The sequence below is a fragment of the Prionailurus viverrinus genome, chromosome E3 (genome assembly GCF_022837055.1).
Source record: "Prionailurus viverrinus isolate Anna chromosome E3, UM_Priviv_1.0, whole genome shotgun sequence".
Taxonomy (NCBI): Eukaryota; Metazoa; Chordata; class Mammalia; order Carnivora; family Felidae; genus Prionailurus; species Prionailurus viverrinus.
This window is the reverse complement of record NC_062576.1, coordinates 40,181,680-40,398,461: the sequence shown is the minus strand read 5'-3', so window position 1 is coordinate 40,398,461 and position 216,782 is coordinate 40,181,680. Positions and strand designations below refer to the sequence as shown.

General features: G+C 61.3%; 16 protein-coding genes and 3 non-coding genes across 56 annotated transcripts; 9 read left to right on the top strand and 10 right to left on the bottom strand.

Moving 5' to 3' along the window:
* Window positions 1-30,012: 30,012 nt before the first annotated feature.
* HS3ST6 (heparan sulfate-glucosamine 3-sulfotransferase 6) lies at window positions 30,013-44,530 on the bottom strand. 12 transcript variants are annotated; one of them, XM_047838623.1, is made up of 4 exons: window positions 41,937-44,530; window positions 41,202-41,843; window positions 35,562-39,631; window positions 30,013-30,773 (listed from the first exon to the last, which is right to left on the bottom strand). In XM_047838623.1, the coding sequence occupies exons 3-4, from the start codon at window positions 35,972-35,974 to the stop codon at window positions 30,158-30,160; spliced, it is 1,029 nt and encodes a 342-aa protein (XP_047694579.1). In that variant the 5' UTR covers window positions 35,975-39,631; window positions 41,202-41,843; window positions 41,937-44,530; the 3' UTR covers window positions 30,013-30,157. The 12 variants fall into 12 exon arrangements, with proteins under 12 accessions (XP_047694579.1, XP_047694581.1, XP_047694576.1 ...); XM_047838625.1 differs by having other exon boundaries at window positions 41,202-41,345; XM_047838620.1 differs by lacking the exon at window positions 41,202-41,843 and having other exon boundaries at window positions 35,562-39,241; window positions 39,539-39,631.
* A 117-nt stretch (window positions 44,531-44,647) lies between these two features.
* Window positions 44,648-49,570, bottom strand: MSRB1 (methionine sulfoxide reductase B1). Its single transcript, XM_047838632.1, has 4 exons — window positions 49,433-49,570; window positions 47,474-47,622; window positions 47,045-47,159; window positions 44,648-45,491 (listed from the first exon to the last, which is right to left on the bottom strand). Exons 1-4 carry the CDS (start codon window positions 49,485-49,487, stop codon window positions 45,460-45,462), a joined length of 351 nt encoding a protein of 116 aa, XP_047694588.1. The 5' UTR covers window positions 49,488-49,570; the 3' UTR covers window positions 44,648-45,459.
* A 369-nt stretch (window positions 49,571-49,939) lies between these two features.
* RPL3L (ribosomal protein L3 like) lies at window positions 49,940-58,488 on the bottom strand. The gene is made up of 11 exons (XM_047837720.1): window positions 58,417-58,488; window positions 58,057-58,173; window positions 55,429-55,621; window positions 54,471-54,639; window positions 53,176-53,311; window positions 51,753-51,939; window positions 51,501-51,661; window positions 51,193-51,294; window positions 50,640-50,735; window positions 50,329-50,448; window positions 49,940-50,077 (listed from the first exon to the last, which is right to left on the bottom strand). Exons 1-11 carry the CDS (start codon window positions 58,486-58,488, stop codon window positions 50,021-50,023), a joined length of 1,410 nt encoding a protein of 469 aa, XP_047693676.1. The 3' UTR covers window positions 49,940-50,020.
* Window positions 58,372-61,168, top strand: NDUFB10 (NADH:ubiquinone oxidoreductase subunit B10). Its single transcript, XM_047838913.1, has 4 exons — window positions 58,372-58,634; window positions 60,291-60,429; window positions 60,641-60,780; window positions 61,004-61,168. Exons 1-4 carry the CDS (start codon window positions 58,487-58,489, stop codon window positions 61,105-61,107), a joined length of 531 nt encoding a protein of 176 aa, XP_047694869.1. The 5' UTR covers window positions 58,372-58,486; the 3' UTR covers window positions 61,108-61,168.
* Window positions 61,169-61,277: 109 nt separating this feature from the next.
* On the bottom strand, window positions 61,278-63,162 carry RPS2 (ribosomal protein S2). Its single transcript, XM_047838910.1, has 7 exons — window positions 62,950-63,162; window positions 62,774-62,863; window positions 62,469-62,576; window positions 62,042-62,215; window positions 61,799-61,958; window positions 61,486-61,577; window positions 61,278-61,397 (listed from the first exon to the last, which is right to left on the bottom strand). Exons 1-7 carry the CDS (start codon window positions 63,124-63,126, stop codon window positions 61,317-61,319), a joined length of 882 nt encoding a protein of 293 aa, XP_047694866.1. The 5' UTR covers window positions 63,127-63,162; the 3' UTR covers window positions 61,278-61,316.
* Window positions 61,643-61,772, bottom strand: LOC125154877 (small nucleolar RNA SNORA64/SNORA10 family). The gene has a single exon (XR_007147968.1). It is a non-coding gene; the product is annotated as a small nucleolar RNA SNORA64/SNORA10 family (small nucleolar RNA).
* On the bottom strand, window positions 62,300-62,433 carry LOC125154876 (small nucleolar RNA SNORA64/SNORA10 family). The gene has a single exon (XR_007147967.1). It is a non-coding gene; the product is annotated as a small nucleolar RNA SNORA64/SNORA10 family (small nucleolar RNA).
* A 129-nt stretch (window positions 63,163-63,291) lies between the features above and the next one.
* Window positions 63,292-67,216, top strand: RNF151 (ring finger protein 151). Its single transcript, XM_047838912.1, has 5 exons — window positions 63,292-63,537; window positions 63,809-65,283; window positions 65,605-65,750; window positions 66,057-66,153; window positions 66,691-67,216. The coding sequence occupies exons 2-5, from the start codon at window positions 65,281-65,283 to the stop codon at window positions 67,174-67,176; spliced, it is 732 nt and encodes a 243-aa protein (XP_047694868.1). The 5' UTR covers window positions 63,292-63,537; window positions 63,809-65,280; the 3' UTR covers window positions 67,177-67,216.
* LOC125154886 (small nucleolar RNA ACA64) lies at window positions 63,614-63,740 on the top strand. Its single transcript, XR_007147977.1, has one exon. It is a non-coding gene; the product is annotated as a small nucleolar RNA ACA64 (small nucleolar RNA).
* Window positions 67,217-68,194: 978 nt separating the features above from the next.
* TBL3 (transducin beta like 3) lies at window positions 68,195-74,715 on the top strand. The gene is made up of 22 exons (XM_047838909.1): window positions 68,195-68,368; window positions 69,727-69,778; window positions 69,861-69,956; window positions 70,040-70,087; window positions 70,193-70,334; window positions 70,430-70,514; window positions 70,599-70,769; window positions 70,869-70,944; window positions 71,028-71,121; window positions 71,205-71,386; window positions 71,491-71,632; window positions 71,730-71,788; window positions 71,874-71,977; window positions 72,710-72,857; window positions 72,945-73,175; window positions 73,259-73,329; window positions 73,410-73,566; window positions 73,660-73,718; window positions 73,979-74,082; window positions 74,178-74,249; window positions 74,333-74,491; window positions 74,575-74,715. Exons 1-22 carry the CDS (start codon window positions 68,328-68,330, stop codon window positions 74,682-74,684), a joined length of 2,403 nt encoding a protein of 800 aa, XP_047694865.1. The 5' UTR covers window positions 68,195-68,327; the 3' UTR covers window positions 74,685-74,715.
* A 116-nt stretch (window positions 74,716-74,831) lies between these two features.
* NOXO1 (NADPH oxidase organizer 1) lies at window positions 74,832-77,047 on the bottom strand. Of its 4 annotated transcripts, none has more exons than XM_047838955.1 (8): window positions 76,982-77,047; window positions 76,822-76,902; window positions 76,560-76,644; window positions 76,291-76,468; window positions 75,951-76,132; window positions 75,752-75,856; window positions 75,341-75,458; window positions 74,832-75,258 (listed from the first exon to the last, which is right to left on the bottom strand). In XM_047838955.1, exons 1-8 carry the CDS (start codon window positions 77,045-77,047, stop codon window positions 74,946-74,948), a joined length of 1,128 nt encoding a protein of 375 aa, XP_047694911.1. In that variant the 3' UTR covers window positions 74,832-74,945. The 4 variants fall into 4 exon arrangements, with proteins under 4 accessions (XP_047694911.1, XP_047694914.1, XP_047694913.1 ...); XM_047838958.1 differs by having other exon boundaries at window positions 76,569-76,644; XM_047838957.1 differs by having other exon boundaries at window positions 76,560-76,641.
* A 2,869-nt stretch (window positions 77,048-79,916) lies between these two features.
* Window positions 79,917-82,602, top strand: GFER (growth factor, augmenter of liver regeneration). Its single transcript, XM_047839512.1, has 3 exons — window positions 79,917-80,860; window positions 81,247-81,443; window positions 82,345-82,602. The coding sequence occupies exons 1-3, from the start codon at window positions 79,994-79,996 to the stop codon at window positions 82,505-82,507; spliced, it is 1,227 nt and encodes a 408-aa protein (XP_047695468.1). The 5' UTR covers window positions 79,917-79,993; the 3' UTR covers window positions 82,508-82,602.
* Window positions 82,603-85,774: 3,172 nt separating this feature from the next.
* SYNGR3 (synaptogyrin 3) lies at window positions 85,775-90,230 on the top strand. 2 transcript variants are annotated; one of them, XM_047838695.1, is made up of 4 exons: window positions 85,775-85,981; window positions 88,210-88,447; window positions 88,557-88,699; window positions 88,779-90,230. In XM_047838695.1, exons 1-4 carry the CDS (start codon window positions 85,883-85,885, stop codon window positions 88,986-88,988), a joined length of 690 nt encoding a protein of 229 aa, XP_047694651.1. In that variant the 5' UTR covers window positions 85,775-85,882; the 3' UTR covers window positions 88,989-90,230. The 2 variants fall into 2 exon arrangements, with proteins under 2 accessions (XP_047694651.1, XP_047694652.1); XM_047838696.1 differs by lacking the exon at window positions 85,775-85,981 and adding an exon at window positions 86,618-86,901.
* Window positions 90,231-92,694: 2,464 nt separating this feature from the next.
* ZNF598 (zinc finger protein 598, E3 ubiquitin ligase) lies at window positions 92,695-103,622 on the bottom strand. Of its 2 annotated transcripts, none has more exons than XM_047839151.1 (12): window positions 103,382-103,622; window positions 98,368-98,480; window positions 97,721-97,850; window positions 97,297-97,508; window positions 96,981-97,198; window positions 96,488-96,605; window positions 95,699-95,922; window positions 95,445-95,529; window positions 94,549-95,336; window positions 94,013-94,163; window positions 93,749-93,899; window positions 92,695-93,657 (listed from the first exon to the last, which is right to left on the bottom strand). In XM_047839151.1, the coding sequence occupies exons 1-12, from the start codon at window positions 103,604-103,606 to the stop codon at window positions 93,307-93,309; spliced, it is 2,766 nt and encodes a 921-aa protein (XP_047695107.1). In that variant the 5' UTR covers window positions 103,607-103,622; the 3' UTR covers window positions 92,695-93,306. The 2 variants fall into 2 exon arrangements, with proteins under 2 accessions (XP_047695107.1, XP_047695109.1); XM_047839153.1 differs by having other exon boundaries at window positions 96,497-96,605.
* Window positions 103,623-109,156: 5,534 nt separating this feature from the next.
* On the top strand, window positions 109,157-113,397 carry NPW (neuropeptide W). The gene is made up of 3 exons (XM_047837718.1): window positions 109,157-109,272; window positions 112,299-112,989; window positions 113,211-113,397. Exons 1-3 carry the CDS (start codon window positions 109,157-109,159, stop codon window positions 113,325-113,327), a joined length of 924 nt encoding a protein of 307 aa, XP_047693674.1. The 3' UTR covers window positions 113,328-113,397.
* A 5,015-nt stretch (window positions 113,398-118,412) lies between these two features.
* Window positions 118,413-129,590, top strand: NHERF2 (NHERF family PDZ scaffold protein 2). Of its 5 annotated transcripts, none has more exons than XM_047838132.1 (7): window positions 118,413-118,769; window positions 121,500-121,700; window positions 126,836-127,015; window positions 127,328-127,481; window positions 127,551-127,594; window positions 128,149-128,214; window positions 128,458-129,590. In XM_047838132.1, the coding sequence occupies exons 1-7, from the start codon at window positions 118,557-118,559 to the stop codon at window positions 128,614-128,616; spliced, it is 1,017 nt and encodes a 338-aa protein (XP_047694088.1). In that variant the 5' UTR covers window positions 118,413-118,556; the 3' UTR covers window positions 128,617-129,590. The 5 variants fall into 5 exon arrangements, with proteins under 5 accessions (XP_047694088.1, XP_047694090.1, XP_047694089.1 ...); XM_047838133.1 differs by having other exon boundaries at window positions 118,421-118,769; window positions 128,149-128,211; XM_047838134.1 differs by lacking the exon at window positions 128,149-128,214 and having other exon boundaries at window positions 118,418-118,769.
* A 913-nt stretch (window positions 129,591-130,503) lies between these two features.
* NTHL1 (nth like DNA glycosylase 1) lies at window positions 130,504-136,094 on the bottom strand. 5 transcript variants are annotated; one of them, XM_047838139.1, is made up of 6 exons: window positions 135,849-136,082; window positions 134,655-134,881; window positions 133,767-133,937; window positions 132,776-132,935; window positions 130,833-130,938; window positions 130,531-130,757 (listed from the first exon to the last, which is right to left on the bottom strand). In XM_047838139.1, the coding sequence occupies exons 1-6, from the start codon at window positions 136,030-136,032 to the stop codon at window positions 130,634-130,636; spliced, it is 972 nt and encodes a 323-aa protein (XP_047694095.1). In that variant the 5' UTR covers window positions 136,033-136,082; the 3' UTR covers window positions 130,531-130,633. The 5 variants fall into 5 exon arrangements, 4 of the variants coding, with proteins under 4 accessions (XP_047694094.1, XP_047694095.1, XP_047694093.1 ...); XR_007147729.1 differs by lacking the exon at window positions 130,531-130,757 and adding an exon at window positions 132,337-132,559 and having other exon boundaries at window positions 135,849-136,092; XM_047838138.1 differs by lacking the exon at window positions 130,833-130,938 and having other exon boundaries at window positions 130,504-130,757; window positions 135,849-136,094.
* Window positions 136,095-136,108: 14 nt separating this feature from the next.
* On the top strand, window positions 136,109-171,149 carry TSC2 (TSC complex subunit 2). Of its 13 annotated transcripts, none has more exons than XM_047838119.1 (42): window positions 136,109-136,219; window positions 136,662-136,828; window positions 137,845-137,931; window positions 139,360-139,470; window positions 140,251-140,395; window positions 141,385-141,502; window positions 141,958-142,006; window positions 142,377-142,502; window positions 142,822-142,895; window positions 144,180-144,306; window positions 145,040-145,183; window positions 145,815-145,952; window positions 146,594-146,697; window positions 147,563-147,644; window positions 148,627-148,782; window positions 149,194-149,310; window positions 152,095-152,217; window positions 153,164-153,270; window positions 153,464-153,614; window positions 154,819-154,941; window positions 155,444-155,578; window positions 156,894-157,083; window positions 157,965-158,058; window positions 158,455-158,557; window positions 158,748-158,842; window positions 160,011-160,139; window positions 161,485-161,646; window positions 161,839-161,991; window positions 162,132-162,244; window positions 162,721-162,915; window positions 164,125-164,328; window positions 164,940-165,008; window positions 166,302-166,432; window positions 166,840-167,339; window positions 167,581-167,656; window positions 167,887-167,973; window positions 168,696-168,882; window positions 169,194-169,333; window positions 170,374-170,452; window positions 170,522-170,613; window positions 170,703-170,810; window positions 170,922-171,149. In XM_047838119.1, the coding sequence occupies exons 2-42, from the start codon at window positions 136,691-136,693 to the stop codon at window positions 171,084-171,086; spliced, it is 5,427 nt and encodes a 1,808-aa protein (XP_047694075.1). In that variant the 5' UTR covers window positions 136,109-136,219; window positions 136,662-136,690; the 3' UTR covers window positions 171,087-171,149. The 13 variants fall into 13 exon arrangements, with proteins under 13 accessions (XP_047694075.1, XP_047694077.1, XP_047694074.1 ...); XM_047838121.1 differs by having other exon boundaries at window positions 161,482-161,646; window positions 170,703-170,801; XM_047838118.1 differs by having other exon boundaries at window positions 161,482-161,646.
* Window positions 171,150-171,181: 32 nt separating this feature from the next.
* PKD1 (polycystin 1, transient receptor potential channel interacting) lies at window positions 171,182-214,989 on the bottom strand. Of its 2 annotated transcripts, XM_047838117.1 has the most exons (46): window positions 214,775-214,989; window positions 200,516-200,587; window positions 200,336-200,407; window positions 199,869-200,038; window positions 198,838-199,509; window positions 198,560-198,743; window positions 197,248-197,468; window positions 196,716-196,831; window positions 196,178-196,304; window positions 195,618-195,865; window positions 194,437-195,192; window positions 193,511-193,642; window positions 193,123-193,298; window positions 192,794-192,927; window positions 188,630-192,246; window positions 188,324-188,473; window positions 187,095-187,238; window positions 186,692-186,971; window positions 186,402-186,615; window positions 186,146-186,329; window positions 185,669-185,821; window positions 184,833-184,977; window positions 184,121-184,741; window positions 183,647-183,803; window positions 183,147-183,399; window positions 182,842-183,037; window positions 181,700-181,870; window positions 181,477-181,620; window positions 181,178-181,388; window positions 180,951-181,077; window positions 180,068-180,184; window positions 179,910-179,959; window positions 179,549-179,721; window positions 179,349-179,442; window positions 176,673-176,791; window positions 176,395-176,597; window positions 176,125-176,319; window positions 175,623-175,762; window positions 174,886-174,998; window positions 174,533-174,680; window positions 174,253-174,378; window positions 173,790-173,964; window positions 173,391-173,681; window positions 173,164-173,298; window positions 172,779-173,084; window positions 171,182-172,683 (listed from the first exon to the last, which is right to left on the bottom strand). In XM_047838117.1, the coding sequence occupies exons 1-46, from the start codon at window positions 214,987-214,989 to the stop codon at window positions 172,231-172,233; spliced, it is 12,900 nt and encodes a 4,299-aa protein (XP_047694073.1). In that variant the 3' UTR covers window positions 171,182-172,230. The 2 variants fall into 2 exon arrangements, with proteins under 2 accessions (XP_047694073.1, XP_047694072.1); XM_047838116.1 differs by having other exon boundaries at window positions 176,395-176,791.
* Window positions 214,990-216,782: the final 1,793 nt, after the last annotated feature.

The following is a 216,782-nucleotide window of genomic DNA, read 5'->3' as shown; positions in this document are numbered from 1 at the left end:
CCGCATTTCCAGGGGAGAGAGGCTTCATCGTTTGCTCATTCAGGGTCCAGCGTGACTTTATAGACTTTGGCAACTGCGCATCACAAGAAATGGCTGCGTCTGCACCGTACCCGGGATGGACAGTTCGTCACACTTCTTACCTTGTAGGAAATGAGCCCAGAGGGCAACACCAGAGCCAGGCATGGAAAGAAGCAATTCCTAATGATCAATTAAAAGCTTGATTTCCTTTTCATGCTGATTACCCAGCTCCTCCCAGGAGTCAAAAGCCCACGCGGCACCACATGCCGAGACACAAAGATGAGGAAGAGGTTATTCCTATGAAGGATGAAAGCTGGGGAGATCCAGGGTGCCAGCTCAGTCCTCCTGGACCCCCAAGGCCCCGCCACACGCATGCCCCTTGCTTGGGCCAGTAAAGTAACGCTCCTGGGACTTGCACACACAGACTTGAAAACCGAGGAGACAAGATCTGCAGATACAATTATTGTGCTGGCTTGCAGAAAACCCCTGGCTAGCCAGAATAGTCCATCCTGTTAAATTTCGGTTCCCGTTTCAGGGCGCCTGGGTGGCTCAGTCGGTCAAGTGTCCGACTTCAGCTGAGGTCATGATCATGTGGTCCATGGGTTCAAGCCCCTGCATCAGGCTCTGTGCTGACAGCTAAGAGACTGGAGTCTGCTTCAGATTCTGTATCTCCCTGTCTCTCTCTGCCCCTCCCCTGCTGGCACTCTCTCTCTGAAAAATGTTACAAAGCTAAAAAATAGGGGCGCCTGGGTGGCTCAGTCGGTTAAGTGTTGGACTTCGGCTCAGGTCATGACCTCACTGTTCCTGAATTCGAGCCCCGCACCAGGCTCTGTGCTGACAGCTCAGAGCCTGGAGCCTGCTTCGGATTCTGTGTCTCCTCCTCTCTCTGCCCCTTCCCTGCTCACACTCTGTGTCTCTCTGTCTCTCAATAATAAATGTTAAAAAATTTTTTTTAAAAGATAAATAAAATAAATCAAAACCAGCATGAAATGATTAGCTTGGAGAGAATTCAACTTTGGCTGAAGAGTCTTTCCGTGGAAGGAGGCGGATCTTAATTTGGTCCAATCAGCACCTCCTCAATGTCCCACCTCACCCACCTCCTCCTCCAATCACCTGAAGAGCAATAAATCATCCTCCTCCCTGGACCTATCGAGTCCCACCGTCCAAATCCTTAAATGACCCACCAATGGTGCCACCAAATTACTCAGTTGGGGAGAACCTCTTACACTAGCCTGGAAACAATGTTACTTCTCAAATGTACTTCGGATAATTCAGAGGTAACTTCACCTAAGAATATGACTTAGACACTTACATTCAGAGGAAGTCATCACGAAGGTAACATACCTAGATGATTACCATATGCAAAGAGGTCACCTGTCCATCTTGCCAGAAGGTCAGGAGCTGAAGGGTGGGGACGTCTTGGCTGACATCAGCACGGGGAAGCATTGCCACCAATTTGTTTTTTTTGTTTTTTTTAATGTTTATTTATTTTTGAGAGAGAGAAACAGAGTGTGAGTGGGGAAGGTGCAGAGAGAGGGAGACACAGAATCCGAAGCAGGCTCCAGGCTCCGAGCTGTCAGCACAGAGCCCGATGAGGGGCTCAAACCCACAAACTTGGAGATCATGACCTGAGACGAAGTTGGACGCTTAACCGACTGAGCCACCCAGACGCCCAATTTGTCACCACTTTGACATTTAGCGTCCTCTCTGAAAAGATACAGAAGCTTTTGTCAGAAACGTGATCAGTATACAGAGGACCTCGCCGGTGTCTAAAAACCCCGTGCAGAATGACTTTTTCAAGATACTGTTTCCTACAAAAAACATGTCTGATCAAAATGTCCCTGCGATTCACCGTTATTTAACTGGTGTTTGCATTTTCAATATGCTGAGAGCCCGCGTGCCAGCTTTTTGATCCTTAGCAGTTTTCCAAAATAAGCTTTCTATTTTGGAACAATTTTATATTTACAGAGACGTTGCAAAGATAGTACAGCGAGCCCCGAATACCCTTCCCCCACCCCCACCCCCCCAGCGTCTTACATAACCATAGCGTATTTGTCACCACTGGGAGGCTGGGAGTGGCGAGTTACTACTAACCAAATTCCAGGCTTGACCTGGATTTCACCAGTTTTCCCATTAAGGTCTTCTTTTTGTCACTGGAGCCCATCCAGGGGCCACACTGCGTTTGGCCATCAGGCGCCCCGGTCTCCTTCAGTCGTCAGCCGCTCCTTGTGGTCCTGCCAGTCTCGGGGTGGTCGTGCGTCGTGCTCAGTGTCCCCCTACCTGGGTTTGTCTGATGTCTTCTTGAGATTACAGCGGGGTTCTGGGTTTGGGGGAACAACCTCAGAGGTCAGGTGCCCTTCTCACCACATCAGGGCTGGGGTGCCTCACGTCCACGCAAACCGCTCACCTTGATCACCTGGTCCAAGTGCACCTGCCAGGTTTCTTAGCTGCAGAGTTACCTTTTTTCCCCCTCTCCAGGCCCTTCACTTTGAAATGAGTCAGTAAGTCTAGCCCATCCTGGAGAGGGAAGGCGGTGGAAAGTGTTCCCATCTCCTGGAGCCCCGGGCTGGACACAGCAGACCACAGAGCTCCTGCAGTGGTGACCTGGCTGCCTTTCCTCCTGTCCAACCCAATCTGAATGCATGAAAAGTTCATTTTATTTTGTTATTTTTTTTAATTTTTAACATTTATTCATTTTTGTGAGACAGAGACAGAGCATGAGTGGGGAAGGGGCAGAGAGAGAGGGACACACAGAATCTGAAGCAGGCTCCACGCTCTGAGCTGTCAGCACAGAGCCCCATGTGGGGCTTGAACTCATGAGCTGTGAGATCATGACCTGAGCTGAAGGCAGACACTTAACTGACAGAGGCACCCAGGTGCCCCAAAAAGTTCATTTTAAAAAGGGACAGGCGGTGCCTGGGTGGCCCGGTAGGTTAAGTGTCTGCTGATTACGGCTCAGATCATGATGTCATAGTCATGAGATCGAGCCCCACATCAGGCTCTATGCTGACAGCTCAGAGCCTGGAGCCTGCTTCCCCTTCTGGGTCTCCCTCTCTCTCTGCCCCTCCCCTGCTCACGCTCTGTCTCTCTCTGTCTCTCAAAAAACATTAAAAAATTAAAAAAAAAAAAAAAGGGAAGGAAATTCTGACACCTGCTCCAGCATGGATGGACAGGAGGCCATGACACTCAGTGGAATAAGCCAGTCACAAAAGGACAGATATCATATGATTCCATTTATACGAGGTCCCTAGAGTCACCAAATTCATAGAGACAGTAAGTAGATGGTGGGCGCCAGGGATGGGGGAGGGGAGGTCCGTGTGTCATAGGGACGGCATTTCAGTTGGGGAAGACAAAGAATTCTGGGATGGAGGGTGGTCGCTGAACGACGGTGCGACGGTGCTTAAAGCCACTGGACTGTGCACTGAAAACGGTTAGAAGAGTAATTTCGATGTTATGTGTAACCTGTTTGCATAGGTTCAAGTGTTTCAAACGCCTTCTGCATGCTTGAAAAGTAAAAGCAAATGAACAAGGATGGGAAGACCAAAGCCCTAAAACTAAAGAAAACCAAAACACGTGAATTCAACTGCATTTTGAATGGCTGTCACTGCCCCCCCGCCCCAGGAGGCCCTGAGAAGAATCCCACACATTCACAAATACAGGATTAAAAAATTAAAAAAAAAAACAGGATTTCACTTTGCATACAAGCCACACTCTGTCTCCAAGGACAGGGGCAGTCAGCACACTAGGAAAACTGCTAGCAATTCCTGGACCCTTTCCCAGATTTGTTGTTTGTGGTAGAAATTGCGAAGCAGTCCTGAAGCTCCTTTAGGTCTATTGTAGGACTGAGCAAATAAAGGTATCGACGGTGGTGGGATGTGGCCTGGAGGATGGGTGGGAAGAAGAGAAATCGGCACAGACACACGACCTCCGAGGTAGGCACATGCGTGAATGCGAGCATTTGTGTGCGTGGGTATGTGTGTGTGTGCGTGCACACGTGTGTTTACTTTCTAGCTTTGTCTGAGTCTCTAAACAAAGACACCCCAACTCCACCGAGCACACCCAGCACCCAGAACTTGGCCCCTAACACCCTTCCTCACTAACAGGAACCAAGGCTCCCCAGAAAAATGGCTGATTTTTCCAGGACTTGAGGAGAAAAGGCCAAAATGAGCCGGAACTACCTCATTATACCAGAAAGAAAGGAAAAGTTCCCAAAAGTATGACGGGGGTGGGTCTACAGGACCCAGGAGCCCGCTTGACAGGACTCCCACGGATCACGCTTGGGATAATTTGGACACTGAGACAATTAAGAAATTGTCACAGATTTATCTTTAAGAAACATGAGTCCACACCAAAAATAAATACATAAATTAATAAATGGGGCAGAAGTGGGGGCTCTCGCTTCAGGAGAATGCCGACTGGTGTGGGTGGAAGGTTGCTGAATCGGAAAATCACCCTTCTGCACCCATCACAGAGACACTGGTAAAGGCAAGAGTCATTAACAGATGTCACATCTAATGGGGCAAATGGATGAGGAGCAGGGTGTTTGCACGGCATCTGCCCACATACTGCTTATTGGTCACCACGGAAAACCAGCAACTCTTACTGAGGCTCTGTCTCAGAACTTCTTGACATGAGTGATTGGAAATCACGTCCCCCATCAGGGGTAGCTGGAGCCGTGACACCCTCAAAGGCCACTTCCGTGGAATTGTGACTGGGGGCGAACAACTGAATCCAAACGTGAGGAAATATCAGAAACCCCCAAATGAGAAACATTCTATTTCTTCTGGTGGGGCTGGGGCTGTCGTCTATGAAAACGTCCACATCACAAAAGACAAGCGAAGCAGAGGAGCTGTTCCAGATTAGAAGGAATTACAGACACGACGACTGAATGCAATATGAGATCACGGACTGGGGGAAAAATGCTATAAAGGACACTGTTGGGTCAAATGACATTTCTGAAATATGTGCTGATCGGTGTTCAGAGAGCATTGATGAATGTGCCATGTGTTAACACAAATAATGTCTTCGTGAGATCATGAAATTTGTTTTGATCTCTCAGACCCCCTGACACAGAAACGTGGTCCTAAAATGACAGCTGGTTTGCTCCAGAATATGAAAGGACAAAACTCGAGAAGTGATTTTTGTTTGCCTTGGTTCATAATACTTGGGTCTGGAAAGAAGCTATGAAGCGTGATAAAATTTGAGAGAGGTCTGCTCAACTTTGTGGGCTTTTTTCTTAGTTTACTGATTGATGCGCCCTCCGGACACGTGAAAGCGATTCATTCCATTGCCCGAATAGCAGAGATTCTGGGTCTTATCAGAATACGTGTCTGTGCTCAATGTCAACTTTGTCGATTTTTCAAGAGGAGAACCAACCCCCAGAGGTACTGCACCTATAAAAGAGCTAATGTTCTTTATCAGCAGATCGCCTTCTGTGTGTATCTGTGTGGAAATTTTATTTCCACGTTGATTAAATAGGTAACCTAGGATTGGTTCCCAGGCACTCATGACCCTATCTTTTTTTTAAGTTTTTTTTTTTTAATGTTTATTGATTTTTTTTTTTTAATTTTTTTTTCAATGTTTATTTATTTTTGGGACAGAGAGAGACAGAGCATGAACAGGCGAGGGGCAGAGAGAGAGGCAGGCACAGAATCGGAAACAGGCTCCAGGCTCTGAGCCATCAGCCCAGAGCCCGACGCGGGGCTCGAACTCACGGACCGCGAGATCGTGACCTGGCTGAAGTCGGACGCTCAACCGACTGCGCCACCCAGGCGCCCCTGTTTATTGATTTTCAAGAGAGAGACAGAATGCAAGCGGGTGAGGGACAGAGAGAGAGGGAGACACAGAATCCAAAGCAGGCTCCAGGCTCTGAGCTGTCAGCACAGAGCCCGACGGGGGCTCGAACTCACGGTCCGCGAGATCATGACCTGAGCCAAAGTCGGACGGTTAACCCACTGAGCCACCCAGGCGCCTCACTCGTGACCCTATCTCAGCCAAGTGTCTGAATCTCCGCAGACAACGTTTTCGTTTTTGCGTTCCTAGAATGGGGTCCCAAATGCAGACAAAAATAAATAAATAAAACCCTCCGAATATCTTTTTCACTAAACACCATCTCTACGATTTGCCAGCAGATCCTTCCCAGGGCCACAAAGGTTTGTTCTCTCGCCTTATAAAAGTGGGTGCTAGAAATAGTTGGGTTTGTGCCTGTGTGGGTAAATGAGGACAACACAGGAAGAGCGGCCAAGTCAGAAGAGGCCCTCAGCCCACCGCCCAGGCATGTTGGTGGACGAAACTGTTATTTACAGAAGTGTCTCTGAAATGCTGGGCTACCTGGGAGTCTCCCCTGGATCCTCTTTAATGGCCTGGCTTCTAAAATAGTTGCTAACATAGGTGGAAATACGGATCAAACCCCTTTATGAAATAATCCCGTCCTATTTCCTGTACTTATCAGTATCCTGGGGGCACTATGCCTCTGTTTGCCCACAAGGGAATCAAATTACGTCACCCGTTCAGTTACTATTAGAATGGGGTCCTCAACCTTACTTCTTTAATTTAAATGGAATGTTTTCTAGCCCAGAGATTCTCAGTGAGAGATGCACATCAGAGCTACGGGGCGCCTGGGTGGCTTAGCCGGTTGAGCATCGGACTTTGGGTCAGGTCACCATCTCGACAGTTTGTGAGTTCGAGCCCCGCATCGACCTCTGTCCTGACAGCTCAGATCCTGGAGCCTGCTTCGGATTCTGTGTCTCCCTCTCTTTCTGCCCCTCCCCCACTCTCTCCCCGCATCTCTAAAATAAAGAAACGTTAAAAAAAAAAAGAAAAGATGTCTACTCCAAAGACTTATTGAATCTCCCTACTTGATATTGTTGGCTTAAAAAAAAAAGAGAGGATTATGTCTCAGAATAATTACATGTTCTGTCATGAGATTTTTTCCTTTATAAAAATTATGTCCGTTCACTGTTATAAATCAGATGTAATATTCAGTGACTGCTTTGAAAACAGGCTTAATCATTAGCCTTAGAGACACTTTGTCTAAAAAAAACTCAGAACGGTTTTATTACCTTGTTTTGTGTGCCCTGGAGACAACCAGATTCCCTGCGAAGTTACCGCATTCTTATTATGAGCTCTCATCAGACCGTTCGGATCTGAAAACTCGCAGTAATAAAGTAACCAGAGCCACTAAGTCTCGGCAGGCACAGACAGTCACGCTCCCCGATGGGCTCTGCCCTAAGCCCCCTGCCGGCACGTCTCCAACAGCCCCAGCCCCCTGGGAAGGGACTCTTCTGATCAGATTGTTGACACTTGACAGAAGAAACTGCGGAGAACAGACCTCTGAGCCCAGACGGGCTTTTGGACGGCAATGGTTTTCCAAGTCTGGATTTCCAAAACTCTCCTAATTGAGAAGCAGGAGCCTTTCCGAGAGCCGAGCCCCCAGGGAACACAGCTTTGCACGTAGGACTAAAAGATGTGGAGGGAAGGGTTATTGCAGGTACTTGTTTGGGGTATGGTTGATGTCTTTCTAATGTTCTACTTTCCGGGGACACAAGGAAGCCCCGTCCCTTGGTAAGCCATCTGTAGTCCACAGCAATTCAGTAAAACTGCTTTCAGAAGCTGAACCATTTTGGGGCGCCTGAGGGGCGCAGTCGGTTGAGCATCCGACTTCAGCCAGGTCACGATCTCGCGGTCCGTGAGTTCGAGCCCCGCGTCGGGCTCTGGGCTGATGGCTCAGAGCCTGGAGCCTGTTTCTGATTCTGTGTCTCCCTCTCTCTCTGCCCCTCCCCCGCTCATGCTCTGTCTCTCTCTGTCCCAAAAATAAATAAATGTTGAAAAAAAAATTTAAAAAAAAGCAGCTGAACCATTTAAAAATGATCTGATTATCACTGAGCCTTGAGAATTCGGAAACTCTTTTCATGGCAAGATATCTATTTGCACAGGTTCAATGAGAATGTTTAATTTTTCACCAGGATGTGTTTGGGTGCGTTGATTGTGCGTCCAAGGCTGTACTGGAGGGTCATATTGGAGACCATGGTCACCAAGTCACGTAGGACTAGTCACTTTAAAGGAAGAAAATTGGGAGTTCCCCGGGGTGGCTGAGTCGGTTAAGCATCCGACTCTTGATTTCCGCTCAGGTCATGATCTCATGGTTTGTGATTTCGAGCCCCACGTCGGGCTCTGTGCTGTCAGCATGGAGCCTGTTTCAGATCCTCTGCCCCTCCTTGTCTCTCTCTCTCTCTCTCAAAAGTGAATAAACATATGGGGCACCTGGGTGGCTCAATCGGTTAAGCATCCGGCTTCATATCAGTTCATGATCTCATGGTTCTCGAGTTCGAGCCCCATGTTGGGCTCTGTGCTGACAGCTCGGAGCCTGGAGCCTGCTTCGGATTCTGTGTCTCCCTCTCTCTCTCTCTCGAAAATAAATTTAAAAATTTAAAAAAATAAACATAAAGAAAATTGTTTTAAATGACAAAGAAGGGGGACCCTTCTCCTAGTAATTCGAGGAAAGCCACACAGCCCTCCCAGGATTGTTAACCGCCCCGCACTGCAAAGCTTCTTTGCCAGCAGAAAACCATGGGGGCACTGAGGGCCGTCTGCCTGGTCCCGCGGGCCTCGAGGGTACCTGTCACCGTGCTGCTGAGGCATGTCAAATCGTCCACAAAAGGGGCAGGGACCTCACAGCCACATGCCAGGATGCCTCTGTTTACCCTTGCAGGCTGCTGACCCGTTTGAGAGGTCTTTTCCCTAACCCCGATTGCTCCTGGAGGGGAAGCCAGGCCCCGGGACACACAGTGACTCAACCACCAAGGAATCAAGAGAATTTACTCCACGTGACACCTGAGTAGGACTGGCCGCACGCCCTGGTGCTGGAACAGACGACGGAGCAGGGATTTTGCCCTGCTCTTCGACACAGAGTCCCAGGAGGCCCCGCGCAGGGCTCTTGTCTCCTCCGGGTCACAGGGTTGTTTTCTGACCTTAGAGCACCGGGGGTTTAGCACTGGACTTACATCATTTCCTAGTTTTTAGAAAACCTTTAACCACCCTGCCTCTGGGGCAGGGAGCTCCCGGTGGCAGCCGGCCAATAGCCGGGCCCACAGCGGGTCTGATCGCCAGGACGGTGAGGACAGGGACCCCCATCCGTCCAGTACCAGTGCCAGGAGCGTGCTGTTCAGGCCTTGTGACAATGCAGGGGAGAAAGAACCACCTTCTCCACGTTACAGGCGGATAAACAGAAGCTTTAAAAGAGTAAGTGACTCACGCAAGCTCCCCCCGGGGGTGAGGAGAACAGCCTCGGTCCCCAAGAGACGGAAGGAAAGAAGGAAGGAAGGAGGCAGGACAATGACAGTAACTTGCCACATGGTTATGTCTCCACCTGAAACAGGGAATGTTTCTTCTGAACTAGAAACCATTTTCTCTGTGAATTCCTAGGGATTTGGAAACGCACTGGCTGGTACAGGGGCCACCAGCCACGTGTGGCCTTTGAAATGTGACTGGTCTGAGGGCACCAGGGTGACTCAGTCAGTCAAGCATCCGACTCTTGATTGCACCTCAGGTCATGAGCTCACGGTTCACGAATTCAAGCCCCGCATCGGGCTCTGTGCTGACAGCGCGGAGCCTGCTTGGGATTCTCTGTCTCCCTCTGCCCCTCCCCCACCCCTAAATAATTAAAAATAAAAACATTTTGAAACGTGGCTGGTCTGAATTGAGATGTGCCGTAAGACACGTCGGACCTCAAAGGCTAAGAACAAAAAACAAGAATGTAAGATAACTTCGTGACAATGTATATTAACCATACGTTAAAATGCTACTATAGCGAGTTAAATCAAATGTCATTAAATTTCCTCTTACCAGTTTCTGTTTTCCTCCTGTGGCTCGGGAACATTCTCGTTCTGTCTTGAATGAAACGTGAACGAAGCCTGTGGTCATCTCGATGTCCTGTTAATGTCTGCAGGAGCGGAGGCACCAGGTACTGAGATTCTGCCTCCTGGCACTGGCCACCGAGCCACCCAGCCACCCAGCCAGCTAGCAGCAGCTATGCCCAGAGCCTTCTCTGCATGGCATGTCTGGGATGCACCCCCGGGGGCTCGAAACCTCCTGGTGGTGGGTCTTGTTCGCAGAACAACGGGCCCCCAAAGATGGCCACATCCTAACCCCCACAAGGTGACGACGTTAGGTTCCCTGGTAAGAGGGAATTGAGGGTTCTAATCAGCTGCCCTCACAAAATGGTGATGCTGAATTAGCCAGGTGGGCCCAGTGTTGTGCCGGGGGGCCCTGATTCATGGAAAAGTCTGGGTGCGAGAAGAGGTGACCATGACAGCAGTCCCTTACCAGCACGACCCCCCCCCCTTGGTCGACGAGCCCCAGCCAGGCCCGTATTTTGGGGTGCCCTCCCCCGGGACAAGTAGGGTTCTGGACGCTGTAAGTGAACCAACCGGCAGTCCTCAGCCCCTCAATCTCCACTCACCTGACTCACCGGGGAGAATCACAAAGCCACTTCCTTGGACTCTTCCCGGCCCACAGGCAAGGGGCACAGTCGCCCCCGCCCAGAAATGACAACTAATTCAAAACAATTCCATCCAGCCCCTCACCTGACAGCCCCTCGAAGCGGGTCTGCGATTCTCTCTTATGACACGCAAGTGTCCTCGGCCCCGAAATAACTCTGAGACTTTCCTCTGAAGTTTGCAGGGGGGGATCCGCACACGCATGTCCAGCCCCGGGGCTTGCGTTTGGGCCGCCCGACCACAGGGGAACAGCACCGCCTCCTGTCCCCTCGCTCCCAGCCCGAGCCGAACACTTCATCGACGCAGGACACCGTCAACCGACACCGAGCGCCACGCACTCAACATCAAGCGCTCAGCAAATAGGGTGTTCTGTTGGAGAACATTCCGGATGTTCCGGAGGCCCGCGAGGCTTTGGGGGCTTGAGCGCCTCCACTGATTCACCCACAGGAAGCTTCGCTGAACACAGAGCCGGGCTGGGGGAGGGCAGGCCCTGGGCTGGGCTCTGGGGCTGAAAGCTGAATTCAAGATCCCTGCCCTTTGCGGGAGCCTTGTCCTTGGCCCGGGCCGCTGGAGGGAGGAATGCTGGAGCAACCCATCCGTCCAGCAGTAGGTGGGCCACCTCGGAAAGTTCTGGAGTGAGGGGCCCCTGTCTGTGGCTTGTGCCAGCGACTGGCAGGCCACGCCCACCAGGCCAGGGAGGACGAAGCGTTCCGCCCAGAAGGCCAGTGGCTGAGACCGTGGGAGCCTGGTCTCCGGCAGGTGCTCACCACCCTCCCAGCCTTGGCTGCCCCCGTGACCCCCATCAGTTAATCTCCCGGCTCGGCCTTTCGGGTCTTACTTCTTTATTCTTTTCTCGTACGCTTTCCGTCGCGTACCAGAGAAGAGTCGGAACAAAGCAGCGAGACTATTGGCAGCGAGAAACACCCTCGCGATTCTGTGCACACATACCCCAGGTGCATCGCCAAGCCGAGCCCGCGGTGAGCACACACGCAAAGTGACAGACCGACACAAAGTAGAACAGTCCCGAAGGTGTAAAACCAGGGCTGAGGGCGTGTGTGTCCAAGATGATTGGCATCAGTCAATGGGAGGCCGGATTTGTGCTGTGCTGCTGATACCTGATGTGTTTGTTATAATTGGTTTCCCGTGTGTGTATTAATTGCACACACGCCTCTTGACAAAAGTGACACGCTGGTGGCAGCAATGTGGGCTTGAAGACACGGGTGACTTCTGATCGAACCCTAAAAGTCACATGTGCAACCAGAACCTAAGACACGAGCAGAGCCCCTGGGTCATTTCTGTCACAGGAATATCTGGACAGAACGGCTTCTTGGAGCCGCTCATGTAATTGTGTCACCTTGATGTGTGACACGCGTAGTGACAGCTTCCCTGGGTCCGCTAACTCGCAGCGGACTTTACAAGGACTTTGCCTCAAGGCTATTGGCAGCCTGAGTTTGATTCTGCAGAGGAGGGGAGGGAAGGCTGCTCATAGAGCTTCTGGAACTCAAACCAAACGTTCCATGCACCCACAAATGCCAAGAGTAGGGGCGAAAGTTTTAATTTTTTTTTAATGTTTATTTACTTTTGAGAAAGAGAGAGACAGAACGTGAGCAGGGGAGGGGCAGAGCGAGAGGGGGAGACACGGAATCCAAAGCAGGCTCCAGGCTGCGAGCTGTCAGCACAGAGCCCGCCGCGGGTCTCGAACTCATGGACCGCGAGATCATGACCTGAGCCGAAGTCGGCCGCTTAACTGACTGAGCCACCCAGGCGCCCCATCTCCGGGACGCTTCTTAAGTCTACAATTTTTTCATAATAAAAAGTTTTCAAATGTTAAAAAAAAAAACACAAGAAAAAACTCTGCTCTCCCGCATCTAGCCACCTCACTCCTGGTAGGGGGGCAGGCGGCACCCCCAGAGGTCGCTCGAAGCTTCACCTCCGCCGTGAATCGTGTATCTGTGGTATTTAATGGTCTCCTGCCTTTGAGCTGTCAGGGGTGTCTTTGTCAGCAGAGCAAAACATTGATTTCCTGCCCGTCCATCTACGGCGAAAACGGACATGCTGCCTGCAGCCTGCGATCCGAGCCGGAGGGACAGACCCCGGAACCCGCACGGTCCTCCCAGCGCTGACTCCTACCAGGAGCAGACAACGTGCACACTCACTCTTTTCCCGTGAATCACCTTTCGCTGCAGGTTCACTTCCAGGGCAGAAAGGCAAAGCGTTCTTAATCGCCCCTCAGACAGGACCTGTGCGTGTGTGCAGGAGAAAATAGACGCTGAGTGTCCCTGGGAGAGGAAAAGAATTAAACAAGCAGTGAGAGCGAGAGCCTCTCTCCTGCGAAACGCAGCTCCACCCCGGGAGCTGGGCACGCAAACATTTGCACAGGCAAATACAACGTAGAAAAGGAAGTCGACCGAAGCGCGTAGGAGTGGGGAGTGGGGAGGAACGGTCCCACCGAGCTCCAGGCCACGGGCATCTCAAGGGAAGCAGTCACAGCCCGTGTTCACACACTGACCCTGCTCGCGACGCCGGGCCTTCCCCAGTGACCCGGCCATGGGACGGCTTCGGCCCCTGCCATGCAGGAGCCCAGGGGCCTTCAGTGGAAGGCCTAGAATTAAGACCCGATGTGACATCCTGCCTTGACACCTGAAACCAGGGGGCCTCGAGCGACCGAGCTGGAGGCCTCCCTCCAGCTCCCATGGAGAGGCTCGTCCTTGTCAGACGGAGCACAGCACCTGCTCGGCCCTGAACAGCGGGCTTCAGGTCCCTTGTCAGCCCACGAGATTGTTCACACGGGCCCGTCAGGCGCTCCCACAGGAAGGGGGCACCTCACCCTCTTGCCACCACAAAGCCTGCCGCCCACATCCCCGGCGGGCTCACTCTGTTCCCAAGTGCAACTGCCGTGGCCCTGCGTGGCTGGGCCATTAGTCCACGTCACTGGTAAGCCGCGACTGGTGTCATCTGTCCGGTATCGGGTGTTGAGCCTCCACCGTGAACAGGAGGTGGCTAAGACAGGCCTCCCTGTCCCTAAACGCACCCGACGCGGGGGTTCTCAGCTGGGGTGATTTGTCCCGCTGTGGGATGCTCCACGATGTCTGGACATCTTTGGTTGTCACAAGCGGAAAGGGGTGTTAGCAGCAGCATGCAGGACGGCCCCCACCACAGACCAGGTCGCCGCGCGAGGTGAGGCGAGGGGATGAGCGCACTCGGCACAGCGGATGACCCCCGCCCGCAAAGACGTCCTTCACTTGGGCTCCAGAACAGCATCCTCTCCTGGCTGCCCTCCTGTGCCAGCGGCCACAGCTTCCCTGTCCCAAGGCTGGCTCCCCCTCCGGCCCCTGACTCTAAATGTTGGGGGACCCCAAGGCTTCTCTGTCCCGTCCTCAGCCATCACCCCCGGGCGAGGGAGAACAGTGTCGGGGTTTAGACTCCCCCCTGCACGCTGGCGCTCCCAGAAGAACATTCCAGCTGGAGCGTCTCTCCTCCACCTGTTGACATTTGAGTACCCGACTTGTGAGGCAGCCCCCCAGCCTGGAGAACATATTTACACGTCATACGTCCAGTAAGAAGCTCATATCTAGACTTTATAAAAAGCTATTACAATTAAAAAAAAAAAAACAGACAATGCATTTTAAAAACGAGCAAATGGGGGCATCTGGGTGGCTCAGTCGGTTGAGCGTCGGACTTCGGCTCAGGTCATGATCTCACGGTTTGTGGGTTCAAGCCCCGCGTCGGGCTCTGTGCTGACAGCTCAGATCCTAGAGCCTGCTTCGGTTTCTGGGTCTCCCCTCCCCTGTTCATGCTCTGTCTCTCTCTGTCTCAAAAGTAAATAAACATTAAAAAAATAATAAAAAAATCAAATCAAATCAAAAGGAAGGGGGCACAGACACACCCCGCGGCGTGGATGAACCTTGAGAACATCACCTTCAGTGACAGAAGCCAGTCACAAAAGGCCACCTATTGTATGATTCCACTCATATCAAATGTCTGGAATAAGCAAACCCAGAAAGACAGGAAGTAGGCCAGTGGTCGCCAGGGGCCAGGGGGCAGGGAGTGGGGTGTGATCGCTACTAGGTATGAGACTTCTTTTGGGGGCGATGAAAACGTTCTAAAATTGAATGTGGCAGTGGCCACTTTAAATGGGTGCATGCAACGGCAGATATGCGAATCCAGCTGTCTTCCAGAATCTTCTGTGAGGCCAAATAGTAAAAAGACTTGCAAAAATGTAAAAGCAGATCTTGCTAATTCCGGTGGGGTTTTTTTTAATAAAATTCTTTTTTTGAAATAAAATTATTTTTCATAAAAACATGTTACTTGTAGTTAACCGCTAAGGGATTTATTATTGTTTTTATTTGTTTTTTAATTTTTTATTATTATTTTTAAATCAGTTAATATTTTAAATTTTCTCAAGTTTAATTTCTTTATGTTTTTTTTTTAATTTTTTTAAACGTTTATTTTTGAGAGAGACAGAGCACAAGCAAGGGAGGGGGAGAGAGAGAGGGAGACACAGAATGTGAAGCAGGCTGCAAACTCTAAGGTGTCAGCACAGAGCCTGACGCGGGGCTCGAACCCATGAACCGTGAAATCATGACCTGAGCTAAAGTCGGACACTTAACTGACTGAGCCACCCAGGCGCCCCTGTTTTATTTATATTTTTGAGAGAGACAGAAAGAGAGAGAACAGCAGGGAAGGGGCAGAGAGAGAGGGGGACTGAGGGTCTGAAGCAGGCTCTGTGCCGATAGCAAGGAGCCCAATGCAGGGGTCGAACCCATGAACTGTGAGATCATGACCTGAGCTGAATTCAGATGCTCAACCAACGGAGCCACCCAGGCGCCCCTCTCAAGTTTAATTTCTAATATACATATCGGGGGACATACCCAAGGCTAGCTTCATGGGTGTGGCCCTTTGCAATGGCACCACACGGCGTCTCCTCTCAGAAGAACCCCACACTTGGCCTGACACTCTTCTGTCACTGTCTTAAAACTCTTGCTATCCTTGAGCACGTGTTTTGTAAGTGAAGTCCAACGAGACAAGAAAGCATCCTCAGGCCCTGGACTCTCAGCGTGCAGGGTACCTCCCACCACCTCACCGCCCACCTCGGGCACCCACTCCTCAGCCTTCTCGGGCTTTGGACCTGCCCACAGGGTCGCCAGATATAACACAGGATGCACAGTTAAATTCAGATTTCAGATAAACAAAGAATACATCTTAAATATAAGCATAGGACATGCTCAGGCGAAAGAATTATTGATTTATCCAACATTCAAATTTAACTGGGCATCCTGTATCTTCACTTACTAAATAAAAAAACTCTCCACACTCTCCCTCCTCCTCCCCACCCTGCAACTATGGCTGCGCTGAGACTAGGTGGTGTGGGAGGGGAGACCAGGGTCCCCGGTCCTCTGCACCCCCAGCGACACCCTGGTCCTGGCAGGTGTGAGCCTCTCACTTACTCCCATCCAGCCAGGTACCCACATGCCCAGGTGTGGTGGTTTAAAGATCCTTGGGGTGGCCCAGGGGTGCCTGGGTGGCTCAGTCGGTTAAGCGTCCCACTTCAGCTCAGGTCATGATCTCAAGGTTCATGAGTTTGAGCCCCGCATCGGGCTCTATAGTGACAGCTCAGAGCCTGGAGCCTGCTTCTGATTCTGTGTCCCCCTCTCTCTCTGCCCCTCCCCTGCTCATGCACTCTCTAAAAAATAAACTTTAAAAAGAGACACCTGGGGTGGCCCTGTCACTCTGGCTTGGCGCCTGGGCCCACGGGAATGGGGTGCTGGCCTCAGAGTACCCCGGCCAGGGCGTACTCATCGGTCCTGGGCAGGCAGGAGGGCCTCTGTCAGGCTGGAGCGTGTGTGTGCCTTCATGAGTCACCGGGCCCCTGGGTGCCTGTGACGATCCTCAGTCACCCGCAAGTGTCCTTGGCTGGCTCCCTGCCTCTCTTCCTCCTCCCAACCTTCTGACTCTGACCTGCCTGCGTGTGCTCTCTGCGTACAGCTGAATCTCCTCTGCGTCTGCACCCTCGACACAGAGCACGGGGCCGGTCAGACAGGGGACGTGACCCTGTCCCCGACCCGGCCCTGGCCCCCCGGACTGAAGGTGGCCTCTCGCAGCCTGGGGAGCGTGACCACCCTGCTCAGAGGAAGACTGACAAATCTGCTCATTCTTTTTTATTCCAAGTCACCAGAACCTGGAGCTGAAAGAGACCATTAAAACCAAAAAGCAGAGGGAAGGGGGAGGGAGCAAGAGGGAGCCAGGAACGGAGGTGACCCAGAGGGTCTTGGGTTATGATTTTTGGTTTTTTGGTTTTTTTTTTTGAGAGAGAGAGAAAAATAGCCGGGTGGGGGAGGGGCAGAGAGAGAGAGAGAGAGAGAGAGAGAGAGAGTCCCAAGCAGGCTCCACACCCAGCACAGAGCCCCACGCGGGACTCAAACTCACAAACCATGAGATCATGACCTGAGCAGAAATCAAGAGCCGGGCACTTAACGGCCTGAGCACCCCCAGGAGCCCGTGGGTTACAACTTATATGCCCACCCCTGGTTCTGGCCAGGCTTGCCGCTTCTTGCCCCTCTCAGGAGTGCGACGTGGCTCTGATTTTTTCCCTAGTCTGGGCGGAAGGGGTTCTGGAGCCTCGAGCATTCTCTCCGGGCGTATCTTCAGCTGGGGCAGGGACAGACGCACAAACCACCCCAGGACATGATTGCAAGAGGGGGCACAGGCGAATTCCCACCTAGGGCCGGTCGGCCCCGCGGGCCAGGCCTCCCCAGTGGCCCCGGGACCCGCTCTGGAGACCAGCCTTCCTCGTCCGACTTCTGCAAAAGCCCCGGCTCCCACCTCCTCCTGGAAACCTTTGCTGCAGCGACCCCGCCTCCACCCTCTGCCTCCTGGATCGCGAGGCGCCCCGTGGGGCCCCACACACCCCATCAGGATCCTGAGAGAGGAAGGGTCTGGGCTCCAGACCAGGCAGATCTGGGCTGAAGGCCCGGCGGGGGCTTTTCTCAGCGGCGAGGGCTTCAGTGAGGTCGTCACAGCCTCCGTCTTCTCCTCTGTAAAATAGGAATAGTGGTTACACTCACCTCTTGAAGTCCATTAAGACCGCCAAGAAACACGGCTTGCATCGCACGGGATGATGGGCACGCGGCCTCGGTGACGCCGTCCTGGTCAGCACCCCACCGCCAGCTCCAGGTGCTGTTGGCCACGCCAGCTTCCCCCACCCCCGTGTCTCAGGCCAGAAGGAGGCAACCCGCCCAGCCCTGGGAGCTGCAGCCAGGCTTCCCCTGGAGGAGACAGAGACAGAGAGACAGAGACAGAGAGACAGAGGGAGAGAGGGAGGGAGGGAGAAAAAGAGAGGGAGGGAGGGAGAGAGGGAGAGGGAGAGAGAGAGGGAGAGACAAAGAGAGGGGGAGAGAGAGAGAGATTGAGAGAGAGAGAGAGAGGCAGGCCAGCAGAGAGGAGCCAGCGAGGGGTGGGCCGGCACGAGGCCCGTTTCCTGCAGTCCCGGGAGCGTCCCCTCCCCTTCCGGGTTTGCTCACCTCGGAGGAAGCCCCGCCCGGGGGCGGCTCGCAGGGCCTCTGCGCCCGGGGCCCACGGGAAGGGGGCTTCACACGGCGGCTGCCTGGCTCGCCCGCCGCCGCCCCCCTGCGATCTTATTCTCCAGGGCCTCCTGCCAGGCCGCCTGCTTTCCCCTCTTTGGAGGGAGGACGCACAGCCCTGTGCTAGCGTCTGCGGAGCCCTGTCCGGGGCGGGGCCGCCCCACATCCAGACGGAATGAGCGGGTGCTCGGCCCTCGGGAAGGAGACTCACAGACCCCAGGGCTGCGGGTGAAGGGGCTCGAATGAGGAGCGTGACCTGGTATTGAGAGGAGGGCCAAGCCTGCTTCTCTGTGCTGGCTGGGGGAGCACTGAAGGCGGCCAGGGAGCATTGATGGCAGCCGGGGAGCACCGCGGGTGGCTGGGGGAGCATCGGGGGTGGCCAGGGAGTACTGAAGGCTGCCAGAAAGCACTGAGGGGTGGCCAGGGAAGCACTGGGGGCAGCTGGGAAGCATTGAGAGATGGCCAGGGAGTACTAGGGGCAACCGGGGAGCACTCAGTGGTGGTCGGGGAGCATCACAGGTGGCTGGTCGTGCACTAGGGGTGGCCGGGGAGGACTGAGGGCGGCCAGGGAGCATTGACGGAAGCCGGGGACCGTTACGGGTGGTCAGGGAGCACTGCGGGTGGTCGGGGGAGCATTGGGGCCATCTGGGGGGCACTAGGGGGTGGCCAAGGGACATTGGGGGCAGCTGAGAGCATTATGCTGGCCGGGGGAGCACTATTTTGGCTGGGGAAGCACTGGGGGCAGCCAGGGAGCACTGAGAGGTGGCCAGGGAGTACTAGGGGCAGCCGGGGAGCATTGGGGGAATCTGAGGAGCACCGAGAGGTGGCTGGGGAGCACCGAGGGTGGCCAGAAAGCACTGAGGGGTGGCCGGGGAGCACCACGGGTGGTCAGGAGAGTACTGGGGGCAGCCGGGGAGCACTAGGAGGCAGCTAGGGAGCACTAGGGGCAGTGAGGGAGCATCGAGGGTGGCCGGGGAGCACTGAGGGTGGTGAGGGGAGCACTGAGCGTGGCTGGGGGAGCGCTGAGGGTGGGCAAGGCTGCAGCCCCCCCCCCCCAGCCTGGCAGCGGAATTACCCGAGAGCTTGTTACACAGAAACCCATAGCCCCATGGACCTGTGGAGACTCCCCCAGGTGTGTGGTGCAGCCAAGCCTGCAGAGTCTGGGCCATCTTGCTAGACAGCAGCAGGTGACTCAGCCCCAAATGGAGAAAAGCCCAACAAGTGGAAACAGCCAGCCACAGGCTGTGCCACAGGCACAGGCAATGAGGTCACTGCCACCCCCAGACTCTGACGCCTTGGGGCCCCCAAACAAAGGCAGATCCTGGGGTCATTGCTTTGGGGTCTGCGATTGGTAGAATGATGGCCCCCCAAGGTGTCCGCATTCTAATCCCTAGAGCCTGTGAATATGTGCCTTATGTGGCAAAGGAGACTCTGCATCTGGAATCTAGCAGATCGTCCTGGGTTATCTGGACAAGCCCAATGTGTCCTCACAAGCGTCCTTAAAAGCGTTGACCTTTCCCTGACAGGTCATGGAGATCAGGAGCACGAGAAAGACTCCTACCCACTGTTTGTGGCTTTGGAGAAGGTGGAGGGGCCGGGAGCCAAGGAGTGGCTGGGCTCCAGAAGCTGGGAGTGGCCCTCAGCTGATCGCCAGCATGCAAAACGGGCCTCAGTCCTACACCCGCCAGGAACAGAATTTCACCAACAGCCTGAGCAGCAAACAGAGTCTCCCCAAGGCCTCCAAGGAGGAATGCTGTCCTGCCCACAACTTGATTTTATCCTAGGGAGACCCTTGCTACACTTCGACCTCTGGAACTGTGGGAGAGAACGTTTGGCAGCCTCGAGAGGCTGAGCTCGAGGTGATTTTTTTCTTTTTAAAGTGTATTTCTGAGAAAGAGACAGCGCGAGCACGGGAGGGGCAGAGAGAGAGAGAGGGAGAGAGAAAAAAATCCCAGGCATTCTCCTCCATGTCAGCACAGAGCCCAACCTGGGGCTGGAACTCAGGAAACCATGAGATCATGACCTGAGCCAAAACCAAGAGTCAGACACTTAACAGACAGAGCCAGCCAAGCACCCCTTGTGGTGCTTTGTTAAAGCAGTGGTGGGAAATGAACCCCAGGCTCCCTCCCTCAACGCAGCCGGCAGGCGACTTCAGGTGGATGGCAGGCCCTCAAACAGAAGTCATGTGTCTGTCCCACAGGCGGGACACACGTGTTACTGAGGTCCTGCTATGTCCCCCGCATACATGGGCCAACCACACCCGGCGCCGACCCGAGTCCAGGACCTTCACAGGGTGGGGGAAGCCCAGACTCTTTTTCCCCAACCCTGGTGAGTGTCCTGGGGCCACCACAACAAAGCACCACAAGCCGCGCAGCTTTAAAAACAGAGATGTAATGTCTCACAGCCCCAGAGGCCAAAGGATGAAATCAAAGGGTCGCAGGGCTGGGCTCCCCTAAAACACGGAGGCCCCTTCCTGCCTCTTCCAGCTTCTGGAGCTGCCGTCCAGCCTCAGTGTTTCTGCCCCTTCTCTGTGCGTCTCTATGTGGCCACCCCCTCCTAGAAGGACAGCAGTCACTGGAGATAGGGCCCACCCTGATCCAGGATGCTCTCATCTTGAAATCCTTAACTAATTGTATCTGCAAAGACCCTATTTCAAACAAGGTCACGGTCACAGGCTCTGGGCAGACACAAATTTGGGGGGAACACTATGCAATTCACCACGGATCCCTGCAGCAGATATGCTAACGTGGCCTCGCATCCTGTCTGCTGGGGCAGGACCCCCTCCCCACCACACCGAAGGCCTGAATTCCAGCCTCAGCTTCCAACTCCGCTGGCGGACAAGGCTGGGAGGGGGTCCCTCACAGAGCACAGGACCTCGGGCCCTGAAGAGTCGATCCTGCCTGAATCACACATCAAGCAGGTCACGGGACTAGAAACGGCCCCGAAAAGCTTCTGGAACAGGGCGTGCCCTCTCACAACCCCTACGCACTGCCTGGATGAGGACGGAGGCCGTGCCTGCCGCTGTCCGCCAGCTCGGGCCTGGCGCGGCCGCACAGCCACCGTCAGGTCTGGTGTGTGTACCCCGGCCCTCCTGTCTTCCAGACCCAAGCTCTGCTGTGCAGACAGGAGCTTCTGAAGGACCATGCACATCTCCCCAATGGCCTGAGGACCCATGTCTCAAAGCACTCGTGTTTACAGCAAGGCGGGGAGTAAATGTTTGCTTCTGGCGCGGATTAACGCTGAGCTTCTGATACTTCATGAAAACCAGACTGCACCCCCACTGGGTCTCACCCAGAGCGGCACCAGCCTTCCCAGCCCGCCTGGGGAGAAGTGGCAGCCTAGATGACCTGGGACAGCCGCCCGCCCAAGTGGGCCCACGGGCAGGAACCACTGGTACAGACAAGAGTCACCATGCCTTAGCTTCCGGATTCTTCGCACCTCACGATCCAGAAAGTGAGGGCAGCATGAACCTTGTCAGCCTGGCTTCCCACTTCCGGAACATTCTTCCTAGCTGGCTCACCGTGTTGTATTAGTTTCCGATGCTGTGTAACAAATGAGCACAAATCCAGCTCCCACTGGGGCCTCGCCATCTCCACGAGTCAGGAGTCCCAAGCTTCCCATCAAGGTTGGGCCAGGGTAAGGGGTCTCATCTGGGGTCTGGGGGCTCCTCCCAGCCTCACGCAGCTGTCGGCCGAATCCATTCCCTAGCGTGACTGAGTCCCTGGCTTTCTGCCAGCCAGGCCGGGACCACTCTCAGCTCTTAGAGGCAGCCTGTGGCTCCTTTCGACGGGGCCCCCATTCACAGCATGCTGTCTGCTTTCTGCCAGGCCAGCAAGGGGGTCTCTCTGACTTCTGTCCCTCCCTTTCTAGCCCCCGTTATGAATCACAGGTGCCCCCAAAACACATATGTTGAAACCCAAGCCCCCAGCTGACGGCATTAGGGGCAGGACCTTTAGGAGTGATAAGGCCATGAGGGTGGGGCCTCAGGAAGGGGACCAGTGCCATCAGAAGAGGCTTGGGAACCGCTTCCTCTCTCTGCTCTCCACCACTCGAGGCCCGAGCCACAGCCTTCCGCCAGCCAGCAAGCCGGCCCCACCAGACACCGGACCTGTTAGCGCCCTGATCCTGAACTTCCAGCCTCACAACTGTGAGCAGTACACGTGTGTTGTTTAAATGCCCCCCGCCCCCCACCCCGTGTGTGCTATTTGCTGCAGTTCATGCTAAGACTCTCCCTTTCTGTTTCTGATTTTTAAGAGGTGAAATTCATAGAACATAAAATTAGCCATTTGAAAGGGAACAATTCAGGCACATTTAGTGCACTCCCAAAGCTGTGCGCCCACCCCTCTGACCTGTTGTACAACATTCATCACCCCCAACCCATTAAACTAGACCCCTTTCCAGGAGCCCCACGGATTAGGTCAGCCTCGCTCCAGCCTCTCTCCCTTATGAAACCCAAAGTCTGCCGATTAGCAACATGCATTGAATTCACAGGTCCCCCACCAAGCTGGGGCGGGGTGGGGGGGGGACAGTTTATAGACATTCATAGCAAGGGCTGGAAGTCTTGGGAGCCATCTCGGGGTTCCGCCGGCCACCCCTGTCCACCCAGGGTATGGCTGTGAGGGGGCATGCACACGGCCCCCTCCCACTGCAGCTCGGGCACGGAGGCTCAGCCGTGAGCGGATGAAGCAGGCTATGTGTGCCCTGCCAGCTCCTGTAACACGTGGCCCTCCTCGGCCTCAGTTTACTCATCTGCAAAACAGGGTAATGACACAGCTACCTGATGCGGAACTAAAATAACACTGATTGGGACGCCTGGCTGGCTCTGTCGATTGCGCGACCGGCTTCGGCTCAGGTCATGATCTCGAGGTTCATGAGTCTGAGCCCCATGTCAGTCTCTGGGCTGACAGCATGGAGCCTGGAGCCTGCTTCAGATTCTGTGTCTCCCTTTCCCTCTGCCCCTCCTCCGCTCACACTCTGTTTCTCTCAAAAATACACATAAATAAAATAAAATAAAATAATAAATAAAATAAAACAAAACAAAATAAATAAATAATAAGGAAAATGAATAAATAAATAAATAAATAAATAATAAAAATAAAATAATAAATCAAATAAAATTAAATAAAATAAATAATAAAATGAATAAATAAATAAATAAATAATAAAAATAAAATAAATCAAATAACAAATAAAATAAAAATTAAATAAATAATAAAATGAATAAATAAATAAAATAATAAAATAACAAATAAAATAAAAATAAAAAAATAAAATAAATGAAATAAATAATAAATAAAATGAATAAATAAATAATAAGATAATAAATCAAATAACAAATAAAATTAAATAAAATAAATAATAAAATGAATAAATAATAAATAATAAATAATAAATCAAATAACATAAAATAAATAAAATAAAATAAAATAAAATAAAATAAAATAAAATAACACTGGTCGAACACCTGCCTCGTCCTGGCACCGTATTGAGAACTTTCATAGGTTCTTCTGCGCCCAGGAAACTCCAGTAGGCATTATCATCATTGGTGTCTGTCTCCTTTCCTTCTTTCCCGATCTTTCTGACTCCCCAGACTTCTGGGCTCTTTCGGAGCGCATCGTGAGGTGCTGAACTCCTTAGGGGCAAAGGAATCCCGGATTTGTTTTTTCTTGCTCTTCTGGGCCTGCCTGTGAGTCTGTACCCCAGCAATGCTCTCTCGTCAGCCTGCGTGTCTCCCCGCTTTGCAGCTGGCAGGACCAGCCAGTGACAGGAGCACTAGTTCCCCTGCACACGTCCTGTATGGGGGGCTCCCCCCCCCGCCTCCCAACCCAAGTCCAGACAGTGAGACTGGGGGTCAGGCAGTTTCCAGATGCTTCTCCCAAACAAACTGGCGCGGTTGGCACAGGAGTAGCCCACTGTGCCGTCCTCCCCTGGAAGACGGGCTTCCCCTTCCGTGCATGGTCCAAGCGTCCATCTCCAGACAGGCTTTCCCTCAGACACCCCGTCCTCGCTCCTGGAAGCTGGAACAGAGGCAGGAGGGTCTGACCAGTGCATGGCTGTCAGATGCCACGGCGGGGCTGGGAGCAGAGAGGCAGCGAGAACAAGACCCCGTTTTCCTCTTAATCGGAATACTCAAACATGAAATCCTCTTGGCAACAGTTTTGCCTTAACTGTCTGGGTTGACTGACTGTTTTCGTACGGCTCTTCCAACAAAAAGCATATGCGATGTGGCTCAGATTAAGCAGTATTATTAAAAAAAAAAAAATCCCCGGCCTCTTGTCTCAAGGCCCTGGCAACCTGGGAAGTGCCTGTGCTGGGGGCCGAGGAACAGGAGTCTCATCATTACCAAAGGCGTCCCAGGCGCAGCAGGGTTCAAGGAGGGGCCGTCACCTGATGCAGGCTGGCCCACAGGTACACAGGCATCTGGAGGGTCTCCTTGGCATTGATGGCCTGCCATCTGTGGGGTCTTCCTGGTGGCTGCTATAGGCAGAGTCCCCATGGCACGGAGCCTCCCGGGCATTCCCGGCCAGGCTCTGCCCACAGTCTGTGTGGAGACATGGCCCCGGCAGCTTTTGTCCAGAGGGCAGGTCGTGCTCCTGAACCCCAGAAGACGGGCTCCGGGAATCGACACTGGCCTTGCCCGGCACGCCCACCCTCAACCCCGCCTGGGGTTTCAAACAAACCTCTTCTACCCAGGCCAGCCTGCCCAGGATCGACTGTGCCCCAGATGATTCCACAGCTTTGCGCTGGGAGCAGTCCAGGGTCTCTGAGGGGCACGGAGGGAGGGGGGCCAGGGCAAGCCCCTGCCAGCTGGTCTCCCCAAGCTGGCCTCCCTGATGGCTGCAGGGCTGCCAACACAGCCATCCCCCTGCTGCAGAGCCCGGCCCCTCACCCTTCACGGGAGGAAATCTCTGGCTGTTATGCCCCTGAACCATCGCTCCCTGTAACTTCATCCCGTTACACCTGTGGTGGGCACTTCTCAATGGATCCTTCGTGCCCTTGGGGAATTAATAACCCGTCCCCATATGTCAGAGTTTTCTATGGAACTCGGTTTTTTTTTTTTTTAATTTTTAACATTTGTATACTTTTGAGAGAGACAGCATGAGTAGGGGAGGGGCGGGGGGGGGGAGAGAGAGAGAGAGAGAGAGAGAGAGTGAGAGTGAGTCCCAAGCAGGCTCCACTCCACCAGCACAGAGCGTGACACGGGGCTCAAACTCACGAAACCGTGAGATCATGACCTGAGCCCGAACCAAGAGTCAGACGCTTAACTGACTGAACTACCCAAATGCCCCTACGGAAGTCCTGTTTTAAAAAAAATTGAGACGAGGGGCACCTGGGTGGCTCAGTCGGTCAAACGTCTGACTTTGTCTCAGGTCATGAGCTCACGGTTCATGGGTTCAAGTCCCGGTCTGGCTCCCTGCTGTCAGCACAGAGCCTGTTTCAGATCCTCTGTCCCCTTCTCTCTGACGTCCCCTGCTTTCGCTCTCCCAAAAAATAAGTATTTAAAAAAAAAAAAAAAAAACGGAGAAGTCCCACAATAAAGAGATGTGTAACTTTAAAAACAAAAGGGAGATGAAATTCACTTTGAAGGAAATTCCGTGTTAAAGTGAACGAGTCTGTGGCATTTAGTGCACTCACAGTGTTGTGTGACCGCCCCCTCGACCTAGTTCCCAAACATGTTTATCCCCCGCCAAAAGGACACTCTGTGCCCATTAAACACGCGCCCCCCCCCAGGCCCCTCCCCCAGCCCCCGGCAACCACCACACTCGGCTTTGGGTCTGTATGGATTTTCCCGTTCTGGACATTTCACATCAATGCAACCATACGATCGGTGACCTTTTGTGTCTGGCTGCTCTCCTTACCCGGATGTTTCCAAGATTCGTTCACGCTATGGTGTGTATCAGGACTTCTACCCGTCTCGTGGCGGAAGGATAGTCCGTTGCAGGGACAGAGCACGTTTTTGTTTATCGATTTGTCTGTTGATGGTCACCTGCGTGGCTTCCATCCTTTGGCTCCTGCGGGCCTGGAGGGCTACGCAGCCCCCAGCCCTGGCGTGTGGCCTCCTGCAGGGTGCAGATCATTTCCCACGGCTGCCCTTGTCACTCCCTGCCCTATCCCCTCGTCCATGCATCCTGGTGCCTGCGTGGTTAGCGCTGTGCTTCTCCGGCCCTGTGGAGGGTGGCCACCCTCCTCCGAGAGCACAAGTAAGACAGACGCGAAGGAAATAGAGAAAGCCTGAGTTCAGAACCAGAGAGCCCCGGGGAGGAGCCTGAGGGCTGCGGCCGCAGGAGGTGGCGGCTTCCCACAGGAGGGAGGGCGAGGCCCCTGCCATGGCCACAGCCATGCGAGTGATGCACTGGTCCTGCAGTTCAAAGGGCCGAGGCGGGCCCACGGAGGCACCGGATCCTGAGGCCACAGCTGACTCCTTCCCGGTCCCTCCATCCCAGCCTCCCACAGCCCCCAGCGCACCGCCTGGCCTGGGCCTTTGCCCCCAAGGAGTCTTCAGGAGTCAGCCCTTGCCAATTTAAGAGAAAACTTCTAGAAAGGGAGAGTCCCACAGAAATGAACCACTGGGTTCATGATGTCAGCAAACTGCCAGCCCCTTGCTGCGCAGCATCCGAAGGCCCAGAGGGGGCCCGGGGTCCCAGAGGCTGCTGCCACGGCCACCAGAGGAGAGCACCGAGGGTCTGCTCGGTCTTCCTGGCCCCTCCCGGTGCAGATGCCGGAGGAGCTGTTTGGACACCGCAGCCCGGCGGCTTCTTAAGAGGAACGGGGAGCTTCCCAGGAGCGGGGCCGACTAAACTTCAGGAAGGGCCTCTGGATCTGGCCGAGGGGACAGGTGCCAGAGGTGTCCACGCTGGGACACGGAGACCAGCCATGAGCTCCAGGTGGACCAGGCCCTTCCCCAAAGCACCGCTCCTCCTGGGGTGAAGGGGGCCCACAGGTGCTGCCCAGAACAGTACCTCTCTTTCCAGACTTTTCCCCAGGGCCCAGCCTCCCCTTCCACACCTGGTCCTGCAGCCATTCTTAGGAGCCTAGGAGGGGAGCCAGCAAGGTCAGCCCACAGACCCCCCAGCCCTGGAGAGAGGTACCCCTTCACAGGAGGACAAGAGTCGGCAGGTGGCTGCAGATGGGGTCCGGGGGTCACCAGGCTGCGGAGCCTCCTCCAGGAGCTCCAGGGGCTCCAGGGGAGGGAGGCGGCCAGGTCCCATGGATGGCGACTGGCTCCCAACAGGGAGGGCAGATCCGAGTCCCGACCCTCCTGTCTCCAGCCTGGCACAGAGGCCACTCAGGGCAGGGTCTGCTCAGGATCTCCAGGGCCCACATGTGTAAGGCTCAGGGTAAAGAACCCCGTCCTCACCCAGATGCACCTGCCTGTCCTGGGGGTCGGGGAGCAAGGACCCCGTGGGCCCCCAGCCTGTGCCAACCATGGCCTGAAGGTCTGAAGCAGGTGCGGTAGAAGCCGCCCCCTCCCCAGGTGTCTCCAGGCCCCTTCCTGGACACCCAAGGCTGTGAACACCCCCACCCCGGCCTTTTCTCCCCCACTGAGCAGAACAGGAAGAAGGTAATTGGATCAGCACTTTGTGCTCCATCTGGAACATTCCAACATGGAAAACCCACTGAGCAGCTGGGGAAACAATTTAGGGACTTTAATTAAAGGCCGATGACTCTCCCACGGAGACCCACCCCCACACACAGCCGGGAAGACCCACCGCATCTGCCCTCAGTGTGTTCTGAGGCCCAGCTGGGCACCTGGCTCTGGGCGCTGGCGGGCGGTCGGGCCCAGTTTCCACTGGGAGGGGGATGGGGGAGGACCGGGACCAGCCAGCTCACCCTTTCTCCACACTGTTTCCAGCCTGCCTTCTGGGCACCAGAGCCAGACAAACTGGTGGCTCCCACAGCTCTGCTTCCAAGAAGCTTCCGGAAGGGAAAAGTGGGTCATGTCAGTGGGCTCGGGAAAGGGGCTCTAACTGTAGGGACGAAAGGAGACCGGTGTGAGGGAACAGCCTCCGCACTCCTAGGCTGTCCCCTCTCAGCCCGCACCTTCTGTGCCTGAAAGGCATTTCAGGCAGAGGGAACAGCATGTACAAAGGCTACGCAGATCGAGACAGGTGGAAGGAGCTGTGGGGGCAAGAGCGTAGGGGTGAGGGTGGCATGCCGGCTAGGGGTGGGGGCAAGCCGCAGAGGGCCGGAGCTGCTAAAAGTTTGGACAAGGCTGTGTCCGGGAAGAGGGAAGCAGCGGGCATGGCGAGGCTGGGAACTGCCTTCCCTCCCGCCCTGACACCCGGGGCGGGCTGCCACACGGTCGTTAAGTGGGGCCTCAGCACCGGGAACGGGGACAGAGACGCCAAGCCCAGGCCGTGCCATCCGGCGGGGCCCGGAGGCCCCTGCCTCGTCACCGTTCTTGCACGTTGGTCACCATTATTGCACGTTGGGCCAGCCCTCCCCTCCTCCCATGGCAGGCATCCAGGCAGGGGAGGGGCCTCCAGTTGTGTCTCAGCCGCATCTGCCCACATCTGCCACCGCATCTCCGCCAGGGTGTCTCAGGACCAGCCCCCGGTCCTGCCTCTGGCCTGGCCCCGATGGCAGAGCTTCCTGACAGTGCTGGCCCCTCAGGACAATCCAGACAGGAGTGTCCTCTGGGCCCAGAACCAGCAGGAGCGAGGCACAGGCTCCGGGCCGCTGAGGAGAGATTCCCCCAAATCCCTCCCCACTTCCTGCCGAGCCTCTTCTCACAGACAATCAGGTGACCCCAGGTGTCTACCACTGGTAAGGTCATGTGACAAAGACCGTAGCCACTGTGACTGCTGGGCCCACTGGCTCACGGTTAGCCAGAAAAGGTGCCTGGAAGGTAAGCGGTCACTCCCCTGGAAATCCTCCCTCATTTCCACCCCGGGGCCCAGGACGGGCAGCTACTCCAACTAGCCCAGAGCCGGAAAGGCCACAGCAGGGCTGAAGATTTGATATGGACCCAAGGCCTGGTGTGCAGAGGACGCAGCCAGGTCCTGTGAGGACCCAGCACAGCCGGGGCATGCCAGGCTTGGTTCCAAGGGTCCCCGGAGGTCATTGTCAGGGCTGTTTGTGGGCACCTGGCAAGCAACACTGTGGCCAGGAGCAGGTGACAGTCATTAGGAAGGGGCCCCCACCTTCCCAGGGGCAGAGGGGTGGATAGGGCAGCCTAACCCACCCGAGCCTGGCCTAAGTCAGGATCTGAGCAGGCAGCTGGGCCCCAGATGGGCATTCACCTCTGCCCATCCCCCAAGGGCGGGAGCCCTTCCCGGAACACAGCAGAACTGGGGCATCCAGGGCCTGGGGGAGTGGGTGGAACCCACTGAGAGGGCAAGTCCCCCCAAGCGGGCAGGGTCTGGAGGGCGGGAGTGGCAGCATGGGTGTGGCCTGTGGTGGGTGGTGCCACACTGTCCCCAGGGGCTTGGGGACGCTTAAAACCAATACCCCGCTGCTGGTCCTCACGTCACACTCACTCCCTGTGACGCAACCTCACCAGATTCCCAGGAGGGAGCATCCAATGGGCACTAAGACACGAAATCAGCCGCAGTCATGGGTGCAGCCCTGAGTTGGCCAGATCCAACTTTCGTCCCCGCCCCAGCCCGCACGTGGGCAACCTGGAGCCTCAGTTTCCTCATCTGCCGCACGGGGACAACATAGCTCAGCATCCCGGGGCGCACAGGAGGGCCTCCAGAGTCTGAGCTGTGCGTCACTGGGCAGGCCCTAAACCTCTCTGAGCCTCAGTTGCTCGTGTGTGACATGTGGCCAAGCTCACTGCACACCCCAAGGGATGTCTACGGATTGGGTTTTGGACCACTCCGGGCATACGAAGGGTGCCCTGTAGAGACAGGTGGTATGGTTAGCGTTTCCCTGGGCGGTGGCACCTCCAGCCCCCCGTCTGGCCACCTTCCAGATTATGTGGAAGAACACAGACCCAGGCTTTATTCCTTAAATACTTTTCCCTACCCATCATCTGTCTGCAGGCTCCACGGCCCGGCGGCCGGCATAAATTAAGGTGAGCGAGGGTCCCCGGGCCGGGCACGGGTTGGCCCGTCCTCCTCAGTCCCAGCCAAAGTCCTGGCCGGTCATCTGGTAAAACCTGCGGTTGAAGGGCCGGTAGAAGTCCCGCAGGCGCCGGACCACAGCCTCGGGCACGCGGGGGTGGGGCCGGCCCTTGGATTTGCCCAGGCAGCGGGGGCGGCTGCCCCCCTGGGCCTTCTTGAGGCAGGGGAAGCCCTTGGTGGCATTGAAGTAGAAGTGCTTGTCCGTGACCACGCGTTTGAGGCCCAGGAAGTCCTGCACGCGGCCCACCTCCCCGGCCGGGTCGCTGACCAGGCGCTCCCCGCTGACGAATAGGAAGCGGGACAGGGGAAAGAGCCGCAGCCAGTTGGTCAGGTGCTGGGCGTACAGGCCGATGCGTACGGCGCTCCAGGCCGTGTCCACGGGGCCCAGGCCGTGGCGGAAGGCCAGGGCACGGAAACTGGGCAGGCCCGGGGTCTTGGAGAGCGTCTGGGCATAGTCGGAGATGGCCCGCGTCACAGGGTTCCGCACCACCACGATCAGCTTCGTGTCCGGGGACATGCCGTGGATGCGGCCGGGGGCCTCCCGAGTCACAAAGTAGCTAGGGGTCTTCTCCAGGGTGATCTGCCCGTCCAGGGTGCGTGGCATCAGGCTCCTGTGGGGCGGGTGGGAGCAGAGGGAGGTGAGGGTGGGGACTGGCCCCCAGGGAGCCAGGGCTGACCTCCCCTTCCTCCAGGGAGCCTCTAGGGCAGGCAAGCCTTCCCCACCAGACCCACCCACCCTAGGCGCTTGGGTGGCCAGATATAGGCTGCTACCCAACCCCCTCCCAGAGCCGGACCGTGCCCTCGCCAGACCCCGTCCTCGTGAGGCCAGCGGCCTGGACCTGCTGCCCACACGGCTGAACCAGCCCCCCCGCCCCCCCGCAGGCCCCTGCCCCGTAATTACCTCCCGTCACACACACAGCAAGGGGCTGATGGCGTCCCCTAAATTAGGCCCTTAATTGTTGACAAGTGTCCCCTCTCGCTCCCTCCCCTGCACAGCCTTCTCCCACCTCTGATGACAGCCCTGCTGACCTGGGCCACACACATCAGAATGGACCAGAATACCAAAAGCCACTAGCGGTGGCTTGAGGACCCGTCCCAAGACCCCAGCCGCCTGGGCCTCCCAGACCTGGCTTGGACCCCAACGTGCAAGGCTGCAGCTGATCAGGGGAGGGGAGCACGGACCCCATCCCAAGGTTCTGGGGAGTCGGCCCCCTGACCACGCCAAGCCCGGGGAAGCCCGTCCTGAACCAGTGTCCCACAGCCACACCTGCCAGCCAGGTAGTACAGGGTGTGGTGGGCAGGGCGCGGCCTGGCCAGCTGAGCAAACAGCTCCGAGGGAGGGCTGGGAACTAGGTCAACAGAGGCAGAGGCTCCCGGGATCTGTGGGAGGCAGAGGGAGGGGAGGCCTCCGCCCAGCTAGCCCTGCCTCCCGTCCTCCTGCCCCTCTGACAGCCCCCCCACGACTGGCCCCAGCCAGGAAGGTGGGGTTCAGGTTGCAGGTTCCAGGGTCTCAAGCCCCTGGGAGTGTCTTCTTCCTGCTCAAACCCCCAAAACACCCAGGTCAGGTGGGCACACAGGTGCACAGACCCACGAGTCGGGACGCTTAGCTTGGAGGGTGCTGGTGGTGGGATGGGGGGTGCGCACGTGTGAGTCTGGGACATGCCCCCGGCTCCCTGACTCCACCTCGGGGGCCCAGGGGCATCCGGTGGGCTGAATGGGCTGCTAGCTATGGGAGCCTCCCCACTCGCTCAGAACAAGGCCCTGGGCAGAGGCGGTCTGGGAGGTCATGGGGACAAGTCTGCTTCTCCCATCTCTATGAGCTGCTCACTGCCCCATTTCATAGGCAGGCACACCGAGGCTCCGAGAGGAAGCAGGAAGTACCAGGGTGGACGTTAGTCCGCAGCCCTGCCCTGCACCTACCGCTGCCAGAGCCCCTGCACCTCGTGGCTTGCCTCCTGCAGCTGGGAACCCAGGGAGGAGCAGACCCCGGTCCTCCCCGTTCAAAGGGACAAGTTCAAGGAGACCTCGGGTGGTGACAACGCCAAGGGCTGAGGCCCACGGCAACAGGGGTCCCTTTCCATGAGAGGAAACTCATAATAAGGGGTGGGTGTCCCTGCACTGGGCCTCACTGCTGACACCCACAAAGAGACGCAGTGCCACACAGCATCAGAAGTCACCACCCCTCCTTTCATTGTCCTTCTCAGGGAAGGAACCCGCCCCGATTGCTCAGGGAACGCCCCCCACCCAGCTTTGACATCAGCACCTTTCTCCCCAAGGAAGTTAGAGGAGCAGAAGCAGAGCCACACCTCCAGACCGCCACGGGGAGGGGTGGAGATGGGGGGGGGGGGCGGTGCAGACTTTCCTGGCCCACTCCTGCCGCAAACTGGCTTTGAGCTCCAAGAGCTTTGGGATCAATTACTCTCCCCAGGCCTAGCCAGAGCTCGGAGTAGGGTAGGGATGGGGGCTTTTGTGGGGTGGCAGAGACCGAGGAGGATACGAGGAGCAAGATACTGACCCCCACACAGCAAACATCTGACAAGCTGTTCTATGGACACCCCCCCCACACACACACACATACACACACGCACACACACACGCACCACCCCCACAGCTCATCTGGTCTGCATTTCCCTGCGGCTTCAATCCAGCCCTGGGCGACTCTCCCTCCTCTGTCTGGGCCTCGCTCTGTGTCCCACACCTCTCCTGGGCCCCATCCAGCCTGCCTGGGACCCAGCAGAAACCAGTTCCAGTTCCAGGTGGAACCCTGCAGTGCTGGGGGCATGGGGGCATTGAGTGCCCTGCCACAGGGGTCTCTGTCTCCGGGTGAGCAGGGACAGATAAGTCCCACAGAAGCCGGGGTCCCTCCCCCCACATACTCACACCCCTCCTTCACTGCTCCTGCTTGGGCCCCAGGAGCGAGGGGGGGTGTCCCCCACCCCTGTACCCCTCCCCCTCTCCTCCCGCTTTTCCAAAACACTGTGGTCAAAGTATAGCCCCCACTTGCCCCTAGATAGGGCACTCCTCCCTGAACTGAGACTTGGAGGGGTTTGTGTGACTTCAGCACCTGCCAAACAGAGTGAGTGAATAAAGGAACAAATGCTGAGTTGGGGAGCCCTTGAAGGTCGCAGTCCCCAAGATAGAGGACCCTCAGGAGCCTGAGAGATGAACTTCCTGGAGCCCAAGGAGAGGGGACGGTTGGGCCAAAATCAACTTTGAGCAGGTCCTACCTGCCCAGTCCATGGGAAGGACCAAAGTCACTGCCTGGAATGAGATTGGTCACAGCCCCGTGAGCAAGGGGGGGGGGGGGGTCCCAAAAATTCAACTGCGGGCACTAGCTGCTCCTCCTCTACACACTGGCCCAACTCCCCACCCAGAACAGGGCTCTGCACTGGAGGTCCAAATCAGGGTCCCGAGAGCAGATAACACGGCCAGACCACGCCCAGGGGCCGGCCGACCTCTTTGCACTGGGGGAAACTGAGGCAGGTGGGCATTTTCAGAGGCTCAGTGCATCCTCACAGCCGGTTGAAAGGACAGACAGGTCCAAAGGCACAGGGCCACCGGGGGGAATACCGAGCCCACCTCCACACGTCACTACACAGCCACAGCCCTTTTAAGGGCACTTGGACACACGTACCTCAGAAGCTCAGCCAGCCTGCATTGGCCAGAGGGGTCAGTACTTGCCAGCCCTGACAGCTCTGGGTTCCTGGAGGCCACTGGAACCTGACCCTCTGCCTCCTCTGCATCCGCCCCTCCCCCCAGAGGAGGTGGCTCTAAAAAGGAGGAAGGGCAAAGTCTCTTCTCCACCAGACATGCTCCGGAATCCCCCGGGCCCCACGCCGGGCACCCCAGTGTCCCAGGAGCTCCCTACCCAGAGCTGAGAATCTGCCCCCTGCCTCTCGGATGCCCCGTCCTCTCCAGAGCGGGAGCATGCACCCAGGGAGTGCCTACACAGCCCCCCCCCCCCCGGACCCCAGGCTCTTCGAGACCAGCCTCTGCAGCAGCCCCTCCTCAGTCCAGCCCGGTGCCTCCCCACAGCTCCTTGTAGTTACAGCTCATGGGGTCAGTGACGGGCTCTGAAGTCTGCTATAGCTAACAGTGTGTCCTCCACCCTCCTTCCTGTCCCCTCCCCTCCTTCCCTCCTCCTCCCCCTCCTTCTCTCCTCCTCCTCTTCCTCTCCCTCTGCAGGGCAACAGCATCAACAGCATCCCGGGATTAGGGATGCTTTTGGATGTTGCAGCACCGGCAGAGTGGGGTAGCGTCTCTCCCTGAGCACCAGGCATGCTGGGGGATTCAGCCAACTGGGTCCAAGGATAGACTCACTTTCCCCTCACCATCTGGCTTCCCTAAGACCCTCGACAGCAGTAATCCTTCAGAGCTCAGGAACCAGGACCCCTGTTCTCAATGGGGCCCCTCCAAACCCGTGAGTGGTTTCAGTGCAAAATGCAAAGATAACAAAGGGGAAGGGGTGGTGGGGGGTTGGTATCTGGGGAGAGGAAACTGGTACATCTGAGAGTCAAAAGCCCAGGTCCTGCCACCCCCCCACTCCCCATTAATTCACCAGGTGACCTTGCGCTGGGTCCTCTCTGCCCCATAGTTTGGGGATGAGGTGAAAGCTGCGGGGAGTGGGGTGACTCACTCTCCATCTGTAAGCCCTCGCTTCCCCGCAGGAAGGGACAGGCAGGCTTGTGCACGGTCGTCGAAGGAGGCAGAGGGCAGGGCCTCACTCTCGCTGCCTCAGGGGGGGCCGGAGTGGGGGTGCTCCCCCACATTCTACCACAGCACCCCAAGGCCAGCCAGACAGGCAGCGGGACAGCTACAGAGCCCTTTGAGCGAGGCTGGGGCCCCAATCCCCACCCCTTCCTCCTTTCTAAGTAAAGCCGTGACTCCCTCCGGACCCCCAGGACCACACAGAAGGACTCCTCTTCTCGGGATTGGGGTTCTGGGGGAGGAAACAGACGCTCTCTAGGAGGCTACAGGGAAAACTCTTGGGGTGATTGGCCGGAGGTCAGACATGCTCTCCCAGGGTGATCCAGTGGGGAAGCGCGGATAAGCATAAAGCATTTCTAATGTCCCTCAAACCCCACTAGCTTCAAACTACTGGTGTAGGGTGGAAACTCCTCCCCGCCACTCTTGCGGGGACCCCTCAGCAGCCCTGAACCAGGGTTTCCCCTGGAGTTTCAAAGTTTCTGGGAGCCCCCGGCCAGTGACCGCTCCTCCTTTCCGTAAAACCCAATGCTGGGGGGCCCGCGTCCACGGGGTCAAGCTTCGCCCCCCCCCCCACACACACACCCAGGCTGGTCTCAGCCCGGATTCCGGACACCTGCCCCGCCCCGCGCCCCCAGTGAGACCCCCAGGGGCGCGTCCCCCTGTTGTTGGAAGGCACCCGCCAGGGCGCTCACCGGTACCAGGCGAGGCCGCGCTCGTAGCACCTGTCGAAGAAGTGGGGCTCAGAGCCGAGCGCGCGGACGTCGGGGTGCAGCCGCAGGAACTCCAGCAGGGCGCGCGTGCCGCCCTTCTTCACGCCCACGATGAGCGCCTGCGGGAAGCGCCGACGTCCCGGGCCGCTGGCCACAGGCAGGCCCGGCGCCCCCCGGGGACCGACGGCGCGGAGCGGCTCAGCGGGCGCGGGCGCCGGCACCGGAGCGCAGGCGGCCGGCGGGCAGCGGCCGGGGAGGGCGCAGAGGCAGTAGGCGCCGAGCACCAGCGCGGCGAGAAGCAGCGGCGCACGCGGCACCCGCAGCGCGGCCCCCTGCCCGGCCCCCGCGCCCTGGCCGCCCCCGGCCCCGCCGCCCAGGCCGCCGCTACCTGCCATAGGGTGGTGCTGCGTCCAGACGGTGGAACGCGGGCTACAGGAGCGAGCGCATCCCGGCCCGTGCCGCGCTCAGCCAGCCCGCGCCGGGCTTCTGCTCTGCGCCCCGGCACTCGGCAGGCTCGAAGCCGACGCGGGGCGGGACCCGGAGGCCCCGCCCAGTCCGGAGGCCCCGCCCCCTGGACCACTCCCGGGCCCGGGACTCGCAGGCGCCCGCCGAGGCTGAGGCGTGATTTGGAGCCCCAGAGGTTACCTGTCGCGCCCTCTTGGAGACCTGGGCTCCAGCCTGCGAGGCTTCGGACTCATCACCATTGCGCGCCTGGATGCTGCGGCGACGGGTCGGGTCTCAGGGCAGTGACAGGACTGAGATGAAGGACCGGCTCTTAGAAGGCGGATCCCAGTCCCTCCCGGACAAGGGCGTAGCAGCAGGTGCGCGGGTGAGTGTGGACCCGGGCCCTACTGCGCCAAGGCGTTCCCGGGAATGTTGAGGAAAGTCTGAGGGGGAGAATGGGGCGCGCTTTCCTGACAGTTGGCTTGCCATTCATCAGGGTCCCAACCCTGACGGCCGGAGACGGTTGTCCAATACGATTACCATTTTAGGGTCCTGGGAAGCAGGCTCAGGGACGACAGGCGTCTGTCCCAAGGCCCCATTCAGATCTGTCTCCTGACCCTTTCTACCATGTCACACCGTCTGTCTCTGCAGCCCAGTCCACCTGGCGTTGCTCTGGGATGTCAGGGACCCATCTCTAATGCTGGCAAAGTGACTCCTGTAGATGAGAAGATTCTGGAGAGGTGGGATGGGAGACCGGAAGGAGGAGCCCGGGTTCTATCTTAGGAGCTCCTGCGGAGGTGCAGTGACATTCAGGGGCCAGGGGCCACTCACAGTTACGGGACCTGCTGGGTGCTGGACACTCTGTGGGGAGTTTATGCAGCCCCAGGTTCACTGAACCCCCCACACAGCACAAGGAAAGCAGAGAAGGAAAGGGCTCCGGGAGCAACAGTCCCAGGGAGAGATGGAAAAGGAACGGTGTCTTCTCTATGTCTCTGCCCAGGGCTTCCTCACTGAAGCTTGGTGCTGCATGGGCATGGGCTCCTAGGAGAGGCCGACCTCTCACTAGCTGCTCAGAGGCCACTGCCCTGGGTTCTGCTTGTTCCTGGGACCAATGGCATCTGGGCAAGTCCCAGAAACCTGGGGCCTCTCCAAAGGCCAGGGGCCTCTGTGACCCACAGGCATTTGCAGGTCTCCCACCTAGAGGCAGCCCTGAACTAAGGGGGCTCTGCAGAGCCAGTGGCATGAAGGCCGCTGATCAGGGCCCCAGCCCGGATCCCAGACACAGGCCTGCACCTGCTTGTCAGGGCAAGACTCAGCCAGGAGCCCTGTAGGCGGGTCGTTGGCACAGTACTGTGTGGGGTACATGTTGATACACACAGGGTCACAGGAAGTTCTTCTTCTGGTCTAGCTTAAAAGGGGATCTGTTCCAGACAGACTGGTTCTCCTTAGACCTGTCCTGGGTGGGGCCCTGCTCCACCTGGAGCACCCTCTCACAGTCTCAGCAGGCCCCTCTCAGGGCTCCAGATTCCAGCATTCGACCCTGGCGGCCCCTCTGTCTCCCGGCCCTGGCACAGGGAGAGTGGCTTCCTCCTCCCAGCCTTGGCTCATGCTGTTCCTCCTACTGAGAATGGCTTTTCCTCAGCCCCCCAACCCCTGACACACACACCTGCTTGAGGATTTTCCAGAAGCAACTTATCAACGACAGCAGGACATGCTGGGGGCTGGGGAATGGAGTCCGGGGACAAGGATAATTTCCTAGCCGAGCCCCTCCCTCCAGCCACCATCCCTCAAGTGACAGGTGGGGGCAAATCTGGGGACACCCAGGAAGGCAGCCTTGGGACATTTGCTCACCGGGGGGTCCCTAGCACCTAACAGAGACTGGCACCAAATAGGCACTTGACAATGGCCGGCTAGTGGAAGGATGTGAATGGAGGAAGAGGTCAGGGAAGGCTTTCTGGTGGAAGTGATGGTCAGGCAAGCCTCCTCACACATGGGGGTTGCCGCCTTCCCTCCTGCCCAGGATGTCGGAGTGGCCCCTCCGATCTGCCTCCGCCCTACCTTGCCATCAGGGTCCAGCCCCAGCTCTCCACTGGCACCTCTCTGTGTGGTCTAGACACAGTGGATCCCCCGCTCTGAGCCACATGGCAGGAAGTGAGTCGAAAGAAACCAGGCCACGGGAGCACCGGTCCTGTAGCTGTCCCTGCACCCTGAGAGGCTCGCTCACCTCCCGCCCTGTCCGGTCTCACCTCCACTGTGAAGAAGAAATGCATCGGCCAGCTTCTCTGCCAGCTGGATCTCCCGGGAGGGCCCCTTGGCCTTCAGGGTCCAACATGGCTCAATCCCCCCTTGCCCAGACTGGACCCCCTGCCCAGGCAGGATGGCCAGGCAGAGGTCCGTCTGTCCATCCTCCTTAGGCCAACCATCAGACATTGAGGTAGTCAGGTCTGCTGTGCTAGCTGGCTGGGAGGAGGCAGCACTGGGGAAGAGTGGCCCGAGCTGCGGCCCGCTAGTAAACAGCGTCCCTGGAGGAGACGACAGGGAAGGTCAGAGCAGAGGGAGACACAGGGGCGAGTCCAGGGAAGAGGCCTGGGGAGCGAGGTCACGGCAAGAGGAAGGCCCAGCCTGGCCTCACAGACCCATGACCCAGCTGCCCAGCTATATCTGAATCCCCTCCACTGACTGTAATTACTCCCTTGGGGGGTGATTTTGGTCCCCATCTGTCTCCACCTCCCCGTGAGCGCAGCAAGGGCGGGGACGGGGTCAGTCTTGACCACGGTGAGCACTCATGAATGTTTGTCGAGTGACTGAGTGGCCTGGCTGTGTGAGTGAGAGAGTGTGTGAGTGACGGAGTCTATGTGCACGCCCCGCCCCCGGGGTCCTCTCTTCCTCTTTCGCAGACTGTCCCCTCCCAAGGGCGGGTACCCCCAGCGTGGGCCCCCACAAGCAGGGTGCATCAGCAGCTGCCCCACTCTGGAAAGTGATCCCTAACACCGTGCGGTCCCTCCCTCCACGGGGGACAGCTGGGGGAGATTTCACACATGCGGGGCTTCCAGAACTCCCTTCGCTAGAACCACACCCTTACCCCCTCGCCCGACTCCCGCAGTCTGCGGGGGTCCTGGAGCCTGCAAGGGGGGCCGAGGGGAGGGGGCTGCGGCCGAGGGCAGGCCCAGCTGTCCTTGATTTGTGTGGGGTTGTTCCACTTCAGATGCCGGATTTGCCTGCGCACAGAGAGGATGCGGTTTTCTCCTGGAGAGGGACCCCTCAGAGATGTCTACCCACCGAGCCCACCCACCCCCGGACTCCACTGTTCCCAGTTCACCCTGGTAGGCAACGAGGTGGGGCAGGAGCACCTGCCCCCTCCTAGCAGGTGACCTTGGCAGGTAAGGCGTCAAGTCTCTCTGAACCTCACTTTCCTACTTTATCAAACAACGCGGACACTGGCCCCATCCCTCTGGGTGTCTAGTTCCTAAACTCTTTGTGGTGAGGTGGCAGTGGGCATGGGACAGCGTACTCACTATTCATCCTTCTTGGACGAGACTGGAGAGGAGAGACTTTCGGGGGCCTGGCTGGCCAGAACCCAGGGCCTTGTTCCTGGTGACCAGCTCCGCCTAGGGCAATGTGGCACAGAAGGGTTTGCCAGGGCAGACAAGATTCCCAGGGTCCGGAGGGACACATGAAAAGGCTCCCTTGACTGGGAGATTCTCTGTCTCTGTTCCCTTAACCTTCGTGAGATTCTCGGTCTCTATTTCGCTCTGCCCCTCCCCTGCTTGGGCTCTCACTCTCGCTCCCTCTCAAAATAAACAAACATTAAAAAAAAAAAAAAAAAAGGAAAGGAAACAAAGCTGTTTCTGCCCCCACACCATCCCCACGACCTCCAGCTTCACAGCCCCGAGCCAGGCCTCTGGACCCAGAAGCCCCCCAGCAGCATGGGGAGGGCTGGACCTCATCTAATGGCCCCACAGCAGGGCACTGTGCCCTGGCGGGGCCCCCCGTGGGCCAGAAGGTGGCTGTGAGCACCTTCCATTGGGAGCCAGGAATCTGACGCAGGCTAAGGAACCCCAAGCTCCGCAGAGGCACAGGACCCTGCGGGCTTGTGGGGTGTATGTGTGTGCATGATTGGGGGTTCAGAGGCTCGCCCACCGGTCCCCAGCCTGCATCTCCCCACGCGCCACCCGGAAGCAAGTCCAGCCTGGCCAGTGGACAGGACACCCACAGACAGCCGCCCCCCCAACCCCTCATTTCCAGGGGAAGCGCCCCATCACCACAGTTGTCCAGACAGCCGGGCTTGTTACACTTGGCCTTCAAGGGAGAGTCAGAACCCAGATGCCAGGGCAGAGCATCTTGGGACCGGTGCCTCAAACTCCTCCCCTTTCCCATCTGCCCCCTCCCTAAGCCGCAGGCTTTCCTGCTCCTGCTAGAGGACCTTGAAGATTGACCTCCACCCCCTCCTCAGAGAACAGTGACTCTGCCCATGTCACCTCTACCGGCCATTGCTATCTCCCCCTGACTCCAGCGTCTCTGCCCCCCCCCCACTTCCAGACACACACCAGGAGTTCCCCGCTCAGAGATTGGGGCCCAGCAAAAACCCAGTGTCTAGACTAAGGGAACAAAAAGCCACTGGAGTCAGAGGTGGAGGGGGCAGCCCAGGGCAGCAGGCAAGCTGCACAGTGGGGGTGCAGGGCACTGAGGGCTCTGGTTCCTGTGACTCCCGTTCCCCCAGGTTCTGAAGCATGGATAATCTCTCTGATTTTACGAGGAACAAATTATGCCTGCATACAGGCCTTGGGGGGCAGTGAGGGGTAGGGGTGGAGGGCGCCTATCTGCAGGTAACCCTTAGTCCTTCCTCCCACCCACCCCTGTCAGCCACAGGAAGCCCACCCACCCCCGACCCCACCCCCCCATCTTCTCTGTGCTTCCTGCCCCTGAGCTCCTGTAAGCAGAACCCTAGGGCTGGGGTAAGGTGACAGGTGGTCCCGGGGTCCCTGCATCTCCCAGACCACAGACACGCTCACACAGATGTGCAGGTTGGCTCGCTCACCCCTACAGAGTGAGCAGAAGGCAGTGCAATTTGACATACACTCCTCGGCCGCTTCTCCGTGCACTCTCCCATGGGGCTCAGCGTGGGGGAGGGAACATGATGAATGCACCTTGGACACTGACTTGAAGGAGCTCTCTGACCTGGGGTGAGCTGAGGCCTGCAAGCGGGGACCGCAGGGACCCGGTCTGTGCACACATATAGGAGACCAGCCCGGGACCCCCGCAGCGTGGGGGCAGGAGAGAGCCACTGGGCAGAGCCACTGGGAGAGGCTTCTAGAAGGATTCCTAGGGGGTAAGAAAGAAGGAACAGCAAAGTATAGAAGGCAGGAACACCGGGGCATGTTTCAGAGTGGAGTCTGGCTGGCCTAGAGGCCCAGGTGCAAGGGTCTGCGTCCAAGGGGGGTGGTTAACAGGAGCCCGGGAGCTGCGGTAAATAACACTACTCGGTAAATAACACTACTCTCATTCACGGAGTGGAAAGGTGGCTGGAGACACGGGATCTGTGGGACCAGAGCCAGCAGAGCCTGCAGGAACCCACAGAGGGAAGTTCCTGTTTTTTTTTTTTTTGCGGAGATCACACGGGTTGGGGGAGGCTAGCTAGGGGCTGTCACCATTGCGGAGAGAAGTGGGCACAGACGCGAGAAGGTGGTGCCCTCAGAACCTGGTGCCCCAGGCGGGCCAGGATGGCAGCAGGAGCAACTTGAGGAGGCTGAAGGGCCGCAGGCTGAAGAGGCAAGGGCATCGGGAGCAGGGGGGTCCCGCGGGGCTGCCCTGGAGAAGGGGCTGGGAGCAACAGGTCACTTTCGCGAAGCCTACCAAATGGGGCCCCTACACCGCCGGCCCTCGCACCGTCGGACGCCAGGAGGCCTCAGTTACCTGTGTTCCGGGTACTGGCAGGCTGGGCCGGCGTGGCCGAGCGGGCTGGAGGACGCCGGCGCTCACCACTGAGCACCGCTGGGTCACGGGGTCCCTGGAGGGGGCTGGATCAGCCCTCGCCGTCGGAGGTGCCGCTGCTGCGCCCCTGGCGGCGCCTCGGGGAACTGCAGGGCCTCTCAGACCGGCCCTGGCGCACGCGCAGCGCGGAGCGAGCCCGCCCCCTGCCCGTGGGTGCTGCACACAGTCCCTGCGCCGCTCGCTAACTGGTGGCCTCCGAAGGGGTTCATCGCGTTACGTCCCCTACCAGGACCTCGTATGAGGGTGGGGACCCGGACGCTGGCTTGGCGGTGACCTCCACCGTCCTCTCTGGGCGCCCCCTCCCACTTGCCTACCCAGCCCACATTCGTGCACGGAGTCACAGGGTTCCTGGGACCTACGAATCGGCCGCACCCCCACCAAGGTCACGGCTCTCCCTGGCACTTGTCACCCAGAGAAAACGAAAGCCGTGAGTGAGCACAAGTCCCAAGCACGGTTGGGTCACTCACGCACCCTGCCAGCGTCTCCTGAGCAGGGCCGCGGGCCCCTACAGGGGATCAGCGGGATCCCAGACACATACCACTTCCTCCCTTGCCCTGGGTGCCCCCGCGTGCACGGGCCTGCCGGCCGCTGTTGACTGGTGTTGACAGAGCATGGGGAGCCGTCTGCCCCTGAACAGAACACTTGTCTGCAAGGCTGTGCCCTGGAGGGTCCACTTGGCAAGGGAGGGGGCGCTGGAGGGGGAGGGAGGGAGCCGGGTTCTCAAAAGTCTTTTGTTTCTCAGGAGGAAGTAGGGCTGCAGGCCAAAGGTTATGGTGTAACCCAGCAAGAAGAAGGAGGTGAGGGGATCTGTTTCCACAAGAGACAACTCACTCCCACCCCAGCCCCTGGCAGACAGGCCCTGCCCATAGCCATCCTTTTCCAGGCTCCTGATGAAAGGGGACCGCCCTTCTTCCTCCACCCCTCCAAGGACCCTGCTTCCAGCCCTTCCCACCCCCAGTGAACCTGTATGGGGCCCGTGTAGTGCAGGCAGTCAGGTACTATCCCTCACAGTGTCCCTACCAGCCTCACCCAGGCTCCAGCAGGCCCTCCAGCCTGTCCTGCTGGAGATCTGGCCCCCGAGAGGCAGCCCCAGGGGCATGTCCTGGACACATCCACCCAATTTGCAGAAGGAGGCCAGCCTGGTCCTGGGCCAAGTTTACTCAGGGACCTGCAGAGCCAGGGGTGCCGGGAGAGGTAAGCAAAGCCCGAGGTCCGCCCTAGCCCTGGGCCTGGAGATTCCCTCTGACCACTCAGCTAGCTGTCTCCCCACTGCTAGGCCCCTTCAACATGCTTGCTGCCTTCAGACTGTGCTCAAAAGATGGTCACCATGTTCCCAGGGCCACTGTTCCTCGTTTGGGGCATAGAAAAGAGGAAAGAGACAGTGTGGGCAGAGAGAGCCTGAGGCCTGAGGCAAGTCTCCCGCATCTCCAAGCCTCCTGTTCCCGCCCTGCCCCACCAGGGTGATGTTGCCTGTAGAAACACACTGAGCATTCAGTCACTGCTCACCTACCGTGGGCTTGCCCTTGGCCAAGACTGGCCGCTAGCCTCCGAGTGTATGGGTCACAGGCTGTGCTAGGCAGTGCCCCAGGGCCGATGATGATCCCAGGTGACTGGGACAGCCCCAACTAGGGACACAGAGGGGTCCATGCAGGGAGAAGTCCGGCAGAGATAGGACTGAAGTCGTGGGGTGAAGGGCACACCCTGTGCAGTCCCAGGAGGCAGTTTTCCAGCAGGTACAGTCAGTACTGGCCCCCCAGCAGGGCAGAGACGGAGATGTTTTCTAGAGAAGGAGGCTGCCACTCTCCCAAATGGGGTTCTTCAGCATGGTCCTCCCTGGTGCTTTTTGTCAGTGCTGACCCCTCCTATTGCACAACTCCCTCTGCACAGACGACCCAGTGACCAAGCTGGTGTCTGAGAGATCTAACCCCACAGGATGACATACACTCAGAACCCGCACAGCTGCGACACCCCCTGCCACAGCCCCACCCAGGAGACAGGCTGGGCTCCACAGAGGAAGGTTAAGTGCTCTGCCCAAGGTCACACAGTGAGCCTGCAGCACCTGCACAGGCCAGTGACCACCCCCCCTCGCCACCCCCAGAGCAGGGACCCCTAGCCTGTGGCTGGGGATCAGGGAAGGGGCGGAGTCCCATTCCCAAGGAATGAGCAGACCAGACAGACCAGCAGTATCACTGGCCGTCCTTCCCGCCGCCCACCCCGCCAGCCATTCTAACCTCATCCCTCATCCACCACCTTTGCCCTTTTGTCCTCACACCTGCAGGCTCCAATCCTTGCAACGTGGGGATGCTCCCAGCTCCTGAGTATGTCTGCTCCAATTATGCATTTGGAACTGGGGAATAACCAGAGGGTTATCGCCCCCCCCCCCCCGCCGACCACCACACACACAATCGAGCGTCCTTCCTCTGGGGTACATATTCACAGCCCTGATCATCATCTGATGTGAACTTCCTGTCTCCCCAAACACAGGGGAAGGCCCTGAGGGAGGCCCATCTGTCTGTCTGTCTGTCTGTCTTACCGCTGCCTCCCCAGCAGCAGGCAGCACCACTCCGTAAATATTTGTGGAACAAGTGAAGCGCTGTGTCCCCGCATCCCTGGTGTGAACGCAGACAGCGAGCCCGTGTTCCGTTTGTTTACTGATCTCCTGATTACTCGAGACGGGAGTTAAGATGGGAGGGGGCTTCGGCATCACCCACCTTCCCGGACAGCAAGGGCTTCAGAGTAGGTACAGGAAGGCACAGTCACTGCTTCCCGGGAAGGTGCGGGCTGTGGGCCCCGGCCTTGCACAATCCAGGAAATGGAGCAACAGCCACTTTCCTAAGCCCGAGTGAGGCAAGGTTGTGAAACTGGGTTCAGGATCTCTCCTCTCGTAACTGGGAGACCAGAAGTCTGGCCCCCGGCCTGCCCCTCCAGCCGTCACAGATCATCACCACTCTGGCTGCCTGGAAGGCTTTGACCAGAGTGAATCATGTAGTGACCAGGGCCGGAGCAGCCGGCGAGGGCTGCCTCCCTCCGCACCCTGCCTCACGGCCCAGCCTGGGGGAGATGGGAATGAGCTTTGGTGAGAGCCAGAGCCAGGCTCAGAATCGGGTCCCCCGGGGGTGAGTCCAGGCAGACGGGGAGGGGGCAGGGGGCTGTGGAGAAGAGAAGGTGGGGTTGTACCGTCATGCAGAGACCAGCTAGGCTTCCAGCCCACCTCCCTGAGGCTCCCACGTGAGCGGAGCCCTCCGGGCCCACGCCGGGCAGCAGGGCGTGGGCCATCGTGCCAGAGCAGTGCCTTCAGGAGAACCTGTGCAGAGCCGAGATCCTGACGCTTCAGCCAGCCCCCCTCCCCGCCCCGTCTGGATGTCTGGGGTTCCGATTCCGAGGTTGGACGGCCGGAGAGTGGCCACAGCACAGTGTCCGGCTAGAGTAAGTATGTGCTGCCCGCCTACGGCTCCTGAGAGGCAGAAGTTCCTTTGCCTAAAAGGACGGACGGAGAGAAACACAAATCACTGCTAAATTATGCTCCAGACACCATTCCCCGAGCTAGGCGCCCCGCTCCAGCCTGCAGAGCAGGGCAGCTGGGAGCACCCGGGCGCCCGGCTTGGGGGAGTCTGTGTGCCCCATTTTGTTCCCCGACACCTCCAGGAGAGCCCAGTCTCTCCTTCCTCCACGGGACAAAGGCCAGTAACTACCAAAGGACAAAATCACGTCACACCTTACCATCGCCGGCCCTACGGACCCTCTCACCTAGCCTCACTCCCTCAGGACAGCAGCCAGCATGTGCTGTTAGCAAGCCCATTTTACAGAGGACCAAACTGAGATTAGGGACTGGCCACGGCCCTGCTGGCGGCAAGTGGGGAGCTGGGATTGGAGCTACCAAGCGTGGGCAGGAGTCCAGAGGGGCCGGCGGTGCAGACAGACGTGCTGACTTGTGAGAACCTGTGCGAGCAAGAGGGCCAGGGCCCAGAGGCGACGCTGCGCCCAGATAAAAACCCACAGGAGAGACAGCTGCCGAACAAACCCCAGCACCGGGGCCCTCGTTCCCAAGACGTGGGCCACTTTGCTTTTATGCTTCACGTGCATAAAACGTTACACACGCGTTATCTACGTGAATGAGGCAGCGGCTTTAATCCTAAGCGATAAGGTATCATACGTGAAACTCCTCTGGATTTCTGTCAGTTACTGAAAACAGCTACCGATGCACAAGGGCTTTCCTAACAAGGAAGCGGCACGAGGCGAACTTCCGGTAACTGGGAGGCACTCCTCTCTGACACCCTTCTGGCTCATGGAAGGTTTCGTAGGGACACTCCACCTTCAGAGGGTGGAGAAATCTGTTATAAGAACACTGCTGGGGCGGCTCAGTCAGTTGAGCCTCCGACTTCGGCTCAGGTCGTGATCTCGCGGTCCGTGAGTTCGAGCCCCGCATCGGGCTCTGTGCTGTCAGCTCGGAGCCTGGAGCTGCTTTGGATTCTGTGTCTCCCTCTCTCTCTGCCCCTCCCCTGCTCACACGCTGTGTGTGCGTGTCTCTCTCTCTCAAAAATAAATAAACACTAAAAAAAAAAAGGAAGACCTGCCAACAGGAGGACACACGGGAGCGCTTACCGTGTGCCAGGCCCCAGGTGCATCACATCAACGCGGCTGTCCTCAAACAGCCCGTGAAGGAGGCTCTGCGATCACACCCACTATGCAGAGCAGGAGGCCAGCTCAGAGAGGCTGAGGAGCAAGGCCGTGGCCACACAGCCCAGCCCTCAGCGTCTGCCTGGCCTTGCCTCCCCCTCTAATCTCTGGGAAGGTCCAGGCCCCCACAGAAAGCCCTTCACCACAGATGCCCCTTTTTGGGGCACACGTGACCCATCGGGACACCTGCCCTTGTCCTTGCCCTGCAGCCACCTTTTTGGGGTGGCCCTGGGCAGCTCCTGGGCAGTGTGCTTTGGTGTCCCGATGCTTCGTCACTGCGAGTGGACAAGAACCGTGTGTCCCCCACCCCCGGGCCTCTGAAATGTACAACAGGCCTGTGTCCAGCTGCTCACCTTTCGGGATGAACTTCAGCGAGCTGCTAAATATTCAGAAGCGGGACTGTCCCAGCTTGGGGCCATCGTTCAGGAACTCATGTCCCAGCCCATTGCCACACCTGCCACAGGACACCTGGAACGACCACAAAACAACTGCAGCGATGGCCCCCCCTGCCACCAGCAGAGATGGTGTCCTCCCCCCACCCATTTCCCAAAGTAACTGTGGGCAGGAGAGGTCGACCTCCATCCCGGAGCCCGCATGGGAAAGCAGTCCTGTTTCCCCGTCTCCATCAGGACCCCAGGCTCCCCAGGTAGGGTGGCAGAGGCCAGAAGACCGGCACAGACAGACTCTAAGCCCTGAGAGCTGTGGGGGAAGCAGAGAAGGAGCAGCCACCTCGGGCTCTCCCTGGCCAACACCCCTCCCCACCCCCTGGGGCTGCCACCCACCTTTAAGGCTTTAGGCGAATTGTGCTCCGGACGCTTGGCCACACTATCAGCATGAATGGTCTCAGTGAAGGCCGGCCACGGGGATGAGTGTGCATACTTTGAGCGGCTGGAGAAGAGCTCGTGGCCACACTTGGCACACACATAGACACCTGGGGGCAGAAGGAAAGACAAAGGCAGACACGTTGGCTCCAGCCTCTCTGAGGTGAGCGCCCAAATCCTCGGGGCGAGAACACAGCACCGTCCGTCTGCAGGGTGGGCTGCGCATTCTACCCACGCTGACACCTGCCACTCCCAGGCCTGGAACACACCACTGAGCTCACGTTCAGTGGTCCTTAGCATGTGCCACGAAGAGCCACTTCTCACACTTATCTCATTGAACTTTATCCACAGTCCTGTGAGGTAGACCCTTCCAGGTTAGCTTAGTTTTGTGGTTGCTTTTTTTTTTTTTCAAGTAGGCTCCGTGCCCAATGTGGGGCTTGAACTCACGAGCCTAAAGGGCCAAGGCTCCACCAACTGAGCCAGCCAGGAGCCCCTTTTTCAGTTTTGTTTTGTAAGAGGACCTTTCCGTTTTAGAGCTGCAGTGCCTGAGTGATGCAAAACACAGCTCAAGGGTGTGCAGTCAGGAAGGAGCCCAGACAGTATGATGAGGAAGCAGCACTCCCACCCCAGCAGGCCCCAGCCCACCTCCCTTCCAAGTGGCCGTTCCTGATGCCGGGGAGGCCTTGAGCTGGACACCCAGCCACGGGCCTGCTCTCTGTGAGGGAAGAGAATGGTCCCACCAAACAGGTCTCCAGGCCAGACAGGGGGCCCAGGAAGACAAAGACCCAGGGAAGAGAACAGGTTTTAACCCAGCCCCAAAAGATCACTTTGGGGGTGGGGGGAAAGGCTGCAAAACCGACCTGCAGAACAGGTAACTACTTGGGGCCCCCCACAGGGGAACCCCGCACCCAGTGCCCACCCTGAGGACAGCCTACCCCAGAGTCCATGAACTACACAGCCTTTGCCAGCCACTGGAGAAGGAAGCAAGAGGGGGATGCCCAGCTGCTGTGGAAGTGGAGCTTCCTGCCTGGCAGAGCCCCCTGAGGACAACTGGGGGCCTACCGCCAGAGGGCCTCGGTGGAGGGCTTTGCCTAGAGAGTCCTGTGCCACAGCTGACATCCACAGATGTCCAGTGTCACCGCCCAGCCTCCTAGAGGGCTGACACCCAAAAGTTCCCACTGAGGCAGTGCACTGCCCTAGTCTTGCCTGTGGGGCACATTTTTACCAAATTAGGCCATTACCAGACAGCACGGCCCAGAAGGGGACAACTCGGGGCCTCTCAAAGCCTGGGGCCTGGAGGGACGGTTGTCCACGTCCCAAACACCCCCACCCCCACTCCAGCTGTCTGGTCAAACTTCACTGGCACTTGGTTGCCCAGCGGCTCTCCTGGTTACCCAACCCCAGGGCCCTGGGCAGATGGGGGGAGGCACCCGGGAAGACACGTTGGGTCCGAAGGGAGGGCTCTGTGCTTGCCAGCTTACCTTGCGGATCCCAGGAACCCGGGAGGGGAAAAGGCAGGGCTATCATCAGGGGGATGCCCTAGGACAAGATCCTCGATCGTGTCCCTCTGAAGTCCAGATCCCAATCCGGATCCCCGCACCGGCGTCACCCCCTCCCTGTACCCTGACCCCACGGATCCCTCCCAGAAACGGCCTTGCTCACGCACTCTTCGAGGTCAGCAACGCCCTCGCGCTAATGTCCCCTCTCCCCCTCAGGAACCCCTACTTTTCAGGCTCCCCAGACCCCCCTACTCCGCGGTCCCCTTTACTCACATGCGCTGCTCCCCGCGCGATCACATTCGCCCCCGGTGGGGTCCGCCCTTCCCGGGACTCAAGGGTTCCACCACCGCCCGAGAGCAGCGACGCCCACTCTACTACGCGCCCCCTCCCCGCTGCCCTCCCAGGAGGTCAAAGAACAGACCTGGCTCAAAGTGGTTCTGGAAAACCTCGCCCCCGAAGAAGCTGCAGAACGACATGGCGCCGACAGTACTGCGGGGCAACCGCTTCCTCGGACAGATCCGAGGCCACTGGCCGACTGCCCCCGGGCCGGCGCCCGGGGCCCGCCCCTCCTCCCGAGCCCCAATCACTGCCCGGATCCGGGACGAGGCACCGCCCCCCAGAGGACCAATCACGACCCTCCAGGAGGCCCCGCCCCCTCCCCTCCCGCGGACCAATCTCTCCCTGGGGCGAGGACCTGCCCTCGGCAGTTTCCTCAAGGCCCCGCCCCCGACTGCTCCAGGGACCTCTAGGGAGCGGAGTCCCCGACGCCCGCGCTCGGCAGCCCCTCCCGAGCGCCAGGGGGCGCCGCTGAGCTGCGCCGGCTTGGAGCGGCGCCACGCCGCAAGGGTCCTGCCCGCCCGTGGAGCCGCCGGGCCACCCGCGGTCCCCCGCCTTTCCGCGCTCGCAACTCTGAGACACAGTGGGAAGAGTCGCCTTCGCACTTTATTAGACAGAGGGGGCAGGCAGGGGTCGCGCATGCTTCCTTCAGGCTCCCTCCATCCCAAGCCGCCTACAGGTCTCTCGAGGTCTCGGACTTTTCCTTCTCAAGATGTTTCTTCTGGGGACCCTGGTTGGGGGGTTGGAGGAGACAGCAGCGCTCGCCACGGAGGTCTAGCCGGGAATACTGCCCCTGGCCAGCCTCTGCTCCGCTTTCTTTCCACGCACGAGTCAGTGCCCGGTACTGGACTCCTATAAGCCCCTCCTCTGGATTAGGGCAGGGGACGCCCCAGCCACCCTCATCTGCTCCAGCTCCCCAACTGTGGCGCAAGAGGGGTGTGGGGTCTGAGCCCCAGAGAACACGGGGGTAGGTGGGCTCACCATGAACACCCTCTTCTCTTGGGCCGTCTGGAAGCGGCCGTGGCCAAACTTGGAGGTGGTGTCGATGAACTTGAGTTCGATGTTCTCCAGGGCCTGGCGGCTGTGGTGCACCAGGAGGGACTGGAGAGGAGCAAGATGCAAGGTCCTCACCCACTGCCTCCCGCCACCCCCAGGCCACACGGGAAGGTCTCACTCACTCGGCTCCTGCCAGAACCCCTCCCTTTTTGCTCTCCCTATTCCCACCCTCTTGGGAGCAAGGTGAAGGACAGGGCAGGCCAGTCCCTCGACCCTCCCACCATAGAGGCACTGACCTTCCTCAGCGTGATGACCCGCTTCTTGGTGCCCGCGATGCAACCTTTCAGCATGACGAAGTCATTGTTGACTTCCCCGTAGTGGGGGAAGCCGCCCTGCGGGGAGGTGGGTCAGGATCCAGGCTCCGAAAGGGGCTACAGTGTTAGGGGCAGCTGCAAGCCCCGGGACAGCTCCCCACACATGAGCTGGAGCCAGCCCCTGGCCCCAGGGCAGCACCCGAGCCACATTCTAAGTCCTTATCTCACTGAACACTCTTAGCGAGGGAGACACTGAGGCTCGGAGAAGCAGAATCACTCGTTCAGGCCTTGCAGCTGCTACATAGTGCAGCCGGGACTTGAACCCAGGCGGCCCGAGTCCCAGGCCACGGCTGGAGCTGCCGTGCTCCACACCCATGACGGCGGTCGGAGTGTGAGCTGTGTGCCGAGGGGGCTCAGAGGATGCAGGGACGGCAGGGGTTTGTTCCACCGGGGGGCTGCTCGCTGGGGCCTGAGCTCTGGGGGCAGGGAGGTACCCCACACACCTGCTCCACACGTGCACACCAGACCCCCTCACCAGTGGCGTGATGGACTTGTCCGTCACGTCGTAGCTGGTGGACGCATTGTTCCTGACCACCTTCCCGTCCTCCGTGTGCAGCCCGCGGCCAATGCGGTAGATCTGCAAGGAGAGCAGGGCACGTGGCAGGCAGCACGTGGCCTCTGGAGCCAGTGGCAGGTCTGTACCCATCCGCACGGGTGCTCAGACCCAGGCACCGGCAGGGGCATTTCAGAGCCTTTGGGGGGCCAGGCAGCGTCCGGGTCAGGCACCCTACCCACTGGGGTCCGGTCACGAGTGTCCCTCTACCACCAGGACTGCGGACGCACCTTCTTGTTGAGCTCCGTGCGGTGGTGATAGCCCTTCTGCCCGGCCCGAGCGATGGAGCAGCCCACACGGGCAGGGTGCCAGGCGCCAATGCAGGCCACCTTGCGCAGTCCCTTGTGGGTCTTCCGTGGCAGCTTCTTGGTGTGCCAGCGGCTCGTGACCCCTGCAGGTGGTGGGGGCGGGCTTAGAGGCCAGTCTGGCCCCCACCCCCTCCAGGCAGCCTTCCTGGAGCCACCGTCCCCACCCAGCCCTACCTTTGACCCCCCGGCCCTTGGTGACAGCAATGACATCGATGACCTCGCTCTGGCTGAACACACTGTGCACCGGCACCTGCTTCTCTAGCCGGGCCTGGGCCCAGGCCACCTTCTCAGCCACCGTGCCGCCATTCAGCTGGATCTCCATGATGTGGGCCTTCTTCTGCCGGAAAGGCAGCAGCTTCATCTGCAGGACATGGCCCGGCCAGTCGGTTCCCAGAGGGCTGCACCCCGCAACCGCAGACCTGGCATGACTGGCTGGTGACCCCCAGCAGGCTTTCATGCATACATGCATTCAGCAGATGTTCCAGTGCTCCAGTCTTTCAATATGCTATATTCTGTGCTGGGCACTGGGGAGGACTGAATATTCTGATGGAATATTGGGAGCAGCAGGGACAGTTACTGCACGTAAGGCAGTACGTGTCCTCTGAGGGGACACCCCTCAATAACAAGAAGGAGCTACTGAGTGAAGATCTGAAAGTTTGGGGAGCAGAGGGAACCACCTGTGCAAAGGCCCTGTGGCAGGGAAGATCCTGGGGAGCTGGTGGGCTAGAAAGGAGAGCAGTATGTCTAGACCGTGGTGAGCAAGGAGGAACGTGGTGCAGGATGAAGTCAGAGGTGAGCTGGGCCCTGCCCGGGCCAGTCTTGAAGCGAGAGGTTTGGGCTTTATTCTAAGTGCAGGATGTGGCACAATCTGGTTCATTCTTTTTAGACACCTCTGGCTGCTGCTGTGTGAGGCACGGGCTGCGGGGACACACAGGTGGAAGCAGGGACGCAAGTCACAGCCCAGTGCTCAACATGTACTTATGGAGCACCTACTGCATACAGGGCTCTCGGTGGCTGGGGTGCTGGGGGCACAGCACTGAACAGGCAGCCACGGCCCTGCCCCCATGGAGCTAGTCTGTAAAGGGAAACGGACATGACCAATGACACGTGTAACCAGGAACAGCAAGCGTGGCAGTAACCGAGGCAGGGGAGCAGAGGGGTGCTGCTCCAGGCCTACGCAAGCCTTCCCTGAGGACAAGATGCCAAGGACTGTTCCAGAATAAGCCAGAAGGTGTTAGCAACCTGTCAGCACACTCAAGCCAGACCCCACGTACGAATGTTGACTCACACACACCGTGTGCCAGGACCCGACGGGAGGTGGCTGGCCCTCTACACTGGACATTGGCAGGAGATCCAGGCCTTGTGGGGCGTGTCAGGGCCTTGGTTGACCACTAGGCGTGGCGGACGGCCCAGAGCCCTCAGAGCACACGGACACCCATCCCCGGGGCTGCGGGAGGCCAGCACAGCCAGTCCCCCAGCCCTTTGGGGCTGTGCCCCGGCTCGTGGTATTTTTAGGCTGACATTTGCCAGGGCTCCTGGAAGCTGGGCCCAGGGAGTGGACCGGCAGACCGGGTGCGGACGACGTGGCGGGGCTGACCTGAGTGTGGACAATGACGCGAATGACTTTGCAGTACTTCTTCATGGCGGCAAAGTCTTTCTGCAGCTGCTTTTTGCCCTCGGCGTCACGCCATCTCTTGCAGGCCTTGGTGAAGGCTTTCTTCTTGCTCTTGTGCCTGAGCCACACGCAGGAGACACGTAGAGGGGCCAGCCGGGGCAGCTGCCCAGGCCTGCCCAGCCCCCACGTGCCCACAGCCCACCCCACAGGCCCCTCAGGGCAGGGAATGTCCTCTCCTCCCTCCTTCCCTTCCCGGGGAGGCCACCGCGGGGCCCTCCCCCGGGGCTCCCTGTCGTCAAGCACAGACTGCCCCTCCCTCTCCGGGTCTCCGGCTCCTCCTGTACAGAGCGGACGCGCTCCCGCCTCCTGAGGCCTGCGTGTGAGCGTCAGATGTGCCCGAGCTCGAGGGAGGCGCGTGCTGGCCGGCGCCACGGCCACCTGCCTACACCGCTGCGGCCGCAGACCCCGCTTCTAGGGCCGACGGCCAGTACTGGCCAGGCGCCACGCCGCGTCGTTCCCAACCCTCCCCCAAACTCTGGAGGGTGGATGTACTGTCCCCATTCTACAGAGGAAGAAACGAGAGCTCACAAAAGTCAAAGGCCCTGGATGAGGGCCAGATTGATAACAGCAGAAAGAACAGAAACAAGGCCAGCTGGCACTCGGTGAGCACTTTCTGTGTGCTGAGCACTTGACACACTGCTCATTTAATCCTCACGGCAGCCTCATGACACAGGGATTACTCCATCGGATGGTGTCTCCATCTGGTGGTGTCTGTGATGGATCAATCTAAGAGGCTCTAAGAGGTGAGCCAGCTCGCCTGTGGTCGTACAGCCCGTGGTGGCTCAGAAGCCCAAGCTTATTACCTCCCAGAGAGGGCCAGGACCGGGCTATGCCTCTAACTCCGTAAGGATGGGGGTGTCGGTGAGGTTCTTTGGGCACGTGGGCCTCCCCTTTCAGGACTGAGTGCCCCCAAATGCCTTCCTTTCTGAGGAGAAGAGCTTGTCAGCTAGCTATTTCCCTTTTCACCCTGGCTGCTAGGAAGCTCTGAGCCGACTTTAACATTTCATCAAATTAGTCCCTTAATTAACCCTGGGGATTAGAACATGCGCTTCCTCTCTTCCTCTATCCCAATTTCCACTCCAGCCCCCTAGTACTTGTCTTTCATTGAATTGAAGGCAACCTCCCCCACAAACACTTTCCTGCCTCCCATACACTGTTGCCACTTCCCACCCCCCTCGTGCCAGTCCACACGTGGTCCCCCCGGGGGCAACGCTCACCAGTCCTTGTAGAAGCGGCGACGGCACTCATCACTGAGGTGCTCTGCAAAGATGGTCTTGAAGCTCCGCAGGCCTCGAGGAGTGGCCACATAGCCCACAACGCCGACCACCACCAGAGGCGGCGTCTCCACAATCGTCACTGCCTCCACTTCCTCCCGCTTCGAAATTTCTGGAGGGGACCCGGAGACAGGGGCATGGAGGAGGGCCTCTGGGACCCACGGGGAAAGGGGATGGAGTGGAAGAGCCAACCACAGCCCCTCCTGCCCAAGGGAGGGTGGAGCACCATGGCCTTAGGGCTCCCACTGACCTCCGGCCCCCAGCCTGCACCCTCCCTGCCCCTTCTCTCTGCTCCGTCTGGGGCAAGGAGCAGGTGCTGGGCAGGGCCCTTGAAGTGGTCTCTGCTAGCTCTGACTCTGAGATCTCAGACAACGCCTGACTTGCTCCCTGCCTCAGTTTCCCCATCAGACCCTCTGGAAATGGGCGAGGAGAGCCGACAGCCAGGGCAGCATCCCCCGAAGGGCAGGGTCGGGACTCCTTTAGTGGAGAGCACTTGAGCCGTTGAAATTTTATTTAAAAAAATTTTTTTTAACGTTTATTTATTTTTGAGACAGACAGAGACAGAGCATGAACAGGGGAGGGTCAGGGAGAGGGAGACACAGAATCTGAAACAGGCTCCAGGCTCCGAGCTGTCAGCACAGAGCCCGACGCGGGGCTCGAACTCACCTGTAAACCGGGGCCGATGACAGAACACACCTCGAGGGGTGGCCAGCGGTCAGGGCTTGGTGACAGTCAGTGTCCTGACTGTGGTTCCTGCGGCATGGCCTCGCCCTTTCTGGGACCGTCTCCTGTCCTGGCGCCCAGTTCAGGCTCCTGGCCTCCGGAAGTCTTTCCAGACCCTCTAGCAGGTGGGGATGCTCCACACCCTCCCCCACCCCCGTGTCCCCCCGCAGCCACTCACTGAGCCCCGGCCGGTGCACTTCTCGAAGAGTGTGCGTCATGCCAGCCTTGTAGCCCAGGAAAGCCGTGAGGTGCACCGGCCGGCTGGGGTCGTCCCGAGGCCAAGTCTTCACCTTGCCCCGGTGCCGGCTGCTCCTCTTGTGGGGCAGGAAGCCCAGGTGTCCGTGCCGAGGGGCAGAGAACTTCCGGTGGGACTGGGGGTGGGAGGAGGAGGGGACAGTCAGAGCTGGGGCGTCTCTGGGCCCGGAGAAGTGAGTCAGAGACCCCAGACGGGGCCCTGGTGGTCTTCAGTGCCTCCATCTATCTATAGGGAAGGAGGGCAGGTCGGCTCAGGGACAGTGTCTTAGGGACAGAGCCAGCACCAAGCTCTCCTCACCCGCAGGCTTCCCGCTTTAGTGGGCTCAGCCTGCTGGGCCCCGGAGGGACAGGCCCACACTGTGGCCGAGGGCTAGAGGGACAGGGAGGCACAGCCATCTGTCTATCTTCTTGCCCATTCCAGGCCTGGCAGCCTGAGCTCTGGCCCCCTGTTGTCCCCTTCAGTCACCTCCTCCCTAACAGGCCCAAGGACCACCCCTGCTGGGAAGAGACTCCAGAAGCCCACCTGCCCCTCCCAGGAAGCTGGCTGGCTCCAGCCCCCTAGCCCACTGACCATGGCAGCCCGTCCCGGCAGGTCAGGAAAGGAAGGGGCCTCCCCGACAGGCGCTGGAGGTCGAATGGCAGGGCCAGAACGCCCGGCAGCCAGGTCCCAGATTTAGCCCCTGGCAGAAGAGCTTGGTCATGTTCCGTGGCGGTCATGGGCTCTGGTGCCAGGAGCAGGCCTGGCCTGGGGCGGAGCGAGAGGGGGCATCCGATGGGCAGGCTGGGGTGGGGATACCTGGAACCAGGCCTGTCACTGCTTTCCTCAAGGGCCCCGGGACTGGGTCACACCACTTCGTTTTCTGCCTTGTGTTGCCCTCCCAGGCCAGGAACAAGTCGGCCCCGGTAAAGAGTCAAGGAGCCCAGGTTGGGGAGAGGGCTTCTGTCAGGCAGCTGCGGTCAGGAGGGTCTGGTCCACTTGGCTGGCTGTTCCTGTCTCGTCCTGAGGGCTGCGAGCAGGGCCTGGCCAAACTGCCTGGGGGGCCGGGGGCCGGGGGTGGGAATAGCTGTCATCCAAGAACAAAGGTTCTACGCTTATCAAGTTCTGAACCTATAGACAGAGTCAGTTTTACGGGCCTGAAATGTCTCTGAGGGCCTGGGGATCTTGCCTTGCTGGCGCTAAGATTTGGCGCTGGTAAAATGTCACAATTCTCTGTCATTGCTGTTGTTAATGACAAAAGAACCTGTAACACTTTGGGCTGAGCCCCGCAGGAATTAAATCACTGGGAAGGGGCAACCCTCAGCCCCAGGAGTGGCCCAGGGGGAGAGAGACTACCTGAGCGGAGGAAGCACAGAAGGGACACCCGCAGGGGCGCCTGGGTGGCTCAGTCGGTAAAGCGTCCGACTTTGGCTCAGGTCACGATCTCACAGCTTGTGAGTTCAAACCCCGTGTTGGGCTCTGTGCTGACAGCTCAGGGCCTGGAGCCTGCTTGGGATTCTGTGTCTCCTTCTCTGCCCCTCCCCCGCTCACGCTCTGTCTCTCTCTCTCTCTCTCTCTCTCAAGAATAAATAATAAAACATAAAAAAAAAGAAAGAAAAGAAAAGAAGGGACACCCGCACACTCAGGGCAAAGGGAAGGCCACCCATGCTGAGGCCCTTGAGCACAGCAAGACAGGCGGCTGTGGTAGGATCGGTTCCTGGCACACGGGCCAAGAACCAGGGGGCCGGGCACAGAGCCACAAGCTACTTGGGCTCCTCCCTCTCGTATGCCTTTTCCTGCTTCTGCTACATGATCCCCAAGCCCCTCTGCTACCAAACAGCAGCGGAAAGATGCCACTCCCGTGCTTTGCTTTAATCGAGTTCTCTGCTTTCTCATATTCTTCTGGTGAGCCATAGCGGTGGCATCGGGCCTGGCTCTGTGGGATCCCCTTGTTCACCCCCACGGTACAGGCCAATGTTAAGATTCTTTTGGTCTGACAGTGCGTGTTTCTAAGGGTTCGTGATTTCACGATCTGACATTTCTGTGACCCCAGATCCTGTACATCCGTAGAGTTGATGGCTCCATGTCCCTGACCCCGGCCTCCAGGCATGAAGTGACCAGCACCCTCCGTGGTGCTGGCCTAGGGCCATGCCAGATATGGAGATCACGGAAGGTGATCAGCAGGGCCCTGGTCAGTGAGCTACCCCAGGGGGCACAACAGTGCTCGGGGCCGGGACAGAAACATCAGTCCCAGGCCAGAGCACTTTGCGTCCAGCATAGGAGCCACTTCTCCCTGTGGGTGAGGGCCCCAAGGGCAAGCCCTGCCTCTTGTTCTGCCCCAGAAAGGCCCCCTAAGCTTACTGGCATTGGCCAGTCCATGAAGGGCTCTGGAAGACACAGTGGAGCCCAGAGAAGGCTGCAGGGAAGGGACAATTCAGGAAGGCTTCCTGAAAGAGTGGGCATTTGGTAGTTTATTTGTTGACTTTGTTGTGTTTTTTGGTTGTTCTACAGGTCTGAGTTCTCCAGAAGGGCCCAGCTCTGTTCGTCTTGCTGCCTACTGCACTTGCCACGTACCTGCACACCAAAGAAACTGAATGAATAGTCTGCTTCTTCCAGTGTTTGTCTCGTCTTAGAACGTAAGCAGGGGCCTCTGTTTTCTCCACTGGCGTATTCCAAGCGCGAGACCAGCGTCTAGCGCACAGCACACAAGCCGCAGCCCCCGCGCTGGGAGGGGTTTCCCGAGCCCACCATTGGGCGGGCCTTGCAGAACTACGAGTCCCATGGTGCCTCGCGAGCGCAGGCAGTCCCGCGCAGGCGCAGCTGTCCTACAGCGGCCTCTGCCGCGGGAGAACTATAAGTCCCATGGTGCCTCGCGAGTGCCGGCCGCCTTGCGCCGGCGCAGCCGCCCTAGGGTGTCCTCTGCTGCGGGCGAACTAGGCCGTGGTAACCGGTCGGAGGCCAGGCTCGCTCGTCCGAGAGAAGAGCCCCACCGCACGCCGCCGCCATGCCGGATAGCTGGGATAAGGACGTGTACCCCGAGCCCCCGCGCCGCACACCGGCGCCCTCGCCGCAGACCTCGCTGCCCAACCCCATAACCTATGTGACGAAGGCCTTCGATCTCCTCGTGGACCGGCCTGTGACCCTAGTGAGAGGTACGAACCCCATCCGGGCCTCACCGCTCCCCCAGGGCCCCCCGCCGCCCAGTCTGGAATACTCCGCCGCACCTAGGGCTTCGCCCCTGCGACCGGTCCCCGTCGTCCCCACCCGGACACCTGGGGTCTCGTCGCCTCCTTGGACCCCCACCCCGTTTCCACTGCACCCTAGGAACACCCCTCGCTTCTGCACCAAGACCCCTCATTGCTTTCCGGCCCTCGCCGCCTGGGGGAACTCTCCACGCACCCCTGGTCTCCAGGCTCGCCCAAATATTAGGGGGTGTGTGCGGATCGCACCCTGGCCTGAGGCTTGTTAAATCCCATTCTCCCTGCACGCTTTGCATCCTGAGTTGTGCACTGTAGGCAGTCAGCAAACGGCTGTTGAAGGGTTCTCTGCTAACCCTCTGCACACCTACAAAATGACCCGGATAGTCAGGGGATGGCCGAGGTCCCCTCGACCTAGATATGCTGTGACTTGTACTCCGTGTGTGCCCAAGCTTAAGAGCTGTCCAGATACCTCCAACCGTGGTCCAAACCAGGTAGATGTTTAAAACAGCTCTTTGTTGCCCAGTTTGTTGTTCAGCTCGCTCCGTATCACGAGCACACACTGCCCTCAGTCACTAATGCTAAGCAATTCATCCATTAACCAATTCAGGGGTGCCAGGGTGGCTCAGTCGGTTAAGCATCCCACTCTTGATCTCAGTTCAGGTCTTGATCTCAGGGTTGTGAGTTCAAGCCATGTGTTGGACTCCACGTTAGGCATGGAGCCTCCGTTAAAAAAATAATTAACCAATTCATTCGTTCAACAACAAAACATTTGGAGTGAGCACCATGCCCTGGGGGCTTGTTGGGATAAAGTCAACAAATCAGACCCCCACATCTGGAAAAGGCATGGCAATGGATCGACTCCTCTTTTTTGTAATGATTTTTTAGAAAGTGTTTTTTTTTTTAACGTTTTTATTTATTTTTGAGACAGAGACAGAGCATGAATGGGGGAGGGGCAGAGAGAGAGGCAGACACAGAATCAGAAGCAGGCTCCATCCAGGCTCTGAGCCATCAGCCCAGAGTCCGACGCGGGGCTCGAACTCCTGGATCGTGAGATCGCGACCTGAGCTGAAGTCGGACGCTTAACCAACTGAGCCACCCAAGCGCCCCTAGAAAGTGTTCTATACGTCTGGAGGGATGAAATCGCACCAGTTCCAACTCGTTAGTTTACCGGTGGGGAAGTTGAGGGCAGAAGGTCAGTGGTGGCAAAACTGGCACGGGCCGTCTGCCTACAGGGTGGAGACCTTGTGCGGTGGGCGAGGTTGGCCCACAGGGGGATCTGGAGAAGGGTGTGGGCTTGCAGAACGTGGGTTCTGAATCCTGTATCTCTCTGGGCCTCGGTACTGTCTGTCCTGAAAAGGACCCACCCCATAGGATTGTTTTGGGGACCGAGTGAGACAACGTGCCTGGCTCCCAGGAACCCTCCGTAAGTGGTGGAGGTCACCGTTTGTAGCCCAGAGCTACCAGCCACACTTGTTATAGAGTCCAAATGGCAGTCTTTGTGAAAGCTGGGAACATTTGGGAAATCTGCTTCTTTGGTTTGTGGGAAGTAACAAAGCTAAGAGCCCAGACTCTGGCCTGTCCAAACAAGTAGGGTTTTTCTCTTTACAGAGTTTATAGAGCGGCAGCATGCGAAGAACAGGTATTACTACTACCATCGGGAGTTCCGTCGTGTGCCAGATATCACCGAGTGCCAGGAAAAGGATGTCTTGTGCATGTTTGAAGCAGAAATGCAATGGAGGAGAGACTAGTATGTCCCTTCTTAAGTCAGGGAATACTGAGCCTTGCACAGTGAGCATCCCTGGCTGGGCCCTTTCCCTGGGGAGACCCTGGGATGGTGGTCGGTTGACAAGAATGCCTCCTGGGCTTGGCCCACCTCTTGTGGGTGGAGAGCCCCGACCTATGACCTCTGGGTACAGGTAAGGATTCTTTGTGGACCACTTTCTTGGTTCTTCTTTCAGTAAAGTTGATCAAGAAATAGTCAATATTATCCAGGAAAGGCTGAAGGCTTGTCAGCAGAGGGAAGGCGAGAGCTACAGGGAGAACTGCGCCAAGGAGATTGAGCAGTTTGCCCAGGTGGCCAAGGCCTACCAGGACCGCTGTACGTGAGCCCCCACACTGGCCTCCTCCTTCAACCCTCCATTTTCTCCAGTCAGGGTTTTTTACAAACATTACTGCCCAAGTGTGCTGACTGGTTGCGGGGAGGGGTCTGTTTGCTGCCAGGTATCTGTGCTGCCTTTTCTTTCTCTGCTTCTAGAGAAGACTCCAGTCTATGCCTTTGGTAGATTTGGCCCATGACTTCCCTCCCCCAATCTCTTCCTCAGATCATGACCTGGGTGCCCATTATTCAGCCAGAAAGTGCCTGGCGAAGCAGAAGCAGCGGATGCTGGCAGAGAGAAAAGCTGCTAAAGAGGCCGCCGCTGCGTGAGGCAGCTCTTTCAGCCCCCATACGGAACTATTGCTAAAATAAAGAGTAATGTCAAATTGGCTTTTGGTGTTTTTCAATCCTTATTTGACCTATTGGTGAATCTTAATTCATTCCATGGCTTCATCACCCTTCAAATCTACCTGCTACTAACCTTGAAATAAAAAACACTATTAACAAGCTTCAATTCACTTTATTTTTCTCATACAAAACTATGTGGTGGCCACAGCTGGAGCCTGGGTCCTCTGCACAGAGACTCTGGTGTGGGTCTTTACAAGATGGTCAGTGAATTCCTGGGAAAAACAAAGACTTAAGTTGTACAGATGACGCCCCACCGTCCACACTTGTCCAGGCTCACAAAGGGGGGTAGGCAGGCAGTACCTGATAGGGAGACTTGGTGAACACAGTCTCCTTCCAAAGATCAGGGGTGAGATAGCTGTAGGTCTTGGAAATGGCATCAAAAGTGGCCTTGGCTGCAAAGGGGAAAACAGGAGTGAGCTGGTGGATTCTTGTGACAAACACCACAGGTACAGACAGACACTGTTGCACTCCTAGGAACAGAGAGGCCACTTGGGGCCGGTCTGCCGTGCATTAGGAGAGCCTTCCTCTCTCTCTCTCTGAAAATACGCCAACCACACACCAGTATGATTAAGCGGAGCTGAGAGAAGCCACAGCCCCCCTTGGGACCACCTACCGAAGTTGCCCAGGGTGGCAGTGCAGCCTCTAGCTGAGGTGTAGCAGTCATCGATACCAGCCATCATCAGTAGCTTCTTAGGTACAGGGGCTGAGACAATGCCAGTGCCTCTGGGGGCAGGAATGAGGCGCACCAGCACAGAACCACAGCGGCCTGTCACCTGTGAAGGTGGGAGGAGTCAGCAGATGGGTGATCAGGAGTCTGCACCCCTGCAAGCCCCATGGTTGGCTACCCCCGGCCTACCTTGCATGGTACAGTGTGGGGCTTCCCAATCTTGTTCCCCCAGTAGCCTCGCCGCACGGGGACGATGGAAAGCTTGGCCAGGATGATGGCCCCACGGATGGCGGTGGCTACTTCCTTAGAACACTTAACACCCAGACCAACGTGTCCGTTGTAGTCTCCGATGGCAACAAATGCCTATAAAAAACCTGATATGACCCGTGGTCCATTGTCCGCAGAGGCCCGCACAGCACCAGCAAATCCCACCAAAACACCCACCAGACCTGTTGCCCTCCTCAAGGAAAGAGTGGCCACCGCCAGGCCGCTCTGAGGTCCAGAGGAGATCTTTCCTCTCTCTCCCCATTACGAAAGCCACACGTGAGGCAGCAAGCGTGGCTGTGCAGAGCCGAGAGAGCCTCACAAAGCGCCTCGGCAGGAACGGCTCGGCTACCTTGAACCTGGTCCGCTGGCCAGCGCGGGTCTGCTTCTGCACAGGCATAATCTTCAAGACCTCGTCCTTGAGCGACGCCCCCAAGAAAAAGTCAATGATCTCGGACTCCTGAAAAACGTGACGTGGGCACAAAAGCGGTTATCACGACACAGAAGCCACCTTTGAGAACCGTCACCTGGACCCCTGGAACCGGTTCCCAAGTTGTCCCGCCACGGACAGAGGTCATCCCCGGAGCGCACATTAAACGAGAAGCCCAGAGGCCGCACCCGCCCACCGGCCCGTCCGCGGCAGGACGCACGCGCTACCTTGATGGGCAGAGAGAAGAGATAGATCTCCTCCAGGGACTTGATCTTCATATCCTTGACCAGGCGGCCCAGCTTGGTGACGGGCATCCACTGGAAAGAAAAAGCTCAGGTGACTAGGACCGTGCGTCCGGCGCCGCCGCCCATGGGCCCGTCTGACGCGCGCGGCCCGAACCTACCTCCTTGTCCTCGGCCTTGCCTCCGCGAGCTCCGCGGCCGCGGCCCCGGCCTCGACCCCGGCCGCGGCCCCGACCCCGGATGCCGCTGCCGAAGCCTCCGCGGAAGCCGCCGCGGCCTCCCATTCCAGGGCCCCCGGGCCCTCCGGGCCCTCCCGCAGCACCGGCGTCATCCGCCATTTGCTGAAAAGAATGACGAGAAGAAAGTCAGCGAAGCCCTGGCATTCGCGGTCGCACGAGGCGCCCAGAGCACGACTCCCTCCCGGGAGCGCCAACGCGCCAACAACCCGGGGCCCCGCCGGCCGTCCGCGCACTCCCACCAGTCCGGCCCGGGTACCGCCACCCGCAGCAGAAAGACTCACGTGTATTCCCGGAGAAGAAGAACTAGGCCGCGCGGGAGGGAGCATTTATAGCAAGCCAAGTGCCGCGAGATCGTGGCCGCCCTAGGCGCGACTTTGCCACGAACCAATCAGACAGGTGGTGACGCGCTGCCAGTGTTCCCCCGCCCGCTTTGTGTGCGCTTGCGCGCCTGCGGCTCCGCGGCGCGAACTCTCTGGGTTGCAGTCGTCTTGCTCCTCCTGTTCGCTGCAGGTGGGTCTAGTCCTCGCGTCCCGGGGTGGTAGCTGGGGGGGGGGGGGGGGGGGGGGGGGGGGGGGAGGGGTACGGCGTTGGTTGAAAATCACCCGCGGCTTTGGTCGTGGCCGCGGGTGAGATTCGGCGCCCAGAGCCACCGGGGGCCTCAGCTCACCGCCCACTCGTCGGTGTGGGGAGGTGAAACCCAGGCCCCGACAAGCGCGGCCGCCCCGGGCCCGCCGCCCGTGCTCTGGCCTCTGACTCCTGACCCCATGCTCTCTGTCTGCAGGTCGCCGGCGCCCCGACCCCGAGGCCCAGGACGCCAGGACGGCAGGGAGGCAAGCTCTGCTCTCAGCGTTCAACGAAGCTGGTGGTCTGAGTCGACCGCGTGTGACTGCCCTTCCCCCCCCCCCAGCCATCAGCCTGGGAGGTGCATCTCTGGGACGCAGGGAGCAAGGTGTTTGTGGAGGGGAGAGACTCTGGGGTACCTCCTCTTCGCGACCAGTCCAACTCGGTGTTGGATGGCGTAGACGGGTACACCGTGGCTCTCGGAGGTTGGCAGGTGACTCGTTAGTCATTCTGTAAGTGGCAGAACTACATTGGAGACCCAGGTGTGCTCCTCCAGACCCCATACCATGTCCAGGAGCAGATAAAGTTTTTTCGAGCTTGGTGGTGAGTTGGGCTGGGCCAGCAAACCACCAGAAAGTGAGAATACAGAGAAACAAGGCTAAAATACGGTGGGGGGGAGTGAGGAAGGGGGAGCCCTACCGCTCACTATCAATTACAGACCCTATCAGGGAAAGCTGTGTGGATCACTCGTGCGACTCAGCCAGTGAGAAACCGCCATCACCCTGAACTCTTGCTTTTGTCCGGTGGACGTTGGTTCAAAAAAATCTCTCCCGGTTTTTTTCTTTCCACAAAATAAAGATTTCCTTTGTTTGTTGGCTTTGGTTGTGGTTTTAGCATAGCTTGCACGTCTTGAATTGCAATTCTCTGTGATTTCTAAAGAATTTCCCTTTGCTGGTAAAATAACTGATTTTTATTTTTGAGGTTGATAGCATCAGAGTGTAAGATCCCCAGCTCAAAGGCTTGCAGTGGCCCCCTGTTGTTCTCAGGGGGGGGATAGGGTCTTTAGGATTTGGTGAGCTCAACACTCCGGTAGTGAACCTTCAGTTCCCTGGTAATGTGCCTCGGGTATGGGAACATCCTGGTTTCCCAGGTTGGGATTGGTCTCCACCTGTCTTTCCTCCTAGGCCTGCCCAAATAGAGCCTCCCTGTTCTGGAACACCCTTCCGCATACTAGGCCCCCCGTTACTGTGGTACCACAGGTTGTATGGGGATTTGGTCCTGACATCCCTCCTCTGTACTCTGGAGCTAGATGTCTTAGATCCTAAGAGACCTGCTGGTGGGTCAGTGGGAAAAGTCCTGGGCTCTGGGACATTTGAGGAAGGGTAGGGGAATGATTCCTACTTTCCTGCCGAAGCCTCAGCTTTGGGAAAACAGCACCCAGAAGTTTGGTTCCCGGCCTGGTGCTGCCTGGGGATCAGGCAGAGGCTCCAGACACCTGCCCCCGGTCCACACTGCCTACCTCTCAATTATAAGCAAGGGCTAGATGGTACAGAATACCTACCAGTGGGCCCTGGACCAAGGCTGTGATTGGCCTGAGCCGGACAATGCCACTGTGATGTCGGCCCACTCCTGCTGTGAAATGGAGGCTCCTGATCCCTGGGGGTCAGTGGAGCTGCCGTCCAGACACAGATCATGGTGAGCATGGGACCCTCTTGCCTCTGGCCCTTAAGTTTGTTCCTAACTCAAGAGCTGTCCAGAGCTGGACCCCATTCCTTATTCTGAGTGTGAACACTGGGTAACAGGTTCCCAAACAAGACTAGAAAACCAACATTTCCGAGGGCTCTGGTCAGGTCTAACTCCAGGCCGAGGCCAGTTCCAGCCAGGGACTGGTAGTTGTCTTGACCCTCACAGCTGCCCCCTCAAGATGGATGCTGACCCGACCCTCCACTTGGAGTTTCCCTTTGGGTACGCAGTCCGATCCTGGTCCCAGCCAGGCCCTGATTTTGGCCTTTGCAGAGTGGCGGATATGATCTCAACCTCTTCGCCAGCCCTCCCGACTGCAGCTTCCTGTGCTCCGTATGCCACGGGGTTCTCAAGAGGCCAGTGAGGCTGCCATGCAGCCACATCTTCTGCAAGAAATGCATCCTCCGGTGGCTAGCCAGGTGCTAGTGGGTCCCCGAGAGGCTGGGAGGGCAGGAGCAAGGCTGTGGCCTGGAATAGAGAGGAAGACCTGCCGAGCAGGGACTTACAATGGCCGGAAGAGTCCACTGCCAAATCTCCTGGGACATAAAAAATATGTGGGCCCCTGCAGCCTGTGGGATCTGCGGCTCCAGCCTCAGAGCCGAATTCCCTATGAAGCCCTCATGCCTCTTCCAGCTTGAGAAGGGACCTCCTGGGAAGGCATGTTGCTGCCAACTGGTCCTTCCCACTCCCAACACTTCCCCCCCACCCCAACTCATGCCTCCTAGACAAAAGACCTGTCCGTGCTGCAGGAAAGAAGTGAAACGGAAAAAGATGGTCCATGTAAATAAACTTTGGAGGACCATTGGCCGCTTGGAAGTCAAGGTAGCTTGAAGCACCCACTCCCACCACCCTTCTGCCCCTGCCAGGGCAGGGGGAGAGCCAGGAGAGGGGTAAGGAGAATCCCATCAGAAAGACCGGAGGGTTTCTGCTCCAGCAGCATAGACTGAAGCCTGGGGGCCATCAGTCCTGAGTTTGAGTCACATCTCTGTCACTTACTTGCTGTGTGACTTTAGGCAAGTTACCTAAGTTTTCTGAGCCCCTGGGGCCTCAGTTGTAAAATGGGGATTCTACAAAATTTTTAGAGAATGAAGTGTCTGCTGTGCTGGCCACTACTCTCCAGCCCCCTATTTTTATAGATGTCTCGGTTCCTCAAGCCTCAGGCCCTGTGCCTCAGAGATCTCGATTCTTCCCACCTCCAAGCATTTGCCCAACGATTTCCCTCTCCTCGTCATTGATGCCATTAGGGCTTGGCAGTCTCCCAGTTCAATATGACGGATGGGGGAGTCTGTGGAAGGTAGGCCGCTCGTGAGCTGGCAGTGTCCAAGCTGGCCTGGCTCACATGGTGCTCTCTACCCCCAGTGCAAGAACGCAGAAGCTGGCTGCTTAGTGACATGCCCCCTGGCCCATCGCAGGGGGCACCAGGACTCCTGCCCTTTTGAGCTGATGGCTTGTCCCAACGAGGGCTGCCCGGCACGGGTGCTGCGTGGGGCCCTGGCTGAGCACCGGCAGCACTGCCAGCATGGGGCCCAGCAGCACTGTCCACTGGGCTGTGGGGCCACCCTGGGCCCGGTGGAGCGTGCCCACCACAACTGCTACCAGGAGCTGCGTGAGGCCTGGAGCCAGCGGCAGGAGCGCAGCCGGAGCCTGGTGCTGGGTCTCCTGCGGCGCGTGCGCAAGGTGCACCACGCCACCAACTTCATCCGCAGGCAGCTGGCCCAGCTCCGGGACTTCCTGCGGGAGGACGACGCGCTGATCGTGGGCACCCCGCAAGAGGAGACTGAGGCCACCCCAGAAGGCAGCACTGGGGCCGAGGTGTGGGGAGCCCCGGGCCTAGGTACCTTGTAATTAGAGACGTAAATAAACGCGGAGCCCAGGCCTGGCCCCACCCCTGCCACCTCTGTGCTTGCTGGCCTCACAGCTTTATCCCATTTGTCACCCTGCCCCCTTTCCAGGCACTACTGCCTTCACCCCGCAGGGATACGACGACCTTTCTCCCTGGACCTCTTCTTCCCAGAAGGCTCTTCTTGCTCTCCATTTGCCTGGTTTCTTTTCCCTCGGATGTCTCCTCATAGAGGTTTCCCCTGATCCTCTCCCAGGGAAGGGATCTGCTTACTAGCTTCACAGCCAATCACACAAAGAGCTCAAAACGCTGAACTCATAGAAGTCAACGCCTCAGAATGACTCACGAGGAACCCCCATTTGTCTCCGACCTCCTGCCCTTCCATTCTCCTCCCTGCTAGTTCCCTGGAGCCACAAGCACTGTTCCCCCACACAGCCACAGGGGTCCGTGCTTACCAACTTCAGGTCTGGCTCAGGTGTCACCTTCTCGATGAATCCTCTCCCACCACCCCATGTGAAAGTGCACCCCCTGCACTCCGCTCCACCCAGCGCACTAATTTCTCGCCCTTCCTTCGCCCACCCTTCTCCCCTGTAGCACCTGAGCTACTTGAAGGCAGGGTTTTGTTTTGTTTTTTCTCCTCTGGTGTCTCCCAAATGTCTGCGCCAGAGCTTTGCACATAGAATGTGTTCAATAAATATTTGAGAGACTCCGAAGTTACGAGGTCTAGTCGTTTACGGGCGTTACATCTCACACCAGACCATGAGCCCCGAGGCCGGACCTAGTTGACCGCACCCGACCGCACTTGCCCCCAAATCCCAGAATGCCGAGGGGGCAGGAGTCTTGGGATCAGTTTAGTAAACATCTTCTACGACTCTCTTTTAAATTTTCCAACAAAAGGCAAACAGCGTGCAAACCCCGTAACTGCCATCTTTGCCCAACGCCCGCAGCCGCCTCCACGCCGCTCTACCCCCGCCCCTCCAGGCCAGAAACGCACCTTCCGCTTCCTTACGCGGAAGCTGCCCACAGTAAAGATGGCGCCGAGCGCACAGTGCTGATGACGCCATAGTCGTGGGCCGTGACGCCATCTGCAGCGCGTCGGCAGTGAGAAGTGGCGAGCCGGGTTCCCTCACGCGGCGGCGGCGGCGACGACGACGACATGGCGGAGCCCGTGGCGGGAGTGGGTCGCTTCAAGGCCAAGTGAGCCGGGGCGCTGCGGCTGCGGGTGCCGCCCAGGGAGGGAGCGAGGTTCGCAGCAGGAATAGCAAATGCGCCCGCCCTGCACCGGGCGCCCATTCGGGCCTGGGGAGAGCCTGAGGGCGGTGTGCGGACTGCCCCGCAGGGGTCGTGGAGGCTGCGTTATTACAAAGTCGGGGGACCAGCCTCGGTTATTACATCAGGAGCTGGCTTAGGCGTTGTGGATGAAAAAGTCTAGAGGAGGAAGGGTCGGGCTGAGCACAAGTCCCGGCTGGTCCTGGACGGCAGCGGGACGCCTCGACCCTCAGGTACCGGGAGAAGAACCACTCTGGGGCAGGCGGCCTGGAGGCTTTCACCCGCTGTCCCTCCTCAACACGACTGGAGATGGGCGGGTCCGCCGTGGCCCTGGAGGCCCCGCATCCTGTGCTTATTCATTCCCCAAGATCCCCTGACCATCCTGGTGAACCGGACAGACTCATTCCCTCCGTGGGGGCTCGGTGTGATAGAAGAAACATGTCAAGCACATCGTTTCTGTCACTAGTAGTGACGAGCAACGCCTGGTGCCAAGAACATCTCTGTGGGATAGCCACCTGGGGTTGGGGGTTGGGGGACTCCATTTCATCTTGGTTGTCAGGCTTCCCCCCAGTGGAGTTAGCCAGGCACCACTGAAGTCCAGGAAGAGAGACCCAAGCCACACGCAGGGAACATCCTGTGTGACACAGAAAAGGTCAGCAGAGGCTCCTCCAGCCAGGGTCTCGGAAATCTGTAAGGTGGTGACCTAAGCAGGTGTGTTCTGAAAGGCCTTTTTGGCAGCAGCCCTTGAGGTGGGAGATAGGGGCCTGGTGAAAAGGTTGGAGCAGCTGTCCAGATGAGAGTGCAGTGGCCTGGACCAGCATGGAAGCAGCAGCGGGGGGAGGGAGGAGGCGACAGATGAAGGCTACTTGGTGGGTGGGAGGAAGGGGCCAGGCTTGGGGAAGGGGCGGCCTGGGCCTGGGACTGGAGGGCCCTGGGAGATGGCTGTTGCTCCAGGCTGGTACCCTGAGCTGGCCTCCCACGGCCAGCAGGGGGCCCCCAAGGCACAGCCTTCTGGGCTCTGGGGAATCTGGAAAGCCTGGGCTGCCGTCCTCCTGCCTGACACCTGGCGTGAATCACTGCCCAGCTCCGGGTGTCCCGTTCTCTGTGACATGGGGGTAACCAACACCCATCCCACAGTCCTGCTGAGAGAAGATGACAGAAGAGCCACCTCTGACCTCCCATGCCTCTGCCTGGGATCTCCTCCAGGGCAGGGTCCTGTTGGGAGAGCACCCAGCACAGAGCTGGCACCCGGGACTCACCGTATTCCCCCCCTGTCATCCCTCTAGCTATGCTGTCGAGCGCAAGATTGAGCCTTTCTACAAGGGCGGGAAGGTGCAGGTACCAGCCCAGGGAGGGGCAGAGTGGGGGGGCAGGCAGGGGCTGCAGAGAGCTATCTTGGCTAAGACCCTTCTGTCACCAGCTGGACCAGACTGGGCAGCATCTCTTCTGCGTTTGTGGTACCAGAGTCAACATCCTGGACGTGGCCTCGGGGGCTGTGCTGCGGAGCCTGGAACAGGTGAGGATGGGGAGAGCCAGGGCAGGGGGCAGGTGTGGGGGCAGCCTGTTCTCACGGTACCGTGTGCCAACTCTCGCCTCTAGGAGGACCAGGAGGACATCACCGCCTTCGATCTCAGCCCAGATGATGAGGTACATGGTGCAGGGACGGGAGGCGGACTCTGGGACCTCTCGGTCCAACTTTGAGGACCTGTGGCCATGCCTCCACACACCCAGCTGAACCGCATCCTCCTCCAGGTGCTGGTGACAGCCAGCCGGGCACTGCTTCTGGCTCAGTGGGCCTGGCGAGAGGGCAGCATCACCCGCCTGTGGAAGGCGATACACACGGCCCCTGTGGCCGCCATGGCCTTTGACCCCACCTCCACGCTGCTAGCCACAGGTAGGGCCCTGACTGGGTGGCCGGGCCAGCTGGAGGGCGCACGGTCAGCGGTCTTTGGGCACAGCAGCCCCTTCACTTCAAACACGTTCCCCTAGGCGGCTGCGACGGGGCAGTGCGTGTCTGGGACGTCGTGCGGCACTACGGGACGCACCACTTTCGGGGGTCATCAGGGGTCGTACAGTGAGTCGGGGTCCGGCAGGGCGGGCGGGGCGTTAGGCCCAGGGTGGCATAGCTCACCTGCCCCACCCCACCACGTGCCTGCAGCTTGGTGGCCTTCCACCCGGACCCCGCACGCCTGCTGCTCTTCTCCTCGGCTGTGGACGCCACCGTCCGCGTGTGGTCTCTACAGGACCAGTCGTGCCTGGCCACGATGACCGCGCACTACAGTGCCGTCACCTCGCTGACCTTCAGCGCGGACGGCCACTCCATGCTGAGGTCAGCAGACAGCCTCTTGGGCCACATGGGAAGTGGAGGGCTACAGCTGACCCTTGAGAACTGAGGTGGCTGTCACCCCCCCCCCCCCCCCCCCCCCAGCTCGGGTCGGGACAAAATCTGCGTTGTCTGGGACCTCCGGACCCACCAAGCCACGAAGACTGTGCCAGTGTTTGAGGTGGGGGCTCTGGGGGGCCGGGGCCAGTAAAGGGGGCAGGGAGAGGGTGGGTCTGCTTGTCTGACCTGCTTATTTATCCTCAGAGTGTGGAGGCCGCCGTGCTGTTGCCCGAGGAGCTGGCACCAGAGCTGGGCGTGAAGTCCAAGGGCCTGCACTTCCTGACAGCCGGAGACCAAGGTGTGCGGGGCCAGGCCAGGGTGGGCAGCGGGGGCTGGGGGAGGTCCGTGGACTCGAATCCCAGCACCCCTGCCCCCACGCAGGCCTGCTGCGCGTGTGGGAGGCGGCCTCCGGGCAGTGTGTGTACACACAGCGGCAGTTGCCGGGCCCCAAGCAGGAGCTGACCCGCTGCGCTCTGGCCCCTTCCGCCGGCCTGCTGGTCAGCGTCACCGCCGACCACAACCTGCTGCTCTACGAGGCTCGCTCCCTGCAGCTGCGGAAACAGGTGAGCTCCGCCCCTGCCGAGCCCGAGGCCTGCGGGGGCCGGCCCTCCACTCATGCGGGCTCTGGCTTGTGTCCCTCCTGTCCCCCCACCACCACCACCCCCAGTTTGCCGGCTACAGCGAGGAGGTGTTGGACGTCCGGTTTCTCGGGCCCGAAGACTCCCACATCGTCGTGGCTTCCAACAGCCCCAGCCTGAAAGTGTTTGAGCTCCAGACAATGGCCTGCCAGATTCTCCACGGCCACACCGGTGAGCGAGCCGAGCTGATGCCCCCAGCGCTTCGTCCTGGGCTGGGCTGCCCTCCTTTACCGTAATCGATGGCCGTTTTCTCTCTGCTTTCTCCCAGATATTGTCCTGGCCCTAGATGTCTTCCGGAAGGGGCGGCTCTTTGCCAGCTGTGCCAAGGTAAGGCATCTGGAGAGGTGTGGAGGCTTGGGTCCCAGGTGGGAAAGTCCAGCCCAGCCTCTGTCCTCACCCCTTTTGTTCCCAGGATCAGAGCATCTGCATCTGGAGGATGAACAAGGCTGGCAAGGTGGCCTGTGTGGCTCAGGGCTCCGGGCACACGCACAGCGTGGGCACGATCTGCTGCTCTAGGTAGTGGGTCAGGGCTGGAGTCCGTGCTCTTGCAGAACCCTGCTAATGGGGGTCCAGCTCAGGGGGATGTGTAGGGGGAAGGCTTTGGCCTTGATCTTTGAGGCTTAGGACTGGGGATATATCACAACACACCAGGGGCACCCCCGGTTGCCGTTGGAAGTAGAGGCGCCTCAGAAGTGGTCTTGGGGCTGGGTGAGTAAAAGTGGGGAGGCTTGGGGCACCTGGGTGGCTCAGTCAGCTAAACCTCCATCCTTGATTTCGGCTCAGGTCTTGATCTCATAGTTCATGGGATTGAACCCCGTGGTGTGGAGCCTTTTGGGATTCTCTTCCTCTCTTTCCGCCCCTCCCCCTACTCATGCTGTCTTACTTTCTCTCTCTCTGTCTCTCTGTCTCTCTCTCAAAGTAAACTTTACAAACTAGGAAGGGGAGGGAGGTTTCAGGTCAGAAAGAATGACACTGAGCAAGGCTCGGGCAAAGAAGACCTTTTCTGCCAGGGACGGGTGGGGTGTTACTGTGACAAAGTCACCAACTCCGGGGGACCCAGGGCAGGTGGTGGAGAGTGTGAATTAAGTGGTTCCAGAGGCATGTGGGGGTTGTCCAGAAGCTGTCTGCATTCTGGAACGGTTCCCCTGGTTGGGACCATGATCCTGCACACTCAGGCTGTGATGCCCTGGTAGACAGGGCTGGCCGTGACTCAGCAGGTGTCTCCCCCTACCCCAAATCTGGTCTCAGGCTGAAGGAGACCTTCCTGGTGACGGGCAGCCAGGACTGCACCGTGAAGCTGTGGCCTATCCCTGAAGCCCTGCTGTCCAAGGGTGCATCCTCGGACAGCGGTCCTGTCCTTCTCCAGGCTCAGGCCACACAGCGCTGCCATGACAAGGTGACAGCACGTGGCACATCGGGGCACGGGTATGACAGGGCCCTTGCCGGGATGGGAGTCTGAGTCGCCACCTGCTCCCGTCCCCAGGATATCAACAGTGTGGCTGTTGCCCCCAACGACAAGCTGCTGGCCACGGGCTCACAGGACCGCACGGCCAAGCTCTGGGCTCTGCCGCAGTGCCGGCTGCTGGGCGTCTTTTCAGGCCACCGGCGCGGCCTCTGGTGTGTCCAGTTCTCGCCCATGGACCAGGTGCTGGCCACTGCATCCGCTGACGGTACCGTCAAGCTCTGGGCGCTGCAGGACTTCAGCTGCCTCAAGGTAAGCTGTCCCCACCGCAGGCCCGGCCCCCCCCTCCCCGGTGCCGGCTCACATCCTCCCCCCTCACCCGCCCCATCCCGCAGACGTTCGAGGGGCACGATGCTTCTGTGCTGAAGGTGGCCTTCGTAAGCCGCGGTACACAGCTGCTGTCCAGGTGCGGGGGCTGGGGATACGGGTGGGGGTTTGCTGCCGGATGGGCCCCAGGACTGAGCCCCCTCCCAATCCCGACCCCAGCGGCTCTGATGGTCTCGTGAAGCTCTGGACCATCAAGAGCAACGAGTGTGTGAAGACTCTGGACGCCCACGAGGACAAAGTCTGGGGGCTGCACTGCAGCCGGCTGGACGACCGTGCCCTTACCGGTGCTAGCGACTCCTGTGTCATCCTCTGGAAGGTATGTAGGCTTGGGGCAGGGGTCGGGCGGGGGGGGGTGGTGGGAGGTGCAGGGCTGCATGCTAGTGCCAGTCCGATCTCGCTCTGACCCTAGGATGTGACCGAAGAGGAGCAAGCAGAAGAGCAGGCCAAGCGGGAGGAGGAGGTGGTCAAGTAAGTGTGGGGGTCCTCGCCCAGCTCCCCTGTGAGTGCCACCCCCGTGTCAACCACGTCCCGTGTATCGCACCCTTGGAGTGGGGTATACAGGTTTCAGCTATGCTTTATGGCATGGGGAAACTGAGGCAGGAGCAGCAACACAGCTCACCACCAGCAGGTGCTTCAGGCCAGGGTGCTGACTCCTGAGTCAGCCCTCAGATGGCTCCGCTTTCGGTCCCAGCCAGGTCCCCCAGTGACCCTGTTTTCCCCCCCACCAGGCAGCAAGAACTGGACAACCTGCTCCATGAGAGACGGTACCTGCGGGCACTGGGCTTGGCCATCTCCCTGGACCGGCCCCACACTGTGCTGACTGTTATCCAGGGTCAGTGCCGCCTTGGGCCGCACAGACGGGGTCTTCGGTCCATCTTGTGCCCCTTCCCTGGGACTCAGTCTTCCCTCTTCCCCTGCCCCCCACAGCCATCCGGAGGGACCCTGAGGCCTGCGAGAAGCTGGGAGCCACAGTGCTGCAGCTGCGACGAGACCAGAAAGGTCGGGTGGGAGGGCAGGCTGGGCAGTGGCCAGTATGGGCAAGGCAGCCAGCGGGCATGTCTGACTGTCCTTGTCACCCACAGAGGCCTTGCTGCGCTTCTGTGTCACGTGGAACACCAACTCCAGGCACTGCCACGAAGCCCAGGCTGTGCTGGGTGTGCTCCTGCGGCACGAGGCCCCAGAAGAGCTCCTGGCCTACCAGGGCCTGCAGGCCTCACTCGAGGCCCTGCTACCCTACACCGGTAGGTGGGGGGGGGGGGGGGGAGCCCAGCGGGACAGGGCGCGGCCCGGCCAGACCCCTTGACGTCCCTCTGTCCTCCTCCAGAGCGGCATTTTCAGCGACTCAGCCGGACACTGCAGGCAGCCACCTTCCTGGACTTTCTGTGGCACAACATGAAGTTGCCCCCCCTGCCTGTGGCCCCCTCTGCTCTCTGAAACATGCTGAAAGATTACTTTTCTACCCTGATTCCCTGTGTCTGTCGGGGCTTTGTCTCAGCCCAGGTCCCAGGTCCCACCCCTGTGCCCTGGCCTGTCCAAGACCCAAAAGGCCCTGCCCCTAAGTACTGGCAGACACGAGGTATGGATCAGTCAGAAGAGCTTTACTCAGGCGACAGAGGAGTATAGCTTCCTGGCCCTTCCCGCCAGGGCTCCCACCCTCACATGCTCCTCCTCCAGCCCTGATGGTGGTGGCTGGCATCAGTCCTCCCCGGGGTCTGGAGCGTTTGGCTTGCCCTCTGCGCAATTCCACACACCCTCAAGGGGGTCCTTGCGCAGCAGTGCCCTGCGGGTGATGGTGCAGCAGCGGCTCTGAATGGCGCTCAGCGTGGGGCGGGCGGGCACGGTAGGGGGAAGGGTTGCGGCCTGGGAGGTCTCAAGGGAGCTTTGGGCCTCTCCCACTCTAATCTCCTCGCCGTTGGCCTCGCGGTGGAGCCCGGGTCTACTCAGGAGAGCGCCCAGGCCCTCTGGTCGCAGCCGCACGGCTGGGAGAAGACCAGAGCGCCTGCCGAACCTGTGAAGAGGGCGGAGTTTGGCCAGCTCTGGATCCTGCCCGGCCCCAAGCTGGGCCCAGCTCCAGCCCCACCCCCACTCACCTGCACAGCCACCAGCCACGGTCGGATGTTTCCAGCACGCGCACGCGCGCCCCTGCGGGCACGGACAGTTCATCCTCGTGGCTGCTCTCATAGGCGAGGGCAGTGCAGAATTGGGGCCCTGGGAATGGGTGCTCGGAGTCACTTGCAGGGCCACAGAGGCCGGGGTCCCCACTTCGCGGTCTCCCACAGAATCACCTTAAGGCATCCCCCTGGTAATGGATAGCATGCAAACCCACTGGGGCTCCAGCTCACTGTGGGGACCAAGTACGTGCTATGGGGTCACTGCCACCACCTAGTCGCCCCATGTCCTCGATCTCCTCCATCTGTTAGGTGTTTTCTGTGACTCAGCTTTGCTGCAGCCTGCCCAGAGATGGCAGGTGGCTTAGGGTGGGGAGGAGGGCACTGGCATACCACCACTCCCTAGGGGTTGTTGCTCTTGGCCCAAGGCTGCTTCCTCCAGGTAGGGAGCAGGAAACCATGCTGTCTGCTGGTCTTCATTTGCCACCAGCCACCAGCCTGTGGGCAAGAGGCGGGCGGGGGTTCAGGGCCCCAAGCCTGCTGAGGTCCCAGCGGCAGGTGGTCGGGTCTGCACAGTCCTGTCCAGCCCTACCTGAGGGGTGTCGCAGCAGCACGTCTAGGGCCTCCTGGGCCCGTGCTTGGAAAGGCCGGCCCTGCATGTCCTGGGTGCTGAAAGGCTGCAGGCAGCGCAGGCTCTGAGCCTCCAGGCTACGGATAGTGAGGCTGTCCGGTGGGTGGGGCGGGGGCTCTTCAGGGGCAGGCAGGATCACCAGACTGGGAAGGGCGGTGGGTGCAAGCCAGAGGTCACCCCTCACCAGTCCGCCCAGCCTTAGCTCCTAGTAGGTCCCACCACAGGCCTTTCCCATCACACCACCACCACCCCCAGCCTCCAAGTTCTTCCACAGGCAGGGAGTTGGGGGCGAGTCAGGCACCTGCCAGGTGGCAGTGTGGGCTCCAGGTCAAGGGGTTGCGGCGCAAAGAAACCGGTGAGCGCCGGGCTCCGGGACACGCGCTCCGCCGCCCCCAGCAGCGCCCGCGAGTAGGTCTCCAGCAGCCGCAGGCGCGCTAGGCCGCGACCGGTGCGCCCCCCGCGCACCAACAGCGATGCGTCTGCGGGCAAGACAGGAACAGGCTGTGGGACCCCTGCCCCAGGGTTCTCTCTGCCGGGCCGCTGGCGCCCCGCCCCTCCCGGGATCCCTGCCGGCCTCACCGCGAAGCTTGGGGAGAACACGGTCTGATCTTCGCAGCAGGCCCGCCTCTACCGGGAAGGTTTCCTTGAGGGTCTTCTGAGGGAGAACCGGCGAATCGGTCTCTGAGAGTCCACCGGTTCCCTTGGGGGGGTGGGGTTCCCTTGGGATGGTCGTAGGGGCTGGACGCCCTTGTGGGGGCAAGGGTAAACGCCCAGACAGGGGTCATTGGTGGGTCTTGCTGCCGGGGATTCGGGGTCCCCCAGGCTCACTCACGTGGAGTGTCTTGAACTCATCCCAGCTCCTGCGCACAAAGGTGTCGCTGTCGTCCGACCAGCTCACAGAGAAGACAAATGTCTGTTGGGAGAAATATTGGAGGGGCTGGGCCAGGAATTCCCTCCTTCCTTGGGGCTGGCAGGTACCCACCCAGCCATACCTGATGCCGCTCTGTCTGCACTAGGGCCAGTGTGCATACCGACACGGGGTGCCGGGGGCCTGCCATCGCTGTGCCTCCCGAGTCACGGACTTGGGCTTCTGGAGCTAGCCAAGGGCGGCGACCCACTGCGAGTATCCCACTGCGACCTTGCTCACAGGGGCGAGGGGGACTCCCCAGCACCCGGAAAACTGATTGGAATTCCCCAGGGCCCAGACCTGCCGGGTCTTTGTAGCACTGCCCTGCCGTCCGTCCTTCCCAGCTTCCTCCCAGCGCCCAAAGTAGAAGATCTGGGTGGAGGGACAGCGACGCAGGGCTTGGTTGGGGGGGGGGGGGTGGAGCGGGGTTGGCAGGGGTGAGGCAAGGAGGCGGTGGAGGGTGGGGACTGTAGCTGGAGGCCCTCTGGCCTGAGTCTGCCACAGAAAGGAGGAGGAAAAGAAAGCCATCAAAGTGCCGCCAGGTCTGGCCTACCTCTCCCGCTCTTCCACGCCCTGTGCTGTTGGAACTGGGACTAGGGAGGTCCTCCTCCGGGGCGTGCTCCATGACCTGTCTTTGAACCCACCTGGGAAGTCTGGAACCAAGGACCCAGTGCTAAGAGCTTTGTGAACGTTGTTTGGCTTAATACTCATGTTGGAGGGAGGACCTCTTAATGTTCCCAAATCACAGAGGAGGAAATTTGTATTCAATGGATAGTTAATATCAGTTTTTCTGGATGTGTTGGGGAGGGGTGGGAGTGACTTGGGGCAGGACAAAGAGGGCCCATCTCTGCAGTCACTGGCACTTGGGGGAGGTGGTGACCAGGACGGTTTTGAGAGCTGCCTCTGAATTTCTGATTGATCACAATTTACTGCAAACACAACCTCTGAAATCAGAGGTGACTAACTGAAGTGAAGAGAAGTTAGGCCCCGGAATCCCCAGACGAGGCGTGCTCACGTGCCCCACATCTCCGAGCTGCTTACTTACAGGGATGATTTCCAGAGGTCCATCCAACCCTAGTATATGGTGGCCTTTCCTGCTGTTGGGGCCACCAGCTCTATGTTGGGACTCCAACCCCAATCTGTCCAGGGAGGGGTTAGCCTCTAGGACAGCCCTCCCTGAAACCACCCTGGCCTTGACAAAGGGCCTTTGTGTATCTGTCCAACCAGCGGCTCTCTCTGAAGCCCTCAAACCTTCCCTGGATTTGGCCCAGGCAATGAACACCTGTGGACACAGGCCTGAACTGCAGGGTGCCTTCAGCCCAGCCGTGTCACACTCCCCCAAGCTCAGTGGGGGCCGTGCTGAGGGCCCAGCTGGCCTGGCAGGATCCAGGGTGGGGCAGACTCTTCTCCCTTGGAAGACAGAGGAGAAAAGCTGGGGAAGAGTCGGTTTATTCACAGCCAGGGACCCGGAAGACTGCTGAGACCTCTCCCTGCCCCCACTGAAAACCCCTGCTCCGCAGCACCAGCAACCCTGGTTCCTTTCTATCCCCTCTCCTTAGCCTCCACCTTCACCTCTCACTTGGACAACTGCCCCCTCCTCCCATGCCCATACTCCTCACTAGCTCCCATGAAATCCACTCTCCAGAGGAATCTTTGCAAAGTAGAAATGGGGGGTGATGAGGTTTTAGGGTAACGGGGGGGAAGGTCCAGAGCTGAGGGCCAAGAAAGAATTCTTAGACGTCTTGGGTGCAAAAAGGCAATTTTATTAAAGCATGGGGACAGGACCCATAGGTAGGAAGAGCTGCATTATAGGTGTGGGGTGACCATTTTACGGAGTTGGGGAGAGGGAGTTACTAGAATGAGATTTTCATATGCTAAAGACTCACAGATTATTGGAGGCCTAGCTATTGTGAAACTAAGGTTGTTTTTTCCTCTAGCAAAGCATTAACGTTAAGACAGTAGTGAGTTCCTGGACTTTAGGCTATTGCAGGATTGCCTTCTTCTGGTAAACTGGTGGAGACTTACCAGTTTAATCATTTTTTTTTTCCTTTTTTTTTTGTCCAGAGTGTTCAAGGAATATCACACATATCCCACCCGGGGGTGGGGGTGTGCTAGCTTGTGCCTGGCCCCTCAGTCTGTCTCATGCTCCCTCATCAGGGGGCGCCTGAGTGGATCAGTCCATTGAGCGTCCGACTCTTGATTTTGGCTCAGGTCATGATACCAGGATTGTGAGGTCCAGTCGCGCTTCGGGATCCGCACTGAGTGAGGAGCCTGCTTCGGATTCTCCCCCACCCCCCACTGCCTCTCCCTTGCTCACTTTTCAAATTAGAAACAAACAAACCAACGCAGAAATGGGATCAGGTCGGGGTAGCCCTGCCCCAAATTGTCCAGCACCTTCCTATGGTCCTTAAAATAAATCCCCAGCTCAGAGGGCAGTCGATGAGGCCCTCCCGTGCTCCTGCCTATCTTTGAATCTCTCCTCCCACCACCTTCCCCAGGTCCTGTCCCACCCACTTTTTGCCCATGTGAGAGGCCAAGACCCTCTCATCTACAGCCTTGGCCTTGACTGCCCTCCTTAGCCGATTCCTCATCCTTCAGGCCCCTGCCTAAGGGGCACCTCCTCAATGAGGCCTCCTTGACTTACCACGCCCTGTTCATGGTCCCCATAATTTGTAAGTGAACATTTGTTAGTGTGACTCCTTTTTTGTTTTGTTTTTACTTTTTCCGTCTTGACCACTGGACAAGGAGCTGAGGAGGTCAGGGACGGATCTTGTGCCCACCCTGACCAGCGCCTAGACCAGGGCTTGGAACAGATTAGGCACTACACAAATATTTGCATAATGAATGAAAGTAGGTATAGAAGCTGAGACGACTCCCCAGGTGGAAATAACCCCTTCGGGCAGGCGGTAGGATCCGGGCTACTCCCGGCCGGGCCGGGAGGAGCCCAGAGCCGCGCGCCGCCTTCTTTGCAGGCACAGCCCCGCCCCGCGTTGCGAGGCGCCCGATGTCTTGGCGCCGGTCGCTTGGAGGGATCCGCGGGACCCAGGCCCTAGCGCGCGCCGTTCTCTGTGAGCTCACTGCACCGTCCCTAGTTGCCATGGCGCCGCGCCTCCCGCCGCTGGGCGCGCCCCGGCTGAGGGCACAGAGCCTGGCCGCGGGCACGCGGGGCGGTCAGAGCAGAGCGATGGGGGCGTCACGGGCCGGAACACGGACTTCGCCTCGATCGCAGCAGCCTGAGTCCAGCGCGCGGCCGCGACGCGTTTTCCACAACACGCTGCTCTTCTACTGGAGGAAGCGGGAGCGCCGCCACGGACGACGCAAGCCGGGCTCGGGACGCGGATCGAGGCCCAGCGACGCGGCCAGGACCCGGGCTTCTGGCCCTTCGCCCACGCCGACCCGGACCCAAGCCTCCGGCTCTACAGCCTCTCGAACGCGGTCCTCGGCCCACAGCCCTACCTCCCTGCCGGACCCCGCCCCGGTCCCGGGCCCCGCCCCCGCCCCCAGCTCCAGCCCCAGCCCCAGCCCCAGCCCCAGCTCGAGCCCGTCCTCCCAGCCCGCGGCCGAACCCGAGCCTGCGCCCGCGGCGCGCGCGTCCGGGTCCTGTGGCCGCGCCCTGGCGGCGGCGCGCGCGCTGGCCTGGCGGCCGTCTTGGAGGCCCATCTGGAGGCCGAGCTGGCCCGGCAGGCATTGCGCGGGCAATATGGCGGCGCCCGGCGAGCGGGGGCGCTTCTACGGCGGGAACCTCTTCTCGTTTCTGCCCGGCGGCGCGCGCTCCGAGGTGATGGACGACCTAGTGACGGACGCGCGCGGCCGGGGCGCGGGGCGGAGAGATGCCGCTGCCTCGGCCCCGACGCCAGCCCCGGCGCCGACCTCCGATTCTCAGGTCGCCGACGAGGACACGTCCCGGAGGCGGCCCTGCCGGGCCTGCGTGGACTTCAAGACGTGGATGCGGACGCAGCAGAAGGTGCAGATGCACCCTGGGGCCGCCACCTACCCGCAGAGGCCCGCGAGCCCGGCTGACCCCTAGTCCCGGCCCGCACAAGCACCCGCGCCCTCGGCCCCCACACCTTGCTTGTTCTCGGGCCCCCGCGCTGATCTCCCAAGGCCCAAGCCGAGGGGCCCCACGGGCCCTATGCCTGACAGACGTGTGCCCCGCAGGGTAGGCTGCCCCTAAACCTTGCCCCGAGGGAGGGCCGGCCTTTAGGCTTTCAGCCACACGTGTGCCGGATTGGTGGCCTAGGACTTCTGTCTCAAGACAGTGAGCCTCTGTCTTGGGGCGGGGAAAAGGGGAGTCTTGTCGCCTCCTGGTCCAGGGAGGTGAACTGACCCTTGGTCGATCTCCTCCCGCAGCGGGACAGCAAGTTTAGGGAAGATTGCCCACCCGATCGCGAGGAACTGGGCCGCCACAGCTGGGCTGTCCTCCACACCCTGGCCGCCTACTACCCCGATCTGCCGACCCCAGAACAGCAGAAAGACATGGCTCAGTTCATACATTTATTTTCCAAGTTTTACCCGTGTGAGGAGTGTGCCGAAGACATAAGGAAGAGGTAAGTTGTGTCTGCCTCATCTGTAGGCAGCAGAGCATCGGCCTGGGCTTGGGGCCCCTACCTGATGTCATAAAAGGGAGCCTGGACAAGTAGGTGCAGAGGTGACAGAGGGTTTCCCGGAGCAGGGAGCACCAGCAGTGGGCTTTGGATGCACTGAGCCTTCTCCTTTCTCCTCAAAGGCCAAGCTGCCCGGGGCTGCTGCTTTCTACAGCCAGAGGCGCCTGGCCAGGCTTCTCTTACAAAGTCCCTTGCTCAGCACTGGAGGCCCCGGGCAGGTTAAGGAGTCCACTTTGCCTGACTTCTGGAGCAGGACTGCTGATCTCGAGACCTTGAGAATCCACTGCTTTTGCTTCCTTAGAGTTCCTTTTTCCTCAATGGGGGGCCCAAGAGCTGTTGTTTGGCACCCAGGAGGTGTTTCTGGACTGAATGTGGGGGCCAGGGCAGCCCTGTGAAACCTGGGCTGTTGGAACAGGTCCCTTGCTAAGCTGATGCACCGGGGCCCCAGGTGCTAGAAACAGGTTTGGTTTTCGGTTATGCCTTTGTGCTGGCCCCACCCCTTCCACACACTGCCTGGGGCCAGGGATGCTCGGGAGACTTCTTGATTGTTATGAGGTTGTAAAGTTGCCTGGTTTGTGCCTTAATGTCTTGCTCTGAGCTGTTGTCAGGGTTTGCCAAGCTCCTCAGGAAGGGGGCCTGAGCTGGGCAAGGAGCCCGTCACTGTTGGACACTGCAGGATCAGCCCTGTTCTGGGAGCTCCTGTGTCTCAGCACAAGGGCACTCTGGGTGTAGCTGACAGCAGCACCCCAGCTTTCCTCCCTGGATGGAGCAGGCAAGGAGCTGGAGGGGCAGGGGCAGCGGGGCCACCGCCCGTCCCCATCCTCTACGTGATTCCGCCACACAGGATATGCAGGAACCAGCCAGACACGCGCACCCGGGCGTGCTTCACCCAGTGGCTGTGCCGCCTGCACAATGAAGTGAACCGCAAGCTAGGCAAGCCGGACTTTGACTGCTCGCAAGTGGACGAGCGCTGGCGTGACGGCTGGAAGGATGGGTCCTGCGACTAGACGGTGGCCGGCAGAGCCGTGGGACAGCAGCCTGGGCCTGCGGGCAGCCTGGCTAGAGAGGGGCGGGGCACTCATTAAAGTGCATCGGAGCCACAGCCTGTCGTGTCTCAGTTGGGTGGTCCCCAGACACTGCTCTTGGGGCCCTTTCCCTCTTAGGTCTGGAGTACAAGTGGAGGTGCCTGCCGCAGACGCCCTGCTGGCTCCTCCTCGGCCGAGGCCCCGGGGGCTGCAGGTGAAGGAGGCAGGAGGAGTCCAGGCTGTGCCTTCCATTCAGAATGCAGCCTCCGCGCCCTGGGGCCCACTTCCCTGCACGAGAAAGTGAAGGGCCTGCCTGGGCTCCCTGTCCTGCTCCTCGAGGCTGGGCCATGGTCTCCCCACCATGTAGCTAGAGACTGCTGCAGTGACCACAGCCCCGTAGGCTGAGTGCTGTCAGTAATTGAGGAAAAGAGGCCTGGGGGCTGAGGCTCCCCCGCCCCCCCGCCCCCCGCCCCCGCTCGGTCCCTACGGGGAGAGCACAGGCAGGCTTCTCTGAGGCTCCACTAGTGCTGCTGCCCGCCTCCTGTCCAGCACTTACCTGTACCAGGCCTGACGCAGGCGTGTGGGGCCAGCCTCAGCTTGAGACCAAAATAAAATGATGGAGAGGTGACCAAGGGCCTGGCTTCGGTGTGTTCTGTGCTGGGACTTGCGGCGAGGGACAGGGCCTGTCCGCGCCGCCCTGGGCAGCTGCTTCCTTCTGTCCAAGTTCTGCTCGGAGGAGGGCAAGGTCCCAGGGCAAGAGCAGCCCAGGAAGCCCCAGGAACAGCACGGAAGCCGAGTGCTGGAGCTGAGGGCAGGTCAGAGGTGAGTGGGAGGTCAGACGGCACCGAATCTTCAAGGTCCCGGCAAGGACTTGGTTTCAACACCCACCTACCTCCCGTGATGGGGAGGTCTCAGAGGATTTGGAGCCAGGGAATGGCAAGATGAGTTCCCAAAGGTTCCTCTGGCTGCGGATCTGGGCTGAGGCAGGTGTGGGTGAGAGCAGGGAGGGCAGGCATGTGACCGCGGAGAGGCAGGCTTGCCTCAGGGTAGCAGTAGAGCCAAGAGAAAGGAGCCAGAGTGGACCGTGGGGTTTGGGCCCCAGCAGCTGGGAGGATGAAGTCGCTCTGGGTATCAGTGCCCTGGAGAAGGCTGTGGGTGGAGCAGGCTTGGGGCATCTTCCCGGATCCGCTCCCAGGCGTGGCCCCCAGCCGGAATGGACCAGTAACAAGCAGCCCCACCCCTGGGGTCCTAATGCCCTGGTCATCTCTGTGCTCGTGGCATCTTGGCAGAGGCATGGCAGAAGCAGAGCCTTTGGCATGGCTTCCTCAGCGTCTTCCCCCAACCAGCACCACAGGGGTGCTGGCTTCGGCAGGGCCTCCCCAGAGAGGACAGCGGTGCAAAGGAATCGGAGGCAGGGAGCAGCCGGCAGAGAAGTCGCACCGCTTTCCTCCTCTGGGTGGACTTTTCCCTGCACGTGGCTTACTTCTAGCCTCCCAAGTCACCTGCTAGTTGGGGAACCGGCTGGCCTCTCTAGGGGTGCTGTGGTTGGCTCAGGAACACACCGCCTGGATGTTCCCTTTTCCCATAACTCTGGCTTCCTGGAGGCTCCCCCCGTCCCCAAATCCAGGCGAAGGCAAGTGGGACTATAGTTCAAGGGGAGGTTCTGGCTCGAGCTGTCACAGCACACAGACCAAGGGAGTGAGCGGAGAGGGAGGAGAAAAGCCCCAAGGACCATGCCCTGGGACTCCCAAGGTTCAAGGGTCACAGGGGGTCACAGGTTGGACAAGAGGAGAGAACCCCAAAAGGGTGATGAGAAAGGGCTCACGAAATAGGAACGTGAGGAGAGGGCGACACCTGGAAGCATGGGGTGGGGACGTCTGAATTGTCCCTGGGACTAAAGGGAGCAATACCAGGGGGCATCCGGACAGGAAGGGGGTCAGGAGTAGAGGTTTGCTTTTCAGGCCCAAGAAAGCAGCCTGTTGGGATGCTGATGCAAATGGCCACACAAAAGGGGCAAACAGATGGTGCTCAGGACAGACCAGGAGCTGTTGCTGACAGATGAGGGTGACCGACCAGATACACGGTGGAATGGACCACGAGTCTCACCGGCGACACTTCTGGCCACGCCTGCCCTGGGATGGCTTCCACACTGAGATGGGACCAGGCATCACTGTGCACACAGACAGCACAGCAAGGACCCTCTGAGCACCAGTCGCTTTCTGATGTGATGAGGGAACTCAACCAGCTGCCTGTGTGTGATCTGAAAAGTGGGGGGGGGGGGGGGCTCTGATAGTCCCTGCCTCCCACCATTGTGGTGCCACACCTGGCACGGTAAATGATCCAGAAATGCCAACGTTTCCTGTCGATGCCCAAGCCACAAACACAGCAGTTGTCCTGGACCCTGCCAGGCTGGCCAAGAAAAACGGGAGGAGGGGACCCTGTCTAACTTGGGCTCGGGGGTCTGCACAGGAGACCCGGCGGGGACCCCAGCCTGTCCAAACTCCCCATCTCATGTTTCTTCCCACCCTGTGGCCCCAAACTAAACATGTCAGCCTCAAGTGGTTGGGGAGACCCAGGAGTGTGATGGGCTCACTGGGGACCCTTGGAATGACAGCCTCCAGCCACCGAAAAGGAGCAGAAATGTCCCCCAAGCCCCACCCATGCTGGCCTGTGGGCTCTGTCCTCCTGGATAAGTGCCTCTGAGCGGCAGAGGCCGTTCTCTCTCCCTGTCGGGGAGGTTAGGACCTTCCGAAGGAGAAGCTAGGGTGCAACTGTGTGGGTTCATAGGAAGGGCCCAGTAATTTCTCTCTGGTCTGCGGGGAACCAGAGACGGGGAGTCGGGTTCCCCTTCCCTGAGGGCTGGCTGGGGAAGACGCTGGAGCCCTAGCGGGTTACCCTTCGCTCGCCAAAGAGCTCAGCTCAGAGGGGCGGGGTGAGGTTCGTCTGTCCCTTCGCCTGGCTGCGGGAAAGGCTGAGTCCAGCGTCTCCCTCCCCTGCTGACTCCCGACTTCACCCGTGAGGGGCGGCTCGGACCCCTAGCGCCTGCTCCAGACGCGGGCTCGGCGGGCGGTCTGCATCTCAGAGCGGGGTCTAGCAGGTGAAGGTAGGGGGTGGGTCGGTGGGCGGGGCGGAGGGAGGGGCGGGCTCCAGCCCGGCGCGCGGACCAGTTGGCGGGGGGCACCGGCTCGGCCCCGCCCCGCGCGCCCCCGCCGCAGCCGGCGCGCGCTCCCGGGAGGCGGCGGCAGCAGCGGCAGCGCCAGCAGCATCGGCAGCACACCCGGGCGGCCTCGGGCGGGGCCGGCTGGACGGACAGACAGACAGAGGGCGCCGGGGGCGCACGTCCCTCCTGGGCCAGCCATGGAGGGAGCCTCGTTCGGCGCGGGCCGCGCGGGGGCCGCCCTGGACCCCGTGAGCTTCGCCCGGCGGCCCCAGACCCTACTGCGGGTCGCGTCCTGGGTGAGTGGCCCCCGCCCCGGTCCCCGATCCCGCCTCGCCTCGCCTCGCATCCCTCGTCCTTTCCCGCTGCCCCTAGCCCCTCGCCCCCATCCTTGTCCCCGCGGGCCCCTCCCCCGCCGGCCGCAGGTTGGGGTGACGTCACCGGGCTGGGCGCGCCCACCTGCGGGAGGGGGAGGGGCCGGCGGCAACCGCCGGGGACCTTGAGAGGTCACCGCCCGCCGCCCCCATCCTCCAATTCCTCCTTAGGTCTAACTCTGTCCCCTACCTTAGCCCTCGCTCCGTTTTTCTTGTTCTCACGACCTGGAAGCGGGCACAGGGGCGGGGACGGGATTGGGCTCGAGCGCTCCATCTCAGCACGAGGAGGGGGCTGTGGGAGCCAAGTGTATCAGGCAGAGCTTCCGCCCGCTTCTCCCCCCCACACATCCTCCAGCCTCCTTCGAAGGGAACTGGCCCTTTCCCAGGCCCCCCAGTTGCAATTGTGAGTGTGGGGGTGCTCTGGGATCCCTCTGGGTGGGGCAGCAAGAAGGGGCTCTGCACTAGGACTTCCTGGGGGTGGTGTGGGAGAGGCAGATTTGGGCACAGCCTCGCCCAGTGGGGCATCCCTAGAGGGGGCGTCCTGCTTCCCCCTCGAACGCCTCCAGGCAGGAAAGATGGAGAGGTGGGGTGACTATATGGGTTTTGTGTAGCCGCTGGCACTTGGTGCCAGCTGCACCTGCCCGCTTGTCTTCAAGGAGAGCGATGCCCAGGGTGGGCTGACTTGGGGCAGACCAGGATAGGACCCCTGTATCCTAGTGCCAGCTCTGGTGCGACTTGTGGACCACCCTGGGGGCACATATCCATACCCCACACCTGGGTTTCCCTCCGGACTTCATCTCAAGGAGCTGGCGAAGGAAAGGAGAGAAATGAAGTTGAAACGGAAGGTCTGTTTTTAGAAACACAGTGCTGCCCAGAGCTAAAACAGCAGCATCAGGTTTAAAATGACTGTGGTCCAGGGGTGCCTGGCTGGCTCAGTCGGTAGAGCATGTGACTCAGGGTCGTGAGTTCAAGCCCCACATTGGCTGTGGAGCCTACCTTAAAAAATAAATAAATAAATAAATAAATAAATAAATAAATAAATAAATAAATAAATAAATAAAGTAAAATGACTATGGTCCGCTGCCACCTGCCTTCCAGCCTTTGTGGGCACGGGATGCTGTGGTTTGACTGAACCCCGAAGGTTAATAGTATCGCCTTTTGAGCCGGAACACTTATGGTGCCAATAATCAGTCACATGGGGCTGTCATCCCTTGGGTGCCCACCAAGTGCAGCACGGCAGGTGGGCATTATTTCTCTGCCCCCAGTACTCCATGAGCTGCACCTGTTACTGTATTTGGCATGTTAAGAAGCAGGGCCACACAGCTCCCGGATGCTGAGGGTGGGTTCTAGGCAGGGCCTGGGTGTCAGCTGTGCAACTGTCCCTCCGCGGCTTCCCTGTGTGGTCTGGCCCCTCTCTTCACACCTGCTTCCCACAGCGCCACCCGCTGGAGCCTGGGAATCACTGATCCAGGTGAAGGCTCTTGTTCCTACAGTCTGGAGTGTAGGGGCCCTGCGGTGCTGATGACCCAGTTTGAATGTCAGCCCCATCTTTTATCAGCCAAGTGACTTCACTAATTGGAGCCCCAATTTTCCCATCTATAAAGGGGATAAGAACAATGGCCCCCTTGTGGTTTGCAGGGAGGATTCTATGAGGAATCCATGTAAAGTCGCGGTTTTAAGCATAGTGCCTGAGCATAGTAGATGCTCACTAAATGGTACATGTCCATAATTTCTAAAAATGTTTTTATTTATTTTGAGAGAGAGAGAGTGAGTGGGAGTGGGGAGGGGAAAAGAGAGAGGGAGACACAGAATCTGAAGCAGGCTCCAGGCGCTTAGCTGTCAGCACACAGCCCGAGGCGGGGCTTGAACCCATGAACTGTGGGATCGTGACCTGAGCTGAAGTCGGAGGTTTAACCGACTGAGCCACCCAGGCGCTCCTATGTCCAAAATTTTTAAATACGTGAGGGAGGTATTAAGGGAGGGGTGCCCGAAGATCCCATCCACAGATGGGCGCTGTGCTGCAGGGAGCGGTAGGGACAGGCCCGAGGGCGTGAGCAGTCGCGGTGGGTGACGGGGACATCCGCCTGGGCTGGGAAGGGGGCGCCACCGCAGGGCCCTGAGTGCCCCTGCCCCCTCCCTCCCGCCGCCCGCAGGTGTTCTCCATCGCCGTCTTCGGGCCCATAGTCAACGAGGGCTACGTGAACACCGACAGCGGCCCCGAGCTGCGCTGCGTCTTCAACGGGAACGCGGGCGCCTGCCGCTTCGGCGTCGCTCTCGGCCTGGGGGCCTTCCTCGCCTGCGCCGCCTTCCTGCTGCTCGACGTGCGCTTCCAGCAGATCAGCAGCGTCCGCGACCGCCGCCGCGCGGTGCTGCTGGACCTGGGCTTCTCAGGTGGGCGGGGCCGGGCCGCGGGGCGGGGCTTCATCCGGGGCGGGGCTTGCCGGCGGTGGGCGGGGCCTCCCGCGCCGGCCTCTCCCCTGACTCGCGCGCCTGCCCGCAGGGCTCTGGTCCTTCCTGTGGTTCGTGGGCTTCTGCTTCCTCACCAACCAGTGGCAGCGCACGGCGCCCGGGCCCGGCACGCTGCAGGCGGGAGACGCGGCGCGGGCCGCCATCGCCTTCAGCTTCTTCTCCATCCTCAGCTGGGTGAGTGCGGCCGGCGGGGGCCGGGCCGGGGCCGGGGCGGGGCGGGGTCGGTGCTGGCTGACCCCGGGCTCCCCCTCAGGTGGCGCTCACTGTGAAGGCCCTGCAGCGGTTCCGCCTGGGCACGGACATGTCGCTCTTTGCCACCGAACAGCTGGGCGCCGGGGCGGGTCAGGCCTATCCTGGCTACCCGGTGGGCAGCGGCGTGGAGGGCACCGAGACCTACCAGAGCCCTCCCTTCACCGAGACCCTGGACACCAGCCCCAAAGGGTACCAGGTGCCTGCCTACTAGTGGCCGGCAGGCCCCCACCAGGGCTCGGAGACTGCCACCAAGGCAGGCAGGGTCCAGGGCGTCCTGGGACCTCCCTCAGGTCCTCCTGGCCCAGCGCCAGGGACAGAGGGGGTGGCCACTGTGGGCCATCTGGGGCCAAGAGAGGGTAGCCCCCAGGGTGCCTAGGCTGCCCTCCCCCCCCAGGTTCCCCCTGTCCCCTTAGGCGCTGGCCCCAGGCCCAAGGTCCTGAGGAGGGGACAGTGCGGTCTTGGACGTGTGTCCTCCAACCTCTGGTGAATCAGCCTGGGAGGGGGCCATTCCTCTCCTGAGTCAGCTAGCCCCCGGCTCACCTGTCCACTCTGGGGTCTAGCTGTCCACAGCTAGGTGCAGGGGCTGCCCCCCAGACATGGGCGCTGTTCCCATCCCATGTCCCTGAGGGTAGTGACGGTCCCTGCTCCTGTTGTGGTGGCTCACCCCATGGGGCTGTGCGTGCGCTCTGTCTGGAGCCTCCACCCACTTGCCCTCACAGGCTCGCTAGAGTAGCCTGGTCCTGTTGATGTTGTGATTGTGGTCAAGTCCTCGGGCTTCACCTCCTAGTTCCCCGCAAGCAGCCTCACTGTCTGTGGCCCCTGCTCCCATCCCCACCTGCCTTGGCCCGGGAGCCTGCCCACATGTGGGCATTCTGGGCTAGGAAGGCACAACACGGCTCTAGGCCTGGCCACCTGCCCTCTCCCAACCCCTTCAGTAAGACCTTGCCCAAGGGAGGCTTGGGACGCCTGGGTGCCTGGAGACACAAGCCCCTCACAAGGAGGGAGGCCCAGAGGCTCCCCATGCCCACAGTGCCCCGGACACGGCCGATCTGTGCAAACCCCTTTACCTTGGCTTCCCGGACCATCCCCTCAGCAAACTGCCCTGCACCCCCGTGGTAAGGCACAGCCCAAGGTCGGGGGCCCTCTGCGTAGCTGACGACTCATGCATTGCTCAAAGCCGGCTTTTTACATTATGTCAATACCAAATGCGGCTGCCACATTTCATTCTTACAGACAGACGCCTCCCTCTGGAGTTGCAGTTGAGTGACAGCCCTGTACGTTGTAGCATAGACCAATTATGTGTGGGTATTTAAGTGAACATGTTTACAATTTTTGTATCTATGGATCTTTCTCTTCCTCTTCCCAAAGAACAATCCCTGATGGTGTATTTTCAGTGTCCCCATGTTTCAACTGCAACTTCTTTACAATAAAGACTGTAAGTGAGTTTCCTCGGCACAGTCTCCGAGTCATTTCTACCCCTGCCCCTGCGGGTGCCAGAGGTTGGGATCTGCCCCACCAGCGCCCAGAATCCAGGAAGGGGCAGCAAGGGGAGGTCAGGCTGATGCCCACATTCTGGGGGTCCCTGAAGCCCCCACCACACATCCCTCTGGGTGGCTCAAAGCAGGAGCCCCCCCACCTCTCTCTTTTTAATCTAAACTGTTTTTTTTTTTTGTTTTTTTGTTTTTTTAACGTTTATATTTGAGAGAGACAGACAAGGATGATTATCCTTTGTGGGTTATCTGTGTTTCCTTTTTGGTAAAATGTATTAGAAGTTGTATTATGTTGAGATGTGGCTTTTTAAAGAATTATCCTGTTCAGTACTTGTGTTATGTGTGTGTGTTTTTTTAAACAACCATTTATTGATCTCCACACAACTCCAACGTGGGGTTGGAACTCACGACCCGAGATGGAGTCACGTGATCTACCAACAGAGCCATTCAGGCACACCCCACTGCTTATTAAGCTTTCTATCTTTCTTCAATGCTAAGAAAAGCAGTCATTCTTTCTCTGCCTGTCCCCTTCTCTATATGTCTGCCTTCCGTTCCTGGGACCCCACCAGGTGCTCCGTGCAGCTTCCAGAGCCACGTTCCATGGCCAGCTAACTCCATCTCTGGGGATTTTCCCAGCTTGGTCTTGTTTGCTTTTTTTTTTTTTTAATTGTTTTTTAATGTTTATTTATTTATTTATTTATTTATTTATTTAAAAATTTTTTTCCACGTTTTTATTTATTTTTGGGACAGAGAGAGACAGAGCATGAACGGGGGAGGGGCAGAGAGAGAGGGAGACACAGAATCGGAAACAGGCTCCAGGCTCCGAGCCATCAGCCCAGAATGTTTATTTATTTTTGACAGAGAGAGACAGACAGACAGACAGAGCATGAGGGGGGAGGGGCAGAGAGAGGGAGACACAGAATCCGAAGCAGGCTCCAGGCTCCGAGCTGTCAGCACAGAGCCCCACGCAGAGCTCGAACCCATGAACCGTGAGATCATGACCTGAGCCAAAGGTCTGACGCTTCACCGACTCAGCCACCCAGGTGCCCCTCATTTCTTAGATTTCTAATTGTTTGATAACCTTCTGGTTGAGAGAAATGGCCTTGAGAACTGTCTCTGGGGCTGGAATGCCAGCTTGGCCACATCTGAGCAGGGCTGTCTCAGGTAAGTCTCTCAGCTCGTCTGTGCCTCAGCCTCCCCTTCTGTGAGAGGGGATAATAATTCTGGTCCCAGGAGCGGGCTGGGGGTCATGCTAAGGCATATGCAGAGCCCAGAGCAGGGCTTGTCACACGGCAGGCATCACTTAAGTGTTGCCTAATAGTAGTATGGTTCTTGCTTCATTAAGAGTAGCTTATTTTAGATACTGTTAACAAGATGCCTTATTATCCAGATTACTCTTCTGTGGGGCTGGTTTTACTCAGGCCTGCAAAGAAGGCATCAGCTGTGAGGGGCTTCCGGTGGGTCCTAGGGAAGGCAGGTGGCCTCTACGCGGCCCAGTGGAGGGTAAAGAGGGTGAAGGCTCTCTCCGCTGCTGGGATCCGAGCACGGCCATCACCCACGGGCCCTGCTCTGGTCCCAACCACAGGCAGGCAGCACCGCCCAGGCCCACAGCGTCCACACAGGTGGTACCAGTGCAGTTGTAGGGTCCTGGCCTGGCCCCTCATCATCGTGGGTACCCCCTTCCTCATTTAGAAAGACATCTCTGGGGGCACTTGGGTGGCTCATTTGGTTAAGCGTCCAACTTCAGCTCAGGTCGTGATCTCCAAGTTCGGGGGTTTGAGCCCGGTGTTGGGCTCTGTGCTGACAGCTCGGAGCCTGGAGCCTGCTTTGGATTGTGTCTCCCTCTCTCTCTGCCCCTCCCCCCCTCACACTCTGTCTCTCAAAAATGAATAAATGTTAAAAAAAAAAAAAAAAAGCTCAGTTCTCATGTAAGGACACTTCCTTTTCTTTATTTGGATGTGGTTGTGTGTTTAGAACTACTGTTTACGTGGTTTAGGGCAGAAAGGGGAGATTTCTCTGGTCCCCTTCTGAGATACTAGATCTGAATAATTCACAAATTATTTTTTCGCAGAATTTCAGACACGCTCTCTTCTGATGTGCTTTTGCGGTTTACCTCAGTAGCTCCTGACCAGTCTGCAGGTGCAAACCTTGGCTCTGTAGGACTCCCATGTTCTGGAAGGATGGTTTTACTGGCTACTTGACTATAGGTCAGACATGTCCTGGTGTATTCCTGGGAGGCCTGGGCGGTGCCAGACGTCCAGGACAGGGCACTGGCTGGTTGCTGCTTCCTGGGAGCACAGCCCAGCCGCCCCAGCTCCGCGCACGGGTCGTCCCCACCCCCACCCAGTTGCTCCCTGGCTGACAGCTCTGAGCCCCCCAGCTGCGGGGTGGTCTGGGAGGACAGAGGAGCTCAGAACACAGGCTATGTGCGTTATTGCAAAATAAATTTATTTGAAGATACACGGTCTTATAAAAGGTCAGAGGCAATTAGAGATCCCAGATTCAGCTTGTCTCATAAAAAGATACAACCTCAAGTAGCACAATTTCGCATCTGCTTTTAATCCTGAACGTTCTTGAATCACGAAACAGCCAACTGTTTACACAACACGCTCAACATCTGACTCCAGCACGGGTGGAACCACAGCTTCTGGCTTGGGGGCCGCAGCGCCGCAACCCTCTGGCTGGGGGGGGGGGGGGGGGGGGCGCCTGGAGAGGGCCACTGTTGCCACCAGCTCGGACAGCACGGACAGGCTACGGCCTCCCAGCCCTTCCCTCCCCTCACAACCTCCAAAAGCGTGAAAACAAACCAAAAGCAGCCCGCCACCAAGGCCTTCGCCCGGCTCCCAGGAGGAAACGGGATGGACTCCTATGTGACGGTGTGCTGCCGGGGCAGGGTGGGCCTTCCTGGTGACCCCTGGCGGGCTGGCCAGCTGAGGGGCCGAGCAGGCGGCCTCACCAGGGCCTCACCCGGCTGCACGGCAGCCAGGAAGGAGGAAGGAGGCTCACGGGTGTGGCGGCTCCTGCCCATGCCGGCGGGAGCTACGTGAGGATCCTGGCGATGGCTTGCAGGGAGGGAAAGTCGTTGTCCTGGGCGGCGTGCAGTGCCTGGTGGCTGCTGACGTCCCCATGTGCGAGCACCTGCTGGCAGGTGGGGCACACGCAGCAGTCCAGGCCCGCCGGCCGGGCACTGGCCTGCCACGCGCTCTTCTTCTTCTTGGCCTTGGTGCCCGGAGGCCTCTCTCGGCCTCGGAAGTGCGTGTGCGCGGACAGCAGCTCCTGCTGCTTGGCCGTGTCGGGAAGGAGCACCAGCAGCTCGTTGAAGATCTTCTGGAAGTTCTCCCCGAGCAGGTCACGGCAGCTCTTGTAATACTGGGCCGCGGAGATCACGCCCTGCCATCCAGAGCCAGACCCAGTCAGGCCCCGTGTGGGCCTGAGCCCCAGCAGTGGCTGCACCGGCCCCCCACACCCCTGCCTGACTCACCTGTCTGAACTCCCCCGATTGGCTCTTGAACTTGCTGAAGCGGGCCTCGTCACTCTGCAGGAAGTCCCTGATGGACTGGATGAGCTGCAGGTTCCTCTCCCGGAAGTTCTCGGGCACCAGGTAGGCCTGTGGTGCAGGTGTCAGCCTCGGTCTGGGGGCCGAGAGATGGGGAGGAGGTGGAGGCTTCAGCCTCTGGGGTGGCCCAAGGTGAGGGCCCTCCCCGGCTCCCGGGGGCACAAGGCTGCATGGCCCACCAACACTTACGCTTTTGTGGCGGTGGCAGTGCTGGGGACGCAGGCCGGGTGTGGGCTGGGCAGGAGGCCGGAGAAGCCAGGCGGCGGCTTGCTGACAGGGGGCACCAGGCCGGGTGGGGGTGGGGGTGGAGCGCCCTTCAGGAGCACCACGGCGTTGAAGCCTGCAGGGATGGCCCCGCCAGACCCAGAACGTGACCCTGGCTGGCTGGGCTCCAGGGGCCACTGTGGCTCCCCCTGCCGGCCAGCCCACCAGCTGCGCTCCCTCGGGCAACACTGGCCTCTTGCCCAAAGGTGACTTACTCCCTCCTCTGGAAAGGCCAAGGCCACTAGGCCTGCCCCAGTTTACAGGGAGGGTAAGCAGACTCCTCAGGGGGGTGCCGCCAAGCTTCCGGGGCGGCTGGCCCCTACCTCGCAGGCTTGCCGTCCCTGCTGCTGGCCGGTGGCTGCCCCCACAGCCCCTCAGGGTGTGCTCCCCCCTCCCCCCGGGCCCAGGGGCTCCAATCTGACCCAGATGCCCAGTGGCGGGCCTGAGCCAGGTGCACGTACCTGGGGGAGGGGGCATCCTGGGTGGGCAGGGGACTCCCAGTGCTGGGAAGTCTTCTTGGGCTGTGGGGCAGGGAAGGGGCCCCAGGGGCCGTGGGAGCCCAGGGGGCTCCTTGGGTGTGCTCCGAGCCGGGGCCGGCCCCTCCGTGTGTCCGTTGACAATTACGGCAACTGGCCCCTCGGCTCTGCCGGTGGGTGCGCCGGGGACCCGCTCGGCCCCAGGGGGTCCATCTCTGTCAGGGGGCGGTGGGGGCGGCGAGGCGGCACCCGGCTTCTCTGAGCCCACCTTCTTTTTCTTGCCAACCTTGGTGAGGGTCTGGGTGGAGGCCAGTGCCAGCAGGGAGGAGACGGCCACCGTGGTGGGCACGCTCCGGAGCTCCTGGGCGGTGAGGCCGGCGCGGCCATCCTCCTCCTCCTCCTCTGAGGGGGGTGGCCCGCCCTTCTTGCTGCCCTTGCCCCCCTTCCCAGCCTTCCTGGGGGGCTGGCTGCTGCCGCCAGCAGCCTGGGCCCCTGTGGTGGGATGCGCCACTTTCTTGCTGCCACTGCTGTTCCAGGCAGAAATGAGGCTGGTGGGGGCGGAGCTGGGCTTCGAGGCGGAGGACACCAGGGCGGGGAAGTCGTCCTCCTGGAAGGTGCTCCTGCCTCTGGCAGGGACATGGTAGGCCAGTGCCAGCCCCGCGGGGCCCAGAGCAGCCGCGGCGGTGGACGAGGAGGAGGCGGAGGAGGAGGTGGAGGCGCAGAGGCTGGGGAAGTCTTCGTCCTTGAGCTTCGAGGTGGGGGGCGGGAGGGTGCTGAGCCCGGGAAGGGGAGTGGCGTCAGCGGCCTGCGGGGCCTCCCCTGCCCCGCACCCACCTTCCGCAGGAGCCCCCCTCTCTTACCCTGGTTCTGTGCAAGCGTACCTTGGAAGCATGGCCCCTGCGGCCGGGCCGGCTGCCGGGAGGGACTCCTGGCTTATAGGACCATTGGCTGAGGCTTCCTTGGGGCCTGTGAGACATAAAAGGACCCGAGGTCAGCGCTGAGCAACGTCCAGGGTGTGGGAACAGACCCCCCGGGTGAGCTCCCGGGGGCCCCCACCAGTCCCAGGCACCGTGTGGGCCTGGAGCCTGCCTCTCACCTCCCAAGTGGCTCCCATGCCAGGGCAGAGTCAACTCACCTGGACCTTCACCCTGAGTCCGGGGCGGGCGCCGGGCACCTCGGAACTCCTCGAGACCCCGTACCCCTGCCTCCTCCTTCTTGGGCCTGCCGCCCTCCTCCCGGTCCTCACTCCTGCGTGTCTCCTGCTGCTGCTGCTGCTGCTGCTGCTGTTGCTGCTGCTGCTGCTGCTGTGCGGCCACTGAGGCCCGGATGGCAGCTGCCACTTCCCGGTCCTCTTCTTCCCTGGGAGGGGGAGGCCTTCAGGCTGGGCAAGGCCCAGGACTACAGCGGTGCGCACAGTGAGGTGCTGGGGAGGGGCCCCCCACCCCCGATGCATCCGGCCAGCGGGCACAGGCCCACCCTCACTGGCCAGGAGAGGGCGCTGCGGATACGGCACGACTCAGGTGCCAGCCTCAGGCTGGGGCTCCCTGGGCAGCCAGGGAGCCCAGTGCTCCGGGCTCCACAGATGCCTCCGTCCTGCCTGACACTGGGGGTGGCACCCGGCCTGAGCGTGTGTTTGCATCAACAGCGTTTCACAGCTCAACTGCACGGAGCCCCCAAGTGACACAGGCCCCCGTCACTCACCCCGACCCGTGTTACTGGGGTCTCTGGCTACAGCTAGAGAAAAGAGCAGGGCACGTCCGCTTGCTCAGGACACTAAGCAGGCCCACTGCCAGGTACAGGACGCCAGACACCGGAAGGCCAAAGTCCCCCAACCCCTCTGCCTGGTCCCAGCCCAGTTGTCGGCCGCTGCCACCGCCGCGGGGCCGGCGCCAGGAGAACGTCAGCGGCACGCAAATCCTCCCACCTCTTGTACCTCCAGCTTCCTCGGCGGCTCTGCTGGGCTCCGCGACCACTGGCCCGGCCCGCACGGCCTTGGCGGTTGTACCTGTCCACCTCCTCGTAGTCCTCGCCCCCGACGACCCCTGCGGCCGGCACACAGCCTGTCACGGGCCCGGGCCGGACCGAGGCAGGTGCCCCAGGACCCCCGAGGATGGGCTCAGACACCTCCAGGGTCTATGTCAGCCCCAGGCGCTCCTCACTCCACCCTACTGCCCCACCCCCGCCCCTGGGGGGGGGCAGATAGGAGACACCAGGAGCCGACTGCTGCAAAGGGCTCCCTGTGGTCACAATGTGCTCAGACGCTCAGGGCTCGTTGAGAGGCGAGGAGGTGCGTGTCTCCCGTCCACTGGCACATGAGGGGTCAGGTCAGGACCTGGGTCTGAGGTCTGCAGGCCCCCGGGGAGCGCCCGGCTGGAACCGGAGGGAGCCCCGCTCCTCAGAGGGAAGGCTGTGCTCACCCTCGTTCCGGCGAGAGTGCCGTGGCGTGTAGCTGAACTGCAGGTCGATCTGGCGATTCTGGCGGGCCTCGGCACGGCTGCGGCTGTGGCAGGCCGTCCTGTGGGCCTTGAGGTCAATCTCGGTGCGGAAGGCATGGGTGAACTGCTCGGTGCTGCAGCGACCCTCCTCACACAGGAAGTGCTTCTCCCGGAAGTGTTCGCGCAGGTAGGCGTAGTCGCTGGCGGGGGGCCGGGGTGTCAGCCGGAGCCCGTGGGCTCCGCCACCCTGGCCAGCGGCCCTGCCCAGCCTGCTCGGGTGCCCGGGGCCCGCGCCCACCTGTAGTAGTCTTGGGCCCCGTCCGAGTCGCAGAAGTGGCAGAAGTAGTGGTCTCGCCGCAGGTGTTTCAGCAGCTCGTCATTGTCCAGGTAGCGCTCGTCACAGAACTTGCAGAGCGGGTGCCCGCGGTGGGACGTGTCATCGGGGTCCCCCTGCATGCGGTGCCGCGCCAGGTCCTTGCGCGAGTACCATTTGCGCTCGTACGTGAAGATCTGCAGGGAAGAGGGTGCTGGGCGCCGGGGGGGGGCCCTTCCCACAGCCCCGCAACACAGGGGACCCGGTGGTGCTGGTGCCAGCTCTGGGCCCCCAGACGCCAGCAGCCCCTCCCCGCCCGGGCTGCGCGAGGCAGGACAGCTGGGGGGACGCGCATGGTGGGGGGGGGGGGCTGGGGTGGCGCGAGCCAGGAGAGCGGGGCGGGGCGCACCTTGAGGTGCCTGAGGCACAGCTTGCAGCAGAAGAGCTCGTGCTGCCTCCGCATGTGCTGCTCCAGGTCTCCGAAGAGGCCGAACGGCGGCAGCTCGGGGCACTGTGGGCACTCGTGCTGAAGCAGCTGCCTAGAGACACATCGGGCCCCCCCGGCCGTGCGGGCACTCAGTGGCACCGGCCGGAGCGAGCCCTGGCACCTACTCACGGCCTCTGCGTGCGCTTTGGGAAGAGCCAGGACGACGGGCACCCGGCACGCCCACCAGCGCAGGGGCCCCGGGGTTGAGCCCGGCTGCGGGATGGCCGACCTCTGCGTAGGGAGGGCACGGTGACTACCACACTGGGAGCCAGCCCCTCACCCGGCCCGCGACAGCCGCGCCCTTCATGGGGTTTCCTGCCACGGGCTAAGATCCCAACTCACGCGGGCTTGCGTGCGCCTCACACGCCCCAGAAAGCCGGCACCACGCTACAACGCAGCGCTTTCCCTAGACTCGCCCCGCCCATCCACCCCTGCTGGGCTGACGCCAGGAAAGCAGGGGGGCCCTGACACGCACGCTGCCCCCTCACCCACCCGAGGGCCGTGCCCATCCCTGCCACAAGCCCCTCCCCAGACCCAGGCTGGCTGCAGGCCCCTGGGACCCCGCTCACCTGTACAAGGCAAAAACCTTGCCGTCCGCGAAATAGATGTCATATTTCTTCTCGTGCTGCAACTGGTGGAGGGGGATTGTGGCAAAGGCGGGAAGCTTCTTCCCAAAGACCACCTGGAACCAAGCGTGAGGGGCCTGCTGAGAAGGGCTGTGGACACCCACTGGAGGACACTGTCTGGCTAAGAAGAAAAGGAGGCACTCCGTGGGAGGCCCACGTCAGGCCCTGCGGGCAGCAGTCTCTGCTCTCCTGGGCCACCCAGGGCCCCCTCTCCACACCTGTGGCGTGCCCACCTGGGGTTGCCCGGATGGAGACGCAATACCCGGCCTGGCCACCAGGGGGCGGCAGGCTCTCCCTCATCCACAGCCAAACCAGCTATGCAACAGACCGAGGTCATCCCAGGGGCGGTGACCCCAGGGGGCAGTGACAGGGACGAAGCAAGCCAGGGCTTAATCACATGGGTGTTGAGCACAGGCCAGATGCAGTCTAAGAAGCAGCTATGGAAATAATGTCACCAGGACGAGACAGGCAACCACGACTCAAGGCCTAGTCATGCTCTGTCCACCCATGATGCCACAGAGGAGTCGGTCATGGCCCCTGACTGCTTCCTGGCCAGGTTCCTGCCTGCCATCCGGTTGTCAGGGGGGTCAGTGCCGAGCTGCGGGCACTCAGCAGGGGCAGGGTGCAGACACTCCTGCAGCCTCTTTCCCAGGGGTCTCTGGCACTCTGAGTACAGTGTGCTCAGCCCCTCCACAGAGCCCAGCCCCAGGACCCTCTCGCAGGCCCAGGCCTCTCCTCCTAGACAACAAAGGCACTGTTCCCTCCAGGCTCCCTCCTCACTGGCCCCCACTCCCCTCCCTTGGATCCAGACACACTGCTGGTCTCGCCATGCCCCTTCCCACTCCACCACTGTCCCCCCTCGCCTGGAGCTGGTCACTCGCCTCAGCTCAGAGTCCTCACCTTGGGCCATGTCAAGGTCATCCCTGTCATGTTTAGACTCAGCTAAGCTCAGCCAGGGAGGATACCTGGGATCAGAATGGCCATGAACTTGGAAAAGCGCAGTACTGGGTGGGGAGAATGGGTGGTCACAATGTCCCCCAGCAGCAGGACGGTTAAAACTGGCTCCCTGGGGGTCCTGGGGCAGAAGCTGGGGACCTCAGTCCACACTTCTGGTGATACACTGTGGGTAGAAGAAGCCGACCCCCACACCCCCATAGGAGCCCAAGGGAAGCATCAGGGTCCAGCCACACCCATTGTGGGGGGTGGAGGAGGACGAGCTTGCCCCAACAGGCTTTTCTTCCCCTTGATGTCACGTCTGGCAAGGCTGGGCAGGGTGAACGTGACCACCCACCACTGCCCCTGCCACGCAATGAGTGGGTGCTCATTACAGCTGTGCTCCTGAGGCTCCCCCTCCCCCTGGTTTTCTCCCCAGGACTCCGGGTGTCACACTGGCCTCTTCTCAGGAGACCTGCCCCTCTGGGGCAAGCCCCCACCCAGCCCTGCTTTCCGAGCCCAGACCCTAGTCCCTACTGCCTCTTGCCAGGGGACCAGCGCCTGCACAGGCAGAGCCCTGAGCTGGTCAGGATGCTGCAGGCCGGCCACAGATCACAAGGCCTGTCGTGCAACTCAGGGTCCTAGCTGTGCTGAGGCAACACGGACAGCAGACTTAGGAGCCCGGCATCTGCCCACAAGGCGGCTCAGCAGCAGCCCGTGAGGGAACCCCCGGCCAAAAGGCATCCAAGTCCAGCAGACTAAACAGAGGAACAACTTCCTTCCGCAGAGGACACCAGAGCCGGGTCGCACCGTCACCACTGCCTCCCCCAGCTCCGGCGCCTTCCTCTCCGAGGTCTGCCCTGATCCCCCTTGGGAGTGTCTTGCTGCGGGCACCCTCGCTGTGGACAGAGGTAGGGTACAGTCCTCAAGATGGACTGCCGGGCTGTGCTGAGCACACGTGAGCCACGCCAGGAGAAGGGGACACTGGGCTGGCTCGGGAAGGGGAGGCAACCCCAGGAAGAGGTCGGGGAAAGGGAAGTGGCTGCGGCACACAGGCTCAAGGCTGGGTCTGTCTGAGAATGAGGGGGAGCAGGTTTGGAGCCGGGGGGTGCGAGTGGGGAAATGCCGGTGGCCCCTCCTAGACAGGCTGTGAGACGGGCCCCCGGAGGCCTGCACCAGATGCCAGGAGAGTGAGGGGCAGGCAGGAAGATGGCAGTGCGGCTTGGCGTGGCCAGTGTCCCTGCCCACAGCACAGGGTGAGCGAGTGGCAGGACCGAGTCGCCAAACAAGGTCAGGGCACGGTGGCCCAACCCGGGACGCAGAGGAACCTCACGCATCCCACCAGCATGGCCCGAGACCCACCTACCCTAGTGATCACCCTGATGGGAGAGGGTCATGGGTCTGAGGACAGAGGCACAGGCCCAGCCTGGACACGTGAGGATGAACCATCCCGGGAAGCCCCTGGGTGGGCCAGGCAGCAGGTGTCAGAGGGGGAAAGGGCACCCCTGGGTGGGTCCCAGGATGCCAGGCCAATCCCTGAAGAGAGGGAGCAGGAGATGGGAGGAGAGCCCTGCTTGGACCCCCACGAGGTGGGTATGTGTTCCTGCGTGGGGCTTTGCTGCTCCCCACTCCCAGTATGCAGTGGGCGCTCCCTGAGCACGAGTGGAAGAAGGGATGGGTGGCGCTAGCATCGACCACTGGCGAGAGTGAGCCTGATGCTGAAAGTGGGCCCCATCTAGAAGCACAGAAGCATCTAGAAGCTCCTCCCTGAGGAGCCCAGGTGGACCAGGCCAGTGGGGATGAGCCCCAACAACAGAAAAACAAGACCGGTCAGCAGGTCTGGCCTCCTGACCTGTCATCAGCAGGTCCCCTCCCACCTCCTGCCTGTGAAATGGAAGGGAGACTAGCTCAGACACATCCCACTTTGTACAGCAGCCCCATCAAACCTCTTGGACGTGCGAGGGGCATCAGGGCCAGGTGGAGGCCAAGACCTGAATCATCTCTCAGAAGAAAACGGCCTGTAGGAGAGATGTGACTGGGGAAGAAGGGTGGATGGGAAGCCTGACATTGGTCTTGCCGGTGCACCCTGGAAACCATCTGGGGTGGACAGAGACAGACCTGAGAGACAACCTGGGAGCCTGGCCTCGCCTCTACCCTGAGCACCTGCTGGGCAATCTAGATCAGTCTGGCTCCTCGCCTGACCAGCAGCTGCAGGGCTGCTCTGCATCTGCTCTTTGCAACGCCTGCCCCAGGGGCAGACACAGGGAAGTGCCCGGTCCAGGGGTAGGCCTGTTGCACACAGTCCCTTGGCTCACTTTCCTCCCAAGGTTTTACAAAGACTTAGTCCTGTAAGGAAGGACAGAGCAGAGGCAGGGTTCAGGGGCTGGGGGTTGCTGTGGGATTCCCTGGAGGGCATGGCACATTCAGAGGGCAGTGTAGGACTCAGCAAGGGAACATAAAGGACCGGGGTGGGGCTGCAAGTTCAAGAGTGGGAGGGAAGCAAGATGAACAGAGAGGATCGTCATCTCACACACTTCCCGGGACACTCTCCTGCTGCCCAGTAATTCAGGGCAGGCCCGAGAGGAAGGCCAGAATCAGCCAAAGGCACCCAGTGCCAAAGCACGCCCCAGCAGGAGCCTGCTGACAGCTCATGTCAACACCCCCTTGCCACAGAGCACTGGAAGGGTGTGGGACCCACAAGGAGTGAGAGAGGCCAGATGCCGGCTAGAGTAGCCACACATAGGTGCCTGCTCGCTTCCCGAGCGAGACCGGCAGCCCCGTCCTTCCTGGAAGGAAACTACAGGTGCACTGGGAAACCTGGCCATCCAAGAGTTACGTCATGCCATGCAAGCACGCAAGAGTGGCAATGCTGGGAGGCGCTCACTAAGCCACAGGCCCAAGGCTTTCCTGACCACCCCTCCACCCTAGATCTCTCCCAGGGCTATCTCTGTTCACCCCATGATAGACTGGCGGCATCTCCAAGCGTCTCCTAATGGAGCACAGAGTAAGTGCCCATGGAGAGCTCGGGAATTATAGCATCAGACATAATTTCTACTTAAACAAAACAAAACAAAACAAAACAACCAAAGGAACTACTCCTCAACAATGCCATGTCTGCGTCACTTCTAGGAAGAAGAAAGTCAGATTCCCTGGCAGATGTCACCAGCCCAAGCTTTCCATGAACAAACCACGGAATTTCACAATGCTGGAAGCAAACAGATCTCAAAGCAAATCAAGGGAGCTCCAGCTAGGTGCTCCCAGCCAGCATCTGGCATTACTGGGAGGGTGGGGGGGAATCTCCATGGTGTCCTCTGACACTCTCCATGGCTTCCAAGTCTGGAAAGAGTCATAAACATCCCCACCTCCGCTGTGGAGCTGAGCCCCTCCCCCCCACCCTGAATTGGCAAGGAGGAGAAAAACTTCAGAACACTTTTATCCCGATCCACCAAGAGTCCTAAGGAAACCTCGATGGTCCTGCCTTCTTCCCCTGTGGTGGGCAGACCAAGGGCCACCGCCCCTCCATACATGAAGGCGCCGGTCTATGGAGGGAGGACTTTGCTGGGGTTAACTTGAGGGACCCAAACACACGTCTGGGCTGGAAATACCCACTTTGACCCTCTGCTTCCAGGAAAGACTGCCTCTGGAGGTGCTCCCTTGCCCAGTCCCCTCCACCCCAAGTCCTCCGCCTCCAGTGGAGATCCCTGAGGAATAAACTCTCCAGAGCAAGCAGGTTAGGTAGTTCTTGCTCTGATCATGCCCCTTCCTGTGGCCCGGCAGGAATCCCTGCGGCGCAGGACGAACCGTCCCCCCCAGGGACCGATCCCTCTTCGACCCAGCTGAGGCCACCCCCTGCCTGCCGGCCCCACGGCCGGTAGCCAGCCCCGGGTGGCCCCGTCAGGCTTGTCTTTCGGAAGCCGGCGCCGCCAGGCCCGCGGCCGGACACCAGGAAGGCAAAGTCCCTTTCCGGCCGCGCCCCGCGCCCGCCCCGGCGCCCCGAACGCGCGGCCCGGCCGGCTCGGCGCACCTGGCGCAGCTCCTCGCGGCACACGGCGCAGTAGCGCTGCTCGCACAACACCCGCATCTTGGTGGAGCAGCGGTAGCACACCGGGTGGTCGCAGCGGCCCAGCGCCGTGGCCTCCAGGTCGCCGCAGCACAGCACGCAGCTCCCGCCGCCCCGCTCGGGCGTCACCGCCGCCGCCGCCTCCAGGGCCGCGCGCCGCCCCTCGGCGCCCGCCACCGCCGCCGCCATGGTCCGGGCTGCGGGCCCCTCCGGCCGGCGCGGCGCGGCGCGGCGCGGCCTGGCTCCCGGCGGGCCCGCCCCTTCCGGGGCGACGTCAGCGCCCCGCCCAGCAACGGGCCCGCCCGGCGGAAGCGCGCACCGCGACTTCCGCCCCAGCGAGACGCGCGGGCCAGAGCAGGGCTGCGCAAGGGCTCCGTGGCCAGAGCTCTTCGCGCGGGGACACGCAGCGCCGCCGGACGGGTGCGAGTGTCCGAGCGACCCCGGATGACGCTCAGTGTAAGTGTGCCCCTGCTGTGGATGGGCCGTACTCGCGTGCAAGCGCTCTCCCGTGTCGCTGCGAAATGCAGAGTTAACGCGACGGCCCGTAGTTTATAAGCCAGGCTCTCGTCTCGGGAGCCTAGCATTTCTCTCCAGCCCTCACCGCTTGTGTTTGGAACACACACGGGCCTGTTCGCCAGGCACCGCCACCACCTGCCTAAGTAAGAATTTCCTGCAAATCCTTATTGGAAAAGACATCCATCTCCGAGCCAGGGACTGTCTCCCCCAATCCTTATGGAAAAATCAGGCAGGGAACCACGTACTCTTGACTGGGCACACCCTGCTGAGCTTGCGGGAGCCGGGGGGGGGGGGGGGGCTTGTCGCGGAGTAGCATCAGCGCAGGTTTGTTGAATTGATGGTGGTGAATACTGGGGCTTCCTCCCTGCCCTTGGAGGCCAGGCACACTCCAGACCTCCCTTACGTCATCGAAGGAGGCGAGTCAAATCTGAAACCTTGTATAAAAAAGGCAGTGTGTTGTAGGGAACGAGTCTGGACTTTATTTTTAATTATTCTCTTCTTTTTTTAAAAATTTTTAAATGTTTATTTTTGACAGAGGCAGAGAGAGAGAGAGAGTGCCAGCGGGGGAGGGGCAGAGAGAGAGGGAGACACGGAATCGGAAGCAGGCTCCAGTCTCTGAGCTGCCAGCACAGAGCCCGACATGGGGCTCAAACTCACGAACTGTGAGATCATGACCTGAGCTGAAGTCCGTCAGTCGCTTAACCGACTGAGGCACCCAGGCGCCCCACCCCCTTTTTTTATGTAGGCTTCATGTCCAACGTGGGGCTTGAACTCAGAGCCCTGAGATTGAGAGCCACCCAGATGACCCTCTTTTTATTTATTTATTTTTTAAGTAGGTGCCATACATAGCTTGGGGCTGGAACGCACGACCCCGAGATCAAGAGTCATGTGCTCCACCGACTGAACCAGCCAGGCACCCCAAGCCTGGACTTTAGAATCAGACAGAAATGGGATGGAAACCCCCCTTCAGCCACTTACTTGCTGGCAAACTTGATTGGCTCACCAAACCCTTGGCTTCCTCAGTTGTAAACAGGGATCATCACACCAAATAAATCTGGTGGACTGGCCACATGCAGTTGCCATCCGACTCTCATGAAAGCCCACTAAAATGACAGTAAAGGAATAAAACACTTTCAATCCACAAGTGCAAAGAGAACAGGAAGGGAGGAAACAGCTAGTGAAACACATAAACAAATTTTAGGACAGGAAAATGACGGAGTGACTTATTTTAGGAAACATTCTTAACACCTTTGGGGGGAACCCTGGTAAGTTTCACTGCTGGCGAGCTGAGGGGGTGGACTAAAAACTGCAGTGTCTGCAAGTCAGTGCATGAACCCGGGGACCTGGGCCCTCCTACCCTGCCCTGATGACTGTATCCAATCCCTTCCGCCCCACCACATGCTCTCAATAGACTTTCCAGTGGAGAAACTGACCAGCCCCAGAGAAAAGCTTCACTGAGCACGGCGTTACAGAAGGAAAAGCCATTCCTACAGTGAAGCCCCTCACTCAGCAAGCCATGCCCCCACACAAAGGGCATCCAGGTCTCACGCATACATGGGGACAGACAGGCAGCCAGATCTCTAGACTTAGAAGGAAAACCTGCAGTGTGAAAGATAGACCAGAATAAGCCAACCCAGAGAGCAAAAGAAAGGTTTTAGAAAGAGCTGTATTTGGTGTGCCTGGCTGGTAGAGCACATGACTCTTGATCTTGGGATCGTGGGTTTCAGCCCCATGTTGGGTGTGGAGCCTTCATTCATTCATAAATAAACAAACAAACATACATCATACACACACACATACACACACACACATACATACATACATACATACGCATGGGTGGCTCAGGTCATGATCTCATGGTTTGTGTGTTTGAGCCCTGGCATCAGGCTCTGCACTGACAAAGCCTACTTGGGATTCTCTGTCTCCCTCTCCTTGTGTCCCTTCCCTGATCTCTCTTTCTTTCAAAATAAATAAGTAAACATTTAAAAAAAAAAAAAAAGAGCTCTATTTGATATTTCCAGAAAAGATACCGCTTCCATGAAATGAGAATAAGATGCCTTGAACGATAACAAGCACCAAACAAATCAGAACAAGGAAGAGCTACTAGAAATTAAAAACATAAAAATTCAAGAGCAAAATCGGAAGATACAGTTAAAGAAATCTCCTGGCAAGCAGAACAAAAAAACAGATGGAAAATAGGATGGAAATCTTTTTTTTTTTTTTTAATAACAGTAGCTGTGACTTCTTTTTTTTTTTTTAACGTTTATTTATTTTTGAGACAGAGCATGCACGGGGGAGGGTCAGAGAGAGAGGGAGACACAGAATCTGAAACGGGTTCCGGGCTCTGAGCTGTCAGCACAGAGCCTGACGCGGGGCTTGAACTCACAGACTGTGAGATCATGACCCGAGCCGAAGTCAGGCGCTTAACCGACTGAGCCACCCAGGCGCCCCAAGAGGATGGAAATCTTACTCTAGAAGGTACGATATGTAATTAATAGGAACTTCGGAGAGAACACAGAAACGGAGAGGGGCAAATTACGAGACTAAGGTAACACAGGCCACAGCTCAGGGACACAAGTCTCCATACTGAAAGGGCCCAGGCAAGGAAGAAAGGCCGCCCGCGAGTGACATCATCAGGCACGGCAGAGGCAAACAGGAGGACTGCAGACCAAGTGAAGATCCTCCCCGCCCCCCCACCCCAAAGCTTGAAGGAGGGGGAGGTGAGGAGGGAGAAGACCCTGGAAGGATGGAGAACCAGACTTTACTCCTGGAACACGGGAAGCTGGAAATTCTGTCAAATTTTTGAGGGACTAGGATATCCATGCACACCTTCTATGCCCAGAAAAATCTTTCCACTAGGCATAAAGCCACTGCCATAAAAGGGACAACGTATTTAGCACACATGAAGCTACCAGAGGGTTCACGTCTCCAAAATGTTAGGGACTATCCGTTGGAAGATGATCTGGCATCCAGAACACGGGTTTCATGCCAGATGAGAGTGACAGCAAAGTGTGGGATGGTGCCTGTGCGGAGACTCCTGAGTAGGTGTGAGAGGAGAGGGGTATGCAGTCTGGAGCAGGAGGCTGCCACCTCCCACGGGGAGGCCTCCAGAAAACACGGTACTCATCGGGTGCCCTCACGTGCTTGAGAATCCGGAAGAGTTACTGCAAAGGGCTCAACCTATCTCTCAGAGCCTTTGGGGGAAAATAGCAAGATAAGCATACAGAGAAACAAGCAGAGAAAAAAAAGTGACAAGCATTCGGCAAGAAAGGAAACCTAACCATAGTACATTACTTGGCTTAGCAGCGAAACGATTTACACGGCCATTGTAATGTGCACGCTGACTGGTGAGTTAGCCAAAAGTTGTGATAAAATCCTATTAGAAGGATGGAGGGATGAAAAGTGGGCCTATCGGGGTGTAAGAGGGCCGAAGCTTCATCTGAATTTGTAGGAAGGCTTTTGGCGCTGCCTGCAACAGATACTTTGGAAAGCAGCAGTTTATGATCTAAGGGTCTGTGGTTCCCAATTGGGGGCGGTTTTGCCCCCAAAGAGGCATTTGTGGTGGTCACAGCAGAGTGGGAACGTTACTGGGATCTCCTGGTTCATTAGTTTCCTGTTGCCACTGTTAAAAATCACCACAAATTTAGCAGCTTAAAACAACACATTCCTTGTCTCACAGTTAAGGAATTCAGAAGTTTTAAATGAGTCTCAACTGGGATAAAACCAAGGTGCAGGTGGGGTCCTCACCTTCTGATGAGAATCCGTTTCCTCGTTTTTCCGGCCTTAGAGGCGCCCCCCTCCCCCACCCCGTGCCTGCAAATTGCGTCATGCCAGCCTCTTGGTGTCGTCCCCACCCCTTCCCTGACCCCTCACTAAAAGACTTCCACACTAAAGGACCCATGTGACGACGCTAGGCCCACGTGGATGATTCAGGACCATCTGCTTATATTAAGGTCAACTGATGAGCCTGCCTAATTTCTAATTTCGTCTGCAAGTTCAGTCCTCTGTCCCCTTATCCAGTAAGAGTGCACAGGTTCCAGGATATGTGGGGTGCAGACGGCTTGGGGAGAGGCTGTTACTCTGCCTGTACAGATGAGTGAAGGCCAGGGATGCTGTTACACGTCCGACAGTGCCCAGGGCAGCCCCCACAGATGCGGGCAGTGCCAAGGGTGAGGAGCCCCGATGTGGCCATCAGTTTTGCTGGGGGCTTCTGGTTGGGAGGGGGCGAAGGGAGCTTCCTGGGGAGCTGAAGTCTTTGCTCTCTTGATCTGGGCTGTGGGCACACAGATGTATGCATCCCTAACAAATGCAGTTGTTAGATGTGCACACTGAAAGTATGTTACGCCTCCTTGAAAAGACCACTGGGGGGCCTGGATGGCTCCCTTGATCAAGCGTCTGACTCCCATTTCTGCTCTGCTCGGGATCCCTGAGTCGTGGGATTGAGCCCCACGTTGGGCTCCGTGCTGAGCTAGGAACCTGCTGGGGATTCTCTCTCCCCTGCTCGTGTTCTCTTTCTCTCGAGACAAAAAAAACCCCACTGATTTTTAGAATAGCAGTTAAGTTTACGATTTTTTTTTTTAATTTTTTTTTCAACGTTTATTTATTTTTGGGACAGAGAGAGACAGAGCATGAACGGGGGAGGGGCAGAGAGAGAGGGAGACACAGAATCGGAAACAGGCTCCAGGCTCTGAGCCATCAGCCCAGAGCCTGACGCGGGGCTCGAACTCACGGACCACGAGATCGTGACCTGGCTGAAGTCGGACGCCTAACCGACTGCGCCACCCAGGCGCCCCAAGTTTACGATTTTTAAATAGGGGGTAAAACTAGAAGAAACAGCTGGGGGACTTGTGAGCACTTGCATCTGCAGAGCAGGACTGGGATGTGAACGGCAGGCGGGGCGGTGAGGACGCCTTTAATGTTCCTCTCCTGGTAGCATTAATTTATAATGTAAATTACCTTACTAGAAATTAGTAATTAAAAATAATAAGACAGGGGCACCTGGGTGGCTCAGTTGGTCAAGCGTCTGAGTTCAGCTCAGGTCATGATCTCATGCTTCAAGGTTTTCTGCCCCGCGTCGAGCTCGGTGCGGACAGCTCGGAGCCTGGAGCCTGCTTTGGATTCTGTGTCTCCCTCTCGCTGCCCCTCCCCAGTTAACACTCTCTGTCTCTCTCTGAAAATAAATAAATGCAACATGAAAAATAAGACGAAACAGAAGTTTGCTCCATGACCGCATCCTTAGGCTGGAAGTCCCTGTCGGGGCCAGGCTCTGTGCCCAGTGTTGAGGTTGAGCATCAGGAAGATGTCCTGGTCCAGGAGGGCTTGGTGCCCGTGCGGGAAAGGTGGTGCGGAAACAGGCCAAAGCCACGTTCCCTTGGTTTCCAGGAGGCTATTGGGTGGATGAAGGGAGAGGCAAGCCCCACAGAGGAGAGTCAGTTCTCATGGCCATGGATCTGTCACCTCCTCCCCTCCTCCCACGGTGGAGCTTTGGCTCCAGACCCTTAGTGGGAGAGGGGCAGAGGCCTTTGTCACTGGGTCCCTGGGTTCAGGGCTGGGCAGGGCACAGAGCCCCCTCCCCGTACCCTAAACTGGGAGTCCCCAGGACTACTGTGTGCTTCGCTCCCCCCACCTGGCCCTGGGCTCCCTCCCCCCAGGCCTTCTGCACACCTGCACCTGATAGGAGCCCCGCTTCCTCTCTGCCTGGCCTTCGTCCCTTGTTCCCACCATGACATTTTCCTTCTCGGCTTCACAGCTATAAAAAGGCAGGACAAGCGGCTCGGGTTTTAACTTCAGACACCGAACATCATCGTGCAGAGTACTTTCCTCTCTTTAGCCAGTCGTGCTTTGGGGATTTGTCTGTGCTGGTACTTGTAGCTGGACTTCAGTGTTCTAACCGCCTCGGAGACTGCATTGCCGCCTAGCCACAGGTGATCCTATGCTGACGCCTCCCTTCGATCCCTGGGGGCTCCAGGAGCCCCCAAGTACCCTTAAAAGGGAGGATGTGCAGCGTCAGAGGACCCTGGCAGCCCGCTTCGTGCCGCGGTGCCCGCCCACCGCACACTCCAGGCGGCTCTCCGGGCCCCTTATGGTGCCCCGGGGGGAGGCTGCTTTCCATGAGGCTCCCTGGTCCCATGGTCCTCCATGTGCGCCCACGGCTCCCTCTGCGCCCGCCACCCCAGCGGCGCCTGCCCCGTCACCCCTCCATCAGAGTGTTTTACCAACAGTTTAGGAGGCAGGTCAGCCTCTGGGACGGTAGCAGCCACAACCATTTTTTTATTTTTATTTTTTAAATTAAAAAAATTTTTAATGTTTATTTTTGAGAGAGAGAGAAAGAGACAGAGCACAAGTCGGGGAGGGGTACAGAGAGAGGGAGACACAGAATCCGAAGCAGGCTCCGGGCTCCGAGCCGTCAGCCCAGAGCCCGACGCGGGGCTCGAACTCATGAACCGTGAGATCATGGCCTGAATTGTAGTCACTCAACTGACTGAGCCGTCCAGGCGCCCCTTAAATTTTTAAATGTTTTTATTTATTTTTGATAGAGACAGAACGTGAGCAGGGGAGGGGCAGAGAAGGGGATACATAGAATCGGAAGCAGGACCCAGGCTCCGAGCTGTCAGCACAAAACCCGATGTGGGGCCCAAACACATGAACCCCGAGATCGTGACCTGAGCCGAAGTCAGATACTTAGCTGACTGAGCCACCCAGGCTCCCCTGCACAACCATTTTTTTAGCAGCTACTGTGTGCTAGGCATGGCCCCAACACCCACGCCTGAGTTCATGCTCACAGCGAGCTGATGAGGGGCCATTATCATTCCCAGTTTGCAAATGAAGAAGCAGACAGGAGAGACTGGGACACACACCCTTCCCCCACACCCCCCACCACCAAGCACGGCACACATCCCCCCCCTGTTCTGCAGGGCCCTGTGGGGAGGGCTGCTGCTGCTTCTGACTGCCCCCCAGAGCTTGCCAGAACCGTGTCGGGCCCCTCCTCCCTTCGGCAGGTGCCATCCTCTGCCCCCACAGCCCCACCTGGGAGGAAGGACTGGCCCAGACTGTTCCCTTCAACTCCCGGAATCACCCCTTCCCTTTTGCTAAAGACACAGGCAGAGGGTGAGGGACAGTTTCCGTCAAGAACTTCAGCTCAGACCCCCAACCTGGGGATCTAGGTTGGAGCCCACTCGCCCCACCGTTACCCAGCAGGTATGATCCAAACAAGTCCATTTTCCTGCTGCCTTAACCTTCCTCACTGGCAAATGGGGTCAATAATTGACCCTCCTCAGCTCGCCTGGCTGGCTCAAGTCACTGGAGCACATGACTCTTGATCTCAGTGTTGTGAGTTCGAGCCCCACATTGGGTGTAAAGAGTACTTAAAAAAGTAAAACCTTGGGGTGCCTAGGTGATTCGGTTAAGCGTCTGTCTCCTGATCCCAGCTCAGGTGATCTCAGGGTCTTGAGTTCAAGTCCCGCCTTGGGCTTTACTCTAGGTGCATACCTCACATAAACAAACTTAAAAGAAATAATCATCCTACCTTCATGGCATTGTTAGGAGATAGAAATAAGACATTTCAGGATCCTTGGTGTCTGGAATCTAGAAGGTGTTAGTTGAATGTTGTGGTTGCTGGGGGTGCGGTGAAGTCGGATTGTTTTGAGGGCTGCATCCTTCCTGGGCTGGGGCTCTGGCAAGAACGGGTTGGGCTCTGCCCTCTGGAAGGGGTTGTTAAACCCCTATAGCCAGGAAGGAATACTCGGGGACTATTCACACCAGGGCCATGTAGACGGGATCCTGAGTGATGGCAAGGAAGGGAAGGATGTTCCAGGCACAGAAGTGCAGAGGTGGGCAGAATCACTGGTCGCTGGGTACAGCAGAAAGATGATGGAGACTGGCCAGAGAAAATGGTCTTGGGTGGGGGGAATCGGGACCAGAAAGCAGGCTAGAGGGCCACAGGGCCTCATCCTGCCCAAGCCAGGGCTGCCGGATGAGAGGGGCTTCCTCTTGATTCTGGAAGCCCTAGGGAACCACTAACCAACTCAGGGAGGGCTCCGTGGTTGCAAGCATCCAGCTGCAGCTGGGAAATGGGTTGGTGGGCAGAAGCGAGGGTGGGAAAGGAGAGGAAGGGGTAGGGGACAGACTGAAGAGCTATGTAGGTGAGGACAGGAGAGCCCTCCGGGAAGTAGATCCACAGAGGGTTCTTGAATGATGCAGAGGGCTCTTCCAGCCTCCGTCTTTCCTCTTCAGTGTACAGCCTACAAGAGCTGTGGTTAAGGGGGCACGCCTTCTCCTTGGGGGGAGGAGGAAGCAGAGCAGCCCCCTGGGGGAGGAGACGACAAGGGCGCTCCCAGCGGATCGTCAAGATGAGCTCTGGCTGAAGGCCCACCGCCACTCAGAGAAGGTGCTTTGATAACCCACCCACGTTCTTGCCACGGCAGCCCGGGCCTCTCTTCTCCCTCCTTTGGGAGACCAGCGGATACCGCCGGGACGAGCAGGGGCGGGGCCCGCGAGCGGTTATAGTCGGATCCACGGCGCTCCGGCCCCCCGACGCCGCCGCAGTGCCCGCAGGGCGCCGAGACCCGGTTGCGTTAATTCTTGGCCTGCCCCGCCGGGCGGCCGTTCCCGTGAGCATCCTGGCGCGGGGCACGGGGGTGCGGGGCCCTGCGGGCCGGCCGGTGCTCGCATTGTTGCTGCTGCTGCTGCTGTCGCTGCCTGCTGACGCCTGGTACAAGCACGTGGCGAGTCCCCGCTACCACACGGTGGGCCGCGCCGCGGGCTTGCTCATGGGGCTGCGCCGTTCGCCCTACATGCATCGCCGCGCGCTCGCTGCCGGACCCGTTGCCTCGGACACCCAGGGCCTGGGCGCGTCCCCGCAGGAGCCATCTGCCAGAGACACCCTCCGTCCGGCGCCCGTCCCCCGAGGTGCTCTTCTGCTGCCCTCTGGGGTTCGGGAACTGTTGGAGACCGGAAGGCACTCGCGCGCAGGGCTCCGGGTCAGTGCGCCTTGGAGCTGGCGCCACCCCGAGCGCGCGCCGGAACTGGAGCCAGGGCTCCTCCGCGGAGCAGGCCAGGTACGTGGGGAGAAGGGGGCGAGGACGTCTGGGGAGATCTGAGCCCGGTGCGCCCACTCACATGCCCACGAGGCACCCCACGACTCTCCTGTCTCCCACTCCTTAGGGAGAAAGGCTTCCCTGGAGTGTCCTACCCTTTCCAGCCTTGGGGACGTTTTGTGTGGGGGGTGGGTAGTGGAGGGCGCACAGCCCTATCCTCGAGGTCCTGCTCTTCTTTCTAGAGCCTTTGGAGATTCTCCTGTTCAGCCACGGTCTGCCCAGAGAACCGCGTTCGCCGGACCCCAGGTCTCCAGGGCTATCCTGAGCGCAGCCCCTGCTGGCAATGCCCTTTCTCCTGACCCAGGCAGAATAGATTAGTTCTCTAGGGCTCACAGCGACTGGTCAATAAATTTGCCTGGTTCATGTGTCCCCATGTGTGACCCCTTTCCTCTGTGATGTGTACTTGGCATCTAGCTCTAGGGCACAAACAGCTGCACCCACGCCCTGGCAAATATCAGGAGCCTTCTCTCTGGCCAAGGGATACCCTCTCCTAACCATCTCCAACTGTAAGTGCTTGGGGAACAGAAGGGGGGACAGAGGCAGAGACATTGCTGGGGCCTAGGTCCCCTTTTCCCTTCTCTGCCAGTACTGCCCCTCCTATTTGGGGGTGGGGTCATCAGACCAGGTCCCAGGGTCCCACAGGAGGAGAGAGGTCTCATGGGAGGTAGGCACGAGTCAGCCCCTGGGTCCTGCTGCCATCCACCAGAAAGGAGAGTAGGCACTCATACCCTACCAGCTGAGAGGGAGAGCCCCCACCTCAGCCTCCCAGGAGCCCTGCAAGTGCCCCCCCTCACTGTGGCCCCTGGCCAGGTTCGGGAGCCCTGGCAGCCCACCCAGCCTTTCCCCCATCTCCCGGCTTCATTTCAGCCACGATCTCCTTTGTACCCCTTCTTCAGGCCACACTCTCCTCCTAGGGAGGAAAGGCCCCTTGCCTCCCCAGAGACTCTTCCCCCTCTGATCCTCTCCACATTTCCAGTTATTGGCTCCAAGCCCCATGTAAATGTGCTCTGCCATCTTGAATGAGGACCTCCCTCCGCCTGGGCCCCCTTATAGATCCTGCTCACAGGTGCCCGGGCCCCTCCACCCTTCTGCTCCCTCATTAACCCTCCTCAGTATGGGCTCTGACTCCCACAACTGTTCTGGACCAGACCTCGAAGTGCGTGTATGCTGTGCCCTGATACTGTCTGCCTCCCGGAGCCCTCCCTTGGCCATTTGGCAAGGTCTTCCCTTGGGGCACCCAGCAAGGACTGGAGGAGGGGTGGTCCCATGCCTGTTGGGCCAGCTAACTTCGACAGGCCCACCTAGAACTGCCCCCCACATTCCCCTTGGCCTCTGGAAGCCCCTGTCTCTCCTTACTGGCAACTCCTCATCTCCTGGATGCATCCTTCTCCACACGTGGTCCCCTAACGTGGGCGCTCTTTTTTACTCCACCCTCCCAATTCTTACCAACCCCTGGATTTATTTATTTATTATTTATTTTTTAGTGTTTTTTTTATTTTTGAGGGAGAGAGAGAGACAGTGAGCAGGGGAGGGGCAGAGAGAGAGGGAGACACAGAATCCGAAGCAGGCTCCAGGCTGTGTGCTGCCAACACAGAGGCCAACGCGGGGCTGGAAGTCACGAGACACGAGATCATGACCTGAGCCGAAGTCAGACGCTTAACCGACTGAGCCACCCCGGGCGCCCCGACCAACCCCTAAATTTACTGACTCTGATTCCAGGATCTGCACTGAGGGGAGGGGCGGCCACCTGACTCCTCAGGTCAACACACTCTCTGCACTCCAAGTCCACTCCTGCCAAACTTGGTCTTTCACAACACGCGTGTCCTGTGCACAACACCTCAAGGGCTCTCCACCACTGATGGCACGAAATCCATGTGCCACGTGCACAAAGTCTAGGGCTGCCCTGCCCCGCAGTCTCATTGCTCCCTCCCCTCCCTCACACAGAGAGCAGGAACTCTGGGCAGATTCCAGAACAGCCCCACGGTCCACCCTGAAGAAGGACTGTGGGGCCTCAGGCCATGTTTAAATGCCCTCCTCAAGGGCTGTGCCAGTCCTGGGCTTGCCCTTGGATGTAAGCGATATTTCCCCAGTGCTCGCCAGCGCCTGGTGCCAAGTGGCCTGTAAATGTTTGGTCACAAGTGCCGGAACACTTGGTGAGACGCTAGGTTTCACGAGGCCTGGAGGTACCCCAGTCCAGAGAGGTTGGTGCCAGGTCCAAGGTGAAAGTCCCCGATTAGGGACTTGGCAGAGGCCCAGCTTCCCTGCCCACCACCTACGTGCACCCCCGTGCCCCTGCAGTACAAGGAGCCCTAGTGCGTCGCTCCCGCTCTAATCTCCACCCAGCCCGGGAGGCCGAACCGAGTCGGAGCCAGAGGGGCGGGGCCTGGGCCAGCCCCTCGGATGAAGCGATCCCAGCGACAGCCAGCAGGTGGCGCTGCGCGGCTGCTCTTTCGGGCTGCAGTCTCCCTGGGAGCAGGGGCGTGGGCGGGCCCAGAGCGGGTGGGCGGGCTCCTGCGCTGCCTCCCTCGCTGGTCGTCGCGGTTCTCCCCTTCTCTCCCCTTCTCGTCTCCGGGTCTCTCGTTCTCATCACAGTTTCCGTCGCCCTGGTCCCCCGCCTGCTCCAGTTTCGAGCTCTGAAGAGAAGCCTGGCGTAGTCCGAGGGAGGAGGCCATAAGCGAGGTCCTGTCATCCCCTGGGGCCATTAATGCCCATTAGGGAGGCAGCGCCGGCCCGGGAAGCTCTGGGCCATTACCGGGGCGTCAGACTAATGGCTCCACCCCACAGACGGGCCCCCGACCCTTCCTCTGGCTCGGGACCAGGCCTCAGCCCACTGCCCCAGCCCAGAGTCCCCGCCCAGGCCCAGGCTCCGCCCATCGCTGGGGGCGTTGCCCCTGGGAGGTAGCCAGAGCTCGGAGGAAAGCCCCCTCCCCACCAGTGGAGCCCCAGGCCAACCCACACCCCAGGTGGACCCTCTGCGGAGGGAATCCCCGGGAAAGGTCTCCGTCGCCGCCTGTCACAAGGCCTGTGTGGCAAGGTGGCAGGAGTGGGATGAGGGCTTCGGGGCGTGGGGATCACCTCCCACCTGACCTCCCCCTGCTGCCAGCCTAGATGATCACTTTCTCTGGCCCATTTCCCCCGAGACCCCAAACAGCTTACAGCCCCTGAACACCTTTCTGTCTGCTCTTCTGAGCCTTTGTCCATGCTGTTCCCTCGGTTTGTTTCTCTGTCTCGCTTTTCTCTCTCAGTCAGAGGCTGGAGGAAGGGCATGGGAGAGTTTGCCCAGGAGAGCAGCTGGGTTGTCTTCCCTGCCTCTGTTGTCGGGCCCCCATTCTTCCCCTGCTCCTCTTCCCCATTCCTGCTCCCCCTTTGGAACTTAACCTGCAGCTCTCCTTTATTCTGGGGTGTTACCTACCTCCCTTATTAACTCTACTTTGTCACCTTTTGTTATGCTGTGAAGCAGTGTTCCTGGCCCCTGACTATTACCACCCACCCCTGATTCCGCCTCCCTCCAGTGGTGGTCTGTTCCCATCCATCGTGACTCAACTGGTTGAGTCCTGGGCTGCGGGAGGCAGTGAGGGCCAGTGGCTGATCCCGGGAGTGTCTGTCCTATGTGTGTGGGTGGGGTGGGGTGGGGTGGGGTGGGGTGGGGGGGAGGAGATGTCCAAGCTTCCCAACCCGGAGGACCAGGTGTTCCTACCTTCTCTGCCCCCAGCCTGGGGGGCTCCCATCCAGCCACCTCCCTAGATGCTGGTGTGGCCCCAAGCTACAGCCTGGCAGGTCCTGGCTGGTGCTGGTTGCTATGGGGTGACCCCCTAAGCTCCATCAGGAATAGTATATAGTACACAGCACTGCCACACCCATCCTCACAGCCACCGGGAGCAGCAGCACCAGGTTGGGTCCGGAGAGGCCAGTCACAGGCCAGACAGGCAGCCTCTGGACAGAAAAGCAGACAGACGCCTTTGGCAGCATCAGCCAGGAACTTAGAGGTGGGGGTGGGGAAGCAGCCATGCAGCTTTGGCCTAAGTGGCTTTTAGGGGCAGCAGCTGAGGTGTGGACACCCAAGAGGCTGCAGCCCAGGAGGCTGTCCAGAGGAGGGCTCTGTGCTTGGGCGGAGGCTGGGAGCCCAGGCTGAGGGCACTGGAGAGGGGAGAAGGAGCGGCAAGCACTAGGCCCAAGCTGAGCCTGCCTCTGTCCCCATGGGGAACTGCCTGGGCTGGTTAAGCCTCAGCCCGGGGAACCAGGTATGTGCAGGGGGCTGGGCAGGCTGGGAAGGGGCAGGGGCAGGCTGAGGGGGAGCCTGCAGCTCAGCCGTCTTCCTGTATCCGAGGCTGGGGAAGCGCTCGGTGGTAAAGTGTGGACTTGGCATCTCACAGCCCTGCCCTTAGAGGAGCCCGGGAACCTCGCCTGGGTCTCATTCCTCTTTAGAACTTGGTTCCCTGATCTGCACCCTGGGGTTGTTCCAGATAAAGTGTACTCAGAGCCACAACAAAGCATAAATGGTTTTCTGTTGTCATTCTTGTCTGGTTGGGGGAAGGGGTACTCCTGCTGGGGATGGCTAGATGCTAGGGGAGAAGGACAGAGGGAGGGGAGGGCTGGGGCAGAGATCACAGGGGCCAGCTCCTGGGAACAGCTTCTGTGAGCACTGGTCACCAGCCAGAGGTCAGAGGCCAAAGGCCTCAGTACATTTAATCTCTGCCTGGGATGACCAGGGGCACAAGTGAGAGGCCCAGGCTAAGAGAGGAGTGTGGGGGGTAATGTTTAATGGACGTGCCCAGCACAGGTCCACAGTCTCCTTGGGAGGGCCAGGGCGCTGCCCAGTCACTAGCCTCCAGAATATAGGGAAGGGCTGCTGCCTTGTCACTTTCAAACTCCTCTTTCTGTCTCCTGGACCATCCTGGGACTCTGTTGGGCCAGGGCAGCTCTGGGTGCAGGAGGGACACAGGGACACCGGTGTGTGTGTGTGTGTGTGTGTGTGTGTGTGTGTGTGTGTGTGTAGCGGGGGAAACTTCCTGAGGATGGTGGGCAGAGCTGTGGCTCTTGTTCTTACTCTCTGGCCGCTGTGTGCGGTTCCTCACCCTGAAGACCCTTTCTCCACTCCTCCCCCCACCTCCACAGCCCGCCTTGGTGCCACGCATACAGTAGGTGCTCAATAAATGCCCCTGGAACAGGAGGCAAAGGCGCTGGCGCCAGGGAGGCTGCCCAGAGTCGGGGCAAGACCGAGGGGGGCGTCCCTAGGCCCCGCAGCCTCCGCCGGGATTGGCGGGGTGCCGAGGCAGGGCCGTGGCCGGGGCGGGGGCGGCCGAACGGAGGAGGCGGGGAAGGGGCGGGCGCGGGGGCGGCGCCGCAGCCGCAGCCGGAGCCGGAGCCCGAGTCCGAGTCGACGAGAGCCGAGCGAGAGCAGCCGAGGGCGCCGCCGGGTCCCCAGCGCCGTCGCTGCCGCCTCCGCGCCGCCCCCCGCGCCCCTGCCTGCCCGCGGCAGGCGTCAGCGCCGTGGCCGGCCCGCGGGCGGCCGGTGGGCAGCCGGCGTCATGGCCTCACCGGAGCCGCTGCGGCCGCGCCTGTGCCGCCTGGTCCGCGGCGAGCACGGCTACGGCTTCCACCTGCACGGCGAGAAGGGCCGCCGCGGGCAGTTCATCCGGCGCGTGGAGCCCGGCTCCCCGGCCGAGGCGGCCGCGCTGCGCGCCGGAGACAGGCTGGTCGAGGTCAACGGCGTCAACGTGGAGGGCGAGACGCATCACCAGGTGGGTGCCCGCGCCCCGCCCCCGGACCGCTGCCCCGCTGGGCCCCCTCCCCGAGCTGGCGGGGGGAAGGGGGGGGCGTCAACTACCGCCGCTCTCGGCATTGCCTGCCCCCAGGCCTCGGCGCCCTGCCCGGGGGCCCGAGGGGGTCGCACAAGGCCCTGCGTGGACTCCGGCTAGGAGGTGGGGGAAGTGGCCACGGAGGCCGCCGGCCTCCCTCCTCGCCTCTGCCCCTCAGGCAGCTCGGTCCTGCACCGCGGAGGGGGCATCCTGGCAGGGAGGGGCCTGCACTGCGGCTCCTCGCCCTCGGCCCTGACACTTAAGTCTTGTTAGGGCCTCAGTGTGCAATGAATGGAGGCGACCGTCACCTTGGGGGGCGTCTCCGTGCAACTGGGGGCCCTGAGTGTTTTTCTGTGAGTGTCAACACGTGCGTGTGTACGCAGCTGGATATGTGTGTGTACAGGTCCCTCTGGGGGTCACCCATGTGTTGCACATCTGCCTGGGTGTACAGAAGGGTGTCACAATAAGGGCACACCTGTATGTGCTTGTATCAGCGAGTGTGTGTGTGTGTGTGTGTGTGCACGTGCGCACGTGTGGACTGTGTGTGTGAATATACGGGTCTGTACCCCTAGGTGTATATGTGTGGACAGATCTGCATGCCGGGATGTGTGTGTGTGAGCTGGGCTCTGGGTGCTGGACAGTGTATGTGTGAATATATAGGCCTGGGTGTGTGTGTGTGTGTGCGTGTGTGTGTGTGTGTGTCCAAGCCTGTGTGTCCACCTGCCTGGATATGTGTAGTTATCGTGTGTGTCCTGGCTGATGGTGCCTCGTTGGAGGCTGCCCAGCCCTGCGGGGGCCACTGCCCCGGCCCTCTGCCTCCTGCATCTAGAGATGAGGGCCAGAGGGAAGGCAGGGTCTCTCCTCCGCAAGTTCTGCTTCCTGGGGACGATCTATCCCCCCCCTTGCCAGGGAGTCACCTGGCTTGAGTCCAGCCTCCCTCCACCCCTTCTGCTCAGGGTTCTCTGTGTCCTCCCCAGCACCTGTGAGTCTGTGACTTGTCTGCGTGGCTAGCCCTGGGGCCTAGAGATTAGTAAATGGCTTCTTGGCTGGACTGGCAGCTGAACTGCTGTGTCTACCCCTGGGGCCCTTGTCTGTCCATCCGTCTGCCTCCGTTCTGTCTTTAACCCAGAGTGTGAGCTGGATAAAGCAGTTTGCTGAAGGAGGGTGGGGGTGTGGGCCAGAGGTCTTGGCTGGACGGAACAAGGGAGGGGCTGGCAGAGCTGGTATCTGGCCTCAGTTTTACAGTCCCTGCCGCCCTTGCCCCAAGGGCACCTGCTTCTCTCAGGCCTCTGGGGGTCCATCTCTAAGTTTACATGCAGGCCCATGCTGTCCCAGGAGGGAAGAGAGGCAGTTACAGTTCCCATTCTGCAGATGAGGACACTGATGCTTGAGGACACTGTGTGTCTTGTCTGGGTCCCACAGGCAGGAAGTGGCAGGGTGCTGGGGTCCTCCTGTCGCTCTCACTGAGAGAGCAGGATCAGAGGGGGGCCGGGGGGAAGATGGGCCTGGTTCACACCTCCTATCTGTTGATGACTTCTGAGCAGCTGACGGGACCCTCTCTGCCCTCCCCCAAGACTTGGGGTGGGGGTGGGGGTTTTGTCCTTCCCACCCCAATGCCCAGTGGCCACTGCTCTGTCTCCCTGCAGGGCACACCCTGGCACGCATGCCCCATGGTCACCCACATGATGTAGACGCTTTGCGGGCACCCACATAAACGCACAGGTGGCCATAGCGTCACAGTTGTCCCACAGGTGGCCTCCGCCTGCTGGGTCTGAACCCTGTTTACCAGGTTGCGTGTGGGTACCCGAGCGAGGGCCTTGCCGCAGGAATCCAGGCCTTCCCCTCTCTGCAGGTCCAGCAGGAAAAGGTCCGTGGCCATGGTTCCGAGGCAAATGAAGGCTCAGAGGCAGGGGTTTACTTACTTATTATTTTTAAGTTTATTTATTTTGAGACAGAGGGAGCCAGCGAGCACGAGTGGGGGAGGGGCAGAGAGGGAGAGAGAATCCCAAGCAGGATCTGCGCTGTTGGCATGAGCCCATTGAGGGGCTCAAATTCACACAAACCGTGAGATCATGACTCCAGCCGAAACCGAGAGTCGGACGCTTCACCGACTGAGCCACCCAGGCACCCCAAGGCCGCAGTTTAGACGTCCGTGGTCCACTACTGAAAAGAGCAGCAGTGGGTAGAGACCCCCCCCCCCCAGACTGGCACCTAGGGAGACCCCTTGCTCCCTCAAACCCAGACTGAGAGGCAAACCCTGAGGCAGATGGATGCATGCCTGCACACACGTGCACACACACATGCACGCATGCAACGTGCGCACGCGCGCACACACACTGAAACCCTGAAGCTCAGCCACGCACCACCTTCCAGACCAGCTGCCTCATCCAGCTTCCCGGCCCTTCTCGGACAGGACCCTGGGCCGAGGCGAGTCCCTGCAGTGATCCTGTAGTCCCTGCAGCCTGTGTTGGGCGTCCTGGGTAAAGAGGGAGGGAGCTGCCTGAGCCCCCGGGGGTGGAGGGCGGAGCCGGCGGGCCTCTCGGTCCAGCCGCCCACCGCTGGCAGGCCAGCCGCCTGCCCGTGATCCTGGGCCAGCCCTGGGTGGTGCCACCGTCCATGTGCTGCCCAGAGTGCTGACCGCTGACCTGCTCCCCGCCAACCTGCCTGCCCCAGGTGGTGCAGAGGATCAAGGCTGTGGAAACGCAGACGCGGCTGCTGGTGGTGGACAAGGAGACGGACGAGGAGCTCCGTAGGCGGCAGCTGACCTGCACTGAGGAGATGGCCCACCGAGGGCTTCCGCCCATCCACGACCCCTGGGAGCCAAAGCCGGACTGGGCACGTGCCGGCAGCCTCGGCTCCGAGGCTGGCCAGAAGGTATGGCAGGTTCCGCCGTCTCCGCCTCTTAACGGCAGGCGGTCTCCCCCTCCGCTCACCTCCAGAAGTCTCTGTCTCCATCCCTTCTTCTCCCTCTCCGGGGCCTTGGCGACTACCCTCTTGGCTACGTGGGGCCACTCTTTCTGCCCTCAGCCTGTGTTCTAAGCCAAGTGGGGTCAGGGCAGCCTGGCCCTGGTCCCTGGCCCCCCATCGCCAACCCTCTTCCCCAGGATGCCCATCAGAGCTACCTGGCCTAGGAAAGGTCACTCTGTCGAGCCTGGCCGAGGGGCCTGGGGGCCTGGGAGGAGAGGTCCCCCAGGAGGGGGCGTCCCTAGCTCTGTGCTGGCCTCAGGTGTCTGTCTGTCTGAGGAGCCTGCTTGTGCTGGGAAGGCCCTGGGAGGGAGGGGCTGGTCCTTCCCCATGGGCGGTGCATGGTTGGGGACAGCTGATGATACTCTAAGCTGAGTCTTCAGCTTGGGGTCTACAGCGGTTGGGGTGCTTCTCCTTTCCTGCCTCCACTCCAGGGTGGAAGAGCTGGAATTAACGTGCGTGTGGACCTCCTTCCGGGTGGCAGAACTTGGGGGTGGCCCCCTGGGGGAGGCCGAGAGGAAGAGCCTCATCGTGCTTACTCTGCCCTCTTGAAGCCCCAAGGTTGTTGTCCCTCATGCCCCCTTTGCCTTTTTTTAAAAGAAAACTCTCTCTCTCTCTCTCTCTCTTTTAATTAGAGAGAGAGAGAACACATGTGTGTGCAGGGCAGGAGCACAGAAAGAGAAGGAGAGAGAGAATCCGAGCAGGCTCTGTGCTGTCAGCACAGTGAGACCATGACCCGAGCCAAGACCAAGAGTCCGACGCTTAATGGACTGAGCCACCCAGGCACCCCTTTTTATGTTTGTCTGTTTGAATTTGAGAGGAGGTGGGGAGAAGAGCAGAGGGAGAGAAGAGTGAGAATCTGAGCACGGAGCCCAACGCGGGGCTCGATCCCACGACCCTGGGCTCATGACCCGAGCCAAAATCAAGAGTCGGATGCTCAGCTGACTGAGCCATCCAGGTGCCCCAAGGGAAATGTCTTCAAGGGATCCAATCCCAGGAGTTTCCCCAGATCCCACTTTGAGAACCAGCTGCCCTAGGTGGCGTGAGATCTGAAGTTTCTGTGTGTGCAGGGTTTCTGGGTGCGCATGCCTCCTGTGTGAGCCGGTGGTGTTGGTGACCGGACGCTACGGTGTCTGTCCTGGGGGGCAGATGGCTTTTCAGGTGGGAAGCCAGCATGCGCACAGGTCTGCGCGTGAACCCTCGGGGGTGGTCATGGCCCGAGTAGGGGGCATCAGGGTCAGGTATGTGCTTTCAAGGAGGTTTCGGGAGGGGGCGCTGGCTGGCCCGGGCCCCTGGCCTTGCAGGCCTACAGTTGGAGTAGGGCCTCCTTCGGGCATCTTACCTCCAGGAGAAAGTGCCCTTCCCCCTAGGCATTTATCCATTGAGTTAGACACAAACGCTGAATTCGCCTTCCTGTGGAAAGATCCGCCCTCCGGCCTTATCTGGAGGGTGGGGTGTCGAGGCACCTTGTCCTTGGGTGGGACCTTCCCCCTCTGCTATTTCAGGCTCTGGGAGCTACAGGAAACCCTAGGAGGGGGCTTCCTCTGGGTGTATTTTTAGAGGAACAAAGTGGGGCCTGAGTGGCAGGGGCTCTGTGGTGGGGGCTGGCCTGGGGACAGGGAGTCCAGAAGGTCAGGGGAGGCCCAGGGGACAGGGTGTACCCCCACAGCCTCCCGGCCAGAGACCCGGTATCCGATCAGTTGAGCTCAGAGTGTCAGAAGGAAGAGCCGGGCCCCGGCCGACCTGCACAGGACTAACTAGCTGTCAGGGTGCCTGGGAGGGTGATGCTTACACACGGGGCCACGCTCCGACAGGGCTCCTGTGCAATGGGGCAGGGGGACCGGGTGGGACTCATGCGGTCTGCTTAGGGCCAAGCTGGGAGTCATGGCTCCCTTTCCTCCATGCCGGCTGCGGCGTCCACTAATGCGGCCGGCCCCTCCCGTTGGGGTGCTGCGGGGTCCTAGTCGGTGGTGGTGACTCAGCCCCGGCCAGACCAGGCTCGGGTGGCCCTGCAGCTGCAGAGCAGCTGATCCCGACCGTGACGATAGGGGACAGCCCCCAAACAGACGGGACGGCTCGCAGCACCAGGGCCGTGGAGGTGGTGACAGACCCCGGGCCCCCACCCCCGTTCTGGAGGCCCTTAGGGGCTGTGAGTAAGGGGGAGAGTCCTTCAGGGGGTGGCCCGGCATGGGACCTAGTAACTACCAGAGGGCTCTGTTCTGTCTTCCGTTCTGGCGCCGGGGTCCCCTCCCTTGCCTCCCTGTCCCCCCAGCCTCGGGTCCTGGGAGCAGGGCAGGGCCTTCCAGCAGCTTCCTTCCTTCCTTTCTTGAGACTGAAAGCTAGCCAGTAGGGGGTGCCTCGCTGGGGCCCGAGCATGGGAGGGGGAACCTAGCCACCACCCTGCTCCCCAAAGTGACTCAGTGCCCCTGTCCCCACCCCTCCCTGGGGAGCCGGGGGCCCACAGTGGGAGGTGGATAAATGGGGTGGTGGCCTGGGCTGGCCAGAGAGCTCAGGCCTCTCCAGCTGGATGCTCATTGCCTGCCACTCTGTCCTGCCTCCCATGGCCCGCTCTCGGGATGCCACAGCAGCAGCCCCAGCTCCAGGAGCCCCTCCACAGAGCCCATCCTGGGGGCTTGTGCAGGTCAGGCTGGGTGGGGGCTGGGTGGGGGCAGCGTGGACCAAGAGGACCCCAGCAACCAGCTTAGCCCATGTCCCCCAGGGTCAGGAGAGGGCACTTGGGGCCCCCTGGTGCAAGCCTGCTGGACCCAGAGCAACAATGGGGGCCCTTCTCTGCCAGGGCTGGTGAGTCACCATGTGGGGGGAGGGGGCACAGCTCAGCTCCGGGGGTATACCCCCATGCCAGCTTCTTTGTCTGGTCGCGGGCTGGGCTGTGAGACCAGGGCTTGTCCAGCTCTGGGCTGCCCGGCCAGGGGCCCGTGGGAGCCCGTGGGAGCCCGTGGGAGCCCGAGGGCCTGGCTGGGAGGCGGCAGGAAGTGCTTGGAGCCAGGACAGGCAGTGAGGAATTTGAGCAATGCGCTAGGGCCCGCCTGCGCTCCCTCCTGACCCGCTGCTTCTCTTCTCTTCTCGGGGCCTCTCCTTGGGCCTCTCCGCTGCCTGGTCCCCCGCGTCCCAGCCTCTCCACTGGAGGGTCCGGTGCCGGGTTTGTTGGTCCCTGGATCCAAGAGGGGAATTTAGGCAAGACTTCAGGAGAAGCCTCTTGGCTGGTGTGGTGAGCTGTGGCCGAGCCGGGTTGAGGCAGGGAGATGGCCAGGATGGTCCCAAACCCGGATGTGACTTCAGCCTGGCGTCGTGGCCCCAGATGCTCCCGCAGTCCTGCTTCCTGTTTGGGGGCCTTGAGAGACCTGCCAGGGAGGTCGCTGTGGAGGGCGTGAGAAGAGTCTGTAGCGCCAAGGGGGCTGGGCTGTCCTCGCACGCACGTGTCGCTGGGTAGCGTGTTTGTGAGCCGTGTGTGTTTAGATGTCCCGTCTCTGACCGCGTGCCTTTGCATGTGCACTTGCGAAATGTGTGTAACCCCGGCCCTGGCCCTGCTCTGGACCAGCCAGCCTCAGGGCCTCTCTGCTCTGACAGCCCGCCCGCAAGGGACGGGCACTTCCAGGTGTGTCTGGGAGAGCGGATGAGTCTGTGCGACAGGGCCCTGGAGAACTTGGGGGTCTCACGCCCATACGTTCTGCCCATGTTGCCCAGCCCAAGCCCTGGGACCAAGGAACTGTAGCCCTGTTTGAGTTCCTGGGGTCATGGGGCCAGGTAGTGGCCTGCAGTGGGGATCCGGAGGGCATGTCTGGGCAGGCTTTGGGGACCGGGGTCCCAGAGGAGGGGTGCAGGCTGGGCAGGAAGAGGGTGTTTGGGACAAGTGGGGGGCCCCGGAGCCTGGGCAGGGCACCTGCCCTGTGATAAAAGCTGTACTCGGTCCCCGACTAGCAGGTTAGGGCACTCACGGTCAGGTTTGAGACTTGGAACAAGCTCACGGGCCTGGGGTCTGGAGTGGTCGGGGGGTGGCCTGGGCTGCAAGAGGCAGGTGCCCAAAGCCTGGAGACCTTCCCTGAGGGCAAGGGTAGGTGGAGGGTAACGGAGGGGCCCCCGGGAGCACCCCCACCCTGCACACGCTCACCTGCAGGCGCACTCGAGTCCCGGGCGTCCTGGGCGTCCCGGGAAACCTGAGCTGCCTGCCCGCCCGCGCACTCCGGCCACCGGCCATGTTTAATTGAGCACCGTCAGCCGCTAGCCACTCGGCACTGCGGTCACTGCCCCAGGCTGTGGCTGGGTGGGGGTCCTGGGGCCCGGCCCCTGCCTGCACGGCCCCTGACCCGGAGCCCTGCTGCAGGATGCCAGAGGTAAAGCGAGGCAAGGCCCTGGGTTGTCAGAGGCAGGGTGGGGGGACTCTGGGGGCACTAGTGGCCTTCTGTGTTCTGGCTGGGAGGGTAGGAGGGCAGGTCCCACCCTTGGCCTTCTCACTTGGCTTTGGCTGCAGCCCGTGTGCCCTGTCTCTGGGCCCGGTGGGGGTGGGGGTGGCCGCAGCTTGCTCTGGAATGTGAAAGCAAACACATCATACTGGCCTATGGAGGCCGCTGGGAGAACAGACAACGTCAGCCCGGCACTCGGGGAGGGGGTGGGGAGGGGCTGCACGGGCAGGGCCTCCAGGGACAGTGGCCCCAGGACACTGTCACGAGTGGCAGCTATCTCACCTGGCTTCTACCACCCTGACCTGTGCTCTCCGCTGCCCTTCAGCTGACTCTGTCAGCACCCCTGCAAAGCCCCTGGTCCTGAAGTTGTTTTTGGATTTGGAAATTGAGGCTTTGCTTAGGACCTGCGGCCGGAGCTCGGTCACAGGCAGCCTAAGGGGGCGGGGGCAGGCACGGGTGCACTATTTGTCCCTGAGACCTGGGGCCGCTGGGTGTGGGGTTGGGGATCCCTCTGGCCCACCTCCCCTGCAGCTACATACTGGGGCCCAGAGGCCTTGGGGGCTGGGTTGGTGGCTTCAAGGGGGGTGGGAGAGCAGTGCGGAGCCTGGTCTTTTGTGCCTGCAGGATGTCACTGGACCCCCCAGGGAGCTACGCCCTCGGCTCTGCCACCTGCGAAAGGGCCCCCAAGGCTACGGGTTCAACCTGCACAGTGACAAGTCCCGGCCGGGACAGTATATCCGCTCTGTGGACCCGGGCTCGCCTGCCGCTCACTCCGGCCTCCGCGCCCAGGACCGACTCATCGAGGTACCTGTCACACACACACACACACATGTGTGTGTGTCTATGCCCCTGTCCTCTGAGTGTGTGTCTGGGCCTGCGTCTCCCCCCCCCCCCCCCCCCGAGTGTGTCTCTGGCCCGTGTCCCCTGCGTGTGTGTCTGGGCAGGAAGGTCCTTGCTGGAGGAGGGAACATGCTGGGAACCTGAGCTGGGATTCCTCTTGCTGCCACGGCTGGTGACAACGTTGATGAATATTTGATGCCACACCTGGCCAGGTGGCTCAGGGGGCCTTTGGGGGCCTGACCTCAGGCAGCACTGACCCCATGCTGCTGGCGGCAGGTGAACGGGCAGAATGTGGAGGGGCTGCGCCACGCGGAGGTGGTCTCCAGAATCAAGGCGCGAGAGGACGAAGCCCGGCTGCTGGTGGTGGACCCTGAGACGGACGAGCACTTCAGGCGGCTACGGGTCACACCCACCGAGGAGCATGTGGAAGGTGGGCCACTGCCTGGGGATGTGGTAGAGCGTGGGGGGCTGGGCAGCCTCTGACACACTGTCCCCACAGGTCCACTGCCATCACCCGTCACCAATGGGACCAGCCCTGCCCAGGTGAGAGGCCGGGAGTGGACAGGGTGGGCACAGGAGACCCCAGTGGGGGCCTCTGGGGACCCACAGGCTGGACAGAGCCCCCCCCCCCCCAGCTCGAGGTCTGCTTGTGTCGGTACGATCATGGGGCTCACTCTTGCCCAACCCCTCGTAGCTTTGATGTCCGCTGTGGGGCCTGTCCTGGGCCAGCCACATTCCGGCTCCGTGGGGCACCTGGCTGTGCCGTTCCCTCTGCCCACTGCTGGCTGGCGACCTGGAGTCACACTCAGTGTCTCCTTGGGAAGCAGCCCCTGGTTTCACCCCAGGTGATGCTCCTGGGGGTGATTCCTGTCCTGAGCCGGCCAGGGCCAGGCCACCTGCACGCTCACTGCTGGCTGTCCAGCGTCCTGCCCGGGCTGGGCCTGCAGCACAGTAGAGGCTCCGTGCCTACCGCCAAGCGGAAGCATGAGCGCGGCTCTGACGTGCGTGTAGGCACGCGTGCGCGCGTGTGTGTGTGTGTGTGCGCACGGGCTCCTGGGCAGGGTCCCTGAAGCCACGCCTTGCCCTTGGTTTCCCAGCTCAATGGTGGCTCGGCGTGTTCGTCCCGAAGTGATCTGCCTGGCTTAGACAAGGACACTGAGGTAGCAAGTGCCTGCCCGTCTCCACTGCCGCGATCACACGCTGGGGGGGTCAGAGGCCTTGGGGGTGGGTGTTTGTGGAGCTGTCGGCCTAGGCAATGGGGTCACCACCTCCAGGAAGCCCTCTTGGGCCTGCCGCCCCGGCCCCGTCGGCAGGCCTCTGGTGTGAGCTCCCTGGGTAGGGTAACCTGACTGAGGGCTCGGGTCCAGGGCTCACTCTGGCCACCTGCCCACTCTGCTTGCCCCCAGGACAGCAGCACCTGGAAACGTGACCCCTTTCAGGAGAGTGGCCTCCACCTGAGCCCCACGGCGGCCGAGGCCAAGGAGAAGGCGAGAGCCACCCGGGTCAATAAGCGGGCACCGCAGATGGACTGGAACCGGAAGCGCGAGATCTTCAGCAACTTCTGAGCCCCCCCCCCGCCCCGCCTGTTTGCCGGCGACCCGGCCTCTTCCCCGCACGGGCCCAGCCCCGAGTTCCCCAGGCCTCAGTGGACTGGAGGGGGTGCCTCCTCACCCCCTTGAAGCCGTGCTGGGCCCACCGCTATCCAGGAACCAATGTGCGCCCCAGTGCGCCCCGTCCTGCCCCCCTACCTGCTGGGTGCTGGAGAGGGGAGAGGGGAGAGGGCTCCCCCGCCCCTCCCCTGCCCCCGCCTGCCAGATGTGAGAGAGGGAGAGGGAGAGGCAGTGGCGACCGTGGCCCGGCCCTTGCTGCTCTGCCCGGGCCTGCTGACTTAAAGGAATTTTTGTTTTTGCTTTTCTTCCAAAAAAGAAAGAAAAAAAAAAAAAAACCACAGAGCTCCAGCTCCACACATGTTTCCACTTAATACCAGAGTCCCGCCCCCGCCCCCACCCCCACTCCCTTAGGACGCGCTCTCTAAGTAATTGCAGTAAAACAAACCTTTCTCTGCAAACCACGTCCTCCCCACTCCTCAACAGCAGTCCTCTGAACTGGGAGTCCCGGGCACGTTCAGGGACAGAGAGATGGAGGGGGACCGGGCTGTGAGTGTGGGGGCTCCAAGGTGAGGCTGGGAGGCCAGATGTGGCTATAGGAGCTGCCCCTCTGCCCCCGTCCCTGCTGTGGGGGGGGGGGGGGGGGGCGTCACTAAGCCAGGCCTCCCATGTCCCCGCTGAACTGGTCTAGGGCACAGGGCCTGGGCTCCCAGGGGCCTGAGGATAGAGGCCCCGTGTCCCTGAAGAGGGTGGCCTCTGGACAGGCCTCTTGTCCCTGCGCCACAGCCCTGAGGCTGGGGGAGAGCCTGCCTGCCCCCAGGAGACGCCACCCGCTCTCCCTTTCCTCCCTGCTCTGACCCCGACCGATATTGCTGTTTGCCCTGTAAGCCATAGCGCATGCGCGCCCTCGGAATAAACAGGCCTTCCGCAGACCCTTGGCTGCCTCTGTCCTTCCTGAGCCCTTGCTTGCGGGTGGGGGGCTGTGGTCTGGGCAGCGGCCCTGGGGAAACTCGTCTCAGCTGCTGGAAGCAGGGTCCCATTCCTAAGCCTCTTTCCACTGTATCCGCCAGGCGGCCAAGCCTGACTCGTCTCAGTTCCCTGTACCCCCCCCCCCCCCTTCACTGGTACACTCTAGGGCCCTTGTCAGCCTCCCCCTTGCCCCTCCCCCAGCAAGTTGCCCTCAGTGCCTCCCAGGTCCTTGACACTCCCTGCGCTCCCTCTGCCCTGGTGCCACCCCTGCAGGTACACACAGGTCGGGTCTCATGCCCTGTGGCTTCCAGCCTGGGCCTATTGGTGTTCCTTTGGAGGCTGGGTGGCTCTGTAAACACAGGGCAGGGCCTCCTGGCAGAGGGCTGTCAGAGCGCACAAGTTCAGGAGGGGGGCGTGTGTCCCAGGAGGGAGGAGGCCCAGGTCTCCAGCGGGTTTCCCAGCAGCTGGCTGCAGCTGGCTCCCATGACCCATCTCCTCTGACTCCTGCACATCCGTCACCGCCACCGCTCGCCCAACCCAGTACAGAGCCTGGATTGTCACATCCTCATTCCAGCCTCCCAGGCAGCCCAGTTCAGACACCAGAGCAGAGGCAACACAGCTCCTGCACGTGCTTCCCAGTCTGTCCCCAAACCCCTGGGGCAAAACAGCCAGACCCCCGGGGGCACCTGGGTGGCACGGTCGGTTAAGCGTCCGACTCTTGACCTCGGCTCGGGTCATGATCTTGCAGTTTGTGAGTTCAATCCCTGCATCAGGCTCTGTGCCAGCAAAGAGCCTGCTTGGGATTCTGTCTCTCCTCTCTGCCTCTCCCCTGCTTGTGCTCTCTCTCAAGATAAATAAACTTTAAAAAAAAAACCAAAACCAAAACAAAACTCAGACCCCAACTGCAAACAACTCCCAAGCTTTATTACAAACAGGCTGGGGCTCCCCAGCAAAGGCACGCAGCGCACTACCCAGAACGGCGTCCAGGGCCGAAGCACCATGGTCCTCAGAGGCCCCGCGCGGCCGGGCACAGTGTCCGGTTGAGGCAGCCCTGGCAGCGTGGGTGGACGGGCAGACAGGTCTGCTGGCCGAAGCCCACCAACAGTCCGTTGATCTCGCCCCACAGCTCCCTGTGAAGGTGGAGGGGGGGCGTCAGCAAGGGCGGCTGACTGAGGGGAGCCCTGCCCGCCCCTACCCTGCCGCACCGGGGCAGCCACTCCTCCAGGGCAGCACGAGTCTTCTCCGGGGAATTGGTCGCTGTCTTGGTCCACCCGAGTCTGTTGGCAATTCTGTGCACATGCGTGTCCACCGCTGCTTGCAGACAGGACCTGCTTAGCACAGGGCACGCCTGCCGGCCCCGACGGCCCCAGTCCCTGCCCAGAGCCCCGGGCCCACCTTGGCCCTGGGCTTCCATGCAGGGCCCAGAACTGCAGAGAGGGCGAGTCAGCGGCTTGAGCCACAGGGCTTGGGCCCTCCATCTGGGGTGCAGCAGTGCCTCCTGGTCTAGGCACCGGCTGTGGGCGCCAGGCCGGGTGGTCACAGCTGGGTCCAGAGGGTTGGCTCGAGGTCCCGAGCCAAAGAGCTTGCACCTGCCACTGTATGGTCGGGACAGAGGGAGTGTGGCCACGCCACCTGCAGCTGTCATCTACTTGGGCCACAGCCCCTGCTCCACCCCAGGGCTTGGCTTGGTCCACCCCAGGGCTTGGGCTGGGCACCTGCTCACGGGGGCTTCCTCTTTCCTGCCAGCGGCAGTCCCCGCCTTCTCTCTACTTCGCAAAAGAGAAAGTGAGTCTCACATCTGTTCCCTTCCCCCTGGCTACCGATAGTCTGGAAAAAGGCTCAGGCCCTCCCCAGACCCTGACGGAGGGCACCCTGGGAGCACAGGGAGAGCACACAGGCATAGGGGTCGCACTGGTGGGTTACCAACCCTCAGTTTCCTCCTCTGTAACATAGAGGTGACCACATCGCCTGTCACCCAGAGGCCTACCCTTCCCAGTTTCTCCTTACAGGTGGCCATGCCCACAGACAACCAGAAAAGGTGACATCTGACACCTCTTCCTGGTGTGTCTGCTGCTCCCAAAGTCGGGTCGCCTGGGCTGTGGGCCCTTCCCCCAGGAGACTTGCGGGACCCCTCCTGGGACTCAGGCAGCTGAGGACAGCCACTGTCAAGATAAGCTCAAGTATCTGTTGAGAGGCTGGCGGCTGCAGAAGCCTGTGGGGGGAGTGGGGAGTGGGGAGGCTCTGACCTAGCCCCCTGCCTGGCCCAGTGCCAGTCTCTGGGGCTGCCGGGTCTCCAGCCTTAACTTCACAGTCAGGGCCCTCAGCGCTGTGCTGCCCTTCCATCTGGGCGCAGTGCTCAGAAGGGTCCCCACCCCAGGGACCAGGCTTTAGTAGCCGGGGAAGCGCTGGGGAAGTTCCCACCTCCTCCCCAGCTCCTGCAGGAGCTCCAGAGGAGCCTGGGGTGGGAGCACACAGAGAAATCAAGGTCAAGCCCTGGTTTCTGGGCTGGCCAGGCTACCGCTGCCTGGCCTCAGAAGCCCCAACACTCTGGGCAGAGATCTGAAACATCAGCAACACCCTAACTGGGGTCTGTCTTCATTCGGAGGGCCACCAATGTCAGGAAATGGATTCCAGGAGGGGCTCCCCCCCCAGCTCCTCCTCCCTGTATCCCCAGCCCTTTTTCCTTCCCCAGGCTCCCCCTGCCTTTACCGTGCCTCCCCTGCCGGTGCCCGTTCTTGAGCCTCCTACTGGTCTTTCTCCCATCTGACGGCTTTGTGGATGCTGTTCCTTCTGCCTGGCCAGCCCCACCTCACTCCTCAGCTCTTGACTGAGTTATCACCGCCTCGGGAAGTCTGCTCAGTTGCCCCAGACTGGGCCAGCTCCGACAATGCCACGCATAGACCTTGAGTCCGTCCCCTGGGCCTCTCAGAGCCTAGCACACAGTAGGTGCTCAGCACATAGGATCTCCTCCCACGAGTACCCATCTACAGGCAAGGCAGGCCCAGCTCAGTGCTGGAAACATCTTTCTGACCCTTTGGGCTAAGCTGGGGGTGAGGAGACATGAGCTGGGGTTGCAGATCACAGGACGTGGAGAGCCCCGATGGCAGCTAACCCTGCTCCACCTTCCTTGTGGGTGTATGCCACTCACCGATGCCTGACACGGTGCCCCAGGCCACCGCCATGGCCAAGTGTGCCATCTTGGGTCCAACGCCTGGCAGTGCCACGAGCTCTGCCACGGAATCTGGGATGTCCCCGCCATAGCGCTGCTGCAGGATGGCACTGGTCTGCTTGATGTACTTTACCTTGCTCTGAAAGGTGGAAGGGGCGGTCAGCCCTGGAAGTGGACAGTGGAGTCCCGAGGCAGAGCCACAGGTGCCCAGAGCTGCCTGTCACCTGCCCAAGACACCCTCAGAGGCACCTGTCTGCATCATCCTGCCAGGAGGTGAGAATGAGCCGAGGGAATGAGCCTGTCTGCTTCCCACCCGCCTGGGCCAATGACATGCGTGTGGGCTCTAGCCCAGGTCCCCTGCCCCGTCATTCTCCCAGAAACCAAGCAGGCTAAGCAGGCCGGCCATGGCTCAGCAGCACCTGGGCCTTCAGGAAGGAAGGCTGGAGCCTGGGGCTCCCCCTCCAGCCGCCAGGCCAGCTGGGTGGTTCCCATTCTGTGCCTGAGTGGAGAGGGCTATTTAAAAACCATCTGACAAAACTGCGGCCCACGCCAGTGCCAAGGGGAAGCGGCCCCACCCGCCTGGCTGCCTTCAACAGATCCGCCCACTCGCCACCCAGTGCTCCATGGCCTGCTGGGGCTCCAGAGAGGAGGTGACGCACTCCAGGGAGGCTTGGAGTAAACAAAGGGAGAGGTGGGTAGCCTCAGGGAGGAAAGGAAGCGCCAGTCAGCTGGGTGGGGAGGTGGAGGAAGGAAGGGGTGGGCTGCAAACAGGAAAGGCCAAGGAGGGAGGCCCCACAGCCCTGGGTCCATCTGCTGGTCAGTGGGGCAGGGGCTCCAGCGGGAACTCACATCCAGGTCCCCGTGGCCTGAGATGCCCCACCTGGCCTCCCGCACCCTCACGGTCTCCCCTCAGCTTCCTGACGTCTTTCCCAGGCCGGTGGCACCCCAGCCTCCAGGCCGGTGGGCTCACCCTCCAGAAGCCGACGGGGTAGATGAGCGTGCCCAGCGTGCTGTCATCCGTCTGCAGGATGCTGTCCACTGTCAGGCCCCGAGCCCGCAGCCGCTGCATGGCACCCGCTGTCACCTGGTCTTTGGTTTGGCTGGAGAGCATCAGCGACAGCAGCACCTGGTACCTCCGCACCTGCTTGCACAGTGACAGGGACCAGGGGAGTGGCAGGTCCTGGGCGCTCACTGTGGCCCGGGCCCCAGCCAAACCCTGTACCACCTCCACCTGTGACCCTGGGCAACCCGTAGGGCGTCCACCTTCCACCCACCCTGGCCAACCGAGTGCATGCGGGGTCCGGCCTGGCGTTGTTCTGTTTTCTCACATGTGACATGGGGACAACCACGGTATCTACCTCACAGGATCATTGGAAGGTTTAGGCGAACGATCGCAGCGCTTAGAATCCCACTTGGCACATGGGTGCTTGACAGCCAACGGCTGCACGTGTGCCTGTGACTGCTTCGTGAGTAACACCATCTGTGTCACACGTGAGCAGATGAAGCCCAAACAACTACGTGCACCCAGGTCCCTGGCAGCAGGGCTGGGATTAGAAGCGAGTTTGTCTAAGGATCAGGCCATGAAGTGGAAGGAACTCTCAGCAAACACTACCGAGCTGGCCTGCTGCGCCTGGGCCTCTGCTGGCAGGAGACGGAGCAGGAAGCCCTGGGCACAGGTAGTCCTGGCCTGCTGAGCGGCCACCATGAAGCAGGTGATGCCGGCCGGCGCTCCAGGTCCTTCAGGTGAGGGCGTCAGCCACGAGCTGCCACGTGTCAGGCTGTGCCCCGCCCGAGGCCTGAGAGGAAGCAGGCGTCTCGTCCAGAAGGGCGTCCCCAGGCGGCTGGGGCCCTGGCCTACCTTTGGGGGTGCGTCGGAGTCGTAGCAGTGCTCAACCCCCAGCCAGTCCACAGGTGCGTCCTTCCCGCTCCTCATGGTGCGGATGTTCAGCAGCTGCTGCCGCCAGTCCCGGGGCTCCCAGCTTGGTGCCCTGGGGGGTTTGGTGTCTTCTTCCTCGCGATCGTAGGCCACATTCAGTTTTTGTGTCTTCCGCCGATGCCTCGAAGGGCTGGGGCTCTTCTTTCCTTCTGCAAATAGTGCCATTCCGAGCCTTCAGCAGGGGCCACAGGTGAGGGTGGGGTGTGGGCGGTGCCCTACCTGCTACTCACCCAGCATCATTCACTCCACAACCATCTACCGCAGCGGGGGTGCTCTGGCCTCTGCAGGCCACACTTTGACGACTCAGCCCTCTTTACGCCACTGCCTTCCTGACCAAGTCTGCGTTAGCACAGGGGGACTCTACCAACAGCCTCTGCCATGGTGCCCCCCCCCCCCCCAATCTAGTTTCCACACTGCGCCAGAGAGAAATTTCTGGCCCCAAAACAGATTGCATCACTTCTGTTTAAGTCTCCTCATTGCTTTTTCCTCGTACTCGCGGCGAACTCCAAACTCCACCCCAGCATCATAGCTCCTGCCTAGCGGCCATTGTCACAGACTGCTCCTTGCCCCAGTGCTTCCGCCATGCTTGTATCACAGTGGAGCTCCCTGTCTGGACTACCCCTAAGTTCACTGGGTGCCTATGAGAACCCCCCTCTGGCCGCCCTGCAGGGCACGTTGCAGGGACCTGTGGGTCTTGCTCACCCCACAGTTCCTAGCTCCTTAATGCCTGCGAGGATAAACCTAGCGGAGACCACGCCCCCCGGGAGGCACCCGCTAGCCAGCCGGGAAAGAGGACTTCCGGCTGCAAGTGCCTGCGGCACCTGGTCTCTTTGAGAGGGAAGCAGCTATGAGGATAAGGCTGGTCGGCCCACAGCTAGCTTGGCACAAGTGGAATATCTCGGGGCAGGCTTCCAGTTCAGGACGATGATGGGGGAGGTGGGAGCGCCCGGACCCAGTCCCTGGGGACCCCTGCCCCTGTGTCCTAGGAACAGGGCGCAGGGTGGGAGCCAGGGCCGCACGTGGGAGCGACCCCGAATCCCAGCCCCCAGTCCCCAGCCCCTTGCAGGCCCCTTCCCCCGTTTTTCTCCCCAGGCTCCGATCCGGGCGCGGCACTACCTGCAGCCGCCTCTCCCCTCCAGAGCGGCGCGGCCTTCTCCCCACCCCCCCGCGGCCCGGCCCCCGGGCCCCGGCTGCGGCTCCGGGTCACCATCCTCACGCCCGTCGCGTTCATGCTTGAGTCCTGCGGACTACACTTCCCGGCGGCCCCCGTGACCACGTTACGTGACGCTCGCCCCCGCATTTCCGCCACAGAGCGGTCCGGAACTACGACTCCCAGCAAGCTCGGCGGCCGCCTTCGGCCCCCGCCCGCCGCCGGAAGTGCAGGTCGAGCTTCCGGCGGCGGCCCGTTTTGGGGCGGGGGGCGGTTGCCGGGGGTGTGCTCCCTTCTCCGCGCCGGGGAGCCTGGCGCGCGGCGGGCGCGGCGCGGGGTGAGTGGCTCGCGGCGTCCCGACCGCAGGCGCCGTCCCGGCCCGCGGTGTGGCCCGACCCCGATGGTGCAGGGGGAGGCGGCCGCGCCGGGGGGCCCTGCTCGGCGCTGAGGCGGCGGGGGCGGACCCCGCGGTGTCCCGGGTCCCGGGCTTCGGTGGAGCCCACCGCAGCCGGAGCCTGGAGCCGCGAGCGCTCCTTGGTGTTAAAACAGAGCGGGTGCGAGGGGCTCCCTGCTTCCGGCGCCACCCCCCGACAGGCCGCCCCCACGTGGGGAAGAGAGAGGGGGCGAACGTCGGGGACTCCACCCTGTGCCCCCAGTCGGGCGGCGCGGCAGCCGGCCTGCTGTTGGCCAGGCCTGGGGGTCCTGGGGTCCCGGAGGTCTGCAGCGGGGCAGGTGCAGGGGAGCTGCTCCTGAGATCTCTGCTCGTTTCCTCGGCGCAGAGGCGGCCTCTGGTGCGTCCCTGCCCACCATGGCCAAGCCGACAAGCAAGGATTCAGGCTTGAAGGAGAAGTTCAGGATTCTGTTTGGACTGGGAACCCCGCGGCCAAACCCCAGGTCTGCAGAGGGCAAGCAGACGGAGTTTATCATCACGGCGGAAATCCTGAGAGTGAGTGAGCTGCCTGCGTCTGTCCTGCCAGCCTGTCGGGAGATGCGAGGAAGGCTGGGTTTGGTCCCTCACCAGCTTCTGCAGAGATGGGTTGCTGGCGACCGGCTGCTCAGCGCTGCGGTCCCCAGTAGCGCAGAGGCATATATGTCTTTCCTTCGGAGATTCAGGGAGTCAGGGTCCCGGGGACTTGGTCCAGCACACTAGAGGTAGTATTCAGGCGTTAGTGCAGGAAAACCTATCCTACGGACATGGCCTAAATGCCATGGCCGGCTTCCCCTTGTGATCAGGAGGGTAGCCAGGCGTTAACTGGTAATTTGTGAGTTCCTGGGAGGAGCGGGTCTTTGTTTTCCCGTGTGCGTGGTGTGAATCTTTCCACCACACGCCTGGCACCGTGTTTTATAAATGTCGGATTTTTGCCCTTGTGAAGTTTCCCATTCAGAAACAGCCAAAACGTTCATCGGCTGGTGAACGTGTGAACAAAACATAAAGGGAATGAGGTATTGACCCCTGCCATAACGTGAGTGAACACTGAAAACATGCCAAGTGAGAGAAGCCCGGCACAGAGGCCCCCACGTAGCGTGTGATTCCATGTCTGTGAAGTGGGCAGGACAGGTAAATCCATAGACACGGAAAGTTTGTCGGGGCCCGGGGGACGCGCCATGACTGCTCCCAGGTTTGAGGTGATGAGAATGTTCTGGAATTAGTGGAGGTGGTTGCGGGCTGCGTGAATGTACTAAAAACTGAATTGTACAGTTTTAAATTCCTCAAATGGCTGATTTTGTTATGTAAATTTCATCTGAACGCAAAGAAACGCAGCCTTGAAAAAGACGAGTGGTCTATGATCACCCCACTGAGACGGAGCAGTAAACTCCGGGCGATTCCTGATTCCAGAAGGACCCGCAGGAAATCTCCAGTGTGGGAGATGCGGTACAGCTCTCGGCGTGGTCTGTGATTGGCGGTTGTGGAGACCTGTTGCCTGAGCGCCGGCCCCTTTGCCTTCTTTCGTGTCTCTCCAGGAGCTGAGCGTTGAATGTGGCCTCAACAATCGCATCCGGGTGATAGGGCAGATCTGTGAAGTTGCAAAAACGAAGAAGTTTGAAGAGGTAAGGTCTGCCTCAGTTGGCTGCTGAATGGAGGAGAGCTGTTGGGAGGGCTTGTTCGGCTCTTTCTGGGAACGGGGTTGGCCGCTAACTGCTAAGCTTAACCTGCATCTTAGTGATGGGGAATCTTCTGGAAACGCGTGGAGTATAACTCTTAGGGGTCAGTCACACGTGGAGGGACTGAGGCGTTTCCGGCAGTTCCAAGAAAGGGTTTACGGCGACTGAAAACACGTGCTTGCGTGCCCTGTCACATTTCAGACTTGGGGGCAGGGAAGTAAAGGAACGTCAGCAAAGAGCGTGAGTCAAGGCTTAGCAGTTCTGGTGTGTTCTGGGGAGAGGTGTCTGCTTGTTTCGGGCCGATGTTTGCGGGCTCTCTCCGGGCATCCCGAGGACAGAGTGGGCAGCTGTCAGGAGAGCACGTCAAGAGCTCTGCTGCAGCCTTGTCCCGAGTTTGCGTGAGCGACTTGGGGGGAGACTTGGACTTAGCAGATTGGCATTTGCTAAGGGGGAGGGGAGAGCAACCAAGATGTCCACGGCAGGTCGTCTAAAACTTGCGGGCTACTCGTCAGCCGGAATAAATGTGACAGTAGGCATCTGTGTTGGGAAATTGTGGGTGTGGGCATGCAGTGGCCCGGCTGCCATCGCCTGAGTAGACAGATAAGCCCGAGAGGCTGGCAGAGTCCACAGGTTCGGTGTCTGCCTGTTGTTGTGGCTTAGGTTGCATCAGTAGGAGTGTTGAGCATGGGACAAAGGAGGAGAAAGTTCCAGAGTATGCTGAAGTAGTCAGGATGTCGATGAGACAACATCTAAGAGACGTTTCAGTCCCCTCCTAAGAGAAGTGAGCCCAGGAAAGGGTGACTGGTCAGCAAACCCTGGTCGAAGGGTTAACATGGAGAAGAGAAGGTGACGTGTGAGAGGCTGGCCCTGGGTAGCTGTGGGGAACAGGATCCCTCTCCGTGCGCTGAGTGGGGCTTAGTGAGAGGAGGCAGATTCCAGAAGCCCACACGGAGGTCTTGGCCATGGTGTGGTTCAGGGCGGCCCTCAGCTGATGTGTGTACACAGGGAAGCCAGGGAAGCGGGGTTTCTGCCTCAGGCTGCAGACTTGGGACCGCCTGGTTCTGAGACTCCTTCGGCAAGCTCGAAAGGGGGTTTCTGGCTGATCTCTGGGGCAACCGGGACGACTCCCCTAGCCTGCTGCTCTCCTCCCTCCCCACAGGCTGTGGCCGGGACCGGTGGGGTTAAGTAGCTTGGAGCTACACCCGTGTCAGGTTCAGGGTCATGTGGGCTGTGCCGGGTACACGAGGCATGGGCTTGAGAGGAGTGGGTTCTACGTCCAAAGGACTGTTCCGCTCCGTGCTTTGCTCATGGTACTGTCCCTTGAGTTGAGGGGCCAGCACACCCTAATTGCTGTCCCCTCCCTGCTGGTGGCAGCATGCAGTGGAAGCGCTCTGGAAGGCCGTCGAGGACATGCTGCAGCCAGAGCGGCCACCGGAGGCCCGGCATGCGGTGCTGGCTCTGCTGAAGGCCATCGTGCAGGGGCAGGTAACGGCGGGTGTGTGCGTCGGCGGAGCTGGGACGGGCGGAGGGGGTGTCGTGGGGCGGCCCGCTGACGGCCCCTGCTGTGCTGTGCGTGGACTCTCACCTTTGATGAGGGTGCCGGGCAGGGGGGGTCTGCTTCCCAGGGGCTCCGCAGCAGGACCGCCTGAGTGCGCATCCCCCCTGGCTCTCCTGCAGAATGGGGGTGCTTGTTCCTTCCTTCTCAGGAGCGTTTTGGGGTGTAAGTGAGGCATTTCATGTAAGTTGTCAGGGACGTGCCTGCCACGAGGGAACGGTAGTTATGTGCTCTGGCTGTCCCCATCCCCCTGCCCCAGCCTGGCTCCTGTCAGCCTTCCCTAGAACTGCGGGCGGCCTCACCATTCCTGTCTGGAAGGCACCCTTCCCTCTTGGAGTTTTCCTCTGGTCCTCCAGCTGTTTGCAGAGGCCTGTCGCCTCCTAGTGCGGTTACACTGTATTTGTCATCGTGGGGCACAGACGTGTCTCTTCCCAGCCACTAGCCCCATGAGGGCCTGAACTGTGTTGTCCCCTGCTGTGTGCCACCACCGTGCCCGGAGCTCGCACACAGTAGGTGCTCTATACACACACCTATCTGGAGCTGCTCCGATGTGCCCAGTGTGTCTCCTACAGTCCTTTCTGTGGGAAGGAGAAAGGGTCCCGGGGTCAGGAGTCCTGGAGCCCAGTGTACTTCCTGCACGGCCCACAGCTGCTCGGGAACCCCAGCTGGGGGTCCTGGCGGGACTGCTGACCTTGTGGTTTTACCTTCAGGGGGACCGCTTGGGCGTTCTCAGGGCCCTCTTCTTTAAGGTCATCAAGGATTACCCCTCTAATGAAGATCTCCACGAAAGACTGGAAGTTTTCAAGGCCCTCACAGACAATGGGAGACACATCACATATTTGGAAGAAGAACTGGGTGGGTGCCGTGTCGGGTGTGAGGTTTCTCTGGCATTGGGGATCAAATTTGATCCGGGTTGCCGCAAGGCTGCTGAGGCCGAGAGCGAGTGCTGCGGTTTACAGGGATGGCCTGCAGAGGGCGCGGTACCGCGAGGTTCCGCTCACCTGTGTGCAGCCTAGATCAGCTGCCCATCTCCCCGGGAGCCTGTTAGAGATGCACAGTCCTGGGCTTCACTCCAGCCCCGCTGGCTCAGAATCCCTGGAGAGTGAGGCCTTTTAGCGGGGCAGCAGGTGGTCTGAGTGTTTTGTAGGGAGAGTGTGCTGCTGACCCAGCATCAGTCTGTTTTATTAGAGTGCCCTAATTTCTGGGTTTCTGGGGCGCTGGGGCCATCTCGCCATGTCTTCTTCCTGGTCCTCTGCTCCGGGCCTGACCTCCTAGCCCTCTCCTTGGCTGGCCTTCCTCTCTTGTCCTGATGGGGTGACGTTTCTCTGGGACTTGAGGTTTCTTATCACTGCTGTGGAGAGAAGACGAAGGACAAGTCAGTCTGACTCGGGGCCAGAGATGGGCCTCAGCTGTCAGTTGGTCCCCAGGACAGGTGCTGACTTGAAGCCTGTCCTCAGGTTTTCTGAGGTTATTTGGCCAGTAGTCAAGAGTGGCTTTTTGTCTCTGTTGAGAGGCACTCGGGGAGGGGGAGGGGGCCAGGATTTGGCTTCCTGGATGCGTGCTTGGTGATGCTCACAGGCCCCGCATCCTGGGCTCTGAGCATCAAACGCACAAACTCTGCTACTGCCTCTCAGCCTAGATGCCCTCAGTGCATCGTGGGGGCTGGTAAATTCCCGGGTCCATGACATGCCGACCTGTTGGGTTCCAGCGAGCCTCTGTCGGCTCCGTGCACGGCGTCTTGTCACACTGGGGCCAGGGCTGCGGTTGGCTGCAGTGAGAGGGACTGGGGTGTCTTCCCAGGGAGGAGGGGAGTGGGCAGTACATTGTCCTCCCCTTCCCCCCAGCTGGGTTTGTGCTGCAGTGGATGGACATCGGCCTGTCCTCAGAGTTCCTTCTGGTGCTTGTGAACTTGGTCAAATTCAACAGCTGTTACCTGGATGAATACATCGCATCAATGGTCCAGTAAGAACAGTTCTGATAACGTTCCTCCGACTGCAGTCCTGCCGCCTCGGGCTTTTATTTTAGCTCTGTGTTGGGAATAAAGCTGTTGAAGTCAGCAAACGAGGGGAGCGGTTGGAGCAGCCACAGCCACCTTCTACCTCAGTTGATAAAACGATAGCATTTTCTCTTTCATAGACGAGTAACGTTGCCCGATGTTTCTTGACTATAAGTTTTGGCATCTTTTCTTTCGGAACACTCTGTGAAATTCGTGAGGGCACGGGTGGGGTCTTGTTGGTCTGTATGCCCAGCCCTGAGCAGTGGCTGGCACAGAGCGGGCACCTGTCAGTGGGTGAGCGGAGCCCTGAGGGGGATGAGTCCTTCCTACAAGGGGGACTTGTAGAGTCACCAGAAAGTGAGACAGAGCCACGCAGCTTCTGGGAAACGTCCCTCCACTGACTTGGCATTTCTTCCAACAGCATGATCTGCCTGCTGTGCGTCCAGACTGTGTCCTCCGTGGACATAGAGGTCAGTAGCTGGTCCTCCCAGGGACGGTTCCTCTCCCTCTCCTTCCGGGCAGGCCAGCTGGCATAGTGCTTGACGGCATAAGCTCTGGGGTCAAGGCCTGCACTGCCCCTCGCTGGTCGTGTGGCTCTGGGCTGGCTGTAGTAGGAAGCATGATTAGTTGGATGATCTCCGCCGTGGGGGTCATGGTTGAGGGTGGGATGACCCACAGTGACGGGTGACACTCGTCACTCCTGTTCTAAGAAGGCCGCTTTGGCAGTGGGGAGGTGTGATAGTCACTGACTAGACGAGGGCGGGAAGGAGGCTGAGGGTGTCCCCCCTGCAGGTGAGAGGTGGGGCAGGGCCGACGTGACCCCTCTCTCCACCCCGTCAGGTCTCTCTGCAGGTGCTGGACGCCGTCGTCTGCTACAACTGTCTGCCGGCTGAGAGCCTGCCCCTGTTCATCGTCACTCTCTGTCGTACCGTCAACGTCAAGGAGCTCTGTGAGCCTTGCTGGAAGGTGGGGGTCTTAGCTGTTGTTCTGGACAGTTCTTTCCTGGATGGATAGGACAACGCCCGTCTCTTTGGTGAATGGCCATCTGAGTCTCAGGTGGCCAGACCGTGCCCTGGGGAGGGGAATCCAGTAGCATTTTCCCAGGCGGTTGAGCTGAGGTCAGGGTTTTGGGGGCATTTTGGAAGCTGCTGCCTCTGTTTGGGAGGCGATGGTGGAGGGCCAGCCGGACCTGGGGGGCTCCAGAACAGTGGCTGCGTGAGGCTGGCCCACGGGGCCCGGGACTCCTATCTGCCAGTCTCTAATGATGGTGTGCTGTGTTTCCCAGCTGATGCGTAATCTTCTGGGCACCCACCTGGGTCACAGTGCCATCTACAACATGTGCCGCATCATGGAGGACAGGCGAGTGTGGGCAGGGCCCTGGGGGGACCGGTGAGGGCGAGGCGGCTTGGTCCGCGGCCACAGAGCCGCCTTGGGGAGGCTGGCTGTGCTGGGTCCTGCCTAGCAGAGGCTCACAGGGAGCTTCCCTGTCCCTCTGGTGCCTGCTCCAGAAGCTTGCACTAAAGCCAGAGCTTATGTCTCCCGTGCCTGGTCCCTGTCCTCTCTTCTGCTGGAAAGTCAGAGCATCCAGAACTGAACCCGTATCTACCACCCCGCCTTCGGGCCTCCTCCGGGGAGGCTGCCTCACTGCTGATCCTGGTACAAGGCCCTTGCCCTCACCTCCCACAGCCAGGCTGTCACAGGTCTCTCCCCATCTAGGGCCTCCACCCCTCTGCCCCCCACTCTCCCCACTGGCGTCCTGTACCCTCTCATGACCTCTTGGAGTCCCTTCCTCCGCACAGCAACTCCATGCCCTCTTCCCAGCACCATGGGACTGTGGCACCATTTGCTCGGAGCCAGGGTGGCTCCCACTGCTCTGGGGATAAGAACGAAACGCCCCATCAAGGGTAGGGCCTGGGTGGCCTGCCTTGCTTCAGGCCGTGGGCCTCTCGCCTGTCCTTGATCTTCTCCCAGCCGCCCGAGGCCTCTGCACATGCCGCCGCCTCTTGCTGGCGTGACCTTGGCGGAGCTTCTGCATGTGTCTTGATGTAGCACGGTCCTTGGTTTCCTGACCGCCTGAGCCAGTTTTGTTCTTTTTTTTTTTTTTTTTAAATTTTTTTCAACATTTATTCATTTTTGAGAGACAGAGACCAGAGTGAGTGGAGGAGTAGTAGGTAGACACAGAATCTGAAGCAGGCTCCAGCACTGAGCTGTCAGCACAGAGCCCGATGCGGGGCTCAAACTCATGGACTTCGAGATCATGACCTGAGCTGATGTCGGATGCTTAACCGGCCGAGCCACCCAGGCGCCCCTGAGCCGGTTTCGTTCTATCCCGTGGCTTCCCCTCTTAGCTGTCATTTGAGCTAGAAACTTGGCATTTCCTTCTGCGGTTCTCTGGTCCGCACGTGTGCCTCTTACACCTTCGGCAGCCGGAGGCTGGGGACTTTCTCTCACCCTCGTGCCCTGGCGTCTGGCAGGTGTGGGGCGAATGCATCGCTTAGGACGTTGAATCTGGTTGTTGCTACTGGCCTGTGTTCCCTGCCCGCCACCTCTTTGCCAGCTTTGCTGCTGGCCCGTGAGAGCAGGGGCCTCGGGGAGGCCGCCTGGGCTCCGCTGACCTCTGCTCTCTCTGCGGAACGCTTTCAGAGCCTACATGGAAGACGCCCCGCTGCTGAGAGGGGCCGTGTTCTTTGTGGGCATGGCTCTCTGGGGGGCGCACCGACTCTACTCGCTCAAGAACTCCCCGACATCCGTGCTGCCGTCGTTTTATGAGGTACGGTGGTCTCTGTGTGCAGGGAGCAGGGTCGGGGACTCCACAGTCACAGGCCGGGCACAGGCCCATTCGAGGTGGGTCCTACTGCAGGGGCTGAGGTGCCGTTTGCAGCTTGGGGACGAGATTTAGGACCGTTGGAAGGTTTTATCTTCAAGCACACCGTGTATCTTACGAGCTTTATCTTCTGTAAATCAGCATCAGAACCGAGTAAGATTCCCCCTGGTTGGTGGTTTTATGTCGTCCGGCGCTAATCTCACTCTTGCTGTAGCACAAGGCCAGCGAAGTAGCTCGCTGCCACGGTGCTGACAGTGTTCAGAGCGCTTGCCGTGCACGTTGTCACACGGCCATCACACCATCCTCTTAGCCGCCGCGTCGTGTCCAGGCTCACGCTCCCTCTCCCGAGCTGCTCTTCCCGCCGTGCCTCTGCCTCCGCCTCCCGCGGCGTGGAAGGTGCGGTCCCTGCACAGTGCCTGTCCCGGGGTGGCTTTCACATTCTGCTAGGCTGGTGAGCCAGTGGCCCAGAATTTGTAGTTAATGGTCTGGCTGAGTCCAGCCCTTTGGAGCCGGTGTAGAAAATGCTTGCAGGCTCCTAAGATCCTCTTTCTGTGGCCGTGACAGAAGTGTGGGGACCGAGTCCCCCTAAAGCCTCCTAAGCTAGGTTTGGAGGGCCGTGTGAAGGGGGGCTCCCTATGCATGAGCAGGCAGAGGCTGACCGCCAGGTCTCTTGTTCCAGGCCATGACCTGTCCGAACGAGGTGGTGTCCTATGAAATCGTCCTGTCTGTCACCAGACTCATCAAGAAGTACCGGAGGGAGCTCCAGGCTGTGACGTGGGATATCCTCCTGGACATCATCGAACGTCTGCTGCAGCAGCTCCAGGTGAGGCGGCGGGATGGCCGGCGGCCCAGGGCGGACCGCGACCGGGCGCTGGCCGGCCACAGGGCCCTTCCCAGCTGGCTGTGGATCCTCGGGTGCGGCAGGCTCACCTCACCGGGGGACGGCCCCCTGTGCGTTTTGCTCCCCTCCCCCCAAGCCTGCTGAGGCCACGCTGATGGTTCTCAGCGGTGTCAGCTGGCCGCCCGCTGAGGATGGCTGGTTTTGCCAAAGCTGCTCCCTGGTTTGGAGCAGGAATATGCGGGCGAGCAAGGGGGCAGGCTGGTGTTGATCCAGACAGTAACACAGCAGATTCCCTTCATGGCCCGTAAGTGGCTCCCCAGAGCATTCAGCACACCGCCCGTGACTTTAGCGTAGCTTTGGAGGAAGCGTTGGCCACATCAGGAAGGGGCAATGCTGGCGGCACGGCAGCCGCAGAAGAGACGAGGCTGTGTCCGGTGTGGCCTTAGGGCTGGGTCTCCTGGGGGACTAGGGTGGGTGGTGTGCCGGCAGCCAGGCCGGCGGGCGGAGGACTGGAGCTCGGCAGCGACAGGACTCTCGTCCCTCAGGGCTTGGCTGCTGGGCCAGACCCGTGGAGCGGAAGTCACTTCTGTGTGACTGCACTTTGGCGTTTCAGAGCCTGGACAGCCCGGAGCTCAGAGCCATCGTCCATGACCTGCTGACCACAGTGGAGGAGCTGTGTGACCAGAATGAGTTCCACGGCTCACACGAGAGATACTTCGAGCTCGTCGAGAGATGTGCAGACCAGAGGCCGGTGAGACCTCTTCTCCCTCAACTGGGCGGGGCCTTGGTGCTTGGGCAGGAGGCTGGTTTAGGTCAGGCTTCTGGGGGAGAAGTGGGACCCCTCAGCTCTGGGGGCCGTGGCCCTGCGGGTCTGAAACCAGTTTCCTTGAGTTTGAGATAAAGGGCTAGCAGGCTCCTGCTTTTCTGGGGTCTGTGCTCCAGCAGGGAAGTTTGCTGGGGCATCAGCAAGCCGAGCGAGCGTGGGTCTGTTAGAGTCGGTGCTAGCCTAACCATCAGCTTCCTCCCACCTGTCTGGAGGAAGGTGCTGGCCGGCTCCAGGGACACCTGCTGCTTGGTGCGTCTGCCCCCGGGCCACAGGCTTTGTTGGCACCAGAAGCACACAGCCTGATGCCAAGGCTTTGATGTGGGTTTTTAAATGAATTTTCACTGCTGCCATTAGAGCCTTTGTCGTGTAGACTTCCCACCTTGGGGCTCTAAGTGGCTGGCGTCCCCGAGGAGATATGCCCCCCCCCCCAGGCCAGCAGCACGGGCCGTGTGTGTGTGTGTGTGTGTGTGTGTGTGTGTGTGTGTGTGTTGTGCCCGCCTGCGTGTAGGAAACCGTCCTCGAGGGCAGAGCGGCTCCTTAATGCCAGGTGTTTCTTATTTTGACAGGAGTCCTCCCTCCTAAACTTAATAACCTACAGGGCTCAGTCCATCCATCCGGCAAAGGACGGCTGGATTCACAACCTGCAGTTACTGATGGAGAGATTCTTCCGGTAGGGAGCCTTTGGAGGCCTGTGTCTGTGCTCTGGGCCCAGTCTGGCACATAGGGAGTCAGGGCTTTCCTTTTTCCCTTTTTTCTTTTTTTCACTTCTTAACGTTTATGAGAGAGCGCACGCATGCGCGCGAGTGTAAGTGGAGGGCAGAGAGAGAGAGACAGAACCCCAAGCTGGCTCCATGCTGTCAGCGCAAAGCCCGATACAGGGCTCCAGCTCACAAACCGTGAGGTCGTGACCTGAGCTGAAGTCAAGAGTCTGACGTTGAACTGACTGAACCACCCAGGCGCCCTCCTTTCTCAGTCTTGAAAGGACTAGTTCTCCCTGTGCAGGAAAAGGTTTGTTTTCCAGTAGGACAGAGTCCTCTGAGGCCCCTGCACTTCATTTCTTCCTGTCGAGTGGTTGTGTAAAAAGACACTCTCTCCAAGGGCTGAGCTCTCTGCCCCTTTGCCCAGTGTTGGGTCTACATGTCGAGAAGCTGGGCCCTGTGCAGGGTCTACCCTGCTGCAGAGGTGCGTGGTTCTGGGGGCTGGGGCCCAGGGGCAGCCCTCAGACTCAGGCTACAGGTGAGCTAGGGCCTGGTGGAGGCTGAGGCTGGCAGCCGTGCCTCCCCCCACCTCTAGCAGCTGTGTTCCCCCCACTGTGTCTAGCAGCCGTGTTCCCCCCCACCTACCTCTAGCAGCCGTGCTCCCCCGCCCCACCCACCTCTAGCAGCCGTGTTCCCCCCCATCGCCACCTCTAGCAGCCGTGCTCCCTCACCCCACCCACCTCTAGCAGCCGTGTTCCCCCCCATCGCCGCCTCTAGCAGCCGTGCTCCCCCACCCCCTGCCCACCACCACCTCTAGCCGCTGTGTCCTGCCCCCAGGAATGAATCCCGCAGTGCTGTGCGCATCAAGGTGCTCGACGTCTTGTCCTTTGTGCTGCTCATCAACAGGCAGTTCTATGAGGTACGAGTTCTGGTGGGGGGTGGGACACCGGGATCAGTGGGCTCGAGGTGCGTTTGTGAGCTGTGCGGGCACTGCGAGCCTCCCGGGTGTGCCCTGGACTGTGTAGCAGGCTTTCTTAAGTCCACGTTTGCCCCTTTGTTACTTCTTGTGTCCTTCTGTTGTCCGGAGCCCCCTGCCTGGCCTGTGTTGAGCCCAGAGACCAGTGAGGGGCCCTGACTCCATTCCCGCCCGCAGGGATCTTGCCCCAGTAGTCACCTAAAACACAAAGATTCTGGACACAGTCTTGCGTGAGGACGTTTTCTTTTTGCTTCGGTGTCACCCTCTCTAATCCCAGCTTGACCTCAGTGGTTCCAGGCCCTGCCTGTGTCTCCACTGCCAGTTTTTTCCCTCCGGCCTGTCATGTACTTGGTCTGTGGCCAGAGTCCATCTGTCCTTCAGAGACATCCGTGTGCCACTGCCCTTGTTCCCCTGCCTGTGTCCCCTTTCCTCCAGGAGGTGCACTTCAGGCTTTGCCCCTCTCCCTTAGCCAGCCTTCCTGCCATTGCCCGTGTTCCCAGCACCTGTCTGCCCTCTGCTACCCTCTTAGCTTTCCCTTTGTCTGCATCTTTGTCCCTTGGAACCCAGTTCAGTGCTGCCTTTTCCAGGAAGGTCCTCTGGGTTCTCTGCTCCCTCATGTCAGGGTCGGTCTTGTCCTGCTCTCTGTTGCTGTGGTGCTTTGTACCTACGGCCCTGAAAGCTCTTGTGGCCGGTTATTGCGGACTCAGTGATGTCCGCAGGAACGAGGTCTTCCTACCCCAGTGCTCGCACGCAGGGGGCCCTCCTCCTAGGAGTGTTCTGAACCGTGACGGTGAATGTCAGGAGTAGCCAGGACGCTCACTGCTGCATCACACCTGGGCCTGGGCCTGGCCACGCAGAGCATCCGTCAGGTGCCGCCACGCCTCTGCCGCACGTGGCTCACATGTGCCCACTTGTGCCGCCACAGGAGGAGCTGATCAGCTCGGTGGTCATCTCTCAGCTCTCCCACATCCCGGAGGACAAAGACCCCCAAGTCCGGAAACTGGCCACCCAGTTGCTGGTGGACCTGGCCGAAGGCTGTCACACCCACCACTTCAACAGCCTGCTGGACATTGTGGAGAAGGTGAGAGCCCCTCCGGCGGGTACCTGGGCCGCCAGAGGGACCCCTCTTTGTGGCAAAGCCCTGCAGGCGGCAGTAGGCTCTGGGCTCTCTGCCCCCATTCTCCGCAGGGCGATCGGTGCGCCTTGCAGGCAGGGCTCCTCCCACGGCAGGGACGGGCAGCGCTGGAGACCTGGCCGGGCCTGCAGCTGGGGCTCCTGGGGGGGGCGGCCGGGAAGCAGGCTTTGGCCCAGTACTGCTGCACAGTCGGCGCGTTTTTCTTTTAATGCTGAAATACGTTGCAGTTTCTGAACGGTCGGTCCCTCAGGTGTGTGAAATGCAGCTTTTGAGAAACAGGAGAAAGTATCAGGTCTGATGGTTGCTGCCGGAGGGAGGCCTGAACCGCGAAGGTGAGCACACGTGTTCTCTCTAAAGGTGATGGCCCGCTCCCTTTCCGCACCCCCTGAGCTGGAGGAAAGAGATGTGGTGGCATATTCAGCCTCCTTAGAGGATGTGAAGACTGCCGTCTTGGGGCTCCTGGTGATCCTTCAGGTGGGCCTCTGCTCTTCTGGGAGGTTGCGGCGGCCAGCTGCCTGTCGGGATGCGTCTCCTGGGACCCCGGGCACCCCCTGGGGGCCGCAGAGGGCAAACTGGCAGTGACCCAGACCCCTCCGGTCGTGGGGTGCGGGGCTCCCGAGAGCTGTGGGGAGGGGTGGACAGGGTCGGCCAGAGCAGTCTGTGCAGAGATGCCCCTGAGTCAGTGCCGGGACTGTCCCCTCAGCTCTCAACCGCAGGCCCGCCATCGACGCTGGCCCCGTGGGCGCTGGGGTTCTTTGAACAGCTTTGTTGAGATGTAAGTCATAAACCACGTAACTCATCCGCTTAAAGTGTGAGGTTTGGTGGCGTTTTCAGTATCTTCAGAGTTGTGTGGGCATCGCTACGGTTTTAGAACATCCTCGTTCCCCAGAAGGAACTCCGCACCCGTTAGCCACCCCCCACCTCACCTCAGCACCCCTGCCCCTGGCAGCCTCTGTCTGGTTCGCTTTCTGTCCTGTGGGTCTGCCTGTTCTGGACATTTCGCAGAAACGGAATCCCACACCACGAGCTCCTGTGGCTCCTCCCCGTGGCGGCAGGCGTCCGTGCCTGCTCCTCTCACGTCCACGGCTCGTAGTCACGTGCCGGTGTGCCTTGCCTGCGTCGTCTTTGTCGCTCGATAGACACGGTTTCTTTCCACCTTTTGAGTCTCGTGAATCACCCTGCTGTGAACACTCCTGTACGAGTTGCTGTGTGGACATAGGTTTTCGTCTCTCTGGGGCTCCCACCTAGCAGAGGAGTCCTGGGTCAGACGGTAACTCTGTGCTTCGTTTGAGGAGCCGCCGGCCTGCCTTCCTCTGGGCTCGCTCCATTAGACCTTCCCGGGAGCGGGTGTGAGGTTCCGCTTCCTCCACATCCTCGCCGGCACTCCTCTTCGGCTTTTCGAGTGTAGCCGTGCGCGTGCTTGGGAAGTGCCACCTTGTTGTGGCTTGACCTGCTTTCCCCTGATGCCTGTGACGAGCGGCCTTTCATGTGCCGATCGGTCACCGGTGTCACTTTGGGCACAAGCGTGTGCGCGTCTTCTGCTCGCTGTTCAACTGGGTCTTTGCCTTTTCGTTGAATCGCGAGAGCACTTGGCATGCTGGGAACAGGAGTGGGTTGCCAGCTAGAGGGTCGGCACGTACTCTTTCCCTCAGTTGTAGCAGCATGTCCTCGCCCTCCTGTGGCATGGCCGTCCCCCCGTGTCCCTGAGGGTCGCTGGGGCCGTGGCCTCTCCCCTTCGTGCCCCAGACAACCTCCGCTTGGGCTCTGCCGTCCGTCTCAAAGCACCACAGTGTGTCTTGAGGTTACTTGCCGGTGTCGGTATTCCGTGAAGCAGAGTGTTCGAGTCAGTTGCCTCAGAAACTTGCAGTTCATGAGCTGTTCAAGGGCGTGGCAGTTTCCCATAGCGCTTACCCGTGACGACGCTCTGGTGTGCGAGCGTGAACTGGGGGAGGAAAGCCGGGCAGCCCATCCCCGGTGCCCCTTCGCGGGGGCCCAGCTCTCTTGACCGCCGTGACGTGTGAGGGAGCATGCTGGGCTGAGGGGCCTGTGGCCTGAGCGCCCCCAGGTCCCTGCCGCAGAGACGTGAGAGAGGCCATCTGTTACCCTCACCTGGGACCCCAGCCCTGGAGACCTGAGGGTGGGGCCACAGAGCCAAGCTCTTCCCTAGTTGTGGCAAAGTCTGGGGCCAGGCCGTTTTTGTTTTCTTTTTATGTAATTAAAAAGTCATCCATGGGGCGCTTGGGCAGCTCCATCGGTTAAGCGTCCGACTTCGGCTCAGGTCATGATCTCATGGCTTGTGACTTCGGGCCCCGTGTCAGGCTCTGTGCTGACAGCTCAGAGCCTGGAGCCTGCTTTGGATTCTGTGTCCGTCTCTTACTCTGCCCCTTCCCCGCTTATGCTCTGTATTTCTCTCTCTCTTAAGAATGAACGGTAAAAAACAGCTTGATAAGTCATTTATGCATTCACTTAAGCAGTGTACACACAGCAGAGAGTTAGATTGTCTCTTTTTCCTGCAGAACGGGCAGGCAGCCGTCCCGTCCTCTTCTGTCCTCTCTGGACCGGCCCCTGTGTTGTCAGCGTTGTGTCCGGCTCCCTCCCTCCCCCCACCTTGTTTTGTTAATGAGTTGTCTTTAAAAAGAATAGCAGTGACACGTGTTTTAAGCCCTCGCTGTTCTCTTCAAGAGTACCACGGACCACAGAGGGGTCCCTGCTGCCCCTGGGCGGCCCATGCCACCCCAAAGCCCCCCACACCAAAGTCTCACCTGGCCTCTCCCAGGCTCACCTATCAGGGAGGTGGGGCAGGAAGGGGGCTACAGTGGGATGACAGCCCGGTGGCCGGTGAGTGGGCCCCCTTACCCTCCTCGAGCACCCCGGGGCCTCACGCCTGGTCTGTCCACTTTCCTGGTGGCAGAGAGAACGTGCTTCCAGCCCACGGGGGTCTTGTCACCCATGTTGCCGAGTGGTGGGCCATTGGACAGATTTTCCTGATCTATTAGGAGAGTTCCCATTGAGGGCCTGAACGTGTCGTTGTTCCTGATTTTTTCCCCATAACTGAGAGTATGCACATGTGGAGTGTCCATGGGACGAAGTCCCTGGACTGGAATTAGTGGCTTGAAGAGTCTGTGCCTTCCAGGGAATGGCAGACCCCTCCCAGTTACTTGGGGAGGGCTTGTCCTGGTTCCTGGGCACGAGGGTGCTGGCCGCATGGCTGCGTTTGAGCCTGCTGCCTTCCGAGCGAGCGGCGTGCTCTCTCTGCAGACCAAGCTGTACGCCTTGCCTGCCAGCCACGCGGTGCGTGTGTACGAGACCCTCGTCAGCCACCTGCAGCTCCACTACAAGCACGGCTATACCCTGCCCATCGCCAGTAGCATCCGGCTGCAGGTAGGAGGGCCAGCCGGCTGTCGGTGGCCGTAGTGGAGCAAGCTGCGCCTCAGGGCTGCCCACGGTCCCTTCCTGGGGACCTGCTGGTGACATCAGGGACCTCACTCTGGGGAGGTGGCAGGTGGTCCCAGGAGGGGACTTTGGCGGACTGTTCCATCCTTAGCACCAGCTGTGGCTGCAGCCTCCCCAGTAGCTGCTGCCCCTCCCTTTGCCTGCGGTGCGTGTGCCTCTGCGTGTGCAAGTCTGAGCCCTCCCGTGGCCTCAGGTGTGGGCAGAGAAAGGGGACTGCACTGTCTTTCAGGGTGGCGCGCAGCCACAGCCTGGTCTCTGCTGGGGCTGTGGAGTCTCTGGGGGCGGGGCGGGGGGGGGACTGGGCGGGGCTGTAGGGCGCAGGGGCGGGGCTACGGGTTGGGCTAGGTGGAGGGGCGGGGCCAGGTGTGGAGGGTCGCTGCTGCTGAGAGAGCTGGCAGGACTGACTGCTCTGAGGGCACCGCTGAGCAGAGGCCTCTGGGACAGAAACGCTGGTCCCTTCCAGAGCATCCACGTGTCAGGCAGCCCCCTGTCATTTGGGCAGCCCAGTTAAGTGACCTGTTGTTCATCGGAGGAAGTGACAGCACCCGAGCAGGGTTCTGGTTTTTTGGCACCCTGGGCTGCGTGGTGCTGCCCAGCCGGCGTGTGAGATGCCCTTTCCCTCTGTCTCTGGGGCGGGCCCCGCTGTACCTGGCATGAGGCCACGGTGTTGTCCCTGCCGTGGGGAGGGCGCACCTCCGCGGGCTCTGAGGGAGAAGGCAGGGACGCCCGCGTCTCGGCCCCGGTGCCTCTTTGTGCACAGTGGAGTTGGGGCGCGTTGGCTGTTAGCGGGAACGGCCCTTTCTGAGAGGTGCCTGGGTGCGAGTGGACGGCTGGCGTTGTCCCTGCCTTGTTGGACCTTGCTTTCTCTCTGCAGGCCTTTGACTTCCTGCTGCTGCTGAGGGCGGACTCCCTGCACCGCCTCGGCCTGCCCAGCAAGGACGGGGCTGTGAGGTTCAGCCCCTACTGCGTCTGCGACTCCACGTGCGTGTCAGCCCTGCTTCTCCAGTTCCGGGCCGTGGCGTCCACCGCCGTCTGCCCTGGGGTGGCCCTGGGTCTGTGCGAGTGTCCAGAGCCGTCCTGACGACAGCGTGGGGTGGGGCCGGGGGCCAGCACCTGTCCTGACCCCGTGGATTGGGGGCTTCGGCCTCAGGGCTCCTGCCACTTGTCTCCACAGGGAGCCAGAGAGAGGCTCTGAGAAGAAGGCCGGCGGCCCCCTGTCGCCTCCCACCGGGCCGTCCGGCCCAGCACCTGCCGGTCCCGCTGTGCGGCTTGGCTCCCTGCCCTACTCCCTGCTCTTCCGGGTCCTGCTGCAGTGCTTAAAGCAGGTGGGGTGGCTGGTTCCTCAGCTGAGCCAGGGCACACCGAGCGGTGGTTGGTGCCGCCCATGGGGCATGGTGCCTGTCTCTGTAGCGGCGACCTTGGTAGGTTCACCCCAAGGTCACAGCGGGGAGCATCCTCCGCGCGCAGCCATCACCCGGGGCTGGGCACAGAACCGAGGAGACCTTCCTGCCTCTGGGCGATGGTTGTGGTATGATGTGGGGGCGGGTAGGCAGATAGCCGGGATCGCGGGACTGGTGTGCCTCAGAAGGAGACTCGGGTGCACTGAGCCCCGGTTGGGGGCACTTGGAGGGGCAGGTGAGAGGTTCCAGTGGCAGGAGTAAGCTGAGCCTGCAGGCAGGGTAGGTGCAGTTCTGGCGGCAGGAGGCAAAGCCGGGGCCGTGACACGGAAGGGGAGGGGCAGAGGCCTATTCCCATACAGGGTCCGGGGAGAGGTGATGTGGCTAGCAATGTGGCACAGCGGGGCTGGGAAGCCTGCGGGGGCTTCGGTGAGCCCTCGAAGGCCACGGGCAGGAAAGCGGCTTCCCTGGGGCGCTGGGCGTTGGCACTAATGGCTGCCGTCGGATACTTCCTGTGAGAGTCTCGAGGCCTCCGAGTCACAGGTGGGATCTGGGGAGCGGCTCTCTGGTTTGGTGGCCACTGAGCTTACGGGTGGTGGCCTCTGGAAGTTGCGGGGGGGGGGGGGCTACGACCATGTTTTCCCGTTGCCGTGTGCCCAGGTGGATTTGGATCCTAGAGTGTGTGTGGGGGCTTGTAGATTGTTCAGGAATGCTTGCCGCCTTCTCTTTGAGCTAGTACACGAGCTTTTTCCTTGCTGCATGTTCACTGTGCTCCGGGTGGACGTCAGTCAGCATGCCGTGGGCGCCGTGCCCTGGACGGGCAGCCTGTGGGTCACTGTGGGTACACGGGGAGGGGGTCAGGTGTGGGGAGTCCCAGGGCCGGCTCAGAGGGGAGAGACGGTAGGGGCCGTGCACCGGGCCTCCCACTCAGCCTGGCCTCGGGAGGGCGGCCGCCGTCATGCCGGGGTGAACTTTCTCGGAGGGGCACGTGCTTCTCGGGCTGCGGGCACAGAGGGCGTCCAGAGGTCACGCAGCTCAGACTGCCCAGCTCAGACTGCGCTTCGGGCCCTGAGACGCGTCTTCTGTCTGCAGGGCCCAGACGGTCCCCGCTGAACGGCCCTTTTTCCTGCAGGAGACGGACTGGAAGGTGCTGAAGCTTGTTCTCGGCAAGCTGCCCGAGTCCCTGCGCTTCAAGGTCCTCATCTTCACGTCCCCGTGCAGCGTCGACCAGCTGTCTTCCGCCCTCTGCTCCATGGTAACGTCACCACCCACATCGGGGCTGCAGCCGGTGCCTTCCTCCCAAGGACCGTGAGGCCCCGGGAGGTCAACCGTGGAAGCCCGAGAGGGCGGTCTCCCCCAGAGACAGACCCCTGTGTGCAGCGCACATCGCGTGTGGGGCCCTGTCCTTTCCCAGCTCAGGGGCCGGAAAATCGGAGGCCTCACTGAAGGGCTCGTGAGCCAGATGTGGTATTTTGAGTCCTTCTGCCGTCTTCCTCACCCCTCACCGGGGCTCCTGTGACACGCTCATCCCCTCTCCGACTGTCCGTAGCGCACCAGCGTGGGCGCCCCCTGCTGCACACTTCTGGGAAAAGGCAGACTCTTGGCCAGAAAAGGAAGTGGGAGAGCCCCCACCCCCTGGGCTCACGAGCCCTCCTCGCACCGGACCTGCATTCTCACGGGCTCCCCCGCACCCTCGGCCCCCTAGCGGTCTGCCTGGCTCTCCGCCCGGGCCTCACATGGGGGGCCTTGGTCTTTAGCTTTCAGGTCCCAGAACTCTGGAGCGGCTCCGAGGCACCCCGGAAGGTTTCTCCAGGACCGACCTGCACCTGGCTGTGGTTCCTGTGCTGACGGCGTTAATCTCTTACCATAACTATTTGGACAAAGCCAGACAGGTACCGGGTGGGGGAGGGACAGGTGAGCTCATGGTGGCGGCATTGGAAAGCCTGGGTCCCAGGATGTTTGCTCTAGCCGCACGGCCCGGGCGTTTTTCTCATGATCCGGGTGGCTGCTCAGCCGGGAGCTGGCCTTGCTTCCCCCGTGGCCGCCGGACCCCTGCTGGCGCGGCGCTCCTGCGTTCCCTTCCGGGTGGTGTGGGCTTAATGCGGTGTCGACTGTCGACCCCACGTGCAGCAGCATTTTTTCTCTCTGCGGAGCCCCGCCTGCTTGTCCCGCCCTGGCTTCAGGACAAGCGCTGAGCCACTTGGCAGAGCTGGACCTGTTTTGAGAGGCCAGGCAACAGGGTCCGGGACGCCTGACTTCTGTCTGCCTCCACGTCTGTCGTCAGGTGCAGAAGCACACGGCAGTGCTCCTCCCCTTTGTTCCCCACTGCTGGGCACAAGGCCCGTGCTGCCATCACATTGGCTATCTCGGTTAAAGTCCCGATGCTTCGCGGTCACTCTGCCTTCGTTGACGAGGGAACCGAAGTCTTAGGTCGGGTGGTCCGCTCACGGCGACAGCTGGCAAGGAGTGGGGCCTCGACTAGCCTCGGGCCGCTCTGAGCCCGCATTCCTGGTCGTGGCAAGGTCGGGAGCTCACGCTCCCCGTCCCCTCCCTCCCTCCCTGACTGCACCGTCTCCTATGTGGCTCGGCCTAGTTCGTCCTGGCTGTGCCCCGTTGGGCAGCAGGCCATGCCGGGGTGAAGGTTTCCCGAGAACCCTTGAAGCCCAGGGTGTTCCTGGCGGATGGGGCTGGCTTCAGGAAATTGAAGTCCTCCACGGGGCCCCGAGCTACCGGGTGGTTTGGCCTGAGGCTGTGGCTTGAGCGGGAGCTGCCTCCTGCTGGGTACTGGCTTCCCGGAGCTGTGTGGGCCTCTGCCCGTCTTGCTGCGTCGGGCGGAACCTCCCCCGTAATAAGGTTCCGTGACCGGGGGGCTAACGGGCCCAGCGTGTCCCAGCTCCGGGGTTGGCTGAGGAGCCGGGGCGGGGAGCGTCGCCTGCCGGCGTTGGCCGGTCGGAGGTGCCAGGAAAGGCCTGACCAGAGCTGCCCTGCTGTCCCTTCGCCTCGGGTGGGTCCACCTCCTGGCCCTGTGCTGCTTATGTGCTTAAGGACCTGGGATGAGGCGCTTCACCTTCCTAAGCCTTGGTCTCCCCCTCTGTAGAACATTCTGGAGTGGGGTGAGGGGAGAGAAGCCTGTGTGTGGGCAGGGGCAGGGGTGCGGAGGGCCGGCCTGTGGCGGGCTGGGTCTGAGGCCCCCGTGCTGCCCCGCAGCGGGAGATGGTGTACTGCCTGGAGCAAGGCCTGATCTACCGCTGTGCCAGCCAGTGTGTGGTGGCCCTGGCCGTGTGCAGCGTCGAAATGCCCGACATCATCATCAAGGCGCTGCCTGTCTTGGTCGTGAAGCTCACACACATTTCGGCCACAGCCAGCATGGCCATTCCACTCCTCGAATTCCTGTCAAGTAAGCATCCGCCTGCATGCTTGTTGTTGTGTGGGGGGGGGGGCGGGGTGGGGAGGGCGGGGGGGCGGTGGACTCTTGGGTTTGGGGCTGCAGTGTACCCAGAATAACCTGTGTTGACTTCTCTGAGCTCATTTTGCTATCTCTCTTGGGACATAGGTTAGTGCGCGGTCTCCATGGAGCACCTGGGCTGTGCCATGCTCTGTTGCCTCAGGGCCTTTGCACTTCCTACCCCCGAGCCTTAACTGCTTTCCTTCCTGGCCTTCGAGTGGCTGGCTCCATTCTCATCCTCTGTCTTAGCTTAAATGGCATTGAAGCCTCTGTGTTGTCTGACATGGGTCCCTGCACTTGGCCTGGCTCTCGGCGTCCTCTTTATTCCCCTCAGGGCACACACCCTACGTGTGAGCTCTGCCGAGGGGCTTTGCTGATTCGCCTCTCAGACTGTGACTTCCAGGAGCTCGGGCTGCCTCACTCATCCCTTCGTTCCCAGTACTCTAGCGCTTGTCTGGCCCTCAGCAGGGTGGGGGACGGGAGCAGAGCAGGCCACCAGCACTTCTGTAAAGGGCCACATGTTGGCCTTTGCTGTGCCTTCTTTTGGTTCGTAGCTTTTAAAAACATAAAAGCCGTTTTTAGTTCACAGGTCATGCAGACGCAGGCCGCTGGCTGGCTTTGGCCCGGGGACCGTGGGTTTCTGGCCCTTGGAATAGAAAGCTGAGGGTCGAGGGAAGGTCACGCTCAAGGAGGCTGCGAGCTTCACTCCTTTGCAGCCCTCTTCAGTCAGGGTGGCCGCGCCGGCTTTTGGAAGTAGCACAGGACCCTGGGGACACCGGGTGTGGGCCTGCCTTGGCCCAGGCCCCCTCACCGGCCGTGTCCCTGTCCCGCAGCTCTGGCCAGGCTGCCTCACCTCTACAGGAACTTTGCCGCTGAGCAGTACGCGAGTGTGTTTGCCATCTCCCTGCCGTACACCAACCCCTCCAAGTAAGTGCCGGTCACGTCCCTCCCTGTGACCTGGGCCAGCCCGCAGCCCCTTGGAGCAGACAGCGTGTTAGTCTTTTTTTAGAAAAAAGTATTTTAAGAGACAGTACGTGCCAGGGAGCAGGGGAGGGGCAGAGAGAGAGGAAGAGAGAGAATCCCAAGCAGGCTCCACGCTGCCAGTGTAGACCGATGCGGGGCTCGAACTCGCGAACTGCGAGATGACGACCTGAACTGAAATCAAGAGTCGGACGCTTAACCGACTGAGCCACCCAGGTGCCCCTGCGTGTTGGTCTCAGTCCTAGGACGGGCCTGTGGCCTCTGGGCCCCCCTTCTGTGCTCGGCTTGGCATATCAGCCTTGGGGGCCTGGACCAGGCCAAACCGCTTGTCTTCCTCCTCAGGTTTAATCAGTACATCGTGTGCCTGGCCCATCACGTCATAGCCATGTGGTTCATTAGATGTCGTCTGCCTTTTCGGAAGGATTTTGTTCCTTATATCACTAAGGTAGGCCGGAGGAGCTCAAACTCCTTGCAGGGTGGGACCTGCTTTGCTCCTGGCTGCAGTGGGGTGACGGTCAGGGGAGAGGGAGGTGGGCGTCGTCGGGTGCTGTGCTCACTGTGTCCCAGGCCTGCGGAGGGAGGAGACATGGCGGTCAGTCCCCCCGGCCTGCAGCTCAGCTCTGTTCCACTGCCAGGGCCTACGCTCCAATGTCCTCCTGTCTTTTGATGACACCCCGGAGAAGGACAGCTTCAGAGCGCGGAGCACCAGTCTCAACGAGAGGCCCAAGAGGTGCGGGCCTGCGGAGGGTGCGCCCAGTGTCTGTGGAGGGCACGGGCCGGGGTGGGTTGGCGAGCGTGGCCTGTGTGACCGGCACGGTGGGGTCTGGGCTGACCTGTTGCCGCTGGGCTGTCTAGCGGAAAGGGAACGTGGCCGAGGGGATGCCCCGTGCGGGCCGTACTGGGCCCCAGGGGTCCCGGCGTCAGGTAGGGCAGGGCCTGCGATGGTGCTAACGCCCGCATCTAGCTGCAGCGGCCGGCGCCGTGGCCTGCAGCCAGTCCCGGCCACGGAGCACCGAGGGCAGACTTGCCGACGGGATCAGGGTGCCAGCCATAGGGCGTCTGGGTGGCCCGGCTCCACCCAGTGAGCTGAGGGCTGCAACAGGGCAGCTGTGGCTCCCGGGAAGCCGAGTACCTGGGCCCGGGTGAGGAGGAGCTCCAGGGCCCTGTAGTCAGCTCGGCCTCGGGCCGCGGTCCCCCTTCCCCCTGAGCTTGCTGTCCAGCCTGCTGCCAGTCAGGGGACACGCTCCCCTGTCCCGTCACAGCCGCTTTTGCCAAAGCCGAGAGCCGTGCTAGGCTTTGTCTCGTCTGCACCTCACCGGAACGGCGACTCCTCTTTCTGCCCCCGCCTTCTGCCCCAGCTTTTCAGTTCTCCCCTGGGGGGGGGCGGGGGGGGGGAGTACGGCATTTTCCAGAATGACCAGGTCATCGTGACTTAAAGTTAAAAGCTGGCTTCTTAAGCCCGGGTCGCTGGGGGCCCGGGACCTCGAACTAAGAACCGGCCTCTTTGAGTGGTGACCTTTGGGGCCTCAGCGCTCCCTGCTCCCCGAGCTGGGTGGTGCCGGCCGCAGGGCCGAGGTGGGGGGGACGCCTGGTCAGCGCAGCCTGGAATCTGCCGTGCGGAGCACTCCATACACGTTTAATTTGCACTAATGTTCTTTGTTTTGGTACCGTGACTTTTTCTCAGTTATGTTTACAAGATGTATTTTCATGCGTTTTTGTTTTCTGTTTCTTCCCCCTGCTAACTGGCCTCTGGCATGGTTTTTTGTTCATCTCACCCGCGGGCTGTCCATCCTGACCCCGTGGCCTGTGACCTTTCCTCCTCATCCCTCCAATGGCTTGCTCTCCCCTCCCGGGAGCTGGGCTCTCTGGGGCTTGGGCCTTCCTTCCTCACCTGGTAGTTTGAGGATAGCCAGACCCCCCAAACAAGGCTTGAATAACTCCCCACCCGTGAGAGAATTCCAGGAGAGCTCTGCAGCCGACGCCTTCCGGTGCCGCAGCATCAGTGTGTCTGAACATGTGGTCCGCAGGTAGTGGGCTTCTTCGGGTGGGGGGCTCAGACCCTGCAGCTTGGCCCGTGCGGCGGCACTGCAGGCGGGAGCGCCCGGGTGGCGGTGCATGGGGCGCTTGCATGACCTCGTCGCCTGGCCGGAGCTGGAGGAGCAGGAGACAGAGGCCCTTCCTGCCCAGCCCAGCCCTCGGTCCCAGGGAGCCTGGTGGTGAGGGGTGGGAAGGTTGCATTCTGTCCCCGAGCCTCGTCCCAGCACGGGCTGGCTGCAGGCCTCCTCTGGAGGCTGGCCTGGGAGCCCAAAGCAGGGAGGGCGTAGCTCTGAGGAAGCCAGGCACCCGGTGGCAGCTGCCCACAGGCCTGTCCCCGGAGGCGAGGGGGCCTCTGCGTATGAAAGCAGTGCCCACGGGGGACAGGAGGGAGCATGCTCCTGGGATTGGCTTTCGTATCCTCTCAGGTGGACTTTGTTCTTGAGCTTTCTCTTAGTAAAGGTCCGCTTTCTGGGGCGGCTGAAAGGGCGCGGGGGCTTTGAGTGGGGCAGCGGGGGTGGGGGCCGGGCTGGTGAGGTCAGAACCCTTGAGGGGCGTGGCCTCGCTCACCTCTCCCTGCTGTGTCTGAGTGCGGGTGTGGGCCCCTGGGGGTCGCTGCTCCCGCCAGGCGCCGGCGGCCGCGCTAGGCTGCGCTGAGCTGCGGGATGGGGGTGGTCTCCTCCCCAGGAAGCCCCTTCGGGCCCAGGAGACCCACTTCCTAGGAGCCTGGCTTGGGCTCCAGCCTCAGGCTGGCCTCTGCTGAGTGTGGTTTGGGGGGCTGGGGGTGGGGCAGCGAGGCTCTCCGCTCTTTTCTAGCACAGTCTCTATCACAAGCAGAACGTGGCAGAGGGGCTTTGAAAAATTGGCATCAGAATTAAGCCCACATAAGCCCTTTCTGGTCACGGGGTACGTGCGGAGCTGGGGCGGCCTGAGTTCAGGGTGAAGAGCTGCACACGAAGCCCAGACCCTCCCCGTCATCGGGAGGTGGCCCCGTGGGCAGAATGCAATCTTTGTGTGTGTGTGTGTGTGTGTGTGTGTGTGTGTGTGTGGTCTTCGTGTCTCTGCATGACTAAAGGGCTCTGCCACAAAGCCGTCCCCTAACTCCTGCGCTTCGGTGAGGGGATGTCGGTCTCTCGTGTCTCCCGTGAGGCCTTGCCCTCCTCTCTCTGGGAGGATGTGTCAGCGCGGTCTGCCGAGCCGTGGCTCCACTGGCCGTGCGCCCTGGTGGGGCGTTTGTGGGCGCGGCCCCCCAGCAAATGCATGCCTCCAGCTCTGGCCCCTGGGGGGAGAGGAGGGGCCGGTCGGCACCTGACCTCGCTGGGCCCCTCCCTTCAGCAGGATCCAGACGTCCCTCACGAGTGCCAGCTTGGGGTCTGCGGACGAGAACTCAATGGCCCAGGCTGACGACAACTTGAAAAATCTCCACCTGGAGCTCACGGAGACTTGTCTGGACATGATGGCCAGATACGTGTTCTCCAACTTCACGGCGGTCCCCAAGAGGTACAGGCTGGGAGGGAGGCACAGCACCGCGCTCTCTCCTTCTGTGACTGTAATGGGTCAAAGTGGCGGTGGCGGGTGAGTCGTGCAGGGCTCCTTCCTGCAGGCGGCCCTCAGTCGGAGGCGCCTCTGGAACCACGATGCCTGTCCAGAGCCCACTGGGCAAGGTGTTGGCCGATGCCCCTCTGCTTTCAGGTCCCCTGTAGGGGAGTTCCTCTTGGCTGGTGGCAGGACCAAGACCTGGCTGGTTGGAAACAAGCTCGTCACCGTGACGACGAGCGTGGGGACCGGGACCCGGTCACTGCTGGGCTTGGACTCAGGAGAGCTGCGGGGCAGCCCAGAGCTGAGGTGACCGCACCTTCCGGCCCCTACCTATCGGGCCGTGACCCTGGCGGTCCCGAGCCCAGGCTGGGGTGGCTCGGTTGCACGCCAGCCTGGAGCCTGTGAGACATCTCGGTCACGCTCGGCACGGACCCTTCCGTCCTCAGCTCTGACCCCAGTGCGCATGTGAGGCAGACAAAGGAGGCGCCTGCCAAGTTGGAGTCCCAGGCTGGGCAGCAGGTGTGCCGTGGGGCCCGGGACCGCGTCCGCTCCATGTCTGGTGAGCCTGTGCCCCTCCCTGCCTCCTCGGGGCCTCTGTGGGTGCACGCACTGGCGAACACTGCCGAGATGTTGTTTCCGCGAGCCCTCGTCACGGGGGGTGTGGCAGGCGGTGTGCCTTTTGCACAACTCTGGCCCGCGGGCCCTTGTCGCCGAGGGTCCGTTTCTCATGGCTTGTGTTTCCTGTGAACCCTCGGCAGTCCTTGTCCTCAGCTCAGCTCACCCCTGGAGCTTTCTTTTGCTGCAGCCAGAACGAGCCACGGTCCAACGGTGGGGGCAGGTGGGGCAGGTGCTGGGGCCCCTTCCTACTGCCCTGGGCCCACCGAGGTGGACACCCAGAGAGGGCTGAGCTGCCTCTGGTTGCTGGCCCGGGGCTCCGTGGCCAGCAGGGCCCTGGGCGGAACAACCAGTTCTGAGCCGGTGGCTCTGCGTCGGGCAGGTGGGGGTCACCAGCCCTCCGGTCCTCCCCTTCCTCAGGGGGCCACGGCCTTCGTGTTGGTGCCTTGGACGCTCCCGCCACCCACTGCCCAGGCGCACAGACCACACCGGCCAGCACGTCTGAGAGGGCCTCGGCTGCCGCCCAGCTCCCGGCGCAGGAGAAGACGAGCCTGGCGGCCTACGTACCCCTGCTGACCCAGGGCTGGGCGGAGATCTTGGTCCGGAGGCCCACGGGTACTGACGGGTCTGCCCTCGGCACGCCTGGGCCTCGGTCAGCACACACAGTGGCCGCGGGACCATTAGGCATGAGGGTCTTAGGTACACAGGAGGGGCAGGCAGGCTGGGCCGAGGGAGCTTCTGCTCCGTGGCGCCCACATGGTGAGCGGTGAGGGGGATCCACAGGGCTGAGTGGGGAGGGCCTGCGCTAGTCCGCTCGGGCCTCCCTGACAGAGTGCCCCGGAGCGGGCAGCTTCAGCAACAGAAAGGTATTTCCTCCTGCTCCCGGGGGGCTGTAAGTCCCAGATGAGGGTGCCAACCGGGCTGGGTCCTCTTGAGGCCTCTCTTCCCGGGGTGCACACGCGTGTGTCTTCCCTCGTGTTCTTGCGTGGTCGTCCCTCTGTGCGGGTGTGTGTCCCCTGGTAAGGACTCTGTGGATTAGGGACCACCCGGGAGATTCGGTTTTCCCCTTACCGCGGTGCTTTCCGAGGTGCTGGAGGTGAGGACTTCCACACAGGCATTTTGCGGCACACGATTCAGCCTGTAACGGGTATTTGGGGTTAAAGGAAGCCAAGGCCTGGGGCCTGGGGTCCGCTTAGGGCACAGCGTGGCGAGTGGTGACTGGGGAGGACAAGGCGCCCGGTCCTGGGGAGCCTCCTGGGCAGTAAGGCTGTGGGCCCTGGCTCCTCTTGGGGAGCCGGCACGGGGGAGGCCAGAGACTGGATGAGAAGGCCCAGGAAGGGCCGGAGGAGGTGGGTCAGGTTTGAGGGAGATGCTCTCAATGTGAGGACGCTCGGCGTGGAGGGCCGCGTCAAAGCGTTGGCCCGTGGGCCTTGTGGGGAGAGGGAGCCCAGAAAGCCCCCGGCTCTGCCCCATCCAAGCTTTTCGGTGATGTCTGTTCTTTGCGGTGCCTCTGCCGGGCCTGACGTGGGTGTGAGAGCTGACCTGGGGCGGAGAGTGGTAGGAGCTGAGGCCCTCCTGTGCGTCCGTGAGGCGGGCGACCACCGGACGGGAGCTACTCCTGACCTGGGGGTCTGGCGGTGTGGGGGTGGAGCGTCGGGGCCAGCCAGGGGCCTGCCTTTGCTAGAGCCTTCCCCCACTTCCCCATCGCTCCCTGGTTGAGCACAGGGAGCTCTGCCCACCCCCGGGCATGTGCCCTTGGGGGTGGGGATGGCCGGTGGTGGTGTCGGGCCCGCGGCCTGAGGGGTGCTGCCTGCCCCTCCGCAGGGAACACCAGCTGGCTGATGAGCCTGGAGAACCCCCTCAGCCCCTTCTCCTCGGACATCAACAACATGCCCCTGCAGGAGCTGTCCAACGCCCTCATGGCCGCCGAACGCTTCAAGGAGCGTCGTGACACGGCCCTGTACAAGTCACTTTCGGTGCCGGCGGCCGGCTCCGCCAAGCCCCCTCCGCCCCCACGTTCTAACACAGGTGGGTACCCGTCCCGCCCGACCTGGCCGTGCTGTCTGGAGGCAGCGTCGCTCCCCTGCGCCGCGGGTCGCGCCCACAGTGGGGGTCCCGGAGCTTTCCTTGCCGCCGCCACAGCCTGACGTGGGAGCAGGGCCCATTCCCACTAAAGGGACCCTCTTCCCGAGGCGCGCGGTAGCCGTGCGGGGGCGGGCACGGCAGAGCCCCCGCAAAGCCTTTGCCCTGCGCTCTCCTCGGAGTGCCCGTGGCCGGGGCTCTAGGCGGTAGCCGCGCTTCTGCTCGGGTGTGGGTGTGGATGCGCCGAGCACACAGTCTGCACCTGCCTGCGCTCGTGCCCGTGCCCAGCCTGCTGCTGCGGAGCTTCCGGGCCACCGTCTGGCCTTCCCTGTGGCCGCAGATGGCGCTTAGCGGCCCGGGACCTGTGTTGGCGAGGAGGAGGGCCGCGCTCCCCTTCCAGACGTCGGCTCCGGCAGCTTGGGGAGCCGGGCGCCGCTGGCCCCTCCGCTCTCTCTCTCCAGGCCCGGGCTCTGTGCGGGACTAGTGGTGCCTTTCCTCTGCTCGACTGTGCATAGTCTCCCCTTCTGCTGACTGGCCGCGCGCGGTTTCCCTTGCAGTGGCCTCTTTCTCCTCCCTGTACCAGACCAGTTGCCAAGGAGAGCTGCACAGGAGCATTTCCTGGGCAGGTACTCGTGTGTCTCTTTAAGGGAAGCGGTGTTTGCTCCAGAGCGCCGCTCTGCCTCGTAGATGCTGTTCTCATCGCCCCTCATCCGCTCATCCCTCCGTGGTCCTGCCAGAGCCGCTCCGTGCCCTCTGGGAGAAGGGCCCCGACTCGCATGAGGACGTCTGTGCAGAATGCCTGCGCTTTGCTGGCGGACCCCCTCTGCTGCATGCCCTTCGTGGCTGAGCTCTGTCTCCACGTCGGGCAGGCCCTTACAGCCACATCTTCAGGCCTCAGGAGGTGACCTTGGGCAGCTAAGCCACAGATGCTGGCAGGGGACAGTTCTTTGGGGCGAGTCTGGCCCTGGGGCTCAGCCCCACTGACTTTTCCCGGGCTTCTGGTGGTCCGATTGGCTTTGCGAACCCACAAATTGGGCTGTGTCTGCCTCTCCTTCGTGGGCTGGCCAGAGGCCCTACAGACCAGCCTTTGGCCCGTTGTTCCCAGGCCCTGGCAGGGGCGGGCTCTGACCTGCATGGCCCTTGGGCACACCTGGGTGCCCACATGTGGACAGGAGCCAGTTAGGAAAGGGCAGCGTGCAGACGGGCTCCGGCAGGCGGCTGACAGGCCGTGCGCGTGTGGCGGCCGCGGGCTGCGCTAACCCCCGGTTGCTTCCCCCTCCCCCGCCCCTGCCCTCACATCGGCACAGGAAATGCTGCTTCAGGGCATCGTACCCTCCTTAGCATTCCTCAGCTCGGGGTTGGCTTGGGCTCCGATAGTGCGCCTCGGCTTTCCAGAACGGGCTTCCGAGTCTGTGTGTGCGCACGGGTGTTTCTCCATCAGGCTTCTCCTCAGGTCCCATCACAGAGGGACTCTGGCCTCTCGTCCCGGTTCCTGGGGGCCGGTGTGGGCGCGCCACTCCTTCTGAGCTGGGACCCCGTCTTAGGCGGGGGCTCCTCCCTCATGGGCTCTTGGGCTCGGGTCCCGCCCCCGGCCATTTCCCTTGCTGGAGCAGCAGCGGCGGGTGCTGTGGATCCTGGGCTGGGGATTCCAGGAGCCGGATGCCCCCCACCTCCCTACGTCCGGGAGCCTGTGTTGGAGACTCCCCGTGTCAGGGGTCACATCCAGGCCCCTGAGGGCGCCCTTCTCCAGCTGACTTGATGGGGTGTGGGCAGCTTAGAGCCACAGGCAAGGAAGGCCTTAGGTGAGGCTCTGTTGGGGGGCCGCTGTGCTCTCTTGCCGGGGAGAGGCTGGTACCTCAGGCCACGTGAGCTCCTGGGGGCCGGGCCAGCACCTAGTAGCCTCATCTGTGTCCTCCCAGACTCCGCGGTGGTTCTGGAGGAGGGAAGTCCCAGCGAGACTGATTTGCCAGGCGAGCCCACTGAGCTGGAGGACTTTGAGGCCACCCTGGGCCCAGAGAGGCGCTGTCGGCGCCCTGAAGCCTACAGTAGAGTGAGTACTAGGCGGGGGAGGGCGCTGTGGGAAGAGGGGTGGGGCCTCCGCTCCAGGCTTTGTGGCTCCGGCTGGCTTGCTGTGAACTCACACGAGGTTTTTCTTCCTCTTTTGTTATCTAAGAACTGACTAGCTGTCCTTCCAAGTCCCTTCTGTGTGGATGGCCCGGGGCTTCCCGGTGGTCCCCGCAGGGCTAGTGGCTCATCGTCGGCATCCTGTGGCCCTGCTGCTCAGCACGGGCAGGACTCGTCCTAGGGGAGGGGGCGGGGCCGTGGCCATCCGCTTGCTGCCGAGTGGCTCCTCTGGCCCTGGCTGGGGGCAGGTGGGGCTTCATCGCCCCGAGTAGGCCCCTGGGAGGGTTCACTGGTGTCTTCCAACGAAGGCTCTCTGGACTCATTCCTTTCCAGTCGTCTTCCAGCTCCAGCCAAGAGGAGAAGTCTTTCGCCGCAGAGGAGGTGGCTGCCGGAGGGCTCCCCATCGGGCGGGCCGTGTCTGCCGAGGGAGCCCGGCCCTCTGCGGGGCTCTCCTTCCAGCCCGCCCAGCCCCTCAGCAAGTCTAGCTCCTCGCCGGAGCTGCAGACCCTGCAGGATACACTCGGGGACCCTGGGGACAAGGCCGACGTTGGCCGGCTGAGCCCCGAGGCCAAGGCCCGCTCACAGTCCGGGACTCTGGACGGGGCAGGTGCCACCTGGTCAACCCCAGGTGAAGAGAGTCAGGGCCGGGGCCCTGCGAGGCCCGAGGGTCCCTTGCCTTCTGGCTGTCCCCGTTCCCCCGGTGGCCTGCGTCCCAGAGGCTACACCATTTCGGATTCAGCCCCGTCACGCAGAGGCAAGAGGGTAGAGCGGGACGCCTTCAAGAGCAGAGCTGGGGCCTCCAATACTGAGAAGGTGCCGGGCATCAACCCCAGGTGAGCCTTGCCCTTTCGGGCTGGAGCTGCCGGACAGTCCCCATGGGGTCACGGTGCCTGAGTGGCCCCCGGCCGAACAGACTGGGCTACAGGTCGTGTAGTCTGTGCCCCGTGGCCGGTGGGAGCCAGACAAGAGGGCAGTTCCTTCGGCGATGGGGCGGAGGTCCGCTTCTTTGTGCCTGGGTCGGCGGTGCCAGCAGTGACCGGGCCCGGCCGGGCCCTCCCATCTCTGCCCCTGCAGCTTCGTGTTCCTGCAGCTCTACCACTCTCCTTTCTTTGGCGACGAGTCCAACAAGCCGATCCTTCTGCCTAACGAGGTATGTGTGCTTTCTCTCCGGTGCGGGGTCCCCCCGGAGCCTGGGTGGGGGACACCGTGGGGTGCCCACAGCCCAGGCTTGCAGAGACAAAGCCTCAGCTCCCTGTGGCAGCCTATAGCGACCCCTCCCCCAACCTGCCCCCGGGCCAGGAGAGCCCTCCCTGGACAGGCAGACGGGCTGGTGGTGGCACGACCTCCGCCCAAGGCTCAGGCGGGGCTCTGTGGCTACAGTCCTTCGAGCGGTCGGTGCAGCTCCTCGACCAGATCCCATCCTATGACACGCACAAGATCGCGGTCCTGTACGTGGGAGAAGGCCAGGTAAGGGTGCTGGGGGCCCGAGCCCAGCCGGATGGCCTCCCTGGCTGGGGCTGGGTTCAGGGCCCGGCCCCTCGTCCACCAACGAGCTCAGTCACTGCGTGAGCCGCCAGAGCATCAGGTGCTCGTGGGGCCCTGTGCAGGCTGCTGTTCCCGTGCCCGGGATGCGGCGGGAGTGACAGCGGAGCGTGTGAGCACACGGTGCCCAGAGGGATGTTGGGGGCTGCAGAGAGGGTGGTGGGTGCATGGACGCCACAGGTGTGGGCGGGGCACTGCTCACATCAGCGACCCCGGCACGGGGTGGCTGGCGCAGTGCCCACGGCGCGCACAGGGGGCCGGAGGCAGGATGGGGAAGTAGAGGGGAGGCGTGGACGGCCTCTGGGCTGCGTGTTGTTCCCAGGGAGGTGGGAGGGCCACGAATGGTTCTGAGCCGAGGCTTGGAGGTAACTCGGCCCCAGCCTCCGGAGCGTCCTTCTGGCTGCCGCACGAAGAGCCGGTGGAAGCGGGGCGCCCCTCGTCCCCATGAGACGAGCGGGCCTGCGGCGCGGGGCTGGGATGCCGCGGAATGCCAGCCTCTGGGTGTGTTTTTGGTCCGCCTGAGCAAATTGGTTGGTGGACCCGTGCTCTGTGCGAGAGACAGGGTCCAGATGGCGCCCCCGGGTGCGCGCCGGGGCCCCGAGGAGCGGGGCAGGGGCGGGTGCCGCCGAGCTCCTCTCTCCCCACAGAGCAGCAGCGAGCTCGCCATCCTGTCCAACGAGCACGGCTCGTACCGGTACACAGAGTTCCTGACGGGCCTGGGCAAGCTCATCGAGCTCAAGGACTGCCAGCCGGATAAGGTGTACCTGGGCGGTCTGGACGTGTGCGGGGAGGACGGCCAGTTCACCTACTGCTGGCACGATGACATCATGCAGGGTATGCGCCTCCCGCCGGCCCGCACTTGGGGCTGAGGGTGGCCGAGGGTGGCCGAGGGCCTGACTTCCCCCGACGGGGACGGGGGGGGGGGGGGGGGGGGGGGCGGGCGGGCGGGGGTAGCAGTGGGGCTGGCGCCTGTGCGTCTGGAAGCTATGCCCTTGGGGTGAGGAGGCAAGGCTGCTGGCCAGGCACTGGAGGGGGCGGGTCCCGCAGGCCCGAGAGCCTCTGGAGGAACCAAGAGGCGCCCCACACTGGTGCTCTGCCTGGCGCCATGCCAGGCCCCGCTCACCTTGGCCCCATGCGCCTTGCAGCTGTCTTCCATATCGCCACCCTGATGCCCACCAAGGACGTGGACAAGCACCGCTGTGACAAGAAGCGCCATCTGGGCAACGACTTTGTGTCCATTGTCTATAATGACTCCGGCGAGGACTTCAAACTGGGCACCATTAAAGTGAGTGGGGGCCCTGGAGGCGGGCGCAGGTGGGCACCCCTGGCTCGAGTCTACACCTCTGGGCAAGTGCTCTCTCTGGTCTGTGTTGAGTGCAGACAGCAGGCACTGTCGGGGTCAGCACGGCAATAAAAGGACCTCCAGTGCCTCCTGCCGCCAGTTGGAGTAGGCACGTTCCCCCCCACCCCCACCCCCACCCCCGAGCCAGTGTTCCCTGTAATGACAACGACGGGGACAGCGGCCCTCACGGGAGCCAATGAGCCTAGTGGGGGGCTGGGCACAGAGCAGGGATTTGTGTGTCCCTGGATCTTGGAGTCCCCCTCTCTGACACCTCCCTCGTGTCATCACACAGCACTGGGGTGTGCCCCGTGGCCTCGCCTTCCCTAGATGATGATGCTAGGGCCCAAGGCCCCGGTGGGGAGGCTGGGGGGGGGGGGGGGGAGGCGGGCTCCACCCAGGAGACTTGGGGTGTGAGGCATGTGGAAGGCAGGGTCGGGGGGCAGGTCCGAAGCTCACAAGCGTTCAGATTCTAAACCCAACAGCAAGCCTCAGAGGGGGTCGCTGAACGCGAACACGCGGCCGCTGGTGAGAGTCCAGTCGCGGGCCACGGTGCCCGAGGGGTGGCACGGAGCTGGGGTGGGTGTGTGTGGTGCACACCCAGAGACGTACAGGGAAGCGGTCCGCCCGTGTAGGCGTCCGGGCTGCTCTCGGGACGACAGGGAGGCAGCTGGCAGCCAGGTGGCAGCAGGAGTCACGGGTAGCACGGGCAGGCGAGGTGGGGGTCATGCGCCTGTTTAGGGTCGTGACTGGACCTGAACTCGGGGGGATTCAGTTGGTGGGATCTGGATGTGGAGTCGGGCTTTAGGAGGGAAGGCGGCCCGGGGGAGGGGAGGAGGGACGACAGCCCTGCCCCCGGGCTCGGTCGGAAGCGGGTCTACGGGGCTAGTGACCGAAAGGGCAGGTTTGTGGAGTTAGCAAGCGCCTCTCGGAGCCGAGCGAGAAAGGGGCAAGGCCCGGGGTGACCTCTGCCCTTGTCTGCACAGGGCCAGTTCAACTTCGTCCACGTGATCATCACCCCCCTGGACTACGAGTGCAACCTGGTGTCCCTGCAGTGCAGGAAGGGTGAGCCCTGGGGCCGGGCGGGGAGGCCCTCGCGGCCCTGAGCCCCTCACGAGCTCTGTGTCTCCTCAGACATGGAGGGCCTCGTGGACACCAGCGTGGCCAAGATCGTGTCTGATCGCAACCTGCCCTTCGTGGCCCGTCAGATGGCTCTGCACGCCAACGTGAGCAGAGGGGTCGGCCCGGGGCGGGGTGGGACGGGCCCAGGGGTGCCGGCCACAAGGGCCTCAGCGCTCCCCGTCTCCCACCGCAGATGGCCTCCCAGGTGCACCATAGCCGCTCCAACCCCACGGATATCTACCCGTCCAAGTGGATCGCCAGGCTCCGTCACATCAAGCGGCTGCGCCACCGGGTAGGGCAGGTGGGCCTCAGATGCCTTGGGGGGAGGGGGGCGTGCACTGGCATCCAGCTCACGGAGGGCAAGTGCCCCCCCTGCCCCCGCTTCTTCCTGAAGGCTCCCCGTCCGCTGCAGATCCGTGAGGAAGCCCACTACTCCAACCCGAGCCTGCCGCTGACGCAGACGCACCCTCCGGGCCACGCCAAGGCCCCGGCCCCGGCCGAGCCCATGCCCACGTACGAGACGGGCCAGCGGAAGCGCCTCATCTCCTCTGTGGATGACTTCACCGAGTTCGTGTGAGCCGGGTCCCGTGCCCCGCTGTTATATGCGGAAATGAAATAAAGCAGTGGTGCAGCCCCGGCCTCCCCATCGTGTCACTCAGAGCCAGACGCGGATGCAGTCAGCCAGCTGGTTTATTTGACTTTGTCGGGTGGGGATGGGATCAAGGCTGTAGCTGTGGCCACACCCACGGAGGTGGTACAGGGCCTGTCGGGCTGCGGTCGGGGGGCCACCCTGCCACCACCCACGTGTTCTCCGGTGCACAGACCCTCACCTGCCCCAGCCCCGGGAGCCAGCCCCGGGGCAGGGCTCCTTCCACCCTGGAGTTCTGGCGCCGCCCGCGTCCTCCTCCTCCCCCAGACCTGACACCCGCAGGTCTGGGCTCTGCCCTCTTGCTGTCACAGCCCAGGCAGAGAGCAAGGCCGCGGGGGTGGGGAGGGGGGTGGTGACAGGAAGTGCCGAGGCGCTGGCTGGGCCCTTCCAACACGCCTCCCATCCCAGCCCCAGGCCCAACTTGGATCCAACTCTGGTTAGGTGTCTGGGGAGGGAGGCCAGCTCTGCAGCCCCAGCACCCCTCCCCACAGGAGACGGGGGGCATGGAGCCACTGCAGCCACCAGGTCCCTCGGCCCTAATGAAAAAGAGAGCGACGTACAAAAATACATTTTTAACCCCGTATAAATTACTGACAGAGACGCTGCGGCTGAAGGTGCGTGCACTCAGCAGGGGCAAGGGAGAGGTAATAACTTAGGGGGAGACGACGGGAGGTGCAGGTTCCCCTCCCCGAAGCCTGGATCCTTAGCAAAGGGGAGATGTCTGCCCAGGAGGTGGGGCCGGGCACAGCCCGCTGTACCTGAGGACTCCGGTAATAAATTAGCATCTCAGAGGCTGGGCACTCAGCCCAATACTGCTGTGTCCTCCCACGGGGAGCCGGGGAGGGGACCCTGGGTCCTGGCTGCCCACATGGCGTCTTTAAAGTGCTGAGACCCACAGAGAGAGAGACGACTGCTCCCTGGGGGCCTTCGTGCAGCTCTTCTGCCTGGCCCGAGACCGTAAGGGTGGCAGAAATTAATACTGAGCGGTGTCTGCTCTGGCTCCCTCTGCAGAGCGGACTGAAGCCAGAGGCCCACCCCAGGGAAGGGGTCTGAGCCCAGGACCCCCCCGGGACTAAGTGCTGCCGGGGTGGACCTTGTTCTTAGCCCGCAGGGAAACCCTGCAGGGGCCCGGGGCCAGACCCACGCCACGACTGGCCCGGGTAAGACGGCCAGGCAGGGCTGGCCGCAGGTCTGAGGAGGGGCTGGGGGCACCCGTGCTCCTGCGGCCTTGCAGGCTCTGAAGCCTCTGCTCCAGCTGGTAGACATCCTCCGTGGCCTGGTTGAGTCGGTCGAACTGGGTCAGAAGGGCCTCGAACACGGCCTGGAGGCGAGAAGGCTCGGGCTCCCCACGCGGCCCCAGCCGGCTCAGGCCCCCGCCGGGTGTGTCCAGCTGGCTGGAGGCCGTGGAGGGCCGGGAGGCGTCCGAGCCCCCACTGGGGGGGGGTGCGTCCGGGGACGACTTGGAGCCCCTGGAGGAGCGCGAGGGCAGCGGTTCCATCCCTTCAAACCGGACTTTGTGACGGAACTGGGGGCGGCACAGGGGCTCCGTCAGTCCGGCTGCACCCCGGGCTCCCCTGGGCCCAGGGTGCGTCCCTCTCCCCCCCACTGGGCCGTACCCACCTCCTTAACCTTACTGAAGCCCATCCAGAGGCGCAGCCGGCGCAAGAACAGCTCCACCATCTCATAGTCCTGCGGCTCCCAGGCCGGCCGGTAGAGCTCCCCACGCAGCGCGTGGTACCGCCACCGCAGGAGGACCGCCCCCAGCCTCAGGGCCCCCCACAGCCGCAGCGCCCAGAGCCCAGTGCACAGCAGCGGGGAGAGGCGCCAGGACTCGGCAGGGCACGGGGCAGGACCCCCAGACCCGGGACACGGCACCAAGACGGCCCTCAGGGCGCTCCGAAAGGAGTCCACGCAGGAAGCGACCAGCTGCAAGGGGAAGGGGCGCGCGTGAGGGACGCGTCCCGGGCCGAGCCCCCCCTCCCCCGACGGCCTCGCCGCCACCTACCAGAATGGCCAGCTGGGCATAAGCCACGGCGAGCACCACCAGGCCCAAGGCCGCGCCCACGAGCTCCGGCAGGGCCCTGTACAGCGTCTTGCCGAAAACCGACCACTGGCGCACGAAGCGCAGCTGCTGGGCGGCCTGGGGGCGAGCGGTGTCGGTTGACCGAACCGCCGCCGGTTCGACCCGGCCCGGCCCAGGCCCCAGCCGACCCCCGCCGGCCCAGCCCTCACCTTGACCAGCAGGAGAAAGAGCAGCGAGGCGGCCAAGCCGCGAGCCGCGGAGCTCAGCTGCGCCACCTGCTCGAAGCTGGTGAAGCGGCGCGGGCGGCGGCGCACGAAGCGGGTCCACTGGCGGTCGGCGACACCCAGCTGAGCCAGGCGCACGAGCGCCGCGGCCGCAGTCAGGGCCACCAGCAGCCACCGCGCCCAAGCTCCGGACTGTGCGGCGCGCGTCCGCCCTTCCCGGCGCCACACACGCGCCTCGGCCACCGAGAAGTACAGCGCGAAGAGCAGCAGGCTCACCTGCGGGGGCGGGGCGAAGTGAGGGGGGAGGGGCGGGGCGAAGTGAGGGGGGCGGGGGGCGGGGGGCGGGGCGGGACTTGCGCCGGGGCGGGCGCGGCCGGCACCCACCGAGGTGAGCAGCGGCAGCGAGAGGCCGGAACTCAGGCGTCGCAGCGCGAACGGGCGCACGCTGACTGCGGTCACGGCGTGCCCGGCCACCGGGAACTCGAGGCGCAGCGTGACGGCGGCATGTAGCCCCACGGCCGGGCTGTAGCGTGTGAGCTCCACGAACACCGCGCGGCTCCTACACGGCGAGAGGGGCGGGCAGGGTAAAAAGACTGGGTGTCTTCCCAGAGAAAGGGGCTTGGGCGGCGGGTGACTCGGGGCCCGGGGAGGAGGTGGAGGCTGAGCGGTCAGTAAGTGCGTGGGGAAAGATGGGGACACGGAAAAGCGGCGGGGTGGGGGAGTGGACCGCGGAGGGGCAGGGCCCCGGAGGAGGGCCGCGTGGGGACCCCCCCCCCCCCCCCCCCCCCCGTGTGCCCGCCGGAAGCGCCGCAGGGCGGAGAGGCGGGGACAGGCCGAGCGCCAGCACCTGTTGTCGATCCAGTTGTGCAGCTGCAGGAAGCCCAGCTGCGCGCGGCTCTCTTCCAGGCTCAGCCCCAGCTCCTGCACGTAGCCCCCGCTGTCGTACACGGCGCAGTAACCCCAGGACCAGACCCTGCCGGCGAGGGGACGGCGTTAGAGCCAGGCCCCAGCCCTGGAAGAACCTGGGAGGCAAGGCTGGCTGGGGCTAGGGGGCGCCCCTGGAGAACAACCCCCCCTCCCCGCGTCCCGGATCCTCCCGGATCCCGGGGCCCTCCCTCTGTGCTCACCCCAGCAGGTCTGGCGCAGAGTAGGCCCACGTCTCGGAGCCGTTGTGGGCAGCACTGCCCCAGCCGATGCCATAGTCGCCTGTGCTGAAGGAGCCTGCGGCTGCCGCGCACATGGGCACACCCGGGCGAGCAGGGTCTGGGCAGAGTGCTGAAAGCAGAGGGGGAGTTCTTGGCCAGCTGGGCTCTACGTGGTCCCACCAGACCCTCCCTGCAACCCAGAAGGCAGAGGTCACAGTATCGCAGACGGAGACAGTAAGGGATGCACAGCTAGGCAGCTGGAACCAGAATGCAGCCAGGGGTGTCTCTTTGGGAGAGAGCAAGGACGCAGTGCCAGGCCTCCCTCCACGGCTCACCTTCCTGCAGCCGCACCTGCCGCAGTCGCGGGGGCCCCAGCTCTGGGCTGGACTGGTTCCCATGGATGGAGGGGAGCAGGACGTGGGACATCCACGGCCAAAACTCCTCAGACCTGCTCACACAGACGGAGTCCCGTGTTCTACCCGGCAGTGCCCTGCACCCCTGGGGGCGGGGGTGGTCAGAGGCCCACAGAGCGCTGCTCCGGCCGCCCCAGCCCAGCCAACAGCAGGCTGCCAGTGCCACGGGACGGGACGAAGTCAAGACCCAGAAGCCTCGAGCTCGGCATACTGACATTTGGAGCAGGAAGTGTTACGGGGCGGTTCTGGGTACTCTAAGATTATTTACTTATTTGTTTTGAGAGAGACACAGACAGCATGAGCGGGGTAGGGGTAGAGAACGAGGGAGACAGAATCCCAAGTAGGGTCCGCAACGTCAGGACGCAGTCTGACGCGGGGCTTTCACCCCCGACACCGTGGGATCGTGACCTGCACCGAAACCAAGACTCTGACGCTCAACTGACCGGGCACCCCCAGGTCAGTTTTGAACAGTGTCTCCGGTCCCGTGTTGCCAACACCACCTACTCCGGTCCTGACAACCCACGACAATCCAAGACGCTGCCCCACGTCCCCTGGGGACTGGGTTGCACCAAGGAGAAGATCGAGATGGGATCTGGCGGGCATCAAAGCCTCCCCGGCCTGGCAGGTGGACACGCGCATGTGCACGGGGGTGCCTGTACCGGGTGATGGCCAGGAAGGCCTGGCTGCCGAGCTCCTGTTTGATGGCACTCTGCAGGCGGTAGGCGTGGCTGTGGCAGGAAGCGTCCCCATGGTTGGCCAGCAGCGTCACCAGCAGGAAGAGCATGTATACCAGGAAGCTCTGGGGGCAGGGACGGCCCTGGGGTCAGCCAATCCCAGTGTGGCCCACTGTCATGGCACTGGCCAGCAAACCGCCCGTGGCCAAGGTGCCTGGTGCCAGTGGGGCGGCACAGACACCCGCCAGCATCCCGCCAGAGGGGCGGACAGGTGGTCCCTCCAAAGGCAGAGAAGATGGCCCCCAGGGCCCGCGAGGCTGCTCATCGAGCCGGGCACGGGAAGAGGCACAGCAGGGCACAGGCACCGGGAGCTGGGGGCGAGGGGGGCGGGGGCGAAAGGGCCACGGGGCGCATGCGCGGGGTCTCCGAGGGAGAACCTGCAAGAAGGTGCGGTTCCGGCCAGACACGGGACAGGAGAGCAGCTCACCCTCAGCATCCCGTGCAGCTTCTTGACCTTTCGGGCCTCTTCCTTCGCCAGGAAGAGCGCAAAGCCGTGTGGGGGCCGCACACGGGGCACACGCTCACTCACAGGGGTCACAGCCGGGCTCTCCACCAGGGTGTCATCCTCGTCGGGGTGCAGCCGCTTGGCCACCAGGGAGAAGTACAGGGCCTCCAGCAGGACCTGGGCCAAGGGAGGCGTCAGAGGGGCCCACAGGCGCCAGGGGCTGGCAGCCCGGCCCCCCAACGTGCCACTCACCTTGAGCGGCTCCCAGCCGAAGAAGGAGGCCAAGAAGCTGGAGCTGCTCGAGAGGAGCCACATCACACCCACACCAGGGGAGAAGCCGGCACCCACCCAGCCGGAGACCCCCACAGCCACAGCCACCAAGAGCAGGCTGAGTCCGTGGGCCAGGGGAGCACACCAGGCTGGCAGCAGCCGCCTCCGCAGACCGTCCACCAGTCCTGGGGAGGAAGACAGGTGACGGGCAGCCCACGGGGAGGGGCCCGGAGGGGCGTCCTGGGGACACGAGAGCACACCTGTCCTGGCGGGCTTTGCTGACTGGGGCCGCTCCCAGGTCAGACCCGGGTTGGGCAGCCCCCTGTCCCCCAGCCTCTGCAGCATCAGCGTCTCCGTCCTCTCCGCAGGAGCGCTGGACCTGAGGCACAGAAGGGGGGGGGGGGGGGGCGTAGCCCGCGCTCAGCTGTCGGCCCACAGCACGACGTCCCTGAGCCCCCCGTACCCCTGCACCCCGCCCCCGTGTCAGCCGAGAGAAGACATTGCCCCAAACCCGGGTAGATACAGCGCTGGGGCTCAGACCACCACCGGTGACTCTGGGAAGGGCCCCTGATGCCTGCCCTGCCCCTCAGGCCGAAAACCCACGTCAGCCTCCGCTGCCGTCTCCCCCTCGCTCGCTGCTCCTCCACCCACGGACAGAGTCCTCTCCCATCGTCACCCCAGCAGCGGTGGCTCGTAGCATGGCTGAAGCGGCCCCAAGGCTCCGGGTTCGCGTGGCGACCTTCCAGAGCACACCCCGCACACCTCGCATCTTCGCCCCCAACCTCCCCACGCAGACCCACGTTTCACAAAGGGACCGCGCGCTGACACAGCTTTGTGGCCCAAGATGCAACTCTTGAACAAGGAAACACCTTTGTCTCAAAATTCTGACAGCATCTAGGGTTCCCGGGGCCGAGAGAAGCGTGTATGGCCCACGGCGCCACACCGACCTGGCCGGCTGCACAGCTGCCCCACCAAGGAACGGGGGCTCCGGGGGCGGGGGGATGTGAAACAAGGGTGTGACAGGCACTTCCTGAGGGCCAAGCGCGCGCCTGGCGGGGGGGGCCTGCACAGCTGTGCCCTGACTACACAGAACAGGCCCCCCTCCCCCGTTCCCAGCAGGTGCCTGCCATGAGCTGCGCTGAACGCGCCTGGGTTTGTGAGCCTTCGACAAAGTAAGAAGTATCGTTTATGCGGGTGGGAAGTCAGGACAGCAAGCAAACTTTTTCTTGAGATGGACTAGAGAACAGGTGCTCCGTATCCTTATTAGGCAGGAGCAGCGGCATTCCTGTTCTTTCTAGGGCTTTCTCCAGACGCCCACGTTCATGTTTTACACGTGGATGTGGTGTCAGGGCAGGTGGCATAGCGGATATGGCCTAAAATACACCCGGCTTCACCAAACACCAAGCCGCAGGAGACCAAAGCCTGCCTGTCACGGGCCAGCACCCCGGGTCCCCGGCCGAGGCCGGCACCGTTCTGGCCCCGAGTGAAAGAAGCCAAGGCCACGCACGCTGCTGGGGGGGAGCGTGCAGGCAAGACGCCCGGAGGCAGGGAGGACAGAGAGGAGGTCCTCATCACTACACCCTCATGCATTTGCAGGCAGGAAGGCCCCAGCCGGGGAGCAGCCGCGCCAAGAACGGCAGGAAGGAGACCTGGGGCTCTTGTCTTGGGGAGGATGCCTCTAGGCAGAAGGAGGGCAGAAGACAGCAAAGATGAAGGCAGAAAAGGAGGGAAGCGGTCGACGGAGGCGGCAGGGCCAGCTCACGCAGCTGCTGGAGCGTCGTAAGGCGAGCCGCCTCCGAGGGACACTTCCCCCCTCCCGCCACTTCCGCGGGCAAGGACACAGTGGACTGACAGGGCTGGGTCGTAAAGGACTCTGTGGTTCCTGCTTTGCTTGGGCCACTCGCTCTGAGGTGTCGGCCGTCATGCCGTGAGGGCACTCAAGCCAGCCAGGGTGAGGGTCAGATGGGGACAACCACCAACCTGCCTGCCGTCTGGCTCCCTTGAAGCACAGAGTTTTGGGGTAACCGGTCACACGGCGACAGAGGGCCGGTGCCCTAGGAGAGCAGCGGCAGGGCCTGCCTCGGGGAGCAGGACTCCGCCGAGGGGGACGTTTGGACGGAGGCGCAAGAGCAAACAGGAGGGTCAGACTCGGGACCGGAAGGGCAGGTGTGCGTGAGGAAGGACGCCAAGAGAGGAGTCGGGAGTCAATGAAAACTTGTGGTGGCCGGAGCGTGCACCGGGCCGGTTCTGAGACCGGGACCGGGGTGGGGCGGGGCGCAGCGTCTCTGGAGGGGGGCCTGGGCCCTGCGGGGCGGGCAGCTCCGCGCAGGCCAGTGAACGTCCGCGGGGCCCGTTCGCGCAGTCAGCCCAAGGCCTGAACCTGGACTTGAGGAAGGGCTCTGGGCTGGAGCTATCTGGGGCTGCTGTCCCAGGATCTCCCCATAGTATAGACCTTCTGAATCGATTTCCAATTTCTTCGTAACATGCGATCATGCCACGGTTATCTGTGTTTGTAAAACGACCCGAGAGCCCCCCCCCTCCACCCCCCGTTCCCTGTGCTCAGAACGGTTCATATGTGTCATCTGTGGTGCTTGAAAACGACAAGAGTTAAAAGGAGCAGAAATGTGATTATTGGAGGAAGAAAAGGAAATAAGAGATAGTTTTATACGAATCGTCCATCTCAGAAGTTGAGAGATTCTTAAAAACATAAAATTGAAACAATCTCAAAAGAAAACAAGCGGGATGTTTGGAAAACCTGGTCCGGAGCACCCCATCACCCCACACCTCCGCCACCTGTGGGGAACGCTTGCCACCCTGTGAGGTCCTTTCAATAGGTAAGGGGCCCAGCCCCGCACAAGGCCAGTCCCAGGTGGGGAGCGGGGCTTCTTGGCCTGGGATCCCCGCCGCCCCCCAACCCCCGGGAGCCAGGGACTTACAGGCCAGCGAGCAGATCCGTTTCTACTTGCGCGTCCCGGGCAGGGGCCAGGCTGCCGGCCCCTTCAGCCACGATCCGCCGGATGAGGTCCTCGTCTAGAGGGAAAACACGTCAGCGAGGGCATGGTTTCTCCCACCCCCAGGTTCTTCAGAACCTTCCCGAGGATCGCATGGGGATACCACCCTCCCCACCCCTGCTCACCCGAAGCTGAGAAGGACTTGGCAGGTGAGGAGGGGCTGACCAGGGAGAGCCCGTCCTCCTCCGGGCCCAGGCGGCCCCGTGCCAGCCGCTGCAGGGTGCTGCCCACGATGGATGGGTCACTCAGCAGGTCCGGCCAACTCAGCGTGCCTTCACTGGACGGCCAGCACACCAGGCTGTAGGTGACACGGGTGAAACAAGGGGGGCCCAGGGGGACACACGTACAACACGGCCCTAGAGCGTGTGTGACGACAATACATGGGGCCAGGGGACAAAACGCACGCAGCGCAGACACCCATAATGCACCACGCACGAGGTGTGGCGGACCCACGCCGAGGCTCACGCTCTCTCTGGGGACTCCTACCTTTTGCAATCATCCAAAAATAAGTCACTTTTCATTTGTCCGGCAAAGGCCTGTTGAGAAGCACAGAGAACACCTCAAGTTCTGAGCTGCTCAGAGGCAGCGGGACCCACCCAGCCCGGGCAGGGCCCCGGGGGGGTGGGGGGGGGGGGCACACTCGCCTCGGCGCGGAGCCCCGGGAAGGCCAGGAAGGAGCTGTCCAGCACAGACGAGTCCAGGTAGCTGTCGATGTCCAGGACAGGCTGCCCCGCGGGGGTGGGGCTCGGGTCCCCAGCCACCTAGGGGAGAGGCAGGCATTCAGCAGAGGTGTGCCACCTCCGGAGCAGGCAGAGCCTAGGCTGGGGCTGTGCTAGAGAATGTTCTAGAATCGGGCACACGTTCTGTATCTGCACTGTCCATCACGGTAGCCACAGGCCGCTCAGGGCACTGGAATGCAGCTGGCAGAGCTGAGGACTCCAGTTTTATTTGTCATCGGCTCGAACCAGCCGTGGTGGCGGCGGATTACCCCACGGGACCGCTGGCGCACACGCCCCCAGGGTATGGCGGTGGGTCCCTCCTGAGGGAAGTGCTCTGTCCTTCCCTCATCTCGTGCAGTCCCCATCAGATCGGGCGGGAAGCGCCTGCTCCTTGTCTCTCTGAGCCTGTGAGGCACTGGCCCTTCGGCAGGTGCACGGGAGCCACCAGGGAGGCCGTTTGGGCTCTTCCTTGTCAGAGGGTTTAAATCGCCACTCTGGCCTCTTGCTAGAGATCTGCTCAGGTTTGCGACATCCTCCCGAGTCTTTCCGGGACCCTGCCCGTCTCCCCTCAGTCACCTGACTGGCTGGTCCACAGCGGTCATGGGAAACCCCCCGCCCCAATCTGCCCTGTGATTTCCGTGGCATCAGAAGTGGGGCCCCGTTGGTTCATTCGTGATCTGGACAATCTGCATCTCTCTGTCTCCCTGGGTCAGTCGTCTCGACCTTCTGCCCTTCCCTCCGGCCACCCTTGGCGGCAGCAACGAGGCCCACGCTCTGTCCTCTGGAAGCTCCCCGGGCCCCAGCCCACCTTGCTCCGGGACATCCGGAAGAGAAACAGAATGACCAGGTAGACGGGATAGACGACCACACTGGACACCAGGCCGACGGCAACTGTGTCGGCACTCAGCGGGATCAGACCGGACACGGGCCCCGCGCTGTGTGGCAGGAGAGGAGAGAGACCCGGGCTGGGAGAGGCTGTGGGGGGTAGGAGGGGTCGGGCAGGAGGAGATCATCGGGCCCCCCACGGGCACCCACCTGTAGGCGGCGTCTCCCACGACCCCGTACCACACAGCATTGGCGCCCAGGAAGAGGCAGACGAGGAGGACGCAACAGGTGGCCCGCTGGACGCGGGTGAAGCGGCTCCGAGGTGGCCGGTCCCAGAGCGAGAGCCAGAGATGCTTGTCAAAAAAGCCACGCTGCAGCTCGGCCACCAGGAGGCGCCGGAACCGCCGCAGGGCCGCGTCGCCTGCAGAAAGGGCACAGCTGGCTTCAGGAGGCCAGCGGCACAGGCCACCCCTCGGCCAGCCCGGGCAGGGACGGGCCCAGGCCCTTACTTGCTGCCAGCACCTCCTTCTCCACGAGGCCGCCATTGGCCTCAGTCTCCACCGACAGCCAGTCGTTGACCAGGAAGAAGGTGCTGCAGGCGGTCTGCAGGTCCCGGACGATGATGTGCTGCAGGAACCAGGCGGGGCTGAGCCCTGCAGGGGAGGGGCGGTGAGTCAGGCTGAAGGGCGCCGGTGGGGTGCCGGAGGGGCAGCCGCGGGCGCCCCCACAGACCTTTGTTGTCGTGCCACACGCGGATCTTCCGCACGCTGCCCAGGCTGTGCGGCGTGGCGATCTGGAACACGTCCAGGCTGTTGCGGCGGAAGGCCCTGTCCCCGTCCAGGTGCCGGTGGCCGCTGCGGCCCTCAGCCCCGTACAGCATGATGCCCACGTGTGCCGTGGTTCCTGGAGGATGGACAGAGAGGCAGCGGGGCTGGGTCCATGACCCCGGGCGGACCTTCCTTCGCTCAGCAGACAGGCCGCTCTGACAGGTGCCCTCTCGCCCCCCTAAACGTGCCAGACACGCAGCCGCCAACGACACGGCGCAGCAGGCGGGGCGCCAGATTGACCGAGCGACTACGCGAGACACAGTCGGCCCCACCTCCCTGTGATACCATATGCACGTGATGTTTTACAAAAACGGGGACTGGCCGGTGAGGGTAAGAGCACAGCGAGGAGGAGAAAAGTGGAAACGTGAGAGAGACGTTCAGAACAACGGTCACCAGGCAGGTCGACACTGGCCGAGGCCACACCACCAAACTCGCCAACGTAGGCAGACAGGGACCACGAGAGAAAGAACAAAGATGTCACAGAGCAACCCACGTGAGCGGTCAGAGGGGTGTCACGGGGCAGGAGGACACGCCGGGGGGCGGGGTCACCGAGGAGGACCAACCAGAACGCGCGGGGGGAGGGGTGAGCAAGAGCAGGAGGGCCAAGGAAGACACGCTGAGGGGGGAGCGCAGGAAGTGGCCGAGGCATGGAGAACACGCTCACGCGCGTGGCAGCTCCTACAGCCGCACGGCCAGCACTGCCCACGCTGCTCAGCAAGTTTTCCGCAAAGAAATCGAACGCTTTTGCCCCCAGCACATCTAACGTTCAAGTCACACTGTCCTCGCTCGGTCAGTCCCGTCTTCCCAGTATCGGCTCACCACCACCCGCACTGTCGTCCGCTCGCTCACACAGGCGGGCCCCGCACTCCGATGCCCCGTGTGCCCGGAGAGCACCGTGAGGCCTGATGAGCTCCCGGCCCACGCGGCACCGGGTGAACGGAGCCCTCGTCCCGTCATCTACTAAGATAGTCGCTACCAGAGAAAATAGCCAGAGAGCACACGCCAAGGGCGGCCAGGAGGCCTGGACCAGACAGCCCCCCGCCTCACCTGAGCCCCGGCCCCAGCCAGTCTTAACCAGGATCTCGTACTTGAAGCGGCCCCCCTTCCCGCAGAAAGGGATCACGCGGACACGGCTGACGTCCAGCTGGTCCAGCTTACGCAGGATCATGGCCATGACCACATAGGTCACCAGGCACACGGAACAGGTCAGCAGGACGACGTAGTTCACGCCTGAGGCCGGTTCCTGGGGAGACAGAGCCATGAGGTCCAGGAGGCACGGCCCTCGCCTCACTTTCTCAGGACGAGAGAAAGGCTGGGGCCTCCGAGTCCCCCAGAAACATGGTGCGACTCACTGGAAAGATGAACCGCACGTGGCTGGGAGGCACGAAGAGGCTGGCCCCGAAGGCAGTGAGGTGGCGGGTGAGGCAGACGGCCTGGCTGGGCGACGTCTCTTCCAAAGGCACAAGGCCCTCTGTCCTCCACATCATGTCCTTCTCGCTGAAGTACTGGCACAGGGATGTGTACAGGCCCACGGTCACTTCCAGTGCCGACCAACGGAAGTGGCTGGTCAAGTTCAGGTAATAAGTCCCGCCTGGGTCTCTGCTCCTAGAAGTGGAGCAAGTGTCACAGCCAGACCCTGCCCAGCCCGAGTCACGGCAGGTCCTGCTCCCAGACCCCTCGGCTGCAGCCACGCCCACCACGGGTGGCCAGGCCTGCCGCCTCCGGTCCTCCTGCCGCCAGACCTACTCCCACAGGAAACCCAGTGACCCTGCTGGCGTCCAGCCAGCCGTCAGAGATTAGCCCCCACTGTGGGTCCACGGTGGCCTGCTCCCAGGGCGGGGCGTGGGCTCACCCTGGGGCGATGAAGAAGGTGTAGGGCCTGTGGTCCCTGCCCGCCAGCGCCTCCGGGCCGATCCTCCTGCTGGCTGAGCAGTTGTGCTCGTTGGGCTGCGGCACCGAGTGCAGGTACACAGCCAGGTAGGGCTCGGGCTCCCGGGACAGGTAGTGTTCTAGGGGCACAAGGACAGCATTGGACGGCTGCCCCGCGCAGCTCGCACAACCTGGGGGACGCTCCCGGAGCCCTGTGGCGCCCTCCCTGCAGCCTGGGGCTGGGGGGCTGGAGAGCTCTCTGTTGCCGGCAGCACTCACTGTTGCCTCGTTCCCCGCTGCCCTGGGGCCAGGCCCCGGCCAGCCTATGAAGCAGGAGGCAGACTTTCCTAAAGGCCACGAGTCGGGGGCGGGGGGGGGGGGGGGGGGGGTTGGCACGAAAGACACCTGCTCACCAAGGGTCCCCCACACAGGCTGGGCCAAGGCCCGCAGCACCCACCGCTAAGCACCGAGTAGGTGAGCTGTAGGTGCAACCCGGCGTCAGGGTTGTTGTCCTCGGGGACGACCACAACGCCGACCGAGGCCTGCGGCTGGACGACGGCAGAGCCGGCAGGGGTGCGGCAGCCCCGTGCAGCCTGGTCTGAGTTGTTGGGTACTTTCACGGTGATGGCGCGCTCCGAGGCCAGCCGGCCAATGGGGATCTGGGCCCCGGCCTGTGTCTGGAAGGCCATGGACGCCACCTTGGTGGAGACAGTATAGTTGCTGATGTAGCCGAAGGGGAAGGGGTTGGAGTCGACGAGGATGATGAGCTGTACCACATCGCTGAGGTTGGACAGGGCCCCGCTGAAGGCCTCAGGGATGGAGAAGTGGCAGCCAGGAACCGAGGCGTCGCCCTGGCAGAGCAGGCTCAGCGGGTCTGAGCGCTTGCCCTGCGCCACGATCTCCTCGCCGGCCAGCGTCAGGGGCTCCTCGTTGAGCACGCGGGAGCGCATGAGGATACACATGAGGGCCGACGACAGGTGGTAGGCCCTGGATGCCACCATCAGCGACGGCGGCTCTGCGCCCAGCTCTGAGGGCTGCGGGCCCTGCATGTCCGCGCTGGCCAAGTGGATGAGGTCACCTGTGGGAGGGGAGGTGGCGGGGAGGGCTCAGAGGGGGGGCAAGCGGGGGGGGGGGGGGGGGAGCACGCGCCTGCCAGGGCCCGGCCGCACCTGTGATGTTGAGAATGCTGTCGGCAATGGCCGTGGGCGTGCCGGTGCCCTCGGCGGTCTCGGCCTGCAGGATGTGCATCATGCCCTCGAGCTTGTGCAGCGTCTTCTTCAGACACGAGCGGCACACGAGCTCCCTGCTGGACACCTGCAGGGAGGCCAGACGCCGTAGGCAGCCCTCCTCCGGCCTGGCTGAGCGGGGCCGGCACCCCCCGGGACCCCTCAACCCACTTCAGTTCCGTCACACTGGCCACGTGGCCCAGGCCTTTCCCCAACACCCTTCACGCCGCGACTGGAGAAACCACCCCAAGCGTGGGTTCCAGCCATGTGCCTCCCTGCCGAGAGCTCTTCTGTGGTTTCTCCCCACCCGCGGGCGAGGAAGGTCCAAGGTAACGCGGTCCTGCCGCTCGCCCTAATCCATGTGCCTGGCCATGAGAGCCACGTGTCACAGGTGACCTCTCCCGCCTGGGAAGGTTCTCCGCTTCCTTCTCTGCTGAAAGCTGTGCAGCAATTTCCCACCACGCAGAGGCACAGCGCGCCCCCGCCCCCATCAAGACTGTGCTCAGCTCAGCCGAGCCTGGTTCTCGAGTCCTGGGCGACAGTGGTGGCTAACTGCTTGGGGCTGCAGAAGCCAGATCAGGTGTGACCATGGGCTGAGGGGGAGGGCACCGGAACAGCCTCTTCACGTGTGCTCTCCTTAGAGCCAAGCCGCTCCTTACCCGTAGGCCACCCTGCACAGTCGCACCTGCAGCTCACATGCTAAATGGCCAAGGACAGGCACACGGCCAGGGAGACTCGGCCAGGACAGGGGCTGCCATGGGGCCCGAGGCCCACCCTACCGTGCACTGGGCCAGCGCCGCGGCAACCTGCCGGATGTCATCCACGGTGTTGACCCGCAGGGAGACCAGAATCTCTGTGACGTTTTTGCGTATCTGGGCTTGCAGCTGCCGCCTGGGGTCCGACTCTGCTGAGGAGGCCAGCGCCTGCTCGTGCTGAGGGCAGTGAGCACAGGGGAGCCCTCAGGGCAATGGGCAGCTTCACTGGCAGCGACACAAGTTGTCTCAGCCACTAGAAAACTCGGGCAGCGGCTCAAACCCTGCTTCTTCAGGGACAAAACGGGGCTTAGGGGGCTTTCCCAGGACTTCTCATGGGGGTGTGGAGGGCTGGCATCAGGGGAAGGGTCCACAGGCTGGGACTGTGGAGAAGAGGAGTTATTTCAAGGAGACGAGTAAGGGGGCCAACTGCTTGCGAGGCAGCGAAGACTGGCCCGGGCCCACCCTCCCCACCGAGGGCAGATGAGAGGAGGGACTCCTCACCCCTGCGCTGGCCTCGTTGAGCACAGTGATGAGGGCCAGAGAGTACTCGATGACGTGCTGGGGGTCAGCCTGTCTCAGCAGTCTGGGAAGCATGCTCTCCGTGAGGCTGTGCAGCCAAGTCGTGAGGTCCAGGGGGCCACCTGGCAGGTCCCTAGGGAGTTCGGGCAGGCTGATGGCCAGAGACCTGCGTGCAGAAGCTCTCGGTGAACAAGTGGCAGTCCCCGCTCCCACCTGCCCAGATCCCGCCCAGGCTCACCTGTTGAGAGCAACCACAGCGGCGCCTAGCTGGTCCTGCACGACCACGGCCAAGTCCACCTGGAAGTGTGGTGCAAAACCAGGCGGCAGCACGGCTCCGTAGGCAGAGAGGCTGCCCCTGTAGACGCAGAACTCTTCGCAGTGGCCCTGGCGACAGCGCCGCAGCAACAGGGCGTACACGAGTGGGGCGCCTGCGTCTTCCGCATCCTGCCAGCCTGCGGGGGCCCTCAGTGTCAGCGGCGCCCCAGACTCCCTGCGCCGCGCCTCCCTGTCACCTGCAGCTGTACTCACCTGTGCACTCGAAATGCACCTTGGTGGTGAGGGCGCGCACGGCGTCCAGCGGGAAGAGGCGGCAAGAGCCTCCGCGCGGGGGCCGGTTGGCGGAGAGGCGGATGGAGGCGCAGCCCTCTTCCTCGCCCGAGCGGCCCAGCACCGTGAGCGTGAACGTGTAACCCTCGCCGTCCCGCAGCACGCCGCGCCGTACCACCAGCCGCATGCCTGAGCTGCCTGTCGACGTGGTGGTCTCGTCCAGCACCAGCGTCTCATTGCTGAAAGTACGCGCCGCCCAGCGCTGCAGAGCCAGGGGACAGAGACCAAGGTGCTGAGGCCGGGGAGCAGCCCCGCCCCGCCCCGCCGAGGCCCCGCCCCCGCACGGCCCCGCCCCGCCCCGCCCCCCAGTCCTACATTCGCTCACCCCTCGCTGGGAGCCCCCGCTACAGTTGTCACAACGGCCCTCTAGGTACACATAGGAGCTCCGGCTCACTGCGTACACGGCCTGCGCCTTGCAGGACACACACTCCAAGGACACAAGGGGCACCCGACCCCTACGGATCAACACCTGGAGACAAGAAAAGAAGCCACGACCTGAGCCAGGGCCTCCACTCCTGGGGCCCACACCCTGAGTCTGCACAGGGCAGTCAGCCCCAGCCAGGCTCCCCAGGGGAGCTGGGCCTCTGGCCTCTACCCTGATGCTGTTCTCCTGGCTGGGAAGGCTCCTCTCTGGGCCCTGCCAGCACCTAGTTAACCCGGAGCCCAACTTCCCAAGGCTCCGTGGGCTCAGCCCTCCTCCAGTACATTCGTTCAGTTTTTGATGTCTCCCAGTCTGGAAGATGGTGGTGGACACCCAAGAGGGCAGAGTCCACCTCGTGCTTATTTTCCGTAGCACCCAAAGCCCAGCTTGGGCCTAGCACACACGAAGCACTCAGGTACTCACCTGTGAACAGGATGGATGGACGGACGTACCCACCCGTGGAGGAGAAACAGAACGAACGCACGTGTGGGGTGAAGGCGGCCGTGCTCACTACACAGCCCCATCTGAGGTCGGTCCCACCTCAGCCAATCCAGGCTGGACCCCGCTCCGAGCTCCCCCGTCCCCACACAGCCCGTCCCAGGCACCAGCAGCACCTCGCGCACCCGCCGCCATCGGCAGGCCGCAGCAGCGCCGGCCCCAGGGGCCGCTGGCACCTCGGTCCTGACCTGCCTGGAGGGTGCAGGGGGCAGCAATGTTGAGCACGTGTCCACCCAGGGCTGAGAACAGGCTCTTCCTGCTCAAAAACGAGGACACCCATGCTCTGGGAAGGGGGCCGGTTTCCTCACTGCCTTCGGTGCTGCTGGAACCCCTTGCTTCTCACTAACAAACACCTAGAGCACCCAGGACCCCTCTAAGCTCCAGAAGGCCGCAGCGCTTCCGGAAGTAAACAAAACTGAAGCAAAACGTTTTGTTAAAGAGAAACTGTATCAATCAAATGTAGTAACTCACAGTGAGAACCAACAGCTTCCAGAACACCAAAGCACAGGAAACCTTCACCAAGAGTGTTTGGCGTGAATGGTCCTGTGCGCTCAGCCCTCCCTGGCTGCACCTCGGCCACCCCAGGGCCCGGAACTCCGCCTTGCTGGGCTAAGGACTGGGCCCCTGGCACCTACCGTCTGGTTTGTGGCCTCCTCCTTGCGGCCTGCCTTCCACACGGTCAGGTTGAAGGTGTACTCCACGCCAGCTTGCAGGCGCTCCCGGGGGACGGTGACCACGCTGCTCCCCCGGGGCCCAAAGGTCAGAGCGCACCCGCCAGTCTCACTCTGTAGCCACAAGGGAAGGGGTCGTGAGACCCTGGACGGCTTCAAAGCAGAGCCCAGCCCCGGGCACGTTTGGAAGACCCCCTGCCCCTCCGAGGCTCATCTGCACGAACGACCAAGGGAGCCAGAGGAGACCTCACGTCCCCTGGAGCACCGGACCTGCGTTGAGGCCACACAGGCCCAGTGGAAGCTGAGTGGCGTCTGGTCGCCGTCCTCCAGGTTGGGATCGTAGGACTTGCTCCCATCTAGCACCAGGTCCTGAGTGTCCGACCACACACGGTACGAGCCTCCCTCGATGATGGGCACCAGGCGCTCAGGGACCACTGTCACGTTGGCTTGGATGCTCCGTGCCAGCGGGGTGTCCCCAAATGACACCAGGAACACAAAGCAGTAGTGGCCCACAGGCAGCGCCAGCCGTGGCACCACCAGCTGGGGCCGGCTCACGTCCACGCTGGGCAGAGCCACGGGGGCCATGCGCACCGGCCGATGGCAGCCAGCGGCACGGTACACCTCCCACCGGTACTCCGTCTGGTAGGTGACGCAGTCACGGAGGTTGACGTGGGCTTCCAGGTAGTTGCGCTGGGAGCGCCGCATCAGCACCTGCGGGGGCAGGGCCACGTCCACCTCGGGCTCCCTACAGGCCAGCACGTGGACGGTGACCGTGGCCTGGGCCACGAAGAAGCTCACCAGGTTGGAAGCGTTCACCTCCACGCGGTAGTCCCCAGGCCGCAGGTAGGAGTGTTCAGCCCAGGGCTCCTCCGTGTCCTCCGCCGGGGCCCCATCCCCGAAGTCCCAGCGATAGGCCACACGCCGGGGGCTAGGGCTCGTGGCGGCCTCGAACCGGGCCGAACGGTTGGTAAAGCAGCGGCCGCTGCGCAGCACCACGTGCTGGATGGTGTCCTGGACCTCGACCACGAGGGTGCGGTTCACGCCACCCAGCTCGTTGAAGGCGCGCACGTGGATTTCCAGCAGCCCCGCGGCCACGGGGGTGTAGGTGACGTCGCGGCCTGACAGAATGACCAGCGAGTCCCCCTGGACCTTTTGCAAGGAGAAGTACCACGCGTAGGCCACGCGGGACCCCCGCTGCACGCGGGCCGTGAAGTTCCTCTCCGTGCCCGTGGGGATGCCTGGCTCACAGCAGTTGGGCACCTGGAGCCCACCCACCGCCTCTAGCACCAAGATGCGCACCTGCGCCTGGGCCCGGCTCACGTGGTTTTCCGCCTGCACGCTCAGCGTGTAGTCCCCGGCCCGGGGGAAACTGCGGGAGAAGCGGGGCCCAGGCAGTGCCTCCGGGGCGGCCCCGCCAACCTGCAGGTAGAAGCTGACGGCAGAGCCAGCGGCCAGCAGGACCTGCAGGTGGACCGGCTGCCCGGGCGCCACCACCTTGCTGTTGGCCCACAGCACGAGGCCCGCGACGGGCTCCTCCACCGTGAGCTCACGCGTGGCCAGGCCCCAGCTGACGGCATTGGAGGCGTTGAGCCGAACGGAGAAGGCGCCGGCGTCACGGAAGACCACAGAAACGTGCTGGCCGTGCCTGCTGCCACCCGGCACCGCCCAGCACCAGCTCACGTCGGTGCCTGAGTCCAGCTGCCCCCAGAAGGGCACGGCAGAACCCGCCGCCACGAAGCTGCCGCCCAGCTCGCCGGCCCTGATGCTGAGGCCGCTTACGGGCACCTGCACAGCCACCTCAGTGGTGGCGTTGGCCGAGCCCAGCTGGTTCCTAGCCGTGACCGTGACCAGGTACAGGCCGGGGGTGGGGAAGGTGTGGGTCGTGGACGGCTCTGGGGTCTCCCAGCTCAGTCCTCCCTCCAGAGACCAGCTATAAATGACGCCGCTGCCCCCAGCCAGCTTGGCACAGAGGGTGACGCTGGCATCGACGGCGGCCGGGTTCGGGGAGGCGACTGCGGCCAGCCACCCCACAGGCTCCACAAAGTCCACCGTGCGATTGACCAGGGCGCTGCCCAGCATGTTGGCGGCCCGCAGCTGGATGCGGTAAGTGCCGGCCTCGAGCACAGTGAGCGAGAAGGCCCTGCCGCTGCCGGCCAGCGCCGGGCCGCCGTCCCGCTGGGCGGTCCAGCTGTAGGAGATGTTGGTGCCGTCCCGGACCACGGCCTGCAGCTGCAGCGTGCGGTTGGTGGGAAAGCAGCAGCCGCCTCCGCCCCCCACCACCTGCAGCCCCTCGATGTGCTGCAGGACGTAGACAAAGATGCTGTCCTGGGCGGCGCCCACCTCGTTCTCGGCCGTGACGATGATGTTGAAGGTGCCCACGGAGCGGAAGGTGTAGGAGATGGTGGGGCCCCCGGGGATGGGCGTGCAGCGGTCGCAGAGCACCCAGGAGTAGCGCACGTCGCTGCCGGCCTCCAGGGAGGTGGCAAAGCTGACGCTGCCGTTGAGGGGCACCACCGTGCGGCTGGCGTTGACGCTGAGGCCCCGCGCGCGCTCCCGCACCGTGACGTTCAGCCGAGCCTCGCCACGGCTCACCTCGTTCCGCCCGGTCACGCGGACGGTGAAGTGGCCCGTGCTGTTGTAAGCGTGGGTGACCGCGGAGCCCTCGAGGAGCCCGCCGTCCCCCAGCTCCCACAGGTAGGTGGCGGGGCACCCGCGGCCCACGGCGGAGAACAGGTACGGCTGCTGCAGCTCCAGCACGCGAGAACCGTTGACCCGGACACCCGTGAGCTCCACGGGCTCCTGCACCTCCACGAGCGCGGAGTCGTTGGCAGCCGAGATGTTGTTGGATACGGCAGCCGTCACCAGGTAGGAGCCAGAGGCCGGGTAGGCAAACGTGGCCTCGGGGCCCCCGACGCGGGCAGGATCCTCAGTGCCAAAGTCCCAGGTGTAACGGTAGAGGAACGGGGGCCAGGCACGAGCCACCCACCGGGCCTCGTCCCCGAGCCGCACGAACTGCCTCTCGGGCCACAGGGTCACGTTGCCCAGCTCGGGCTCCACGCAGACGCTGGTGAAGTAATGGGCCTTGTTCACGTGGCTCGAGAGGACCAGCGTCAAGGGGAACGTGCCGCTCCGTGTGAAGTTGTGCGTCACCGTCGGGTCCCCCGAGACGGTGGTGTTGGAGGAGCCATCCCCGAACGTCCAATCAAAGATGTAGTGGGTGGGGTCCCCAGTGACGTGGGCCGTGAGCCGGGCGAGGGGCTGCACAGGGATGCAGGCCGCAGGCTCGATCCGCAGCACCTCCAGGACAAACACCTGCAGGGGCAGGCTCAGCGCCAGGCGGCCCGCGGGGCTGGACGCTCCCACAGTCACCGTGCAGTTCCGTGCCCGCAGGTACACGTGCTCCACCGTGGCCTCGGGGCCCGTGAGCACCGTGCCGTCCCCCATGTCAAAAGTCCACGTGACGTTGTCTCCCGACTCCAGGGCGGCACTGACGGTCACAGGCGCACCCTGCTCCACGGACGGGCTGAGGCTCACGCTCAGGCCCCGAAGCTCCTCAAAGACACGGATGCCGACACATGCCGTCACGCTGCTAACCGTGTTGTTGACCTCCAGACGGACGCGGTACGCGCCTCCTGAGCTGTATGTGTGGTTGACCTCTGGCCGGTGCTGTGTCACAGCTGGGGAGCCATCTCCGAAGTCCCACGTGTACAGGATGCCCCCAGGTGAGGGCAGTGGGCGTGGGGCAAAGGTGACAGACTGGCCAGCCACCAGGACACGGCTTCCCACGGCCACAGCCACGGCAGGCAGGGTGGCGCGCACGCTCACAGACACTTGCCGCGTCAGGTTCTCGAAGGCGTTGGACACCAGCAGGGTCAGGTTGTACTCACCTGGGGGACAGGCCTGAGTGAGAACAGGGCCAGGGCCACCTCCACCACCTGCTTGGCGAAGTCATGACCTAACCCCGTGCTGCTGCGCGCCAGGGCCCCTCGGGAAGATAGAACAGGCCCTCGGTCAAAATGTCAAGGGAGAATGCCCTTGGGCCCTGTCCCGGGAGGTCCTCGCAATGGGGCCAGTACAGGGTGCCACAAGCAGAGGGCAAGACGCGGGGCTGGGGCATAAATGAGATGGGAGCAGACCCTCCCTGGTGAACAGAGAGGGTCAGTGCAGGGCAAGGGTGGTGGGGTCACCAATGATCACTGTGCATTCTGCGTGTGACACTCCTGGAATTTTAAAAATAAAAGGTAACTCCCTTCTGAGCCAAAAGTGGGTCTGAGTAGGGGCCAGGAAGGTCCAGTTTCTGCCCAAGAGATTTGAATCATGGGGCTCAGTGGCCCGGACACCACTCTTTCACTCTATTAAGGGCCCCAGGCCACCAACCCCGACTGGGCAGAAGGGGGCTGTCCCCACGGCAGGGTGGCGGGCCCCAGCACTCACCTGGGATGGCGTAGGCGTGTGTGACATTGTGCTCCACCAGCACTTGGGCGACCGCAGGGTCTGGCACCCGGAAGGACTCATTGTAGGGAGGCTTGAACTGGCCAATCACCTGGTCCCCGTCCCCAAAGGTCCACCTGCCGGGCCACAGGCAGGCAATGAGCAGGCTAGAGTGGGAGCACGCTGGCCCGGCTGCAGCCGCTCCCCTCTCCCAGGGTCCCATGTACCCGCCACCTCCTGGCAGGTGAGGAGGGGCGGGCTGGGGGAGAGCCGGGCCTCAGCCCCACAAGGGCTCGGCTGGCTCCACTGCCCGCCAGACCAGGAGCACTCACAGAAAAGCCACCTCCACAGCCGAGTCCACCAGCACGTGGGCAGCCAGTGCCAGCGTGGCATTGGGGGGCAACACGGGTGGCACTGCAGACACCCAGAGGCCCCTCATCCTGTTCATCCGCTCCACGGTGACGTTATAGTTCACGGTGACATTGCTCACATGGTTGGAGGCCGTCAGCTGTGGGGACAGGTAGCAGTGTGTGGGCTGCCAGCGGGTGGCGAAGAGGCCCAAAGCAGCGCAGGCAGAACCCCACCCTGCACTCACCCGCGGCCAGCCGAGGGGTCCTCGGGAAGCAAAGCGGAACAGAAGGCCAAGATGAGCATGGCAGTCCCAGCCCCGGTCCCAGCCCCGGCCCCAGCCCCGGCCCCGGCCCCGCCCCGCCCACCCACCGAGAGCTTGAAGACAGCAGCGCTCTGGTAGATGACGTTGAAGACCACATTGTGGAAGGTAAGGGACTGCTTGTCGTCTATAGTCCAGCGGAAGACCACGTCTGAGCCAGCCTCCACCATGGGGCTATACCTCTGCAGGGAGGGCACAGTGTGGGCGGCGCTGGGGCTTTGGAGACCCAATTCTGCCCTAAGCAGAATTCCACCACCTGGACACACCTCCCCAGGGGGTTTCCCAGGCCAAGACTTCAGACACCACAGGAGGTGGAGGGCAGGGGGAGGGGGGTGGGGGGCCTAGGGGGCCACGTGTCATAGGACTATGGGCTGACATGCCCTTTGACGTTTCAGTTCCTCCGGCTTCCTGTCTGGAAAGTGATCTAGCACCAGGGACAGAAAGAGCCCACCATCTGAGTCTCCGTGCACCCTGTCCCTGGGCTCCTGCCCGGGCCCACAGTCTCAGCACAGGCTGCTTGGGAAGGCACGGGAGTCTCAAGAGGCCTCGTGGTTCTGGGTGTTTACCCGAGTCAGCTGGCAGAACAGGTGTGAGGAGGGAGCTGAGGTCAGAGACGGCCCTTCTGACAGCCCGCGTGCAGGCCGTAGAGCTGGTGGCTGACCTGTGCGTGTGTGGGAGGGCGTGAGGGGACACCCCGAGCAGCAGGTATGGCACTGACAGCAGCAGGGTGACATGAGGACCACCCCCCCGCAAAAGCACTCCCTTCAGCATGATGGGAACACAGCAGCAGCCTTGACGACACTCAGGCTCCATGAGGGTAGAGCTGCTCAGGGGCCGTGGGAGACACCGCAGATGCTCAGAGCTGCTGTTTGACAGGTGGTTCCTCACTAACTCGGGAACTACCACCGGTCTGAGGAGCCCAAGAACAGAACCTGCCCAGAAACCAACCCCGGGCCGCCTTCCCCGTCTCACTCACCACCAGGACGCCTTGCAGCACCCGGGCTTCGGGGCTGGGTGTGGCCCGGAGACCGCAGATGGGCTCCTCGGCCTTCACCTGCAGGCTGAGGTTGGCCCGGCCGGCGCTGTTCTCCACCACCACCTCCACCGTGTGCTCGCCCTCACGGAGGCCGGGCAGGGCCAGCACCGAGAACAGGGTGGTGTTGGCCTCGAGAGCACAGCTGGGCACCAGGGCAGCCACCGGGGCAGGGCAGGCGGCCTCAAAGGGTGCGCTGACATTGCCCCCAGGCCAGTGGGCCGTGGCCGTGGCGTTGGTGCCCGAGTCTACCCGGAGCACCAAGACCGAGCCGTTGGTGGGCACATAGAGGCGGCCATCGTGGGGGGTGGGATGGGCCACACGCAGGCCAGCCACCGGGGAGAGCACATCAAAGTCGCAGGACAGGTTGTGCGTGGACACGCTGTTGCCCACCGTGGCCCGGACCTCATAGTGCCCAGGCCGCCGCAGCCCCGGGTTGGGCCTCAGGCCGAGCAGAGGGGTGAGGCGCTCTGTGGCGGCGAGCAGCCGCAGGGCGCAGGCGGGGCCAGTCGGGGCCACCTCCAGCTGGGCGGGCAGGTGGGCCAGCCAGGCCGAGGCCACGGCGGACAAGTACGGCGCCTCAGGGCCAGGGGGTCCGAGCGCCGGCGAGCAGTGCAGGAGGGCACCTGGTCCAGCGTCGTGCTGCAAGGTGACGAGGTCACCGGGGAGCAGGGGGCCGTCCTGGCCCTGGAAGGGGACCTGCAGGAAGGAGGCAGGCTGTATCGGGTCCTCACAGCGGGACGCTGCAGGGCGGGGGGCTACAAGGGAGCACAGGACCAGGGGCTCCAGCAGGCAGGCGGGATCCACCTGGGGTAATCTAGACTCACACCCACAGGGGCCCGGCTCTCGGACACTCACTCACTCACTCCCCCAGGCCCTCATGGAGGGGGCTGACAGACAGGCTCAGAGGGATGGGCCGTGTGCAGGGCAGAGGGCCAGGATGCGGGCCAGGCAGGGGCAGGACAAGCAGAAGGGCCCGGGTGGCAGCTTCTCATGCTGGGGGGTGAGCAAGGACAAGGACAAAGCCGGAGAAAGGCAGGGGCCTGGTGCGCCAAGCGGAAGAGTGTACTGTCTGTGCTTCAGGGAGAGACCCAGGTCTCAGGCAGCAGGGCCAGCACACGTACTGAGTACTGGGTGGGAGGGCCTGCCGGCACGGAGAACAGAAACTCCTTCCAGAGCACACAGGAGGTCCCAGGGGGCCCTGGCCCTGACGTGGACGCATTGGCACAGGCCCGGGGCCGGCAGAGGGTGTCCGGTGACAGGGGGATACCAGTTTGGGGGCACCAGCGTCCCTCTGGGGTGCACGCGGGCACCGGCCGAGCCTGGCTCTCCAGGGACACACTCTCAGGCTCCCCGCCATGTCCTGGGGCCCCTGCAAGGAGAGGAGGGGTGTCAGGGACCCCCGCTTGCTAATGGGCCCCAGTCAGGGACACCCCACCCCAGGGAGACACGAGGTCTTGCCAGGCAGCACACCAACCCCACCCCCACCATCCCTCCTCTATTCCTCCTGACACCAGGCCAGCTGACTGACTCAGGCGAGTCCCGGCAACACCGAGCAGGAGTCGGTTTCTCTACAGACCCCACTCTGTGCATCTCAAGGCTGGAGAGCAGTCCAATAGCCAAGGAGCCACTACACGTGATGGCACAGACAGGTCCCCACTGCCCCAACGGGACGGAGCCCCACCTGCTCCTCCCTCGGGCCGGAACACCTGCAGCCGCAGCTGGGCGGGTCGGCGGAGCTCCTGAGTGCCGAACTCGGCAGCGATGAGGAAGGCTTCTCTACTCAGGCCCAGGCTGGGGAACACCATCACCTGGGGAAAGGGGGACTGCTCAGCTCCACAGACCCCAGCCCCCGCCATCCCACCACCCCAGCACCCACTGGGTCAGAGGGGAAGGAGCCCAGACAGGGCTTCACATTGTGGCTAACGGTCACTAGAGACAAAAAATCAGGTCAAAACCATCTGTGGGCAGCAGGACCCTGACCTTGTTTTTTAAAAATCCACAAACACCCAGAGAAAACACTGAGGAGCACTCAGAGCTCTCTGAGCTACCCGGGCGGGTACCTCTCCCCTGTGCACGGCAGTGGGCTTCCTGCGCGTCTCTGCTCGGCAGGTAGGACGTTAAAGGTCCAGAAAAAAGAGCTTGCTTTTCAGAGACACTCAAAAGCCAGGCCAAGGCTAAGTCTCCAGATCAGGTCGTGGAGGGTCCTGGGGTCAGCCTACCTCGACGGGCTCCTGGGGGGCTGACAGGGCCTCCTGCTGTGCCAGGGGACTCAAGGGTCCCTGCAGGTCTCCAGGGGGCGCTCCCACGAGGAAGTTCTCCGCATCCCACACAGGACCTGGGACAGCGCGTGTACAGTAAGGTGCTGGTCGCGGGCCAAGGAAGAGGGTGTCCGCGGGCCCCAGGCAGGGCCAGACCCAGGACTGAGCCACTTGTCGGTAGCCCCCCCAGCCCCCTCCCCCTCTGTCTGCTTCATCTGGTGCAGGCTCAGGTTGGGACAACAGGTGCTCAGCAAACACCAAACCGACACTGAGCAGCTAGGAAGGAGCCTGGGTGAGAGACGGGACTGTCCTGGGGCAGCCGGGAAACACTGCGTGCTTGGGGGCTGGGGTGGGGGGGGGGGGGGCGGGGGGCGGGACAGCCATGCGGAGGAGCTCCCAGGGCGGCCAGGAGACCTTTCATCGTTTAGGGAGGCAGCTGTCCTGGTCCAGGACACAAGGTGCCCCCTAGCCCCTCCGGTAGCCCCAAGCGCACCTCCAGGCCGGAGCTCACAGACGTAGCTGTGGGGCACCGAGCACAGGTCCGTGTTGCACTGCCCCGCGGGCCCAAGCCGCACACAGCGCTCAGCCGTGGCAGGGTGCGGCTCCCCAGGCAGCCAGTTCTGGCAGCTCTCCAGGCTGAAGGCCTCACCCCGCACGGCAGGGCCCGCCTCAGCCCCCTCCACAGCCGAGAAGCCAATCCACACGTCCAGGCTCCTGCAGGCAGATGGTGGGGGGACAGGGCACTCGGGGGGGGCTCTCCAAAGACACCCCTCCATCTGCCCTGTCTCTCTGGGAGCTTCTTCCTCGTTCCCTACAGCAGCCCCTCAGGTGAGACCTTGTCCCTGCCCCCGCTTTCGAGACGAGGAAAAACGAGGCTCAGAAAAAGGACCTGGCAAGCAAGGCGGTGGCAGTGTCCACCCCCACCTGCCCATGGGGCCAGGGGCCCAGCTGAGGGCTCCTTGCCGGGAGAGGCCTCAATGTGGCCAACGGCTGCACACACCCACGCTTATTCTGTGAGAAGGCTCCAGGTGTTGCGTTTGGGGAGCAAGACGCCTGAACATCAGCTCCCCAAACGCTATTCCTCACAGCTCTGACAAGGTAGGAGAGCCCTCCTGGAGACTGCGCTGATAGACACAAGGTCAGGAACGGGGACAAACAATGGTACACGGAGAGGAGTGAGGTGCTATAGTCAGAGCCAGGCACTGGGGCCCGGCTACCGCCAGTTAACCGAGTGACCCTGGGCAAGGGCCCGGACCATTCTGGGCCTCCAGTTCCTCTGGTGGACACTGAGGATGTCCAGGGTACGATCCACACTGCAATCGACACCTCCCCAAACAGGGACTCTGGGAGAAGCAGGCGTCCAGCCTCCATTCCCTTCCCAGCCCTGGCAGGTGCTGAGAGCAGAGGCAGGGGCGAGGCCTGCTATAGGAGAGCACGTTTCCTCGCGGGCCTGGGGGGACGAAGGCATCCAAGAGGTTCCTTGTGCGTGGGTGGCCTCCATGGTCACACCAGAACTGTCCCTGCCCCTGCCAGGAGGGGCTCGGCAGGGGACAGCAGGGGGTGGGCAGCACGTGGGACCTGTGATGCATCCCCTACCCTACCCGTACCTCCACATCTGTGTCTGAAACGCTGATGAGATGGTGTCGGATGAGCAGGGCTCCCAGGCCCCACTCAGGCCGGCCGGCCGGCCTTGGCCCCTCCAAGCACCCCCACCTCTCCTGATCCTCCTCAAGACTTAGGCTCTGTCTCCGACCCAGCAATCGGGGATCCCACCTCACAGCCTGTCTGGGGGTGGGGGCAGGTACCTGGTGACCTGGGAGACCAGGAAGCGCTGGACGGCGGGACTGTCCACCATGGCCAGGGCGGCCCCGGCCCAGGCCCGGCACTGCTCCTGTGCCTGCAGCCAGGCGGCCTTCTCGGCCACCAGGCGGTAGCAGTGCCCATTACCGGGGAAGATCACGGTGTCCGAGGGGCAGAGCGGATGCACCACTGGGGAGTCAGCAGGCAGGGATGGGGGCATCAGTGTGGGCCCAGCCAGGACTGCCCCACGCATTCCAGCCCCTGGGGGCGAGAAGGCACCCACCTCGACCTGGCTCCTCGCCCAAAGACACAATACTGTAGGTGGCTTCCAGGCCGGAGCCACCACGATTTCGGACGCCAAGCTTGAGGGTCTCATCACTGAGTACCGAGACTGGACACTCGAGCTCCAGGGCAGCAGGGGCCGCCTCCACTTGCACCTTGGCCCCTAGCTGGGCCGAGCCAGCCCCCAGGGCCAGCACGGCTGTCACCTGGTAGTGGCCGGGCAGGGAATAGCGGTGAGTGGTGGCAGGACCAGCAACATCCACCTTAGGGGAGCCGTCACCAAAGTCCCAGTGTGTGGAGCTGACGGGTAGGGAGGCAGTGACATGGAAGGCTGCTGGCTGGCCAGAGGCCAGGGGTCCTGGAGGCCCCACCAGGGCGGCCCCTGGGGAGGCAGGGAAGACGTTCTCAAGGAGGGTGGGGCCCCCGCAGGCAGGGGCGAGGGGCAGCGGGGGGCTGGAGCACAAGGGTAGGCAAGCCGAGGAGGCGTTGGGGGGGTGGGCCGCCCCGCACAGGCACCAGCCCTGGTCCGAGAGGGCCCCGAGGCCCCAGCCAGCCGCAAAGCAGAAGGCGCCGCAGGCCTCGGGTGCCAGCGGGCCCTCGTGGGCAGTGGAGAAGGCCACCGGCACCACGGCACCGGAGCTGTTGTCCGGGAGGCAGGCGATGTACTCCTCACCTGGACAGAGCAGAGAGCCTGGTCCTGGTCAGGCCCCGCCCTTGCTGCACCCCTGCCCCCACCCTAGGCTGGTCCCCAGGCAGGCCCCACCCCTACGGTGTCTGTGCCCCATCCTAGACCCCAGATCACGTCGCCACCCCCCCCCCCCCCCGCCTGGCACTCACCACCCTCCCCTCCTCCCACCTGCACTGCTCCCTTGACCCCCGACCTGGTCTGTCTGAGCAGCCACAATTGCTGCCCAGGTGCCTCTGTTCCCAGAGTCCCACCTGCCACCACCCCCCAGGCCGGTGACCCTGGAACACCTATGGGGTCCTAGCCGACAGAGAAGGACCGAGCTGGTCACATTCAGCCATACTCACCACAGCCGCTGTCTGACAATGGGACGCCGAGCAGGGGCCGGCCAGCTAGGGGGCCGGGCCCGGCACACGTGGCCGCCTCGGGCCGAACCACGCGAACCCGCTGCTCTTCCACCCAGCGAGGCAGCCACGCCAGACCACAATCACACTCCAGTGGGTTTCCGCTCAGGTTTCTGCAGGAGGCGCAGGGCCGGGCGCTCAGGAGTCGGCAGGGCAGATGAGGGGCCCTCGAGGAAGTCTGCACTGGCCTCGCCCCAGGGAGTGGGGGCCGGGGGCGCCCCGACACACACAGCATCCCACCACCCCTGTGGCAGCCCGCCGGGCCCTCGGAGGGCTCCAGCAGGCGAGCAAACAGCCCTCGGGGCCTGGTCTCAAATGGGAGTGGGCCCGGAGGCCAGGGCAGGACGGCAGGGAGGGTTACTGGGGGCCTCAGGGTTGGCTACCAACACCCACCAAAAACCACAACTTACATTTCACTTAAATTAAATAAATTAGCAAATAATCCTTCTTCTAAAGTAGAAATCTTGTTGTTACTTATGTCCCTGGAAGAAAAGGGGGACTCAGCAGTGTCTGATGGGAGCCCCCATAACCGAAACGGTGACAGGTAGCCACCACCTGACCCCCCCCCCCCCCCCAGAGGGGACACTCACAGCTCTGTCAGTGCGGAGAGGTTCGCCAGGAGCCCAGCGTCCAGTGCCCGGAGCAGGTTGTGGGACACGTCTCTAAGGAGCAGAGCGGCCACAAATCAGCGCCAGAGCCCCGGACAAGACGGAGCAGGCGCAGGCCCAGGCCCAGGCCCACCCCCAGAGGACAACTTGCAGCCTCCCACCCCCCACTCACTACACTTGGGGCCGGGGTATGGGATCCAAACAAAGGAGCAGGAGAAGGCTGGGAGCCCTGAGTGCGCCATCTGCACCCTGCCCCCACCAGTCCCCTGCCCCCTGGCCCAGCATGGCAGCCCAAGGGTCTCCAGGGCCAGGGGCCTAGCTGTTGCCGGCTCCAGGAAGGAGATGGTCTCAAAACGCCCTGAGGCACAGTGGGGTGCAAAGACCGATGAAAGGAGGAGACCCCGGTGGACAACCCCACAGCACAGCAATGCCAGTGGAACGCAGCCAAGCCCAAGGCTAACAGGACCCCAGTAAGAACACGGCAGTACACAGGTTCAACGGGAAGCATCACCGGGCAAGAATCACCGCGAAACGTAGGTTTATGCTATGCTACACCGAGCTGCGTGTGCTGGGCCCTCCGGAGACATAGTGACCCTGCAAGAGTCCACTCAAGGACACAAGATTAACACAGACAACACTAGCCACCAGGAGTGAGAGACTGACCTCAATAAACCCCAGGAGGTTCAAAATCGAATGTGACAGGGGAACGTCTCAGCAGTGGGGGAAAAACAAAAACCAAAACCAAGACCCAAAGTTAAAGGTGACACTCTTCTAGAACCCAACAGACTGAAAGAATACAGGAGGACGCGACAGACTCTTCACAGCACGAAAGGGCAGGCAGAAAAAAACATCCGAGCCAGATGATCCAACTACAGAAAAACATGCAACCTCCACAGAGAATATAAATAAAATCAGAAAACGAGCTGATTAGCACACACACTGCTAATAAACGGTGAGGACTACAGGGGAAAAAAAGACTTAAAGAACATGAAATTAGTGAGAGAAACACAGAGGTCACAGACAGACGGAAAAACCGTTCCCTGTGGGTAACAATTGGAGACACCCCAATGGAAACAGCACGATAGACTTTTATCCAAGTTGTGAACGTTTTCAGAACCGTGACCCCTGGTGCTGGCGACGCTGGCCCCACTCCTCCAGGAGAGTCAAAGCCTTTCAGGCAACACGCTCTGTATCCAAAGATTCCTGGCTGGCCTGGGGGTGGAGGCCACGGTGGCCCCTGCCCATCCACTTCTTGGGACAGAGACCCACGGACCACCCTGACCTGGTGAACACCTCTGGTCACCTGCTCCACTGCTCCCCTCACCCCTTCTTCAGGCTCACATATGTCTGAGTAGACCCTGGTCACGGCCTCCAAAGTGATGACACCTGGGCCTCCCACCCGCAGAGCCTCTGCCCTTCCAGATGTCACCTCCCGCCCTCTGAGGTCCCCAGAACACCTCTCACCAGCCCTACCCCTGCCCCCAGTGACAACCCAGTTGTGCAGAGGCCAGGGATCCATTGATGCCTCCTCCCAGCCTAACCATTCCTAGGTCCTGCCAACCCAGCCCTTAAAACGCTCAAGACTCCCGCCTACCCCAGCCACAGCCCGGTCCAGACACCCCATCCCTCAACACCTGCCTGGCTCCCACCCAGCTCGCAATAGTCACCCTCTGAAACGGGTCCTGCTCTCCCCGGCCTGCTCCAAATACAGCAGGACCTTAGTCAGAACACGCTGGTGTGAAATCAAGGTCCTCCCAGGAGCCGAGGCACTGAGTGGCAGCTGAGACCAGGCCTCCATACAAACAGGCCCCCAAAAACACAGAGAAAGGGGAGAGTCCCGGGACCTTGCAGGCTGGGATGCCTGGAGCAGTACCCCTGCCTGGCTTGCAATGCCAGGAACCACATCTGGAACCAGGCTGAGGAAATGACCCCCACCACGGCCCCTGACAGCTGCTTCACCGTGGAGACCCGCTGGCCACACAGCATCTCATGGCAACCAACAAGGGCCTAGGAAATGGCAGGACCAGCTGGAGCCCTCTCACAGGGCAGCACTGCCGCCCCCCCCCCCAGGAGCCAGGGGAGCCGCAGAGCCCCTCCTGTCACCTGTGGGGCAAACCAGGCTTTACAGTCAGAGAGCCTGGAGCCGCCGGGCGGGGGCAGCTCCCTCAGGGGCAAGAAAAATCCAGGAGCAAAATGCAGCCCCTCTCTCTGCAACTGGACAAACGGAGATCCAAAGGAAGGGCTGGAAAGGGGTGCACAGTAACAACTCGGTCTTTTTTAAGTTTATTTATTCATCGAGAGAGAGATAGAGACAGAGAAAGAAGGGGACAGAGAATCCCAAGCAGGCTCTGCGCTGTCGGCACAGAGACCGATGCGGGACTCGATCCCACCAACCATGAGATCATGACCTGAGCTGAATGAAGTCAAGAGGCGGGGACTTAACCCGACCGCGCTACCCAGATGCCCTGGTAACGTCTCAATCTTGGGAGCAGGCAAGTCCCCCCACCCCACCCCCCATTTCCCATACTCATTCTGCCCTTGAAAGACAAGAAACGGGGTGTGGAGACTTCCGTGCAGAAAAGGACAGACTGCCCGAGGGGACCTGGGATGGGGGCTTCAGAGGGGAGCAGACACAAGGGCGGGTGGCATGGGGGGCCAGGAGCCCCACCGAAGAGCAGGTTGGGTCAGCAAGGCCTCCTCCACCCTGAGGAGGTGTACTGTGACTGACAATGGGCTCAAGGCCAGAGCCCTGCCCGTCCCAACAAGGTGCCCCAGATGAGGTGCTGGCCTTAGCGAGCCTCTCGGTTTCCCACGGGCGGGAGGAGAAAAGCGCGCGCACACACACACACACACACACACACACACACACACACACACACACACACACACACACACCCCTGCTCGTGTAGGTCCCAGGAACTCCAAGACTGGAGAGGCCTGACCCTGCCAGGTGGTTCCCAGGATGGGCTGGGCAGGCTGGGAGGCCAGGGAGACACAGCCGGCCTCACACCCACTGGTCAACTACGAAGTTCTGCAGTGGCAATGGCTGTGCCATGAGAAACTTCCATGAGACCTACAGACGGACCCCCGGATGTCTGAACTGAGGCTAGCAAGGGGCCTGGGCCTCTGAGGGACAATCAGGCTGCGGCGGCATGAGAACCAACAGTCCCAGGAGAGAGACAATCCAGACAGATGCGACCTAGGGATGGTGGCGCACGGGGTGATAGTTCCCAGGAGAGCTTCCCAGCTTGGGTCTCAAGCACAAGAGGAAAGAAAGAAGGAAAATCCCTACAATGTTTTTCCACATCCCGTTTTCTGGAAAATCCATCATGAGTGGCAGCTGCTGGGAGCCGCCTGTGGTGCCTGAGAAACCAGGGCAGCGGGTGGGAGGGGCAGGTCGAGCCCGGGGCCCAGGCCACTCAGCCAGCACCCACCCTGGCCTGTCAGGGCACCACTGTCCCTGGCCTCATTGGCCTGTGGCTCCAGGCCATCCTCGGCCCAGTTAAGTCCTCCATCCAGCTCTGCCTGGCCTAGCGCGCCCCACTGAGGCTCCCTTCCCCCACATGCGGAAGGCCCCACCGTCATGGTCACACAGTCACGGGCACTGGCCACGTGCTCCTTGCCTTCCAGGCCCCAGCTGAGCCCCTTCCCCCACCCCAGCACTCACCTGGGCCGAGCCTGGCCCACAGTGCACAGAAAACACCAGCAGGCTCCCCGGGACCCTGCTGGCCAAGGTCCCATACCCTAAGGGCAGAACCAGGACAGGAGCCAGGTGCCACACCAAAGGTCCTGAGCCCCAGCCCCCAGCCTGCCCAGATGTGGGAGCATCTGCGTGGGGCAGGCCACAATGACCGTATGCACTGGCAGGGATGGGAAGAGCAGAAGGGACCCTGAGGGGGAGCCCTGGGGGGACGCCAGAAGGAGGAAACTGAAAGGAACCCACAGACCCAAGGTCCCAAACAGCCACTTGTCCACATTTCCATCTGTTCTTGCCATCACTGCTATGGGGGGAACACCAAGGAGGCCTCACACCAGCCCTGCTCCAACCCCCCAGCCGCTAGGACTTCCGCTGCAATCCCCGGTGACATCATCACAGTCTGACACCCTGCCCCTACACCGGGGTCCTGCAATGCAAGGGGGAGACACAGCACGCCCAGGGAGCCTCTGCTGCAGGGGCCCAGCACAGCCAAGCACAGCAGTGTCCGGCCCCTCCTGGGAGGAGGGCCAGTAGCCTGGCCGGACAGCACCCTTAAGAGGTCTTGGGGCAAAGAGGGCCCACCCTCTGGGCCAGCTAGACACTCCCCGGCCCCTCCGAGGCCCACACAAACAACCTCCAGGGACCCCAAGGCCCAGGCTGCAGGGGTCAGGCCAGCTTAGGGAGGAGGTGGGTGACCTGGGGACACACACACCACCAGGGGGCAGGCACACATCCGTGACAGCACAAGACACATTTCACCTCCCCAGGCACCAGGGATCAGGCCGAGAGGCTGGCCTTCCTTCTCCTCCCCCAAAGTCACCCAGCAGTCACTGGGGAGCCCAGTCTGTCCCCCTGTGCCGGGGTGGTCCTGACTCCCCCCGCTTTCCAGACCAAACATTCTCTCGGGCCTTGGGGTTCAGGCATCCAACCGCATGTCCCTGTATGTCTGGGTCTGATCTTTCCTGCTCAAAGCAGAAGCCTAGTGGAGGGATCCCTGCTTCGACTACGGAGCTGGAAGTGCCGGCAAAAGCTGCTGAAGGACCCCATCCCATGAGCCACGGCAGCTCCCCTGTGCCGTCTGCACACAAGGCTCAGCACTTGCGACCCGCCCCTGCTCACATCCCAGGCTGGGGAGGGCAGGGCGGGGCAGGGAGAGAACAGAAGGGGCAGCACTGGTAAAGTGGAGTGGGTCAGGGTGCGTGAAGGTGGAAGCCTGAGGATACGATGGCCACAGTCAGCACGTCCTGAGAGTTCCTGAGTCTGGGGGGTCTCCCAGAGCAGTCCCCTTCTAGAGTGGAGGAGCCAGAGGCCCGGGATAAGCTGGGACCCTGTCCCACAGCCCTGAGCAGCCTCAGTTTCCTCCTCTGCCAAAGAGAGGAGTGGCCCCTGTGCCCGCTCCCCAGTCCAGATGCTGGGCGTGGTCTGGGGGCCAGCCGGAGCCCCCAAGGAAACATCTGCACATTCCAGACGCATGTGGTCAGCGGCGGGGGTGAGTGCCAGGCCCCAGCCTGTCACCCCCACCCCTGCGCTGGCCGCCGCACTGGAAACAGGGCTTGGGGGGGGGGGGGGGGAATGAGCTCTGGAGGGGCCTCTGCAGAGGTTATGTAACCCACTCCTTGCGAGCCAGCAGCTGCCTCCTCCCTCTGGCAGGACAGGACGGCCTTGCTGGAGGGGGAGAAGGTACCCCACTCCCCATCCAACGCCCAGGGTTCCGTGCTCCTCCCTCCATCCCTCACAGGCCTCCTGGAAACACAGCCTGGGCTGGCCTGTCCTCTCCCCGGAGGCCCCACAGGTCTCATCAGCCCAGCAAGGAAGAACCCCGCATGCCCCCCTCCCGCCCTCAGGAGCCAGGCCCAGGCACAAGGGGAGAGGCCAGAGTGCTGGACCTGGTCCCCACCGCCCCCCCCCCCCACCGCCTCACTAGCAGCACTGGGGGCAGGCGGCTGGGAGCCCAGCACCCGAGCCAGTTTGAGTGTAATAACCTCATTCTGTTTTCATTGCATCTATTTATGGTGAGCAAGGCTGGCTTCCAGGACCGGAAATGATGATGTTTAAATTAATGAATTCAAGTTTAGGAAGGAGCGGATTTGAAGACAAACATGCCGAGTGGGCCCGCGGGGGAGGGGCAGAGGCAGGCTCTCCGAGGAGAAGGGACAGGGAGGGCCCCTCCGGCCCCAGGGCATCAGCCCAAGGTGAGGAGGAAAGGCCTGCCGAGGGAACCTTCCAGATCCAGGAAGTGGCCCACATTTCTCAGCATCTTATGGGGCCCCCTCACCCAGGCTCTGCCCTCCCACAAGTGGACCCTCACCAGGACAGGACACGGGTATCTGGGGTGGTGATGCTGCTGGCCTAGGAAGCCCTGGGACCACAGGCTGGGCTGGGGCATGGGGGTGGGGGCGGGGGGGGGCCTCTGACCTGCAGAAAGGAGATGAAGGTATGGGGTGTCCCCCACACTAGAAGGGAAAGACATCCTCTGGAGGAGAGCTGTTCCAAGTTCAATTCGCCAGAGGTAGCCACCTTCAGGGCATTAACAAGGCAGGGCTGCCCAGGAGAGGGTCCAGCTTGCCCCTCCACCCACAGCTGGGAATTTGGGCAAGGGGAGGAAAGGACCAGTAAAGTGGGGGGGTGGGGGGGGAAGCAGCCTCCCTCCAGATCTGGCACTGTGCCTGGGTACCACATCCAGACCTGTCACAGCCAGCCAGGAGCACACACCATCCCCTCCGCAGGTGGTAGTGCTGGGGCTCTGGGAGGCCACCCTCCTCACCGCCACGCCCACCATCACCTCCCAGAGTCGGAAGACCAAAGACCGGACAAGAACAGCCGGGCTCCTCCCCATTCTGGCTGGGGAGCTGGCATGTGGCCTCTGGCCTTCCAGGGACACAGACATCACCCACTCGGCTGCTGGGCACAGACGACCGTGCAAACCAGCCTGACAGCAGGGTTACAGAGCAGTGCGAAGGCACCAGAACCTGGAGGCTGCCAGCGCTGTTAGCCTTGCCCTGAGCACTGGCCCTCGTCCCCTGCTTAAACCAGCAGGAAAAGCTGGCTTCTGGCCCTGCCTCAGGACAAAGCCCTTTCCAGGGTGGCCCCCAGCACCCTGGAGCAAGGTCCGTGCCTTCAGGGCCCGGGGGGCTGCTAAAGCCGGAGCCACCACACTTGTCCAGGCCGGGGCCCACAGCACCTCAGGGAGAGAAAGAGCCCTGCCCACCTTGGCCACAGATGCAGCCCCCTCCCTGGCACGGGCGGCTGGGCACCACCGGGCCCCTTGGCGGAGACGGCTGCCAAGCCACAAAGAACGAGGTGTTCCGGGAAAAAAGGACGTGAGCTGCATTTTCCAGCTGCGTTTTGTTCGGCAGCAAGACTGCAGGCACGCTCGGCCGGCGCCCCCACTGCACGCGGCCCACCCCGTGGACACAGCCCCGCCTTGGCCGGCTGGAGACACACAGGCACCCAACTCGGAGGGCCAGGCCCCAGTGTGCCCGGGGCCAGACAGCCGCCACCACCCCAGACAGCGGCAGGACACACGGGGTGTTTTCATTCCAGAGTGCTCAGCGGGCTGGGCCCGTCTGGGTTCCCACTGCTGGCGCTGGCCACTGCAGAGTGTTCTGGAAAGGAAAATGTGCATCTCCATCCAAAATGGCTTCCTTACTTGACACCAAAGCCCAGCCAGGGTCTCCCTCGAGAGCCAGGGTCTCAAGAGCCGTGGGGGAAACACAAGTGGTGGGAGAAGTACCCCCCCCCGGTCCCAGGGGTAGCCCGTGGGGGCAGGACCCATGTTCCGCAGGGCCACCCAGCCAGCTGTGATAGGACAGTGGCCAGAGACTCACTGCTCAGGGCCAAGGCAGAGTGAGAGAGAGAGGAGGAGGAGGCCCCTACAGGAGACGACACTCTGGTCTCGGGGGAGAATCACAAGATGAGCCTGCAGGGAAGCAGGAAAGGGAACCCGAGTCTCACCAACACCGGGCACCTACACTGCTAGCCCAAGGGAGATCACAAGGCTGTGCCATGTGCGTGACCACAGGCAAGCAGCAGGAGGGTGCCAAGCGGCTCTCGTGGCCCTGGATCTCAATGGCGCCACATCATCCCAGGTCACAGAACAAGGGGACCACGAGAATTCACACATTCTGTTTATACCTCCAAGCTTCCAAGTGTCACGAATCTGTACTCGAATGCATCAAAAACACAAATGCATAAAACTGAGATCCACACACCAGAGGAGCACACCAGGCCTCACGAATCCCCACCGCTGCGCGACCCTGCGTGGAAGGCACCCCCGAGGTCAGACCAAGGGCGGCAGGAAGGCTTCTGGACACCAGGCGTCCCTACGGTGGGTGCTGAGGGTGTGCAAGGGTCCGGCTGCTGGGGCTCCCTTGTGCCTGCCTCATCGGCCGTGGGGTCTGAGCAATGTGCTCAGATCTGAGTCACCAGCACATGTGCTCCGGGGGTCCTCTCCTCGGGCTTTTGTCTGTCAGCGGGCGGGTCCCAAGGACCCACTTTCCGGCAGCCGGTGCTTGAGGACAAAGTAACAGGCTCCAAGAACATGGGGGAATAGAACCGAGGGCCACTTGGGCAGCAGTTACGATCACTGTGGCCTCAGCACCAAGCCTTGTGGACGAGCCCACAACCCCAGGAGGGCATCCATTCAAGGTGCCTGCCTTGCAGGTGTGGACACTACAGCTCAGGAAGGCTGAGTGACTCAGCCAAGGTCACGCAGAAAATGGGGGAGCTGGGGGGCGCCTGGGTGGCTTAGTCGGTTAAGCGTCCGACTTCAGCTCAGGTCATGATCTCACGGTCTGTGAATTCAAGCCCCACATCGGGCTCGGTGCTGACAGCTCGGAGCCTGGAGCCTGTTTCGGATTCTGTGTCTCCCTCTCTCTCTGACCCTCCCCCGTTCATGCTCTCTCTCGGTCTAAAAAATAAATAAATGTTAAAAAAAAAAAAATTAAAAAAAAAAAAAGAAAATGGGGGAGCTGGGACGTGACCTAGGTCTGACTTAGGGCCAGAGTCCCGACTCCTGGGTCCCCACGCTTCCCTCCTAGAACCAGGCAGGAAGTCAGCGGGAAGAACCACAGCATGGATGGCCAAGGGAAGTCCAAGGAGGGAGTTGGGCCCAAGGGCTGTGCAGGGCAGGGCCGAGCAGGCAGCTGAGCCCAGATCCCACCCAGTCCCTCTCAATCCCACTCAAAGATGTCCCCACTGCCACCTCGTCGAACCAGGCCCCCGTGCGCAGCTCCAGGGCTCTGCTCCAGAACGTGCTGACAAAATCACTTCTCTGCCACAACTCCCCAGCCATGTGACCTGAGGAAGTGACTCCACCTCGGGAAGCCTCAGTTTCCCAGTCTGTGAAACGCATCAAGTGTGGTTCCAACCCCACAGCACTATGGCAAGGCACTGAGAGATCAAGGACAGAAAAGGCTTAGCAAGGAGCCCAGAACATGGCAACACAGAGGGAGAGGACGAGACAGTGGTGGGGAGTGGGGGTGCACCCCCCCCCCGCTCTTTTCTTCAGAGATTTGTTTTTTAATTCGGATGTAATTCACATGCTCTGAGGTTCACCGTTGTGAAGTATACAATTCAGTGGTTTTTAGCATCTTCTCAGGGTTGTGCAACCATCACCACTGTGTGATTCCACAACATTCTCATCACCCCAAACAGAAACCCCACGCTCCTTGGCCGTCATCTCCAAACCCCATCCCCCACCCCAGCTGGAGAAAACACTAATCTGCTTTCTGGCTCCGTGGATTTGCCTGTTCTGGACATTTCCTACCGGTGAAATCATTCAACACGGGGCCTCTAGTCTGGCTTCCTTCACCGAACATGTTTTCAAGGCGCATCCAGGCTGTTGCAGGTGCCAGGGTTTTGTTCCTTTTGATGGCTGAGTGGTACTCCACCGTGTGGACGGACCACATTCTGTGGATCTGCTCGTCTGCTGCCAGACACTGGGGCTGCTTCCACGTCTCTGCTACCGTGGGTAGTTTATGGGTAGACACGGGTTTCAGTTCTCTTGAACAGACACCCAGGAGCAGAAATGCTGGCTCCTACCGTGACTCCACATTTAATCTTTCCAGGAGCTGGCAGATGGCTCTCCGATGTGCCGCCCCGTTTTACGCCCACCCGTGGTGCGTGAGCGTTCCAGCTTCTACACGTCCTCACCAACACGTTCTATGACCTGTCTTTGGTGATAGACCTCTCACTGCGGTTTGATCTGGGTTTCCTTGAAAGCCGGATGCTGAGCATCTTTTCACGTGCTCACTGGTCACCCGCGTCTTTATTGGAGACAACGTCTGTTCAGATCCTTCACCCATTTTCACTTGGGCCGCGTATCTCATCAGCATCGACCGTGTGTAAGACGCCCTTCGTTTACGTTCTGGCCGCAGGCGCCCATCACAGAAACGGCCTGCACATGCTCGCCCCTGCAGGTGGGCCCATCCCCAGAGGCGGCCGCCCTCACGGCTCCGGGGCGCCGCTGGGCTCCCGAGGGTTGGCTGCTGGCGCTGTGGGTGTTCTGGTGTCGGTCCCTTCTAGCACCCAAGTGTGCACACGCAGCCAAGGCCTCCCCACTCGCCCTCCCGCCCAGTTGGGGGCCAACCGCACCCAGAAGCTGGCAGGTGCCCTCCTGTCTACAGCTCTGGCAACTCAGCCTTCCGTGTCCCACTGGGAAACCAGCGCTACACGTGCGTTTCTCTCTGATTTCCAAGTGCAGGCCGGCCACACCGTGCAGCTCGGGGAACGTGAGGGGAGAGCAGCTGGGCACGCGGGAGGCGCCAATCCTCCCGAGACCCATCTCCACGCAGCAGCCAGTGTTCCCTGCCACTTCTATCGGGGACCTTTCAATGCCACCCTCCCCGCCTGCTTCTCCCACGCCTCCGTCACCTCGAGCCTCAGAGACCCCTCCAGGCTGTCCCCGCCTGGCACGCACTCCCTCAGACCTTGCAGCGTCACCTACGCCGGGGGTCCGTCCAGGCAGCGCCTCCAAAGCAGCCCACTCCCCGCATCTGTGTCTTCGGTTTAACATGGGCTTGACCGTAATAACCGAGCCTCACAGACTCTAGGCACGGGGCGCAGCACACAGCAGCCAGGCTCTCCGTCTGATGACGAGGGCTCAGGGAGGGGACCCTCTGTGGCCAGGCCAGTCCTCAAGGCAGCAACACACGCGGCACGTACAGCCGGACGCGTTATGCACACAACGGGCCCAACGGCCACAGATGCCACCTCCCCTCACGCCCATGTGCCACGCAGATGCTGGGGGCCCAGCCTCCCCAGTCTCCCTCGCTTCCTCTTGTCATTTAGGGGCGAGGCCCTAAGTACCCCCAGGTGACAAAAGACCCTAAGGTCCTGATATTTCCCTCCACGAACCAAGTCCCCATCGAGTTCCTGCTCCAAACCTAGTCCTACAGACCACCGACGGAAACCAACAGCACACATCCCGAGAAGGGGGTGGCCAACAACAGCCAGCCACACGTGACACTGATCGACAGACCACAGCTGGAGGAGCACCGTCACATCCAGACCTCTCTCCTGTGACCAACATTCTACCTCCGTGCTGTCCTGTGCCACGCAGTAGCCACTGGCCACAAGCGCCTCCAGGGTACTTGAAATGTGGCTTGCCACACAACACAGCTCTGGACTGTCAAACTACAGGAAACGGAGGGCAGCGGGACAAACCAGATGTCGCCATGGTGATGGCAGAGGTGCAGTTCAAGCCCAGACCCCAGTTGGGGCCGCTTTCAACAAGCAGCATGAGGAAGGAAAGAGATGTGGGAAAACGGATACCTCGTCAGAAGACAGAGCACAGTAATTGCACTGTGTGGACCATATCTGGATCCTAATTCAAAGTACTCAAAACACAGAGACAATCCAAAAGCTAAACACACTGGACACATACTGAGATCAGGGAATCACCCACTGTCTTAGGGGAGACCACGGTGTGGCCATCCACTCCAAAATGCTTATACATCAAAGAACGAGAGAGCTGGAATTTGGTTCAAAAACGGAGGTGGGAGCGTGGAGGGCAGGGCAGAGGGCAACGGGTCCATGAGGTTCAGCACAAAACTTTGCCTACTTCTGTGCATGTTCCAATGGTACACGATGAAGCTTTAAAAACAGCAACCCTTTGCTAGTGACGTCACCTCTCTCAGGCCACCTAACCAGCAGCACCAGCTCACCCAGGAAAGGCTCAGTTTCAGAAGCCCAGGCCATCCTGCATGCTGAGGCGCTGAGGCCCCGAGTCCCCTGTGGGCCAGCCTTGGTCCCTATACCCGTCTGGCCCTGGGGCACCTCAAGCTATACGAGGAGTCTCATGGAGGGGTGGCCACAGGACTGATGACACAGGTACCAGGCCTGAACCGCTGGCGGCACCCAGAGAGCAGGGCTGCTGGGGCCCCTGGGCAACGCACACCCTTACCCAGCAGGCTCCCTGCCCTCTCTGAGCTTGGTCCCTCTCCCTTGGAGAGGAGAAGACTCCCCTAACTCCCTCTCCCTGAGCACAGGGCTTACAGGGTTGACAGGCTGCTGGGGCAGCCGACAGAGCCCAGATGGTGGTCTGGGGAACCAGTGGGGAGCCCGATCTCCCTCAGTTCCTGGCCCCCAGCCTCCAGAAATCTCCCAGAGGCAGCTTCGGGGTGTAAAGGACAGTGTGGGGTATCCTCTGATCCCCATCTACCTACTTCCCAGGGTCCCATCGCAAGCTCAGCGGGTCCAGCAACCTGGGAATCCTGTCCTGTCAGGCTGGGCCAGCCCACCAGTTCCCAAGACCAGAGCCTAAGGGGACACACACGAAGCAACAGTCCTGGGCTCCATCACTGTGCTCAAGAGGCTCCAGAGCCTGCGCCCCGCTGCAGGCCCCCCAGTGACCCACCTCTACAGTTGATTTCCTGCACAGCTCCTGGAGGCCAGCTCAGCACCAGGTGCTGGGGAAGCAGGGGAACCAGAGAAGAACCAGAAGGAGCCAGGCCTGACCTCAGCAGCTCCCAGCCAACCAGAGATGGGTAACTTCACTCACAGCCTCCAGAAGCAGGTGGGGTGCATCGGAAGCGATTATACAGGGGCTGGTGCAGGCGACACACCCATCTCCCACCTCAGAGACAGCTGGGATGGCAACTTGGGCTTAAGTGATCAGGTGGCTGAGCGACAGGCTCCCACCTGACCCTGGAGAACCCCCAATTCCACCCGACAAAGCCCCAAGGACATCCAGACCACCCAGGAGAAGTACCCTACTTCACCCACCTACCCGCCAACATCCAAACTCATCTCAACACTGGCCACGGGTCCCCTAATTAAAGGGGCCCACACACTGGAGGCGCCCAGGGAATGTTACAGAACCAAATTCCAGGACCCATCCCCGGGGTGGGATGGTCTGAGGACACTAAATGCTCCCCAGAGGATTCCAGCATGTGGCCAAAGACAGACGGGACTCCCAGCTCAGGGGCCTGAAAGTGCCCAAGAAATCCACACAGGGCCACAGGAATGAGGATCAGCAGGCCCCGAGCCTGTCCCCTAGCCAGGGGACAACGGTCTGCAAATCCTGGTCCCCTGCACCCTCCCCATTCCAACTCCGGGTCCGGAGCACCTCAGGCAAACTGGGCCCTGCCATGTGCTGGCCGCTACTTGTTCTTGGGCAAATCAAACCATCTGAGTCCAAGTGGAAACCTGACAATAGCTCTTCAGCATTTTAAACCAGTCCTGGCAACTCCACCTACCCATTGTCCCCAGGATAACATCAGAGCCCTAGACACGAGGGGCATAAGGTCCATTAAGAGCGCAGCCCACCTCTCGTCCTGCCCCACTCCCTCAAAATGCCCCTGCAGTTGCCACAGTGGGGTGTACCCTACACCCACACATGGCCAAATGCAACCTCCAAGCCTTGCACACACCGCTCCCTCCTCCCCGCCTCCCGCAGCCTCCAGACTCCTCCTTCAGCATCAGGCCAATTCTTACACATCCTTCAAATCTCTGTCCAGACACCTCTTCCAGGAAGCCTGGCCCGCCATCCCAGACAGAGCTCTCTCCCTCCTGGTTTCCTGCTGCAGAGGTCCCAGGTGCAGAGCGTTCCCCCCAGGCTGCGTTCTATTAGCCTCTAATTAGCGTCTAACAGTTTGCGGGTTCCCTTCAGACGCCTCCCACGCAGCCCCCGCGCGCTGCCGCGGGTTCCCCCTTAACTCGCGATTGCGGAGCCCCACCAGGTGGGATACTTCTGCTTTCAGAGAAACCGGGATGTTTCTGCTGCGCCCTGGCCCAGGCCAGGGGGGCTGAGGACCGGCCGCGGTCCCGGGTTTTCCTTATTTAGTCGGGCCGACCTCACTGCGTTTGGAGCCTCGCCCTGGGAGAGGCCTGGCCCGCACTGCGTTTCCCCTTCAGAGGCCGGGGACGCGCCCACGCCCTGCGAGGCCCGCCAGGCCGGCGGCCTGCCCGGCCCGGCCTCTCCCCGGAGCCTAGGGTGCAGGCGCGCCGGGGCCGCCCCACGCCCCGGGCGCCCCCGAGTCCCGGCGCCCGCCCGGCGCCATGGCAACCGCCCGGCCCGCGGCGCAGGGCGGCGGGTTACTCACAGCGCGGTGGCGTCGGCGGGGATGCGCAGCGCGGGTCCGAGCGTCCGCAGTCCGCGGCCGGAGCAGTTGACGCGGCAGGCGGCGCCGGGCGCCGGGCCGCACAGGCAGGGCGGCGCGCACGGCCCGCAGCCGCGCCCGGGGCCCCCCGCCAGCGCCCCGAGCCACAGGCCCAGGCCCAGGGCGAGCGCCAGGCGGGCGGGCGCGGCGGGCGGCATCGTCAGGGCAGCGCGCGCATGGCCCCGGCCCGGCCCCGAGCCCCCGAGCCCGCCCGGCGCCGGCGGCCGCGGCTCAGGCGGGGCCCGCGGACTGCATGGCGGGGCGCGGGGCGGGATCCGACGGCGGCCACGGCCTGTCTGCCTGCGCGACGCCCGCTCGGCGCTCGGGCCCGGCCGCACTCTACGTCCACGGCCGGCCGGTCGCGCGCTCGCGCTGCAGTGCGGGCCCGCCGCCGCTCCTCCTCCAGCTCCTGGCGCGGCGCGGGGCGGGCGGGGGCGGGGCGTCCTCAGGCCCCGCCCTTCGCTCTGCAGGGCGGCCGCGCGCTCGGGGGGTAGGCGGGGCGTCCCGCGGCCGCGCGCACTCCTCCCTCGGGAGCGGCGCGGGTGGGGCCTCGGCGCAGCTGCCCTCGCGCGCCCTCCAGCCTCGGTTCCCCGCCGCCGGGACGCCCCGCAGCCCTTCGCGGTGGCGAGCGTCGCCGCAGTACGAACACCAGCGGCGGTAACCCCCGCGGCCCGCGACCTTTGAGCGCCCGCTGCGTGCGCTCGCCCACTCCCAGCGCCACTGTCCCTTTCCGTCTCGGCCGTATTCCGAGCTCCTGGCCCGGGGTAGCCGCCCAGTAAATACGCACCGCGTCCTCTCTTGGCGCTCCTCCAGAGGGCCGGCGACGTGTGGCGGCTAGTCCCCGCTGTCACGGAGGTGACGCCCCAGGTGGGCCTCAGCTGGGCGGGGGAGGCTCAGCGTCCCAGCCGCCGCCCGCCGGGCGGAGGGCAGGAGGCCTCGCTCTGCAGCCGGGGCACCCGCGTCCTACCAAATCTAAAAAAGCGGATTTGTGGCTCTCGGGGCTGGGGAGGCTGGAATGGGGAGTGACTGCTAATGGGTGTGGGGTTTCCTCCTGGGATGAGGAGGACGTTCTCTGGAATTAGGTAGTGGCGATGGTTGCACGGCCTTGTAAACACACTAAAAATCACTGAATTGTGCTCTTAAAAGGATGGATTTTACGTTGTCTCAACTTTCAGTGAAGAAGTAATAAAATTGTTCCACCATCGGGCCATCGTGGGTGCCTGACTGTAGGTAGCAGAGCGGTCACAGGGAGAAGTCCCCAGACCCTCACATGGGCGAGGTCCCTGTCCCACTATCCTGAGACCAGGTGCCAGACTGCATCCCAAGGCTTCCGGACTTCCTGTCCTCTGTCCCCCTGCTTAAAATAGCTGGAAACCTCAACCAGATCCACAAGTCTGGGTCTATGTCCTGCTACCTGTCACTGGAAGAGCCCAAGCAAGGTCACCATGGGGCGCACTGCAGCTCTGCTTCCCCTCCCCCCCAGCATGACGTGGCATCCAAACCCCTCACTCTCCTCATCTGTGTAATGGAAATAGCATTTAGGGCTGCTTCAGGGCTGGGGGAAGATCACATCCAGCCCAGAGCCAGTTCTCAGGAAAGATCCCAGGGTGAACAGGTGGGGACCCCATGAGGCAGAGGCCAGGGATGAACAGGGAACAGGTAGTCTGCCATGTCCTGGAGGTCACATGACTCAGGAACAGGCAGAGGATCTCCAGGTGTCCAGGGTGGAGGAAGGCGGCCGATAGTCCAGCTCTGGCAGCTGTGGCCCGTTCTCAGGGCTCAACTCTCCAATTTGGAGCCTCTTGGACCAATTCCCTACAGGGTACGGAGAAGGACTTAAGTTAGACAGGAGGGGGAATACGGAGGGACTGTTGAGCCCGCGAGCCTCTTGGGCCTCATGAACACTTTTATACAGAGTCACAGAGGGAGTGCTTGGGAACCCAGTTTGGAA

Coding starts and splice junctions, on each gene's coding strand:
- RNF151 (XM_047838912.1), top strand. Junction 65,751..66,056: donor ATCCTCCGGTGGCTAGCCAG/GTGCTAGTGGGT, acceptor CATGCCTCCTAG/ACAAAAGACCTGTCCGTGCT. Junction 66,154..66,690: donor TTGGCCGCTTGGAAGTCAAG/GTAGCTTGAAGC, acceptor CTCTACCCCCAG/TGCAAGAACGCAGAAGCTGG.
- NDUFB10 (XM_047838913.1), top strand. CDS start 58,487: ATGCCGGATAGCTGGGATAAGGACGTGTACCCCGAGCCCCCGCGCCGC. Junction 58,635..60,290: donor GCCTGTGACCCTAGTGAGAG/GTACGAACCCCA, acceptor TTCTCTTTACAG/AGTTTATAGAGCGGCAGCAT. Junction 60,430..60,640: donor ATGCAATGGAGGAGAGACTA/GTATGTCCCTTC, acceptor TTCTTCTTTCAG/TAAAGTTGATCAAGAAATAG.
- TSC2 (XM_047838118.1), top strand. CDS start 136,691: ATGGCCAAGCCGACAAGCAAGGATTCAGGCTTGAAGGAGAAGTTCAGG. Junction 158,059..158,454: donor CCGTACACCAACCCCTCCAA/GTAAGTGCCGGT, acceptor CTTCCTCCTCAG/GTTTAATCAGTACATCGTGT. Junction 161,992..162,131: donor CGGGGCAGCCCAGAGCTGAG/GTGACCGCACCT, acceptor TTCCGTCCTCAG/CTCTGACCCCAGTGCGCATG.
- NHERF2 (XM_047838132.1), top strand. CDS start 118,557: ATGGCCTCACCGGAGCCGCTGCGGCCGCGCCTGTGCCGCCTGGTCCGC. Junction 127,016..127,327: donor CCCAGGACCGACTCATCGAG/GTACCTGTCACA, acceptor TGCTGGCGGCAG/GTGAACGGGCAGAATGTGGA. Junction 128,215..128,457: donor TAGACAAGGACACTGAGGTA/GCAAGTGCCTGC, acceptor GCTTGCCCCCAG/GACAGCAGCACCTGGAAACG.
- NTHL1 (XM_047838137.1), bottom strand. CDS start 136,032: ATGCGGGGGCGAGCGTCACGTAACGTGGTCACGGGGGCCGCCGGGAAG. Junction 134,882..135,848: donor GAGGGGAGAGGCGGCTGCAG/GTAGTGCCGCGC, acceptor CACTATTTGCAG/AAGGAAAGAAGAGCCCCAGC. Junction 130,939..132,775: donor GGGCACCGTGTCAGGCATCG/GTGAGTGGCATA, acceptor GTCTGCAAGCAG/CGGTGGACACGCATGTGCAC.
- ZNF598 (XM_047839151.1), bottom strand. CDS start 103,606: ATGGCGGCGGCGGTGGCGGGCGCCGAGGGGCGGCGCGCGGCCCTGGAG. Junction 95,530..95,698: donor GACTCAGGGTGAAGGTCCAG/GTGAGTTGACTC, acceptor TATGTCTCACAG/GCCCCAAGGAAGCCTCAGCC. Junction 93,900..94,012: donor ACTGCCACCGCCACAAAAGC/GTAAGTGTTGGT, acceptor CTCGGCCCCCAG/ACCGAGGCTGACACCTGCAC.
- RPL3L (XM_047837720.1), bottom strand. CDS start 58,488: ATGGCGGCGGCGTGCGGTGGGGCTCTTCTCTCGGACGAGCGAGCCTGG. Junction 55,622..58,056: donor TCAGTTTCTTTGGTGTGCAG/GTACGTGGCAAG, acceptor TCCCACCCCCAG/TCCCACCGGAAGTTCTCTGC. Junction 50,449..50,639: donor GGGTCATCACGCTGAGGAAG/GTCAGTGCCTCT, acceptor GCTCCTCTCCAG/TCCCTCCTGGTGCACCACAG.
- SYNGR3 (XM_047838695.1), top strand. CDS start 85,883: ATGGAGGGAGCCTCGTTCGGCGCGGGCCGCGCGGGGGCCGCCCTGGAC. Junction 88,448..88,556: donor GCTGGACCTGGGCTTCTCAG/GTGGGCGGGGCC, acceptor GCCTGCCCGCAG/GGCTCTGGTCCTTCCTGTGG. Junction 88,700..88,778: donor TCTTCTCCATCCTCAGCTGG/GTGAGTGCGGCC, acceptor GCTCCCCCTCAG/GTGGCGCTCACTGTGAAGGC.
- RPS2 (XM_047838910.1), bottom strand. CDS start 63,126: ATGGCGGATGACGCCGGTGCTGCGGGAGGGCCCGGAGGGCCCGGGGGC. Junction 61,959..62,041: donor CCCACACTGTACCATGCAAG/GTAGGCCGGGGG, acceptor CCACCTTCACAG/GTGACAGGCCGCTGTGGTTC. Junction 61,578..61,798: donor TGCCACCCTGGGCAACTTCG/GTAGGTGGTCCC, acceptor TCCCCTTTGCAG/CCAAGGCCACTTTTGATGCC.
- PKD1 (XM_047838116.1), bottom strand. CDS start 214,989: ATGCCGCCCGCCGCGCCCGCCCGCCTGGCGCTCGCCCTGGGCCTGGGC. Junction 175,763..176,124: donor AGCTGCACGGGATGCTGAGG/GTGAGCTGCTCT, acceptor CCCTGCCCCCAG/AGCTTCCTGGTATACATGCT. Junction 173,682..173,789: donor CGCTGCCGCTGCTCACCTCG/GTGGGTGCCGGC, acceptor CCGCCCCCGCAG/GTGAGCCTGCTGCTCTTCGC.
- HS3ST6 (XM_047838623.1), bottom strand. CDS start 35,974: ATGGCAGGTAGCGGCGGCCTGGGCGGCGGGGCCGGGGGCGGCCAGGGC. Junction 30,774..35,561: donor CGCGGCCTCGCCTGGTACCG/GTGAGCGCCCTG, acceptor CCCGCCCCACAG/GAGCCTGATGCCACGCACCC.
- NOXO1 (XM_047838955.1), bottom strand. CDS start 77,047: ATGGCAGGCCCCCGGCACCCCGTGTCGGTATGCACACTGGCCCTAGTG. Junction 76,469..76,559: donor CAAGCTTCGCGGTGAGGCCG/GCAGGGATCCCG, acceptor TCTTGCCCGCAG/ACGCATCGCTGTTGGTGCGC. Junction 75,259..75,340: donor CGTGGCTGGTGGCTGTGCAG/GTGAGTGGGGGT, acceptor CCCTCTTCACAG/GTTCGGCAGGCGCTCTGGTC.
- GFER (XM_047839512.1), top strand. CDS start 79,994: ATGGCGCCGCGCCTCCCGCCGCTGGGCGCGCCCCGGCTGAGGGCACAG. Junction 80,861..81,246: donor GGATGCGGACGCAGCAGAAG/GTGCAGATGCAC, acceptor CTCCTCCCGCAG/CGGGACAGCAAGTTTAGGGA. Junction 81,444..82,344: donor GCCGAAGACATAAGGAAGAG/GTAAGTTGTGTC, acceptor TCCGCCACACAG/GATATGCAGGAACCAGCCAG.
- TBL3 (XM_047838909.1), top strand. CDS start 68,328: ATGGCGGAGCCCGTGGCGGGAGTGGGTCGCTTCAAGGCCAA. Junction 70,088..70,192: donor ATCTCAGCCCAGATGATGAG/GTACATGGTGCA, acceptor ATCCTCCTCCAG/GTGCTGGTGACAGCCAGCCG. Junction 74,250..74,332: donor GCTGCGACGAGACCAGAAAG/GTCGGGTGGGAG, acceptor TGTCACCCACAG/AGGCCTTGCTGCGCTTCTGT.
- NPW (XM_047837718.1), top strand. CDS start 109,157: ATGACCGCATCCTTAGGCTGGAAGTCCCTGTCGGGGCCAGGCTCTGTG. Junction 109,273..112,298: donor TTGGTGCCCGTGCGGGAAAG/GTGGTGCGGAAA, acceptor CTCTGGCTGAAG/GCCCACCGCCACTCAGAGAA. Junction 112,990..113,210: donor TCCTCCGCGGAGCAGGCCAG/GTACGTGGGGAG, acceptor TCTTCTTTCTAG/AGCCTTTGGAGATTCTCCTG.